The sequence below is a fragment of the Cyclopterus lumpus genome, chromosome 7 (assembly GCF_009769545.1).
Source record: "Cyclopterus lumpus isolate fCycLum1 chromosome 7, fCycLum1.pri, whole genome shotgun sequence".
Lineage (NCBI taxonomy): Eukaryota > Metazoa > Chordata > Actinopteri > Perciformes > Cyclopteridae > Cyclopterus > Cyclopterus lumpus.
The window spans coordinates 15,864,989-16,074,084 of NC_046972.1; the positions used below are offsets into that span (position 1 = coordinate 15,864,989).

A 209,096-nucleotide genomic window follows, 5' to 3' on the forward strand; every position below is an offset into this window, starting at 1 on the left:
CACCGCACATTTATTGTCTGGGGGGAGATTTATCGCGCAGGAGCAGCACAGGGGACATTGGGCAGGATGCCGGTTCATAACATTCATAGTAAACATTAACGAGTCCCCTCAGCGACTGTGCCAAGTCAAAAACTGCCTTATTAACCTCTTTAATATGAGTTTTACAACAGTCTTGTCGTGTGCAGCAGAGTGCTGCAGCTGCAGAGACAGCGCAATGGAACTGGGAGAGATTTTAATGACAGCATCGCAAACTAAAAAAAAAACCCGCAGGGTCATAAATGTTTGCAAAACGCTGAATATCCTGAAAACATCGCGCGGTGTCATGGAGTTAAAAGCGCTGTTAGTAACGATGCCTCGCAATTAATTGGCTGATGATGAGGCTAGTTATGATGTAATCTCTCTCACTCTCGCTCTCTATCCTGCACACAGCCAGCCCCCCCCTCTCTCTCTCTCTCTCTCTCTCTCTCTCTCTCTCTCTCTCTCTCTCTCTCTCTCTCTCTCTCTCTCTCTCTCTCTCTCTCTCTCTCTCTCTCTCTCTCTCTCTCTCTCTCTCTCTCTCTCTCTCTCTCTCTCTCTCTCTCTCTCACGTATCCCCACCTCTTTCTCTGTCTTTCTCTCCTATCCTAACCAACATGGCCGCTAAGTCGGATGGAGCAGCGGTGTCTGTGGAAGATGACAACACGCCCAGGAGCCTCTCGGAGCCGGGCATTCCCGTCACCCGGCCCCGCTGCAGCGCCACCGGTGGGAAACCCTACACCCTGCTGGACTGCTGCTGGGTGCTCTGCGCCCTGCTCGTCTTTTTCTCCGACGGCGCGACCGACCTGTGGCTGGCCGCCGACTACCACCTGAGAGGTCACTACTGGTGGTTCGGCTTGACGCTCGTCTTCGTCGTGGTGCCCTCCGCTGTCGTCCAGGTATTGAGTTTCAGGTGGTTCGTCTATGACTACTCGGATCTGAGCTGCGGGGACGGAGCAGCGAGCGGCACCGGCGCGGCGGCAGCAGGCGCGGCATGTGGAGCTGCCGCGGCGGGCGACCACACTTTAAGCACCAAGGACAGCAACCAACGCGGTGAGAGCGCGGCGGCGGGCGACGCCGCGAATGCCACCCCGGTTTGCACGTCTTCTGCCCTTTCTGCGACGGCAGGGACAGTCGGAGCCCCCCGGAGGTGCTGCACCGTCTGCATGTGGGTCTTTCAAACCGTGCTTCACGTCCTGCAGCTGGGGCAAGTGTGGAGGTAGGACCGCTGGGAATTTTTTTTTTTTGGGGGGGGGGGGGGGGGGGGGGCGCAGGAAGAGTGTGTGTGTGCATATGTGCTTGTGTGTGTTTAATTAATATGTGCGCGGTGCACATGTGAGCATTGTATTCCCAACAGGATAGTGTTGGAGCTCTGTGTGTGCGTGTGCATGCCCGTTCACGTGCATGTTGTGTATGCTTAGCCTCCTAAATATTGCCTGTCCTTCTCATCCACTGGTGACAGAAATTTGTAGCATTCAATCTCACAACAGTGATAGTAAATCTGTGAATTACTGTCTGTTTTCCCCTCTTCTTTTCCTGTCCTGATTGTTAAGAGAATCTGGAGGATTTCTTACAGGCACTTGAGCTCTAACATATACAGTTTCTTTCTCTGGTCCCTCTGTCTCTCATGGTCCGGACAAGCTGACATGAATATCATCAACGCTCTGTGCTCTGCTCGTCTCCTCTGGTTGCTTGTCGTGTTAGTGATCTTGAAACTGAATCTTTTCTTCCTCCACACTCAGTGAGATTGATCAAATGTAAAATGAGAGGAGGCATGGGCAAAATCTTTGAGGCAGCATTTCACCCACAACCATCCACACTTATGGTCCTATCCTGTACTTTGAACTGTGCGTATATATTCCCCAATGGAGATGTGGTTTCAAGTCCTCCTGAGCCCGAGTGTTGACTATTTCAAACATAATTAACATCACAATACCTTAGGTTCACACACACATTGTGAATGTGTCACTACATCACACATGTGGTACATTACATTACTGAATTTTTTTTACATATACATACAAATAATATTTGATTTTAGTGGAAATACAATAAACATACTATATTACAAGCTACTAGTGTTGGTCAAGTACTGTATTTAAGGTGCTCGTATTTGACTTGAGTATTTCCATGTTCTGCTACTTTCTACTTCCACTCGATCTCAAAGAGAGATATTGTACCTTTTACTCCACTACATTTATTTAACGGCTGTAGTTACTTATTTTGTTAGCAGTTAACATAAAAAGCACATGAAATGTATTGGTAAAGATTTAACCAGTGGTTCCCAACATTTTGGGCTTGGGTCAAAGAGAACATGTCATTTGTCAGTCACAAGTTCATTTTCTGTGGAACAAACACATTTACCTTGATACATTTATTTGATAATTATTCTGCATTTACATTCCTACTTCACTAAAAGTACAGGAGTATATTACTCCTTCCTCCATTGCAATAAAAGTGTATATTTCTGTACATTTGTGCATAAAACTACACATCTACAAAAAAGATACATGTTAATGATGCACCATTGAATAGGCTATAAGCATATCCTGCACTTTTAATATTTAAGAATTTTGGGGGAACTGACAGCAACGCAGCTTGTCTAGAACAGCCATTGATTGCTCGCAAGCCAAAACTGCTAAACAAAGAAAAAAGATAGAAATAAATCCAAATGGACTTTGTAAAGACCAAAGACATAACACGTCTGAGATAGGAAAACACAGACCAAACTTGAGCGATGCAGTACTAATATACAAGTGTTACAAACAACAATGTAACCTACTCCAGGAGCTTTTGAATAAACACAGTCACTACTTTAAAATCCATGTCCAACCCAGCTGTATTATAATTTTTGTTATTGAATTTTAGATTTTCCAGTACCAGTTCAACAGGAATCTTTTTTTTCAGTTTATTTGTGTTCTGTCGATGTTTTAAAGCTGGTGGAGTTGTGTGTTACAAGTTATGTCAACCTTTTGGAAAACCGAATATGATGTAAAATGCTTCCATGACAAGCTGTTGGCACCTTTTGAACTTGACTGTTTGCTGTTTCAACCTCCTTTAACAGGAAGGTTAAAGGTCAAACTCAGACAGCGGAGCTAAAATTGTTAAGTGCCTTGCTCAAAGAGTAGTAGGATAAAGAATAAAACCAATGTGGTTAAGACTTTAATGATTTTTAGCCCTCAGAGAATGGAAATCCTTTCTTAGGGTCAGTAAATGAGCAGACCATCCTGCTGAAATGTCCTTGAGCTTATTGCTCCAGGGCTGCAGCTGACCTCTGACCTCTCTGTGATGGTGGAAGAAGAGAGGAAAACACATTATTTTATGGGATGTTACCTTAACTAATTCAGAAATGGAGCGTGTGGGAATTCACACAAGCATAATTACATGCAGATTTGGTAATGAGCTGCGTTAATGAACAACAATAAGATGCTGAGAGGTAGAGAGTAAGCATGAGTTGGTTTTAATGTGATACTTGCAGCCAGGAGAGTTGCACAGGGCTCAGAGTGACTGGGATTTGCGTGTGACTCCAGTTAGATATTTAATAAGCTGAGATTTATTCAGCACCTGTGAAAATGGCTCGCGAGTTTCACCTGCAGCCAAACATTCCAATTTCATTCCCTGTGATTTAAATCTGATCTACTAATCAATGTGAACTGCAAATTATCCTGTTTTCTCAATTCCCATCTGGACCACATGATTTGCGCAATACAATCCTATCTTGCAGTGTAAAACCTAGGAAATACATTTTACACTCAATGTGGAATTTGTTGGCTTATGTCAATCACGTGAGAAAAGAAGAATGGTTGAAAGAAAGATAACTTGACTGGCATTTGGCCTAAATTCAATCAACTCAGTCGGCAGACAAAATGTTGGTATTATACGATCCTGCAAATAAAAAAAGATACGTTGAATGTCAACGTTTAGGTAAAACAATGTTGGGTAACACAACGTTAGGTAACACAATGTTAGGTAAAACAACGTAAATTAAAAAGATACAAGAACAATGTAAGTGAGGTAAAACAGCATAAGGTAAAACAACGTACCTGAGGTAAAACAGCGTTAGGTAAAACAATGTTAGGTAAAACAACGTTAGGTCAAACATAAGGTCAAACAATGTAATGTTAGGTAAAACAACATAGGTGAGGAAAAACAATGTTAGGTAAAACAAGGTTAGGTAAAACAACGTAATGTTAGGTAAAAAAAAAAAAAAAAAGAAGTAAAACAATGTTATGCATTCAACAAATCAGTTGTCTGTATAAACTTTCAATGCCAACATTGTTTGTTCCCTGCTGTCTGGACTATTGACACATTGTTGCATTGTATTAGAGTTTGATTTTGACAGTAAAATCTCATTTATTTCATCAAAACTCAAGAGTGGTATTTTGGATGCATTTGCTGTGATTTTCTATCCTTTTTCTCCATCCATGGCTGCTTCCAATCCCATTGTATTTTGCAGTCTTTTTTCACCATAAACAACACAGCTTTAGTCAGCTTGTGTGTCTGCCTTCCTGACGAGCACTTTTGCTGCCAACGTTTTTTTTCCCTTGTGTCTGCAGTACAAATTAGATTTAGTTAAAAGCATCAGATGCATCTTTAATCTATATTTAACCTGTATTCATTCAGAGGAGTTTAGTGAGCATATCCTGCTCGCTAAATTTTTTTTAATATTCAGCCTGTTTAAAGTGAACACTGATTTCATGGGTTTAAAAACCTCTGTAAAAAATCTTGTAGGATTTTGGCACATATGTTGACTTAAATTCTGATGGAAAAGGTAAAACTACACAAAATTAAAGTAGTTTAATCAAGAGGTTCCAACAAGCATCCACTGAGCTCATGTTTTTTTTTTGGTATTCAAACCACTAAATTTAGGAAAAAATCCTATTTTGTTGACTTTTATTCATTTATGTCTGTTTTGCATCTCGCTGTCATTCATTAAAGGACAATTCATGTAAATACTGATAAAGAAACAGAGCAGCTGGAGATCACCCTCAGTTTCTATCTTTTCCCCCTGAATATTATAATAATTAAAATCCCTGTCCAGATGTTTCCTGCAGCAGTGTAAGGTCAGGTTTTTTTTTCAGTGGGATCTAACATTGACAACAAAACTAAATGTTTTAAATCAATCAATCTTGGGGGGGAAAAGGTCCTTCTCAAAGAGATACACAGACCAGTGTCCGTAGCCACGGCAGCAGGGCAGAGCCCATAATGCATTGTAGTGTGAAGACAGCTTGAGGTTTAAATCAAGGTCGACTCACCTTTTCTCAACAGGAGACTCTCGTTCTGCTGTTGATATCGTTTCCTCAATCTACATTTGAAATCCACACCTGAAAAGCACCAAGGTCACATCTCTTTATCTGGTAGGTTGTTGAAAGGCATTCTGGGAATTGTCGCAAATCTCTAACTGAAGCTGATGAAGCACTTTGGGAGAATGTGGATCACTCAAACAGTGATTTTTGCACGTAATCAGAAGTTATTGTGTGTCCTTTACTGTAAAATTATTAATATGTTATATTTTAAAGACTTTAAACTGAAAGCAAATACACTGTTGTTGTATTAGGTCAAAGCATTCTCATTCCAAACTAGTTAAATACCACAGCTTGGTCAGTGGCCCTAAGCTTCCAACTGTGACACTCTAGGTACTTCTCTAGCGTGATTCTTTGGATGTGGCAGGGACAGCGTGTCAACATGCATAGTTCAATTCAGTTTATTTTGTATAGCCCAATATTACAAATTTGCCTCAGAGGGCTTTACAATCTGTACACATAGTATCTTTTTAAAATACAATTGCAAAGGTTTAGGCAACAACACCACTTAGTTAGGTTGTGGTTGCTCTGACAGTCTGTTTACATTGAATTTGGCTGAAAGCCAAGTGTGTCGCACACAGAAGCTAAATAGTTTGTCGATACCTGACTGAGGGTTACTGAACAAAGCTGCAGTATTTAAGTATGCATTAAGCTACGCCTTGTTAAAACTAATGCAGTCTGATACATACGTTCTGCAATAAATCCTTCTTGCATGAAGGTTATGATAAGACTTTCCTGAAACTGTTCCAAAGAGAACTGTATGATCATTTTAGGGGAAGCAGATCGCGTTGATTTCACTTTGCAACTTTGTTGGATTATACAGAGAGGTGACATTCTCATCATCCTCATCTGTTAAAAAGAAAAAATACGTAATCGTCCTCTTTTCCTGTTTATCAATGTGTATGAAGAAAAAACAGGCAGACACACAGAAAGACTGGTTGTGAGACAGATGAGCATGGACAGATGACACAGGTGGACAGACCGGCAAAGAGCATCAGCTACTCCTCCTGGAGTTCAATGGTCGGACAACGTTGCAGTTTTTAAGACAATCCAATTGGTCCCTGCTTGTGCCTGACCAGATCAATCAATCCCAGAAATAATTTAATCAGTTCCAAATGGTCACTCAGCTTAGGTGGTCTGCCCGTTAGCTGTGTCTGTCCAGCCGCGGCTAATTATCAGTCTGAGTGGATAACGGGCAGCCTCAATGTAGCTGAATCATTCAAATCTTGGTGTGTGTGTGTGAGAGAGAGTTCAAGGAGGGTTCGCTTCACTGTTCATTCACAAATGAAGTGACTCTTAGTGGTTATTGCTCTTACTTCATTTTATTTCACTCAAACTCATTAAATGATGGTTACCTATAGGCAAACATGTTGTATAAATGACAGTAAAAGTTAAAATGTTAGCAAGTCTTCCTGTCAGATCTTTTACAACATGTATAGAATAACAAAAACAATCTCTAATTTGATCCGTGAGAAAAGATTCAGTTGTATAATGTTCTATTGATGCTCAAGTTTGTGTCACATATGTGAGGGTCTGACAAACTGGAACCCAAAAGCACGACTCCGAGACAGGGGTAGTAACAAAGATGAACGTCTTTACTCTGTACAGGCAGGGTCAAAACCGGGAGATCAGTCCGTAAGGCAAACAAGTCCGAAAAGGGTCAGGCAGGGGATCGAAGGTCGGGGCAGGCAGATCAGGAATTGAGACAAAAGTAATGCTGTAGCGCCTGGCACGAAAACACAAGACAATCTGGCAGAGGACAGGTGCAAGTGAGGGGACCTAAGGAGTGAGTGACTAACGAGGGAATGGGCTGCAGGTGAGATGGGCGTGAGAACCTGGTGAAGGGAATGAAGGATGATCAGGTGTGAATGACCGGGTCTGAAAGGACAAGAGAGTTAATTAAACCAGAAAACAGAATGAAAACACTAATAAGACGGGGAATTCGTGACACTATGTCTGCAGACATGTATGATTATAGTTATGGTCATTCTTGTACTGTGTCCCAATTGGTCTTTCTTAAGTCCATCCCACCAATAGTGGGTTGCTAGGTGGCTAGACCTGTTGCTAGGTCCGACAAACTTGGCAAAAAGAAACATGGGGACGCCGGCTGTGTGGTTCCATTTAGCCGGGTGCTGCATCGTCAGCCAATACAGCTTTTAAGAAGTGTTCCTGCTCGGAGGTTAGAAGTAAATAAATCTAAATAAGTAGAACCAAAGGTTATATCAGATAGCCATACAGAGATGTGGTTTTAAGGCATAATCACTTCACCTATCTCAAACACTTCCTGTGAAGCAGCAGAATGTGATTCAGACTCAGAAGATTCAGAGAATCGACGTACGATCTTTCTCAGGCTAACTGGCACTGTTAGCTGAAAGCTAATCGGCTGGTATTTCTTATGGTCTGTGATGCCTTTTAAACAGTTTTTTGTTGATGCTTGAGATGCTTGACTTTTCTCCCCGGTGCTAGTCAGCAGCAGGGGAAGGAACAGGCTGAATTTCAAAAAAGCATCTCTTTAAGAATTTAAAGTCCTGGGACTTTGAATGCACATAGGTTTATCTAAGATTCAATAGAGTTATTGATTATGAATAAAAATATGCCTAGAGGGAAGTTTTGATGATCCTCAGCTTTCTGGCTGCCTGTCTCACCATTTGTCTGTCTTTCTCTCAGCCTGTATCTCTGACTGATGTCTCTCTGTATGCTCTCCTGTCTGTCGGTCTGTCAGATTGTACTGAATAATTCACTACAGACCTTGAGGGAGCTGTCAATCATTTCCAATGTGCCTGTATGGGTGTGAAGGAATGTAGAGTTTCCTGCTAGCTTCCCCTGTCATCCAATCTGTCTCTGTCACTTGCTCTCTCTCTCTCTGACTCTGTTTACAGTCTGTCACTCTGCTTTTGCTGTTATATGTTAACCTAAAATCAACACAGGTTGGTTCGGGTGGCAACGTAGGGTGCAGGGATGTCGCGTTTAAAAGTTTGAAAAAGTCTGACATGTGCTTCTCATCCCCCTTCACCATCCTCATGTTTGTGCGTCTGTGTAGGACAGCTCCGATAGGTTTGCACATGCTCAGTAATGCGTGTTATTAGCATGTGCCCTGCGAGTGGCCACACACACTCTGAAGTATGTGAATTCACTGACACTAAATGAAAGTATGCACATATACCATTACACTTTAATGTGAATAAAAGCTTTTATGTAATGTTGGTCTTGCAGCCAGCGAACATCTCGTCAGTTCCTGATGTTCCAGCACCAGCTCTAAATTCTATAGAGATGTCAAACAACATCCTACACACAAAGTAATTAATTGAAGAATAATTGTCAATTTGTTCATTCTTGTTTCATAATACATCATCAGTTATTAGTTTTGTGATTGTTTAATGCAACTCCCTGTAACTGCAGTCATCAATGGTGAGACCAAACAGCCTATTACTGTGGAATTGAACACAAACTCATTAAGGCCAAGCAGGAGCAGGGTGAGAAGCTAAAACTAATCTCGGGAAACGATGTGTTTTTCGAACGTGTTCCAATGTTTCGACAAAACAACCCAGTCATCACAAAATGTTGGCATTGTACATTTCTGCAAACCATGGTATACGTTAAATGGCTGTATTTTTTTTCATAAATAAGTTTCATGGTTGGTTCAGGTTAGAAAGATTAATAACATAACAACAACTACCCTTTAGCCAATTTAATGAAAAATCGTATGAGACATGTGACAATGTTACGTAACAACAGTAACAACTTATCTAGCTTGGACACACAGGACATGAACAGCTGTCTCCTTGGTGAAAGCCCTTTGTTTGTTTTATGCGTTGCACCACCCCCGCCACCCGCCTTCAATGGACTTTTTCGCTTGTTACACTGATTATTATACCAATTAAATGTTGCTCTTTATATTACAATACTCTCTCTGACTGAATGCAATATTATAGACATTCCACATTTAAAACTTTCCAAGCAAATAGGCTGCACAAAACCTTTTTTAGATTGACTTGATGCGACACAAATGCTCCAATCTATATAATCTATAACTGGAACAACACAGTATAAACATCCTCGGCAGAGTTTGAGCCTCCTGAACAGTGAACCCCTCGCTGCTCGCTCCGAGCCTCAGCGCTGCAGTAATGACCCAGTTTCTCCTTAGGGATCAAGAAAGTTCATCTTGTTTTACAGCCCTTTGCTCCAAATTATCTGCTCAGTCAGAATATCTATTTCATCATTTGAATTATTTGATCATTATCAGCAGATGGATTGGGTAAAGCAGACTGTAATTTAAAAAATGAATGGTTTTATGATTTGAGTCAGTTAAACCAAGTCTTTGCTGATCATTGTTTCCTGGTCTTTGCAATATTGGATATTGGATATTAGACTGTGTCATTGGTATGTATTCAGATTAAGTAATATGCAGACGTTTGGTGCAAAATTGGCCTTTTCCCATGCAAATGATAAGCATTTCTTTTGTGAATCTGAAGGGGCAGATAACGGTTGCAGGTGATTTGCAATTCATATCAACCGTCGCGATCCCTTATTTTCCAGCCTGAGTGCAATAATAACTCTTATATGGATGAGAGTGCAGCCATATGCGGCATCCTCTGAATAAACCAATAAAGCCAGTTAATCAGTACTATCTTATTAGCCAATCCATACTACTAATTGTACCAGCTAAATGGCAGCAAATTACACATCATCAGTAAATTACTGATATGTAAAGATCAGTCGAGACCTGGTTTCAGTGTATAACAACAGAAAACCAATAGTGGGATGGATATAGATTCATAGATATCTATAGACGGTGTAATCTGGGACAGAACATGGACTTGGGCCTGCACAGGGTTTGTTAGTTTATCTCTGTGTGCGCTTCAGTGATGCATGCTATTAGCATGTACCCTGCAGGTGTTCACACGCACAGACACACAGATTTATCTTTCTCTTTTGGTCTCTCTCTTGCTTTCGTTCATACAAACGCATTCAGACACGTTCTTCTCGAGTGTGTGAACTGTATGTTCCAAGCACAGAGGAGCAGTTGTATCGCTGTGGGTTCTAGTTTTCTCTCTGAGCTCACAACTACTGTAAGAAACAACCATCCTCGTGAAATGGTATTTCCTCTGAAACATTATTAGTTATGTAATTAATGTAATCTGATAATCTGATTGTTTTTTTTACTTGAAGAAATGTACAGTTAAAGCTAGGTTTGGTAATGTTCTTCAAAGGCATTTTTTTCTTTTATTTGTTGAAATTTTGTTTACATGTTGGGATTTAAAATGCAGTGATTTAAAATTAAAATCAAATCAGTACTGCCGAGTTGGTGACTTTCTTGCTAGATTTAGTGACTGTGGGTCAGTGGTTAGCAGGTCTGTCTTTCCTTCAGAGGATCGGCGGTCTGATCCCCGCCCTAGTCGATGTGTCTTTGAGCAATACACTTAACCCTGAATTACTCCCCCTAGCTGTGTCTACTAAGTTTGATTGTAAGTCGTTTTGGATAAAAGCGTCAGCTATGAAATATAATGTAATGACTTTTGGAGCTTGTGCTGCAGGCCAATTTCATAGGAAAAGAGTTGGCAAGACTGGGCTGGGTTATTAAGTTGAATACTTGTTTTAATTTAGCAGACACTTGCTGGTTTTTCAACATTGCTACCCTAGCTTTAGTTTGCACATGGTGTCAAATGAAAATAGACAGAGCCCAACCTGCATATGTGCCTTTCTCCTTCAAAAAGACTGACCTGATATTGAAAGATAATTTAGTTCAGTGGTTCTTACCACCAGGTTGAGAACCACTGATTTAAATGAAGGCCCATGGCAGACATTGTATCTCTCTATTGTATTTCATCTAACTGCATAGGGTGCAATTGAAAATGGATGATAGAATATAGCACCTTTGAGATATGACAAACAGTATACCTCTGGAGTCTGCAGGGAACCCAGTTGGTCAGATGAGGGTTAATACAACAGGGTGATATTTGCCAGTATAACCTAGAAAATTAGAAAAATGATCCTGAAATGAAGTTGCTGGTACATCTCTGTGAATTCATCCCTTCAAGCAACACCTTTCACATCACAGTCATGTGATCCTTTGTGTGATCCAAACAATAATGATGAGTTGAATCTTAATGTCATATTTTCCAACTATTTTCAAAACTGCTGCCAGACAGGCATTATAAAAAAGAAAAAAATTATAGTAAACAATCTTTTAGACACAAATGTGAGCAATGTGTATCGATTCACGTACAACACAAACAGTTGCTGTTCATTTCAGTGCTGCTAATTCACTGTCCAACCTACACATATGCCATCTCCATGTCATGAGCTTCAAAGCAGCAACTCTAAATCACGGTCAAAACCATAATGTGGCATTTTCTGGCTGAGAAAAAACAGAGTACTTTAGCCTCACGGTGGAACTAGACAGCGTACACACGCATTCCCCAAATAAAACACAAGTGGAGTTACAGGCTGCAAGATTCAACAGTCTTTTTGCACTTGCAGCCTCTAATTAGATTATATTCCATTAAGTGAAAAAAAGGTCACCCCTTCAAGTCCAAAGCAGGGGAAAGATTAGATCATCATTGCAGAAGATAGTCCTTACATGACCTAGAAGCATGGCTCTGAACATGGCATTGTTTGTCAGTCCACCACTTTTGTAAAGGCTGAATTATCTCAACAGCAATTGGGTGGCTTGACATGAAATGATGCTGGATTTCAGACAACTCGGAGGCTGGAGTTTTCTCTGTTGAAATCTACAAGCATTCTAGGTGCATAGCCAAACGTAAACAAAAACTATGGCTGACCGGGACAAACTAATGTTTCTTGTACACACAGTTGAACTGCCTACACAATTTTGGAGCTTTAAAAAAAAAAAAAAGACAATAACCTTTGTGCCAAAAAAGTTGTTGACTTTGTTTACCGAAACTATATAACCTGACATCAACAACAAGTAGGAACTCCGTCTTTGAGTGACGTTTCATTGTACTTTTTCCTGGTAAGAGGTATTCACAGAGCATGTTCACAGATATTGACGGTGCCCAGAAGATGAAGCCTTGTTAGTTTGGTGGTCATGGTTATTAATTAACTAGTAAAATACTGTATCTCAACTTCTTCTCGGTGGATTTAATTATCTTTAGTCTGGATGCTGCAGTAATGGTTGCTCGGATCTTAGCTTTTTTCATTGAATGAAAAAATGCAGGAGTACCGGTAGTCATTTTCATAAGTCAGAACACAACAATCGGTCGAGCTGCAGTGATGTCAGCCACCCTTGTTGTCATTGGCTGGGTTGTTTTTACAACCAGGGCAATTTGATTTTTTTTTAAACGTGTTTGCATTATAGAGCCACACGCGAACCCCAAAAGTATAATTATGATAATACATTTCATTTGTATTTTTTCAAAACATGATTACAAAGTGCTTCACAAGAAAAAAATTAAAACTGAATCCAATAAAAAAACAGAATTGATTATTAGACATACACAGCAAGGCACAGCATTAATTAAATGTGTGTTTTTAAAAGACATTAATATGAGGACAAAGATGATCTCCGACAAATCCTTCCAGAGTCCCTTTCAGCAAAGGCTGTTTTTTTAACTAGATTTCGTTATCTCTAAAATGGACCTACCCAGGCTACACTTGTGCTCATATGGGATTTAACATTCATTGACACTCGGGAGCCAGTCCCATGCGGACCAAAAAAAGTATAATTAAAATCTTAAAATGCACAGGTATCCAGTGTGGGAAGATCAAATTGGGGTTATATGAATTACTTTGTTGGAATTAGTGAGCAGTCTGGCAGCATTTTGAATTTACCGGTTGTGTTTGCTGAAGCATGAACAGAGTGAGTAGTTCAGACGGGACGTGATGAAAGCCTACACTCGCCAGGTTTGTGGGAGACAGAGAAAAGACCGGGACTTAGGGCGCTTTCAGACCCACCTTGTTTAGTAGGAACACAGCAATCACACTCTGGTGCGGACAAAAAAACAACCAAACCAAGACCGTGTCGAAGAGGTTGTTTCAATACACTTACAAACAAACTCCCGTATGGTTAATTTGTTGTGTGAACATGATCAACTGGAGGAAGGACGCCTTTAATGGATTAAGTACCAGCTCCTGTAGCCAGCTGCTTTGTCTATTTTGTGTGTGTTTTTCAGCCGCACCTCTTTTTCAAACGGTATCCTTTGCCTGAAGTGATACATGTAAACTATGTATTAAATGATGTCCAGAGCCAAGATTTAGCCTTGAATTTGTCTCCTATTGTAAAATTGGAAAGTGGCACATTTTGACCAATTAGAGAGCGGCTGGTCCACTTTTTAATGCCGCCGCATAAACACAAATCAAACTCAAGGCAATATGCAACAATACAGCGAACTGGTCCCTGATTTAGACCAGTGCAAACAAACTATATGTGTGTATAGATTCTGTTAACCTCGTTAAACCAATCATTTAACCTGCATATTGACACCACACGTCTGCAGTTAATGTTAATACTGGTGGAGAATATGATGGGATGGGATTATGTTTGGAGTGACTTCATTCGTATTATTCTCGTCCAGGAGACCGCGGTTCTTGTTCCATGCTTAACAACAAGTAAACGTTGTGGCGTGACTCGTTTGTCGTTAATCAGACGACTTTTAAACATAAAACATGCTGCTGTACATCAATAACTGGATAAGCTGCTTCAGGCAGCATGTAGGTAAACCTAAGTACAGCTATTTCAGCCTGCAGTCATTTTGAACTGATCGTCATTGTGTTTGAGTCTGTGATTTACACTTAAATCTGATCAGGCTTCTCCTGTTTGTATTGAGAAATGAGGCTCTGGAGGAACAGGCCTTATAGATCAATCCCCAGCCTGCCCACCGCTCAAAGCCTTGGCAGAGTTCCACTCCTCTCTGGACTCGACTCGCTGGGCCTTGTTGTGCTCTCCATTCGCCGAGAGCACAACTATAAAGGAAAGTATAGTTCTAAGAGGCTTTTTCTTCAGGAGATGAAATGTGTAAATAAGCTCATGGAAAACTACCACAATTTATACATTACACCTTCATTGTGTTTGAATTAGTCCTGATTTTGCCCTTTTATACTTCTCACATTTTCTGTCAAATCAAATACTGAGAAGTATATTTAAAGAAAATGAATATAACTTTGAAACACCTTTTCTTTTTATTCTGTAAGAAAACATTTATCCACATATAGTTCATCATTCAGAGTCTCTGAAGTAAACGTGATCAGGTATGTAAAGTCTGTCAGCTCAGTCAAACAAGGTTTTCTTACTTCATTTTTAAAAGTATTGTCAATTGGTGTCACCTCTTCTAATTGTTGGAGCTTTTATTTTGGAACAAAGGTTTTGAAATCCTCTTCAGAGGAAATTCAAGCATCAGGTTTGTATTCTGAGCTCTTAGAAGTTTTGGGATATTTCTTTTTAAAGACTTTTTCGTCATAGTTGGTTTCCTATTTATGAATAATATAATTGAGCAGTTTAACTGTGCATCTACAATGTTGGCACCAAGAAGAGCTTTTTCCAGTTACCAATGATTACCAATTGATTGAGTACATACTGCGACCATCTCAATCTTCATTGCATGATCATGTTGAGTTCACGATGCTGCAAATAGATTAGTTTGTGCAGATAAAATTCACAACTATAAAGCTAAGTACCTCTCTAGCGTCAGTTTTGGACGTCTCAGGGTCCACATGGCAGTTTCCACTTGTTGCATGCCTTGTGTCTTTAAAAAAAAGAATGTCTATGTTCACAGGAAACATACAGGCTCTGCACGTTACATGCATACAGTGTCTTTTCATAATAAACTTCCAGCATAGGCTTACGTAGTTTAGTGACACAATAAATGTACTTGGTTAGGTTTCGTTTGTTTTCATTTTCACCAAATATTAGTGACTCTTTTGGATACAAACTTTGAGAAACCCTACAAAATATTATGGCATGTCCTGCTACAAAGCAGTGGCGGCTGGTGGAATTCTTTTTGGTAGGGCCTTCCAATCAATTTCAGCAAACATCCCAGTATGATTCAATGCAAAATCAAACACACATTTCTACTTACTCTTACTCTAATATTTATTTATTCCAACACTGACATAATAAGGACATCTTATTCATAAATGTTCTATATTTTAGAATATATTATATATATATATATGTTATATATATTAAGATGCCCCTATGAACCTTGTTAGGGTTAAAGTGTGCCTGTTTTTATCCAACTCCTCATTGTGTTTCTTCACCTTAATCCTGTGTCCGTCGTCCAGCTGGTTGTGACGTTCACTTTGCCCAATATGGCTGCTTGACGGAGTTATCCATGTGTGTCCTGGTGTTCTCATGTTTTTTTAATTCTTCCAACAAGTGCTTCATGTCCCTTACTCCCGTAACTGTCAATGCTGGATCTGTCCCCGTTGATTTTACCGGGTCGGATCTTCTTGGAAGAGAAGTGCGCCTGACTAGATCGCGCAGCTTTTGGGCCAGATGACTTTGGCCCAAAGCTGAACCTATTTCAGGACGTGGATTGGCTAAATTGTGTATCACTCATTTATATCTTTAATCAGTAATAGGCTAAACTGCTTCTTAGACCCGTCTCTTCTGGGCCAAAACGCAGCTGAGCTGATACATGCAGACAGGCGGAGAGGTGCAGGAAAAGCATATATTTTGCACAGATATCCTATTTTACAAATATTACTGGTTATTTCATATCTCCAAAACACAAATATTGACAATTTGTATAATTTATAAATATAATAATAATTATTATTATTATATTTTTTGTGGCCCCTCTATTAGCCAGCCGCCACTGCTACAGAGAGATGACACTATTTGGCCAGACGTATGTGGACACATACTTCTTTTCTACTTTTTATCATGGGGCAGTTATTCTTGGTTTGAGTGAGACCTCTCTGAAGGATATTCTTAATGATACAACATACAATGATCTTTTAATCTGGTGGAAAGCCTGAAACCAGAAGAGTGATGGCTAATAACTACTTACTATAAATACTTATAAATACTGCTTTGATATTCCAAGATGTGATTGAAGTGTTGCAGATCAACAACTTGTCCATCATTAACAAGTGTCGAGGATTGAGCAACCTCAGTGGAGGTTTCGTTCTCTATCTAGTTTCTATTGTTTTGGCTCTTAACAAACAAGTTCCACCTCCCCTTCCGTCAGTCAAACCTGCTAAAGATGGCAAATCCTGACATGCAGACAATCACGTCAAATCTGACATTTTCTTTCTGTCTTGTTTTCTTGCTCGCTCTACATGTCTAGCTGTCTCTCTCTCTCTCTCTCTCTCTCTCTCTCTCTCTCTCTCTCTCTCTCTCTCTCTCTCTCTCTCTCTTCCACCTGTCCCTCCCTCACTCCTCCCTCCCTCCCCCATCCCAACTCCTCTCTCTGTTGCCTTGTGTTTTGTACTTTGCAGGGTGAAAGAAAGTGAGGAGACTGGGGGTGTATGGAGGGGGTTGGGGGGTGGGGATTGAGAGTAAAGGCAAGGAGTAATGAGACAAGAGGAGAATATTCTTTAACTGAGCGCTTAACCTCTCTTTGACTTGTCCCGATGCATATTCATCTCTCTCTTTCTCTCTCTGGGATAGAGGGGAGGATGGATATGACGATAAAAAGAAGACATTAAGTAGGAGAGAATTTCAGGTAGGGAATAAAAAAGAGACATGCAGACAGATGGGTTGGTGGCTGTGTTGAAGTGAAGTCACTTTACTGAGAGTCCATGGTGTTAAGTCTCAAATCTCCATCAGTCAGTCCAGTTCTCCTCCGACTGCGTGTGATAGTGTACAGTGTATATGCACAACCTCTCTTCATACAGTGGTTTGCATCATATCTTACGAAAAGTTATTTTGTTATCATATTTACTCAAACTATGTAGCGCCAGTGAAAGGTTGTTAAACAGGTCATAATTCCCTCTCTAATACCTATTCTATATTTCTATATTTTCTGTGCAAACCGTCAATTGCGGTCCTTTACGATACTAACGTCATGCCACAATCTTCAAGTGCAATGGGTGCCGAAACACAACCATGAATATGTTGAATCTTGTTTAACTTGCTATGAATGGCTCCAATATCACAAGAGAGGATATTGAAATCAAATGAAATGTCAACAAATGATTTTCCAGATAAGTTAATTAACAAGATGTTCACAATTTATTGAAAATGTAATCAAGACAGAATTGTGTTTCCCCCAAAACACATTTGCCGTTGCAAATTCGTAGCACTAATGACAACTAGAAAAGAAAACATGGTATTCATGGCTTGCGACTTTATGGAGAGCCGCTGGCCCAAGAAACGTGTCAACACATGACACGGAGCACCCTTGGGTCCTGAGCAACACACCTTCCATGACATAATTGCACCCGCGAGCAATATTGTACTCGGCATTTGTGTGTGAATGCTCACACAAACATCGATGAAGAGTGAGCTGTACTGCAAACCTTCTGCCTTTGCATTGGCTTCAGCAGCTTCTGTCTCCTCAATGCGACCCAATAGAGCTAAGAGTCCACTTGCCTTATCTATCAGCATGCAGTTAAGACTGTACGGCCCTTCCGGGTCACACACCTTTTATGTCAGCCACAAAAAAAATCAAGATTGTGTAATAAAAATGGATGTAGGAAAAAGCCTCCCGTAGCAATGTTTCCACCCAAATTAGATAGAAACAGCCCAATAAAAGCCTCTTTTCCCTAATAAAACCTTACCTCCCTCTCTCTCTCTCTCTCTCTCTCTCTCTCTCTCTCTCTCTCTCACAGTTTTTTGACCACAGGTTTTTGAAAAACATATCGACTCCAGAATAATCTGAGCCATACCTTTGAACTTGAAGGAGCTAAATCTGCAACCAAACAATTTGCTATGTAAAGATCCAGTTGAGTAATGTCTACCTCGGCAGAGAATGACGTTGTCCTCGCTCTACGTTTTGTTTTCAGCACTTCTCTGTGCTTTGTTTATGTTGCCGGTCTGGCTGCGCGTGCATTTGAGTACATGTTAAAGCTTGTGAATTCCAGTGAGCGCTCACCATATTGAGAGCTCAATCACGCTGATATGCTCGGAATTTGGAACCTTTCATTTTAATATATCAGCTACATTGGCTTATTCAACTACTGATGTAGCCTGAATGATATTAGTAATGGTAATTAATACTTTTTAAATTGTCTCCAGTAACTCAATTATTTACAGACAGTTACAAACTAGACAAATTGTCAAGACATCATCACCTGTAATATGACACTGCAACAGCCCAGTTGATGAACTGGCAGGATCTGGTTTTTGTTTTGTTTTTGCTGCCATCATATGAGTTGACTTGTTGTTGGTTGTATAATGAGCTGGCACGATCAGGTCAGCAGTTAATTCTACTGCAGTTCTCACTGAATTAAAGCTGTATGCCAAACCCATGGATTTGATGCATGTTTCTGATTGGCTGCTATATGTGCACAGATGTGTGCTCAAGTAAAGTAGATAGTCAATAAAACCAAAACATATGATGGTTATTAATGTAATAATGATGAACACACACTAAATTAAAAGGGCAAGTCTCACACATATAATGCAAACCATTTGTTTGCATTATATTTGTTGTTGTCACTCTTTGTTACTCTCTTCTTGTATCCTTCTGATCAGTTATGTTTTGCCCTTTTCCCTTCATTTCTCTTTTTAAATTATTCTCCTTCCCCTTCCTTCTCTCTCTTCTGGGTAAAAAACAATGAAAAATATGTTTGAGCTTCCTTTCTCTTCTCACCTCTCCTTCTCCCTACTGTTACATCAATATTTCATATCTGCTCTTTTGTTGTTGTTGTTGTTGTTGTTGTTGGCTTGATTTGTTTTGGTCTTGTCATGTCTTCTCTTGTTTTTTTTAACTTCTGTCTGCAGAGATGTTTGCACAGAAATCAGGTGTTTACACTTTATATGGAGTGGTCAGTCCATTATTTACGCGTACACGCAGATAAAAAGCCAATTATTTAAAGTACACCTGAATGCATACATACCCACTAATCCATGCAGTAATATGGCATTCAGTATGACACCAACACACACATTCTCAGGATAATGTAAACCTGCTGACCTGTAATATTGAGAGTCTCATGAATACAGACTACAAACACACAATCCAATAATCCCCCAAATCCAATTAGAACACAAACAGAGACAGGTGCTTGATGAATTAAAAGCTCACTTCTTCATTCAAACGGCAAACAAACAAACAGAACAGTGTCCATCCTGACAACCTCTAAAAGACGTCAATGTGCAAAAGTAAGAAATAAATACAGTGAATACAAAGATAAACTATAACAAACTAATCACATTTTTAAGAAAATAGGAAAGAATGAAAACGGAGAACAGAATATAATATCAACGTCACATCATCCAAAATCTAAATTTTTAGACTAATCAATAAAAACTACAATACAATGTGAAGCAAGAGTTTATTGATATCAAAGCTTTATTCCCTCAGTTCTGAGTTAAGAGTGAAAATAAGATGTGTAGATAATCGACTTGAAGACACAAAACACTTACAGAGTCTGTTATGTTAAGTCAGGGCTGCCAACTGTCACGCACATCGTACACACAGAGTACCGGTCAAGGTAAAGTAGTCTGGCTCACCAACACACTATCGTTGATAATATAGCTGCTTTTCTGGTGTCAACATGCGTCCGTGAAATACGGTGACATTCCTTTGACCCGGCTTCATGATTCAATCTGTGATCTGTCTTGACAAAGAGTTCATACGTACATCGTACACCAATGTGTTTTATTTTTTGTGCTGGTTAAGTTAGATTTGTGTATAGATCAGTCCCCAATTTAGGAAAAACAATTGTCTTACTTTAGCTGCACCCTGACTTAACCTTGACACAGCAGATTTGCATTTTCTTTTAAAAAGAAATCTTGAAAACGTGTCTTCCTTTGTCATAAAATGTCATTACATTCTGCCTCATAATCAAAGTCCCCGGCCATGTAACACCTGCAGCTTTCATGAGTTGAAAGTGTTACATTCTTTGAACGTGAGCTTCCAAAATGGGAGGCATTAGGCAAAATGTCTTGTATTTCATTGCTGCAATAGCTGTTGGTATAATTGAAGCCTGCTGGGAAGGCACAATGAAAGGGAAACAAAGGTCTCTGCAAATTTCTATTTTCTCCCTCTGTTCTCTTTTTCTATTAGCTCCTTACAGTAAAACTGGTGCTGACAATACAGCCAGCAGGGAGTCCAGGCTGACTGTGTCCCCCTGTGGGCAGAGCAATTAAGATAGGAAGCGAGGGATGACGCTGAGGATGAGGAGTGAGGGACAGACAGATGAAGGGACGAGAAGGAGACAAAGAGAAGTGGACATAGAAAATAATTAAGACAGGGAGTTTAGGATGGATGTGAGACGAGGACAAGAAAAGGAAGGGAAGAGGAAGAAAAAAGGAAATATAACGAGAGTGAGGACAGGGGACAAGAGGCGGACAGATAAAGAGATGATTGGAGACAATAAAATGTCCCATAATCCCTTGCAGTTGTGAGTAAGTGCCCATAGAGCGATACGAGCCAGGAAGGCTTTGGTCTCTCCGCTGCGGGTCACAATGTTCCCATTTCTTCTTTTTCTCTGTTCACTCAGAGCAGAGATAACAGAGCAGCAGGCAGCCCGAGCCTGCAGCCTATACTGAGGGCGACAGCAGCACAAAGGTCAAGGTCAGAGGTTCAAATCCTCAGAGCGGCGCTGGGAAGAAGAATGAGTAACACTGGGCTGCTGCCCGGAAGAATAGATCATTAAAGTGATGTTGAACTTTGGGTTGTTGTGAACATGAGATCAGTCCAAATATTGTCAGTTGGGTTTATTAGTGAAACACACACTCTTTGTTCAGAGAATCAGTTCTTAAAGCCAGACTCTCTGTACATGAAGAGGAGAAACATGGCTCCTTCCAACAACAACACAAAAGTGAGTCCTATATTTTATTTCTGGTAAAGTGGTTAGACTATATGCAGATGCAGAAAAAAAAATAGGCACAAAGAACAGGATATTTTCTTTTACAAATTACATATATATATATATATATATATATATATATATATATATATATATATATATATATATATATATATATATCGTCTAAAAGTGTGAGCCTGTAGGAGCTGCACGGTGTCGTTTTTTCATGCTGGCAGCTCAATTGGTAGCAATCTGTAGCCTAAATGTTTACATTGTTAGGGATTTAATCCCTTTATAAAAGGACGCCAACCAAATCAGAAGCTGCGTGTTATGAAGACAAAACCTTACATTGCTGTTCTCCTTTGGAAGGCTGACGGCATTACTCCTGAAAAGTAAGTAAGGGAAGCAAGGACATGAACCTTAGCGAGCCCGGCTTCCTAAAAAGTACCTTCCCATACAACAAAATGTCATTGTCAATTACATTTTGAGGGTAAAAGATTGTCTTCCGTATCTTTGACGTATCACAGGACTTTCACCCAGGACACTGCTGTTCATGTCTCATGTGAAACCAAAAGTCCATAATCGTCATTTACATATATAACATAACAAACCATGATGTTTAACTAAACATAACAAAGTAGCTTTGTTGCGTTTTTCTTTTGTTTTAAGGTAGTACAATACCAGTAGATTTGAATGAGCGGTTGTCCAGATATGGAAAGGACAGGCAGACAGAGATTCATTACTTCATATTGAGATGTGGTGGGGAATTCCTGATTTTTAGTTCTTGCTACTCTTAAGTTCCTGGCACTGTTTGGTCTAAAATGTTCTTTGGCTGATTGCCTTGAGTTAAAGCCCTGAGAAGAGCCCAGGGAAACCCCTTTGATTCTGACCTGAGGCATTATTAAAGCCAGTATTGTCATGTTTGCTCTGAAGTCTATCTTCCCCTGCAGAAACACAGCCTGACATTTACATCTCGCTCATCAAGACCAGCCGCCTGCTCGCTGACGAGAGGAAGAGAGAAAGAGGGAGAGGATGAAGACGCTGAATACCAGTGAAAGAGAGAGAAAGCAACTTACAGAGACTAAGAGAATATAGAGAAAGAGAGACAGACAGTGGGGTGGAAAAAAGAGATTGAGAAAGAGATGCATCCAGAATACAAAGCAGGAGATCAAACAGAAAGATGAATAAAAAGACAGCAAAGGACGAGACGGGAAACAAGTGTACGTTATTCACACAATGGAAAAAAGGAGGAAATGACAGAAAAGACGACTGAAAAGAAAGGTGGAGAGATGAAGTGAGAGAGAATGAGCAGGAAGATGGACTATTTAAAGACGAAAGTCTATGGATGTCTGTGTTAGGGGTTTGGAATATAAAAGATAGAATACAATTTATGGTTGATAGAGTTATTGTGGGAGTGTGTCTCTATATACTGTATATGAGCATATGCCTATGTACTATAATGTTGACTCTTACCAAAGAATACACACACACATACTGACATTTTTAGTGAAGATGTGACTCCTGGCAGCAGATTCTGTACTGTCAGCAGTATCACACTCTGTGACACACACACACACACACATACAATTCTCCCTTAAGCAATAACACTGGTGGAACATCCACATCTGTTGTGTTGAATGTGAGTGAAGCCGATGCGGAAGCGTCTTAAAACCTGCATTATCTCTCCTGATCAGTAGGGGGCGACTCCTCTTTTTGCAAAAAGAATTGTATGGAAGTCTATGAGAAAATGACCCTACTTCTCACTTGATTTATTACCTCAGTAAACATGAGTTTTATGATTGCAATTGATATGTAGAAGTCTTCTTTAACACAGCATGATGGTTATTTAGTTAATTATGGTCCCATTTAGAGTCCAATAGACCATGAAGTGGAGTATGCTTTAGGGCGTTTCTACGTCATTCCTCCAGATTCCAAATGTAGTAAAAAGCCAAGATGGAGACGGCTGCATTCCAAGATGGCGAAATTGCCAGACTCAGGCTTCATAACGGCAGTCCACAAACCTATGGGTGACATCACAGTGACTAGATTGTGATTTGGGTTAAAATATCTCAGACGTGGCATTACTTAAGTACGTCAATTCTGTAACAAATTCATCAACACTGATCTCTGACTTCTCTCTGGACATGAACAGTTGTCTCTTGGGCAGAAATCTGTGTTTTAGACCGATCCATCCACCCTGACCTCCTCCCATATGCAAACTTTGTCACACGTTATAGTTTGGCACTTGTCCTGGCTCGCAATTATGGGTGGAATATATATTAATTATTGTCCTTTACTTTTCATAGCTATACCTACAAGCACTGTATGAGAACAGCCTGTAATGTTGCTTTGTGTCTGCAGGACATGTGTCAATGTGGTGTTGTTTTTTAGTTCAAACAAATGAAATAATTAAGCTTGTAAAATGTTTTAATGTCTCTTTTTGTAGGCCGCTAAGGGGCATATAATCACAAAAACAAGCTGTCAGATACACAGCTCCGACACACCGTATATAGTGGGTATGGTGAATATGTTAGGCAGTTTTTTCAGACTCTCTAACCATATCGCGCCATCTAACTTGTGTAAAATGGGTTTAATGGAGGGTTTTCACTGAAATCAGCTGCCTGTGGATTTAAAGATTGAGCTAAAAGAGGCAAATTAATTCCACAGAGATGCAGAGCGGGTGATAATTCTCTGGGGTTCTTTGCGACATGAGACCTTGACATTAATGTAGTCTTTTGATTCATTGCTGCAATCAAAAAAGTATTGATTTTTGAAGCTATTAACCACTCCACTACCACTCTGTAAGATCAACATTATTCCATGTTACCACATTATATAACCACATTAATTCAGATTCAACTGTAGCTTTAGTGCTTCACACACACACACGCACACACACCCACACACATGCACACACCAACCCGCCAATCAAACTGTCAGCCTTCACAAAGAAATTCCACCCACTTCGCTGTGTTAGAAATGTCTGCAGAGAACTCTGAACAAACAGGACGCCTCAGATATACAAATGTGCACACTCACAAACACATCAGGGAGTTGAGTCATAGGAGGGGAGGAGTAACTGTCAGAAAGATGGATGGATGAGACAATGAAAATCAATAAACTGTGTGTGTGTGTGTGTGTGTGTGTGTGTGTGTGTGTGTGTGTGTGTGTATGTGTGTGTGTGTGTGTGTGTGTGTGTGTGTGTGTGTGTGTGTGTGTGTGTGTGTGTGTGTGTGTGTGTGTGTGTGTGTGTGTGTGTGTGTGTGTGTGTGCGCGCGCACAAGAGAGAGACATGTTACATCCATACAAGTGTGTATGACAGATGAAGAATTGCAAAGTGAGGCAGCTGTGTGTGTGTGTGTGTGAGAGAGGGAGACCGAGACTGAAATGTTGTGGGTGTGTCTCGCGCTTAACGAGTTTTTCTTTTTAATTACCTTCGCTTGACCACAGTTTGTTTCCTGGGAACAGAGCCAGAAAATCTTACACACAGACTCACACTAGAGGAACCACATTGATGTTGGCGGAGTGTGAATTTCCTCTGATTGATGCTGATAAAAGCCATGTTCCCCTGAGTTATTTAACACAAAGTTCTTGATACTCTATCCATCGTCTTTAATATCGTCCACCAGTTCATCGTCTGTGAAACTTTGTGGTTTACTGTATCAGCTCATCTTCTTTCTCTCTGTTTGCATCATCCTGTTTGTAGCTCACAGTCTTGCTCCCCTGGGTTCTTGAGGATATTGTCAGCCAGGTGTTAGTCGAACCGCGCGGAAACTCCTGATAGCCAGGAAAAGACGAGCAATGTGACGATGAAGGCTCAGAAAGGTCGTCCAGAATCCCCCCCACCTCCTCTCTAACCCCTAGTAGCAGAGAGTGCAGGGGCAGAGGGGTTGTTTCCTTGAATGCTAGTCTAGTCTGGCTGCATCATTGATGATCTTTTGACAACTTTAGCAAAAGAAAAGGTTTTGGTGAATTACTTTAGATGAAATCAAACCCACTTGTTTTGTCATTGTTTTGTCTTTTCTTTTGATCATGCATCTTGCATTCAGAGCTTTAAATTGGTCTCTTACACGACGGGTCAATACATTGTTTGGAGTTTTGGAATCAGTAATTGCTTTTGGGCTTTTTTCTCGATGTAAAATGGGTTTCCTGTAAAGTCAATTTTAGCATCTCTTACTCTTTGTCCCCCTTTTGAGTCGTCCTCTCTCTCTCTTTCTGTGATGACTTGCGATTGTGTTTATTCAGAACAGAACAGTTATGCATTTACAAAAACAAATGTACCATTTGCGTGCATATATACTTACTATACAAACTCAAACAACACACACACACACACACACACACACACAGTATCTTCCTGGTCTATTCATGGTGTGTATTCCTCATTAGTGTCATTCAGGGTTATTATAGTGATATGAATGGACTAGCAGCTGCTGCTGCAATAAGGGCTCTTTTGAGCTCATTCACTCACCCGCGTGTGTGTTTGTGTGTATGTGCATTTTTGTGTTTGTGTGTGATCAAGGGAGTACGGAGGAGTTTTGGGGTATTTTTTGGCACAAGTGGGTGGTTGGAGAGAAAAAGAAGAGGGGAAAAAAGGTGAGGAAAATGTGTGTGAAGGTGGAAAGAAAAATTCAGGGTGTGTAAGACTTTTGTGTAAAAAGAGAGAGAGAACGATGCAGGCCTATGGGTCGTTTGCACGCATTCTCTCGTATTCCTCTTCCTCTGTCTGTTCCACAGAGATGTCCCCCCCCCCACCCTCTACTCCTCCACGCTCCATTCCTTCCCTCAGACATGTGCCCCATTTTCAATCTCCCCTCCCTTCCTCCCTCTTTTCCGTCTCGCCTCCGTCAATCCTTTTATCTCTTCTTTTAAAAATCTGATTCTGTATTTTTTGGGGGAGAGAGACGGCCTCGTAGTTTTGAAGAAGCTGCAGCTTGGAAACTTTAATCAGAAAGTGAAAGGCTGCATGCAAGAAGATGGAAGGAAAATGCTTATGGTTCATGCCAAATGATGTCCTTGTCCGAATTATTCCTCTTTGGCCGTCAAACTATTCATCATCGACTACGATAACATTGTCTTTATCAAAATAATTGGTGAGATCCGGGAACATTATAAACCACAACAAAGGTCAAGAAAACAGAAATGCAGATTGTAAACAAGCCAGTTTGTTTACAGCATATATAAACCACTTTATTTGCATGTATAACTCTCCCACCACCTCCTCTTCCTTTTCCTCTCTCAAAGCGCTGCTGCTTTTTTTAGACACATGCCCCATTTCCCATCTCCTCTGCCAAAACTCACTTTGTTTACCAAATCAGAATTATTAAGGAAACTTTACAACTTTCAACAAGGAAATAAAACTTTCTCTTGACTTCATATCCAATAAAATGCAATAGAATTGCTCAATTCCACACACTGAGGGGCTTGGCTGCTACAGACAGACTTGGTCTGGTATGCCCAGTAGCTTATGGTGGCTAATTATAGCAAAACCCGCTGTGTGACAGACATTACTGACTTGATGACTCTTCCCACTTTCATATTTAGCATTAATTGCATGATTGTTAACTGTTGCAGCAGAGGCCACTGTCGAACTAAAGTTACATTGCGTCTCTTAAAACAATATGAGTGCATTACATTTTTCAAACATGATGAGCTGCTTTCACTCGTAATCCTTCTAGTGAGGCGATTTATCAGAGCATGTTGAACAGAGTCTAATCCAGTCTGGTTCCTTCTGGTGTGGTTTTTAATTCTTCTAATATTGCTGCTGGTTGTTCTTTGATGACTATTTGTATGACTGGAGTGCAGCGTTGGTATCACACATGATCACGAAACCAGCACTAATTCCGTGAATCAATAAGGAAATGGTTCAAATAGTGACCAAACAGTGAGAAACAATTACTTTAGAATCTATCTAGTCCAGTGGTGGAGGAAGTATTCAGAACTTTGACTTACTTAAAGTTGTAATTTGACAGCCCAGAAGAAAAGTCATGAATTCAATTATCAAAAGTACTCATTATACAGAATGGTGCCTTTCAGAATAATGGATATAACATTATTAGAGTGTAATTGTTCATGCATTAACTGGTAACCATCACTTTAATATTGCAGCTGGTAAAGGTGGGGCTTATTTCGGTAATTACAAAAAATACTCCCGGCTAGTTTCATTTATAATAATACATGACTATAGTTATTGATTAGAATGTATATCAATGGTCTGAATCTGCAGAACAGCTAGTAACTAAAGCTGTCAGATACATTTAGTGGAGTAAAAAGTATGACTTTAAACTCTCAAATGGAGCATGAACAAGGAAATACTCATATAAAACACAAGTGGACAGACAAACAAACTAAACTGGTGCACGACTTGAGTAACTTAGTTTATTTCCACCACTAATCAAGTCCATCTCACTTTAAACATCTCCTCCATGTGCAATCCATTCACCCTGTCATCCAGATTTAGCTTTTTTTATTTTCATTTTATTCAGCATCTGTTTCTGTTGTGGAACAGGTACGTGTAGAAATATGTGTTATAAGAATTTATAAGGTTGCCTAGCAACACAATCTTAATCGTAGTGCACCTGTCGTTCAAATTTGATCTCATGGGAAGATGTATGAACAGCACGTCCCTTTTAAGACATATTTTAAGACATATGACTTTGCATTTAAAGCTCTTTACGTGTCATTTAACGTTCCGTCTCATTTCCAACACACCACTGTACGGCTGCAGTTTTAACCACGTGGTTCATGTTGATAACTCAAACAAAACTACTTGGTTATGTTCAGGCAATAAAACTCCTTGGTCATTTTTCAGAAACCATCATACTTTTGATTGATCAATATGTCAAAGTTTGATGATTGGTTTCACACAGGTCACGTGGCCTGACTCTCGGGACACTGAACATTAATATTGCAGCAGCCTGAAATGATGCGCTAAAAGCAAAACATGAATATTGATGACATGCTAAAGGACGTTACAAATTGTCACATTATTCATACGGCATTTGGTGATACCTGGCTAAAAAAAAAAAATCTGTGTATGCTAGTGGAATTTATATGTATTGGTGCAACTGAGCCTAAGAGTCTGGAACTTAGGTTTGCGTTTTCACCAAACATAAATAAATATGACGATAATGGATGAAAAGTGATTGCTATGCTTAAGACACATTTGAGACACACATTGTTTTAATAGAAGCCTTAAGAGGTGAGAGGCAGAAACCTGATAAATTGATTGAACTGTACCCGTCACTACTGAGGCAGATTATGCAGAACCTGAAGTCAGTTTGCTGGAAAACACACAAGTGACACATTATTTTCACGCGGCGACACAAACATGAACAACAGAGAGGAGATGAGCAGAGATAATCAGCAGGCTCGTAATGGTTTAATATGGCTTCTTACATCACTGGACTGTGTTTAGTACTGAGGCTGTCAGAGGTGATTTCTGTCTGTGTGTGTGTGTGTGTGTGTGTGTGTGTGTGTGTGTGTGTGTGTGTGTGTGTGTGTGTGTGTGTGTGTGTGTGTGTGTGTGTGTGTGTGTGTGTGTGTGTGTGTGTGTGTGTGTGTGTGTGTGTGTGTGTGTGTGTGTGTGTGTGTGTGTGTGTGTGTGTGTGTGTGAGAAAGTTGGATTAAAAGATGTTTCACAAATCTGCAGTTCCTGATCTCAGTGTGTCTCCACTTTGAATTATGAGAATCCCTTTGTCAGTTGGTGTAGCTGCAACCAAATCACTCTGAAGCCACCAGACGCCTCCACTAATCCTGGCCCGACATTTCGCGAGTTTGTTTCCAAAAAAAGATCAGCACCTGCTGAAAACAAAAAAACTAAAGAAACGGCTTCTTGTAACACCTCATTCAGTCACATGTAGGGTGTGAGAACGCCAGGTGGATTCTTTTGATATTTGCTTTATTTATGGAACTTCAAAACATACTGAATACAAACTTAACTCTTAATTTTGAAATGAGAGAACTTCTCACATGGTCCCAATCGTTGTTAAAAGACAGACACACAACTGATTGTGCATAACATTTCATTGTAAAATCTTAAAAAGCAGTATTACAACAGTACTTGTAATACTAAAATGCAAACAATGACCTGAAACCACCTAAATACTAATTGGTCTCTGGGGGTTCCCAAGAAAAAAATTCTATTTATAGCTAATTATAGACTTTGCATTTTGGTGACTTTTAAAGAATTAAAATAACTAAATAAAAACTACACTCTTTATTCGTCCACTAAGATTTCAATACTCAATTAGTAATCTTTTCATGCTGAATGACTTATTTCGAAGAAATGTGGCGTGATTCTTTGTGGAGAAACTCAGTTTTAAAGATATTTTGATTAAATCAAACGATTGATTGGTGTAAGATTTTTTTAATTTGAGCACAGCCCGACCTGCAACATCATTTGTATCTATCTTGTTACTTTATCACCAGACAAGAGTACAGCATAGTTGTCCCTCTGGTGTGAACCTTCTCTTAGTAATCTCCATTTCTCCCTCCGTCTCTAACGGCCCTTTCACTGTGACAATAGCACCACGGCCCTCTGGACCAACGTTTCCTCATACGATGGCTTGTATTATGTAATATATAAAGGAACTCCTCGGTTTCCGTGCGTTTTATGATGAAAGCCAACACTTGTCAATTTCATCTTGTTACATGCACACAATCTTTTCAAAATAAACTACCGTCTCCACAGGAAACTCAGTTAGGTTTAGGAAAAGATTGGGAAATACTTAGTCTGAGGCAACAAAACAACTTAGTTAGGTTTAGGAAAAAACACCCGTTGTTTGAGTTAAAATAACAATTGAAGTGCCGTAACTAATTATGAAAGTCAGGTGACATTGACTTCTCGTTTCACATTGGAAAAGGACAGCGGTCTCCTGGCTGAAAGATCGGTATTTGTTGGACCCATCCTCCTCCCCCCCTTGCCCGCCCTGTGTGGAAGGGGGAATGAAAATAATTTCCATTGTTGACCAATTGAGGACATTTTCTAGCTTTTTAATTTTTAGTCTACCAAAAAGAAAAAAGTTCAGGTTTGGGCGATGAGGATTTATTTGACGTGAATGTAAATGAGAAACAGATCTCCATGTTTGCTGAAATGTGGGTCAGTATCCATGGCGACTGTTTGATGGGGGAGGGGGATGACATTTTGTGATGCTTAAAGAACTATACACTGAACTGTGTGTGTGTGTGTGTGTGTGTGTGTGTGTGTGTGTGCGTGTGCGCGTGCGTATTTGCTGTATGCTGCTGTCGCGATTTTCAAGCATCTCCAATATTTCACCAGTGACGTATTTCCACAAAGGAGATAATCGAGTTCTATTGGTGAGCAAAATGAAAATATGCCAAGAAGACGGTTTGAGGCAGGAAATATGACTACTGCCTGAATACAGTCTTCCTGAGTGTATACTTAGATATTTAACACATCACCCATCTGCTTTCAAACAGCCTCCCTCCGGTGCTGCTGAGCTCTTGGCTTCAGAACGATGAATTCCTCATACCAGCGTTTCTAAGTTTAATCTCTTTTACTACATGTCATTTAAAAAGTCTGCTTCAGGCTGGTTGTGTGATTGCGACTGACACCTGCTGTTGTGGTGCAGTGCGTCCATGGGCTGTGGGGACAAAGAATATCCTTTGAGAATATTCGGAGGCTACCAAATATATATATTTATGTTGTTCCCGAAGTTTGACATAATCATCAAATAAATATCCTTCTAAATGTATTTGTTGCTGCTCATGAGAGGTGTGTAAATGTGAAGAAATCAACAACAAAAATCATATAGTATTATACTGAGCCTTTTTTTTAGATTATATATTGTATATATTTGCAACTTGTTTTTAAAGTTTATTGTCTTCAGGAGGAACTATATGCTCCAACAGTATGTGTGCTGAGACCCACGGGCAGGTTAGGAAGTCAGAGAGATGCAATAACAGGTTGGTTTGGGTCATTTTGTGAGGTTTGTTAACATTAAACAAAGTGTACTGGAGAGCACACATCAGTTTTTCACAGGCTTGGGGGAAAAAAAAGATAAGGGTGATGCAAATTCTCTAGACCAAAGAAAGAAAAATGTGAACATTCATTTTAGAGTGAACATTCATTTTAGTTTTTATTCCAGCATTTTTTAAGCTTGCACTGATTGGCCTTTGGGTGGCGACACAATTAACAGTTTAATTGCCATGACATCGAGCAGTTTATCTGAAACTTCAGAACCACCTTGTTCTCACTTCCTTCTGGCTTTTTTAAAGCGGCTCTGATTGGCCTGAGGGGGACACAGCGTTTATTTACTCATTACTGATTGGCCGAGGGGGTGCCTGCATCACTTGCAAGAGGGATGAAATGTATATTCTGACACGCATAAAAATATGCATCGCAACCACAAAACATACACACACTTCCTCTGACGCACACAGACGCTCTTTGTTCTTCTCCTTGGATTTCTTCCCCTCGTCATTCAAACACACAACTTAAAATAACTCTCTCTCTCTCTCTCTCTCTCTCTCTCTCTCTCTCTCACACACACACACAGCTCAGTTGAGTGGCTATGTGGAACAGCAGCTTGGGGATAGACAACTGAACACTTTGAGTGACACATGGATATTTATAGTGTGTGTGTGTGTCAGACAGCAGGTGATGGGCGTTGAATTAATAGCAACTCCAGATTTAGTGTACTGTATATGGGTGCGCCTGTCTTTACATTTGTGCACGTGTAACACTTAGAAAGATAGTGTGTGCATGGTGTTTAGGTTTCGCTGTCCAATATAGCTTTTCCCAACACACCGCTACCATGGTTACGCAGGGATATAAGGTGCCACAGAGACAAACAGAAAGACGTTTTGTACCATGCGCGCTGCCGATCACCTGGTTGTCGCTCTTTCTCCCACAACAGACACACAGACACACACACAAACACACACACACACACACACACATACTCACACACAGATGACGGATTGTGATCAGTGAACAACCCACCATTTTTATTTAGTCTTGTGTCTGAAACACAGAAGTAGTTCAAAGTGCTTCAACCTGCAGTCATATAATTTTAAACAAATCCACTCATTTATTTCAACTATAATCTTATTGACAAGATCAAACTATGCTTTTACCACCATGGATCTATATAGACATTATTATAGGCCTATTATTTGGCTAACATTTCATACCAGGAAGCAAAGAAGCACGTTGCATCAAAAAAACAGGTCCCTGAGCTTCAGTACCTGCAGCGTCATGAAGTTTATGGTGTTTTGCACTTTGCATCAGACAATTTAACTCAACCTGAAAAGCCTTTTAATCAACTCCCACAATGTCGATATACAATGTCTTGACAAGATGCATAAACTTGGCGTTTTCAGCTCTCTACTCTAAATCTGCCATGAGAACACCATCGTGTACTGTTGATGCAATGATTATTTTAGGTCACCAGCACTCAACGAGCAAGAGGCATCAGAGTTTTGGAGCTGAATTATAAAACATATATAACAATGATCCTGTTTTGAGGAAATTGGGCCACAGAAAAATTGGGATAGGGCAAAGAAAATGGAGTGTGTATATACGATTATATAATCACAACAGTTTCAGTATAAAGGTATGAAAACAAGCCTTTTTATGTGAGGTAATTGAATGTTTTTTTATGTTCTAATCTTTTTAATTATTTGGGTCCCTGTGAGATTATTTTATTTATTTTGTTCCATTCCTGTTCTTTTCATGTAAAGCAATTTGTACTAGCAGCTTTTAGATGAATACGATTAAAAAGCAAAAGGACTGTTTTTAATAAACCTTGTCTCACTGCAGAGGAAGGTAGGACAAGTGGGAAGGGAACAGCCATTGGTTCATCAGTTGTAAACTGGGAATGATGATAAAATGTTTTTGGGCTGACCCTTAGCTGCAGGAGGCCAAGCAGGAACTCAGCCTCATACAGTGATTAAATGTTGTAAAAGTAATGAGAGGAGATGAGAGGAGATGAGATGAGAGGAGAGGAGAGGAGAGGAGAGGAGATGAGAGGAGATGAGATGAGATGAGATGAGATGAGATGAGAGGAGATGAGAGGAGAGGAGAGGAGAGGAGAGGAGGAGTGGTGGTGCCCTTTTCCACCTGAAGCAAATTGGTGAAAGATGAAAGAAAGGAAGGAAATATGGAAAATGAACAAAGGAAGGTATAGGGGGGGGTGAGGAAGGAATGGCAGGGGGAAGGAAGAAAGGGAGGCAGAAAAACAGATGGGAGGTGGTAAGGAAGGTGAAGAGGATATTGGAGGAAGGAAGGATGGTGAAGAATGAAAGGTGGGGGAGAAGGAAGGAGAAGAAGTAAGAGACAAAAATGGATTAAAATAAGAAAGGGAAGATTGAAAGAATCAAAGAGGAGAAACCAGAGAATCAGACTGAATTGTCTTTCAGCCTCACATCATGTCCGTGTGAGCTGCTTTACGTCATGGTTACCAGAGAGGGGCCGAGCAGCAATAGGCCCCCACTTTACCGCACCGTCCCCCTTTCTTTTGAGACCGCAACTCACTTTATATGCTTCTGTATTGCAACATGGTAAAAATACTTTTTAATTATTACCGTCCACCCCGGGCATTTATAGACTGGGTATATTAGAGGCATTTTTTTTCTTGCACATCTAAAGACATACTCGCATTTTAATCTGTTGGCCGTGTCTTAGCTCTGTCTCACAGGCGTAATTCCTGCAGTGTTTATTAACGTCCATGTTTTTTATCCTCTATTTTTTTTCGCAATGTGTGCGTAAACAGGAGGTTGATGGCTAATAAAAACACAGAATAATATATGTAATCCACATTTTGCAGAATGTGCTCGAGTGATGCACAGGTCAGGATTTTATTAAGTCACCGTAACCAGAATCTGCAAACAGTAAACGTTATGCATTATAGCAGTTGTCAGGACTGAGCACTCCTGCGCTCTTCGGGGCCTCAGAGTCCTCTCTTTCTCTTTCTCCAACACCCAGTTGTGGGCTAAATAAACAGACAGATGTGTTCCAAGCGGTGGCCTATTGTTGAATCACAGTAGAAGAAGAAGCTATTCATTGAAGACATTAACTGTATCTCTCTCTCTCTCTCTCTCTCGTTGATGGATGCAGAGCACTGCTAAAGCACAGCATCATGTCGCGCTGGTCTGAGTATTGTGTTAAGTTTGCTTTTTGATGTTCGACAAAGCAAATGTGACTTTTTGTTGGTGTTAGTTTGCAATGTGCCTGTTTAGAACAGGGCTTTTGTAACATTTGTTTATTTGATTGGAATTATATTGATTTACGTGTTAATCGGAACACAATTTGTAGAGCTGTTTTTATCTCATTCACACTGGAAATCTGGAACAGAAAGAAAACGTCTAAATGCTATATTATCATCAGCCATCATTAAACACAACACCAGAACCTATAGCCAAAAAGAGAAAGAAACAGAAACAACGATAAATGAGAGGCGAGCAAAACAGAAAGAGGAAAAGGGAAAGAAAGATGCAGAGACAAACAATTAGCAAAGAGGGAAAGAACAAAATAAGGATAGGAATTTGAATCTAAGCATCCATCTCTCTTTCACTGGCCCATTATTGTTTATTTCTCTCTGTAATAAATATCTTACCCTCTCCATCCATCCTGGTCTCTGATCGTTCCATAAACAGTGATTGATCAGCGCAGGCAGCAGCTCACCGATCATCTCCTCCTTCATTCCTCTTTTCTCCTTCCCTCCATTACCTTTTCTTCTCTCCCTCCATTACCTTTTCTTCTCTCCCTTCATTACCTTTTCTTCACGCCATAAATCTCCTCACCTTTCCTCTCCTTCTCTCTCTTCTGTTCCTCTTCACCTTCTTCCTCCTCACTTTATCACTTCTTCACGTCTTTTTTCAACTGGCTTTTTTTTGTTGTCCTTTGCTTTTTTTTTTCTTTCCTCTTCACCCTTTTTTACCTTTCCCTTCTTTCTCCTCCCTCCTTTCCTCTCTTCAGGCTCTTCTTCAACTTGTCATCTCGGTTTTTGTCTGTGAGTTTCTGGTTTTCTTCTTCCTTTTGATGCCCTTTCAATTTCTTGAATTTTTTTCTTTCCTCCTCTTTTAAACCTTCTAGGTTTTCCTTTTGGTCCTCTTTCTTTTCCTATTTTGATTTCAATTTGTTTTCTTTGCTTCACTTTTCTTTCTTTTTTCTCCTTTCTTAACCTCTTTTTTCCTTTATCTTTCCTTTGGCTTAATTCCTCCTCCAATCCATTTCTATTTCATTAAATTGTATTTTTTCTTAACTATTTTCCTTCCTTGATCTATCCTCTTCTTTTCCTCCCTCTTTCCCCCCTCTGCTTTTTCCGCCTTCTATCCCCTTTTCTTTATTTCCTTGCATTTGTCCTGTTTAATTCCCATCTTTATTTCCTTCCCTTTCCTCACTCTTTTTCTCTGTCCCGTCCTTTCACCCATTGTTTTCCTCTCTCCTTCCTTACCCCTTCTCTCTTGTTCCTCCTCTTTCTTTTCTTTTTACTTTCTTCTCATCCTCATTTCCAATTTTAAATGTTTCCCTCATTTAAACCCTCTAAGACCCACATTATGACCATACCTGAATGTGTTTTGCAGTCTTATCAACTTTTCCCCAGCGTCTGTTTTGTGTATCAGTTTCTGCTCGCGACATATATACTGTCTTTTCAGAATTTTCTTCTGTGATCACATGAAACGTACAGTTTGCGCTCATACACGTAATTTTTTTCAGAAAAGAAACATTGGCAACTAAATTGTTTGGTAAGGCTTATGAAAAGATTGTGGTTTGGTTTAAAATAACTTAGCAAAATCCAACGCTATCAAACTGGCCGTGACGCAACCAAAACCGGTAAAATGAGGCGTTGACTCAGTTTCACACAGGACATGAACAGCGATCTCCTGGGTGATAATCAATTCAATTAAAATCACGACAGAAGTTATTTAATTTTTCCCTAGCCAACATAATCCATCACAATTTGGATTACTTACTTCCCAAATCTCACTGCAAGAAATCCTCCTCTCATCAGCCCGACTCGGGCGCAGTTTGTCATAATTTTTTCTCTACATCATTACCTTGAAAAATCTTCTCGAAAACGGCATATATGGCCTTTTTTTTATAACTTCTTGCAGTGGTTTTATTGACTGAAGTAAAGGGCTTGCATGGGCAAAAAGGGAATTGGCTGTAAGCGCCGTTTCTCTATTTCAACTGGAAAACATTTCATGTCTCAAGCTCCAACCATTAAGGAGTAATGACGCTGTAAAGACACTGAAACACAAACATTGGGATCCAGATGACAATAATAGATTAATAGATCGTATTAGAATCGAGATTACGTTTCCTTTTAACCTTTAGATCTCCCTCTGCTCCACTCTGCTCCTGTTTCTTCCTCCTCCTTTTACCCCTCCTCCTCCCCCTCCCCTTCATTTTATCCTTGAAGTCGTCACACAGCAGAACAACGGCTCTGAATTTTGTACAACTCCTGAATCACGGATGGGAGAGAGGGAGAGCTGCAGAGAGATAAAAGATCAAACTTGAGCCCTTGAGTCAAGTGATAACATCTCCCGCTCTCTCTCACGCGCACATGCACGCACGCACGCACACACGCACACGCACACACACGCGCACGCACACTTTCCAATTAAACACTTCGGCACTCGACGTGGTCTTATCTGATCGGCAGCTTTGGCAGCAGCGATCAATGCTCGTTTGCCTCCGTTTTACACAATCACACACACACACACACACACACACACACACACACACACACACACACATCATGTCCTCCCTTCCTTTCTCTCCTAGCTCTCTACATCATTCGTTCACTTTTTCCTCCTTCTCATCTTCTCTGTCTCCTTTAGCATTTCTCCATATGTTAACCCTTCCATTCCTTTTCTTCTTCTGTCCTCCCATCATACTCGCACATAATCTATCTCATAACCTCGTTTTTTCTTCTTTTCTTCTCCACTCTTCTTTTCTTCTTGTTGTCTTTCTCTCTTTCCTCCCCTCACACCCTCCCATACTCTCACATTCTCCTCTCTCTGTGCTGGGTTTCTCAGTGTGGCAGTCTAAGTAGGTCGGTGTTGACAGCTGAGCTCCACACAGACAGAGAGGCGACATTATTTCTGCTCTGTGTGGGCTTCCATACAAACACTCACTCACTGTTAGTGGCTAAACCTCTTCGCTCTCGGTATACAGATCTATGGGCAGATCTAAATCACCCAAACCCAGAGGAGCCTATGAGGTGGATATGGTCCAGGCTTTGTAGTTCTCCTTGGCTCCACATCAGTCTGAACTCTACAGGTCCTGACATCTATGCAACGTTTAGCTGGGACCCAACAGGACCTGTCAAGGCCTCTGAGAAGTTGACTTAATGAGAGGTTGGGAAACTGTGGCTGACACTCTGCAGATGAAAAGCACCAGTAACGATGGAGCTTATCAATACTTAATACTGAGTTTTGGAACTGATCCCTACCGTCAGGTAACGTAAAAAGTGTAAAAGGCTCTCGCTAGGAAGAGGTCGCTCCCTTTGTAGATATAAAAGGCTCTTTCTAAGCTAACAAAAAACAATGATTCTTAGTTTCAGGTGATTATCCACTAATGAAAACATAGTTATGAATATTGTGTGAATATGTATCTGACAATAAATCTCTTTAAATGTAACACTGTTCCTATAAACACCAAAAGCACTCTGGTGGAACCAGATATACATTCTTTAATATGGGATGTAAAAGGCACAATTTGTTTTGCCGGAGAGCTGCTTTTATTGTGTGTGTGTGTGATTATATTTCCCCCATGGGTAAATGTGCATGTATTGAATTATAGTTAGGCTGTGTGTATCTGCCTGCATGTATACGATGTGTGTTTTTTCCGCATGTGTGTGTGTGTGCGTGAGATGTAGGGTGGAACAGAGCCCAGGGCAGTCCTATGTGTATTCAGTGTGTTTAATTTTGAGATTTTTGACAGCTGCATTATTCACAGACTAGCAGGAGGTTGACTGTTCTAACCTCCATCCACCCACTGCAGGGGGCTTGTCATCCCGTCTGGGGGGGGGGACTGCTTGTGCTCTGCCATGATGCTGACACAGTAACGGATGCCTGTGTGGCTCCATACCACCAGTACATTTTTAAATATTCGGCATCTTTAAGCTGCTTTGTGTACCAGTTTACAGGTAAAACAAATACGAACCCATTCAAAGTGAGGCTGCAGTTTATTGTCATTATTTGAAAGTCTGGCCCTCACATCAACTGCGTAGAGAAGTCCTGGCCCTTGGACAAACGTAGTTGATGACCCCTTCTTTATTGTGTAACGTCAGCTCAGCAGCAGCATCGGTGCAGCAGACTGAACATGGCGCCATATAACCCAGAGCGAGCTCTGAAGGAAGGAAGGAATTCAAACAAAAAATGCCACATCCTCCAGTTGCCAAATGCACCGTAACATTCATTTATTGATATATATATATATATATATATATATATATATATATCAATAAATTAATGTTATATATATATATATATATTATTTAGTTATTGCACAACATCTTCCAATGTGACTCAGCCAATCAGAAGTGTGAACCAGCACAGTCTGTTTCATAAGAGACATTTGATCATGGAGTGTGTATATGTACACACACAGAGAGACATGCACACATGGAGAGGCAATAAATGCCACTGATTGCTGGCGTGATAATGGGCAGGTTGAGAGTCTCTTCAGACAAGTGATGAAGGTTAAAGAACTCTCTCTCTCTCTCTTTCTCTCTCTGTCTTTCAGTATCTCTTTTTTTCTTTCTCTCTCTCGCTCTCTCTCTTTCTCTCTCTCTCTCTTTCACTCTCTCTCTCTCCCTCTCTCTCTCTGTTTCTTTCTCTCTCTCTCCTGCTAATTGCTGATATATTCACCTGATCTGTAGAAATTTGCTGCGGATGTGCCCGAGTCAACTAATAGATCAGCGGGTCTCTAAAGTCCTGATGCTGCTACCAATTTATCACCGTGGAGACTGACGAGGGGGAGGGTCAGAACTCCAGTCGAGTCTTTGATAAAATGCAGGGACGGGTTATTAATAAACACCTCTCTCTCTCTCTCTCTCTCTCTCTCTCTCTCTCTCTCTCTCTCTCTCTCTCTCTCTCTCTCTCTGTGTTTCCATTTCCTCCCCCTGCTCTCCTTTCTCTCGTCAATGGAGGATTTACAGTAATGGCCTGGCTGTCAGTAATGTCACTGTGGTTAAGATGTAGTTAGAACATCAGAAACCATACAGAGATGTCATTAGTCTGGTGAGCAGTAGATATAAAAATAATCATTATGAAGTAATTGAGTGATTTAACATCATAACAGCCTCCTGGTGCCAACTATCCACTTCAGTTATCATCATTGTGTGTATAATATTCTCATTTGTTTTCCAAGAGGTAAACAAGTCATTAATTATTCCTGACTCTAAAATCTGTTTCCTGACCTTTGTTTACTTCATCTCTCTGTGTCTTGCGCCTGCTGATCAATTTCAAGTCAATGAGCCGTAATGATGAGAAATCTGCGGACAGTGAATTGATGCCTCAACTTTGCCAATAATTATTATAATCATGATCGTAATTATAAAAGCGGAAAAGCTCATCATTCAAATGCTCATAACATCTGCTCACAACAACAACAACAACATAACCTTTACAGTCATGATGACATTTCTTATATTTGTTTGACATCACAAAGTATTCTATTCAGAAATAGTTGAAGCTGAAGCTCACAGTGGGACAAACCAGTTATTGGACTTTTATGGTATTTTTGGTCCAGTTCGTGTACAACTTTCCTGGGACTTTCTGGCCCTATGTGGTTGTTGAACATCTCATTCCCAAACCCGAGTATACGAAGTACAAGGCGACCATATATACACTACCATTCAAAGGTTTGGAATCAGTTTTTGTCAAAAACAAACGGTATAATTTAGACACCAAATGTATTATTTACATTAGAAATAGTTTTTAGAATGAGAATACTGTTGGAACATCAAATTGGTTTTCCAGTCAAGAAAAGTAAGTTAAAGTTACAAAGAAAATACAAGTAAAGTACAAGTACCTCAAATGTGTACTTCAGTACAGTACTTACATTCCATCACTGCTTTTCTGGAACTACATTGAAAATAGTTTCATTTTGAGGACACAATAATCCCACAGCTTCCTGTTTGGACCGGGCTGATGTTCAAAGAGCTGCTGGTGATTTTAGTTAAATTGCCAATATTTGCCTCTATCCTTTTTGCTGCTGATCGCTGTATTTCTGTTGACCTTTAAAATGAATTTAAAGGAGATACAAATGAAGTGTGTGAGTCTCTCGCTCCTCGAGTTCATTCTTGGCTCAACATCACACTTGGCAGAAATTCTCCAAAGACTCTACTCTCGCTCTTTTCACAAATGTTCAGGCTCTCAGAGGTCCAACTGTGGCCTTGTAGATAGTCGCCTTGAGTTTTAGACCAGAGGAAAGGAAGGAGGAGGATGACAAGGAATAGAGAAGGAGAAAGAGGAGTGACGGAGGTGAGAGTAGAGGGGGGGGGGGAGACGATTCATATAGATTGTATAGATTGGAAGCTGGAGGAAGAGAGAACGCCCGGGGGAAGAACAAAATAAATTGGTTGGCGAGCGAGAGAGAGAGAGACAATAGCTGCATGAGAGAGAAACACAATAAGAGATAACAAGCAAAGAAAAATAAAAGGATTATGATTAATACCGCTAAGGTAGTCAAAAAGCTCCTTGGTGGCAAGGCGCCAGGGGTGGATGAGATCCGCCCTGAGATGCTGAAAGCGCTGGACATTGTTGGGCTGTCTTGGTTGACACGCCTTTTCAGTGTCGCATGGGGGTCGGGAACAGTGCCCATGGACTGGCAGACCGGGGTGGTGGTTCCCATCTTCAAGAAGGGGGACCGGAGAGTGTGCTCGAACTATCGTGGTATCACACTGCTCAGCCTCCCGGGAAAAGCTTATGCCAGGGTGCTGGAGAGGAGGCTCCGACCGCTTGTCGAACCTCAGATTCAGGACGAACAGTGCGGATTCCGTCCCGGTCGTGGAACAGTGGACCAGCTCTTTACCCTCGCAAGATTACTGGAGGGGTCCTGGGAGTTTGCCCAACCAGTTTACATGTGCTTTGTAGACCTGGAGAAGGCTTTCGACCGGGTCCCTCGGGGGTTTTTGTGGGGGGTGCTGCGGGAGTATGGGGTGCCGGACCCGTTGGCACGGGCCATCCGGTCTCTGTACGCCTGCAGTAGGAGCTGTGTTCGTCTCCTCGGTAGTAAGTCAGACACGTTCCCGGTGGGTGTTGGCCTCCGCCAGGGCTGCCCTTTATCACCGGTCCTGTTCGTGACCTTCATGGACAGGATATCTAGGCGCAGCCAGGGGGCGGAGAGGATCCGGTTCGGGAGTCTCGGGATCGCCTCTCTGCTGTTTGCGGATGATGTGGTCCTGTTTGCCTCCTCGGACCGTGACCTCCAGCATTCACTGGGGCGTTTTGCAGCCGAGTGCGAAGCGGCAGGGATGAGAGTTAGCACCTCCAAATCTGAGGCCATGGTGCTCTGCCGGAAACCGGCGGATTGCTCCCTCCAGGTGGGGGCAAACTGCCTGCCCCAAGCGAAGGAGTTCAAGTATCTCGGGGTCTTGTTCACGAGTGAGGGTAAGGTGGAGCGGGAGATCGATAAGCGGATCGGTGCGGCTGCAGCAGTAAAACAGGCGCTGTACCGGTCCGTCTTAGTGAAGAGGGAGCTGAGCCTGAAGGCAAAGCTCTCCATTTACTGGTCGGTCTACGTTCCAACCCTCACCTATGGTCACGAACTCTGGGTCGTGACCGAAAGAACGAGATCTCGGATACAAGCGGCCGAAATGAGCTTCCTCCGTAGGGTGACCGGGCTCAGCCTTAGAGATAGGGTAAGGAGCTCGGACATCAGGGGGGAGCTTGGAGTCGAGTCGCTGCTCCTTCGTGTCGAAAGGAGTCAGCTGAGGTGGTTCGGGCATCTAGTCAGGATGCCTCCTGGACGCCTCCCATTAGAGGTTTTCCGGGCACGTCCAACTGGTAGGAGGCCCCGGGGAAGACCGAGGACACGCTGGAGGGATTATATATCCCGGCTGGCCTTGGAACGCCTCGGGATCCCCCAGAATGAGCTGGAAAGTGCTGCGGGTGAGAGGGAAGCCTGGGTCGGCCTGCTGAACCTGCTGCCACCGCGACCCGACCCCGGATAAGCGGGTGATAATGGATGGATGGATGGATGATTAATACCCAGAGAAAACATACCGAAAAAAGGTAGAGGATGAAAGAGAAAGGCCCAATCAACAAGTAAGAAATACGGCAAGGGATTGTTAGAAAAAGTCTAAACGGATAAATAGTTAGAACAGAGATAAGAGTGTCAAAACAGGTACCGAACAAAAGAGTAGAGGAATAAAACACATGACAGACAACAAACGAGAAACAATAAAGAGATGATGAGGGAATTAAGAGGTAACCAGACTTACACTGTGTCTCAATTAAAATACTTTTGTTAGTTAGCCTATACACCTCCATGTAGTACAATGTAGACTGTGTGCTTACTTTCAACGGGGTTGTGATGTCTCATATCAAACAGGCCGGTTGTGCACTTACTGGAAATGATGGTCACAATGTTTGAACGCTGCTTCTTTGTCTTCTTCATCTTCTTTTTCCTTTTAAATGGCAAATTGCAACCGGACAGAGTTTTACCGCAAACATTTGACAATTTACGCCCCTCCAAAATATGTGCCTGCTTGCATTCGAAGAGTGCAGTCCATGTTCACTGGAGCAAAACACAACCGACAGCTTCCTCGCCATTTTCACAAGATGGCGGTCCCTACACATCCACTACGAAGCCAACATGGAGAGGTTGATTGCCCAGTGTTCCCCACTCTTTTTTACTGTTATGAGTAAGGGACAGAGATAAAAGAGTGAAAGTCAAAAATAACAGATACAGTGGTGGAGATTAAGATAGAGACACAGACATATAGGGATTGAATGGAGGACTGTCAGTAGTGCATGGACAGCAAATTATTTGCAGAGATACAGATTTCCAGGCTGCCTCGTTGGCCTTCCTGTGTGTGTGTGTGTGTGTGTGTGTGTGTGTGTGTGTGTGTGTGTGTGTGTGTGTGTGTGTGTGTGTGTGTGTGTGTGTGTGTGTGTGTGTGTGTGTGTGTGTGTGTGTGTGTGTGTGTGTGTGTGTGTGTGTGTGTGTGTGTATACAATTCTAGGTTATTTTTATCCCTCTATTTAAAATCTGCTTGAAATGCAGAAGCGCAGGAAGTGAGTGTCGTCTCACTTTTCCTCCTGCGAGCTTCCTCTCTCCTCATCCGTCCTGCTGCACTACGTCTACTGTCTGCCATCCTTTCACTCCCATGATGCCTCACTCTTTCCTCCAATACACACCAACACCAGACACATTTCTGCCACATTTTGTTTACTCTGCCATCTGAGATGTGAGTCATTGAAATTAAGCAATGTCTACTTGACGAACCCTGCATCACAGATTCTTACCTCAGAGTGGTTTTAAGTTTTTTTTTAAAATGTCAAACACCTCCAATGTTACGAAGACTATTTCTTTCTTTTTTTAACTGTAATGAATCAAGTTCCGCACAAATATGAAGCAGGTTGTCTGCAGCAATTTTGTGACCCCCTCAGATTTGTCTTGAGCACCTCTTGGACCAGTCATGTAACCATCCACAGCGCAGTTTGTGTTTACTTGTTGTTCACCATCAGCGTAAAACCACCTTTATAAACGTTATCTTGTGTTTTTCTGTAACACTCCTGTTACTGACCGCTCTTTATGACAGACCTTGTGCTGCACCGGCAGGTTAAAATATAACCTCCGACAAACAGACCCATCTCAGATCTTTGAAAGGCGCTGCCTCGTCAAATGTATCTCCCAAAAACGAGGGATTTTCTGCAGCGTGCGCTAGTTGACCAGCTGTAACCTGGCGACCAATGTTGTCGCTGACGCAAAGGAAACAGCAAAACAAAAGCACAACAGAGTTAGACTGGGACAGGTGAGAGCAAAGGTCTCTCCCAGGAGATTCACACATCATTCTCAGGTGTTTTTATCTCCCAGGAGAACAGTGTGATGAGGGCTCATATTTCTCCTGGAATATGTCATTTTGATTTTTATACACATTTATTGTACACATTTGTGTTTGAATTTAGACTGCTGCAAGAAAAAGAGTTTCTTTTGCATTAGTGATGCACTGCCTCTCCCTTACTGTGCATTAGTGTGAACTAAAAGCCTTGTTGACTGCTATCCTGTTGTTTTTCACATTTTTATAAGTCATAACTCCCTGTATACATACAGTATAGAGCTCATCAGTGAGTTCCTGGAAGTTCTCTATAATATGTTTTGAGGCAAGAAATAATCCAGGCAGTTACTGAATATTTCTTCAATTTAGACAAAGATTATGGGAGAAGAGTCGCCATTCACAATGATTTATGGAATATACCTTGTATCTTTGCCTATAACATTAGTATACATGTACGTATATGGTATTGATGCTTTTGTATAATACTAAAATACCAATCTCAATCCTACATTATTTGATACCCTCTCGTTGCAGTCATCGATCGCCTTGCTGTGACGAGATGTTTTTCATATCAAACAATGTATTTCTTTATTTCAGGTGACAAGCCATTAACATCCCCATTGGCTTTAGCAGGACCTTAATTAATTATGCTGCTGATGCTGTTAGAAATTGTACTTTCCTTTATGAATCTCCAAAAGCAAGACTTCAGTATAAAGACATATGGAGCTGGACCTTTATGGTATTATTATAGGATGGATCATTTACAATTCTCATTTAGCTGTGTTTATCATTTACAAAGAGGCCCTCCAAAACAAAGTCAGGGAAAGAATACGAAATATGTCTTGCATTCGGTCAAATGTACAGATTCTACTTTGTTCTATTAGAAGTCTGTGTAATGTCATGTAACTGTATGTTCTGAAAGAAGTGGAGATGCAGGGCTGATAAAGAAGCATCAAGTATCACTATTCTAAACCTCTCTCGCCATCAGGTACATCCACGCTCTCTACCTTGGTGCCCAGAGCCGTTGGCACAGCAACGGGCCACGTCGCCACTTCCACTGGCGGCTGATGTTTGAGAGTGCTGACATCACCATGCTGCGCCTCCTGGAGGCCTTCCTGAAGTCGGCTCCGCAGCTCGTCCTCCAGCTGAGCATCATGATCCACGGAAACATCGTCCTCCCTCTGCAAGGTGAGTGGCATGCGCCTCCTGCTTCCTTGTGAAAAGTGTCAACCATCAAAAGCAGGTTTCACTGAGGAAATTGCACTCAAACTGAAATGTTATAACACAGCTATATCGCAGAGTCAGAAAATACGATAGAGAACTATGTACATATTATTTTATTGGATCAATTGTAATTTATGTTTTTTTCAAAGGCTTCCCCAGAGAGAGAGAGAGAGCACGATTATATAAAGTGTGTGTGTCTGTGTGTGTGTGGGTGTGTGTGTGCAAGAGTAAATGCTTTATTCCTGCACCTTTTACAAGAAGCCTTTGATGAATTAAACAAAACTCTCTCTCTCTCTCTCTCTCTCTCTCTCTCTCTCTCTCTCTCTCTCTCTCTTATACATGGCGGCACCGAAGTGAATTGTACAAAAAACACATATGAACACTTAAACACACACACAAGACCAACAGAAAAGCTTACAAACTGTGATATGCATAACTTGTTAAGTCCACTCTCATATTCTATGAGGGGACACGGGGACAGTGACTAACTCAAACATCTCAGTCTAGCCACGGTACAAAATATAAAGGGGAGCCAGGGAGCGCTTGGCTCCTCTTATTAAGACATGAGGTCCTTTTGAAAACATGATAAGTGAAAACTTGACGGTCTCTAAACTACTGACAATAAGCTATTTTTGCCATGCATTTCAATGTTTCTGTATCTTCATCACCATGGAGCATGCATAAAATTAGGCTATTATTGATTGTATGATTCGTTAAGGGGGGTAATGCATCAACATTTCACGTTGATATGCTATCCTTGCCATCACAAGCAAGGCACGGGGACGCAATATCAAAACTGTTATATGTTTTGTAGACAGCAGCATTGCGATATGTCAAAAAGAAGAGACATGGGCAATACAAAATAAAAAGAGCTTCTCCAAAACCCATGGTATTCAGTAGTATAGCTTAACGGCATGCATGGCATGAGCAGCTACTCATTTCAGTGCAACTTTTGTCATCCGAACATGCCAGGATGCATCAATTATCAAGTCTGTGCACGCCGGATCAACCAGACCAAATGTAGAGGTGGCTCGGCTCGTATTAAGTTCAAATCTCAGTGAGGTGTGGACAGCATGTCAACCGGACAATTTATCAAACGTAGGTCTCTCATCATCTTCTCCGCCCACACAGGGGTTAACCCAGCTGCCATGATGCTGTTCAGCGTGGTAATGTTAACACTACTGTTTGTCAGGTCTGAATATCTTTTTGCGTTTACTGCCACAGAAGAGAAATAATGCTCTCGTTCAATCGGTCTGCATGAGCAACAGCAGCCGGCTGAATTACTTTAACTCCTGCAGAAAATCTCATCGCTCACCATATGACATTTTAAAATGAGTTTGGATCATGATAACCTTAGTCGAAATGTGATTCTCACCCTAAAACCTTGTCTTAAATATAAATATAAACATTAATATTTATGTTTCTAAATATGAGCATTTACATTATACAATACGGACTCTTCCACGTAGCGTATGTCCCCTTGGTGCTGATATAGGTAGCACTTATAGGTAGCACTTAAATGCCGTAGTAGCACTTAAATGTCCCTTACCGATAGCACTTTAGTAGCACTTAAATGGCACTTACGGATAGTACTTTGTAGTTTAACTTTATTGAAGAAATTGTACTTGCTTGATTCTTGTTGTTCTGAGTTTGGACTCATGGTTTAATGCACTTATTGTAAGTCGCTTTGGATAAAAGCGTCAGCTAAATGACATGTAATGTAATAATGTAATATGACTCATTGATCAGCCAACCAATCAAATTAACCAACAACCTCAGTTCTGCCAATTAATCCTTCAAGTCATCTGCTCATACAAATCCCAAACATGTGCTGGTAATAGTTGGGATTTGCTGGGTATTCCAAGCATAACAAAGTGCATCTGTCTCTTTCCACCAATAATCCCCTCTGCTTAATTTCTTCTGTAGCTGCTTTGGTTTATTTCCTTAATTGTGCTGCATTCAAGGAAACAAGTCATGTCATTGGGCTGACTTGTAAACCCAGGTGGGCTTTTTCCACTCGGCATGAGGTGGTTGTTCCCTGAGATCATTGGCTGTGGTCAGCTTGGGATGATGTCAAAATCCAATTGTGTTTTTTAGGAAAGGATGATGGTAAAAACATCCAGAGAAACTTCTCAAATCTCTCCTGCTGCAGAACACACTTAAGAGTGAACCACTAATAACATAAAAGCAAGAAACACTCTAAAAACATACATTAAGACAGGGTTGATAAACACAATGATTTAATAAATTGATCATGTCGCTTTACACCAAAAACACAAGGAGCAGCAGGCGAGCTGCCATGCAATATCTGTTGAAAGTTGCAGCGGCTGCTCCGAGCTCAGCGAGCTGCAGGCGTTTTTAATCTGCAGCAAAATGTGGCCCAACTACTGTAGTTGGGGATGGTTTCATTTGTTGCGGCAAAGTGCAGTGAGAGAGTTCCCGCAGCTAATCAATACACCAGTCCTGTGATTCCTGTAACATGGTGACTGTGTTACAAATACTTTATTCCTGGGCGAAGCACATGAATAAGCCCATGTATTGAATATGCCTTGCGTAATATGTTGTGAACTTCAGTAGGCTGATCTGAGACATGAAACTTTTGAAAGAGGGTCACTGCCTTTAACAGTGACCTGATGGACCTAAAAACGGCAACTATCAGTCATCTTCAAAGCAAAAACTTGTTTTCAACAGCATTAATCTTAGTTTTTTAAATATCTAACTAAAATATAAGTACGTTGCTACATGAGAGGAATATTCAAGTTCTCCCCAATCTCTTCGTAAAAAAACCTAGGATGATCAAAATTACATTAAAATGCAAAGTCGGTGCAGCTCGTTCTCTGCTAAAATTTTAATGCCTTCTCAGTGTGATTCATGGCTAATTTGAGACAAGACTGCATGATTAACACACATGAATGTTTAATGTGTTTAAACTGCACTCTGGGCGCCTCAGTTTTGTGTGCAGGCTAATGATCCTTTTACTTCAATTGAAACTGATCCAGGTCCACTTGAATGAGCAAGAATGCAAAACATTTAAAGGTGCTACTTAGACTTTTAGCATCTATTGAGACATTACGCCATCTGTTGGTCGCCCTGACAGATAAAACACATTATTTTCCAATGGGAGAATGGGCAGTTTGTTCTTGTCCAGGAAAATATATTTTAACACTTACCGGAACAAATATTCTACAGGCCACTAAATTTGAGTCACGATCCCCTGAAATTGATTCCTTTTGGACATAAAAAGCTGACAAGCAGTCAGTCAAACATAAACATAAACATTAAAACCATTCATGTCAATGTTTGGGGCTTAAATCCTCTCAGTCCCTTTGTTAAGTTGAGAGTATCGATTGCACTTGGGATAAAGGACTTGCCTGTATAGTTATACAATAGACTTATCAGTGCTCTTTGAAGGCCAAAATGTGTTACGTGGTCACTGTTTTTAAACTGCCTCGTACATTTTACGAATAAAAATCAACTCAATTCAAGGTCATGCTGTGATGGTTAAAAGTTTTGTTTTCCTTTAATGCTCTTCCTTTAAAATACTTTCTTAATTCTAAATAAATCGTTTTACAGATTATTTCATATACAGTACATTAATATGGATATATCTAGAATAAACTGGGAGGGGGGGGGGGGGTGATTATCATTTGCAAAAGAGTTTACAATTCCACATTGGAGATAATTCATTTGAAAATATTTGTATTTCATGTCAGTGTGTATTTGTTATAATTAGCTAGCTAGTACATTTATTTCTTTAATTTACCAAATGTTTTTCAATCTGTGCCCCTTTCTTCCCTTCCTCTTATGTTTCTTCTCTCTCTGTCTCTCTCTCTCTTCATCTGTCTTTCCAGGTCTCTCTGCCTCGGCCTCCCTGGTCTCCCTGGCCTGGATGATCGCCTCCTACCAGAAGGTTCTCCGAGACTCCCGCGACGACAAGCTGCCCATGTCCTACAAGGCTGTGATCACCCAGATGCTGTGGCACTTCTTCACCATTGGGGCGAGGACCGTGGCCTTTGCCCTCTTCGCCTCCGTCTTCCAGCTCTACTTCGGCATTTTCATCGTCAGCCACTGGTGTGTCATGTGACCTGATGCAAAAGAGTCTGGACCCACAATGAGAAACTTAGTATTTGACACAATTGAAAATAATGATGAGTTATAGTTAACAGGAGAAAACTCTTGTTCTCTTTCTCTCAATTATAGTAACCAGAAAATATGTATATTTTATGTATTATTCAAGTGTTTAGTACAAGTTTGCAGTTATTACCCAACCATTGACTGGCTGCATTGACACCAAAAGAATAGTGTAACAGTGATCTTGTATCTCAACATTAGATACATTAAAATGGATAAATTACTCTGTTTCCAAAATTAGATAGATAGTCATACAATGTATTTTTCTGAAATACATTGTTGTTTACAGTATTGTACAGGAAAACAGCTTGATTAAGTTAATTGTACTTAAACGTAACATGATTTTAATATAAGCCCATTCTCACTCATTAGCTTTATTGAATCAGTGTGGTTAAAACAACACACACACCCACACACACCACTGGAGTCTGAGCCAAAGTCTTTGACTGATATCTCTTTTCTTTGACAATAATTCTCATAGTGCTGTTATTAAGGAATTGTTTATTGTCTTTCAGGTGTGTCATGACCTTCTGGATCATCCAAGGTGAAACTGACTTCTGCATGTCCAAATGGGAGGAGATCATCTATAACATGGTGGTGGGCATCATCTACATCTTCTGCTGGTTCAATGTCAAGGAAGGCCCCAGCCGCTTACGTATGACCGTCTACTATTCTGTGACGCTGGCTGAGAATGTGGCCTTGACCGCCGCCTGGTACACCTACCGTGACACACAGACCTCCGACTCCTCCGCCCTGGTGGTGGTGTGCCTGGTGGCCTGCAGTTTCGCCCTGGGAACCTTCTTCATGTTGGTGTACTACTGCTGGCTGCACCCTGATGGGCCCGTTCTGGGCTCACAGTGGGGAGGTTGTGTGGACGAGGGTGTGGTGAGTGCAGGAGGGGTAGCGGGAGTGATTGATGCTTGCCTCACCCCATCCCAAGGGTCCCAAACCGACATGGTCATTACCAGCCCTCCAAGGACTCTCCCCAGGACTAAAGACACAGGGGAGCCGGTTCCCGGAGAGCGAGACAAGGACAGAGACAGGGACAGTTGCCTGCCTGTCTTCCAGGTACGTCCCTCCCCAGCATCTTCTCCTGCACTCCTTCACAGGACCTCCTCCTCATCTCGTGCACAGGACGGACCTGTGATCCGGATCGACCTCCCAAGGAAGCGATACCCAGCCTGGGATGCACACTTTATTGATCGGCGCCTTCGCAAAACCATTCTGCTTCTGGAGACCACATCAGCCGTCAGCCCGAGGATACAGTACAGGAGCAGCATGATGGGCAGCAAAGAGGTTTTAGAATATGAGACAACCGTCTAAGCCAACAGGGGTTCCTAAACTTCAAAGTGCAGTCTGAAACCAAGGCTCAGTCAGAGATCAGTGCTCATCCCAGGACTACCTATGCCAGGAGACGCATGGAAAGGAGACAGAGTTTCAGGCTCTTTTTATTCTTTTTTTTTTAAGGAGCATCAAACTTGATTGTAAAATGTGAAGCGCAATCTGGGACCAAAGCTCTCCCTTTAGGGCGCAGCCCGGGAGTACGTAGCATGAATGAGCCGTGGGAAGTAAAGGGAGTAATACTGAACTGAGATAATCTTCATCTTTTCTGAAGGTGAGAAATGTGATCTCTCATCCTGGGACCAAGGAGTGTTAGATTTAGTTTCATCCTGCATGGTTCGAGCAAGAAGTTAAAGGATTTGAGGTCAATGAAGTTGCGGAGTTTGAGATAATTGAGAAACAGTCCGCTGCATGAATGGGAGATTCAACAGAGATTTCCCTGGGAACTTTTAGAGACTGGAGTTTGCACGGGACATGAAATAATTTGGTTTGGTAGCAGATTAGACAAGAATGGGAACTCACTATGTAGGACAAAAAAAACCTAGACATCTTGGTTAAAATTTAGTTAAATTTGGTTGACAAGTAAAAGTGTTTTTTTTTTAATCTGGGTTCCATATAATATAATATTTAATATGATGTTTCAACGGCTCTTAAAATGTGCTTATGTAGTTATGTCCAGTGATGCAGGACATAACTACCAAATAAAAAACAAAAAATATGTAAATAAACAATGACTAATGAAATCTCGCTTTTCAACCATATTTAGCCTGGTTTTAATCAAGACGTCTAGATTTAAAGTACTCCTTCATATATGAAGAAATGCAATCACTTTGCAGAGTATACATACAGTGAATATGAGTCAATTTGTTTTAGCAAGTACACACACATTATAACATTTTACATTTGCTGTACCATCATGCTTCCAAAAGGTTACATGTCCCTCGCAAACTTTGATAACCGTCCTTTCAACACTCGGTTCGTTGTATCTAAAGAGAAATATAGTCTCAAACATTTGGTCTCAAGTCTAATGACAACACAAGGATCCATCATACGAATAACAGCCAGCCATCCATATGTGGTACAAAAAAAAGCCATCGCAAAAGTTCCACTGATTACATCCCAGCTGCTCTGTTATCCCCTACTTGAGGACTTAATAGGAAAAACATCAATCAGATCAGGATGTAAGGTGGATGACTTCTGCAATGGCTACCCCCATATGGCATGCTCTGTGATGTACAGTTGAATAAATACAGATGTCAAATATAAGCTATTATAATAAGCTCTAGTTGATGAATGACTTTTGCATGAAGAAGCTTCATTTACTCGTAAGAGTCTAAATGTTGTCCTCTTCTCTTAGAATGCATCAAATGTAGGGGTATAAAGGGTATCATTAACAACCTCATTATGCTATGAAAACATTGTCCAGTAGCTCAATAGACCTTAAGGACTCCTACAACAGTTTGTTGGAATGTGAAAACACTAGAATAAATCCAGTGAGTGGTTAATACAAGTAACAATATACACGGAAAAGAAATTGATAACAAAAATACGGGGATTGTTTTTGCAGGCTAGCGAGTTAGCAAAAACTGTTGTTTATTGTGACAGATAGGATGTTGACAAGGGTTTGGACTTTTTGAAAGAAGATGTTTACAAAATGAAACCATGTACAGGCCTTCAAAGTAGATAGAGTCAGGTTTGTACTGGTAAGTGACATCATCAGTCGACTGACAGGAAAAATGTAATCGTCAAATGAGAACTTCTCTTTGCTCCTTTAAACTGCTGTTGTGATGCCCGGAAGAAGAAGAAAAAAAGCTGCAACTCTAAGGGTCGAAGTTTAAAGGCAGAAGCTCCCAGGTGTGAATGTGTTACTATCAATTAGAAGCAGCTAGATGCTGAGAAAGTCCAGCATGGTCAGCAACAGTACTTAAAGGAAGAGCATTGAGAGAAGAAAAACACTAGCATCAAAGCTAACTTCTGTTCTCTTTCAAATGACACAATAGATCTCTCTTTGTCTCTTTGAAGTTCTTTGAAAATACTTTGTTTTTCTTTAAAAGCCTTAGGTTAGTATGTGCATATAAGGTGGCTTGTGATTTGTTATGAAGAGGGAGTTCTTCAAGTCCATCCAAGAAACATTTATACCAATGTTGTGATTGTTTTAGATAAAGCCAACACAAGATGTTCGCATTTTTAGCAAAGCACTCAAAAGCATTTCTCTTAATACCATTGCATTCCTTATGTGACTGATGCATTTAAAAAAGCCTGTTCATCAAAACACCGTTGATGATGCATTTGAGATACTGTGTAGTGATGAAGGCTTCCAGTTCATGATACAGTTCAACTTCATATATTTTTCCTTAGATGCAATACCAAGGTTTTTACATTAAAGTCCAACAAGCATTTAGAGAATGTGATAGTTCAATTTAAGGTTGACTGACACGAGCACAAAAAAAACGAAAAAATGATGGCACAGTAGAAACTCATATTTAACGACGACAAATTTGTGTCAAAGATGTTTAGATTCTAGTTTTTACAAAGCAGGACAAACCTCTGCTTTAGATTAATATATAAGACATCTCAACTTTCCCTTATAGTTTTCAAAGCTAGTGCAGGCCGTTGTATTAACATGAAAATGTTTACATGTTTATAGTGTAAAAACTTAAAACATCTACTTAACAAATGTTTCATTCAGAGAAAGCTGTTCAAAATGTATGAACAACTTTAGCATATCCACCCTGACAGACAGTAATAAAAATAACATTGAGTGTTGATTGGAGTAATGTCCTCTTTACTTTTTGGGATAGTGAAGCAATTCAAACAGTTCCCTCTTGTTGTTGCAGTAGCCAGTGTGGGTTTGATTATCACCTTTATGCTGATGATGCATGTGTATAGTCTGACCTCTGAGAAGTATATCTAACCTTGTGTACTTTAAGTCGATGGCTAGAGCAGGTCACTAAGAGTGGTTTATATACTTGCTTTTTAACAATGCGTTCACGTAGGTAAGCGGTTGTGATGCAGTATTTTAGTCTATATGTATCCTGTAGGGGGGCAGAACGGGCCGGGTCTTTCAACTAACTCCAACGTAAAACTATTCACGTCATTATACAATGGTCACAGCAACGGATGGAGGATGTTTATTTTGAAAAGAGATTGTATGCATGTAACGAGAAGAAACTGACGTGGGAGCGGTACCTTGAACGTCATCGTTTGAAGCACAAGGCCACTGACCTAGCGTCAGTATTCAACGAGTTGGTAGTGAGAATGTCTTAGTTACTTAGTTTGTCTTCCATCATTGTTGTTGTTGTTTAGTTGTCAGAGTCAGCCAGAGAGGCCATGTTTCTCATGGCATCCTGCAGATGAGTTGCATTATGTTATGATGGTGTGAACAATAAACATTGGGTACACATTGGGTACATGCGTGGACATCATGTAAACACACAAGTATTGTTAAAAGCAAGTATCTAAGCGCTCAGATCCTCACAAGGTTTTTGATTGTATTTCCAATTAAACAGCCAAGGCAAACATGTCCATATCACCTCTCTTAACTGCTCTGCGGGAAAACAATGTCTGTGGTGGGTCGAAATGGATAAATACAAAATCAGGAATACAAATTAAAAAACAATATAGGTAATAACGTGTTATCCTGACAGTGTTGTGTCCTACCTGAACTAGTGGATGTTGGTACAGTGGTGGCAGTCAAGTCACTGTGATGGTAACGGTGCTGAAAACAACAATTCCATGTCATGTCATGCATGACAATGTACAGATAATGCATATGGAAACCACACAATCGTGGGCCGAGGCTTCGCTTTCTCTGATTGGATAATGAAGCCATTTGTTGTTGAAGTAAAATAAAAGTAAACAATGGTGCACTGGTTATATGCCGACTTGAACAAAAACATGTTTAAAAAAAGTAAGCGAGTTCAAAAACTCAGATCATCTTTTATTAATTGATGCAAGTATTTATGTTTATTTATTTTTGTATTTGTTTTATATATATATATTGATCTATTGTTTACTCACTCAGTGGCCATGTCTTTGGTATGACTCTTATATTAAGATGTAAAAACTGAAAATAGTTTGTTTTTTTTTACTCATTCTATATATCTGTATATATCAGAGTGGCGCTATACTAGGACGTGTATGAGTGTGTGTGCTTTGGTTTGTATGTATGTATTGTATGTACAGTATGTTTGTAAGGATGTGTTCTTTTGATAATGCTGCTTAAACATCCTCTGAGTGAATGAGCAGAAAAATAAACCAGTGGTGAAAATATCTATGACGCTGTTAAAAAAGAGCTCAACAAGATGTGCTGATAACTGTAGATGGGAATAATACTGTAGTAAACATGGCTGAACCGCCAGCGAAATAAACTGCTGTCTTTGTTTTCTGTTACAGCGTTAGATATGGAAAGTAAATATGATGTCATATATTGTTCTTCAGTGTAATGTTAACAGTATGAGTATGAGTTAACACCTCACATACATATTTGCACTGATTTTTACTGAGGTTTACATCCTGCATGTAGTTGATTGGGTTGATTGAGGCAACAAAAGGATTAAGATTAGAAAAAGATTGCGTTATTGGTTTAATGTCAATGAAGTTGAAAAGAAAGTATTTCACATGTTCAGTATTTAATCAAGACCACGATCTTAACCACATGCTAGTTGTGAGGGAAGAAAGTGCCTAAACATAACAATAAAATAGTTAAATAATGTTTTTGTTTCTATGACCGAATATTATATTGCAAGGAAAACAAACAAAATATAAGAAAGTATTTGCAGTATGAACATTTTGTGACTTGCCGAAATAACATTTTCTCAAATGCGTCTTTATTTCGTTATATATTATTTGCACACAAATGAGACTTCATGAAAACTCGTTAATGAAAAAATAAGAAATGTGACAGGAGAGGTCACACAACAGACCTCCCCTCAACATAAGGAGGAAAACAAAAAATATCAGAAAAGGAATAAAAAAGAACTACGCCAACATAATTTAGACAAATAAATTACAATAAAAAGCACACAAAATAAATACTAACCAATCAGGAGGTAGTAGCTACTGTATGTTGCCTTCAAAAGAGACTTTCTGGAACAAATGGTGCTGCGTTCTTAGAAATAAACATTTTGTAAACATCAACATTTTTTATAATTTTCCCATCAATAATTATATTACATTGAAATGGCACTAACAGTTAATTAAGTTTATTACATATAATTGTATCATTTTCTGAAGAGTGTTTGTCACTTGAGTTTTTGGAAACAGTTCATACAAGAACTCCAGGTTTTAATCAAATGGATCTAAAGACTATTGTACCAATGAGCCTCAAAAGCTCTGTTTTTCATAAAGCATTGCACCAATGTTGCAACATTTTGTTTGTTTTTTTGACTTACTGAATACATCCAAATAGTTCTACAAAACCTGTCACTTAAGTCTGCCATTAGCTCCACTGGGACAGAATAACTTCTTCTGATTGGCTGTTTCTTACTGACCCTGTTCTTTCTGTGTGTTTGGACGGTACTGAGGAGTTCTCAGGTGTGATACCGGAGTGAGGCGGAGCTGAAACCGAAGCTGGAGCTCCACCAACGCTTTCTGCTGAATCTTCCCGCCTTGTTTCTCATAGTTTCCTCTAGAATCTCCTCTGTCTTTCCTCTCGAGGCGACAACACAAAATCTCTCCCTCGAACCAACATTCTTTGATCTCTGTCTCACATCACCATCTCTCTTTCCTGATGAGTTGTTGTTTATTTGCCTGCGCCTCTCGAGATCCAGCAACCAAACAACAATCCCTTCTCCCTTTTTTTTCTCTCCAACTCTTTTTCCTTTTGCTTTTCTTTTCATTTTTCTGTTTTCAGTCGGTTTCTTCTTCACTGTTTTCATTTACCTCGCAGCAGGAGGAACTCTGGGCCGACTATTCCTCCCCTTATTTGTCCTTTTGGTCTTCATTTTCACTCCTTGCTCCCAAGCACTCCTTCCTTTTTTTCCTCTGTATTTCTCTTCTTTTTCTCAAGTTCAATCAACCCGTTCTCACTCACTTGGTCAGTGCCCTCGGTGTCTGATACTGACGCAACAAGGAACCCTTTGAGTCCTTTGATACACACCGGGCTTTCAGCTGACTAATGGAAACCCATACGCTTCATTGATTCACGATCAGCGTAACTGAAGTAGTATAAAGAGTGAGAAAGTCCACTTGAGCAGGAAATCAGGGTGGGTGACGTTCAGCACAGACTTTCACCCAGCAGATGTTTGTGTGCCTGTAAATCCAAGTCAACATTGACTTACTTTACCTTACTGTTGTTATGTAATGTTCTCTACACTGATTGTTAGTACGTCATAAACATACTTATTTTAATTGAAACGGCGATCAAGGTTTGTAAATTAAATCTAAAAGGTAAGTAAACCTATATTGGAAGCAACTGTATGTGTCACAAGCTAACTAGCTAGCTATCATGACAGCATGCATGTAACAAGCAGAAACTGTATGTTTCCTGTGAACACGGAAGTTTGATCTTAAAAGACACTTTGTGTGTAATGAGACAACCAAAACTGATGCTAGAAGGATACCTTGTCACAGTTTAAAACATAGGGCCTCGGATCAAGCAGCGGTATTTGATGAGTTGGGAGTGAGAATGTGTTGGTTCAATTCCTAATTTCCTACCTTGTGCCCTTCTTTCCCCCCTTCCCTTCTTTCCAATCTTAATCCCTCTTTTACCTGACTTCCTCTTCATCCTCTCCTTCCTTCCTCACCAATCTGCCTCTTTGCTCCCCTTCTTTGTTCTTTATCTGCCATTCCAACAACCCTCCTCTACTTTCAACGTTTCTTCCTGGTCTTCAAGCTGCATCTTCCTCGTTTTCGACCGTTTCTCTCGCTATCTTTTTCCCTCCACTTCCACCTTTGTCTTCTCTTTCATGCTTATTTTTCTTCTTGTTTTTTGCGTCAGACCTCATGTGTGTTTTAAGGATTCTGCTTCTTGCACACACGCACACACAGATGTACATGCATACATTCACACATGATACACCCAATACACACTCTCACACACATTTTCAGAGATATAGAGTTGATCCAGAACCAAAAGACATCAAGGTCTGATGTTCTTTGAAGTTTATACACGCATGCGTGTGTGTGTGTGTGTGTGTGTGTGTGTGTGTGTGTGTGTGTGTGTGTGTGTGTGTGTGTGTGTGTGTGTGTGTGTCTGTGTCTGTGTGTCTGTGTCTGTATGCGAGAGAGAACATCAAGAGCAGGTAAGTTCATGTATATGTGCATTTCTTTTGCATGAGTGGGGGACACTATATGTGTGTGCGTGTATGTAGCCACATGCTTTATACTGATATACGGTAGTAAGAGATAGCAATGAGAAGCCTGTAATAAACTTAAAAAGCCAGAATTAACCCTTTGGATTTAGGCAGCACTCTGCGATGCTCAGCAGGTGTTGAAATACCACCTGCTGAACTAAAAGCAACGTCCAATTGAAATCAGTGTTAATGTTAGCAAGCTAACTAGCTTCCGCCCAAGTGAATTGCGAATGTCAGTGATGTCAGTAATATATCGTGGAAATTGATAGTGTGTTTCTTAGCAACTGTTGCCATGGTAGCATGCCCCTTTGAGGTTCTAGGCTTCTAGAAATATATCCAAAAATGGTTTGATCCCAATTAAAAACATTTTAAATGATTTTGCAGGAAAAGGAGTTCCTTGTAAAAGCCAGAGTTGTGGTTTTACTCTCATGCCATACAGTTCCACAAGGTGAAGCCTCTTTTTGTTGTGATGTATTGAGAGTTCAGCTCTCTGGTGCCGCTGCTATACTCCGACTGACCCGCCCCCATCACCCTGGGGTGACGCCCCCGTCGACGCTGTGGAGTCCTTCCGTTTCCTGGGCTCCACCATAACCCAGGACCTCAAGTGGAAGCTGAACATCAGCTGCATCACTAAGAAGGCGCAGCAGAGGATGTACTTCCTGAGGCAGCTGAAGAAATTCAACCTGCCAAAGACAATGATGGTGCACTTCTACACCTTGATCATTGAGTCCATCCTCTGCTCCTCCATCACTGTCTGGTACGCTGCAGCCACTGTCAAGGACAAGGGCAGACTGCAGCGCATCATTCGCTCAGCTGAGAGGGTGATTGGCTGCAATCTGACGTCCCCTCAGGACTTGTTCGGTTCAAGGACCCTGAAGCGAGCAAGAAAGATTGTGGCCGACTGCTCTCACCCTGGACAAAAACAGTTTGAGTCCCTTCCATCTGACAGAAGGATGCGGTCCATCAGGACCAAGACCTCACGCCACACAAACAGTTTCTTCCCGTCGGCGGTCGGTCTCATTACCAGAGCCCGGGTCCCCCACTGACTGACTCTGTCATCCCCAGAACAACCTCCTACCCAGTCACTCCCCTGCACATCCCTTCATACTTAAATACACTTGACACTTTCACATACACTCACAGTACACTTGTGTAGAGTATTGTTGTTTACCTGTGCACTTTATTTTAATTTGAATGTTATATTCTTCCATATTCTATTGTAAATGTAATTGTTAATTGAACATTCATATTTATTACACTGTTTATTTGTCTTATTGTCCAATGTTATGCACCACCAGCCAAGACAAATTCCTTGTGTCCAACATACTTGGCAATAAATGGTTCTGATTCTGACATACACAAGAGATGAGTTCAATTCAATTCAATTCAGTTTATGTTGTATAGCCCAATCTGTACACATCCGACATCCCTGTCCCAGGACCTCACATCGGATCAGGAAAAACTCGCCGAAAAACAGAAAAAAACCTTTCACGGGGTCAAAAAGGAAGAAACCTTCAGGAGAGCAACAGAGGAGGATCCCGCTCCCCGAATGGACAGAAGCAATAGATGTCATGTGTACAGATGAACAGCGTTTACAGAGTTACAACACATTTAATGAATATGACAGAATGTATGAATAATTAGTAGTAGGCATGGAACAAGATCCAGACCCTCACAATCCATGAAACAGAAGGAGGAATATAGGAGGGAGGGGGCATCAGCAGGGCCAAGGCCGGCCCACCAGGCAGGATGCATTGCGAAAGAGGCCCCAGGAGCCTGGACCGGCTCCAGACACAGCCAGGTCCAATGGACCATGTGAGGCGAGAAGGCACAAAGACTCCGGGGAAGAAGTAGAGTTAGTAATGTGCAACGAAGAGACGTACATTTGTACATAAGGAGAGAGAGAAGAGAGGAGAGAAGAGCTCAGTGTATCCTAAAACATCCCACAGCAGCCTATAAGCCTATAGCAGCATATCAAGGGGCTGGACCAGGGCAAACCTGATTCAGCCCTAACGATAAGCGTTATTAAAGAGGAAAGTCTTTAGTTTACTCTTAAATGAGGTGACTGTGTCTGCCTCCCGGACTGAAAGTGGAAGCTGGTTCCATAAAAGAGGAGCTTGATAACTGAAGGCTCTTGCTCCCATCCTACTTTTTAGGACTCTAGGAACCACAAGTAGCCCCGCATTTAGTGACCGCAGCTCTCTAGTGGGGCAATATGGTACTACAAACTCCTTAAGATATGATGGTGCATCACCAATCAAGACTTTGTAGGTGAGGAGAAGAATGAAATTAAATGTGATTCTTGATTTTACAGGGAGTCAGAGCAGAGCAGATAATACAGGAGTAATGTGATCTATTTTCTTAGTTTGTGTGAGTACACAAGCTGCAGCATTCTGGATCAACTGATCCTCTCGTTTCCCCAATCTGAAACACGGGTAGCAGCACGAATCTCTGCCTGTCTGACCGACATCTCTCAGTGGATGTCCGCACACCACCTGAAAATTAACCCGGACAAGACTGAACTTCTCCTCCTTCCAGGATAAGGCTCTCCCACCCACAACCTAACTATTAACTTCAACAACTCAGTGCTGGTTCCGACTCCGACTGCCAGGAACCTCGGAGTGACGCTCGACAGTGAACTCTCCCTGACTGCCAACATTGCCGCAATAACACGCTCCTGTAGGTACATGCTGTACAACATCAGGAGAATACAACCTCTTCTCACTCAGAAGGCGGCACAGGTTCTGGTCCAGGCTCTGGTCATCTCACGGCTGGACTATTGCAACTCCCTCTTGGCAGGTCTACCTGCCAATGCCATTCGACCTCTACAGCTCATCCAGAATGCAGCTGCTCGACTGGTCTTCAACCGACCGAAATTTACCCACACTACTCCGCTCCTCCGCGACCTTCACTGGTTACCGGTGGCCGCCCGCATCCGCTTCAAAACATTGGTACTTGCGTACCGTGCTGCGAACAGATCGGGTCCGGTCTACATCCAGGACATGGTCAAACCGTACACCCCAGCCCGTTCACTTCGCTCGGCTTCTGCCAATCTGCTTGTAGCTCCTTCACTTCGAGCTAAATCACGACTGTTTGCTGTGCTGGCTCCTCATTGGTGGAACGAGCTTCCCATTGACATCAGGACAGCAGAAAGTCTCTACATCTTCCGGCGCAAACTAAAAACACATCTCTTTCAACTATACCTTGAATAGGTAGCACTTAAATGCCGTAGTAGCACTTAAATGTCCCTTTCCGATAGCACTTTAGTAGCACTTAAATGGCACTTACGGATAGTACTTTGTAGTTTAACTTTATTGAAGAAATTGTACTTGCTTGATTCTTGTTGTTCTGAGTTTGGACTCACGGTTTAATGCACTTATTGTAAGTCGCTTTGGATAAAAGCGTCAGCTAAATGACATGTAATGTAATGTAATGTAACTGGAGGGATTTAAGAGACTTATTAGAGCAGCCTGATAATAAGGAGTTGCAGTAATCTAGTCTAGAAGTAACAAACGCGTGAACCCGTTTTTCTGCATCGCTTTGAGACAAGATGTGCCTGATTATTTTAATGTTACGTCCTTGAGATTTGCTTCACGTGGGAGTTAAAGGACAAGAAGCGATAAAAGATAACACCGAGATTCTTTACAGTGGTGTTGGATGCCAGGGCAATGCCATCTACAGAAACCACATCACCAGATAATTGATCTCTGTGTGTTCTGGGAAAAAAACTTCAGTTTTGTTGGAGTTTAACATCAGGAAAAGTGCAGGTCATCCATGTTTTTATGTCTTTAAGACATGCTTGAAGTTTGGCCAGCTGGTTGGTCTCCTCTGGTTTGATCGATAGATATAATTGAGTATCATGTGCATAAAAATGAAAGTTTATGGAGTGTTTCCTGATAATATTGCCTATAAAGGAAGCATGGTAAATAAAATTGGTCCAAGCACAGAACCTTGTGGAACTCCGAGGCTTCATCGTTTACAAATACAAATTGAGATCGATCTGATGAATAGGATTTAAACCAACTTAGTGCAGTACCTTTAATGCCAATCGGTTTCAAATTAAACAGTGTGGAAATCTTTGTTCCATTGTCTCTCGACTCGCTGAGCTAATCGCCGATCCCGTAGTTCCTGCCACGCTGCTCGCTCTCTCCACTGACACAAACCACATTACAAACTGCATTTCACCTTGTACTGATTGATTTTTATTCTTGGTTTGCAGTTACAAAAATATTTTTCTCCAGAATAACATTTTGAAACAACACGTTTGAATTTTGTTTGATCTGCCACTTAGAGTTGGTGGAAGAGAGAGAGAGAGAGAGAGAGAGAGATGGACAAGAAAAAGATAAATGCCCCATCTTTGCCTCCCGTTGCCACGGTAACTGGGCGATCGTTAAGCCGTTAGCCCTCCGGTCACCATGGAGTGGTTACCCTGACAATAGGTGTGTGTGTGTGTGTGTGTGTGTGTGTGTGTGTGTGTGTGTGTGTGTGTGTGTGTGTGTGTGTGTGTGCGTGTGTGTGTGTGTGTGCGTGTGCGGGTTTGAGTCCATGTAAGTTTGAGTAGTATTTGATATCTGTTTGGTACCGTTTTGTCCACAACTGTATCGTTGTCTTGTCATCCGTTGCATAATGACAATAAATTATTCTTGTTTCCTTGAATGTGAGCATGGTTACGTGCACGTGTGTGTGCGTGTCTGTGTGTGTGTGTGTGTGCGTGTGTGTGTGTGCGTGTGTGCGAGCGTGCGTGTGAGAAAGGTCACAGGTTTGATGTCATCTTTTCTGCCTCCATCAGTGTCCTGCTGAGAAGAAATATGCTTTTTCCCTCTTTCCTCTCCTCCCCCTCCTCCTTTCTTCAGATAGTCTTTGTCACAGCTCTGCCCCTCTGTGGCCAAACCTGCTCATTGCACCTGAAGACTCTAACAGGTTCTAAAGGTTATCGTAAATGTTTTGTTCCAAATCCACTTTGAAATCACATTGGATGTACGGTAACATTAGCAAACAACCTCACAACTGTCTTTTTTCTTTTGATTTGCATCCATATTTTGACTAAACTATGATTGGTGCAGTGACATGAACGTGTGTTCATGTAGGATCCGATTACTGATAGTAGGAATAGTATAGAGTCAATAGGTTTGCTGTCCCTTTAAATTTTATTTTGTCTAAACTGGAAATCATCACTTCAAATGTGATCAACACTAAAGACAGATGTATTTAATGTATATTTAGCATTGACACAAAGTTGCAGCCAAACTTAAAAGTGCTTGTCTCTAACATAAAGTTCTTTAGTAAATATCTCACTCGTGAATTTTGTTCAGTTTTGAAGATTATCTTGTTAAACAAAATGCCTAAGTATCTATTTAAGCTTATTTTCTGTAATATTCCAAAATTAAATTGAAAAGTCCCATCTGATTGGTTTTTCGTGGCAAACCGGCTGATATGTGACATAAAATGTCTTTTTGGTTAAAAAAGACATTTTATGTCACATATCAGCCTTGTATCATCTGAAAAAAGTAACAGTATATATAGTCTGTGTAAGTATAGTGTGTGTGTGTGTGTGTGTGTGTGTGTGTGTGAGAGATCATTGCCAAGAGAATAGGCCTTATCAGTCTCTGGTGGAGTTTCCTCTCGGACAGGAAGTGGGCTTCCTCTGTACTTCCTGTGTTTGTGTCTGTGTGTGATTGTGTGTGTGTCTGTGTGTCTGTGTGTGTGTGTCTGTGTGTGTGTGTGTGTGCACGTGTGTTTTTGTATGTGTGTGTGTGTGTGTGTTTGAAAGAACAATCAGTGTAGAGACAAGAAAGAACAAGAATGAAGCAGCCGAGACAGAAGCAAAAATAACATCACCAGCGAGAGACGTTGACACAGTAGGAACGATGGAAAGAATAACTGAGAGACAGATACAAAGACAACAAAAGACAAACTGAAACAAAAATAATACATTCAGGAAGAGTGTGAGCAGAACTTGGAATTATCTGACCCAGGACTGGTCCAGTACTGGGGGGGTTGAATCGCAATGGACTATGAACCCAAGAAATCCAAGAAGGTAGGCCGACGGTCCCTTTTGCTCTGTCTCTGAGTGCCAAACAGCGAATCCTTTTCAGTGTCACTGTTGTAGTGTAAGGCCTGGTCACACCCGCATTTAAAACCTCATATATTGTGAGGCAAAATGTATTAATTTCAATGGAGTGCAGCGACCAGTCAGGGAATGCACTTGTGGCTGACGTAAATCAGTGTGAATCTTCGGAGTTCGGTGAAAGACTAATTTAAACTGTTTCACAGTGTTAACCTTTAAAGGACGGCTGGCACCTATTGTAACAAATAAGCTGTGTTACTGCTGCTGCACAAAAGAGGAAAGGTTTGAGGCCAGAGTCGATGGTGCAAAATACTTATATAAACAGTTTGAATGTATAGTCCTATTAGCGGTCGAGCTAAGGCGTTAACTAACTGGCAAGGTGCTTTTGAATGCTTCATCAATACTTTATTGAATAAAATTATTCCTGAGAATAAAATACCAGGGGATAGTAAACACAGAAAAACAAAACTCATTACAACACACCGGTGTCTTACAATGAAATCCAGACGAGACAGGTTTTCAATTCTAAAAAGCTAATTTACTCTCTCAGTGTGTGTGTGTTACGTCCATTCGCCTCGCGCCTTCCAGCCACAGTATATCAGTGTGTGTGTGTGTGTGTGTGTCAGTGGATTTTCTAACAGTGTGAGCTGTATTGACAGTGAGTCTCAGCAGGGAGCTGTCAAAGATCACTGCTTACCTGTCAATCACAGCTGGAACAGCCAAGGGGATGTACTGCATTAACACACACACGTACACAAAAATACACCGAGGCCTGTATGTTCACACAAATTAACTGTCTTCTATGATATTCTGGTTCAAAACCAAAACACCCACCTAGTGATGAGACTGCTGTGATAAGTACAGCCATAATATTGTGTTCAACACGAGATTTAGTCATTAGACTCACCAGTTGTGGAGCTTAAAGATTTCCCTGTGGACAGAACTAGAGGGAAGGTTATGGTCATTAAAATCAATAAGTTTCATCCTCCTCTCCCAACTCGTGAAATGCCGCCACTTGGTCAGTGCCACTCGCCGTCTGATACTGACGCACCGTGGCACCCTGCAGCGTCAGCTTAAGACACACTGTGCTTTCAACGGACTCCAATGTAAACCCATCCTCATCGATATTAGACGGTCTGAGTAATTGACTTATTAATATAAAGTAAGCGGGTTGAGGGGTCTTGTGTCCCGTGTGAAACCAAGTCAACATTTACCCTATTTTAGCTCAATCTTTTGACATAATCCGTAAAAACAGCCTTATTTTATGCCAAACACTTATCTTTTCCTCAGCCAAACCAAGTGCTTGTGTTGCTAAAACCTAACCTAAAGTAAAACAACAACAAAAAAGTAAAACTAAAAACTAAATAAAATGTCGATGGAGGTTTATTTTGAAAAGACACTATGCATATAATGAATGGATCTGACACATTCCTGATACGTCCAAAACTGACGCCAGAGGGGTACCTTCAGGCAACTATGATGCTCTAGGACCGAGCATCATAGTTGCCTGAGGGCGTCAGCTCAGTATGATGAGACCTGGAGAGAATTGCTTCATTGAAAAAACAACACAGATTGGCACTGATGATTGACAGATGATTCAAGTATTATTATTTTTTTAAGTTTTCAATGACGGCTTTTCTGAAAGCTGGTTAACTGATCAAGTGGCATTTTTTTGACAAGTTGGTAGTGAGAATGTGTTGCCCCTGGGGACCAGGAATGTACTCAGAAAAATGGGATGTGTCTTGATTATCACAGAGGCATGAACATGCACAGAAGGTTTTGCTGAAATTATGACACTTTAAAATGCTTAATGTCTTCTTATCTTATCTTCTTGTCTGTCCAAATGCATCTTTCTCTCTCTTCAGAGTTTTGTCTCACCTATTAAGCGCCTCGTCTGGTCAAAATCAGGTCGCAGGCCGGTGGATAGAGGCAGCGTTTACCGACGCCCACTGCATACTGTCCCTCTCTATCCCCCGGACTACCTCATCCACCCTGAGAGACTCATCTTTGACTATGTAGAGAAGGAGGTCAAGGTAGAACCTAAAATACATTGCGATACAACTAAATGCATATATATATATATATATATATATATATATATATATATATATATATATATATATATATATATATATATATATTGTATATGACAACAGTTGATTGACCTTTCACCTCTCCTCTTAGTTCCTTGGTCACCTGACCTGGGTGTCGGTTTCACTGAACCCCTCGAGCCGAGACGAACTGCTTCAACTACTCGACACAGCCAGGGTTAGTAATCAATAACCTTTCTAAGTAATCACTGCACAGTTATCAATAAAATAGCTATAATGAAGCATTTCAAGCCAGGGTTATAATAATAATAATAATAATAATAATAATAATAATAATAATGATGCAAAATAGATCAATATATTGCAATGAAGTCAAATGTACAAAGAGACAAAAGCTTTAAGAATGTTTTAAGAAGAGATTTAAAAGTGATAGATTTCACAGTCCTAGTCTCAGCTGGAAAATATTCCAGAGTGTGAATAACCCTTCATCACCAGTGTGGCTCTGGGAACCCTCAGAAGGCAATGTCAGCTGAAGAGGGAGCATGGGCTCCGTATGTCTTATAATTAGGGTCTCTGGTTATATAAAGCCTTAAAGGTCAAATATATATTTTTTAATCAACACGAAAGGGAACTGGGAGTTAGGTGACCTTTCTTTCCTCATCGTTCCTATTTGGTATTTAATAACTATTTTTTTTATTAATAAATAATCTACTTTACTCATAATCACTGAGGTCACTTATCACAAGTCAATCTATAATTAATTACTATGTTTTAGTTGTTGTTCCATCTATAACCTACATAGTATCTAACAGTAATCAATAACCAGTTTATAACTAATCATTATTATTATTATTATTATGCTAATAAATCATCTTTACTTAACTCACCGCAGCCAAGGTCAGGAATCATTACTACATCATTAACTAAGTCAGGTTTAATAATCAATAAGCAGTGATTGACTGCGGCCACGGTCAGCAAACCACTGCAATGTGACAATGTTCACGGCACTTCATCAATCAGGGGTGCAACAAAGTCTGACTCATTGATCCATAATCTATAATCACATGTGCATGTGTGCTGGTCAGTAGCAGCTGAAGGTGCTGCCGTTGAAGACCAGCGTGGATCAGGACTGCATCCTGAGTCTGTCCGCTCGCTGTCTGCTGCTGACATGGAGAGACAACGAGAAGCTGCTGGTGCGGATTCCCACACACGAGATCGCTGCTGCCTCCTACCTGAGAGACGACGCACTGCACCTGCTGGTCCTCAAGACAGGTGAGGAGGACACACCTGACGACAAGACGGTGTCATTTCCTAGAGGACAACAGTTTTGAATGATGCCTCCACCTCTCAGTTGACCATTTTCTTTACAATCGGACTTAATTTTAGAATCAGAGGAGTTGCCCCTTGGCCAATAGAAATAATGCGACTGTATTAGAGTTAAAACGTATAAAATTAAGCTAAATTAGATTTCAGAGCAGTAGATACGGAAATGCGTGTAGTAATGTGTTGGCACACCAATTAACTACTGCAATGTTGAACATTAAACTGTTAAGCAGTATTGCATAGATATTGATATAACATTTATGTATATGGCACATGGGGTTTTCTTTTTTTCTTTGCAGTGTAACTGGTTCAAAAAACACAGTTTAATCCATTCCTTCATATTTTCTCTTGGACTTCTGTTCAAATAATTGAACAGATGATCGATGTGTTTTACTCATTTCCTTTTTGTTTATTTGTTTTTAGTTTAGTTTAGTTGCTTGAGTGGAATGTGGGAGTATGGATCATCTCTTCTTGTATGAGAAAGAGAGGGTGCACATGTTTAAACCTCATCCCACAGGTCTGAACGTGGATACAGTGGTTGCTGGGGAGGACAGCTTGGACAGGAAGAAGCCAACAACAGGCGTGGATGGCCGACGTCAAACCATGAGCTGCAACGCCGACCCTCGGCCTGCAGGGGGCACGATGGAGCGACGGCACACCATCTGTGGGGTCGACTGGAGGCAGTCGCTGTCCAGGAGTAACCACGACAAAAAACCAAAATGTGGAGCGAGGTGGGGGAGAGAGAGGAGGAGGGGGAGGGGGAGGAGGAGGAGGAGGAGGTGGGGGGGAGAAAGGAGGAGGAAGTTTAGAGAGGAAAAGAGTCGGGGGGAGCTGGGAGAGAAGGCAGCAAACACGCAAAACTGGAGGAAGCTGGGAGAACCGCAGAGCGAGACCGACGAGCGGGAGCTGGGGGGTGGGGGTAGGCAGCGGGGGTGGGGGGAGCTGGGAGAGGAGGGGTGGAGGAAGTGGTGGGGGGGGGAGCTGGGAGCGGAGGGGTGGAGGAAGTGGGGGTGGGGGGAGCTGGGAGCGGCGTCAAGCCTGCACTGGAAGCTGGGAACGGGGGAAGAGCTACGGCAGCTGGGAGAGGAGGAACCACAATCCACTGGAGCCGACGCCCTGCCCCGACGCCTACTGCAACCTGGTCCTCCTGGCTGTGGAGAACCGAGTGGGTCACCTGGTCACACTCCATCGCCTTAATTCATTCAGGATGTTTACTACAGGCAAACTTGTGTGGTCCATGACCTCAAAGCACAGCATATTTTAATTTGCAGGAGGATGGAGAAGGGACAAGGATCTACAATGTTTCCTAATCAGTAATTTAAGGAATAGCACAAGATATTTGCAAATATGCTCATTCACACGAGAACATCTATACCACGCTCTTATTTGTTTGTGTTACTGCATTTAGCGCATTTGAGCATAAATACTGAAATCAGGGGGGAAAAAGCCAGCCTGACTGTCGAAAAACTGTATTTTTTATTTCCTGCTTGTACACAGATTAAAGAAACAATTAATTAGTGAACTTTAGTGGTGCCTTAGGGTATATATACACTTCCTCCACCCCATTATTTTGTTGTGCAGTGCACTCAATCAGAATTAGAAAGACAAAGACATTTCAGAGAAGGTCACAGATATTGATTTGATAACCAATTCTGTGTGATGATAGCCTCTTCGTTTGTTTATGTGTGTCATGTGCAGGATGCTGCAGAGGAATACTGCTCTCTGATCTGTCAGATGTTCCAGATCATTTACGGCCATCAGACCATCGAGTGTGTCGACAGATCAGGCTTTCACCACTCCGTGCCCGACCGCTACTGGCTGGAGAGGAGTGAGTGACACGTGGGCTTCCTGTTTCAAAAGTAGAGCAGAGTCGGACACACATACTCATACTACCTATTTATGGTTAGTATCCTCCTGACCTGCAACTACACAGGTCAGAAGGTCAGGAGACACCAGGAGACACCACTGTCGTGTTTCTCATCATCGCCACTTGTCAATGCTCCAGAAAAAAACACAATCACAACTTTGAAATGAAGTAGTCCACAAAGGAAAAAGTAAACACGTTGAGCTCCATTAGCCAAAGGCTAAGGAAAAGCTGCAGTACATCATCAGTATGTCGTATATTTAGTTTTAATGAATACTGCAGCCTCTACGTGGATGTGTCCGTGTTCGAAATTGTACTAATGTATCGTACATACTCAATTAGTATGTGCTGCATACTTCCTTTTTTTGGGATAAACTGACCACATATTAGGAATCTACACAGTTACTTTCTCATCTGAAAACTTTAAAAAACTTAATAAAGTGACATATTAACAGCTTTAAGCCTGGCTCAAAATCTCACATGGCTGACAGTCTCCAGGAACCCAGATGCAGTGCATTGTGGGGCAGTCAGTAAGTTCACGTCTCATACTCTTGCTAATGAAGCATACATTCGGCATTTTCTGCATACACATATTACAAATACTGCAGTCTGAATGCATTACTTTCTCATTTTGATGTCACATTTAGTATGAATAGTATGGTATGCAATTTCGAAACACAGTCAGCTGTAGGTCTCATATTTCAAGATGTGTAAATAGTAACATTTACACCGTCTCTTTGCAGGTGACAGCTGTCTCACTGACATGTCCTACGGTTATGACCCAGAGTTTAGCTGCTGCAGCTCATAGTGAGTAAGATTCTGTCCTAATTAATTCTGTAACTTTTAAGGTCTCCAAATAAAATCATTGTGTTATCAATCCACAAAATATCCTCAATAGTTAGACTGTCTGAAAATATAGCCTTGACAATCTTTACCACACATATTACCACCCGCTCTACTGTAGTTATGGGTTTGGTTGTAATTACCAGACACAGAATGCATTTTAAATAAAGCAGATGGTCTATTTGCAATTAGTTTTATTATGAATGTATGTGTAACTTAACAATAAAAGCGGTATGATTGATCATTTAGAGACAGTGACTTCTATAAAAAGCAAATATGGAGAAAAGTTAAATAGTTTCCTGAAAGAATGTTTTTAGACCACTTTAGTGAGCACAGTAAATTTCAAAATATTTGACATTTGATCATAATGATGTCCTGACTATGGTCTGATAATATAGTTTGTCACTCGCTCTCTCAGTGATGGTTCCCAGGATGCGTTTGAGCTCTACTACAGTGAAACGTACAGTGAGAGTTCATCTCTCTCGCTGCAGGATTCCCATCGCAGTCTTGCTTCAGCCAGTGAGGGAGGAGACAGTAACCCAGCCCTGCTGCTGATGCAGGAGTACATGATTACTGTGAGTATGTGTGTGTGTTGGTTTCCTAGCTCAGTGAGGAGCAGGATCGGCGGTTCAATCCCCGGCTCCGCTAGCCCATGTTGATGTGTCCTTGGGCAAGGCACTTAACCCCAAATTACTAATGTGGGTATATGGTAGTTACTCCTGATGGGCAACAAGTGGCTTTCTTTGTGTGCACGTGTAGCTGCGTAACAAGCTGAGTCCGGTGGAGTTGCAGCACTTTGCGGTGTTGCTGAGGGAATACAGACTGGCATCAAACATCGACCACTTCTGCTCTGCGCTGCTGCAACTGTATGGAGACAACCGCAAGTTCCTGCTGATGGGTGAGAGAGAGCGAGAGAGAGAGAGAGAGAGAGAGAGAGAGAGAGAGATGCGGGTCTGAAGTGTAAAGCCCATGCCTTAAAGTTGCATTTTGTTCTAATGGCCAGTAGGGGGCGACTCCTCTGGTTGAAAAAAGAAGTCCAATTGTATGGAAGTCAATGAGAAAAGGACCATACTTCTCACTTTAATTCAGTACACATTGTGAACATAAGTTCATGGTCTCAATCACAAGTTAGTTTTTTTTTTAAATTTAAGTTTAAAAATCAGCATAAACTTCATTTTGTAAATTATGGTCCCATATAAAGCAAAATAGACCATAAAGAAGTGTATGCTTTAGAGTGTGGCTAACTTGTGATCTGGTCTGGGCATGTTTGTCTTTGCACTTTGACCCTTTTACAGTGTGTTTTAAGTTCAAGATCTGCATTTCATGTACTATTGACAGGATAGTGACAACAACATTGACAAAACTCTCATTGAAACTTCATAAAACTCTCAAGCAAAGGGGATTGTTTTATAGTTTTATCTGATTATGATTGATTGTACTAACTACAGATAACCCAAGTTTGAACCTTTTTTTAAATTCTTACCAAACACATAAGTGTACTACTAAAATATCAATTAAGTAGAAATCTGACTAGAAGACTGTCTTAACTTTGAACTCTCAGGTAAAATAATGTCATAATAAAAGTAATGTTGTAATGCTTTCAGGTTCCATCCATATTTTGATAAAAGTAAGGCCTTACCCATTTGTTGCTTTCTCAAAGTGATAGAGAGGACATAACCCAAACACTAGTCATTCTTATCCATAAAAAGCAGTCTCGTTATCTTTGTTTCCCAGGCATGCGTCCTTTCATCCCAGACAAGGACGTTGGGGTGTTTGAGAGTTTTCTGGAGAGTATCGGGATCCGTGAGGGTGGTATTTTAACTGACAGCTTCGGACGCATCAAACGCAGCATGAGCAACACATCAGCTACGGCCATGAGAGGGTATGTAGGTCAGGAGGTGTGGCTGTGATGTGTGATGGTCTCAAGGCTCTCAAGGTGGTTTCTAAATGCCATACTGCTGTCTCACATTCCATCATCTTATTGACATGGTGCATTTTGTTGAGCACCAATATATGAATATTAATCCCTATAAGAGATGATGATTCACATTTTGGGGGAAAGTATGTTAAATAAGGTTATTGTTAAGTTAGGGTATCTTTGGTCAGGTTGTATCTTACTTTGATGCAAGACCACTCCAGTTTGAGTCTACATGGTCGACTTTTAGTAAACACAAAACATACATTTTATTTATTTTTGCAAAAGCAAGTTCATTCTAAACTGAAGACTTGAGTAAGCAGGAAGTCCAAGAGATGCGTTAACATTTACATAATCTGTTCCCCCTCCCCCAGCAGGTATGATAACTGCTCTCTGGCCTCAGGATCTCAGGAATTCAACCGACGCATTACTGACATCACCCACGACATCCAGGCGCTTGGCTTCCAGGACACACATGGAGACATTGAGGAGGAAGACTACTACCTCTGATGCAGGGATGAAGGAAAATAGAGAGCGATTGATTCCTTGTAGAATTCAGTTTCAACTTTGAGTCTGCCAAGGTGCCTCTGAGCAAGAGCAGCGTGTCCACAGTTAGTTTTCTCTCCATTACTGGGCATTTTCATAAAGCACAGTATAGTTTTGTCGTTGAAGCTTCACAATGCAACGGTCATGATAAGAGTCGACTGGCATCAGCCAAAATGTATAACTATAAAAGATATGAATAGAAAAAAAAACTATTTACACTGTTTAATTGGTAGTGAAGGTTCAACAGTAAGGCCTTTAATTTCTGACCTTTAACAAATGTGTAAACAGAATTTAAAAAAAATTAAATCTAAATTTATTTAAAACATGTATACATCATGTAGAAGAGCTCCTAAATCCATTTTTAATCGAGTCTGTCACAAATCTAAATAATTTATGACGCTCCTTTCCAGTATTATGGTATTTTCTGTAGGGGCTGTAATACCTAACAGTGACCACATGGGGGCAACTGAGGTTGAAAGAGCTGATTTCAAATCCCGCTGCTGAGCTAAAGGCTCAGTTATTAGTCAGAAATTATAGTTCAGTAAAAAATAATACAGAGAGATAGACAGACAGTTAGATATCTCAGTGATGGTGCAGGGTCGTCTTTCAATCAGGATCGGCGGTTTGATCCCCGGCTCTGCTAGTCCATGTGTCCTTGGGACAACGAATTGGGCACGTAGCTGTGCCCAATTCGTTAGTCCTGATGGGCACCTTTCATGCTCCCCCTGCCATTAGTGTATGAATGGGTGGGAATTGGGGAATGATGACATGTAATGTTAAAGTGCTATGAGTGGTTGGAAGACCAGAGAGAGACAGACCGAGTTACCACATTGTTGGTAAATGCTACAGCTTTGATATAAAAATCTAAAAGAGAGTAGAAGCTGAGATTACTTTTATGAATGTGTTTTGTTTATGGTAATATGTTGTGATGAGAACCCCCTCCCACCTCCCTCTCTCTCCCAAGCATACAGTCTATGCTCCCAACGCTGCATTGACCTGTTATCCAGGCAGCAGCATCATGACCTTCCCATAGTGCACTGCTTCTCTGTGCCCCCCGGTCCTCTCCTCTGCCAGCCCCACTGAACATCAGAGCGGGAGAGTGAGTACACCCATGGGCTTCACCCGGGTCTTGTTCTCCTCCCTCTCATGATGTAATAAACCCACGCTGTGTGCATTTACTTTTTAATTCATTTATAATGAACAAAATAACTTTATTTAACAGCAGCAGTGATACACATTACTGTTAATGTAACAGGATTGATGCAACACGGGCAGGCGTTCCAAAGAAATTAAGTGAGGCAGACAAAAACACAGTTATTTAAATAGGATTCATGCATGGAGAGAACTGGGTGTGATAAGAAAAGCGATAGAGGGAGGTAGAGAGAGAGGACCATAAAGAATCATATAACACTGTTCTTCTCTGTTGGAGAAAATTGAGCTTACTGAAGCCAATATTGTAGCTACATATTGTATAGATCTTAAGGTCAAAGGTCATCAGAGTTCATCTCAGTCAAAATGATACCTTTGTGTGCGTGGTCGCGCGTGTTTGCAAGCACATTGTATTTTATCCTCATCATCGGATTACAGCTCATCATGTGTTTACTATCATATCATCATCTCCCCCATACACAGAATCCCTTCCTTATTGCATCATCAACGGATATACTGTTTACTATCAGTCCTGGTGAAATACTCTTTTTTTTTTGCTCTGCTACAACATAATATTCTATGAAACCCATACATATTTTTATGGTTTGCATATGTGAATTTAGTTGGGAGAGCCGAAGAGGATGCTGTTGCAGTAGTCAAATCTGGAGGTTATGAGGGCGTGGATGAGAATTTCAGTGGTGGCAGAGGACAGGGAGGGCCGGAGGCGGGCAATGTTCCTGAGATGAAAGAAGGCAATTTTGGTGATGTGAGAGGGTGGGGTCAAGGATGATACCAAGGTTGCAGATCTGGGTGGAGGGGGTGACGATAGATCCATCAATATCGAGAGAGATGGTCTGGGCTGAGCGGGTAAGGGAGTTGGGGACGATGATGAGTATTTCAGATTTATTGCAGTTGAGTTTCAGAAAGTTCTGTTGCATCCATAATTTTATATCAGTGAGACAGGTAGTGAGAGTGTAGTGGGTGACTGAGGTGATGGTCTTGGAGGAGAAGTAAAGTTTAAAATGACCTTACAAACCGTTCACATACATGTACATGAATATAAAACTATGATTGAGCATAAAGCCGTCATGCCTTAAATTACTAGTAGCCATTAAGTAGGCATTACCATGACTCCCCTGACTAGTTAGCATCTAAGCTAATTTTAACATAGCTGTTAATGGAGAAATGCTAATTAGCGTCTATTGCTCCAACACAAAGGTTATATTAAAACAGTAAACAAACTTATTACAAAATATATTGTAGTAGATATTTACATGCTGTACATACAGCAATACTTACAGACTTAGACCTTCAGTAAAAGTGAAGAGAGAGAGATACCGGGTATTAAGCTTGAGGACTCGGACCACGGCAGTATGAAAACGTCCGCCTCTCGTGGCTCAGTGTGAGAGGAATAGTTCAACATCTTGGCAAATAGAGATGAGAGTGAAGAGTTGCCGTTTTAGTTCTGAGCAGTAGTGAGATCAGCTTAATGTTAGAATTACTTTATATACTGGTTGGTGGCTTAATCTCGAATAATACATCATGATGTATTGTTGATTATTATTTTGTAAAATGAATGAATTAAAATGTGTTTCTCCGACCGCTCCTTACAAACTGATTACTCTCATTCGGACTAATGTCCATTTCCCTCTGATACATAAATTAGCCTGCAGTAATGTTATCACCCTTTAAACTCTTTTGATTTTTGATTACCATATGATGACAGAAAACTTCTAATCCCGTTAGTATTGTTTTACTGCCAGCATAATTACAGAAAACAACTTTGACATATGTTATTATATCACTAAATGAAAATATAGCTATAGACAGATACGATTACGCTGATTCTTATTATGTGCTTTTTATACGGATGTCCAACATTTTACGGTGGAAATTTGGAGAATAATCCAGCTGGAGAAAACCCCGACTTTATCAAGTTTGAGACGGAGAGAAAGAGGCGTACTGTGGTGGCGCGACTCACAAACATTCTGGAAGAGGGAGCATGTGTTGATCACGAGGCAATAAATAATCACAATGAAAAACTAAAGAGACAGTTGGTTTATTTTGATCTGTGCTTCCCATTTTTACCGGTCGGAGTTATGAGTTATTGTATAAGACTGAAACATGGAGAGCACAGCTACATTTCGGAGATGTCACATGTTTAGAGTATTCAAATGATTGTTCAGCGTTGTTGGCTAGCTGTTTTTAGACGTATACGTCTTTATCTGTGCATGTACATTTAGATAAGCCACATTCATTGTACTTAACGCTGATTCTGATTATATAAATAACAATATATTAATAGAGGTAGTTTGCTGTTTCTGTAAAACTGAGCAACAGGGCTATTGGGTCTCCGAGGTTACATGTCGGTCACTAACAATCAGTATCATGACCTTCCTTATAGATCATCATTTAACAAATGCACCGTAGCCCTTTCCATGCATACAGTACAGCAATAGTTTTCTTTATTACAATCTCCATGTGGAGTAGCTGAGCACCAAGCCAGCTATGCACAAACACATTTCTTATGATAAAACATATAGTCAAGAAAATGAAAAACACTTTCCAGTGAAATCAAACTGAAATAAATTATGTCACCTTTCAAAGGCGACATAATTTATTGATCAACAGCAGGATGGTTTATTGAACAACAGCAGGACAACAGCAGAACAACCTGCTGTTGTTCCAGCTGAAAGGCCAGTTATGTGGTTCATTTGTTGCTCTGCAGATAGGGGATCAGGGTGTGAGTGTAAGATAACAAACTGCGAGCCTGCAGGGATTACAATGTGGGTGGTCATCCTGCCGAGCTGACCAGGTGCCGCTCAGCCCTTGTGTTGGTGTCACTGCAGGATCAGTGCAGAGAAAATCCACCGAGGTTTCATAACAAATTGCCAACAGCCAATCAAAGCTGCTGTCAGGTAGCGCTGCAGTGAATGAATGGCTCAGCAGCCCTGGTACTTTAGAGATGAACATGTCAGAGGAAACAGAAAACAGGAAGTTAAAACCACTTGAATGAACTCGTATTCAATTAAATCCTAATATCCAGTTTGGAACCATATTGTTGCATAACAAAAGGACCGGAGATATTAATAATATTTTTGTTTATCTGATTTGTTATATAACAGGAACATAACCCAAGACATTAACTACGATAAAAGCTACAAATCTAACCCGTAATTAAAATCAACATTTCATCAGAATGAGATTTTACAAACAGAAACTCATCATCATTTGAACACGCTTAGATATATAGTTGGCTGAGGGAGACATAAATGTTTTAAAAAAGCACTACACTTTACTAATAATGTTTTTTTTACTTCAAATATTGTGTATTTGTTACATTGTTTTCATCTTTAAACGAAGTGTATTGTTGCTTATTGCTTTGAAAAGGAGATGCGCATAAAAAAAAAGAAGGCCGTGAAATGTCTTGATCTCATTTTGAATCAATGTTTTATAAAAAAATAAAAAAATAAAATACAATCATTTGTTACAGTGCATTCTTTCCCACTTATGTTCAGTATATGTCATGCGTGTATAAAGAGTTCAGAGCGTGCCGAAACGCACGCTATGACGTGTCCCTGTCCAGGCCAATGAGAGTGGCGCAGGGCGTAAAGCCGTCTCGCGCCGGGTAAAGGGATTTGACAGAAGCAGGTCTCGAGCTCATCCTCCAGTTGACTTCCTCGGTGTGTCGGCGGCATGGCGGCGGCTGCTGCATACCAGCACAGCGCTGGGATAACCGCCGCCGGTAGCGGCAAAAAGACGCATAGTAACCGGGAATACAGTCGGAGGAACCGGGAGAACTCACGCCGGAGACAAGCCGCTCTTTTATTTCTTAGTAACATCTCTTTGGACGGACGGCCAGTCGAGAGTAATCCGGCAGATCAAGTAGGAAGCCGCCACCACAAAGACGCCGACTTGGAGGAAGCAGCGGCCGAGCTGTGTCCGGAGCTCGGTAACCCTGGACGCTACGGGACATTCTCCGGTTTGGCAGCGGCCGTGAGCTGCGGGAACGTTAATCCCTCCCCGGGACCGAGGATGGGTCTCCTCAACATACCGCCTATCCTCGTCCTGCCGTCAGACACGGGCTTCAACGACGTGGGAAGCGCAGAGGCGCTGCTGGACTGCCGCATAGACTCGTTCCCGTCGCCGGGGAACAGTAACCTGCTCTCGCCGTCCCCGTCCAACGCCAGCATGCTGCCGTCGCCACTGGGACCGCGGAAGTCTTCCACGCTGCTGTCGGTTCAGAGCTGCAACTCGGTGTCCTCGGAGCCGCGCCAAAGGTGAGAGACGCGCGCACACACACACACACACACACACACACACACACACACACACACACACACACATGGCTGTCTGGTCAAGTTCAACTTTGGTTCAGAGTATTCACGCTCCCGTTCCCACCTCGAGGGGCGGTTGGCTCTCTGCTTGAAGCTGTAAATCCACGGTGCCCTTTAGCGGTTGTGGTGCGTGTCACTGGACTTTTCTCTGTGTATTCCCTCTGACCTCGCTGTGGAGGAAAAAGGCAGAAAGGACGTGTAACGTGTAGTGAGTCATGTCAGCCGACGGCTCCTTCAGAGCAGATAACGACTAATGCCAGTTGACTGAAGGAGGTAGCCTGGTGTTGGTGTGGATTATTAAAGCTTCTGCTCGACCGCGTTGAAATGAACCATAAAGGCCAAAGAACAGCAGCACGGAATCAACTTTTTATGTCGATCATCAAAACAGTTGAAGATTCATTTTCTGTTGACTGACCATTTGATTGGTCGACTTTTGTTTCCGCACTACTGTCAAGTATTTAAAGTCGGCAACGAATGCTCAGTCAGATTCTTTTAGTCTTCTTTATTTTTTTTATTTCTTTTGCAAAGTCCTTATGTTTTTAATAAGGCATGATTAAACAGTACACACTAATTTGCTTGAGAACATGGGCATCATTTTTAGGTTTTGTGTAATTGTGTGTTTATACTCCTAAAAATAAGGTATTCAAAGTGTTTTGTATACCCACCAATTCATATAAAACATTAAAAGATGCACATGCGTCTGCACCACGCTTCTTTTTTTGCAGGCAACTGATTATATGTGATTTTGTTTTTCATTGTAAACAGATAATAATGTTTTGCTTATGTGAATGGTTGACTGTAAACATGCCCGACCAGGGTGAACTCTGCCTTCGCCCAATGCCAGCTGGCACAGCAGTCACCTGTACAGGATAAGCGGTTAAAGATAATGGAGTAACTTGTGGCTTCGTAGGAGACGTGAACCTGGTGACTGTTAAAAAACCACCAACAGACAACCGCCAAGCTGTTTTCTGTGACAGAGAAACCAGAATAATTTTCATTTGGGTGTTTACTACAGAAACTCAGGATTAGTTTGGATTTTCTCTGCCGAAAGGGAGAAATTCAGACAGAGAAAAATATGGACTGGCTGAGATCAGAATGATGAAGTTGAGAGAGAGAGAGTACGCGATTCATTTATATGACTTGTGTGAGTCTGGTTTTACTGAGGATGTGAGTGACCTAGTGTGTTCATATGAAGCATCTGGCAGTGGTTCAGACTTGCAGCTCTTGTGAGTGCTGATGGATGGATTAGCTTTGTCACCATGTCGGCAGTGTATCAAACCCTGAGAATCAGCCCCGCTGCAATAATGACCGCTTAACCTATTTACACCTAACGACAGACTGGGAAATTAGCAACAGATAACTGCTCATCAGACCGCTGCACCAGCCACCAACCGTCACCTACAGCTGTTGTGTGACCTGATTTTGTTTATGTACTGGAATGCTGCATAATACAGAAGTTCATTGTATTTCATGACAAGATGGTTGTTGTCAGTGTTACTAATGAGTGTAATTCACAGTCATTAGTTGGTTTGTGACGAGACTACTTTGCATAACATAGATAAGAAACTATAGTTGCAGCCCCAATTTAGTTTAATATCATCAAAGACGAGCAGCAAATTCAACTTTCAGAAGCTCAAACCAGTATGCATCTCCTTTTTAAAAAATAAAATAAGCCAATAATATTGGCGATACGGATTTATTGGTTGGATACTGTATTAACTTCTTCGTGGATGTTGATGTAAACTGTATTTGGATTACAAATTCATACATATGTTAACTGATCTTTAGTTATCATCAAAATCTAACAACTAAATGAGCTGCTGTGGTGTTTAATTTCCTTTGCTGATATGATTTGGTGAATTAACAAGCACCCTTCTCCTCACTTCCTGGTGTGATGAATTTGGCCATCGTCCAATACGATCGTCAGTCACGCTCTGTTTAGCCTCGCTGTCAGTAACAGAGCTCAGTGTGTGTGTGAAGTCCTGCCAGCCAGCTAACTGCTTCATTAGCCTGCACATCAACACACACTGACAGACCAGGTTAGATGTTTATACAGTAAGTGAGGACACTTGGCTGGTAAAGTACGCACTTTGACTAAAATTGCTGTTTGCATTAGTCACTGTTAATTTTCAGGCCAAACTTGGTATTTTTTTTTAAACTGTGATATTGACATGTCAAGCATAGATTGTAGCATTAATTACAGGAGTGTCCTCATCTGAAACAAAAGAAGCACCGTATGAACATTATAACAAGTGTTACACTTTTATAAAATAAGACTTTCACCTGCTAATTTGAACTGATTAGGGCAGTGTTCATCAACCTTTTTTCAGCCGTGGCACATTTTGTACAATAAAAACGTCCCATGGCACACCAACACCAACAAAGTTACAACATGTCACATTGTAGCATAATACAGCACTTTAGCTGCGTCAGGGCCGAGCATCTCGTTCACAATGGCTTTGCAGGCACGTAGTAATAATGCCACAGTGTGAGGGCTTTTTTGTTTGGCCACCAGTTCAGCTACTAAGTAGCTTTGAGAGCTTTCTCAGACACATTTCTGAATTTCCTCATAAAAGTGACCTGTTTCTCAGTTTGTGTGCGTAGGTGAACAAAGTAGTCCCTGTTCTTTAATGACTAGACCAGCCACTGTATTGCAGGCTGACACGCTCAACAATGGCAAATTGTTTGCGGCAACTAAATAATATTCTTTGGGTACCGATTAAGTGAAATTGGACATGTTCCCATGGCACACCTGACTATCTCTCATGGCACACTGGTGTGCTGCGGCACAGTGGTTGAAAATCACTGGATTAGGGGATGAGGTGCATTAATATCTGTTGTTTTACTGGGGAAAAGGTACAAGTATGCATTGTGCTGCTTTATTATTTGTCTGTCGAAACATTAGGAATCAGATGGGGGCTAGTTTATTGAGTCATAATGGACCCGTGAGCAATATTCTGTACTGTATGAGGTACATGTGAATGACTGATCAGTGTCAGGTCAACCTGACGCAGCAGGTCCGTTTCTGTGCCACGAGAACACAGTAAAACCCGGCTGACCTACAGCCAAACAGGCTATTCAGTCAGGCCTGTTTGGCCCCCATCTGATTCCTAATGTCCCTGGAGAGGTCACGTTTTCCCCAAATGACATCATGGATTTAGTGACATTTAGAGGCAAAGCCTCGACACTGAGGCAATGAGGGTTGTTCCTGGTTTGAATTAGGTTTTGGCATTTCCCCCTGATGACATCAGGACAAGGAGAGCAAATATTCCTATTGGAAACATTTACTTATACATTTCAGGTTCTCTGCAGCAAGGTCCATCTAAGACTCAAGGTTCCTTTATTGGCAGTATTTAATGAAATGTAAGAGCAGCTAATGTCTGGAAAAAATGAAGAGGAAGAAACAGCGTGGGTCTGCATGACTGAGCGTCATGTCAGTTTTGCATGTGAAAGCAGAGCGAGCGTTCATTCTTTTCGCAGATGAAAGTAAGGCTTCTGTCTTTTGTGTAATCAGATTGTAGACTCATGATGTCGTTACGTAACGGGACGAAACTATCAGAGAGCCTTCGCACTCAATCTCTTCTTAAAGAAAAAAAAATGCATAGTTCAAATAACTTTGGGAAAATTTCATTTTGTTTACTTTTTGTATGTATGACACAATTTAAATATTTGTTATCAATTATAGTTTATTGATTTACATGACTCTTAAACTTGGGTTGTACATATTATAGTGATATGAAGCATTTGAAGATACTCCAATAAACAACATCAACATTATCAAAAAATACCAATGTAGGCATGGGCAGACTATCTCCAATTGAGTTCAAAGGGACACGGACACAGTTTACAGGTGGTGTGATCATGTTGTAAAGTAGTTAATTTTTAACACCAGTTAAGACTGACTTTTTATGTTATATGGCCATTCTAATATATAGTTTTTAACTGTATTGTTCCAATAGGGTTTTTGGTCACAAATACTTTTGTTTTCCTTCATATCGCCCAGCTCTAATTTACAGGTTTATCTTTTAAAGTCGGTAGCCCGGTCTGTCTCTTCTCTTTGTGCCTATGTTTTCTCATGTTGTCTCCTCCCTTCATTTGCTCCCAGCAGAATAGGGTTTAGGGTTTGGTTGTTCAAACTTTTTTTCTCTCTCTCTCTCTCTCTCTCTCTGTTGGTCTCTCTCAGGTTTCTTTCACGCCCTGTTCTTGTTTCTGTCTTTGGAGTCTTTCGCACTTTATTTTTCTATTCCTTATTTATCACTTTTCTTTATCTTTACTTCACACATGCATTGAACAGATATTGGGGCTGGGCAATATGGAGAAAATCAAATATCACTATTTGACCAACACCTCAATATTGATATTATGACGATGTTGTACGGTTGACAATTGGTGCTTTCACAAAACATTTACACAATGAGATCTTTGAAGAATAATCATCAATAATGTGAATATCATGACTAAGAAGGAAAAGGCAAATGATAAGAACAGCTAACGATCTCTAAAATAACCTTGAAATGTTTGCAATCAATTCCAGTACCTGTTCAGCAATGTTTTGTTGACAAAACTGGCAATTTGGTAGATCAGTCTAATACTCGTGGACAAGCAGATGCATTTTGTTTTGACTTTATCCTTACTGTTTTTGTCAAACTCCTTCTCCTGTCTCACTCACACACATCACACTTAACTGCATCTAAGTTTTAAGCTGCTCTGTTCCCCAAACTTTGTGCTGAACTTTGTTGCCTTAAGCAGAACACGTATCCGATTCAGCACAAAGCACTGATTAGACACACCCTCTGGACGAACACGCACAACCCAAAGAAGGGATAGAATCTGACTGACATCATCGTGTGTGTGTGTTAAACATGCACGACTCTCCAGTGAAAACAGAGCTAAACCCCACTCCCCTCCACACCCCTAACACACACACACACACACACACGCACACGATTTATCTTAAACATCAACTTTCCTTCTAACCATGTCGTCATGAATGTGGAAAAATGTTCATTATCGATGAATCTGCTGATTACAAGTAAAGTTATCTAAGCACCAACCTACAGCCCTTGCAAAAGTATTCAAGCCACTTAAAATTGATTTTTGATTTTTATAATGGATCTACACACAAAATAGTCAATATTGGTTAAGTAAAATTAAAATAGAAAATTAAAAATGTACATTACATTCCATGTATATGACGACCGCATTCTTTTATCATATTACAGGAAATTAAACATATAATGCTAAACACATTTTTGAGGGCAGGTACTTACAAACTTATCATTATGAACACTAAAAAAACACTAAAAAATATGTGGTTAGGTGTGAACACCGTACATGTCTCAGTCCACACTCCAACATGAGCATGGTATTCATAGAGTGAAACATTTAGCAGGTTAATATGTTTTAAATCGATCGCCATCTGTGTGAACAGGCCACAGTTTTCCTATGACTGTGTGTGTGTGTGTGTGTGTGTGTGCATGTGCATGTGATAACAGATGCTGCTACTAACTCACTCTCTCTCTCTCGCTCTCGCATCCAGTTTGCAGTATTATACTCGGTGAACATTTTAATGTCACATTTTAAGACACTGTTCTTCAAATGCATGCAGTGTGTTTTTATATACACTCTTATTATTCCATTATAACCACATTAAATTGATCCTGTCTGTCACATGAACACAGTACCCAGATTATGTCACATTTGGATTACAATCATAGTGAGAAGAACAACCCCATTAGCATAGCTGGATTATAGAATATAATCTACTAAATATACTGCACATGTACACAGCTTAGTTTAGTCAGTAACTTAGAAGTCAGAGTGCAAATGCAGTATGTTTGACAGCAGAGCTGGGTTGTTAGAAGCAGTGAAATAATACACCTGAGAAAAGAAGGTTATGGTTTTTGGTAAATCATGCGGAAACTGTGTGTGTGTGTGTGCGCCTCTCAGGAAGTGGACAGACACACTGCTGCCTTGAGCGTGCGTCAACAGGACGTTTAATCTGTGGTTTGTGGTTGGTCAATCACAAAGTGTGCGCCTGCATGTGTGTTAAAGATTTTGTATGAGTGGTGTTTAAAAAACAAAACAAAAACAGCTGTGTGCAGGAACGCCTCTGTGATCTCACACACAGGGAGAGGTAAAGAGTGTGTGTGTGTGTGTGTGTGTGTGTGTGTGTGTGTGTTACATTTGCAAAAGACCCTCTCTGTGTGGAACTGTTTTTAGCTGAGCAGTCACTGCAGGTTTTAATCATCAGTTTGCTTAACTTGCACTCCCAAGTTGTAATCATCCTTGCTGTACACTCTGAACACTCGCACTGAACAGATTAACTGAGTTTATAAACTAACTCCACAGCATTTGTAAATATTACCTGTAAAATGGCATTCTGAATCCCACTGCATATCTACTTTACCAGTACCTCGGCCAGCATGGAGCTTGACCAATCCTAGTCCTTGAATTCCACGTAAGGCCGGTATTGCCAAGAAAAGCAGTAGGACTCTTAATGACACACTGGAACGGCACGATCATGACTAAGATTTTGGGCATCAAAGAATAAGGCAGATTTTGAGAGCCTGATTGATGATCTATCAGGTAATTAATCAGGCGTTGTGACTCCCCTCTAACTTGATGTTAAACCGCAGCCAATGTGGCCAGGTCCTAAAATCTATTTGGAAAAAAATACAGACAAACTGAGAGAAATACGCACATTGTCCATCTGTGGATTGTTCACACTTCTTTTCCTTGCTATGCAAGACGATGTATTGTCAACTCCAACTGTAGTGGATGGCTATAAAACTCTGGACCATGGCAAGGGACTAGCCTGACCATGTGTCAAACTGATGACACATTTTAAAACATGGAGTAGGACACAGTGGCCGGAAGTGGGCATTGTTACTATGTTCAAAGTGTGTAAAATAACACTGAAAGTTTACCACAGAAACAAAGCATTCACTTCTGTAGATGACTTTAAGAGTTAATATTGATCCCTGTCTCTAGTGTGTGTGTGTGTGTGTGTTTGTTGAGCTTAACCACTGCCTCTGATCAGTGGAAGCTGTATGTGAGGAGGAAAAAGCTGTCGGCTCGCTCATCAAGATGCAACAAAAGCAAATGTCATTGAACCTTCGAGGACTAATCCAGACAGCGACGTCTGGTAAAGCATTAAGAATGACACCTACCTGCATTTAGTTTAGTGTCTGTGTTTATTTGTATCTTGGAATAAATGTAATTAAAATTTCAGTTCAATGCCATGCTTTAAAAAGTGTGTGGTATTGCGATATTTTTGCAGCAACAAAAGGAGGGATGGATGGATGAAGACTCAAGGAAAGGATGAGATGGGGGGGGGGGGGGGGGGGAATGGATATTATTTTAAGATAAAACAACACAAGCTATTATTACTGGTGTTGTTCATGTTCATTTAAACTGAATAAAATGACTCCGCGTCCTCAAAAAAATCCATCACCACAGTCTCCAAAAATGGGCCTGCAGCTGGTATAGTCACAGTTTCCTATTTTGATTCAAAGGAGCTCTTTTTAGTGTTTGAAGGTCATTCATTTCACCTAAATTTCACATCATACAGTCATTCTCAAACCTACAGTTGGTACTATTCAGTGGTGGTCGTATTATTCAGATCTTTTACTTAAAACTGTGAGGAACCCTATTTGCCTCCAAAAGGTAGTGGAGTAGATGCATATAGAATACAATTGAATTACTTCAGTAAAATGTTGAGGTACTTGCATTGTAGTTAAAGATGGTGGTTATATTACTTGAATATTAGGGACGCTCATTTTGATTACTGGCCCTCGTTAACCAATCGTTAACCCACAGGATTAGTGCCTTGCATGCTGAGGTGCTGTGGTCGAAGTGCCTAACAAGCCGCCCAGCTGCACTGATAACCAACGCACAAACAATTTATATCTATAACTTATTGCCAGCTGCAGTGTATGCACACAGCAGGCAGCTGAGTCTCCACTTCACCTGGGGAATTTGTGTGATGAAAAAGCAGAAACCACTCCACTAAACAAAAAAAGCTGCTAATTTATGTCTAGTTTAGCCATATGTATGACAACATCCTCTCGGCTGTTTTTTTATAACAAAAAAGAGGTATTTAAATAGTTTTGCTATGCTAATGTTAAACTGAATAATAACTAGATTTGTCCACCAAATAAAATGTTTAACATGTGACCTGATGTTTCCTTTCATGTATTCATATATGCATGCATTAATTCACTTTCTTATTTGTTAGCAACATAAATATTTTCTAAAACTCTGTCCATGTGACTGCAATAAAGAATAGTGTTTTTGTTTCGGCCTGTTGGTCTTAGCTTCATGGCACAAGGATACAAATATTTAAAGAAAACCTTCTAAAAGAAGGTTATCTGTACACCGATCTTCATCATCCTCTGCAGTGAGGGAAACGGCAGACTGGATTTTTCCATTCCCACAGAAGGGAAAGTTTCCACAACATCCATGAGAGAAATAGCAGGCTGGTTTTCATGGAAATGAGCCACTGGTCTACAGATCCAAAGCTTAGATACTGGGTCAGACTTAGAAAGACTGAGAGCAATGGTGTCAGCTATCCCACTCTTATCTCGATATTGTTGTTTATGATTACAGTGTTTTCGTTATGGAAGCCTCCAAGCTGAGAACATTATTTAAAGATAACATGGATTTGTGTTTAGCATTTGCTCTCATAAACCTTATTAGTCGTCAGTCAATGTTGAAGAACATCATGATCGTAATTGTGTGAGGGTTTGTGGCCAATCCAAACATGTTAACTGAAGTCTTAATTGTTATTTGTAGCAATCAATCATGAGACAAGGAAGCTACAGTTAGTTACAGTTGCACAATGACACGGCTCATTAATCATTCATCACAAAGAGGGTCAGGTTGCTGTGTGTCAACCCGTATGGCCTTATTTGTCTTTATCTTAAACACCAGTCGCTATCATCCTGATGATCACCATCGTCATCATCTGCCAGGGATATTGGCCGTTGGGCTCTTTTCTTTATTCCCACACAATGGAAACATTCCACAACATTCCAGAATGCTGCGGAATGATGGTTCCCATGGAAGTGAAGGCTGAGAAGATACCATCATGTGACCGTGGTTACAGTAGATACAGTATACTCGATATAGAATCATTATAGATAGACTGTTGGGTTTAATAATACTGGAAGAAGTGACTGTTCATACTTTTGATCTTCATTTCCATCTTGATCTTTATCTACATCATGTGGTGTTCAGTTCCAGATATGTGATGTAGCACTTAAATTGAAGCTTTGCTCAGTTACCATCAGCATATTTACTTCTAATTCAATTTACGTATAATTCACACAATGTTGGGCAGTTTTTCCTGTTCCAATGTGAGGGTCCTGGAACTGAGGATGTAGATTGTAAAGCCCTCTGAGGCAAATTTGTGATTTTGGGCTATACAAAATAGATTGAATTGAAATTGAATTGACCCAAGATTGTTGTTGTTGTTCTGTGCGTTTAGGAAAGAAAAGCATGATGGTGATAAAAATATCAATGCCAATTTGGTGACTTGCTATATTCAATTCAGTTTATTTTGTACAGCCCAATATCACAAATTACAAATTTGCCTCAGAGGGCCTTACAATCTGTACACATACGACATCCCTGTCCCAGGACCTCACATCGAATCAGGAGAGCAACAGAGGAGGATCCCTCTCCCCGGATGGACAGATGCAATAGATGTCATGTGTACAGAATGAACACCATTACAGAGTTACATAAACACATTACATGAATATGACCATGTATGAAGGGACCTCCAATCCATGAAACAGAAGGAAGTAGAGATCAGGGGGCGGGGCGGTCAGTAGGGCCAACACGGGAGGCCGGCTCACCAGGCATCAGAATATTGAAATTAAAAGAAAGCTCTTGAAACAGTGCTGTGTTTCACACAATATCCAAGCACAATGGTGACTCTAGAAAGAAGCCCTGACTCTCGGATTATGACCAACATCAAATGTTTACGTGATGCTGTTTCAGACTACAAACCACTCGGTCCTCTCACAGTTGTACAGTGGTTTTACAGATCCAATACCCAGATGAGACACACACACACACACACACACAAACACACAGGTCCCTCAAACATCTGCTTCACAAGTGAAGCAGTTTAACTCCACACACCTGCTTCACAAATGTGTGGAGTTAAACTCCATGTGGTGTTTGCTCACCAGGTCAGCCATCCACAAACTGAAACAGATGCTGCCTCTCTCCCTCTCCATCTCTGTGAACGTGTGTGAGCACAAGTGTGTTCATGTTGCAACAGTAGGTTGTGTGTGTTCACAGCTCTCATATTAAATCATATATCAGCCTAAGTTCATCGACGTGCATCTAAGTTGCATTACCTGTTTTGCGTTCATATCTAAATGTAGTATTTAGTTTCTGAAAAAAACTGTGTGTGTGTGTGTGTGTGTGTGTGTGTGTGTGTGTGTGTGTGTGTGTGTGTGTGTGTGTGTGTGTGTGTGTGTGTGTGTGTGTGTGTGTGTGTGTGTGTGTGTGTGTGTGTGTGTGTGTGTGTGTGTGTGTGTGTGTGTGTGTGTGTGTGTGTGTGTGTGTGTGTGTGTGTGTGTGTGTGTGTGTGTGTGTGTGTGTGTGTGTGTGTGTGTGTGTGTGTGTGTGTGTGTGTGTGTGTGTGTGTGTGTGTGTGTGTGTGTGTGTGTGTGTGTGTGTGTGTGTGTGTGTGTGTGTGTGTGTGTGTGTGTGTGTGTGTGTGTGTGTGTGTGTGTGTGTGTGTGTGTGTGTGTGTGTGTGTGTGTGTGTGTGTGTGTGTGTGTGTGTGTGTGTGTGTGTGTGTGTGTGTGTGTGTGGTGTCAGGGAGCTGAACTTCTTGGCCTGCGTTCACATTAAGATCTGTTTTAATCCACAAGGTCGACACAACCTGGCTCATCCTCTGAGCTTCAGCAGAGACACTCACATCCTGAGGCTGACTGTGGTGACACAGCAGGTTCTTGGTATTGGTTAAGCTTGGAAACAAACAAATGCAAAACAGAACATTTATTTTTAATAACGATTAAAATGTACTAGAAATATGGCTCTACAGGTGTGTGTGTTGACTTTAAAGGAGAAATATACGGGATATAGAGTATTAATGTAGCAGCCAACAGATATCTGCTTTGTTAAGATATAGTAGAGTACTGTCTACCTGAGCAGAACATGCAGTCGCTCTCCACCTGTGTATGTGTGCTCTCCAAGTTTCGGCCGTGCATGCTTTTAGTTCATGCGAGTGTGTCCCACTGCGCTCATACAGTGGTTACAGCTGATGACACCGTCCCGCCCATCAGCGTAGCACCCACCCTCTGGTTCCCCCTCAGGTAAACGCTGTTAGCTCTTTCAGCACTTTTGTCATAGTTTGCACTGTTAGCTGAGTGCCACCTGTTCAGCCATCAAACGCTCCCAATCTTCTATATATCACCTTCGAAAAAGCTTTTGGGAATATCTGTAATGTGAAAGTACCGAGGTTTCTGAAAGAGAAATGGTGTTATGCTATGCCTGCATGATAATGAGGAAAATCTGAAATAAATCCTATTCCTAACATCAAAATACGGAGTAAAATGTTTTAAGAATGACGAACACGGACATCAGTCAGCATCAGTCCATCCAGCGTTCCTCTGTCCTCCCTCTGCTGATGTGAATCACTGCCTGTCGGGAGGAGTGGCCGCTTTGTCTCCGCTAACACTCAAGTTCCCGAACATGTTCCAAGATACTGTGGCAAACTGAGCTCAACAGTTGGACTACATACAGACGGCTTGTGTTATCTTGTGCCTTTATAAAATAATAACATTGAGGCTCTGTAATCTGCACCAAGAGGTTTTATTACTCCAACCTCATTTCCAATAGTTTGCATTGCGCCACATCGCAAAAAACATCCTATGTAAAAGGCTGTTCATTCCTTCCTATCCACCCTTCACAATGAAGGGTGGGGGCGACTGTGGGTCAGTGGTTAGCAGGTCTGTCTTTCAATCAGGGGGTTGACTGTTCAATCCCCGCCCTAGTCGATGTGTCCTTGAGCAAGACACTTAACCCTGAGTTGTTCCCTGTAGTATATATATATTTACATATATACACATTACACTTACAGTAACGAGTGCAGTTGTCGTCATCTGGTTTTCTTCTTTGTCTCCGCCGCAGCTTCTATGATCTGGTGTGTGTGTTTATTTGAAGGAGCTTAGCCCCAACACAGATTAAGGGAGTGGCTTTAGCGTGACAATAAGCACTCCAGTCTTTAGCCCCTGGGGCCCGTTTAGTACCCGGTTTCAGTAACCACCCATAAACAAAATAATTGTTCTTATTCGTTGTACGCTATGTTCAATTTGATTTCTGGTCTAATTTTGTAAATTAGACCAGAAATAGAGAATGTGTCCTCTGGCATCCTTATTCATGAATTGCTGCAATGTGCGCAAAACCCTTCATTTATCTCCATTTCTGTCTGTCTCTCCTGTAGGACTCGTAACCTCTCTGGTGGCTCTCCGAAACCTCGACACGCCAAGAAGACCCACTTCATCAAAAACATGAAACAATACGACACAAGAGGCAGCAGGTTAGACAGACACATTATTATTCTGTAGTTGATGTTACTAAGAAAAAGTCAAATCCTGTGACCTGTCCAGTAATTGTGGTGTGTTGTATCACTTTTTAAAGGTAAAGATTGAAAGTGGCACACATCACATTGTTCCAGTGCTGCAGACAAGTCTTTGTCCAGGTTTAGACGGGGTTGAGCCGCATGTTGATCCCTGCTGTTCACAGCATGTGGTGTTACAGAGCAAAGCCTAAGAACAACAAGGTCGTGGCAGTGGGCTTAGGGTCTTGTAAACTGTTTAAGTTCAAAGAAAGAAACAGCTATTCAGTTATGAACACATCTGACTGGAAAAAATACCCTAAAATGTCATAACCTAAAATAGTATCTCTATATATTTAAGCAATAAGGGTACATTATTGATGTTACAGTACTGCCTCGAGTACCTTATTGCTTTTATAATACGGTTGCCTGCGGTATTTTAAATAGTAATTAAATGGTAAGCTGCCTTTCAGCACAAAATAGTTGTAGCCACCATACGTTGTGTATCGTATTTCAGTAGCCTAGAGAAAATAGTCCCTGTATGTGATGTGTTGCTATGCAACAGACACACAGCATTGGGAACATCACGTTTGTTAGCCTAGCTAGATCTCGCACCATCTCATTCATTCACATTGCTGATTTTATAAAAGTTGCCATTAAAATAAAAAAAATGACAATGGGACACTTTCAATAACATAATATTTAATTTAAACATTAGGCCTAAACATTCTAAATCAATCATAAATGCTTCATAGGCACTGGGTATAACAACGTTGGGTTAATAAACGTAACCTATATAACCTATGCTGTTTAAACTTAATAAACTAACGTTATGAGTGTCTTGGAACTCGATAGACTAACATTAGGCTGTTAACATTTGTTTACGTTGATTCTGATATCTCCATTAATTGTTCATCCGTGGAAAACGTGTCTCATGTCCCCTTCGTCTCGGATGACTTCCGACCACTCTTGCTCTCTTTGTCGGTAGCTCGGTGTTGGAAGTGCCTTCTCCTGAAGGATATTACTCCAACGCTGTCTTTCATTGAGATTTGGTGCCCAGTACCTTTGAAGGGAGCTTTCGGATTATTGTCCACTCACTGACATGAGTTCTCTTTCTGCCAACCAGCATTAGAGAGAGTTTGCACCAAGGTGCTGCGCAGGCAGTGGTTGCTTGAAATGACAACTAACGGTCGCGCAAAATCTACCCGTTATTTTGAGTGTGCACTGATATGGAACGCTCAGATAAATATAAACAGGTGTACAGTACATTCTGGCTCAATACAGTACACCCCGTAACTCACTCTCAACCAATCAGAATGCTTGATTTCATCTACCCGTATTATAAATACAATATATTCTACTGTTATTTCAAGTAATGCTTTGTAGGATTTTTCTTAAGGTCATAGGGGTCATAACTTTGACTATTCCATTATGACTTAGTCTCTTTAACCTTGAACCTTTACAATCTCGGCTGACATGCAGTTATGTGCAGCCTTTACAGGGGGAGAGAAACTGAGCTGTAGCCTGAACAATGTCTTTCTGTCCATTTCTTCCTCTATTGTATTCTATTCTTGTCCTTCCTTGCTGGTGTATAAATCAGACGTCCCTGTCAAAGGAATACAGGCGTACTCATCAGATAATAATAGACTGAGGGCTGATTGTTTTAGAATAGATCCAGCTAAGAGCAGCATAGCTGCTGTTTGTTGTTCAGCCAAGTCACCATGTCATTACGGAGAAGAGACAGCAGCTTAATGACAAAAGTAAAGAGTCTGAAGCAGGGGGGCTCCAAGTCTTAACCTTCCTTTTGGCTCATGGGAGATTTGAAATGGGTGACCATGTATGAATCTGTATAAGCTTCCACCAGTGCTACAATGTTTTTAGTGTCAAACTAGTACAGTAGGACAATTGTTCAAATTGAATGTGAAATGAGTTGATTATTTTCTGTATGTCCATAATTATAGCCATTATAGCCATCATGGTAAATGACGAGAAAACAAGCTTCTTATGGATTTAAGATATCGGTACATAACTTGATGGGATCATATTGTCTCACTCTCTTCTACATTCAACTTTGTGCACAACTTTGTCCATTTAAACTTTCCCAGAAGATATGAAGTACCACTCGTGTCAATTGAAGGTATTTCTTATTAAAAATGTACTAACTAATAACAATGATTTACAAATGTTGTGACTGAATGTCATAAACGGTAAAAAAACAAAACAACTAAAGAGAAACGCTGCTACAACATACATCGCCTGTGACGATGAACTTTACAAAGATAAATTTAAAGTTAATAACATGAGGTCATTGGTCACACTCTTGTTAGGCATGGCTAAATTATCTCACCCTTTTTAGTGTGTTCTGCATCAAGAACTCTCCAAATTTTCCTCGAATTTCTTAAGATGGTTGACTTTGCTTTCCTTAGTTAGTGTGTGGCCAATTCTTTGTGGAGCTCAGAAGTTACAAACCCGGGGCCGTGGGTCCAGTTCCCACTGGGATCAGTCTGGTGTTTTTCTTTCAAGTGATCATGGAATAATATGCCTCCCCCGTGTTATGAAATGTGTGGTAATAAATGGATGTGTTGAGGGGACAAATTTCCCAGCAGAGTCTCATTTCCAGAAGGCCTGTTTTGATGCTTCTGCTGAGCTCCCCGGCGACTTCCTGCTCTTCACGTTTCCCAAGCATCATGGGGAACAAGCTGCGTCTCAGTGGCACGCTCAACCAACAACAGCATTAAATCCAAACTCATCTGTCTCATGGGATGGCTGGAGGGGGAGGAGCAGGGACAGAAGAGGGCGGGCAATTTGTTCACCGGGTATAAAGATGTGTCCAAGTTAAAATAGTAATAATTTAATCACAGTAAAATACAACATTGATACCAGAAGACAACTACATATTTAGCTTTTGTAAGAGATACACTTTGAAGTGTTTCATGTCCTTCCTTGGTTGTCTACTTTGAATGATAATAATCACTTCATAAAACAGTTCTACCTCCTCCTCGGATGATGAATGACAGCCACAACATGAGATTGTCTCTATTTATTCGAGGATTAAAGTATATTCAATTCTCTTCTCAGCTGGAGATTTATCAAAAATGAGGAGGATTATGTCATGTCTGTAAAAATATCCACAGATTTTGGATTCACTACACAGTTTGACTTTCTAATCAAACTAAAGTATAAAATTCTCCACTACATAAAAATGGTAGCTGCATGATTCAAAGATCAGATACTATCATTTAGTATATCATTTAAACTGAGATAAAATCAGATCTCTTCACTTCAGAAATCAAGTGAATAAGAAGGCTCATAATATAATTTAATTTCCAACTTTATCATTTTCAAGATACATTTTTATATGTTTGACTGCAGATTTGCTACAAAGTACGTAGACAACCCAATCTGCCAACACGTAAAGTTTAGATGCAATGAAAAATGCCTTTTTAACCTCTTTAGATCAGATGCCCGGTCAAATCTGTGACGTTTATTCGTCACGCCCCTGGTGTGCAAAGGCCTTCAGAGGGCAGGCTCCGTGGAAGGTTATAAGATTTGGATTTGCTCCTTGTTGAAGCTTGTATTTAATTCGCTCATATTGTTTAATCCAGGTTATGTAACTGCTTTGGTAGATATACTTCTGTCTCTGCCAGTATTCTGCTTAAAAACAGAGCCGCTTGGTGTCTTAGTTTGATTTGGCGGTATTTGCTTCTGGGGCTGTTCCCTCTGAAAGTCTCAGGATTGACTTGATGCTGTTTCTGTGGTTAACTTCAGTTCTTTGTGGAGCTAAAAAACTCTGGCCTGTTTTTAATGTTTCAGGCTGTCAGCAAAAGCCAAGGTTAATGATGTGAGGTCTACAAGTGGCTGTATAAAGGACTAGTACTTTGTGTATGTATAGAAGAGAAAATGATTAATCACAAGCACGATACACTCAAAGATAAGTGTGTTTTTTTTTGTTTTCACACTGTGAATCATCTTCCAGTCTCTTTGGTGCCCGAGCCAAACATAATGAGTGTAAACATGTTCCTCTGATAAACAAACCAGGCGAGAGATGTGCAGTTTCTGCTCCACTGGGGTTTATACTCCAGAGGATCTGTAATAAAAAGTGCACACTCACTCCGTTCCATTGAAACACCATTATAACAGGTTGTTAATAAGCTCTGGTGAGATAAAGGTGGAACGATTGGGTCAGTTAGGAAAGTGTCATTTGAGGGTTCGGCAAAACATTAAAGTGCCAATTTGAATAAGTGTGAACCTGAGAACCCCAAGTGATTTCTACAATGCAAAAAGATATCCTGCCTTTTTAGTCATCAAACGCATCTGTTTTCACCTGTTTACAGGTTGACTCGTGTCTAAATATCGGAATTAAAATTAAATCAATTTAGTTTAGTTCAAATATTTATTGTTCCGCAACAATAAAAGTTTGAATGCTATTCATGCAGTACGAAATATAATAAAGAGCCAATATGATAATTACTGCAAAAAAGTAGAACAAAGATGAGATAAAATACCAATATTTACATTAAAAATAAACATAATGTCTAGTTAATATACACAGTAGTTAAGAGCACTTTTAGATACTTTATTTGTTGCAACTATTTAAATAATTAATATTATAGTTTTTAACAGATTTATGGCTTCTGTTACGTAATCATTCAATCAGCAGAGTGTTTCAGGGTTTAAGGACATTTTGCCAACATTCGCATTATATTGTCAATCAGTTACTGCCTTAACTTGACTGTAGAGTCAGGTTTTTGGTTGTTGTACTTATTAGGTGGACAGCAGCCTGTTACAATGAAGGAATTGATCAAATTAATCAATATCACTCAAATTAGGGAGGTTAGAGTTTTAATGTCTTAATGTTTTTCCTTATTTGTGCAGCCCTGCTTTTGGATTTAGTTTTCTGTTAGTCAGCTACAAATGTGTGATGAGGAAGGTTGCTGTTCACCTTGACGACACTGATTCCTGTTTCCTTTATGAGCATCAAACCCAACAGATGTTCTAACAACATAACCACGAATGTGTGCGTTTTGTTGTCTTTCAGGATCGTGCTGATCTGTGCGAAGAGATCTCTGTGCGCTGCCTTCTCTGTTCTGCCCTACGGAGAAAGCTTTTACCTCAGGTAATGAACACACCTGCACATGCACACACATTTAGGTCAGTGTGTGGCTACATGAGTGTGAGGGGAGCTTCGGAGAAGAGCTCGAGCTGGACACAGAAAGAAGTTACCTCAGAGAGACTACAAATTCTCCCATGTGCCTAAGCTTCCTGATTTGACCTGAGGAATCTTTAGCCACACACACACACACACACACACACACACACACACACACACACAGGGCCAGATATATTCAGTTTTATAGGCCTGTCTCCTTGGCATTTGCCTTCTCTTTGTAACAGATGCCTGCTCATAGATTTTATTATCTTTGGTCTTCTCACAAGGTTATTTCAGCCCTTTGAAAGTAACTTTGGCACCAAAGTTTAAAAAAGGAACCGTATAAGACAACCACTCAAAGAATACAAAACACTTTGTAGCTAGTTACCGTGTCTCTTTAATATCTGACTAGTCATAAAGGCAACAAGGAGATGTATGTGTGATTCTCCTTTTTCTTTTTCCATGTCCTCTCTGAGAGTTCTCAGACATTGCAACCAACCAAGCCAGTGGTTGGACGTCCTCCACCTGGTCATGACCTGGAAGTGCTTATTTGTTTCCCCATAAGTAGGACTTTGCTTCCTCAGGCCACATTCTCATCCCGCCTGGTGGGTTTGCATTCACAGAGGGAGTCCAGGAGGACATACTATTTAATTAGGCTTGGTAACGCACCAGTGCATTGTGGTTAACACACCAGACCCCTCTTCCTCCACATTGATTCATTTGGCCTCATGTTCCTCCACCGACATAATCACACATAAACTTCCCAACATACACATACTCGGATACTGTATAAACATAGCTAAAAATACAGATGTTATTACAGTTATGTAAACTTCTCCTAATCCCTTTCTCTCAAGTTCGCACGCATGTGCACACACACACACACACACACACACACACACACACACACACACACACACACACACACACACACATACGCTTACATCACGTCATACTCGCACCACACATGCACATTGTGGGAAGTATTAGTACACAGAGAAATGACATCACTTTGCTGAGCACTAATTGGTTACAGAAACATAGTGGTGGCCCTGAAACCGTTGCAACACCTCTTCCACAAGATCAGTTTTGCATGATGCTAACAGACAACAGCCATCGACTTGTGAGGAATTTAAACTGATGCAGTTTATTTAATCACATGTATCATGTTGTGAATCCTTTATCTGAGCTGTAAACCTGCTGCCAGGAACGACTCTGTTCTCACGTCACCTTAACCACCACGTCTCTGTCTCTCTCCAGTGACCCCACGTTAAACCACCCCAGAAGGAGGCACTCGTCTGGGAACATCTCTACCACCCTGGAGATGCTACCAGGGCTGGAGGGTTTTCAACTGGACATCTACGGCAGGGTAGATGAACATGCATTCAGACACACACATTCAGACACACACAGGTAGTCTTTTTAATTCAGATTCTATAAATGTATTATTTTTCTGTCTCAGTCTGTGTCGTACGCCCAGTTCCTGTACCCTACTAACGCCCTGGTGAGGCAGAAGCTGTCGTCAACCTGCGACCTGACGCTACAGATTCCAGTTTCAAGGAGCACACACAGCATGCCGGGCAGGAGCTGCCCACCCAGCAGACTAAACAGCACCGTGGGACTGGACCTGGGTAATACACACACATACACACACACACACACACACACACGGTTATGTTTTTGGTTCTGATTTTCATGAGCCTTGATGGAAGGATGAAGCAAAGGCAAACAAAGAGCCTATTACATTTGGGATCAGATCCAAATAATGGGGCGGTTACACACATTATATTTCACTTATGTTAACGTTTCTTGGCTGAGGTCTAAACTCTCCGAGTGCGCTCCTAATTTCAATAGTATTGATGTGCCTTGTCATACCCCAAAATATTGGATAATACATGTGTCCCTGCATTTAGAGTAAGCGTGAGAACATTGTGACAGGAAGTAGAAGCAGAAGGTTGTGATTGTGGCTGCAGAGAGAAAGGAACTACAAATACAGAAGGATGGAGGGATGAGATGAGAGTGAGGTTGGATGGCGAAATGATAGAGAGCGTTTTTGCAGTTGTACTGAAGTTCCTGTTATCTTTCAAACACACGTGTGTGTGTGTGTGTGTGTGTGTGTGTATATACGTACACCCTGTGTCTCATGCTTCTGCTCTCTATAAACACACACCCACAATGACAGAGCCCTGTATTAGCCTCTAAACATCTCTTTCTAATCTGGAACCTTCCATTAACACAACACAGCTGTGTGTGTGGTTAGTGTGCATATTGATAGCAGGTTTATATTTTTAGTCTTCTTGTGACGTGTCTCTTCAGTCTCTCGGCTCCCAAAAGTTGCCATATATTATGTTAGTTGGTTAACTAGTCACAAAAGCATGCAGCAATTATATTATATAATTATGAAAACTGTGTGTTAGTTATGAAACTGACGTCGTCAACTTCACCACAAGGTCAGTACTTCATCTTAAACGGTTAAATACATACAATAATACCATTAATACAACAGGAAATGGATGGAGTTGTTTGAAGTGGAGCCAGGCTAGCAGCTCCCGCCTGCTTTCAGTCTTCATGATAAACTCACAAAGATGATTCTGTATCTGTCTTTATATATACTGTAGCTCTCAGGAAGGAAGTTATCATTCTAAATAACATCTGTCATAGGATAATATGATGTTCATGAAAATCAAACCAATCAATAGTTTCAATTAAACCACCATGTGATTGAGTAATAACATTTAGTTTTTTTTCTGTACTAATATAGTTATACTAGAGCATTATAACAAGACATGTAACGAGACAAGACAACATAACATATTAATAAAATAAAGTATAGAACAGTATAGTATACTGTGGGTTATGAGATATAGTACAAGGTCAACTTTAGTAATATAGTATAACATAAGATATAGCATAGTAAAGCAATATAGCATAGAATATGAAATATAATCTAAGTATAGTATAATGTAAATTAATAGTTAACATTTTTTGGGGGATTTAGTAGAACCAGAAGTATTGACAAACAGGGTCATTTCTGTTTTGTGTTTGTTTTAAGGTCTTGAAGATGTGACGGACTACGACCCTAACCTCCTCAGTGACCCCCAGTGGCCTTGTGGGAAACACAAACGGGTGCTGATCTTCGCCTCCTACATGGTAAAAAGACACTGGACACTTTTTTAATTTTATTTCAAGAATGTGCTGCATTACATACCATTCAAAAAATTGGATGAGATTGCACTAACATGCATAAAAAGTCACTATATTGAAAGAATGAAAAACTGAAGGGGAGACGGGCAGAGAGGGAATTAAGACACTGACAGAGCAGAAAGAAGGGTTGAGGATTATAGAGAAGAGAATAATCACTGCTGAGAAATGACATGCACGCGCACGCACGCACACACACACACACACACACTACTCTTTTACATCAACATAATTATCCTATAGGCAGCAGCTTAGTTTTATCCCTCCACTGAGTTGAATGAAATTGTACAGACACACACACGCTTTGTCATTACTATTTAATCTGTGTGTGTGATCATTACACAGTGAGAACCTACTATAGCACCAACTCCACATGACACACACACATTTACTGACCATCACCAATAAATCACCTTAAAGCTGGTTCACAGAACTGGAATTTTAAAATAATCTATAATTTCTCTTTTTTAATTTTTTTTATTAAAATGTATTTTTAGATCTGTAAAAAGTGTTTATTTATCCTTAGATATCTTAAATGAGCAATTTGTTTAATATTTGGAGATCATTCAGTTAATCCCTTATTCTTATTCACAATGTGTTTTTGTCAATTGCTTTACAAGGTACTCAAGGCACTTTACATGGTAAACAAAAACAATAAAAGCAATAACAATATAAACGAGAGATGAAATAACAATAAGAAACTAAACTAAATCCTAGTTAACTAGCATCACAGGTTAAAAGCAGATTTAAATACATTAGTTTTAAGTGTAGTTTTAAATGTAGTTTTGAAAGTGGCGAGTGACGGAGAAAGTCGATGAGGAGAGGGGTGATGAAGGCGACGATGAGTGTTTCAGCGTCAGGAGAAGAAGGGGCGTAGAAGGGCGATGTTTTTAAGATGAAAGAAGGTGGTTTTGTGATGTGCTTGCAGTGGCGTTAGATCAAAGATGACACCAAGGTTACAGATGTGTGTGGAAGCAGGAACAGAGGGGCCATCGATGAAGAGGGAGAAAGTGTGCCGGGATTTGTTGAGTGATTTGGGGCAGATGAGGATTTCGGATTTGTCGCTGTTGAGTTTGAGGAAGTTGGCTTGCATCCAGGTCTTTTAGTTAGTACTTTAGTTAGTATTTGTCCAGAAGTCCTGACTTGACCTTGAGAAACACAATTCTGATGATCCATTTTATAAATTTGATATAAAATGGTTTCTTACCTGTATTATGACAAAAACATCTTTCCAAGTTCTTTTGATTATTATTTTTTTCATCTTTAAAACAGTTTTCATTTTTGGCAGGATAATTTCTTGTGTTTGTTGTTGTAATATTCATTTATGGCCACAAGAGGCTGAAGTGCACCACTACCACATGTTCTAAATAAGACTTAAAGCATTCATGTTTTCTTCCTGGTGAGATACATTTTTTCCATGTACTCTAAACCCGAGGTACATGTATTGTATGTTAGCAACTTATGTAATGTCACAGCTTTCTTGGCTTGAAATACATTTCAATAGGTGCCAATCTGCCATTTGGGGAATCATGAATGCTTTTAGTCTTGTTTAGGACATTGGGTGGTGCCCTTCAGCCTCTTGTGGCAGATATGAGTATTACAACAACAACATGCACATACACACAACATAGAAAGTTTATCCTGGCAAAACCTTTTTTTACCTGTTCACAATTTAGTTTGGATTAAATTTAGAAAATGGTTTCCCAGAATTCTTTTTTTCTCTTGCCTCTCAGGACTAAGTTAAGATGGCTCTTCAGTAAACCCTTTTCCTGACCATATGAATTGGCTACTCCCTCCATTGTTCTCACACTCTTAATTGTAAAGCTGGATTCTTGAATAACATTAATAGACATGTATTTATTTTTGTCAAGCAGGATTTAATCTACATTATTATAGCTTGTGAACTGCACATGCACAACAATTATTGTATTAAGTGGCAAGGCACGTTTATTTGTATAGCACATTTCAACGACAAGGCAATTCAAAGTGCTTCACATAAAGAGGGTGTCTAATGTTGAATAAAATACCAATAAAAGCACAAGGATACTGAACAAGCATCGGTATGACTTCTGTTGGCAGTTTGTGCTCAGAGTGAAGCAGCCAGTGTTTACTTCATCATGGGGTCCATTTACATTCAGGGACCATTGTTTGACTTTTAAATGTCTGTGCTTACACTTTCACATGACGACACATCTCTCCCTTCCTGTTCATGCATTCTTCTCCGCCTCCACTCCTTTTCCTTTCTTCTGTTTCCTCTATTTTACTGTACATCTTCTCCTCTCATCTTTTATCCTCCAGACGACAGTAATAGAATACGTCAAACCGTCTGATCTGAAGAAAGACATGAACGAGACGTTTAAGGAGAAGTATCCTCACATTAAACTCACTCTCAGCAAGATACGCAGGTATTTGAAATGAATTGACAAAATACATTTCAAATTATCAGACTGTAAAATTATGATAACAGAATGCTCAATTTGTTGTTGTATACAGTCGGGCTGTCTACACGTATCTGAAACTACTGTGAGAATTTCAACACTGTCTTTGACTTGTGTCTTCGTCTCGCAGTCTGAAGAGAGAGATGAGAGTAGTCGGGGAAGATTGCGGCATGCAGCCCGTCACCATCGCCATGGCGTTCGTCTACTTTGAGAAGTTGGTGCTGCAGGGTCGACTCAATAAACAGAACAGGTACTTAAACATCTGATCCTCATACAACTTAATTTTGTTATTTAACAGAACGGATATGCAACATGTTCAATATGGACATAAATTGACAGTTTCTGTGATGACAACAAACTGAAAACTGAAGTCATTCATACCACAACTAGTCTGCAATCTGAAGCTTAGTTTATACTCGTTGTCGTGAAGCCGGCATTTAATCACGGCCGGCTTGTAGGTCTTTAAGATCTTCATTTGAGTTTATATTTCGTCAGCCAAATCAAATTAACAGGATATTCAACCTTTTTGTTTCTTTAAAATTCATGTAATACTTGACTTGTTTCTTAACAGGGCTTGTACAAAGGCAATAAAGTAGCTCATGAATATGAGATATGAGTTTACAGATAATTACAATCCCTCCTCAGCATTGTGGAGGTTGGTTTGTGGCTTTTTGCTGGTTACGCCTACAGTCTATGGGCGTATCTAAGAGTTACACTAGTTGTCTTTTTGATTCTTTACAGTTCATTTTGTTTGTACGCCCTCTGGAGTTTCAGAGAACAATGCAACAAACGGCGCAGAGGGAAAACGCCTCTTGTACATTGTTGAGGCACAAACGCATGAATCTGACCTGTTCCAGGTCCATTAGTAATTATCTTCTCTCATGGTAAACATGATATCTCATGCTCCTATGTACTGCTGTGGTTTTACAGGAAGTTGGTGTCAGCTGCCTGCATCCTACTGGCTGCTAAGATCAGCAGTGACCTCAAGAAACAGGAAGTCAAACACCTCATCGATGTAGGTCTCACACGCACACACACACACACACACATACACACACCCTCTGCCTGTCAGTGTGCTCATGTTGCTCATGTCAGCTGCTTGTGAAGCTGATCTACCTGAGCAGATGGAAACTGACCTGTAGGTTGTTTCTGTCCTCCACAGTTAACTCCCGACTCTCCTCACACATAGTAGAGAACAATTGAGCTTAGTAGTGATGTCATTATCTCCCAACCGGTAATGTGGAAATGTTAGCTTATCAACGACAAATCTGCATGTATGTCAGCTGAAAAGAAAAAAGGAAACGTCAGCACGGAAATGTCAATTATTTTTTGTGGTAGAGACAGCGTCTCCATTACTCCAGAAAGTATTTAGTTTTTCAACAATAAAATGTTTTGGTCAGTTCATAGCTTGCTTACAGTTATTTAATAACCATATAGCCATATCAAAACAAATATTTGATTTTAATTAGTCAATTAACTGAACATTGGTTGTCAACAATGTGTACAATCATTATGAAGCAAAACTGTAAAATTGCTTTTTTATTTCATTGTAAACTTTATTTGTATTACTGTTGGTAAATAAAGTTAGTACTTAAAGTGTTAAGTATCTAAAGACATCATCATGCTGTTGACATTAATCAGTCATGTAAATAGTTGTCCATTAAATACTGTAAAGTATAATAATGACTCCCATCTCAGATTACCAGATTGTATACTAATGTCTACGAATTGAAATAATAAAATTATTTATTTAATTTAGAACTTAAATAACTTAACGCATTTCTGATATGACTGGTTCAAAAGCATTAATTAATGGTATGATTTCAGCAATATTTAAGTAAGTAGGGTGGCCCTGTTGTAAAAAAAATTAGAACATTTGAAAAACGCATCAAATCAAAATTTTCCAAAAATAAGGATGTCCTGAACAGGTTTTACTGTTTGTGATCCTTATTTGAGTCTTTAATATTGAGTATCTGCTGATACAGAGTCCAATCCATTACTTATATTTAACTAAATGTTAATAAGACATTTAACATATTGAAATAACAAATGTTGCTGCTCAATCTAGCCTTATAACATGAGTTCCCACCAGTATTGTATCTGAATACTGAATTGTTGCTTCAAAAGGTACACAATTCATCATCCAATAGGCCAATAAAAAAAGAAAAGAGAAGACTTGTTGAAAGAAAGCATTGTGTCACTCATGCTTTTGTTTGTGTTGTATCTCTGTAGAAGCTGGAGGAGCGTTTCAGGATCAGCAGGAGGGAGCTGATATCGTTTGAGTTCACCATCCTGGTGGCCCTGGAGATGGCGCTCTACCTACCTGAAAGCAAAGTCATGCCACATTACAGAAAGCTGGTGCAGCTGCAGCAGTCAAAGCAGTGACGCACTGATCCCTAACTCTAGGGACTCTCAGCAATTTCCACCTCCACACTATGATGAACGGGTACGTGTGATGCCTGGCTCAGAGGTACTAAGTGCCACCACCTCTCACAGTTCATCCGCACCGTGACGGTGGTGCGACAGCTCAAATGACCTTCTCTCCTTCCTCAAACACCAAAGTGACGACACACTGTGATCGATGATTCAGCAGCTGGACTGATGCTCGGCTCGGCAGCACCGCGAGAATCACTGATGGTCAGATTCATCATAAAGCTCAAAATCATGCGTTTCTTAAAGGAAGTTTAGTTTTTTTGGTGTACGGTTTTCCTCACCATCTTCTTTGAAGAGATTTTAGTAACTCTGCTGAACGCAGCTCTCTAAGGATTGCTGGTTGAAACCAGTACGGCAGATTTCTTTATCATTTTGGTTGAATCTGAATTTATGTGGAACGTTTGTGAGGCTGTGTTAAACAGTTTTGAGTAATCCATTCTGAAATCTCTGCATATGAGAATGTGAGTAACTATTGATCAACAAAATCCAAAAGTTTCCTTCCCTTCAGGATAGCTTCACAATTTTTCAAATCGTTTTATTTAGTTACAAGCTAAATCTAATCATAAGTGGCATTTACAAATACATTTTCACATCCGATCAAAATATTGCCATAGCGTTTCCAAAATGACAATTTCCTAATTCTTTGACAACTTTAGAGTTGACTGTTTGAAACACAGTGGGCCAAAGACACTGAGACTGTGATCATGAAGAAATTGGCGATAGAGGCTAAAAATACCCCTTCTTAATTTGTTTAAAAACAAAAAGTATTGTACATTTGCCAATCATTGCATTTCAAAGCATCTTAAATCAATAGTCCTGAGAGTTTCCCAACATTTACTTACTGCATAATGTTTTGTTGTGAAATTAAATTGAAGGCGTTAAATTCATGTCACGGGAGGAAATTGATTAAGCACTTTGGTGACTGTCGTTCCCACGAGTACTTCCTTCTATCTTGTCCTCTCGTTACACTGGGTTCTCTGGCATTAACGGCATTGCGTCAGCACTTTTCTGTGTGCAGTCCCGATGTTGCATCTTTCGTTCTCTCTGAACGTCCAGCCGGATTTCTTCTGAATTATCAGCATGATTCTGCTTGTTTTTTTAAGATGTTTACACAACCGCTCCACCCTTCCTCACTGCTCTGATCATACTTTCATTTATCGAGGGGTATGTTCACATGAGCCCGCTTTACTGTAACACATATTTAGATGTTTAAGTGCCTTGCCTAAGGGCACCTGAATTTCAGTTGTTCCTATTTTATCTGTCCCCGGATCCAGGGATTCAAACGGGCAACTTCTTCACCTCTTCTGTATTTTGACCTCTGTCTTGCTCTGACGTTGTCATCCCTCCACCAGCAGACCGCTGCTCACTCTGGTGGTCACAGAGAAGCAGTGCGTCTTCAGAAAAGTGCTGTGGCGATGAGAAAAAGCATTCAAATCCCACTGAAACCGATGAAGCCGTCACTGTCGTTGTCTCTGCTGCAGCGAAACATGACTGATTACACAAATGAGTTTCCTCCTGTCCTGTTTGATTCTGTGAGGTCATGTGACCACAGTGTCCCTTTGCAAGTGTCTGTGATGGGTTCCATTTCCAGGCTTCTTCAGATGCAACCTGAAAGATGCCTTTTGGTTTTGGGGAGGCAAAGTGATGGAAATCATATTTGATACTATGTTGAATCTTGAACATAACTTGGTTTTCAAGAAAGAAAAAAAACATGAATCGTGCTTTATTTTTACCCAAATTCACAGATTCCAGCACCTCAAATATGAACGTTTGCTGGTTTTCTGTTTCTTGTTCTGACAAAACTGTTTGATTGGGCTCTGAGAAATGGTGGTTTTTCACTTTTCTTTTCTGACTGTTTAATCAATTATTTGAGAGAATAAATTACGGATAGAGGCTATGAAACATGTGTGAAAAGCCCTGAAACAAACACACCAGCTCACTCAAAGTACTACAGGCCTGTAATGACTTATATTATTATTATTATCATTATTATTATTATTGTTGTTATGTTTTTGGCACAGTTTTTTGGAGGGAACTTGCTGTAGCTACAGACTTCCTGAATCAGACTACCTTAGAAAAGTCATTATTTATTCTGTTATTTATTATTTTACTGTATCATAAAGGGACACATATTTAACTAGAGGCCTCCAACAGGTTGTTTGGGCCTGTTTTGCCTCCATGTCGCAAAACCAAAGTGAGTATTTTCTTTTAGTAGTAGTCACCATCTTTTACAGACGACAGCACAAACGCTTCCTGTCGGGCCTCTGTTGTCTTTGCACTTTGCCATTTTGCTTCACAATCCTGACTCTTGATTTCATAAGGATAATCATATTTTTCTACATTAAATGTGTAAAGTATTTTTATTGTATATTGAAAGCTGAACGATTCACTGAGATGTATTTATTGCTAATAATCCCCGAGAGGAAGAATCATGTTTACAATAAAACAGCCGATAATTCAACCGGAAACAATGTTCTGGTTTTGAAATATTATTCTTCATCTTGAGGTTTCACTTCAATGGTCTTCCACTGATGTTGTTTTCTCTTGTGTGTCAAAATCACTTTGTTGTTTTTTGGAGTGTTGGATCAGCTGTCGACCAAAAGCAGAGTCGATGGGTGCTGGCATGGTGTCCTGTTTGAAGTTGTCTTCTTGCATAACGCTGGGATTCAAGTAGTTTTGGTTATTTCAAACAAATCATGTTCTTATCCTCTGATTGGGCCAATCTGCAGTGGGAAGAGGGAATGAGTTTCATGAGCTTGAATTAGCCAATATAGGCTGTACCGAATAGTTCGAAGCATCATTCGTTACGTTGACGTTCACATTTTAAATCAATATTTGAATGCTGGACAGCTTCTTTTTTTGTGTGTATTTATTATGTTGAAACGTGTATTTCTGCACAGTTGCAGTTAAATATGAGGCTACTCGGTGTTTCCACTGATTCTGCAGCAAAGTATGAGCGCCGCTGCTCATCGTATCCTCTGCTATCGCAGGCAAGAAAGTTGATGTAATGAAAGAAAAATACTACCATTTAATCTGATGGATACCCTTTATTCAAATTGAGGAATTTGTATTTTATTTTGGGGTGATGACATGAAAATATGAGACATACAGACATACAACTCATTCTAAAATCTAAAATTTCAATAGAAGCTTAAAATGTGACCATGTGGTCATGGGTTCAGGTTTCAAATTTGGTAAACCGGTGGTGATATTGATATTGTTTTTTTACTGTCAAAATATTCCATGAAAAAGTCAAAATCAACTGTGTTGTTTTGTTGTCTGTTTCTCAAAACTTGACTTACCTCCTTAATCTATAGCGCATCTATAACCAAAAGCACATTGGTTCCGACTGAAGATATATATATTTTTTTACAATACATGCATTTCCTTTAAAAAAAAAAAATCCCTAATTTCTGGACAAAATGCTACTCAAACTGCAGTAAATGGGGCATTTGTTGGACTATTTTCATTGGTGGATGTATTCGCATTTGTTTTTTAATAGTTTTTGTTCCGTCATGGAGCGCTGTGCCACAGTGGGTTATAGACGTATACGGCTTTGATACTCCGACACTTGCTAGTGGATACATTGAATTGTTGGTCTTTCATGAGATGTGTTGAAAGCTAAGAAAATATATTAAATACCACCAGACTATCCTTTTTAAAGGACCATGTTCAACCCATTTAGTATAAATCACGAGTACTTAACATCACTGCTGATTATTTACAAAACCATGTAGTTTTTATAATATATTTGTCTATCCTATGCAGCCACTGTTTACCATTAATTCTGGTAAATCATGCAGCACACTCTTGTAACTCGTTGTGTTCATCAGTCAAATCTCTTTTTCCAGTGAAATGATCATGCGATGCAAAGTTTTTGCATCAATCTGCACACAAATTGCATTATTATTGTAAAGATTATGCAATAAAAAATAAAATGAAACTTATAGTTGTAACAATGAGTAGATTAATGGATAAGTCCACTGACAGAAAATCAATGTGGAACTATTTAAATCATCAATTATCTTTTTTGTCCAAGCTAAAATATTTTAATATTTGCTAAGTTTAAGAGTCTGCAATGTGATGTTTGTACTCTACTGGTAAATTAAACCAGTGGATAAGAAAACATTTTAATTACAAATGTTTTGTTTGTCACACATTTGGAAATCGTCAGCAGAAATATAAATTGTACATAATTTGTAGTTAAGGAGCTAAAACTTACAAGAACATGAAGCCATGTTGCATTCAAAGACGGAGGTTTGGGTTGCGGTTTTCTATCCTGCTGTTTTAAGCAGTGAAGAACCAACTTCATAGCGTCATGTATTTAAACTTAACTGTCAAATCCATTAAAGAAAAAAAGCACATTTTGGCACTAAACAGCTGGGATTCCTGTTAAAGTTGATGAGATGTTAAAAGAAGCACTATTACTAAATAACTGTCAAATATAAGAAAGCTTGAGGGACAGCACACAATCTTCCAAAGTTGTCTTCTCTACCTTTTAGAGATTTGTGATACTGATTCTATGCAGCCATTATTCTGTCAGCTGACCTTCATCCTCCTTTTCCTCCTCCGTGTTTACCTTTTTAATGTGCCACGGCATTTATTTTCATCTTTTATTTCAACTTCACGTGTTTAGTTTTTTATTTGTATTGTTCTTTGAGCACTAAGGATGTGAAGGGAAATATAAGTGTTTGTCTTGTATTTTTTTTAAATACAATAATAAATAAAAACATTGGCTTCGTGGTATCACATGAAGTTATTCTGTGGAAATATTATTTATGATGTTTTTGGTTCAGCTGTTGCCACATGTATTGATACAGATGAGGTTATGGACATTAACTTCTAAGAGCAATTAATATATTTTGTAACATGATTGCATTGACTTGTACTGACTACACTGTCAACAGCTGTGCAGTAAAGTATAAAACGGAAGGATGAAAATATTTGGTAAAAAAAAATAAAGACCATATACTGTTTAAACTGCCAATGTCAAGTTTATTTTCATTAAAAAAATGTCAATTGCTCCTTGTGTTCTAAGTCATTATTTTACCAAAGTTATTTTCTGTCACTTCAAACGGCAGCTGAGTCTTTACAGTTCGTCATCCGCTGGTAGTCGTACTTGATGAAACTTTTGACACAGTCTGGATTATAATCAAAATACCTTTTTGGTTCTTTATAACTTACTGTACAAATGTACGGCGTTGAAGCGACGATGTAAAAGAACAGTTCAGATGAGTTGAAGCACCTTCAGCAAAGCACACTTATACCTGAAGAACTGAGTAGACAATGTTATCGACATACTATATTATAAATTGTTTTACGTATATTAACATACTTAACTAAGACCTCTTTCGACATATTTAACATTGTTATGGCATGCTTAATAAAGATTTCAACATGCTATACTTTGACATTTGATACACTAAACAATCCCATACTGACATTTTCTTCAATACACTAAACTGTGACTTAACAATACTATGACGTACTTTTTTTGACATACTATAATATTACTTTTTAATTACTTTTTTTGACATACTATACAACTTTTTTTTCTTTACTTTGACTTTATTTTCACATGCTACAAAATGACATTTTTGGCATCCTGTACTATTCCATCACAAGGGAATCGAATTTAACAATTTCAAAGTTGTAACTGCTCATCCCCAAAATATTTACACTACCGCTGTCCTGACAAGATTACAAGCGCCAATGCATCCGCTCCCATTCTGTTCACCCTCAAAGGGAAAAGGTTGAGACAATAACACGACAAACAAAAATGACAATTATAGAAATTTATTTAAAACTCAAGTACCTGCAAACAAAGGTTCTCAAACAATGTTGGAGAAAATGAAACAACATTGGTTGTGCCAAACAAGTAGAAATCAATATAACAAAACTAGGTCAGGATAACTCTCCTGAAATCAGAATAGCTTCACCAAAACAAATACAGGGCCGGCACCGGCCAATGATCCTAAGGTATCTAGACAAACGTTAACGAGGTGTGTGAAATGTAAACGGTACCTCAACCTCCCACCACAAACCGTAACAAGTTATCAACAACACTTTCACAGCTCAAGCAGGCAGAGAACAAAACGAAAAGCGTGAGTTCCTCCTGAGTCCTCCTTTCATTGTGAGCCCCGCCCTGCTGGTTGACCAGCTTGAAGTTTGTGGAAACCAGTGAGAAGCATGACCTTCATGCACAGGTGGAAACCAATCAGCTGGAGAAGCAGAGAGAAAGACGGGCAGGAGGGGAGAAAGCTCAAATGGGTTGTGCCCCTGCATGACGTGTAATGCAGGAAGTAGTAAACATTCCTTCCATATATTTTTTGCATCTAGCACACCGAAGAATATTTTAAACAGCACTCACTAATCGTCTCTTTTATCCTTTTTTATTAGAATTAGTTGTTTATTCTCTTAGTTGAAGCTCTATTCCCAAAGTCAAAGTGTTCTGTTATCCAGTTTTTTAATTGCAAATTGTGGAAAGAATACGCTACTTTTACTATGAGATAGTTTATCCATGTCTCCCATTTTGATTGTTATCGAGGGGTCATTCCCAAAAGTTATACATTTGGGGATTACCAATGTTTGACCTAGATATATTTAACTTCTTTAAAAAAGGATTTGGCAGAGTAGTAGGTATCGTTTAAAATATGTATAGAAATGTTGGCAGCCAAATCCTCTAGAAAAGATTTATTCTACCTATAAAGTTATTTTTTAAAACTAGACCACCATTCAATATCTTGCTTTAATTACACATTCTTATACATCTGTAACTTATCTGCACTGAAAAAACAACCAAGGTATTAAATATTACTTGTTTGCAATTTAAAATGTAGCAGATGTACCATTGGAAAAATCCACCCCAGAGGTCGAAGTTAAGAGTCTTAATAACAATTCAAAAGGTGTATGGTATTTTATAAGCATTAGTAATAAAGAAACCTTTGAGCTCTTGGATTTTGTGCAATACAGGAACGGGCAAAGATATTTGTAGTATCATAGAAACAAATGTCTTTTGTCCACCAGAGAGCACTGACAAGTTTATTACATTGTATAACTGTAAAATGTCCCTCTCGGTAAGATATTGGTCCCAATTATTTTGAAATACATGTATGTGTAAAAAGAATATCAGCAGATATACGGTAATCTGAATTTTTACTGAGTCAAAAAAAACATTGACTCTGTGTGGAGGTGACTTTAGTTAACAACCCAATTCCAGGTTTTAGGGCTCATTCCTGCAGCACTCTTTAAGTTTACTCGCCTGTTTGTCACATGAGCATAAGTTCAGCATGTATGCTGCTTCATATAAACTGTTAACTTAGTATTAAACTGCGTAACTGTACTTCTCTCTTGTGGCTTTATATATATAGTTCCTGCTTCTTAAGAAGTCACCACATTATTCTTTTAAAATCAGGGGAAGTTAGTTTCAGACCATATCTGTGAGGACGTCTCAACATTTTTTCCGTATTCTGCCACCGCAAAGATATTTCCTCTGCTGTACAATTAAGTTGTTGCACGTTATTTTAGCAGATGAAGTTTAAAGATCACGGTGCTAAATTCCTAAGACATTTTATTCTTGCTTTCTTCTGACACTGTTCAGTGGAAAGTGTAAACTGTGGACATTTCTAAAGGAGGAGATCTGCTCTGTCCGTCCTCTCTGATCTTCTCAGACATCCGGTTGGCCTGCAGGAGAACAGGTTTGTATTAATATCTGGTGGTTTCAATATTAATAATGCTCAATGTCCCAAATATACTCAAACTCACCTCTGTGACATTAGCGTACTCGGTTTCTACAGGAGGTTCTGAAAAAGATGCAGTTCAGAAGATTAGCTCCACTGCTTAAACATCTGGCATGACAGTGTGTTTTGTTTGGGTTTTTTTATTCGCTGTGAAAAGTTTGAGATGTTTGGTTCCCTTTGGTATGTGTGTGTTGAGATGTTTGGTTCCCTTTGGTATGTGTGTGTTGAGATGATCGGTTCTCTTTGGTATGTGTGTGTTGAGAAGATCGGTTCTCTTTGGTATGTGTGTGTTGAGATGATCGGTTCTCTTTGGTATGTGTGTTTCCTGGAGCCTCACCTTTGGGTTTCCTGGTCCTCTTCCTGGAGATTATCAACACAGTCGCTGATAGTACGATGAGCATGATGACCAGAGTCAGGCGCACATACAGCAGAGTTCCTGTACTGGTTTGAAGAACAACTACAGGAACAAATAGCAGGTGTTTGTCTAACAGCAAATATTTCTGGGAGTCCCGGGTACATGTGGGACCCATTCATGCTGTTTTGTCCAACTAAATGTAACATCAACTATGTATTTAAATCTGTTTTAAAAACCCAAGCATACATATTCATGTACTTGCATGAATACAGTACATGCATGTACACATTTGACATCAAAACACACATATAAACACATAAATGATATCCACACAGAGATGGAATAAAAGTGCTCTCCCTCGAACAGGATGTTTAGATGCATGGAGGCGGGGAAACTAAATGGCAACTAAGTCTGATTATTAGGCTACCACTCAACTGGTAAACTTCAGGGCTCATGATTGGTTACCAGTGGTGGTAATCTCTCAAATTCTGGAATAATTGTGATGCATGCTTTTGAACGTAAAGTTGGAGGTAGTCAGCGTGTGTTTTATGAGTGAAAAGAAAAGTCACATTTATTATAGCTGATGTAAGATATCGAGTGCCGATGTGTGTTTCTTCGAAGTTGTAAATGTACTTTAACCTGAAGCTGATGAAGGTGTAGAGCCTCCTGATCTGCAGTTTAAACTCTGTGTCGTCCGTGTGGAGGCGGATGGGACTGAAAAAGGTTGAAGAGTCGAGGTTGGTATGGAGATTGGAGCTGAGAAATAAATATAATCATTAGACTAAACACATTGAGCTTTCACTGTCAAACCAGGAAGTGCTCACTTCTCTAAGTGATGAAGCCCCGCCTCCACATCAGTCTCTACTTTACGCCCTTCCTTGTTCTTTTTTTCCACTGTATTATAGTTTGTACATTAATTAATATTGTTGTGTCTCCATATTCACATAATCTACAGAACCTCAAAGTTCTGAAATATGCTATTTTGCCATCATGTGCATTATAGTTATTAATAAATAAAAACCAACAACCTATGGAGTTTATTGGTAACACTTTATAATAACTCATAATAATTCATAATTTATAAAGTATTGTTCCACACTTTATAAATGATGGATTCACCATTTGTAAATGAAGTATTATATAATGCTTCATAGCGTGCACATCACAGTTCCAATGCCCAGTTCATGGCATTTTACATTAAAGTTACACTTGGTTGCAACTTAAAATGACATTGTCATTTATTTGGAATATAGTGTCTGCACTGCTCAAACTGCTCGTATTAACTATTTTTGTCCATTACTGAGTCCTATATGTCTTTTCCAGTTTAACCAGCTGCAATACTATGCAATACTAATCAATTTGTTTTTTAAAAAAAACAAAGACTGTGTGTGCTCCAGTACGATCAAAACTAATGACAATTGATTCTAGAAAATTCTGTCAACACAACACATTTGTTTTAATTTTGTCAAGACACATTTTTTTTGTGATACAAAGAATGACAAGAGGGTGACAGAAGTCATGCTGTAAGAAATGGTACAGTAAAATCCCTGAAGAAATTTCTTCCCATATCTATAACATTAAGGTCTTATGCTGTGTTCACACCAAACGCGCGACCAGATCCATTGCATTGACTTTGGGATCTGGTCGCGCGTTTGGTGTGAACGCAGCATTAGCAAGCAATCTGCCCCAAAACAGATTTGCATTAAAGGAAATGTATTTTATTATTTCTGAGTAATATATATTTTATTATTTCTGAGTAATATATATTTCTTTACCACGAGGGGGCACTGATGGGCACTGTTGAGTGTTCACTCAAGTCATCCTCAGCCGGTATCTTTTTTAGTATTATCTTAATATTACCTTAATTTCTTACTATAATTTAAATATAAAAATTAATATTTTCACAGGCCATTGTTCTCATGTCAAATAGATCCCCTAAACAAAGCCACTTCTAGTAATAAAAAAAATACTGTATATATATATATATATATATATATATATAACATGCTCCGCCACGCCCCTAACGTCTCTAAATAAATTATTGACATCATATTTCATGACTTATTAATTTATTTATTGGGGACAACTGGGTAAACATAAAATCCACATGATGATATGTTTTCAATGTCCTGTGCACATCTTGTATGCATCGGTGTTCTTTGGGGTCAATTTGATTAACAAAAATAAATATATAAGTTGAAAATATCCTACTGTGTTTTTTATTTATTTATTATTATTATTTCATAAATAATTTTGGCAATGGGTGTCCTTTTTTTTGTTTGAGCACCTGACCCCCAAAATGTCTGTGCATGTGCCTGTATATATATATATATATATATATATATATATATATATATATATATATATATATATATATATATATATATGTATATATAAATATGTATATATATATATGTATATATAAATATGTATATATATATATATATATATATATATATATATATATATATATATATATATATATATATATATATATATATATATAAACATGCCAGCTTAGAGAAACATCTCATCTTCTCAAATTTTTTTTCCAAACAGTGATGGCTGTTTAGTGTCACATTTTCAATCACACTGTAAAACTCGTCTCTCTGATATGATGAAAACAGGTCGTGGCGTGAATGTTACTCATTCACACAAAGGGGTCGTGTGGACCCTGACGAAGTGTGTGACGGAGTGTGTGACGTAGACAGCGTCTCAGCTACGGCTGGTGGAAAGTAACACTGGAGGACACGGGAAGTGACGTGTCTTCTGCTTGGTGGCGGTACGAGCGCTGTTCTACCTGCGGCACTGAGTAGACAACGTTAACTGCATCACCACAGGGGGCGCTGTTGAGCGAGGCAACGGGCCCGTCTGCAAAATCTACGTCAGAGTAGATTAGTTTATTCGAAGCATCTTCAACCTGCAAGAAAACAAAGAGAGGTCAAAGTTCATCACTGAGGCTGTTTTGTCACACGTGCATCATTTCCAGCGCGTGTGCTGCCTCATATCATGTAAACCAGGGGTCACTAATAGGGGTCACTAATAGGGGGTAGACCGTGGGGATTATTAAACGCGGTGATGTGAAGCGCCACTACGACACAAAGCACACATCTTTTGAGGAAAGATCACTTCTGAAAAAAAAAAGCAAAGAAAAATAAACCCACAAATCCAAATATGATCAGAATCCTAACACATTAATTCACTGCCCAGCAATGATGTTAACAGAGAAGAATAAAGCTGAAACAAGTAGGTTTAATAACCACAGATAAAGTCCCTGCACACAAATTCATCTTTTTAGAAGATGAGAATAACATAATATCGTGGCTTTTTTGGGTGACATCACTTCACAGCGTTCCGGTATGTATTTAATTAATTTTTTAATCCAATCCATATTTTACTTTACAATTTGAAATGTGGTAATAAATATTGTTGAGATCTTGTTCAGCCAGTTGTTAACTACATACAGACGTTAATACAACTCCGAGGCTACTTCAATATATATGGGACTAAATCATAGCGCAAGTTAGACATTAATGTGATGTGAGGAAATTCTCTCTAACTGGGGCATGTTGAATTATAATTGAAGCCTTCTGAGTTAAACTGTTTACAGGGTTTTATCTCCAAATGTATTGAACTGTTTTTTAGTGAAGCGTTCACTTCTTCCTTGAACCAACGGAAGCTTGTGGCTCTATCATCACAAACTGGCCTGGTTCCTGTTTCTTACGTTGCTTTTCTCTTCTCTCTTGATGAAATAACATATAATTTATCTAAAAACCTGGATCAAAACAAAATAAAAAATATTTTGGGGGGGGTTTGGCACAGAGAAATCGCTTTTGTGAAATATGTGAAAATCGTAGCATCTCCTTGTCAAGTTATTTTCGTGGATCTGGCCACAGTTGCAACTTACTGTCTTCTGAGAAGCGGCTGCAGTGGCCAAGCTGTACTCGTCTGTGTTGTCGTCTCTGTTTGGTTTGGTGTATTTGACGGAAGCGTAAACCGTAAACACTTTTGCAGGACGGGATGGGCTCCGTCTGTCCTCCTCTCTGATCTCCTCATACACCCGGTTGGCCTGAAGGAGGAGGAGAGGGGTTTGTATTAATATTAGCAGGTTTCACGAACATGAATGATGCTGTGAACTCAAACTCACCTCTGTGTCGTTAGCACACTCAGTTTCCACAGGAGGTTCTGAAAGGCATGCAGTTCAGTACATCAGGTTAAAGGGACAACGTTTAAAAAAGCTTTTACTTTTAAATAAAAAGAACTTTGAAAGGTTTTGGGCAGACCTCAACTCTTCTTCAAGAGAGTCGCCTTTGTGCTCTATTTTTTTGTATAATTCTCTTTATTTAATTGTATGCTCTAATGAGATTTAAGATTTCAATCTCTTTCAAACATCCATCCATCCATCCATCCACAATACCGCTTATCCTCATTAGGGTCGCGGGGGCGCTGGAGCCTATCCCAGCTGACATAGGGCGAAGGCAGGGGACACCCTGGACAGGCCGCCAGTCCATCGAGGGCAAACAAACGTATATAATACCTTGATGTATAAGATAGTACACAGTATACTCTCCTATTATGGCTAACTTACAAATAAATACATTAATATAAGACAAAGCACAAGAAAGAAAAGAAGCAGTGTTTTAGTGGCCTCACTTCGTGGTGAGTGTGTGTCAGAGAACTAAAGTGGTCTTCAGGTAACAAAACAATGCCAAAGGGTTTCAATAGGACCAGTGTTTGTCCTTTCTGGGCTACTGTAGAAACATGGTGGCGCAACATGGTGGTGAAAAGGACCCACTCCCTATGAAGATAGAAACGGCTCATGCTTAGTTTCAGGTCATTAAACACTAATGAAATGAAGGTATGAATATAATATTCTGCCAATAAATCCCCCTAAATTCATGACAAATGTACATGTATATCACATTCATTCATCTTACATATAGCACATACAGTATACCTCTCATTCCAAATCCCCTACACTCACACCCACTCCCTGTACACACACACACACACACACACACACACACACACACACCTAGTATGTGTTCTATGTCCTGTATATTGTATAGATATCCACTTACATTTCATTACTTTTTTCACTTTTGTGCAAATTCAGAAGGAATGCATTAATGCAGTTTGAATAGCTTACAATAAAGTTCATCTATTAAGTTCAGCTTGACACCATAGATAAAGTCTTATTCAGAATATAAGTCGTTATTTCATCATATCACTGATATAGTGCGTTTCATAGGAACATCTAGCAGGATTTATCTTTTCAAAACGTCAAATGTCAAAATGTCTGAAACACTTCTGAAAGTCCCCTATGAACTTTTCTTTAGAAGCTAAATGCTCCGTTTTAGATGTCCGGGTGTCTTTATGTTGCGTGTGTGTGTGTGTGCGTGTGTGTGTGTGTGGGTGTGGGTGTGGGTGTAGGTGTGTGGGTGTGTGGGTGTGTTTCCTGTTGCCTCACCTTTGGGTATACTGGCTCTCTTCCTGCAGAATATCAGCACAGCTGCTATTAACACGACGATCATGACGGACAGACACAGACCCACATACATCAGTGGAGCTGTGGTTGTTTAAGCAGAAGAACAAGTTTGTTTTACACTTTATGATGCAATATGTCTGGGAGCCTGCATAACTGTCAAGCTAATAATAACAGTAACTGAATAATTAAATCATTAAATTAATACTTTATAGCAAAAAAAGTTCCAACCTCCAACTAGTGCTGTATGTTGCTTTTGAGACTGCTTGGTACCTTCGGGGGAGGCGGATGAAGGTATAGAGCTTCCTGGACTGGAGCTCGAAGACGGTGTTGTCGTCTGTGTGGAGGCTGATGGGACTGATGCTGAAAAAGGTTGGAGAGTCGAGGTTGGTTTTGAGGAGATTGGAGCTGAGAAACACACACACAAAAAACTATGAACACACAACTACACGATCACATACTGATTGTACGGATACAACTAAAACTATCTGTGGTAACATTTCACTTAAATAACACAAATTTGAGTTGTTTGAAACATCAGCAGCTGTCATTGTAAAGTTGATTCTCTCAGGAGAAACTCACCGTCTTCGACTCTGATCTCAATCTCCTGGTTTGATGGATTAGGTGTAAAAGTTCTGTGCAAAGCACAAACATACTTTCCTGCATCAGATTCAATCAGCTTTGTGATGCTCACATTCAGAACTGTAGAAGATACTGGAAACATTCCTTCTTTATATGTAATGCTGTATCTGCCACTCTGAGCTGTGACTTCATCTGTTTCAATGAGAACTTCTCCTTCTTTACATGTTTCCTTGCAGAAGATCTTCCATTTTCCAGAGAAAGAAAAGAGGCATTCAACTGTGATGTTTCCTCCTTCCTTTCCTTTAGCGACGAGGATCTCTGCATTGATGAGACCAGTGTTTCTGGCCCACAGTGCTGGTGAAAGGATGATCAATCAATAGTTATTATTACCTGGACTTGCTTCACTGGGATGAGATACCCAGTCCAACTGGTCCGTGACTGAGGTGTAACAATTTTATACAACAAACTTTGTATATGGATTCAACCAAGATTTTAAGCATCAGAATTGTCTACTCTAACATTCTTACGACGGCTTATTAAGGTCACTGAAGGAAAGAAAAACAATATTATTATTACAGATTATCGGGCAATATTCAGAGAACAAACCTCAAAGAACAAAGTCACACACTTAGGGAGGTTAGAGTGGCAGATAAAAAAACTGAAAAAAGAATAACCTTTTAGATTGGAAGAATGAAAGAATATATTCTGAAAGATAGTATAGTTTATGTCTAAATGTGACACAATGAAAGATATAATTTCATTACCAAAGTTAGAATTTAAAGAAAATAATATGAGTCACCAGTCACAAAAGTTTATATAACAAATATTGAGTTAATTGTTTGAGTTATGGAGAGCTAAGACCATAAAAGTGTACATTTATTAATTAATTATTGATTTCAATGTATTTTCTTAAAGACACCAGTACTTTTAATGATGTCATGTGAAGGGAGGTGGCTGGTGACTAATGTTAAGTAACTAAGTACATTTACCCAAGTACTGTGAGTGCAGTTTTGAGATACATTTCTATTCTCTGCTAATTGATGCTTCTATGCCACTACAATTATTTCATATCTTTGGTTACGCTGCAGACATAAATAAAAAATATAATCAATGACAATTGATTATATTTTTTAAGATATTTTTAATTATATTATATAATTATTTTATTATAGATTATAATGCAACTGTATTGATCTCCAGGAGGAAATATAAAATAGTCGAAATGAGCTCCACCTCTACCAGCTACAACATTAAAGTGATGAAGACATGAATGCATCAATAATTACATTCTGCATAATGAGTACTTTTACCTCTGATACTTTAAGTAGATTGTGATGTTAATACAATTTGACTGCATGGCTTTTATTTGTAACAGAATATTTCTACACAGTGACTCATAACTCTTGAAGCGATACGAGATGTGATGAAACTGTTTCTCATCTACTTCAAAGTTTAACTGACCGACTGAAAAAATAACATAGTAAAAAAAGAGTGACAGAAATAGAAAGTCAGCGTACTCACTAAAATAAAAGAAGATCAAAGTGTGACGAATGTTCATGTTTGAGGCTCTGGTGGTTTAACGCACCTCTCTTCAGCTTTCACTGTCAAACCGGGAAGTGCTCACTTCTCTAAGTGATGAAGCCCCGCCTCCACATCAGTCTCTACTTTACGCCCTTCCTCATTCTTTTTCCCCTCTGCAGTCAATTAACTGTAAATTTATGTATGATTGTACATTATAACTGTGTTTGTTTGTAACTTGATGCAGCAATTGTTTTCTAAAAATCTCCGTCTTTTTAAAAGACACAATATGCAGCAATTTTCAAAAGAAAAACAATGAATAGACCTATACAAAAAGAATCCCTCTCAATCATCACTTATGAACCACTACAATTGTGTGACGAGAGACTCCGCCCTCTGCCTGTATTTTCTCTTTTCTTCTTTCTTTGCCATGTTCGGGACTCTTCTCATCTGCAAAGAGCATTAAGACCCCACCAGACAATAACCAGGGTGTGCATCCCGTACTCATTCCCAGTCAAACACAGACACGTAAATGGAGTGTGTGCCATGTGTAAATTGCACGTAAAAGTAGCATAAAATAAAAAAAACTAAAGTAAAGCACAAGTACCTCAAATGTATACTTAAGCCTGTTATAGGCTACAGTATTTGAGTAAATGTACCTTTAAACCACTGTTTGATTAGTGGTGCATTAGTATGCACATCACTTCAACAAAGTCACTAAAGCTATACAATACATTTGAGTGGAGTAGAAGTATAAAGTACCACAACGTGGAAGGTTAAGTCCCTCGAAATTGAAATTTGAACAAATTATACAAGTTACATTCCATCCCTGGTGACATGATGCTGACGTTCTGCTCTACAGCAACTGCATGACCCATTGCATGATGGGAAACGCCTGGCTGTCGCCACATCAGAGAGCTGATTGGCTCTTAGATTTGACAACAAACACCACGTTTTAAAATCCATATTTTTCTGTGTAGTTGTAATATTGTCGGCGGTTAGGCTCAGGTTTAATCTAAAGACATATCTTGTGTGATTGATAATAATAAAGCTTATTTATATAACACACATACAAACGAGTACCAATGTGTTTCACAGGCAGACATAAAAAAGAACAAAGGACAGCACACAATGCAGATACACACACATTTCTACATAAATATATATTTATGAACACATCCTTCAGATTAGATCTAACAGGATGTAACTGTTTCTTTTGACCTCCTGTGGATTCTTTAAAGGCAGCTGCAAACAAAATGGTAAATGGGACAGCTTGCAGCAACATATCACGTTACCTTGATGATTTATTAGTAGTATTAGTTGCATTGCTATTAGCATTGACAATACCATTACTGCTTGTATTATTATTCCATTACATCCATTGTTGCTTTTGGTAGTCGTAACTTTCCTCATGCCTACTATGGCATTGAAATTGAAGTGTGTAATATAGTAATTCCTCTGACTTCATGTTTTTATAGACCCTCTTAAGTCCTTAATGTTAATGTTAAATATTACATTATGTGCCTTCCTATTTTTGTTTGGTAACCCTGTGATTTGTGGGTAATACCTTGAGGCAAAGTCTGTAAAAATGCTGACCTACAGAGTGTCCATAAAGGGTTCAAAACTCAAAGTCCGTGAGTGTGGATCTCCTTGTTTGACTTGATTTTTTTATTTATTATTATTTAAATGTATGCATTTCTTTTCTGTAAACTTTATGTGTTTGTGTTCCATAAGCACCACTATGTACATTATTCTGCTCTCTTAATGCTTTTTGCACTGAACTGCATTGCGTTGTCTCAGAACTTGTACTCAACAACAATAAAGTTGAATGAAATCCAAACAATTTTAAATACACACGGCGCAGGTATTAAAGATGTGTCTTTGGCACCAACATTCCAGTTGCTGCCACTGAATCTTTAATTTAATGTGATTCAGGGGAATTGCTGCATTACCAAGATTTCTCGTATTTTGATTTTTTTGTTCGGTACAAACACAATTTGTTATTTAAATAGTTATCTGAAGTTACCAAAAAAAAGAAAAAGAAAAAGAAAAGAATCGGATGAGGTGATTTTTAAAAATCTAACTTGTCCTATCAGGAAGATCTGAAAGATGCTGTCGGGGAATACAATTCTAGACAAAGAAAACCTTAGAAGATAATCAAACCCATCTGGAGGTTTATTATAATCTGAATTAGTTTACAAAACGACAAAAGTGGAGTGCACAAATGACTGCAATGCTCTGAATGATGTACAGATATTTGACACACTTTCTCTCACACTGTATGCAGCTTTCTCCAACGTAATTGCAACAGGCAGCCCCACACACGAACACTCAGACATAAAAATGTTCTCTTAAATCGATGACGGTGATGATCAACACCTTTAGTTAACGTGGACACACGGACACACACCATCTGTCTCAGGGCTGCATACGAATGGCTCCGTCCAGTCTGATGACCTCGCCGTTAATCATGGGGTTCTCAGCCAGCGATGTCACCAGGTGGGCAAACTCCGCGGGGTGTCCCAGGCGAGAGGGAAAGGGCACCTGGCGGGCGAGAAAGGAGCGCACCTTCTCTGGGAGACCAGCCAGGAGGGGAGTGGAGAACAGACCTACAGGAATAAAGAGAGACAACATTGAGATTTAAACACCAAGGAAACCCCCCCCAATTGGTGTTCAGATCTTAAGTTAACTCGGATCATTCACTGAACTAAAAGTACCATTACAACAATGTAAAATACTCCATTACAACGCAACGGAGAGGTGTGTTAGACAAGGACGGTGTGTCTGCGTTGCTCCGCCGCTGTGGGGGAGGAGATCTCGATAAGGCATCTGAAGCGTTGTGGTTTCTGTTTCAAGTCAGACTGGTATTTGTATTGTTGACCAGTCACACTCCAGCAGGCTTTGGTTGACTGCAGCTAAACAGTCCCCGTGGAGCGTGAAGAGGCGGAACACATCGGACAAAATGTAATATTGGAACCCGCCAGCAATAGTGTGACAATGATGATGATTTAGCTTTTTATTGGTTTAAAATCAGCATGTAAGCTGCCTACTTGTGAAACAAACAAGTAGATACACGTTGTCTCAACTCCAGTCTCGCATCTCAGTGTAATACAGAAATGTTTGTAATGTTCCCTCCTCAGTTCAACTTATATCCTTCATATACCCCCTAAAACGGGGGTATATGAACCGAACCCAGACTTTCTGTGAACCGTTTCACTTCTCACACTGACCTGGTGCTATGGTGATGACTCTGATGCCCATGGGGGCCAGATCTCGTGCAATGGGGAGGGTCATTCCAACGATACCACCTTTAGAGGCCGAATATGCCGCCTGGCCGACCTGGAGAGGAAACGGAGAGCACAAAAGAAAGTTGAGAAATGGCTCGTCCACTCAGTCGTTTTTTTAATGCTTTTTATTTTGTTTCAAATGACCTGTCCATCAAAGGCTGCCACGCTGGCTGTGTTAATGATGCAGCCTCTGTGTCCATCTGCATCAGGCTCGTTCTTCCCCATCTCACCCACAGCAAGACGAATCACATTAAAGGTTCCTGCGATGTTCACCTGCAGAAAACACACCAAAGGTGAAAGGGTTCATTTAGAGCCCTGAAGTAAAAGCACTGTGAAAATATGTAGTAACCACCCTGCATTCAAAACCTTAATTACAAAACTTGTGCAGTCCATCTTTTTTTTTTACCATCATATATGATGATTCTGTATTAATGTGCATGTTGCATTTAACGTATGTAGATGTTTGCAGTTCTGATCACTTTAACTCCTTTATATGCTGTTGGGTAGTTACATCTGCAGTAATGCATCATATTCAATAAGATCATCATGTTTGTGGAGTCGCTGTCCTGCCAGAACCACGAATGTTGTGTAAAAATCAAATAACCAAGTAAAGTACAAGTACTTTCAATGTGTCCATAAGTCCAGAGCTTGAGCTTAGTTACATTCCTCCACTGGAACTGTCATATAGCTGCAACTGGGATTTATTTTTCTACTGATGTTGTATGCTCATTGCGCGTGCATCCTTACATTGATCACACGCTGGAAGTCCTCCAGGCTGTGAGGAAGGTCCTTCTTAAAGTTATACGTTTTAACGGCGACAGCAATGCCGGCACAATTAACGGCCAAGTCCAGCTTCCCAAACTTCTCTCTGGCCAGGAACACAGCTGCCTGCACCTCTGCTTCAGACGTCACCTGAGAAATGAGAAGGCTGTAAGTAAATATAAATACCACCAAGCATACATGTGTAAATACATTGATACCAGTTATTTGGTTCAATTTGCATCCAGCAACTAGAGAGAAATCTGGTATAAATGATTTGGATGGTCACATGTACCACATGCATTATGTTGTATGATGTGTTAGTGTCATCTGCTGAGCTGAAAGCATACATTTAGAGCTCCAATTACAGCTGCAGCCTTGATCTGTATTTAGTTTCTCTTATCGTTACAAGTTCATTTAGTACACATTTCCACATGTTTCCAGATGTGATATCTTCCCATAAAAACGTTATTATCCTTATAGTTTTCATGAAATCAAATGCAGTTTTTCCTGAATATGTTATGGCTTTTCATCAAAAGCGTCTAAGTGTGTTTACATACTGTAATTACCAGTATATAAAGTAGTTTTTATTGCCAGTGGCAGAGTCCACCTTAACCACACTGGATTCAAGTTATTTCCCTATAGAAGAGATTACAAGGAAACAATTCAATGGTGTTAGAATTATTCTGTTTTATCTATCAAAATAATAAGGCAAGATGCAAACAATCAGTACAGCCGAGTCATTACTTCCATCCACAATACCGCTTATCCTCATTAGGGTCGCGGGGGCGCTGGAGCCTATCCCAGCTGACATAGGGCGAAGGCAGGGGACACCCTGGACAGGCCGCCAGTCCATCGAGGGCAAACAAACGTATATAATACCTTGATGTATAAGATAGTACACAGTATACTCTCCTATTATGGCTAACTTACAAATAAATACATTAATATAAGACAAAGCACAAGAAAGAAAAGAAGCAGTGTTTTAGTGGCCTCACTTCGTGGTGAGTGTGTGTCAGAGAACTAAAGTGGTCTTCAGGTAACAAAACAATGCCAAAGGGTTTCAATAGGACCAGTGTTTGTCCTTTCTGGGCTACTGTAGAAACATGGTGGCGCAACATGGTGGTGAAAAGGACCCACTCCCTATGAAGATAGAAACGGCTCATGCTTAGTTTCAGGTCATTAAACACTAATGAAATGAAGGTATGAATATAATATTCTGCCAATAAATCCCCCTAAATTCATGACAAATGTACATGTATATCACATTCATTCATCTTACATATAGCACATACAGTATACCTCTCATTCCAAATCCCCTACACTCACACCCACTCCCTGTACACACACACACACACACACACACACACACACACACCTAGTATGTGTTCTATGTCCTGTATATTGTATAGATATCCACTTACATTTCATTACTTTTTTCACTTTTGTGCAAATTCAGAAGGAATGCATTAATGCAGTTTGAATAGCTTACAATAAAGTTCATCTATTAAGTTCAGCTTGACACCATAGATAAAGTCTTATTCAGAATATAAGTCGTTATTTCATCATATCACTGATATAGTGCGTTTCATAGGAACATCTAGCAGGATTTATCTTTTCAAAACGTCAAATGTCAAAATGTCTGAAACACTTCTGAAAGTCCCCTATGAACTTTTCTTTAGAAGCTAAATGCTCCGTTTTAGATGTCCGGGTGTCTTTATGTTGCGTGTGTGTGTGTGTGCGTGTGTGTGTGTGTGGGTGTGGGTGTGGGTGTAGGTGTGTGGGTGTGTGGGTGTGTTTCCTGTTGCCTCACCTTTGGGTATACTGGCTCTCTTCCTGCAGAATATCAGCACAGCTGCTATTAACACGACGATCATGACGGACAGACACAGACCCACATACATCAGTGGAGCTGTGGTTGTTTAAGCAGAAGAACAAGTTTGTTTTACACTTTATGATGCAATATGTCTGGGAGCCTGCATAACTGTCAAGCTAATAATAACAGTAACTGAATAATTAAATCATTAAATTAATACTTTATAGCAAAAAAAGTTCCAACCTCCAACTAGTGCTGTATGTTGCTTTTGAGACTGCTTGGTACCTTCGGGGGAGGCGGATGAAGGTATAGAGCTTCCTGGACTGGAGCTCGAAGACGGTGTTGTCGTCTGTGTGGAGGCTGATGGGACTGATGCTGAAAAAGGTTGGAGAGTCGAGGTTGGTTTTGAGGAGATTGGAGCTGAGAAACACACACACAAAAAACTATGAACACACAACTACACGATCACATACTGATTGTACGGATACAACTAAAACTATCTGTGGTAACATTTCACTTAAATAACACAAATTTGAGTTGTTTGAAACATCAGCAGCTGTCATTGTAAAGTTGATTCTCTCAGGAGAAACTCACCGTCTTCGACTCTGATCTCAATCTCCTGGTTTGATGGATTAGGTGTAAAAGTTCTGTGCAAAGCACAAACATACTTTCCTGCATCAGATTCAATCAGCTTTGTGATGCTCACATTCAGAACTGTAGAAGATACTGGAAACATTCCTTCTTTATATGTAATGCTGTATCTGCCACTCTGAGCTGTGACTTCATCTGTTTCAATGAGAACTTCTCCTTCTTTACATGTTTCCTTGCAGAAGATCTTCCATTTTCCAGAGAAAGAAAAGAGGCATTCAACTGTGATGTTTCCTCCTTCCTTTCCTTTAGCGACGAGGATCTCTGCATTGATGAGACCAGTGTTTCTGGCCCACAGTGCTGGTGAAAGGATGATCAATCAATAGTTATTATTACCTGGACTTGCTTCACTGGGATGAGATACCCAGTCCAACTGGTCCGTGACTGAGGTGTAACAATTTTATACAACAAACTTTGTATATGGATTCAACCAAGATTTTAAGCATCAGAATTGTCTACTCTAACATTCTTACGACGGCTTATTAAGGTCACTGAAGGAAAGAAAAACAATATTATTATTACAGATTATCGGGCAATATTCAGAGAACAAACCTCAAAGAACAAAGTCACACACTTAGGGAGGTTAGAGTGGCAGATAAAAAAACTGAAAAAAGAATAACCTTTTAGATTGGAAGAATGAAAGAATATATTCTGAAAGATAGTATAGTTTATGTCTAAATGTGACACAATGAAAGATATAATTTCATTACCAAAGTTAGAATTTAAAGAAAATAATATGAGTCACCAGTCACAAAAGTTTATATAACAAATATTGAGTTAATTGTTTGAGTTATGGAGAGCTAAGACCATAAAAGTGTACATTTATTAATTAATTATTGATTTCAATGTATTTTCTTAAAGACACCAGTACTTTTAATGATGTCATGTGAAGGGAGGTGGCTGGTGACTAATGTTAAGTAACTAAGTACATTTACCCAAGTACTGTGAGTGCAGTTTTGAGATACATTTCTATTCTCTGCTAATTGATGCTTCTATGCCACTACAATTATTTCATATCTTTGGTTACGCTGCAGACATAAATAAAAAATATAATCAATGACAATTGATTATATTTTTTAAGATATTTTTAATTATATTATATAATTATTTTATTATAGATTATAATGCAACTGTATTGATCTCCAGGAGGAAATATAAAATAGTCGAAATGAGCTCCACCTCTACCAGCTACAACATTAAAGTGATGAAGACATGAATGCATCAATAATTACATTCTGCATAATGAGTACTTTTACCTCTGATACTTTAAGTAGATTGTGATGTTAATACAATTTGACTGCATGGCTTTTATTTGTAACAGAATATTTCTACACAGTGACTCATAACTCTTGAAGCGATACGAGATGTGATGAAACTGTTTCTCATCTACTTCAAAGTTTAACTGACCGACTGAAAAAATAACATAGTAAAAAAAGAGTGACAGAAATAGAAAGTCAGCGTACTCACTAAAATAAAAGAAGATCAAAGTGTGACGAATGTTCATGTTTGAGGCTCTGGTGGTTTAACGCACCTCTCTTCAGCTTTCACTGTCAAACCGGGAAGTGCTCACTTCTCTAAGTGATGAAGCCCCGCCTCCACATCAGTCTCTACTTTACGCCCTTCCTCATTCTTTTTCCCCTCTGCAGTCAATTAACTGTAAATTTATGTATGATTGTACATTATAACTGTGTTTGTTTGTAACTTGATGCAGCAATTGTTTTCTAAAAATCTCCGTCTTTTTAAAAGACACAATATGCAGCAATTTTCAAAAGAAAAACAATGAATAGACCTATACAAAAAGAATCCCTCTCAATCATCACTTATGAACCACTACAATTGTGTGACGAGAGACTCCGCCCTCTGCCTGTATTTTCTCTTTTCTTCTTTCTTTGCCATGTTCGGGACTCTTCTCATCTGCAAAGAGCATTAAGACCCCACCAGACAATAACCAGGGTGTGCATCCCGTACTCATTCCCAGTCAAACACAGACACGTAAATGGAGTGTGTGCCATGTGTAAATTGCACGTAAAAGTAGCATAAAATAAAAAAAACTAAAGTAAAGCACAAGTACCTCAAATGTATACTTAAGCCTGTTATAGGCTACAGTATTTGAGTAAATGTACCTTTAAACCACTGTTTGATTAGTGGTGCATTAGTATGCACATCACTTCAACAAAGTCACTAAAGCTATACAATACATTTGAGTGGAGTAGAAGTATAAAGTACCACAACGTGGAAGGTTAAGTCCCTCGAAATTGAAATTTGAACAAATTATACAAGTTACATTCCATCCCTGGTGACATGATGCTGACGTTCTGCTCTACAGCAACTGCATGACCCATTGCATGATGGGAAACGCCTGGCTGTCGCCACATCAGAGAGCTGATTGGCTCTTAGATTTGACAACAAACACCACGTTTTAAAATCCATATTTTTCTGTGTAGTTGTAATATTGTCGGCGGTTAGGCTCAGGTTTAATCTAAAGACATATCTTGTGTGATTGATAATAATAAAGCTTATTTATATAACACACATACAAACGAGTACCAATGTGTTTCACAGGCAGACATAAAAAAGAACAAAGGACAGCACACAATGCAGATACACACACATTTCTACATAAATATATATTTATGAACACATCCTTCAGATTAGATCTAACAGGATGTAACTGTTTCTTTTGACCTCCTGTGGATTCTTTAAAGGCAGCTGCAAACAAAATGGTAAATGGGACAGCTTGCAGCAACATATCACGTTACCTTGATGATTTATTAGTAGTATTAGTTGCATTGCTATTAGCATTGACAATACCATTACTGCTTGTATTATTATTCCATTACATCCATTGTTGCTTTTGGTAGTCGTAACTTTCCTCATGCCTACTATGGCATTGAAATTGAAGTGTGTAATATAGTAATTCCTCTGACTTCATGTTTTTATAGACCCTCTTAAGTCCTTAATGTTAATGTTAAATATTACATTATGTGCCTTCCTATTTTTGTTTGGTAACCCTGTGATTTGTGGGTAATACCTTGAGGCAAAGTCTGTAAAAATGCTGACCTACAGAGTGTCCATAAAGGGTTCAAAACTCAAAGTCCGTGAGTGTGGATCTCCTTGTTTGACTTGATTTTTTTATTTATTATTATTTAAATGTATGCATTTCTTTTCTGTAAACTTTATGTGTTTGTGTTCCATAAGCACCACTATGTACATTATTCTGCTCTCTTAATGCTTTTTGCACTGAACTGCATTGCGTTGTCTCAGAACTTGTACTCAACAACAATAAAGTTGAATGAAATCCAAACAATTTTAAATACACACGGCGCAGGTATTAAAGATGTGTCTTTGGCACCAACATTCCAGTTGCTGCCACTGAATCTTTAATTTAATGTGATTCAGGGGAATTGCTGCATTACCAAGATTTCTCGTATTTTGATTTTTTTGTTCGGTACAAACACAATTTGTTATTTAAATAGTTATCTGAAGTTACCAAAAAAAAGAAAAAGAAAAAGAAAAGAATCGGATGAGGTGATTTTTAAAAATCTAACTTGTCCTATCAGGAAGATCTGAAAGATGCTGTCGGGGAATACAATTCTAGACAAAGAAAACCTTAGAAGATAATCAAACCCATCTGGAGGTTTATTATAATCTGAATTAGTTTACAAAACGACAAAAGTGGAGTGCACAAATGACTGCAATGCTCTGAATGATGTACAGATATTTGACACACTTTCTCTCACACTGTATGCAGCTTTCTCCAACGTAATTGCAACAGGCAGCCCCACACACGAACACTCAGACATAAAAATGTTCTCTTAAATCGATGACGGTGATGATCAACACCTTTAGTTAACGTGGACACACGGACACACACCATCTGTCTCAGGGCTGCATACGAATGGCTCCGTCCAGTCTGATGACCTCGCCGTTAATCATGGGGTTCTCAGCCAGCGATGTCACCAGGTGGGCAAACTCCGCGGGGTGTCCCAGGCGAGAGGGAAAGGGCACCTGGCGGGCGAGAAAGGAGCGCACCTTCTCTGGGAGACCAGCCAGGAGGGGAGTGGAGAACAGACCTACAGGAATAAAGAGAGACAACATTGAGATTTAAACACCAAGGAAACCCCCCCCAATTGGTGTTCAGATCTTAAGTTAACTCGGATCATTCACTGAACTAAAAGTACCATTACAACAATGTAAAATACTCCATTACAACGCAACGGAGAGGTGTGTTAGACAAGGACGGTGTGTCTGCGTTGCTCCGCCGCTGTGGGGGAGGAGATCTCGATAAGGCATCTGAAGCGTTGTGGTTTCTGTTTCAAGTCAGACTGGTATTTGTATTGTTGACCAGTCACACTCCAGCAGGCTTTGGTTGACTGCAGCTAAACAGTCCCCGTGGAGCGTGAAGAGGCGGAACACATCGGACAAAATGTAATATTGGAACCCGCCAGCAATAGTGTGACAATGATGATGATTTAGCTTTTTATTGGTTTAAAATCAGCATGTAAGCTGCCTACTTGTGAAACAAACAAGTAGATACACGTTGTCTCAACTCCAGTCTCGCATCTCAGTGTAATACAGAAATGTTTGTAATGTTCCCTCCTCAGTTCAACTTATATCCTTCATATACCCCCTAAAACGGGGGTATATGAACCGAACCCAGACTTTCTGTGAACCGTTTCACTTCTCACACTGACCTGGTGCTATGGTGATGACTCTGATGCCCATGGGGGCCAGATCTCGTGCAATGGGGAGGGTCATTCCAACGATACCACCTTTAGAGGCCGAATATGCCGCCTGGCCGACCTGGAGAGGAAACGGAGAGCACAAAAGAAAGTTGAGAAATGGCTCGTCCACTCAGTCGTTTTTTTAATGCTTTTTATTTTGTTTCAAATGACCTGTCCATCAAAGGCTGCCACGCTGGCTGTGTTAATGATGCAGCCTCTGTGTCCATCTGCATCAGGCTCGTTCTTCCCCATCTCACCCACAGCAAGACGAATCACATTAAAGGTTCCTGCGATGTTCACCTGCAGAAAACACACCAAAGGTGAAAGGGTTCATTTAGAGCCCTGAAGTAAAAGCACTGTGAAAATATGTAGTAACCACCCTGCATTCAAAACCTTAATTACAAAACTTGTGCAGTCCATCTTTTTTTTTTACCATCATATATGATGATTCTGTATTAATGTGCATGTTGCATTTAACGTATGTAGATGTTTGCAGTTCTGATCACTTTAACTCCTTTATATGCTGTTGGGTAGTTACATCTGCAGTAATGCATCATATTCAATAAGATCATCATGTTTGTGGAGTCGCTGTCCTGCCAGAACCACGAATGTTGTGTAAAAATCAAATAACCAAGTAAAGTACAAGTACTTTCAATGTGTCCATAAGTCCAGAGCTTGAGCTTAGTTACATTCCTCCACTGGAACTGTCATATAGCTGCAACTGGGATTTATTTTTCTACTGATGTTGTATGCTCATTGCGCGTGCATCCTTACATTGATCACACGCTGGAAGTCCTCCAGGCTGTGAGGAAGGTCCTTCTTAAAGTTATACGTTTTAACGGCGACAGCAATGCCGGCACAATTAACGGCCAAGTCCAGCTTCCCAAACTTCTCTCTGGCCAGGAACACAGCTGCCTGCACCTCTGCTTCAGACGTCACCTGAGAAATGAGAAGGCTGTAAGTAAATATAAATACCACCAAGCATACATGTGTAAATACATTGATACCAGTTATTTGGTTCAATTTGCATCCAGCAACTAGAGAGAAATCTGGTATAAATGATTTGGATGGTCACATGTACCACATGCATTATGTTGTATGATGTGTTAGTGTCATCTGCTGAGCTGAAAGCATACATTTAGAGCTCCAATTACAGCTGCAGCCTTGATCTGTATTTAGTTTCTCTTATCGTTACAAGTTCATTTAGTACACATTTCCACATGTTTCCAGATGTGATATCTTCCCATAAAAACGTTATTATCCTTATAGTTTTCATGAAATCAAATGCAGTTTTTCCTGAATATGTTATGGCTTTTCATCAAAAGCGTCTAAGTGTGTTTACATACTGTAATTACCAGTATATAAAGTAGTTTTTATTGCCAGTGGCAGAGTCCACCTTAACCACACTGGATTCAAGTTATTTCCCTATAGAAGAGATTACAAGGAAACAATTCAATGGTGTTAGAATTATTCTGTTTTATCTATCAAAATAATAAGGCAAGATGCAAACAATCAGTACAGCCGAGTCATTACTTTTTAACTGTAATGTATATGCCTATTAAGTGATAGAGCGTTGTGAGTTCATGGACTCACGTCTGCCGGAGCGAAGGCACAGCGGTCCCCCAGACTGGCTGCCAGAGCTGGTCCATCAGAGGAGGGCAGGTCCAGGATCACAGCAGACGCTCCGTTCTGGATCAGACGCTCCACAGTGGCCCGGCCCAAACCAGACGCACCCCCCGTCACCAAGCCAACCATACCCTACGCAATACGCACACACATGGACAGGGGCGGACCCGAGGGTGCCGGGTAGAACAGGAAATAAGGAAAAAAACAGGGAAGAAACATGGGTCACTGACAGAAATGGATGAAAGAAATATCAAAACTGCTGATTAATTAAAAAAAGCAGAGGCATCATTTAGGAAATAAAGATTATTATTACTCAAGTGGTTTGAAAAAAAAAAATCACGTGACTACATTTTCACTAAAACCCAGCTCCTAAATTATAATATGCTGCTTTTTTGTTTGGCTCACCTTGGGCTTTTGGAAATAATGGACATTTCTACTAGTTTCTGACATTTTCTCTTAGCCTTTAAAGAAAATAATTACGTTGGCTAAAACAGCCCTAATTGATAGTAAAAGAAGTTCAACAATAATTATCTCCACCAGAAGGATTATGCGCTTGTGAGTGAGTGTGCACCTCAGTGTCAACGGCAAATCTCACATTGTGCATACTATTTTAGGTGTCCGATTATGGATTCAAGGTCTATGCGGTGAAAACTTATTTTAGTGCCTGCTGACTCACTCACTCCTCACCAGACCTCCACCGGTAGTGATAACACAGCTCAGTGAGCTCACTTTAAATGCCTCTAAGATCTAGTGGGGTATGAGTATAAAGAAGTACTCAAGTTAAGTCAAAGTACCTCGAATTTGTACATACATAGAGCCCTTGAGAAGATGTAGTTGGTTACTTTACTAAACTATCTGCAAGGCCAGAAAGCACCAATGACAGGGACCAACGACATTGTGTGGGTGCTTTGGGTGGAATAGCCCTTTACACTCGGTCTCAAAGGTCAGTGTAACCGAGAAGACAAAGGTGAACAAACACGCTGCAGGACTCATTGATTCCCATATGTTGGCTAGACAATGAAACTTCGTACTTACGAGAAAAACTAATTAACAGGAAGAACAATGAACACACAACTAACAGGAGTGTAACGCATCCTATTCTCTCGGAGTAAGTCATGTCGTTAAGTGTTGCAGTGTGAAGATGTATCCTTTTCTTTCCTCACCTTGACACACCGAATATTCGCCATGTTGGTTTATGGATGGACGGTCTTCTTCTTCTTCTTCTTCTTTTTTAGTGTTTACTCAGGGTTGTTAAACCAGTTTAGGAGATGCATTACCGCCACCAGCTGGACTGGAGGGTGCAACAAGAGATTTTGCAGGAAAAAATACAACAACTATACTTAAATCCTCTTTTTTTAAAAACGTAATGTCACCGTACAGGGCTATATGGTAAGGGGTCCATAATAAAGCCAATAGCCCTGTTGGGGAGACGGTCTAGTATTCTTAAGCCCCATGGCGCCCAATTGGGCGCCTATTTACACATCATAGTTAGACGGTGTAAAATCTTACAATAAACATGAGCAAATATATTGATGTTATACATCAAATTAAACAAGAGAACTTGGGCTACAAGACTCAGTACGCCATTTCCACACAACTCAAACACCAACTGAAAGAATTATGAAAATATCATAATCATCATTTTGTCAGGAGTCAACCCACTCAGCACTAGAAACCCGTATCTCGGTGCTATTAGAAAAGGCCAGATAGCAAAAAGCAAGAGGACTCCACACAGATTCTAAATGTCTTTTCAAAATCCTTCTGCACCAAAGCATCTCTGAAATATGAGCCAAAGAACACAGCAATATGAATCGATTTAGCGCTTAGTCACAAATGTTGCTTATTTTTGGCTTTTAAAAAAAAGAAAAAATCATTTTTCGTCTTCTAATCAACAAAGACTGCTATATTTGGATGTATTCAACACCATAACTAATATAAAAAGTGAAATATATGGTTTGGTAAATGAGGAAATTCAAATTGCCCAAATGCCCATTTTGCCTAATTTATCTGTACTAAAACCTCTAACTTTGTTCTGCTTTACTTTCTCAAAGTAAAACTTTGCAGAGAGATAGATGTTACGCCCCACCCACTTCGGTCTGATTTGACCAATTTGTGAGCGTTTAGGAAAACGCCTCCTCTGGAACGTGCAGAGCCGTATATAGATTAAAAGGCTCTGGGATATAAAGGATGCTGTCCAATCACAGCCACTCTGCTGCTCAACAAGGTCATTCAGGAGACTGGATGCCTCAGGAAGCTTGTGTCCAGTTTACAAGGTTTTGACTCGGTTACCGATTTATCTGCGGGGGAAGAAGTTCTTCGATCTTCTAATACAACGGTGAAGAAACACTCTACAATACAAGAAGTCATGTATTCACATTTTATTAAAAGTACAAAATTATTAGCATAAAAATATAAAGTATAAGTACTCATAATAAAATATATATTACTGAATTATAATTGTTACATTCTCACCTTAATGTTAATGCTGGTAAATGTGGAGCTAATCTTAATAGCTTAATATAGTTATCCTGCTGGGTAGCTCGTAAACTTCCCCAAAGTGATCAATAAAGTTTATTCATGATTTATCTGTTATTATAATTTGTTATTAATCTGAATCTGCATTGTCAATTAAGTTAACAAATGCATATTGCAGCAAAAAAGGAACAATACTTCCCTCTGAAATGTAGGAATTAAAATAATACTTCAGAATTGCACAGTATATACACACACTATTATATTATTCTACATACCTTCCCAGTGAATACAGGTGTAAAATAGTAATTTGATAAAACCTGGTACATTACATCTCCATATCTTATATAAATATATGTATACATTGTCCAACCTGTTTAATTATCCTATAATTGACTAAGCTAAAAATAAATGCCCCAGTTTGACATTTAGCAAAGGTGTTTCCTTTATTTTAAAGTTGATGCAAAAATACAGTATATAAAATGCCCCAAATCTCTTCTAAAATTAAATTAAGAATATATGATGAAATAGATCAGAATTTCAGGCAAAACATCACTTTTACCAGGTGAATGAAAAAAGAAAATAAGCGATTGTGTCATTTATATTCCTGATGAAACGATTACTCCTTTGGTCCAAACAACCGCCAAAACCCACAGATATTTAGTTAAAGCTGTAAAGATTAATCAAATGAGAGAAATGTGTCACTTTTTATTGATGATTTCAGTGATTTTTTTAAACAAAGACACTAAATGTCAGGATTTGTGCCGATAAATCCAATTAAACAAAATTGGTTAGTTGCTGTCCTAATTTAGATCAATCTCACATAGTACAAAGCAGCAAATACTACTAAACCAGTACATTTGAGTTAAATCCATAGTTAATCAATTAACAAAATCCTTGCAAAAAAATTGCCAATTTCAGCTCTAATGACAAAAAACAAACTAGTCATGTATTACACACGTTCTAAAGATAATCTAACTATTTAAACACATGTAAAGTGGGCTGTAGAAAGTTTGAAGGATGTTCTTGTCTGCACACATGCTGGAACACAGTGCATTATGCTGCCACGCTGTGAAAGGCAGTAAGTTGTATAGTTGTATCTCCAAATTAGGGGTTGCAATATCCCACACCCCACAACAACACAATTTACTACCTCACCACAGCACAGCTACCCATCCACCCTGGGACATCGTAATACCGCCCCAAAGTGGCAGACTTTGTTTTGTTCCTCAATATGTAATATCAAAACAGCTCATGATTCTCCTTCTTTGGCTGAGAAACCTAAGTAACAGAAATATGGAATTCATGAGACAGTTGTCGTCTTCGGGGGCAAAAGGACAGCAATATGCAGAATATAACAAGCTAATTAATTGAATGTTCATGATGTAATTTGGGAGCACTGTTGGTCACCAATGGCAACAGAGGCTTAAGTCACCGTGGCAACTGAAGGAGAGATGTGGATATGCTGGTGGTCTCCATCGTGCAGGTGAGGGTTTAGGTTGCCGTGAGAAAGACAGTAGGTTGTATAGTTATCTCCCAGATCTGGTGTGATCCTAAAACTATACAAACTACTACCTCATCCCACAGTTCCCCATTTCATCTCAAGAGTCCAAATCAATCATTAAATATACAATATTGTTGCACAACAGCAAATAGTCCCCCTGTTATCTTGCTTAAAGCTGTTTAAACATGTCTGACAAGGACACGAGGGAAAGAAGATGCGAGAAGACAGAAGAGGTGACCAAGCCTCAGAAAATAATGTAGCCTACTTCTCAAAAGGAGTCCTGTCCTTGAGGAGGGTCTCCAGGGCCAGACGAGTATACCTAGAGAACAAGAAAAAAGCATGTTATAAAAGAGGGGGCAGGAAATGACCAGCAACGAATGTCAAACAGCAAACAGCGACCGCGAACATGTTCTCCTGGTAGCTTGTATTTTACATCAGGTGAGGCTAACAGGCTAACCCGGACACCATCTCAACCTTTTAATCTAGTTACCACCAACTGCTCAGCAAACAAGCGGCTGTTGACGTTACGGTGATCTATATTAATTAGTAAGAACGGAAACGTGCTGCTAGCCATTTCATTTAGCTTTTAAACTGCAGCACCAGCCCTGGAAGTCAGCTAGCCAGCTAGCTAGCCCATCAATGTCCACTAGCTAGCTGACAGCTAGCTGGAATTGGCGGTTCTCGCCCTCTCAGTCCGCCCGCTGTCACAACCGTCCGCCGCGCGCGTCCTCAAGGGCCCAAGTGGCTCATCTGCGTCAGTAACGGTCGGTGATGTTGAGCTCGAAGCGTAGGTTACTCGGACACATTATCGACCTTTGCAAGCGGAAAGTATCGCGGAGAGATGTTTCGATGCCTCGCTTCACCACGCCAAAAAAAATCACGTGACTACCCCCCAAACGAGGCCTCGATACGTCACGCTCATGTCGCGAACCGAGACTCTACGGGGACCGGGTCTAACTGACTAACGAGCTGTATCGCGCTGTCATATATAACTAGAAGGGGGTTCACATACATACATATATCTATATATATATAGATATATATATATATACACACACACACATATATATACATATGTATACATATATATATATACACACACACACACATATATATATATATATATATATATATATATATATATATATATATATATATATATATATATATATATATATATATATATATATATATATATGGGATTCGCAAGGCGTTTGGTGTGAGGCAGTTATCCAGACATGGTCGGTAAAATTCACCGAGCTGTGTGAGTCTATGGGTGATGCTACGAACCCAAACACGTAAAGCAGAAATAGTGGTTATTTCTTCCATGGTGGATGGCGGAAATGATAACTGTTTCCACGTAGTAAAGCCACGGAGATAAGCCACGCAATGCTTTTGGTATGAGCGGGCAGCATTAACGTTTTTATCGTGGACGCTGATTAAATTGAACCATATACATATAACGTCATTTCCAACGGTTCGGCCAGCAGATGTCACCATTTTGGGTAAAAGTCTTCTGAAACTTCAGTGATTCCGGTGGGCGTTTTCCCTTCTTCATCGTCACAGAGTAACTCGTGCTCGTCGGAGCAGATCACCCATGGGTTTACCTAAAGCCTCCATGTGAGCCCAGGTGATTCCTCCGTGTACCACCCACCAGCCATCTTCCCCAATGGAGCGTGATCTCTCAGTGGTTCCCGCCGGCATGCATAACTATCGCGAGATTGACGGTCTATAAAGGAGCAGGGCGCGCACAGAACGAGACTTCAAGTGCAAACTGGACCCAAAGACAAGTCACAGACCAAATCTCAGAGAATTGGTGATATTTTGAATGCAGCAGAGGACGTAGAGGTCATAGATGAAACATGCAAAGTTTAGTTTTTATTTCATTTTCAGGATAGCGACGCTATAAACATGATTGTCACAGAATATGTATTGCTGTAAAATAAAATACCCCATAGCATGCACAATGAGTTAAAATGAACACAACCATAAACATCTACAACACTAAAATGCAACAAATATGCAAAAGTATATTAATCCAGAAACATATGATAGAACACCGACAGGGAACATTTTAGCAAACCAATACTCATGATAATGATGCTGATAATATACTTGTACTTTTTTGAATGCAGGACTTTTACTTGTATTTTCAGTGTGGTATTAATAATTTTACTTAAGGATCTGAATATATCTTCCTCTACTCATTAAAAATCACAAATTTGTATTCAGCTCTCGTGAATTTCAAATAATGGGGGCATGTCTTTACTTTTATAATCTTAGTGATCATACTGGTGTATATTTCTATAGAAAGCCAAAGTAAAATAAATCAAGACATCAGACACAATTAATACTTTTTTTACTAAAAGAATAAATTTTATTTCAGCACTGTAAGTCATTTCCCAACCAGTACAAACATGACTGCCATCTTTGTCTCTTTCTGAACCATTCCTCCCCTCCCTCTGTGAAATCAGACCACCAACAGCCAGACAAATTGAAAAAAAAAAAAAAAGCTTTCTTTTTTCTTCTTCTTCTTGTCTTTCCACAAACAGTCCGGTGCTTCCATAATGCTAACAATGATGACAAATTATACCAACCATAATTATAAAAGCAATAATGATGATGATAATATTTCTATAACAATAGTATTATGGATCAATTTGAACCCTTTTTCCTGCACAGGTAGTTTTCGGGTGGCCCTGGGTACTGAAGTACATGCATCGGTACACTTGTGGCTGAGGGCACGGTTGACCAACATGACAAGAAATGGCCCATAGTGATCAACTTGAGGCTCTTACTGGGACTCAGCCACTGGCGGGTTGGAGGGGGGTGGGATTATACTGGAGGTTGGGGGCTGTTGAGGGGGTGGGTGGCAGTGTAGAGAGAGACAGACAGAACAGGGACTTTAATTCAGATTGGACATAATGCTGTGAAAACCCTGCAAATATATCAGAACAGGTACAACACAAGTGATGACTCCTTTCCACATTCTGTATGACAGACAATAATACTGTTTGACGTCCACAATACAACATAGTATATATATTCTATTCTGGGACTTTTGGTTCTCTTTAACATGGTCGAGCTCTTCAGAGGCGCTCCCATTTGCGTATAGGAAGTGAGGCAGGATGCTTTAATCATAACTCCTGTAATTTCATCATCAGTCACAGAGACGGTGAATCTTCCTCAAGACACTTCAGCCGAGATTTAGACAAGACAAGAAACTAGAAATGAACTGGAAATACATTTTTATGGAGAGAAATCAATGGATTGTAATCTGTTGAATTAACCAGTGTTTTAAGGCTGCAATGATTATTTTACCAATTAACACACTATAAAAGCCATGTTTTTTATTTTGTTATTGGTTTATTTTCTGTCAAGCGACGAATCGATTCATTGACGAATCATTTCAGATCTTAACGAAAAGATGGAACAAGACTTTGTTTGGCATTTACTGTAGTGGCAGGGACTTTCTAATCTATTTAGGCTTGTTGTTTCATCCTCATACAGGTGAATTTCTTGCTTGCACAATAACATCCATCGAGACGCCAAGTAATCTCAGATTTGTGTTTTGAGGAGAATTCATCCACTTTCAGCAGCCTCCAAGCCCACACATGAAGAAGCTTAGTACAGCAATAAGTTGCTCCATCAATCTGAGTCTGGGACTTTAAAGGCAAGTTTGAGAGATCACAACATGTAAGAAAAACGCAAAAGAGGGCGCCAAAACCCCAGCGTGACTGAAAGTATATTTGTCGGGTGTCGTTACTTCCTGTGTATTAGTGTTGATCTGAGCGTGCGCAGTAGTTCACACAGTCTGAATTCAGTCAATGAAAGATACAACTGAGCGTAAGCAGTAGCTGGCTAATTTACCATCAATGCTTTAACCCTTGGTCACATGTCCAAATCTGCCTACACGCTCACTCAGTCAACACACATACTCCCTTCCTTCTTTCCCTGTCTGTCTGTCTCCCCACTAAAAAAGACAGCTACCTCACTTTGACTTTGTTAGATAAATCACACGTGCTGCAATGTCATTTTATATATATAATCATACTCATCAGAAAACTTGTTACTCTGGGGGCAAAACGTCGGAGTGGGGGAGGGGACTCTGGGGTACTTTATCAGGGTAGAAGGGGGATGCTAGGTGTACTTTGGTTCTCAGGTGTTTACAAGAAATGTTTTGCTGCTTTGTGCAAGGGCGCTGAGTTCAGCTTAGATTTATAATGAGTCGACCATGAAATTGTTATCAGGGATATTATGAAAATCATAACAGTGCAGACGACAATTTTCATTTCGAAAAACGGGCAATATTTACTTACGCACATAATAAACGGTGGTCTAAAGATGCCATATAAAATACAGGTAAGGAAAATCGCAATCATTACAGTTCAAATCTCTAGGTTGGCTAAGCGTATTTCAGTACTAACTGAAGCAATGGTAGAAGGATTAGATTAGAAGATGTAATAACATTAAAAATAGTAAGAAAAACACATTTGCACAATTGAATAAAACCGTTTTGATTTTTTTTTCCAGACTCTGGCTAGATACATACAGAAACTGATTATCAACGTTAATATAACCTTTACTGTTAGTTGGGTTGATTAAGGGGCGGGGCAGCCCAAAGAGAAAAAGAGAAAAACGTCCAATAGGAACGGTCCTAAAAGGGCTAAAAGGAGAGGCAGAGAGGGAGGTGATAAGAGTGAAAGAGAATAACTGAAATACAGGAAGTGACGGGAGGGTTAACCTGTGTGTAAAATATATGTGTATGTGACTGCTATTAATGGGAAGGCGTGAGTGTGTGTGTGTGTAAGTGGATGCATGTACTCTATGGAGGAAGATTAGGGGGCTGAGAGAAGAAGTGAATGAACATTTGGGGGGGTGGGGGGGAAGGGAGGGCGGAGAAAAAGTGACATAGCAGGGGGGTAGGATAACAAGCATAAAAATCACTGATCAAATATCTATCGAACTAAAACAGACAAGGACGAGAGAGGGACACTACATTATGTATTGTGTTGACTTTTTTTTCTCCATACTAGCTACTGTGTAACTCAGGGTTTAACATCTATGTATCTGTGTGTGCCATGTGTCAATGTCTTGTGCATGTGCTGTGTGTAGATGATTGTTTCTGTGCCTACCCGGCACCTCTAACATGTATTTTAAATCCATGCAAACTTGAAAATGTAGGATTTTTTTGTGGATCAGTAGAATATGTTACCAAAAATGATCTCTGATGAACTGACGACCACTCCACTGGGAACTGAAACTGCACAAAATCACATCAGCACAAAAGCAGAGAGAATGCTGGTGGTAACAAATGCAACTGAATACCTGTTTGTTGTGTGTGTGTGTGTGTGTGTGTGTGTGTGTGTCTGTTTGTAAATGTTATATGGCGAGCGAATCGAGAGAGGGCATTGTATACCAGATCACACTCTGGCTCGCCACAGAAAAGACATCTTCTAACAATGTACTGTTGCGATACACATATTTGTACTAATGTCGAAAGTTGAAAGCAGTTAAGTATATGACTCCTAGTAATTCTAGACTTAGTATTTCGGCCAGTGGAGCTATATTCTCTAGCCTAGTCTTTGTGTCTGTGTTAATGTCCTGTTTTAAGCCCAACGCTGTTACCTACTCTTAACCTATAAACACCTACAGCACTTGTATGCTTAATCCCTACCAATAACGGCTAACAAGTCATTCCAGACCTCTGATTTCATTTGGTGTTGGTGTAAGAGACGGCGGCGCAGCACAGCCCTGTGATGATGAGCGTAGGCCTACACTCAAGGCTGGGTCAACTGTCATGGTTGTGTTCATAATTGAAGGGATGTCTGATGCGACTACACCAAGACTTACATTTATAGTCAGGTTTGTTTCCCCCCTTCAAAACGGCATTTCATAAGAGCTTGTTTCCATGTCAATTTTGTGGCACATGATAGAGCACAAGTCATCAACATAGTATGAAAATAAGGTGCTTCTTTGTTGACTTGCCTTTTTAAACATGGTGAGCTCATTTCAACCTCTCCTAGTGAGTTTGTAGAGATTACAATGTTCATGGCCAGGATCTCTCAGGCAGTATCTGTCGGTCTACTGCTTTTACATCTGCAGTTGTGCTACCGGCTATTGGTAAGTTGTATTTCCGTAGTCAGATGAAACCTACTATTGGGGACACATCTCATTCTCTACAAACGTAAGTGCTCTAATAAAACAATTCCTTATCTTAGAAGTCTCAGATTGTGAGCGGCACACTTAATTAAGTCCGCCGTGAGGCCTCCCTCTCTCTCGTGTGACATGTGATCCGACCTGTAAAGCCTCCGCCTTGTTCGGCTGAAGAACTTCAGGGCAGGGAAGTGCTTCCTGCTGGTCTAAAGTGACACACCAGAGCTCTGCGGGGCAACAGCTCATGGTGTTGGGCTATCATCATGACAACCGTTGCTCAATCACCACCATAAGGTGGTGTGGAGGGGATCTTTGAGGCTTTCGTCGCCACACCCCTTTTATATCTCTGGCTGCCTCAATCGGCTAGCCTTCTTAAAATAGACTTTGGAAATAACTTTAGAAATCTGAAAAGATTCCCAGGAATTCTTGATGTGGAGAATCAGAAGTCCTTTCAGCTTCATTGCAACGGTCATGATTGAACGAGTGAGGCCAGTCTGAGGGCAGCAGTTACCCAAATCCTCACCATTCATTTCCATCTTTTGCTGGGCAGTATTATGTTATTATTTTTTTGGCCTTTACTCCAGAAGGTGCTTCAAGATTATTTTTTTTTTAATCACTTGGTAGAAGACTGTCCAGTGCGGTTTAAATTTCTTTTAAACAAAGTGCTTCTTTGTCTGAAACCACTCTGTTCACATTCTGACGTCTCTCAAATAGATCTTTACTTTTAAATGTAGTTCTACATGTCAATGATTTACTTACACGCGGGGACACCCCCTCTCAGACTGCCAATTCATCTATATATAGGGGCTTGTTTAAATTCATTATATTTAAATACAACATTAAGTGCTTCTGTTGGGGTAATACAATCAAAGCTTTGGGAGAAAAGAACAAGGGGCGGGGTGGGGTGGGGGAGTGGGGGGATAATATAACAATGCACTTTTTTGGAGGAGCAGGGTAATATCTTGCATACTTTAGGGCTTAAGGTGCATACATGTATGGGGTCTCTTAGCACAGCTAAGCACTAGGCTATGCTACATGGGTCCAAATAAGATAGCACACTAATACCATGTTGGTGCAGAAGTGCTCCTGTGATAAATAACCAATTCATTTATAAAGGGGTATGTTGCTTGTGAATATACTAATGTTGTGTGTTTAGCAGTGCTGCTAGAGTATAGGGAGATTAGGGTCACTGCACAGAAGAATGGTACACTTTGTTAAAATCCTACTCGAATTATCCAGAGTCAAACTCTAAACATCTCTCTGACACGAGACGGCTATGGCAACAAACCGCATCAACACACAACTACCAACCATGGCAACCAGGCCGACCATGGAAACCACATCCCATCTGTCTCCGTAGCCGCAAACTTAACATCTGTGTGCAAAGATTCAAACAATGGGACCATTAAAAACACAAAATAAAACATTTTACCTTGACAGGTAGCCATACGTAAGATGGGAAACCGGGGGGAAAGCGAGCTGGGTCGTAATTGGTGGGTCGTAATGGGGGTGGGGCTTCCAAGCTTATTTTACTCTGAGTGCGGGAGGGAGGCATTTAGGATTTTTGAGGGGCGGGGCGCTTAAAGACTCATGGAGAAAACCTCTCTTCATAAAACAATGTAAAACCACATGAGAAAAAAAAAAAGGAAGTAACAGCTAACTGCTTGATCACATAGAGCAGCAGGGAACACGAGGAGGAGCCTCGCTTCACCTCCTGCTCGAGGTGATAACGTGCACAGATCACAGGCGTGGCTACAAAAACAGGGAAAGGCAGTCATACACAGAGGACTCTCTCAGAGCAGTGCATCCCGGGAAGGATCCCATCACTCCTCCTTCTGTAGCGCTCCCTCTGACGGGCAGTCGTCAAGGCAACAGGGGGCCTCCACCTCCACCCCGTCTGATTGGTTGTCTCTGCTGGCTAAGGCACACGGGATTGGCTGGGCCAAGGCGGCCAGATCCAAGGGCTGGCCGATGGCGATGGCTGCTGAGCTGCCGTTCAGCTGCTGCGTCGCAACCTCTGGCGTGGAGGCCGCCTCCTCTGAGGGCTTTGGGGGGCTGCTGGATGGGGGGGGTGGCGACGTCTGGAGGATGACAGTTGGACAGAATTTTAACAGAAGAGCAGGAGGCAAGGATTTATAACAATTCCAATTTATTCTAGGTTCCTACTTCCTCAACAACCTTTCTTTATTTCTATCTGTGTAACGTGAAAAGTGTTGAATTTTGGGCAATACATGTCAAAATAGATGTGTCAGGGTCTGCTACTTGCAGTACAATAAACCCCTCCATCCGAAAGCAAGATGGCAAGTGGAAAGTTGATAGACAAAGAGGGAATTTATAGCTGTAGTCACTATTCCATGTAGAAAAATATACAAGATTTAAGAGCTCTGTATAACAGTTGCTACCTGTGTTCTGTTGGTAGGTGCCTTTTTCACTGGCCTTACTTTAGCTGGAATCTCTTTACCCCTCCTGTGATGATGAAACAGAAAGATGTTATGATCAGATGTGGAAAACAACGATTATCAGTGGTCTGCTTCAGGGCTTGATCCCACCGGCGTTTCAGACAGACTTCACAGAGAATGAATAGGGAAGTAAATCCATGCGGTCAGCTCACTTCTATTTAACAGGTTCACGCTCTGAACCGACAGCAGCCGCTCTTTACGTTATAAACAGCTATTCAAAAAGGGAAAATGTAGGACTATTATTTAAGCCAACATCTTTTCTCTGCTAAAATAAAATTTGTAGGAGTGAGTGAAAAACATTTATTAGCTTAAAATCCAGATTTCACCCTTTCATCCTCCTTACTACTAATGATAAAAGAAACTGCTTTTAGTAATTGCAAACGCAGTAATAAACTCTAATTTAGGCAGCAAAACAAACTACTTAGTTATCAGCTTCACAGTGTAGTAAAGGTGAGTAAACGTGCACAGCGTCTCCGGACTGCAGCTCTGCTCTTCTTAAATTTTAGAGAATGTAATTAAAATCGCATTTATTTATTTTATATTGATGTATTATTTAATTAATCTGCAGCTCATCCGCTGTTAATCACAATGTAATTTGTATGACCCGACCTGCAGCTATAACCGCAAGCCGCACATCTCATGCGGACTCGCTATCTTAGGGCTCGTCTTCAAAAAAAGACAGGCGTTGGGGCACATTTTGGAGTTATTAACTTTATTATTAGCTTTGCAAAAAGAAGGTGAAAGATTTTGGCTGACCAACACAAACAACCAACTCCGAACGGTCAAAGGAAATAACTTGGTCCAGAGACCAAGACCAGTATGAAGTTGTGGATAACAATGGCTTTCCCCGGTATCAACTTTGTAACACGCTCAAACATTTATGCTCAAGCATCCATACACATTTGCATTTGTGTGCATTTGTTTTTATGCTTGCAAAAAAGAGAAATGTCAGCAAAGCGGAATAAGGACACAAGTCAATGATTTGGCAAATAGTTCAGCGGAGCAAGAGATGGAAATAGCTCTGGAATAATTCTCAGACATTAGCTGTTTGGCGTAAAGGATCATCATCATCTCACTCACCCTCTCCCTGCTCCCACTGACACAACCTGCATGTTGAACCCTCCTCGTCCACGGATTGGTTTGTTCCCAGCCCACTGGCCAACAACCATGCCAGCTATCTCCAGTTTCCCTCCCTGAGGGGGGATGGACTGAAGCCCTGAACAATACAAAACAAAAACAAGTGAGAGTGAGACTTGAATAAGAAACTATAGCTGTGTCCCAATTCCATACAATACCAACTGTTTCACTATGTACTACATCATATATTTCCAGCAGTGAATAGCACCTCCATTTCTTTTATGCACAATGTTGTACATCAACAGTATACTTCTTTGAGAGTTCAAACTGATTCATTTGAGTAAACTTTGTTTTCTAACTTTTTAATGTGAACGAAAATACATACTCAAAAGCTGTTGGATCTGGAGTGTAGTATGAAATTAGGACAAAGCAAGAGTGTCTACATCGATCAAAAGGTTAAAGTATGCCCAAACAAGTCTGCATAGAGTAACCAACAGGTAAAGAAAAACATCTCTGTACCTGGGAAGGCTCTGGGTCTGTGTTGGGCAGGGTGATGTGGATGATGCGGGTGATGATGATGAGGCATGCCCATGGGGCGAGGTGGGTAGAGGGGAGGCATGGGGTAGAAAGGGGACACCATAGCTGGGGGAAGGAAGGCAGGAGGTGGAAGAGGAGGGGGGGGAAGAGGAGGGCGGGACAGGTTGATGCCCTCGAGGATTGCCTGACGCATCTTCTCCACCTTGGACACCAGCTCTTCCTGCAGAGCAGAAAGACAACTGTGACTGAGTCTTTGAGCGACAGAGTTATTGATCCATTGAATCCATCTCGCGGCCTGGGAACATCTGAGCGGGGACACTGAATAGCAGAATTGTGCTGAGCCGTCTCATGGCCCATCAAATGCGAATGCTTTCTTTACTGCCAACTCAGCATATTCGCAGACTCGTTTTTCTAATTTGCTTTTGTCAGGTTAAAGTGCTCTCGGCCATTGCTGTCTGTACTGTTACTTCTGTACCAAAGATAATTTATGGAATAAAAGCAGCGTGATGCGTCTCTAGTGGGTCCTCCTACCCTTGTACTTTTTAGAAAACAGGTTTTGTATTGTGATATTTACTGGAAATTACATACAATATAGTCAATAGTAAGTAGGTTGTTATTAGTGATGGTAATTTACCTTGATAAGGCGACTAACTAGCTGCCACCTTATTTACTTTTGTGTAGTTAAATGAAGGTTGGGACCCTTCAAATGGGTCACGAGATATATCTGAGGGGCTTGCGAGAGATGATTAAAAGGATAGGTAAGAAAGAAAAAGTATCTTTCAAAGTTTTGCTTCGATGTAAGTTTTGGGATTATTTTTACATCATTGAGTATCAAACATTTATTAAAATCATGAAGGGGACGCAAATTAATTTTATGGGGTCATCTGCCAAAAATGTTGAGAACCGCTGATATTTTCAACTTCACAAATCAGCCGTTCCTCATCTACCACGGCACTAGAAATAAATAGAAACTAACAAAAGTTCAGCTCAAAAGGGGCGTTCTGCATCGTTTGCAGCCAGTTAAGACATTCCAATACCAAATAGTATCATCAATAGGATTTGGCGCTCACATTGCATTCAGTTAAGATACATAGTCATTCAACATTTTGGTGAATATAAGTTTTGCATCAATTTGGAAACTGGCAGATACCCAATATAAAAGGACCTGGATCAGGGCCAAACTTGATTGGACATTTCTACTGAATACATCACATTCTTACTGCCCTCAAACAGGGAAGGCACTGAAATATTTGATATTTGACTAACTTTCATTAACTTACACACATCCATCCCATCTTCACCACAGGATAACATACATACCTGACCCTCGCACATGTCCATCAGGGCAGACCGGTCTCGAGCGGCCCGGGCCAGTTTGCTCTGAAACAGTTTGCCGTCAAAGAAGCCCCAGGGGCAGCAGTGTTCCCATGGCAACGGCTGACCACACACATCATTGACGAACAGCGCTGTGTCCACGCCGGCCATGAATAGAGAAGCCAGCTGCACTCCGCGGGAATCCACCTTCTCCACCTAACAGAAAATAAAAAATGACAACATATGTTACACCGTTTACAGATACGAGTAGTAGGAAAGATGGAAGACAAGGGTTTATGTGAATGTGAAGGTATTGAACACATTAGGTAGTATGTAGCCTGTAACACCAACATCACTTAAATTAGTCAAGTGCATGACACAAAAGGGGCCTGATCAAGAGCCCCGAAAAATAAGAAAACTAGTGATAAAACAATAAGTGTGTGCAGAAACATCTGTATTCTGATACTAACCCAACAATGAGGAAGTGAGGAGTGGGGTCTCACCTTGAGCTCCTGTAGCTGGTCGGGTTCATAGAGTTGGCTGGAAACAGCCTGAGCCAGAAAGGCATCGAGCTCATGTCTCTGGAGAATTCTTCCTCCAGGCCACTGCATCATATACCTGAGAGAGAATTAAAACAACCAACTTGAGGGCAGGAGCACAGAGCTACAGTGTACCCATCTACAATTATATTGACAGGATTAGCACTCTGTATGCAGCAATAACCTTACAAGACTTTCAATTAGATTTGTGCCCAATGACACAATACAACATATAGCGCAATAGTAAATATGGCCGCATCACTCACGAAGAGCAAGCAGAACATATTTGCATCGGTATCACATGGTTAACCGAAATATTTTTCGGCAATGACGGACTGGAGACCTTGGAGCGTCTTTGACTACAGGTCACAGCGCCGATGGTGCAGAACAAGCGCATGCTGCAGGATTTCTTCCCGGTGAAGCGAGTGCTTGCAGGATCAGGAAATCTCCCGGTCACACACAGTCTGGTTAGCCTGGTCTCCCTAGTGGCACTAAATACAAACGACCATGAGAAGTCGTCTGCCCGAGGAAAGTATAAAAGAAATTGTGTACCAATAAAAAAATAAAATAAAAAAAAGATGTGACCGTAAGTTTCAAACTTCTGTTTGACTTTTCTCTCCATTCTCTTAATCTAGAAGCTTGTTCTGTACCTTAATGTTTTAAAAAACCAAACATACACAGGTACACTATAGAGAGTGCTACCGCCGTCTGTGTGTCAGTCAAAAACTCCAATTATATTACAGGACAGGTATAATAATTAAAAAGTAAAACTGTTTTTTAACACCGGCTCTATTAGAATTACTCACACTGAACAGAAGCTAGCGGCCCGTGAGGAAATGTTCACTGATGACAAAAAAGTGTCTTGGATTAGAATCACAGTCTCCTTTAAATAATTTGTTAGCCTCTGTCTTTTTTAAATACAAATATTAAAGTGATTGTTAATAATAGATTGATGTAATCTCTACAACCCTGTCCGTCAAAATGAAGGACAGGGAGAATGTTTAACGCAACCACTGATATCGCACTCATATTGTGATTTACTGTAAATCCACTCAAAGGAATCGTTCAAATGTTGCATGTAGATTAGAACATCCCAATATATACTATACCTTTAATTAAAAGTGTGCAGTCATCCGCCTAATAACTTCAGCTGTAGTGCACACTGAAAAGAACTGAGCACAAATGTTCAAATAGAAATATACAAAGTGTTGGACTCTCACTAAGGTGTTCCTGCAAAGCTCACACTGCAATAAGGACAACACACACATAGTTTGGGCAACTAAAATAAGCAGTGGTTTAGACCACCATCATACCTGAGCACACAGCACATGAGCAGCAGATGCTGTGGGACCTGTGCTGGGTTGAGGAGGGCTGGGCAGTCAGAGCGTAGGCAGGCCAGGAAAGCCCTGGTTCTCCTGGAGCGGTCCTCACTGGCACGACCCAACCACAGCCGCCGCAGGTTGGGGCAGGTCCACTCCCGGAAACACAGGGCCGGGACCAGCTCCGGAGTCAGGGCCGACTTGGCTTTACCGCTGCTCCACTCTTTGACAATCACTGGAGGAACTGAAACGCAGAGGCAAGAGAAGTGTGTTAATAATATACATGATTTACATGATTTTGTTTAAAAGAACTGAGGCAAGCAATTTAACGATGCAATCAATTAGATACAATGATGCTGGTGTTTTAGTGCCAGGCTTCGGAGCAGACTATATTGACATTGTGATATTATTCTATTCATGTTGCTTACAAAGTCCTCCAAAACTGCTAATGGTGAGAGAGCAGGTACGGGTTCAATGCGTCACTCTAATATTGTCTGTCGTGTCTATTAATGTTCTGAAATATAAGTAGTGGTTTAATTCCTTTCTTTCAGCAGATATTTTCAGTGTAATATATTTTTGACTGCTTTGTTTAGTGTAGCTTTGCACCCTAACTTAAGAGAACTTACGAAAAGCTGTTGCAACAAGCTGCAGGCTGCTTAACTCTAAGCACAATTCCATTGTTTTCCCTCAAATAGCAAATCTAAATCAAACCGTGCTTGGGTCAATGTACTTGAATACTTTCCACCACTGAATACAGAGTTCATATACTAAAATAAATCCCAATAACAATGTGTCCTCCTCATTGCTCTCATCTATCTCCTCTTAAGGGCCTACCTTCCAGGGGAGCCCTCTTGCGGAGAGCGAGCCTCTCCAGGCGGCGGTGTGTTTCAGCCAGACTGAAGAGGACGCCGTAGGCATACTGTCTGGCAGCACGGAACAGCAGAGAGGCAGGAGGCAGCTCAGAGTTGCACTCATCCTCTATACACACTGGCATCTTCATCTCTCCCTGCAGGGTGCCGTGGGTGAAGGGAGGAGTAAGGACAGAGAGATTATAGGGTGGCTCTGACGACATTGATACATTAACTCCATCTCCATTTTTCTAACACTTGTTTGAAGAGACGAGATGACTTGGGGCCTTGCAGATGCAAATGCAAACACAAATAAAGTGAGGTAAACAGTTTACCTTGGTCAAAATGTGGTAAATCTGGGGGTACATTAGTCCTCTTCGGTGTCTATGCTCAGCTACACGAAGAACCTCAGCACTGACCTGATATCGGGGGGGGAAGAGAGAAACAGAAACCATGGTGACTTTTCAACATAACCTATAATTGTATCATTTGGTTTTTAAAATCTATTTTTTTTAATCTCTCATCGACACACACCTGAGGCAGAGGGGGTGTGGTTATGTCCATGTGACTGCGCGTCGCCATAGACAGCAGTGACGGAATGTGTGATCCGCTCCCGTTGCCTTGGGAACCGTCTCCAGAGGCCAAGCCCACCCTTCCGGCAGGATCCTCCCACCGAGAGGACTTGTCCGTCAAATGGCTGACAGAAAGGGTTTATGAGAGTTTTATCAAACTGGCCTGGCATTCATTGTGTATACAACATCAGCCTTTCTGCTGAGGAAGCACTTCCGTAAAAACATTTTGAGCTGATGAAACAAGTTTGTGTTCAGTGCTCACTTTGTTTCATTATTTACTATTGCAGCAAAAGGAAATTAGCAGTAGCATAAGGCTCTCAGAAACTTAACACACTAGTCCACGGTGTCCATTTCAGACATTTAAATCTTGGGACGCCCTGCTCCTCTATCCTCTCCCTCACTAGCTGTAATCCCTGAATCTTTAAGGGTGCTTTCACAGCTGGAGTTCTGGAAAAGATTATTGACTTATTTAGTGTTTCCAGGTTTATTTTATTTTATTTTTTTAATGTCTGTCCTGAAGTCAAGGGTGACTTGTTTGCTCCAAACCCCCAGAATATTCAGTTCACAAATGCAGCCACCACTGGAATCTTATTCTATAGATAGTATAATACATGTATGTATGCAGCTGGGCAAAAATATTCAAACCGAATGAATAAAGCCACATTATGAGCCTGTCAATGAGCTGTCTCTACTTTTTTTCTTATGGGCTTTACCGTTGTGAAAGGTAAGCGGCTCTCGTTGTGATTAGTCAAAACATGCATTATGTAAAATGCTTTGCTCCAACTAATATGCCACAATCCTATTTTCACTTGAACATAATTAGGGAGATAAAGCCCTAACAGTGTAAACATGATGTTGCTGTCTCTGTATCTTACTTTGCGTTGCTGTCGTTGGTTTCATCTCCATCTGATGACGATGAAGGAGACGGAGAGGGACCAGTCTGAGTGGTGGTGTGATGATTGGGTAATCGATTTCCCCCCTGAGTGGAATCATATGGAGCCGACCAATCAGAGAAGCCCATCTTGCCTGTCATTGAATCGTTGCAGTCGTGGGATGGTTGCGGCGGGTTCTGGAACAGAGGGGTGGAGCCATGTCCATATGGAGCATTTTGATAGGGTGGCTTTAACCCTGGAACCTGGGCAGGAGGGAACTGTGATTGGATGGAGAGGAACAGAAGAAAGGAAAATTATTTGTAAAAGAGAAAAGAAAGAGCAAAGGGGAGGGAGGGGGAGATGTTGTTTCAGAGGCGTGAGAGGCCCCGCTCCCCCCCTAAATGAGCACATGTCAAAAAGGGATTTCAAAGAGGAACGAAACTTAATCCATTCTGCTACATGTAGAGACCAGACAACAAATGACACACACATCAAAGAGGAACAAAGCATTATCAAGCTAAGGAATCTACCTGATTCTTTCCAGGCTGCATAGGTCCCATGTGGCCGGGTGGTCCCCCAAATCCAAACCCAGGTACTAAGTAGAACAAAAGAGGATGCAAATGTACATTTTCTTTTCATAAATACATATTTAGTGAGCCAAAAATTATGACATAATGATTATTGGTTCTGTTCTCTAGACTTCTTTACTACTCACAGATGAAAGAGGAGGGCCCCATGTTGGGCGAACGAGGTTTGGAGGCAGCAGAGAAATACTCCACAGCTTTCTTGAATCGCTCCACTTTGTCCTCCATACGAGACTAGAAAAGGAAGGAAAGAAAGCATCATGTTAAAACTTTGTAAAGGCTAGTTGAGGGATACACACATATGTTGTGTGTATCCCTATTGTGTGTTAAAGGATAAGAATTGCCATAGTTATTTTTCTTAAAGTCAACAGATCCTCGCCATTGGGGACTATTTTCAGCAACGGATGAATACACATTTGGTGGTCTGGGGAGATATATCCGGCTTTGGATACTCGGGTAACCCTCGTTAGTAGCGTAACCAGACATATCCATTTTTGGTCCAAGTCCAACAAATCTGTCAACAACTGGCTTCTGAAACTGATAATGTAATATAAGGACATACTGCTATAACTCAGAGAACCCACTGAACCCACTCTGAACCCACATCATGGCAGTGCGCTTCAAATGTGCAGGCACTTCAAATCTAAACTATAATTTCGACCTAGTGGTTGTATGCTGTGGCCAGAACAGTGCCATAAAAAAGAACAAAGCAAAGGCAACATTTTCCAGACGAAAATGCTCTTTGAATCTTTGCTTAACCATTTATCAAGTAATTTCATTCATTTCTGGTGTTTCGACATCATGCTGCTGGGACTAGGGCTAAAGTACATCCTGGAGTCGAAAATAATAGCATTGGGAAGGATGAAAATGTATTTTGGGACGACATTTAAGAGAAAAATACAAATTTAAATAATTTTCAAACCAGCAGTCCAAAACCCAAAGCATTTTCAGTGTCTTGTCATTCATTCATATATATATATATATATAAATAAATAATTTAAAAAAAATAGATCAATCAACTAATTGTTTCATCAAGTAACATTTGAGCCAGATTTAGATTCAACGGCGAGAAGGTTTTAATAAAATGCTACTGAACTCCAACCCTACTTGCTCAATCATACACATACTGGAGAACAACACTGCAGCTCTGATGAACTGAAACTAGATAGATAAAACACAGATATATATGAAGTGTAGTGCAATGCTATGGTTTAACACTGATGTGTGAGGAAGTGCAGATGCTGACTCAGGGTCTTATGTCAACAGTGATGACCTATTTAACCATCAGCGACAGTCCTGAATGTACGGCCAGAAATTAAACATGTAAATCTTTTTCAATCAATTTAAATTAAACCCAATAAAGAGGTTAACATAAACTAATTATCAATTAGCATTGACAACGGGACACATAGCCCACCTGTGACTGTTTGAAGACATCTCTGGCGATGACATCAAGGTTCCCCAGGTCTTTGATGGAGGAGACGTACTCTGAGACGGCCTTGATCACCACCTCACAGGGCGGCAGCACCAACTGGTGAGCTCGCACCTAAGACAGGAACAGTACAAAAGTTTGAATTCACATTTCCCTGATTGGGTGGGGAGGAACACTGGGAGAGAGCCTCATGAGGACATTTAACTGTATTACTTATTATATTCAACAGAAGCAAACAAAGAACGTAATACTACTTATTGTACTGCTGTGTTAGTAGATGGATGATCAATTAGACCACAGTTAAAAAAGGCAGGACTCGGGAGTTATCAGGTTTTGAAAAAGCATTAAGGCCGAATTATTGAACTGGTTGGCTCCAATGCTTATGGTCACTTAAATCACCTAAAGGTTGATGGTCTGTTATAGACTTTGACATTGTTCCATCAACAAAGATGATAACAGTACAGATGGCACGTGTGCTAAATTATATATTATACATTTGCAATTGAAATTAGACCTTTAAACCATACAAAATCATTAAAATGTTTAGGATATTTTTCAGTTCTCAACAGTGATTTAGCATTGGTTATCAAAATGTTCTCTAGCAACCATATTTTAAAAATTGAAGAGATAACATTCAGAAAATGCTTCACTTCAGGCTGTCTCGCTAAATAAACTGCATCCAATTCTGCTCTTGTCTGGCTCATAGCGGAGTTAAACATGTAAATCATCTGTTAGGTTGACAGAAAAGACAAATGTCAATTTTAGTACACAGCGACCATAAACAGTTTCCTTACAGAACATGGAGAATTAGAAATGTAAACAAGCTCCAAGTTAAGTTCTGGTTCATATGTTGAGGTAAATGTCACTATTTGAGTAGTTATAGAGTATTATGTGATTCTTAGAGCAAATATTCTCGCGGAGTAAGCTGAGGTTTGCAGAGGATTTACGGTACCTTGAGAGAAGCTAGTGGGTGTTCTGGTCCCAGCAGACTCCAGTGGAAGGCAGCCAGGTCTTCATCAGGCAGAATATGATTTCCTGAGAGACAGAAACTCTTTAAAATGTTTGCTCCGTCAATGAACATGGACAACAGACCAAGACGGGGGCCAAAAATACAGCTTACAAGTAGGTGTGTGTGTATTTCAGTAACAGAAATGTGAGATACAAGTTTGATTCTGTGTCCTTGTGTGTGTACGCTCCTTACCCAGCAGAGCAGCGAAGCAGGGCAGGTGCTGTGTCTTCAGCCCGAGCTGCCTGGCGGCCTCAGACAGCAAGTACTGGTGTGTGGTCAGGTTCTTGCCGTTCCAGCTCAGTTTGAGCGCGTGCGATGAGAAATAGGCGGGTACGTTGCAGAGGGCAAATTCAGAATCCTGAGCAATCAGGCCAGCAAATCCAAAGTCCCTGTAGAGAGACAGCACTTCCTGGTGGTGGTCCTCCAAAGTCTGTACAACCTGTGGATGCAGAGTGGACAAACTCAGTCTGCTGTGTCATAGAAAAACAAACTCTAAATAGAGATTGACAAAGTGTATATCGTTCCAGGAGTAACCTGGTTTGTCATGTGTCAGTTTTTGATATTGTTTCAAGTAATGCAGCACAATAGTTTAGATTTTAGATTGATTTGCTCATCACTTTAACAGAAAATGTATTTGCAACTTTAAGCCATTTTTGTTTAAGCAAAAAGGCCACATTTTACAGTTTCAGTTTACAGAGCTCTCTCAACTTTACTGAATTTTGATGCTTTTTGGACTGTTGGTCAGACAAAACAAGTAACACGAAGACGTCCCTTCTGTATAACTTAATAAAATTAAAATAGCATCCCTAACAGAGTAAGGATTTACCAAAGATGGACTGGCATCTGTAAAACTGATCAGGGATGTCAAGTTGTATGTGTACAGATTGTAAAGCCCTCTGAGGCAAATTTGTAATTTGTGATTTTGGAATAAAAAAAATAATAATTGAATTGAATCAGCTACCATGCTAGCAGTCACTGCAAAATACTCAATTTATGATGAGGACTAGGGTTCCAAAGGGGCGGAAAGTTTCCGCCCCTCTGGAAAAAAATGTGCCTACGTTTTTTTGTAAGAGCATATAACAGGGAACTTAAATGTAGTTGAAAACTATGCATGCCTAGCTCAGCTGGACCCTGAATGCAGCTGGTTGGGAACATTGTCTGCCAGAAACATAAACGTAAACATAAAACGTGCTGTTGTTTTTGAACGTCTTTGTCATCAGTGTTGTCTGAACGTTTCAGCCCTATGCCTGGCAAGTGTGAGAGCGCCGAGTTGCGTAGAGGCCAAGAGCGGTATTGCAGACAGATAGAGATTTCAATTATAGCTCATAACATATTGAAAAAAATTACTGAACTAGTTCATTTTTTGGAGCTGTGAACTTAGTTCAAAATGTTGAATTATGAACTGAACTAGTTCATTTTAAAATTTGTAAACTATGAACTGAACTAGTTCATGTAGAAAGTGAACTTTCCCAACACTGTCATTACTTAGCATATTGATTACTTGGTAAACTGAAGCCATGTTCATTTTAATACCAAGTTTATTTGTATACAGTAGACTAACTTTTTACAGCAGTGAGGAGGACGTTGATGAGGTCCAGGAAGAAAGCATTTAGACCTGAAAGGATTCAGGGAAAAACACCCACAAAAGAATGTGGGTCGGGGGGTGGTGATCATAGGGAATACACATTTTTTATTCAACGTTCATGTTTTTGTTGTTCGATGAAAGAATAAAGTTCTACTCACAAAATGTCAAAAATGTAATTTTTAAAAGTTGTATTATAAATGTTTGCATGCATGTCTGCTTATGACAAGGTAAATACAGTTAAATTACCCCAAAATTCCCTGTTAATTCCCGTGGAAAGTTTCCAACTTTGAATATTCCCGGAATTTTGCAACCCTTATGAGGACAGAGGTCACAGACGGATAATTGAGCTGACACTTTGAATCCCAACACAATACTTAAGCTCCACAGCCAATTGCAAAAACACATCTGTGGAAGATTTTTGGCCCCCGTCTTGGTCTGTTGTCCATGTTCATTGACGGAGCAATCAGCTCCAAATCACTAGTGATAATGCAGATAACTGGAACTCAGGCAACATCATTGTTTAAGAGCACACTAATGCAGAACCCAATATTTGGGTGAGGTACATGGTTATGCCAGACAGAGCACGCAAGAGAGCTTCATGCCAGAATGTGTATGTTAATCTTGTGAAACAAAATCAGTGTTAATAAGTGTGAAAAAATAAAAAATGACACTCTGTTACTTCGTTAAAAAATATATTTAATAAGCTGATAATTAAATCTCTGTCTTCAAATGAATTCAATATGGGGCAGTGATAGCAAGGTTGATGAGGAAACTCTTTCACGACTTGTTCAAATGTCCTAATATGTTGTGTGTCACTCATCAATAATAAAACTAAAACTAATCACCAGTGTTAACCAGAATAATATATGTGCAATAATTAAAACAATAGAGAGACTAGAAATGTATGCAGTACATGTAAAGCTGCGAACAAGAAAGCTGCATAGAGAGGAACAGCAATGAATAAAGTAAACATTTAATTCAGGCAGGTGAGATACTTGAAGCTGTAGAAATATGACAGTTTCTCAGCAGGAAAAACAATAAAGCACACATAAGAACTGTGAGTAATGATGCTGTGCACACAAAGATCATCAGAATGTATCCTACTGTAATGTGTGCGGGATTTTCGATTCTCTATCCTCTCTTGATACACTACGACAGTGTTTTTTAATGCTACCATGTAAGCAGATGGGAAAGTAGATCAAAAGCAAAGAGACAGCTCGGTATAGTTAAAAGTAGGGAACCATGAAAGGCAATCAGCAGTTTTGCTGCATTTATGGCAGGTCTAAGATTTACTTAAATAAATAATGCTAAGCTATTCTTTGCCCTATATGAGGTGAGTAAAGAGAATATAGCACACAGCTATTGTAATTTATATAGAAGCAAATACTAGTGTGCCAATAGGTTTGATGCGCAAATAATATTCTCAATCACCAACTACCTGATATGCACAAAATAAAAACATTACAAATGTACCGCTGACAGGCAATGGGGACATACAGTCAGGTTCAATGAGTTCATGTTATGTAATATATAGGCTAGCTAGACTAGGTCATGTTACGCCAATGCAGAGATTGGTTTAGCCAGTAGCTGCTACTTCATGTATGCACTGGATACTTTCCTCCATCCAGTAGACCAACACATACACACCTCCATGAGAGCAAAGCAGGACAACTACATCACAGATAGACATCTATGCTCTGCCGGCTAAAATGGCAAATGCAAAACAGTCCGTTTGATTTGTATGAATGTATATTAAACAACATAATTACAGATCGACTCAGTTCAGTGGTTAGTGTAGTTGCACTTGCTCCCCAACTGGAAGGAGTTAAAAAAGGCGCTCGATGACGTAAGCTGCTCAATGGGCATGCAACAAGAAAGGGCAAGTGTTAAATTAACAGCACGCCATATGACCACAATAAAACAATTCAACACTGCCATGATCACACATTGCTCACCCGCACTCGGAAGCGGAACATGGCCAGGCGGACGCAGTGGCTGAGGCAGGCCGGGGGCAGGAACCATGCACGAGGAGGCGGGGTGGCCTTGCTGCCGACGTGGTTGACTATCAGCTGCGCCGTCTGTCGCTGGCCCTGAGCTCGCCGCGCCCACTCGGGCCAGCGCTCCTTTCCCAATGTGCCGTTGAAAACCACGACCAGCTCCAGGCCACCCTGATACAGGCAGGCCTGTGACAGGGCAGCCAGGTAGCCCAGCATTGCGTTCCACTCGCCCCCGCACACCCAGTCCGTCTGGTAGCCGCCGTAGAGGCGTTGCAGGCCGGAGTCAGCGTCGATTAGGATCCTGGCAGGCGGGGGCGGGGGAGGCATGGGCCCGGGGTGGTGTGGGTGGTGGTGTGGATGATGGTGGTGAGGGGGCTGGCGGGCCGCGGTACGGGCAAGCTTCAGGAGGTCCACCGGGACCGCGGCCCCAGGACACCGCTTCTCTAAATACTCTTGAAAACCCTGCACTCCCATGACGGTGTTGTTGAGCCTGTGCGTCTGGCCGGGAGCGGGCTCTGAATACGTTCTGTACGCCGTGTTTGTAATGTGATGTGGGGCGAGACCGGAGCTAGCTATGCACTTCAGGCAAGCTAACTGGTCTTCGATGTAGTGACTAACTGTACTTCAGTTAACCCTGCAAAACAATCTGTCACCCAGACTAGTGAAATGAGTCACCGTGCACTTGTGTACACGTGTGTCAGCAATCGTAATTCTACCTAATCCGTGAAATCGAAATGACAATTTCTCAGTTTTGTGAGTGGGTGCTCAATTTAGTGTCCATCCCTGTGGATTTTTGGTGAGATGCCAGCAAGGCCAGTGTAGCCACCTACGACCAGAAAAAGTTCAACACATTTCCTGCTCCCATAATTTGGCCTTAACATAACCAGCTTCAAACAGGTAGTTGGCAGCAAATAAAGGAAATGCAGCAAGGTGGTTGGATTTTAATGAAAAATGCCAATAAAATAAGTATCTTGCTGATTTGTGCACATGAAAAAGATGCAACACTGCGCATTAGTTAACGTTAGCAACCCACAGGCTGGATGGCCAGTTCGCGGACATGATGTTGAACCGAACAGCTTGCAAATCGTTATTTTTCAGTGTGACAGCTAAAATATTTGACATTTATTCTGCACTCTCTCAGGCAAATTTCAAATTAACATTTACACTGGTAGCTCGTTGGCTCGCGGGTTTTCTGAATATCAATTAAAAGAAACTAACAAGCTATGTCCCTGGCTGGCTAGCTGTACCAACATTTGCTAGCTGTGTGGTTAGCTGTTAGCTGCTGGCAGGGTCCCCGGCGTGATTTGACGCGTCAACTCCCGAAGACAAGTCCGGGGCGGACACGACGCGGAATGAGATGGATGTTTGACGAAATAAAATAAAAGTAAATAAAATAAAATAAAAATAAAAGCCCGATGGTGCCTCCCTCGCTTTCTTCCACACTCACGGCTTCATGTTGCAGAGGGGAACATTACTTCCAAGCGACATCAGCCATCTTGCGACTTCCTCGCGGCCCAGTGGAGTGGGAGGGAAGGCGGAGAGTGTGCAGGGAGGAGGCGCGACCGCATGGTATGCTGGGAAATGTAGTCTAATAAGTGTATCACGTCCAACTAGGACAGATGTGGTGGGAAACAGAAAAACACTACAACTACCAGAATGAGGATACCGGCGGTTGGACGAAGATAAAAAAGCCGGAGAGTAGGATTTCTCCAAGTGGCCCACAACTGATTCAAGAACTAACGCTGTTATTTGTGTTACCCGTCTGATTTAGCTCATATCGCTTCTTGCACATCAACATGTAGGATTATATAATCATAATATAACGCGATCGAATTGCTGTCGTGGACGGCGAACACTGATGCTATACTGAATACTGAATCCAGCAGTGGACATATAAGCAATGGAGACCAGTCAATTAAAACATATAACTTTAAATAGCCACTAGGAGAGAAATGACTGAGTGGTGTAACAGGTAGAATGGCGATGTCCCGACAGTTCGTGTTAGATCTTGTGTGTTTTTGTCGCCTCCCGGTGGTTCAGCACAGTGCTCTCGGATGGAGAAAAAAAGTGCCACGAAAAAAATGGGGTCACAAACTAACTAGCTAGCTAACTAACTAGGCCACCCGGCACTCGTGCGTGTGTGCGTGTGTGAGAGAGATTAACAGTGAGCGCGCAGCACGCCCCCGTGTCCTCCATCCGTCCCCGTTGAGAGTGAACATGATGGCCCGGTCAGTGTGCTCCCTCTCCGGAACACTGAAGCTCGCGCTCAGCAACCAGTTAACCAGGGTAGGAGCGGTCTCTGAGGTCACCAGTAGATAGTTAACCGAACTGTTAAACATACTCTGCGTTTAGTTTAGTATATTTTAAAACATTTGTAGTCGTTTACCGCTGCTAGTTAGTTTGGTGAGCGAAGCTAAGCTGATTAACGGTTGGTTGGCTCACTGAGCGAGCTTGGTTAATGTCGCTGTCCTTTCAGCACCACTCTGTCAACTTAATGTGAACTGGAAGTCCCTCCAGACTTGGGGAAAATGTACTGATACTTGTGTAGTATGTTCCTTTTCTGCCAAGCGAGGTAAACCTGTAGATGGATTACGTATTCATGGCTTTTAATTAAGTACAATTAGTAATAAAGTGTAAAAAAGACAAGTAAAAACTGCATTCATAATATTGTGTAGTAAAAGTATTAGTATCAGAATAGATGTTAAGTACAAAAAGTAGCCTACTCAATATGCAGAATGGCCTATTTCAGGATCTTATATACTATATCACTGGATTATAATGACGGATGCATTACTGTGTTCATCACTAAATTTGCAAATAGTACAGAAGGCGAAAATGTCAAATACTTGTATACTGCTGGGTGGCCTAATTTACAATAATACATTATACTTGATTAGTTGATGATACCTTGTATTAATAATCTGAACATGCAAAGTAACACATTTTGGCAAATACATGTAGTGGAGTTAAAAGTACAATAGTGGCTTCCAAAAGCCAGCGGAGTAGAAGTATAAAGTAACATAAAACGGAAATACTGTAAAGTACATGTCTCAAAATTGTACTTCACATCCCTTCACTGGCTAATAGTTACTTCTCCTACCCATTTTACATATATACCAACAACAACCTAAGTAAATTAGTGCTTGCTACATGTCACCAATACATTCCTATAATTAGATTTAACGTTATTCGATTAGATTCAACTTTAGTATCATTGCACAGAGTACAAGTATGAGAGAACTACAAAAAAGCAGTAAAGCGCAGAGTACTGTAAATATGGATAAAATAAAAAAATATATAGAATAAACAGTAAAGGATAGATAAGATCACAGATAAGATCTGTAAATAACCACTTTTTTTCTGTATTCTCAGGTTTATGGTGCAGCTCCTCAGAGATACAAGTCCACTTACATTGTGAGTTGTTCAGGATACAAAAATGCATTCAAAAAGGAGCTCAAGCAACACACCCTGTTCACCTTATGACCTTCCAAGCCTGATAACCCCACCGCCTTGAGGGATTTAACATGTACTGCACATCCACAGGAATACCAACATTGTTTTGTCCCATCAATGTGCTTGTAATGCCACCAGGAAACTGCTGGTCATCTTGTGTCTCCCCCCTCCTCTTTGTCCTACTAACCTCCCTGTTTTCTTTCCTCCGTTCTGAATCCCTCCTTCCTCAATCCCCCCACACAAGACCATAGTGAGTATGGCTGCTTACGACAGACACACATGGACGTGTAGCATATATGTCTTATTAGAACTTATCAGAATTTCTAAAGGATTACAAGCCTGTGTCTTTGTTATAGCTTACAGTCTTCTCAGTAGTTTTGTAGGGGATGCATCTCCTGGGTTGTGTAGGGAGGAGTTAGAATTTCTGTACGTGTGTATGTGCGTGCGTTACAGCCTCCACCAGCGCGGTATGGAGGCAGGCACACTGTGACTCTGATTCCCGGTGATGGCATCGGACCAGAGCTGGCCAACCATGTGTGTGAACTATTTCGGTGAGAATTCACACACATACATTCATAGTGTTTGAATTAAGTCAGTAACAAGACTCATACTTTTCAGTCACCACATGACTCCGCTCCGTTATATTAAAGTGTTTCCATCTGTTCTCTATCAGGTTCTGCTGTGTGCCAGTGGACTTTGAGGTTGTCAACGTTGACTCATCCATGGCCTCAGAAGATGACATCGATAATGCCATAATGGCTATCAGACGCAATGGAGTTGCACTAAAAGGTTAGTGTTTTATATTGCAGATGGCAAGACAGAAAACACATTTTGGACACAAGTATTTATTTACAACCAGTCAAGTATAGAAAATACTAAAACAATTCGGCTACATTTTCAGCATTTGTAAAGCGTAGAGTGTACTTCCAAAGAAGGTCCAGACATTCTGCTATACAGAGTTTGTTTATGTCTCTATTTTAGTTGGCATTCTTTAGATGTAACTTTGTTTGTTCATCCAGGTAATATTGAGACCAACCACAACTTGCCCCCATCCTACAAGTCTAGGAACAACTTGCTCCGGTAAGTTTTTCATTTTCCTTCATTTCTGTCTCTCAATCCATCTAATCCATCCTTCTCTTTTGTTCTCTTCACCTCATCCTCTCTCTGCAGCACCACTCTGGATCTGTATGCCAATGTGATGCACTGTCAGTCTCTACCAGGAGTGAGGACACGCCACAGAAACGTTGACATTGTGATCATCAGGGAGAACACAGAGGGAGAGTACAGCAGCCTGGAGCACGAAGTGTGTGTTCATAATCGCTTTGTTGGTGAAATACACAAATCATAACAAATCCAGCCTCCATGCATCTCTTTCTCTCTGACTCTCTACAGAATGTAACAGGCGTTGTTGAATGTCTGAAGATCATCACCAAGGCCAAATCTTTGCGCATCGCTGATTACGCATTCAGAACTGCTCGGGCCAAAGGACGCCGACTAGTCACTGCTGTACACAAAGCTAATATCATGTCAGTTTGTCATTGCTCAAAGGCCCCAACTCTAAATGTTTTTATTCATCTTTCTCGATAAAACACGCAATACATCTTAATGTGTGTGTGTGTGTTTGTTGGAGCAGGAAGTTAGGCGATGGCCTCTTCCTAGAGTGCTGTAAAGAGGTTGCAAGCGGTTACCCTGAAATCACCTTTGACAGCATGATTGTGGACAACACTACCATGCAGGTAGCTATGGCATTTCTACCCACTGTTATACAGCTCATCACATTATGCAGTGTTTATATCATCACCATCATCATGTTTACTCCCTCACATTTATGTCGCTGTTAAATCTGAAGGCTAACATTGAGTCATGTTTAAAAATACAAAAACCTCAGAGCCCAGTCTCCTGCTGGCCCCCTTATTCATAAACAAACTTCTTGAAGTAAAACTGTAACAATATTCTGAGATTATGTTTGATTTGTGTGTGTTAGCTGGTTTGCAGGCCCGAGCAGTTCGATGTGATGGTCATGCCCAACCTGTATGGCAACGTCGTGAGCAATGTGTGTGCTGGGCTCGTTGGTGGACCAGGCCTGGTGCCTGGAGCAAACTATGGAGAGGACTACGCCGTGTTCGAGACGGTGAGAGGATTCCCATCAAAAAGGGAAAGGGACCATTCACTTGCTTGGCTACAAGGGCAGCATATCGACCAGGAAACACAACACAAACATACCACTGTATGAAGTTGATATGGCAATGTGTTAGAAAATGGTTAAACACCTAGCAGAAGCAGAGCATCTCACTAGCATTCATTTGGAATTGTGTTTATTACATTACATGTCATTTAGCTGACGCTTTTACCCAAAGCGACTTACAATCATGTTACAGTCATACACTGTAGACACAGCTACAGGGAACAATTCAGGGTTAAGTGTCTTGCTCAAGGACACATCGACTAGGGCGGGGATTGAACCACCAACCCCCTGATTGAAAGACGGACCTGCTAACCACTGACCCAGCAGGTGGTCGTTTATGGCCACCTGCTGAATATAAGTCCAATATTCACTCTCCTTTAAGTTCTGTTTTGGTCTCCACCAACTCCTGAGAGGAATATCTGGCTTTTAAGCTGCTAAATGCTCCACCATTTCCACCAGCTACTCTCTTACTAGGTCTGTCTATAATTTGATTTGGTGCTGGGCAGGTAGTGTACAATCGGGTTATCAGTTTTGCAGCAGATGGAAACGGCTCAATGAGTGGTGAAAGAGAACCAAGACAGGCATGTTAAAAAATAAAAAGGATGTTAGCGCTGCAGTGACATTGTAAATAATCAGATGTTAAAGCTGCTACATCCTTGCATGTCCTTCCATCTAAATATCCAACACATTCTTGTATGTGCAGGGCACCAGGAACACCGGGAAGAGCATTGCGAACAGCAACACAGCCAACCCCACGGCCATGCTGCTGGCCTCTTGCCTGCTGCTGGATCACCTGAAGCTCCATGCCTACGCCAGCATGATCCGCAGAGCCGTCCTCTCCATCCTCACTGAGACTCAGGTACAATCACATCACACACGTCAACATCTGACTGATGGCAAGTTACCAAAAAAAGAAACTAGAATAGAGAATATTCTGCACACATTGTTTTGTCTTCTGCTTCAACCTCCAGCTGCACACTGCTGACCTGGGAGGCAAAGGCTCCACCTCAGAAGTGGTCCAGTCCGTCATGAATGCTGTTCAGAGCACCGGGCCCCAGACACTGAGCATCTAAAACAAACACACAATAATGTGTGAATTCTCTCACGCTTCAAAGTGTGTATAATAGTGTGCCTATAGTCCTTCTATGCAATTTCATATTAACAATAATACGTTTTTGAATCGTAATATTGACATGAAAGGTAATGGTCTTTATCTCAGTAGTTTCCTCACCTCCCGGCTATTTTTTTAAGTAGTTTGAGCACTTTGTTTGCATCTATACTTTACCAGAACCAACCATCATACTGTTTACTGTACACAATACTACACCTGTTTTCTGTACCACACAAACCTTTTAATGTTTGTACGTTTTCATGTATTAATTATTATTATTTAACTTATTTTCAACCAAACACTGTCTGAAACACCAGTGTCTTACTATTGAATGTAGTGGGCATTCATAAAGTTAGCAAAGCTAATAAAAGGCAGGATAAAAGTTTCTTTTTAGAATTGTCTGTGCTAATACAAACACATATTAATGCATGCAGCCTTGGCTTGTCTACATTGCTACATTGTCTTGCGTAATTCCTACATTTAGTTTGTTGTGACATTGTTGTGAAATGTTTTAGGGTTAGTAGTTGGACTAGTTCAAGAATGTGATGGCTGAAACTGATGAAATGTTTATCCGCCTTTCAAAATCAGTTATAGTGTATTAGCTGAAACAACACTTCAGCGTTACCTGTTACGATTTGGTTGTTTCAAGTATGATAGTAAACTGAACAGACTTTTAAGAAACAAAAATCTCCACATGGACAACAATTTGGCTGCAGCCAAACTATCGATTTATTTTTCTCTAATAAGTGCTTCCCATTATTACACATTTTGATTGCAGAAACTGTTGTTGGGCTGAACAAAGAGGATTAAGCTAACACTTTAAGCTAACTTCACAATACACAACCTTCAAAGTCGTCAGATTGCTGTACTATTTTTATCTGACCTCAAAAGACCATTGAGGAGGTATCCTCATTCACATTGACGTTGAGATATAAAACAATGCAAACAATAAAAACAACAATGTATGATAGCTAAAAGTCAAAATACAGGATAATAAACATGCTATGGAGTAGATAATAAAGTAAGAGATAATACAATGTAATACAAGTGTAAATATAGAATACAAAGGCTGTACCCTTCTTGGAGATTTAAAATATGCCCTTTGAGGCATTAGAGAGTGAAAGTTTAAGGCCAGAATATAGCATAAATAAGATGAACTGTAAGATAATTAAATTATTTCTAGTTTAGTGCTGATTTATTGAATGTGGTGCAAAGACCTATTCTGCGAGGGAGAAATGTACTTATTCAAGTTAAAAAATATATTAATTCAGATTATTCGATTACAATTCAGTTTTTTTTAATGCAATTATTCAAGTTGAGCAATAAATACTCAAAATCAATTACAACAAATAACTGAAATGCAGTTTATAGTGACATATTTCTGCCCATACTTCTAGGTTATTGTTAAAGGTTCTAAATGTACTGCCAATCTCACATTGCAAGCAAGTGTTTTTCTAATGCACTGGAAGAGTCCTCCTCCCTCCCCTCACACCCATTGGATAACTGTGGCCCTATCCTTTATGAAATTAGAAAATATTACTGTAAAATGTTCTATAATAATCCAAGGTAAAATGTGGCTTCAATCGTAAGACACCTCTAGGGCATTGGTTGATAGTTAATCTTCATTGACATGTATGGGAACATTCAAACACTTGTTATGGCTTTTCGCTGGTGACAGCTGTGGCCAGAGGGATTATATTTTGTACATATGTGCGTACGTACGTCCGTCAAACATATTCGATTTTGGTCAAGATCACTGTAACCTCCCATCCATCCCATTCTTGTAATATCTCAGAGTGCCTTGAGCAAATTTGGAACTTGCACTCAAGGTTGAATCAAAGAGAATTTGTTGGTCAAAGGTCGTAATTTGATTTTGCACCTAATAATGACCGAATTGTTTCATGATTCTTGTCATGAGATATTCAAAATGAATGAATAATTGCAAATTCTAAATATATAAACAGCCTGTGACGAAACATTAAAATCAAATCAAATACTTGTAATGACACCACATTGAGGTCACAGCCTAACTACAGAGTTACTACCACTAATATGTTATGTTACTACCACTAATATGTTATGTATGTTAAAAATACTGAGAGTTACTGTAAATCTGCATGATACCAATAATGCTATGCAAATTACAGTAACTAAATGTACAAATATTTTATGGGAGGTTTATTTGGCCATGTTGTGGGATCTAATTGTGAAAAACAAAAACAATCAAACCCACTCTCAAATTTTTCACTCCACTAAAACCTTGCTATTATTTAAAATAGATGAGAATCCAAATGGATTAACACTTGCTTGGCTCAAACATTAGCTTCTATGTCATGCCACTCTTCCCTGCAATGTGCCTGTCTTCTCTCTCAAGGTGTCAGCAATGATCTCCCTCTCTTCTGCTGCCACTCCCTCACAGATCTGCTGTGCTGTAAAGGAGCAGTCTGCTGTTTTACTTACCGTTTGGTTCACTCCTTCTACAAGCTGAGGAACACTGCTAAATTCAGGCCCAAGCTTTTCACCACGTTTTATTTCCACTGACTTCCCATTACATTTAGAATTCAGTTCTTGATACCTGTGCTCACGTTTAGAGCCTTGCATGGTCAGACACCTGCCGGCATTAAAGAGCTACTGCAGCTCTGCATCAGCAGCAGGTCTCTGGGGTCCTCTGGTCTGGGTTTGTTGGAAACAAAAGGAGACTGTTCTGTGGAGGCGGTGTCCATGCTATTAGTTTGATATCTGCATATCAGTGAAGCACTTTGTGACATCTGCTCTTCAAAGGTGCAATATATATGAAGCTATTATTATACTATTATTATTAGTAGTAGTAGTCGTAGTAGGAGTAATATCAAGCAAAAGTTATGGATACTTATTCTAGCACTGAATAGAACTAACAGGAAGAATACAATGAATTGAAACAATACACATGTAAGAGTTGACCAAGTTGGATTTCCCCACACAGAAAGCAGATCAAAAATATAAATCTTTAATGTTTTTTTTTAACACCATGGGAGTTGATTGTAATACGATCCAAATGAAAGTATTCTGCAATATCTGTTAATTCGCTGCTGAAAAGCAAACAACACATTCATTATTTACTAGATTGTTTAAGGCACCAATGTGCCATAGACTCAGAAAGTATTCTGAGACGGACTGTCATTGGTTGTTTTTTTCATTTTTCATGAGCTTTGTTAGACAAAATCAACATTTAAAACGTAATTTTAATGATACTGTTATGTGTTTATATCTTTACCAATGCTAGAGAAATACATCTCTACTTGAGTTAAAGCCCACCAATGGAGCTTTCTACAGACATCAGAATTTAGTTTCATAATATCAAAATCTGAAAAGAAACAGCTTGAGCAGCCTCATGTGTGAGTGTGTGTTCATGTTTCTGTGTGTATGTTTAAGGTCGCTCAGCGGGCCCCTCAATAATTAGAGGCTTCTCCCAATGAGGGAGCAATTGGGGTAGGCCAACAGATTACTGCAGAAAGAGAGGTGGAATGCAGGAGACAGGGGGGTGAGGGAAAACCAAGGAGCAGGGGTGCGAAAAGGGCAACTCTCTTGTTGCTGCCTTCTCATTTCTCTCCATGAACCTAACATCCCATCTGTCACAACATCTGACGCTGTCTCTCCTCCCTCTCTATCGGTTGCTGAAAAAATCACACGTATCAGTTTAATGTTTTTATGAAAGGTCTTTGATCATTCTGGGAGGCTACACGGTACACGGACCTTGTGTGCACTTCTGTCCTGGACTGAATTTGGATCAAAGTAGGGCCAACAGCAACGTGGTTTATATCTAAACAATCAGCGGGGAATTACATTAATTAACTGCTGCAGCCTGGGCATCATGTCCTTTGATCAACCCATCGCTTTCCACTCGAGAACCCCGTCCTTATTTCACTCCTGCTTTACAACCAACAGAGGCAAGGATGTGTTAAAAGAGGAGGGAGGGAGAAGGAAGGAGATTGGGAGACAGGAGTCAGCAGCGTGAGTTGCCAGAGGTCACCCTCGGAGTAATAAGCAAGAGGGAAACACAGCATGGATGCGGTTATTGTGTGCAACAGCAGATCAGGTTGTCCGGGATCCTACAGATGCTTCACGGGACGCTGAGGACGAGGACGAGGTGAGTGAGTCGTCTATGTCTGCTCGTGCTTCTCTCTCTGTTTTCTGCCGAAATGGGAAATTAAAATGTTTAATGAGGCTGCAGAGGTCACAGGTGGATGTGTAACTTTGTGTTTAGAGTGAGAATTAATCTTTTAAAGTTGACAGAAGATCTTTTCTGACAGGAATAATCTAGATAAGAGCGGTAAAAGAAAATGCTCAGAGAGGACTGATTTGAGCTTTTTGTTTTGTGAAAAGAAAAATAAGTATTAAACAGCAGGTAATCCAGTGCTCTAATTGGATTAACACTAGCCAAAAGATGTCAACAAACCCGGCACACCAGAGTCTCAGGGGAAATGACCATCAGCTTTATGGGCTGAAGTAGATTCTGTATTAAGAACCTGCGTATTGTTTTTAAGTGTTATCCCCCGGCTGCATGGACAACTATGAAAGTAATAAGTTTCACACATTCAAACGGAAATATCTACACTCTAAAAGGTGCCACTAAAATATTTTATTCCAACTATTTTCAAAGGAACAATATGATAACACATTTACAGGTTTGCCATTTGTAAACAACAGGGTGTGACTGTTTCCAGTCCTGTTTAGTGGCAGAATTCAAACTAAATGGGTAAATGAGAATGATATGGTCAGCAGCTTTCTTTAGCATTGAGATCGAAGTACCAATACAACAATGTAAAAAATATATATAAAAAGAAAAGTCCTCTGTTCGAAAAGTGCATAGTAATTATCAGCAAAATGAACATAAAGTATCAAAAGTATCATAAGTAGTCACATTGTAGAAAAAAAAAAAAGTATTCAAATATGTATTCATATTTTGGACTTTTCTTCAATCTTTGCCTTTTTGGGGGGAAATATGTAATGATTTAACCTTCATGTCTCAAACATATTGTTTAAAATGGATCCATGTGAAAAGTTAAGAGGGAAACGTCTCTTTGGTTGAACTCAACTAAAAACTCAAAGTCCTCTGAAACCACAAAGGACTCCACAATTCTGTATTTTTATGAAAGGGTCACAGAAGTAAAAAATGGTCAGGAATTACTGTTTTAATCTGCGACCACGTGTTCAATGTGATAATTTGATCCCCTTGTCTCTCACAAAATTACATTTCCATACAACTAAACTGCACTCTCCATTACGTTACAAGGGAAGCATATTTTCTCCTGGATTACAGCAGTTTGAGACAATTTAAAACACAAGATTAATGTTGTAATGTGAAACAAAGGTAGTACAAAACTACTTTATTAGGATTAGTAAAAAAAAAAAAACATAATTGTTAGGCTTAAAATGTCTACTTTAGTGAAACAAAGCAAAAACGCAACACAAATACTTGATTCCCATGGGACACAACCAGAGTTGTCCTGCGGGAAAGCCGTGTGTTCTCATTCATCATTCAACCTCTGCCCTCTTCATCGTACAGTAACTGCCAGTTAGTGTGTGATGTTGATCACTGGAGATTAATCAAACAACTGCGATCTTATTAAATAAAGCCTGCACATTTAAACACAGTAAATAGTCCTAGATAAGGGGCCCTCTCTGCATTCCTCTGGGATTGTGTGAGTGTGTGTGTGTGTGTGTGTGTGTGTGTGTGTGTGTGTGTGTGTGTCTGTGTGTGTGTTGAACTGTAACTGTGCATGAAGGCGCTGCTGTAAACATGTTTGACCTCTCATTGTTTTAAAATGAATGTGCTCATGCATGCCTGACCCATATTAATCTGTGTGTATGTGTTTATGGGATGTTTACAGCTAGGGGTAGTGTTATCTTTGACCACAAACAAGCAGGTACAGAGTGAACCGGTTACTATAAACAAACTGTGAACTGAACAACGCTCATGTGTGTTTCATAATACATCCTGTGAGGATTTCTGACAGTATGTTCGAGGACTGCAGAGAAAAGACGGGACTTTCTAATTGGCATTTAGTAATTGGGTGAACAATCACACAAGAAATAAAGGGGCAGTGGTGGAAAGTCACAAAGTACATTTACTCTTACTGCACTTCAGTGCGATTTAGAAGTAATTAAGTATTTACATTTATTGTAGATTTATACTTGTACTCCACTGCAATTCAGAGGTACATGTTGATCTTTTTACTCGACTACATTCATCTGACAGATAATAATTACTGGTTACTTTGAAGGTAAAGATTATATTGAAAAAACAACAACATATGATGTGCTTATAAAATTCAATACTAAACTAATGTTTCCCAAACCTTTTGACTTGTGACCCAGTTGGGGCTCCTGATCGTGTTTTAGACATCTGTGAGTTGTTTCACCAAATTAAGAGAAAAACCTAGAAAATAAATTACAGTTTTGTGTTGCAGAAATCCCATCCATCCATCCATTTTCAATACCGCTTATCCTCATTAGGGTCGCAGGGGCGCTGGAGCCTATCCCAGCTGACATAGGGCGAAGGCAGGGGACACCCTGGACAGGCCGCCAGTCCATCGAGGGCACATGTAGGGACATACAACCATTCACTCTCACATTCACACCTATGGGCAATTTAGAGATCAATTAACCTGCAGCATGTCTTTGGACTGTGGGAGGAAGCCGGAGAGCCCGGAGAGAACCCACACTGCCACGGGGAGAACATGCAAACTCCACACAGAAGGACCGCTCCGACCGGGAATCGAACCCGCGGCCCTCTTGCTGTGAGGCGACAGTGCTAGCCACTACACCACCGTGTTGCAGAAATGTGTTGTTTATTTCTTGTAATAGAGAATTTTGATACCTGTGCAGTTCAGGATCGGCTTCTCACCAGCGGGAGAAAGACAAACCCAGATTTTACTTTGCTATATGTGTGTGTTTCTTTAGTGTCAACAGTCCGATCACTCTCCTTTTTGACGTTCATCTCACCTTTCCTCTCCAGCCAACATGTCAGTCTCCACGGTAACAGACTCATACCTGTCCATCGGCTTGTCAGCAGTCTCTGTGACCTCGGCGGTTACGAATGTCACAGACTGGGAGCGCAATGCCCTTCTGGCTGTGGCCGAGGTCGTGGTGCTGGCGGTCATTTTGGTGATGGCTCTGCTCGGCAACGGGCTGGTGCTAGTAGTGTTGCTAAGGCGGAGACGACACCACAACCCGCTGCACCAGTTCATGCTCAACCTCTGTCTGGCTGACCTCGTGGTGGCACTGTTCCAGGTAGGGGAGACGCAATATTCGTATTGATGATAATCGTGATGTTTACAAATGAAATATACTGATTTCATGATTGAATACACATTAATACACATATGAATAGGTGAATAAATATCCAGCACCTCTTAAATTATTTTGATATACAGTTATGGTTAAAGACACTTAATTTGCCAAAAAGACAAAACACACAATAATGAAAGTTAAGGATGAATTTGACCATTTGACAAATTATTATTTTAAAATGTTCGATAGATATTGCGATAATACCGTGATTGTTAATTATTTTGGCCACAATGATCGTGAGGTCTGATAAAAAAACTAACTGATAACAACTGATAACATGACAGCCCTAGTTCCAGGTAACAGCACTCACTGGGTTCACCCCCTCCCTGCAGCTCACTCCTCCCTTCCTCCTTTCCCTCTCTGAGGTGTTGCCCCAGCTGGTGTGGGATGCTACAGGCCGCTTTCCTGGCCCGGACTTCCTGTGTCGCCTGGTGAAATACCTCCAGGTATTCGGGATGTTCGGCTCCTCCTACATGATTGTAGCCATGACGGTGGACCGACATTACGCCATATGCTGCCCCCTGCTGGCGCACCGCAGCGGGGCCACCCAACGCTGGAACAGCGCCATACTGCTGGCCTGGGGGCTGTCGCTGCTGTTCAGCCTGCCACAGGTAAAGAGAGACAAGAAGGGAGACGCAGGTAGAGAGACACAAGAAGGGAGACAGACAGGGAAACACAGGTATGGAGACACAGACAGGGAGACGCAGGTAGAGAGACACAAGAAGGGAGACAGACAGGGAAACACAGGTATGGAGACACAGACAGGGAGACGCAGGTAGAGAGACACAGACAGGGAAACACAGGTAGGGAGACACATACAGGGAGACAGAGGTAAAGAGACACAAGAAGGGAGACACAGGCAGGGAGAAACAGGTAAGTAGTACGTTTTGTCATTGGTGTGAAATGTCCTTCTGTGTATAATTTAATATATAGTTTAATAAAATGTCAAAACACAGAATTAATGAGAAATTAGATTTAGTTGATCTCAAAGTAACATGGCGATCCACACACCTCTTCACCCCTCCAGGTGTTCATCTTCTCCCGTTCAGAAGTGGCTGCAGGGGTCTACGAGTGTTGGGGCAACTTTGCTGAGTCCTGGGGCCTCAAAGCATACGTGACCTGGGTGACCCTGGCTGTCTTCATCCTCCCTGTCCTCATCATCACTGTCTGCCAGGTAGAGAGCAACGGACCGCACTAGGATATAATTATTTATAGAAACAAAATAATGATTCTGAAAACAGCTGTACATATCATTCAATTCAATTCAGTTTATTTTGTATAGCCCAATATCACAAATTACAAATTTGCCTCAGAGGGCTTTACAATCTGTACACATACGACATCCCTGTCCCAGGACCTCACATCGGATCAGGAAAAACTCCCCAAAAATAACCTTTGACAGGGAAAAAAGGGAAGAAACCTTCAGGAGAGCAACAGAGGAGGATCCCTCTCCCCGGATGGACAGATGCAATAGATGTCATGTGTACAGAATGAACAGCATTACAGAGTTACATAAACACATTCAATGAATATGACAATCCATGAAACAGAAGGAGGTAGAGAGGAGAGGGGGGCGCATCAGCAGGGCCAAGGCAGGAGGCCGGCTCACCAGGCAGGAGGCCGTGATGTCACAAAGACTCCAGGATGATTTTAATAAATCTCAACATCACTCATCGTGTCATTTTCCCTCAGGTGCGAATCTTCAAGGAGATCCACAACAATCTGTACCTGAAGTCAGAGCGCCGCCTGTCCCCTGCCTCGCTCCCTCCATCCAGACGGGACAGCCAGAGAGGAAGAGGAGGAGAAGGGGGCAGCAGAGGGAGGTCCAGTCTCTCCCTGTATGTTTCACCACTCATGTTCAACAACCCTGGGAGTGACACCATTTTTGACCCTGGATCCATCTTTCAGCACCTGCCCATGGGTCCACTCAGGTCCAATAGCATCTACGCTGCTGTCCACCCAGGTGAGATCCACACTGGTTGCTGACACTTAAGTTATTATATTCTATTGTGGCGGAAGGATTTAACCATTTCTGTTCATGCATCTGCACCATGTGCGTTTCCTGTTGCCTGTCAGCTGAGCTGCAGCCTGATGTTCTGCCGGGCCCCGAAGACCCCTCTGCTGTCTGCTGCCCCCCGCCCAAAGTCCCCCAGCCCAAAGTCCCCCCGGCCCGTGGTGGAGAGATATCAGCAGCCATGTCAAAGACAGTGAGGATGACGCTGGTCATAGTGCTCGTCTACTCGCTCTGCTGGGCCCCTTTCTTCAGCGTCCAGCTGTGGGCCGCCTGGGACCCCGACCCACCTCAGAATGGTAGCACCTGTACTCCCAAATATGTTACAGTATTTACGATTGCGTTGGCCATGGTTTCATAATAGTTTGGTAGTTTTCCTTTTAACACCAAATTCTGCTCGGACATACAAAGTGTTTATGCAGGTGTAACTGAAACATGAAGTGTGTGTGTGTGTGTGTGTGTGTGTGTGTCTGTGTGTGTGCGTGTGTGTGTGTGTGTGTGTGTATCTGTAGGTTCAGTGTTCACCTTGCTGATGCTGCTGGCCAGTCTGAACTCCTGCACCAACCCCTGGATCTACTCCGCCTTCTCTAGCAGCGTCTCTTCGGAGCTCCGCCTGTTGCTGCTCTGTCGCAATCACTCGCAGCGCCGCGGCTCGTTACCCAACGACTCCACCACCACGCACATCTCCAACTCCTGAACAATACACACACAATCAACACAGTCAGCCCCGGAAGGGACTATAGTTAATAAACAGCAGTCCCACATAGCTCCCTCGTCCAGGTGAGATAGGGTGGTGCGGAGGATAACATCCACCTCCCAGCACCTCTAAAGTTCACTAATTCACAAGTTATATCTCATATATCACGTTATATGAATCTGTAATAAAAACAAAAGACATTTCTCCATTTGGATGGTTATGTACCTACCTGACAGGCAACCAGCAGTATTATGGTTTCTGCTTTTATCAAAAAGATAGTCACGCACAAACCAACATAAAACCACAACTTGTCATTTTTAAACTTACATTTTTTATACAAATTTAATGAATCAAGTTAGAATGTGTCATATAGTGCGTTCGAGGTGCTACACACCAGCTTCATTGGGATAGGGCAAGCTGTTTCCAGATGTTTCCATTATACTAAACTAAGCCAACCAGTTACTCAATAGGCAAGGAAGCAATTAATGTCAAATACGGCTAATCATATTTTATTTTGTGTCAAACTATTCCTGTACAACAGGTAGTTTAGATACAAACTGGGGCAATGCATTTCATAGAGTGTAATTATTGTAAAAGCAAGTGTTTTGGTGATTTTTGTAAACAAAATTAAATACATTTTCTTCAAATCTTTCTAACAGAAAATAAAATAATAAAAATGTTTAAAAAAATGTTTATTCATTCATTAAACAGTCACAAAAACAATTCATTCATACACATAAAAACAACTGCCAAGAGAAAAAAAGAGAAGAAAAAAAAAACATTTACAAAACCTTGTCATGATTATTTTTCACAAACATGTGGTTCTACAATACCGTTGAAAAAAACCTGTGGAAAACACTATAGCTTTCACATATTTTAATGAAATGATTTAGTTGCAGTCTTTCACCCTTTTTAACATATTTGTATTCCCACTTCAATGTAAAAGGTAATAAAAAAAATAAAGTAGTGTTCCATTACAGATACATAACAGTTGTATCTTTCATTTGAACAATTACAATTCTCTTCAGATTAGGAAGGATAAAGTTGGTCATAATCTATATTTAATGTTATTGTCAACAAATTCAAGGTAGAGACCAAACCCAAAAATGTGTCCATCTTTCAATACTTTATAGTTTCCTTTCCCTGTGTGTGGTTCTGTAAATCCTTTAAAACCAGTAAAAAATACACGCCTTCATTTGTTTAAAAAAGGGCTCAGTTATTTCCCCAAACGGCAGTTTTAAGTAATATGGTGCATTTGTTTGAGACTATTTTCTTCTGCAAATGAATACACATTAGTGAGTACATTAGCAGACATTGAAATGATATCATCTAAATCTTTAAATTAAAAGTTATAAAACAGTTGTAAACATCCTTAAAAAATATTATTATTAAGTTGTAAACAAAATGCTAAGTGTGTGTAAGTGGGGTTGTGTGAGCCATAGTCAGTGTATTACTACAGTGGTCACCAACAAAACTTATTTTAGACTAAATCAATATCAGTTTAAGTGTATGCTATATCTATATATTGTCTATACCTTCACATCAGACAGCCCTTTCTGGTGGGGAACTGAAGGCGTTACACAAGATAAAGATATATATTAGTTTGTTTGTGTTATTGTGTGGCATTTGTGAACCCAAACCTTCAACACCAAAGTCACACAATAACATAAACGAACTTCCAGATCAAGGCAGCGGGAGACCAGTAGTCTGTTGGCTTTGAAGAGCGAATAGACTCAACAGCTTCAGTTTCCCGTCGGGAAGCGTGGTTAAGTGGTGAAAATATTCTAAATATAGCATACACTTAAGCATATTACTTGCTGATACTCCAGTCTTGCTGGCATGCCGATCGCAATCCACTGTGGGTGTAACACACTGACTGAGTACCTCATCCAGCCTCACTTCAGAACATCCAAACTATCCAATTAGACATTTTCCACCAAAACCTTTGTACCAAATAGTGAATTATTCAAAACGTGCATTTGTTCTACCAAAAATGAAAATACGTTTATTCAGACTGAAGAGGTCTCACGTCTTCTGTTCCCTTTAGTCTGAACTCAAACTCAAACAAAAAATCTGATATGACACATTCTGTACAGTTCAGAGACAAACTGTGAGACCTGTCCATTCAAAGACATCAAAATCCAACACTTGTTGTCAGATTGTCATTAAACAGTAAGCTAAAATAGATTTTTTAAAGTTTTTTTTAATATAATTGTAAACTACAATGTGTTATTCGCTATAAAGTTTTTTTAAAAACGCTATCAGATACGCAACTCCTATGACCCAAAATTATGAAAACCTAGGATTGCGTGCAATTTAGCAGTTCAGAGAATTTGGCAGTTCAAAGCACCACATACACACCGAGTCAACCCATCTATCTGGTTCAATAACAGCCTTTTACCCGTCCCCTCCAAAAAAAGAAGAACAGCGTGGGGTGTAATGTAATATTGTGACTGCTGGTTACACAGCAGGTAAATCTGTGGGGCGTGACCGTGTGAGCATTTTTCTTCCAATGTGTCTTTATCAGCACAACTATGCATGAGCTGCTCTGGTTGGAGGGTGTAAAACACAAAATTACACACACAAGGTGCACAAATATTTATGTACAAGCAAACGGTTCACAGTGCGTCTTACGCTGCGAGCAATGTGACCCTCGAGACTTACCACAGATTCCTACATTAGTTTTTAACTTCCTTACTTTCCTATTTTTTTGCATTTTCAAGCAATTTTTGTGCCTAATGTCCACAACTAGGGGTTACATGTTACAACTCCCTCTGTTGATGAACTTCCTCATAAATTGTTCTTCAATTTTTAGCATAAATCAAAATAAAAACTGGGAATTTCGCACTTTGATCTAAGGTGTGAACAGATAGATTTACTGTATCTACATAAATATGAATGGGTCCTTTTAATTCCTGTCCAGCCCTTGAGAAGTGAAGCAATGTAAGTATGTTGGATGTGAGGGTAAATGTCCAGTATTTTTTTAAGTACTGTAACAAATGTACTGTTTGAGCCTCGGCTGGAGTCGAGGTCGTGCGTTTCTGTGTGAGGTTCTGAACCTTTACGGCCCTGAGAGTAAAGTCCTCGTTAGTTTACTGGATTTTCATCTTACAGTCATTCTGTCTGTTGTGTGTCTATCTGGTGTTTATATAATATACAAATGGTGTTCTCCTGGAGGACTTGTGTTCACGAAAGGCACGCCAAAAACCAAAAACCAGAGGTATCAACGCGGCGAAAAGCAAGTCTCAGTTTTTATTGAAGATAAAAGTAAGTTTCTATGGCTTCAGGGTTGTGTACACGGATCTCATCTCGCTATTAAGATGACGTGTGGTTGTTGCATCTCTCGTGTGTGTTTTTGTGAAGTGTGTGCGTCCTTCTTGAGTCTGTTTTTGTTCTGTTTTCTACACCGTGTCCTCGTCCATCTTGGCAACTTCATCCAGCATGAGAGCAGTTGGTGTGGTGTTCACCTCCGCCTCTTCGTCAGATTTTGAAGGAGAGGGAGGAGCCAACATGGCGGTTCGCTCCTCCTTGGGTTCCTCCCTCTCTTTTCTCTCCTCATTTTTCTTCTCTTGCGCCACCAGGTGGTAGTTGATGCCCATTCCCACGAAGAGGACAATACTTGCGATTATGAGGATGATGCCAGAGGAAATGTAGGTGTAGTCATAGTGCTGGTAGTAGTTATAGAAACTACCTGAAGGTGGACAAAAGAGAAAGAGAAGTCAAATTTAACATTCATTTTTACCACTGACTTTGCCATTATATCCCAGCTGCATATGCTGTGTCTGCAATGTAATGTAAACTATTTTTGGTAAGCCAACTTCAAATGGCATAGTTAGCAATATTAGTAACTTAACACATCAACATCAGCTCAATGTAGCAAATGGATGGATATCCAAAGGCCCTCAGACCTTCACAGTCATTCTGGCTGATTAGACTTCTGAAAGAGATCTAAATCAGTCAAAATGGGGTATTATCTGTGTGTGAGTGGGAACACGGTGGATCGTCATAATAAGATAATAAGGTCAGTATTGAGCTGATCCTGACCCAATGACTGAGCATCCCCAAGTTAAATGATCACACTCACAACTCTCAGTGTTGGTGTTACAAAAGAGGAGTTGATGCCATCTAAATAAATACAACCTTCCACCCCTCCCTTTTCCTGTTATACATCGTGGATGTTTTACCTGTTAGCGGTGGGCCCAACAGCACCGGCCCACACTCCACGATGGTGACCAGACCCACAGCTGAGGAGAACCTCTGAGCTCCCACCAGGTCCATCAGTGTCTCAAACAACACCGAACTCAGCCAGCCAAAAGCAAAACCAAAGAAGATAGCGTAGATGACAAATCCCGTGTAGTCCACTGACAGCGGCGCCAGCACGTGACACACTCCGTTGTAGAGGACGGCAGCAGCAAAGAAGTACTGCACCCTGGGCCGGACCCACTTGGTGTTAGCCAGCATGCCCATGGAGGGCCGGGCGAACATATCAACAAATGCCAACACCGACAGCAGGAAGGCCGCTTTTTCTTTGCTGATGTCCTTACTCTTGGCATAGTTAGAGAGGAAGACGAGTGGAGCAAAGAGGCCAAAGAACATGATGACGTTGCCAAACAGGTAGAGCAGGAAGCCGCGGTGTTTGAACAGCGTCAGGTCGATGAAGGAGTTGATGGTCTGCAGGACCGTCTTCTTTGGCTGCGGCTGTACTGCTTCCACCGCCTTCACCTCGTCTGCCTCTGTGTCGGGTTTGGACAGTTGCGCATTGGGTTTAAGGGGGCGCATCAGGGCGCCGGCCACGCAGCAGTTGAGCAGAAGTCCTCCCAGGATGAGGAAGCTGCCTCTCCACCCAAACTCATCGTACAGCCAGGAGTTGAGAGGAGCCAGGGTAGACAGAAACACGGGGCTGCCCGCCATAGCGATGCCGTTGGCGATGGGACGCCGCTTGTAGAAATATTTACCAATCATGGTGAGGGCTGGATTCAAGTTGAATGCCAGTCCCAAACCTGGAGAGAGAAGGGTGGGAGGGGAACAGAGGTTACATGAGCAGAAGATGACAAAAGTATGGCAAACAAAACAGCCATCCACATACAAGTAAACTAATGATTTATTTTGACCAAAAAGGGTACCATTTATTTTCAACATGTGGAATAGGATATAAAAACAGCTATCCAGTTGCATCATATTTCATGCCTAAAATATATAAAAATCGAGAAGTCACAATACTGATCAATGGACTATAAAGCTGGAAGACATCACCACGAGGAAGGAACATAACTGAATACATTTGGTGAATAGATAATTGTTTGCGGGAGAAAATCTTTCAGTTTAAATGGACATACTAAACACAAACGCCAGAGCTTCCAGTGAGTATAAAGTCATTTCAGCAACTACATGACCAGTTAAACTCTACTCTGGCTCAACTTCAAAGGGTACATTTATGTTGGGAGTGAGTCAAATGCTGACCTCCCACTACTCCTATGAAGAAGTAGAGCTGCTCCACAGTGTGGCAGAAGGAAGCCCCGACGAGTCCCGACCCAGCCAGACAACCTCCGACTAAGATGATTGGTCGACTGCCATATTTGTTCACAAGGATGCTGCTGATTGGACCTGGAGAGACGAGGGAGAAGGAGAGGTGATATAAAGCATAGATACATTACAGTGAATGGGACAAAAGCAGTAATTGATTAGATTATCTCAAATTAATCTGCAACTATTTGGACATTTTGCAAAATCTTTTGCTGGTACGCAGCTACTCAAATGCAAGGATCAAATGCATGTTTTTGTCATACATCATTGAATATCTAACTTTTTTTATTTTTTACAGCTTTACATTGGGAACATGTTCTGCATAATGGTCCTGAATAAATTTACTAGCTTTTGAACTTGACAAAACATTTGAAGACAGTCAATTCATCTGCAGATTAATCAATAAATAAAATAAGCATTTTTTGCAGCCCTATGCACATGTGCAGGTAGTGACAAAGACATATTGGCGCAGTTACAATGTAATTTCATCAGCTCACCACTTCAACCTTTCACCAACAGGTGGTGCTATGATGGTAAAAATAAAATAGGGACTATGACTTGATTGTGTAACAGCAGCAGTTGCATGGGTGTTACATGGAGGAAGAAGGGAGGGAAGTAAGGAGGAAAGGGTGAAAGGGTGAGTAGGAGGGAGCCAGGCAGTGGAAGGTATTGCATAGCACATGTCAGAGTGGGAGGTAATGTAGGATAGGAGATAAAAAAAAGTAAGGAGAGAGGGAAGAAAGGAGGAGAAGAGTGAACAGAAGGGGAAAGGAGAGAAGAAAAATTAGAAGAAGATGACAAAATAGAAGCAGAAGAAGAGAAGAGGAAGAGAGAAGAAAAATCAAAGTCCCTTTTGAACATATTAAATGCACTTCAAAGTGCTTTATAAGCGATTGACAAAACTATAAAGTTGTGTCAATACAATCAACAAAGAATAAAAGCATATTGGTCACAAATACAATGTTATCAACAAAAAAAAGTAAGAAATATTAGAATAAGCACACATTATAAAACCACAAATATTATAAATCACTACATAAAAATGAAACTAAATAGATTTTTTAGTTTCTAGTTCATGTTTAAAAATATTAATATATGCAGCTCCTCTGGAAGGCTGTTCATGGGAATGAAAGAAGCATCACAAAATACTTTTGTTCTGCAACATCTAAAACAGAAGAACTGGAGGATCTGAGGGGCTTTCCTGGCTCATAAACCAAAAGCATCTCAGAGAAATAGTCCCGTGGCCATGCAGTGCCTTAAAGACTAATAAAACTAAGAGGGAACCAGAGCACAGGCTTTAAAAATAAGAGTAGAAGAGAAGAGAAAATAAGAGAAGAGGACAAGAAGAGAAAAGAACAAAAGAAAAGAGGAGACGAGAAGGAGAACAAAAGGAGAGAAGAAGGAAAAAGAGGAAGAGGCAAGAAAATGAAGAAGAAAAGAGGAGATGAGAAAAGAAGAGGATAGAAGGAGAGAAGAAGGAAAGAAGAGAAGAGGACAAGAGGAAAAAATAACAGAAGAAAAGAGGAGACGAGAAAAGAAGAGGATAGAAGAAGAGAAAAAATGAGAAAAGGAAGGAAATAAGAGACGAGGAAGAGGAGAGAGGGGAAGAGAAGAGAGTGGAGGCGTTCCACTTGCTCAGCTTGCGTGCCAACTTCACTATGAATGAGCCTCACATGGACTCAGACGGCTGAATGTGAATACAAAGTAAAGTCTGATGAATCTATACAGCAGCTCTGTGTGCAACTGTACTGCATCACAGGGCACCACGTCAAATAAGAAGATCATTCCTATGGCATAAATACTGAATATCATGTTCAGAGCTGAGACAACTATTAATCCAACTCTTTTTTGATAATCAATTGTTTTATTTAAAAAAATGCCAAACATTTTCTTATTCCAGCCACTCAAATGAGAGGAGTTGCTGCTTTGCAGGTTATTATTAACAAAGACATTTTTTCCACCACTTTTCTTTTCAAACAATAATCAGCAGAACAATGATCACGCGCTCCCAGTCCCAGCTGTGGAGACATTGGTACAGCTGTCTATTTATAAGGCATTCGTAGTTCTATGTATTTTACTTGTGATTTTGTATGTATTTTATTCTATTTAATGTTTTGTACTATCAGGACCTTGTGTCTGAAAAAAAAGTTTGATTGTTCAACCCCAGAAAATGATCTGTTGATTATCTAATGATGAAAACAATCGTTAGTTGCAGTCCTAATTATGTGTGAAAGAAGATGGGAAAACTAAGATTGCGGACACCGAGATGAACACCCCCAAAACATTTTAATGATGTCTGAAGATGCACTCATTCAAATATCAATACCATTCTGCCCTCAGCTGGCATCACAACCAGTGGTGGTGGGGGGTGGGGGGGGGGGGGTGGTCCTTCACACAGACCACGATGGCTTCGCCCTTGAAACTTGGCAGCTGACCACGGTGGCCGGGGGCAGCTCTGGATGCACGAGCGTTCACTCACGCAATCCCTAAATACCTCTCTGTCAACGAGGGTCTGACTAGCTGGCACAAAGCCCATCTTGGTGGGTTGCCTTGTTCGGGGGTGGTGGGTTTCCATGTTGCAGTCAAGCAATAGATCAAAGAGGCAAGCGCAGAGGCTCCACCAGAACACACATCGCACACACCGACATGAATCGGAGTTGTTTTGGAGCTTTGTGGTGAACACAAGTGAACCTGTACAAGGACAGGAATGAATCTGGATCCACTCAACGCTCACGCACACGTAAACAAATCAGTAGTGACAATCTTTGTTGCTGCACGGCGTAACACAAAGAGGGCAGTGAGGAGTGTTCTCAGAGGAATTATATAAACGGTCCGTTGTCCCCCTCCGTCCATCTCTCTGTGAAAGAAAGGAATGACACCGGGTGGAGGAAAGAAAAGGCCTGTTCTCAGCTTCACTCTGACACAGCATCCACAACTGTGACGAGCTATTCCCCAGTCTATTTTTAGCTTTTGCTTATCCTGACTGTGCAAAGTGTGTAGATTTGCATTTAAGACTTGAGGAGTTTTATTTTTTTAAATGACTGACTGCCTTTTTAAGATGGATTGAGCAAAATAACCAAGTTTCAGAAAACTTAACTCAAGTGAGTTGTATGATGCTGTTCAGGCAACTGTTCTGGCGCTTTACTATTTATTATAACACCTTTATGAGGTCATAAAATAGACTTTATGGCAGCACAGTTGCACTGGGTTGCATTAGAAGATTGTGCCACTGTACCTTGAAGTGTCTACTGAGTGGTTTATATGTGTCTACTGTTCTCCGGGAAGCAGACAATAATTCAACTTCATAGTGTTTTATTCATTCTTTTGCTAAATCGGCTTAAATCTCAACTTTCCTTCTCATGCTAAATCATATCACTATCCTGTAATCCTAAGCCTTTATTGCATTAAAACGAGCTGATGTGCACTCATGCACAAATGTACACACTCTTTCTTCAAGAGAAGTCAGATATCAGCACTGTGTCCAGTTTTTGTTTGTATTTCCACCACTCCCTTAAAGCCATGACGATTAGACAAATTAGTAGTGAGTGACGGGCCATTAAAAAAAGAAGTGACGATATTCCCACATGAGAATGATAAAACTCCTTTATTTTGCAGCATGTCTCATGCCTTGAAACAAATAAACAAATAAGGGAGGTGAAAGAATCCCACTCTTCCTTCATGCAGAGCATAACGTACATTTTTAACTGGTCCACACTATTAGTCATCCAGCCACAATAAACTAATATCTGTGTGTTTATTTGTGGAAGTCAGTGTGTGTACGTGCACTGCCTCATGTGTAACTAGTGAGTAATGTGGTTATGGCCATACACGCCCTAATACTTAAAAACTTCCTACTTACTTCATGACGTCAGTAACTGGTGATCTAGCTGGTTTTTGAAATGGTAGAAGAAAAAAAGGGACAAAGAGAAACTACTTCAACATCTGGCTCCTGTTACGCAATTTCACTCCTCCCCTCAGTTTCCCCCTCAGCAGTTTCCTCTCCTAAATACCTAAACCTACGGCTCTGAAGAGGATGAATGAGTGGAATGGAAGGAACAGATACCATTTTTAGATATAAACCGAGACTGAGAGAGCAAACGAGCTGATGGTGTCTTACTTTTAGGGTGTGCTGGTTATCAAATACCCTGGGAGAGAGGGAGAAAGAGTGCCTTTGAATTAGGAGGGAAGTCGCCCTGTGTCAAGAGAGAAAGAGAGAAACCTGATCTGAAACTAGTCTTTTTGCTTTTCCTAAATCCTCCCTTAACATGTAAATGTAATGGCTGTTGTTCCAGAAGTGCAAATAAAAGAGTCAGTAAAGAGCTACTACACACATAAACATGTGTGGACTTTAGCATATTCTGTCTGTTCTCTCCGGCCCAGATGACAAGCAAACATCAGATTATTTTGCAGAACTCCAAGTCAGTCCTCTCCCACTCATGGTTACCTCTTGTTTACCTGTTTCTGTTTCTGTTATGACCACACCATACATGCAAAACTAATTATATTCCTTTCAGCCTCAGCTGTACATTTTCTTTAGAGTGAAGCACATATTAGCGTGCTGACACACTAATTTAAGATGGCGAAGGATGATTTCTTTTTACACGTCAAACCAGTTAAGTAATATTCACCAATGGAGAAACTCCATATAAGGGATTTAAGGGTCTTAACATCACTAATTCCCAGCATATAGAGCATTTTTGTACGGCACTCCTCTGATTGCGATCCCTATTTCTGTTCATTTATACAAGTTACTGTTGTTTGCATGTCTTCTCTTACAGCATACTGTAAACCCTGTGATATAAATTATTAATTAGGTCTTGTTTTTCTTGTTTATCTCCAGCAGCTTTAACCGGACCGCACCTTGTTTTCATTCATATCTTGTTTGCAATCATTCCAGAATATCCATTTCTCACATTGTCCCCTTCTCTCCCTTCAGCAGTACAGGTTATTCAAGCTGTGACTGTGTGACTGAATGAGAAACAGCACAAGCAGAGGAAAAAAAAGAGGGTTGTGCAGAGATCGCAACAACCAAATATCTGTGAGGAAATATTCGCTGAATTTTAGAAAAATAATTATTGGATTAAATTACACGCTCCATCTTTTACATGTGCTTATTTCTTATTATCATAAAAACATGAAGATAAAAACGAGGGCCCTAGCCATTAAGAAAGTGTAATGCAACCAGTAGGCTTGTTTGTTTATATTTTGCTTCAGTGAAGGGTGCACGATAAAACGTCACGCTCTAATCCTGAGAAAAGCAACAGGCTTAAGAAACACAACCATTCACCGACAAACACAAGACTTAAACACTTGGTTAAACACTTATTATTGTAAACTATGGCATCAACTATTAATGCTGCAAGCTGCACTTCTGCTGAGTTTTGTTGTTGTAAAGCCAGCATGAACACTATCTCGTGAGTTCAGAAATATCAGGATGCTCGGCCTGTCACAATAACTATATTGTCCCATTAATAATTGAATTAAATCGTCATCTAAGACTATTCTATACAACTGATGTAATGTAATATAATATTGTAATAATGCAAGTACACCCTTTCAATGATGAATGTTTGATAGTTAGAGTGCATTTAGTTTTTCACATAAACATTTGTATTTATTTATGAATTATTCATTCCTTAAAAGGCAGCATACTGCCAATCCACTATCTCAATGGTCCGGACCGCCGATAACAAAAAGTGCAAAGTAACATCACTTAAGCTAGAAGTTAGATTGTCACTTTTCATTGCCACTGTTTTCAAACAAAATCGACATACCATCTTGTTCATGTAAATGAACTCTCCCCTCTCAGTTCCTACTCTGGAGCCGTGGAGCGCAGCTTTGAAACCAAGTCCATGTGGACTTATTCCTCCAAACTTCCTTTCTTGTCAGTAATCATTGGGTAAAACATCTATTAGCCTCAACGTCATCTTCACCCTGCATTAATTGTTTATGTTTCATTTTTATGTCAACAAACACGCACATAAACACAACGGGCAACGTCAAGGTCACAAAATTATCACGTTTGTGTTTGAAAGATAAGAAGTCGATAACATCATTATTGTACCAGGCCTAGATTATACTCTGTCCATCTACTGGACGCTCTTTTGTTTACACATTTGAAAGAAGACATTTTTGACTGTTGATCAGGGTTAAGTATGCACGCACGCATGGTCTGTGCTAGTTAGTATTTGCCACATTGAAATGGAGCGGAAAATCTAGAAAAATTCAGACTTGAAAACGAATCCTTACATTAAATACAATTTAAATGTATTAGGGTTCAGAATACGTATTTCATCCTTCTAAACAGAAATGTCTGAGTCTCAAATGTTTTGTCAACTGCATAAACAATAAAACATGTCACCTAGAAAAATAGAATTAGAGGAATATCACTCACCTCCAGCATACATGACAGCCAGCATGATGGAGGAGATCCAGGACACTTGACTAGGCGTGGCATCGAAGATGACCTCTATCTCTTTGAAAAACACAGTGATGGACTTGGGGAAGGCGTAGGAGAAGCCGATGGAGATAAAGGCCCCCAGTACCACCGCCCAGCCCCAGCCACCTTCAGGAGGGGTGTACACCACAGGCCCACCCGGCGCTGGAGGCATGTCTGCTCACGGCGAAGAAGAACAGGGGAAGAACAAGCCAGCCCAGGTGCACAGAGACCAGGACTCAAAACCTGTTGGAGAAACAGAGCTGGTCAAAATCAACATAGATAGTGTAAGAAGGTGAAAGAGACAAGCACATGTTTCATCCTTTCCTGCTTCTTAGCATTTTTAATTTGCTGCGAGATGAAATATGTAGGGATGAGGAAGGAGAGAGGGAGGACAGGAGTGAAGAGCGTGGAAAGCTGCACATGGAAAAATAAAAAGGGAGGGAAACTAAATATTTATGTTTGTAATACTTTTTCAAGTGCTGTCATGGTGAGAAATAGCATCTCTGCTGGGCCACATGCCGAAATAGCAGCAGACGATAAGCAGCTGACACATTATTGAACAGTATAGAAAGATTACAACTTTGGTGTAAAATGTAGATTTTGAGCTGGTGAAGCATACTAAACATCCTTTGATCACACTGTCTTTTGCCACTTTAACCAGTGTAAGCACACCAAACCAGAGGAGGGAAGGGGCAATTTGTCAACAAATTTTGTTGTCGTTCATTTACATAGTGTGTGTTGCAAGAATGGCCACACCTGGTCAAAGCATGCATTCCCCTGGGGGACAAGCTGCAGCTAAAAAACCTCGCCCACAAGCCTGAAGTGTGGAAGAGGCCCAACAATACGGTGCTCTGTAAGCTCTGTAAGTGGAAATGACCACAACAGTACAACTGTTCTGCGCAAACCGAAAGCAAAACAATCCCAGAGCGTTTTGTCCAGACAACACCCTGACCCGTTTACTTTTTGTCAAGACAAAAGCATGATATATGCATTTGGACTCTGTTAGTAGTAGTAACTTAAAAATCGATTTTCAAAATGTGTCTCCATTGCCGCCATGTTAAAAGTAACGTATGCACCACTGCTGTTTCGGTAACGTTAAAGATGTTTCCATTCCATCAGTCAGCCACGACAGTGAGCCAGCATGCGTAATACAATCCACCTGACCCCCAAAAGTGGAATAAAGCCATCACAATATCCTAAAGCCCAAAGTGACATCTTTAAATGTCTTGTTTTGTCCAAAACCCAAAGATATTCGGTTTACTACCACGTAACACAAAGAAAAGCAGAAAATGCACCAGATTTAGAAGCTTGAACCAAAGAATGTTGGGTAATTTGCCTGAAAATTACAATAATTCCAATTAAAAAACAGTTGCAGATTACATTTCTGTAGATGGACTAAATATTTAAGCTTTACCTTTAAGCTCAGAAGACTCACTATTTCTCTTCTCAAATAAAAAAGGAGAGATCTCCAGGTAATGAATACCGGCTAGTGTGTTGACTGACATTCAAAGGAACCTGATTTACTTTCATTATAATGATAAAAGAACTTAGCAAACCTGATCGTACCACTCTCGGGGAAATTGTCTCTCATTAGCAATTTGGGGAATTTGTGGCAGAACTCCCGAAAAATAAATGGCAGCATGTAAATTGCATGTAAAAATAACAAACAGCCCTGAAGACTACCAACTTATCTAGTGACTGACAGCTCAACCTCGTCTCACAGTCTAGTCTTCCAAGCAGCCAAACAAAACTGTTGTATGTCTAATGCTGAACTAAATGAAACATTTAAGTAAACATTTCAGAAACATATACAGTACAATACATCCTAAGTTGCCAGAACAGCCAAAAATCCTCGGGCTTCCTCAATGAACGCATCCATCTAGATGTCCTCGTTCCCGAGCTATTTAAGGATCGGCTCTCATATCTGCTACCGTTTGGGCCATTTACCTTAAATGGTCTGTGGATCACAAATCTGCAATCCACAGGGACTTGACACTAAATTTGGTTGGTTTGATTGGTGATACTATATTTAAAGAACATCTGAGTAATGCTGTCATAAGGAGATATAGAGAAAAGAAGAAAAAAAAAGGGACTGGCATTGGTCACATAACAATAGGTCCTAAAATACTGCGACAGGACTGACTAATATAGTTATAACTAATGAACAGACCGACGTCTTGTTCTCCTACATGGCATTTAGCCTGGGTCATGCTGTAAATAACCATGCTATTACACTGTCAGCCCGTAACAGTACATTAACTGGTTAATTCAGATCTGTGGTTCACAGAGCATGCAGACACATGATGCTCATCACATGAACTTAAACCTTGGGGCTTTCACTTCCTTCTTTCTGTCTCCTCACCACAAAGAATAAAGTTTGGTGCCAATTACAAGAATTGGCACATATGCTAACACTACATAACTAAATACCCACGTGAAGAAACACATATAACAACTTAACCTTGTTGTGCTTTTATCCCCCTCTAACAGTTCGATATATTTGTCTCCAGTTAAGAGAAAAGCTGGTCAAACAAGGTGAGACAAATGTGTTAAAAACAAAAAGCCACACGTTTTAGATTACATTCTCTATTGATGCTGAGCTTTCAGTTATTTCCTGCATTCCAGGCAGTTTCAGTCGATGCCAGTACACCAAGCTGTCTTTGTTATTGTAAGATTCGTGTTCAAAGCTCCGGGTCCCGTGGCCGCAGGAAATTCAGGATTCGAGTTAAAGTTTAACAATATTTAATGGCAAAGATAATACTCATGTAGCGTTCACGATCATGGGGCCAGAAAGGAGGAACTCTCCACAGACGGAGTGCAGCTCCCAGGGAGCCACAGACCGGGGCTGTCTCGAGTCTCCAGACCAGTAGAACCATGTCTCCCCAGAACAAATGCTCGGTCGTTAGTATGGTCATGCAAATAAATTCACACCTAAAGGTTAGTTCCATTGGTCAGTTCAAAGGATGCCGCCATTCTGTTCGCTACGCCAATTAGTAAACAGGCGAGGTCAAAGCTCACTCTTCCGGTCAAGGACAGGAAGTTCCCCTTCACAATAAAAGCCTATTATCCTGCCTTCCGAATAAAAGCAACACATTAGGTTTCAATCGGCATCCATTTTAACTATTGTCTAAACAATAAAACATTCATTCATTCTCATGCATCATACAGTTAATCATTACATTTGTCATTAAAACAGAATAATAAAACAGTGATCCTCTCTTATGTTTCATAATACATTCCTCCAGAATATTCCTCATAATATCTCAAATTAATTATCATATCTTTCTTTATGTATTAATTTAAAACATAAACTTCTCTTATCTACATGTGCAAATATATATAAAATCCACTACAACCTAACATTATCAAGATTGAATCACTAGTCTGTTTAACATCAAAGGGTTTTCAGTAGTGACCCACTGAGAATGATAACCCACCTCTCAACCCTCAATGCAGGTTTAAGTTCATTCTTTTGTTTTCTTTCCGTCTGCACAAAGACTGTACGTTTGAGAAATTTGGTGGAAAATGGTGTCTCAGAACTGTGCCGCTCAAGATAATTGAAAGCAAAAATATAATCCAAACATGTGTTTGAGGCAGGCAATCCATCTGTGAACAGTAAGTCTACTTTATTTTAGACACAGTTATGATTATGTCAAGCAGCAATGCAGCAGCAGGCCAGGGCTGTAAAGGAAACGCGTCATGATGAAGGTTGGGAATTGAGAACTGGAGTAAACATATATACTGGGGAATTCATTGACTGACACGCTTTTTTATTCCACTCACTCAAAAACGACCTTTGAGTTGATTTGGGTATGTGTGTGGTGTCATTTGTGTGTGAGAGTTACCACACACATGCTTCTTATTGGGCAGAGAAGCAGCAACGTTGATCTGCACTGTGCAGAGTTCCATCATGTGGACCACAGCTCTCATGAGTTTAGCAGATGGGGTACATTACTGGTTTACTGCACACTCTGTGCCACAATGCCTGAAAAGGAAGCCTCTGGTTTTGGGCCAACAACCGTCCATTATTTACGTGCATTAAAAAATAATTAGACTTTACATTATTCTTTAATTTCTTACAGCATATAGCTAGTAGTGTTGCAGGGTATACCGATACTAGAAAAGTATCGCAATACCCTGGCTTTCAAACGGTACAATACTCCATTTCATTAGTACCAAAACTTTAAGAACAGTGATTTATTTATTTAGAGATGTGAACTTGTAGTTGATCTAAATTGAGAGTTTCTCCTGGCCTGGTAGGATATTACAATGTACTACGATGATATAATTCACTTCTGCTGTTTTATGGCTTTTTAACAAAAATCCTTCCCCTTTAATTGACATTGTCAAATGGTGTTCTACAAATTTCCATGTGGTCATTTATTCTTCCATTACTTTTACTGATGTTTTAGGTCTTTGTCATGGACAGCCAAACGACACTCGTTACTATACATGCAATAACATATTTTCGAGTAGAAAGCCAATACTTTGTCGTTACATCTGTGAAACAAGAACAAACCATGCAGGCTGAGACAAAGCAGCCAGGAGGCCAGAAGGAGAAGGAATCACTGATGCTGACTGATGTCTGTGTTCTTCATAAACTTTAAATGTTTTTTGTTGTTGTTTTTTTACATTTGTTTCCAGTGACATATTATTGACTAAATACTTACACTATACTAAATAATTTGTTATTGTAAAAGTAACTGTTGCTGCTCTATAAACATTATTTAGTTATATTTTAAGTATAAATTCTAATCCTCTTTGGAATTGATTTCTTTGCAATCTGCAACACACCACTGGATGCCACTGAATCTTACACACTGGGGCTTTAAGTACAGAGCTGGAGTATCAAAAGGTCCAAACTAATAAAACAGATATCCGCACACCGGCTCTAGATCCGCTTGGAAAGGTCCAGGGTGAATGTCTGGGGCCTCTTTACAGGGCCCCGGACGTAATGAGCCCTGCAAAGAGGGACAGGGCTCCTGGCACACTGTGGCGGACTGGGTCTGCAGCAATGTCAGCAACGCAACCAACCCATCTTGAAACAAAAGAGCCCAACTCGTTTACCATGCCTTGTGGGTGTGACTTTTTTGCTGTGTCATCACTAGTTATATCCAAACAACCAATGTGTTTATGTAATTGTTTACTAAAGCACAACATGTATAACTAACATGCAATGATGTAGGCAAACAGTTCCACTTCCTCGTTACTTGCCTCTTCTATTAGTGAGAGTTGACACACCGCACATACCCCAACAGTAACAGTCATGAAATGACTCATTTTGCCCATCTGGTTGTATCCTGTGCAGTACATGAGAATCAAACTACAGCACCACCATGGAAATCTAAACAGACCATCTGTGTGAGTGTGAGCATGATTTTGTGTTTTCATTCAGCAGTAAATGTTACTGTTAATATTAGTGATACAACAAAGACATATAGTTCAAATTAAAAATCATATACAACAAAAGCAACTGATCAGCCACAAAATCTTGGAGGGCCGCGATTGCATCCAACTAAATGTCATACTCAAACACTAAGACCTTTAATTTCTTACATCCTCAGAAAGTAAATGACGTGTAATGAAAAGTCATCCAGGGCCTATGACTCGCAAAGACATACCAGCCCTTGGTTTATTAAATGGAGAAACAAACACAGGATACTAAAAATTGCAGCAATATTCTAGTTCCTCTTTTCACTGCAGCTCAAAAGCATTGTGCTCACATTGTGCCTGAAAAAGCAACGTCACTGCTGGTCTCAGAGGCCTGATCACGCACAGTCACGTGTCCTCCTATCAGGTCACACAAGGATATAGGCCAAACACAAACACAAACACACACACACACACACACACAACCATACCGGCATTTATTTCCCTTTTCATATATGCATGCCCTTTTTGCATTTATATGTGCCAGAATGTGACACATCAGGGAGACAACAACTGACATTCTGTCATAACTCCAGCCATGATGCAAAAAAAGAGCTATTGAATTGTGTCTCAATGAAAGACTTGAGACCAAATGGTAATGAATTTGTCCCTGTATTATTCATGGGAAACAGAAATCTAAGGTTTTGTAAAAGCTTACATAAAGGCGTTCATGTTTCCTGTCAATCGAGAACGCCTGACAGGAAGTGCATGTGGACTGTGGTGATAGCGACACTAACTAGCGGGCATCATGGCTTCTCCTTGATGTAATCGAATTGATGGCAATCAGAATTTATGTCAAAAATATGTGTCATGAAACCATTTCCACTGTCAACACTTCCGTGCAACCAAATAACCCATTATAAAGGACACATCTACAATTATTCCAACTTAAAAAGCAACTTAATACTCATACATGTCATCACTATTGGCACCCCCACCACTCCTCCATCTCCTGGTTGTCTGCCAGTCTCTTTGTAATAAATTCAGAGTTTTATATACGTCAGACACAGACAGCAACCAAATCAAGTGTAAGAAAGACAGAGAGGGATTGTGATATTCAGTTCATGGCCTGGACTTAAGCAGGAAGCAGGCTTCACCAATGGTACTCTCCATCTCCTCTGAGGTCCCAGTGCTCTATGCTGGAGCTTAGTTAGGTGTCTGTTTGTGTATGTGTGTGTGTGTGTGTGTGTGTGTGTGTGTGTGTATGTGTGTGTGTACGTGTGTGTGTGTGTGTGTGTGTGTGTGTGTGTGCAGGACAACTCCTGAATGACTTATCAAAGAGGCCATTCATTCTTCAATAACAAATGCTCCCTTCACCAAACTGTGTCGAGGGGCTGGCGTTACCTGAAATGCCCTAAACAACAAATTATATGTTCAGTATTGTGGAAATGTTAGAACTAATATGTGCAAAATCCTAATTATGCTGTTTTTTTTGGCCTAATAACTACACGGTTCAACTCCAGGACAAATACTGTCACAAAAAAAAAAAAAAAATATTAAGATGTTGTCTGGCCTGCTGGATTTCCCAAATTATCTACGTAGTACTCACAAAAGACAGGATAGTGTCAGAAAACCTGTGATGGCTGGGAAGCGAAGGAAGGTAGGGGGTTAGTAACATTCCTTTCCTGAATGAGTGAGTGAAACTTAACACTAATCATGACTGTGATTTCTTTAATAAAGTCAGCATGACATATCTATAAACTCTAATCGCACAAATAATTAAATAATCAACTAATATATAATCGACTGATCATGAGATCATAACAAAGCCTGTTTAGATCACTAAATAAGATCACTGATACAATGTTAGTCCTATTATCAAGCATTATACGTTTGTTCTCTTCAGCTTAATGGTTGAGAAATACTTGTCAGCTTAGTACACATGACCATCTTAACCTCCCAGGCATGAACTATCTTCAATGTCGGCCCATCCTTCTCTCAAACACTTCCGTAATCCTGAGGGCACTCCAAATGCGTGCACTTGCTTGCTCAAATGTGCGATTTGCATGGCCTCAACCAGTTGTGCCTGGCCTGAACATGCACGCACACATGCAGAAATTCGCTCAAGGACACTGTGTTGCACATATTTAGTGTTTCCTTGTGGTCATGTGCAGAGCTTGTGGAACCAACAGCTTGTCCAATGAATGAATGAAGGAGGCCCGGCAGAAACTAACAACTTCGGGCCGAAGCTCGCCACACATCTGGTTCTACTGGGGACTTTTCCTATTAATCTTTCCCACACTTCCTTGCTCATCTATTAGCTTGATTTTATGCAGGAACTTTTAAATTGAATCAGAAATCCACAAACCAACTCACTATTCTGTAACTGATGCCCCTCCAACGTTAAAGCACTATCCATGTAATCCACTACTTTCTGCAGTAGATACCTGCCAACAATCACCCACAACAGTCATCTATGAGAGTTAAGCTTGGGTGCCAGGACATGCCCTGGGTGGGAAAGTGCAATACAAAAACACAACTGGATAGGTTTGTTTTGGAGCAGCAGTAAAAACCTGATGAGACAATTCCTGAGAACAGAAACTTTCAAAATCCCTAGTCCATTGCACAATTCACTTAGATCTGACTAATATAAAAGAAGTTTGCAAACCCAAAGTGAGGAAAATTCAACGTTAAGTGCTCCAGAGAAGTGAGATTCAGGGGCCATTCATGCACTCACCAAAGGGAACTTTGAAAAGCAGGTTGGATGTTAGCATGAATCCAGCTCCTGTGCTCGTTCTTCAGGCCACCACACTCATGGCAAAGGACATGACAATCGCTCACTTTGTTGTAAATATCCCCTGGCCACAAAATTAGACAACAAGCCACTCCAGCTGACAATGAGGACTGCACGAGAAGCAGCGCGTGTGGCTCTCGTGTGATCTTTTCCATTGAGCTCGGACCTTCAAAAGAGCCAGCTTGTTGAACTCATTCAGCTCTGTGCAGCATGAACAGCACGTCAGTTAAGTAACCCACAGCCCGGGATGAGCTCTCCTGGTGCTTCTGGCTCCGTGCCGACCCCACGCAGCGACCCGGAGCCCACGGGCTGTCAAACAGCGCGGCAGCATGCGGTTAGATGCGGACGGTCCAGCCTCACTTTCTCCCCTTGTGAATGTAGACATAGCGGCACGCCACGGCCGTTTGAAAGGTGCCCTAATGGAGCTGGTTGTGAAGCATGTAATGTAACGCCCTGTCGTGGTTAAAGGAAATAATAAACGACAACGGAAGCAGGTGATACACGGGATGGTAATAATGGCTAATTAACAACTTGAGTTAGTCACACCGCGCAAGTTAAGCACACAGAGATGTGAGCGGAAACAACAAAAGAGCCGTTTGATTCAGCAGCAGCCTCTTTGTCTCAACGGTTCGTCCACCACGCACGCGTCCACTCACCGAGGCGCGGTGTTGAGAGGTTCGGCTTTCTCCGGTGGCGGCTCGGTTCAGCGGAGAGTTGGTGTCTCCCGGCCGGCGTGTCCTTTCTCCTGACAAATGGCCACACGTTGATCCTCCAGCAGCTCGGGGTACCACCACACAGACTGGACAGCTTCTGGGATGGTGATGATGACACTACGACCAGCGCGCATGCGTACGAGAGCGTGAGCGGCAGCAGAGGAATCTGTTAAAAACGCACGTGCGATTGCGTGTCGCACTGTAGAGGCAGGTTCCATGTTAAAACGTGGGGAAAGATGGACTCATTTTGTAGCAACTCTCGGTTGAGAAGAAACATCCTGTATTCAAACTCTTATTTAAGTAAAAGTGGAAAATGATCACCATCAAAATATAAAGTACACAATGAGTAATACAATAATTAATAATTAATAATAAAAGTACTCATTGTGCAGAACAGAACAAATATTACATTGCTGGATTATAATTATGAATCCATTTAAATACTTGATTCCCTGATGGGAAGCTGTAATGTCCCATTATAATTCAATAATACAAATACACCTGTGCTTTTTCTATGATGCCATATTAAAATGTCTCACGAGAAAAAGCTCTATTACTAGAGAGTACATTTCTTATTTATTAGTTACTATCTTATAATTAAGTCACGAGATACTTAATATCAGAAATAAGAACAAAAATGTAATAATTAATTGAAACATGAAACATTGTGTTTTTTCTAGTGCTGTCCCCTTTTAGTCAATTAGTTGACTAATCAATCTTTTTGGTCATAGTCAACATTGGTTTTATATATGAATTACTTATTTCCAAGACACTTGTGAACACATCAACGGTAATTACAAGATTCAAAGTGGTTCTTTTGTGGGATTCTTTGCGGAGAAATGTGAGAAACATGTTTGTTGATGAAAATCAACTAATCTTCGACTGAATTGTATCAGTGTTAGTCGACTAAAGATTTCTTTGGTCCAGGACAGCCCTAGTTTCTTCTTTGTCATGGGCTTTATTTTATGGGTTTATAACTGCAGCTTAGAGAGAAGAATGGACAGGATGTCATTACATTACATTACATTTAATTTCACTAACGCTTCTATCCAAAGCGACTTACAATCATACACTGTCTACGGTGAGCAATTCAGGGTTAAATGTCTTGCTCAAGGACACATCGACTACTCGGCTATGATGGGATTGAACTGCCGATCCTCTGTCTGAAAGACGGACCTGCTAACCACTGACCCACAGTTATTCGTACAGTATAATGCAGCCCCAATACAACAGCCCTGTAATACCTTTGTGAAGCTGTTAAACTCTGCTGACAATGTGAGCGCTGCTGCTGTTGTAATGTTTGTTTTTGCATTAAAATGCACATTGTTTTCTTCTTCTTCTTCTTCTTCTTCTTCTTCTTCTTCACCACACTATTCCTGATAACCTTTCTTATCACCTCCCCAGCCCCTTCTTTGGTTTTCTTCTGAGGGACCAATGTGTTAAAATAAACAAATGAAGAAACAATGCATGCTGCCCTGATATCAAGTCATTCCAAAGTCTTTGAACCCTAAGAGGTGCTATCACCATTGTATTTAAAATCTAGAACTGGAACGGTAAGAAGAGAAGGTCTCAGAAAGTGAGGAGGAACATAACAATTACTTGTCTTTGAAAAAAGTGACTATTAAACATGCAGTTGAATCAACTCCTCTCTTTCTCAGACAACGTGTTGGGAAAAAGTATAAGCTTCAGAATACAGTATTTCTATGCAGGGCTTTTATATAACTGCATTATATGCAGATGTATCATTTATTGTGTCCACACCCTCATTCTAGGTCAACATTGTCAACAATATTGTCTTGAAATCCCCCCTCCTCATCTGTGAGAGCAGGATGAGAAGATGAGAAGTTACTTGAGGCTGAGAAACATATTTTAATACATTAATTGCAACTTCATTGCGATTGTAAGATAAGTAAGTGACGTCCCCTCGACATCCCGCTCTCTGGCCCTTTCAACCGCTAATATCTGTTACTTTAATTACCAGGAGCACTGGTATATTTCACAACATACAGCCCAAGTAGTAGTGTTTCTTCATATTCACAAGAATATACATGGAAAAGATATTTCTTGTGAATATTGGTCTTAGATTTTTTTTTTTCTTTGCTCCCACAGAAAACAACTAGCCACTTTCAAGCTCAAGCACAGTTCGTTGAATTAACGTTCCTCATCCTCCTAAAAAAATAAACCACATGCCCTTGAAGCCGTAACTGTGAATCTAATCTGATCTGCCCCTGTAAGACCTTGGATACTCTCAGAAAAAGATGAACTCTTTGCTCTGCATTTGGGAAGTCTGGAATAGTTCCACCTCTTTAATGTGCTTTTGTTTGACTACTGCAACCATCACCAATTTTCTGTCAAATGTTTCCAGTTGGCAGCATGTGAGGATGCTTTTGGCAAAGCTAGCTGACAGTCCCTAATTGGAATATTCATTCTGGTTCTGCTAATGAGGAGGAGAAAGATGAAAGAGTCTCACACAGGCCGAGTTTGGACGGGACAAGTGACAAAGAGAAGACACTTGTGTCTGTCTGTGAGGAGTTTAAGTTGTCCTTACATCCCATATCAGGACCAAACTACTGAGATATCCATGATTTAGCTCTAGTGGTGGAGGAAGCGTTCTGCTAAATAAAAGTACTAACCCCACACTGTAAAAACACTCCATTACAAGTCAAATGCATGCATTTAAAATGTTACTTCAGTAAAAGTATACAAGTATAATCAGGAAAAGGTATTTCAAATATTAAAAGTACTTAATGAAGACAAATTCCATTGTCATTAGATTATTATTATGTATCATGCTTTTGAGTAAAAACAGTATCTTTATGTTGTAGTTGGTTGAGGTGGAGCTTAGTTTGTTCTATTAACTGAGGATTTTTTTCATTCGGGAATAATCAGTGTATTATTTCCTTCATTAATCAATTGATTGTTTGGTCTCAAAACATTTTGAAAATAGTGAGAAATGTCATCACAATTACACAGAGCCGTAAGTGACACTGTAACAATGTTTGTTTAGACCAACCAAACCTCAACATCAATAAATAATTAGAAGGAGCAGCAGGTCTTCACATTTAAAAAAGTTGGAACCATAAAATGTTTTTTACGAATAGTAAATGGTTTTCTGTCAATCATCTAATTGTTTCAGCTGTACTTGTAGATTGCAGTTTAATTTAAAACAAAGCATTATATTCTATAAGCTCTTCTTATGTTTTGTGTGAAAGCCCTAACCCTGCAAAGTAACCGGTAACTAAAGCTGTCAGATAAATGCAGTGCAGCAAAATGTTCCTCAGAAATTGTTCTCCTTATTGATTTCAGACTAAAGAAAGCTACGTGGTTAAATCCCTCCAGCGTTTAACGCTGAAGCGCTCCTGTTCGACTCTCTCCCACCGGGTGTCCAATTTATCCCCAATATTTATCTGGCCTCTTATCCTGCAACAAGCAGGACGTCCAATGCTGTTTACCTAATGGTTGTCGCTGTCTTTTCACAGGGCTCACTACGACAATAAACAGTTCAAGGGGGATGAAGACACACACTGCTGACCTGTTGTTTCATCCCAGAGGGCGAAGAGAAAAACAGACATGAGTGGGAGGCCTGAAAGAGTGAAAAAAAGTTTAGGGGGATGGGAGCAGTTACAGGAAAAACTGATAATGAATAACAGATTGTGTTTTGGGGAAAATTCAACTGTAGATTTTGGGGGTGTTAGGGATGTGTTGTGTGAGCGAAAACAGCATTTCTGTTCCTGTTTGTCTTTAGTCATTTTAGCACCCCAAAAACAACTACTCCGTAGTTCACGTTAGTCAGACAAACTTTGAGACCATGAAACGTGATGTGCAGAGTTCACTGTGTCACGGCACACATGGTCCTATCAAAGTAACAGGCATACTGTAATGGAAAAAATTCTGCTCTTATAATTGTTGCAGGTTTGAATATCATATCATACTATATTCAATATAATCATGTTGTGTTTGGGCTGGCAAGAACCTTTTGGGGCCCCTATTTCGTGATACTCCTCAGCACACTCATTAAACTTCCTGAGAAATCGCATGAGTCATGGGTATCCCCCTATTAACCCATTCTCATCTCAAATCCCCCCTTTCTGCTTCCTTGCCGATAAGTTACACCTCTCTCTTATCTGTCTGCTATAACGTACAACTCGTGAATCGGCCTTCGAAGACCCGGAAACTCGTACCCTTCCTGAGACAGCACTCTATCTCCCTAATTGTCATAATACAATGAAGTCACCTCTCCCGCCGCCCTTACAAACTCACTAAGTGTGCATGTTTGTGTACTACCTGACCCATTGGAAGTAAGAGTATATAAGTGAGCCCATTACCAATGTGCACTGGTGCTCCTCTGCTAAACGTTCATCATCCTGCAGATTTGTTCCTTCCTGCGGAGGATTAAATACTCAGAAGCTTAAAGGTTGATTGTTGGATCTCATTATTTTAAACATCTCATCCGAAGCTTGTGAATAGGAGTTACAAATGATTCCACCACAATACACAAATAAGATCCCTCTTCGACTGAACATGCATGTCGTTTTGTTGATATTTGTTGTCTTTTCTGGATCCTGTGTGTGTGTGTCTGTGTGTCTGTGTGTGTGTACCTGGTCCTCACCCATAACAGGTGCAGTTTATTTGGTAATTTACTTAGGTCGATCTGAGACTGAATTCATTTTCTTCTGACACATATTCACAAACATACACTCATACTGAGAAATGTGTATATTCAAACTTCTCATAACAATACAAAAAGTAGATTCCCTTTGTAATAAACCGCTATATAGCATCATGTTCATCTGTTGCACTGTGTCCGCCTGGAGATTGCGTGGACAAAAGAAGTGTCTACACACACATGCACAGCAGTGGTTAAAGCTCAATAATAATAATTAATAATAATTGTATTTATATAGCATTTTTTAAGCTTGTGGTACAAAGTGATTTCAGCACAAGAGAATCTCAAGAACAGCAAAAAAATCAAACACACAGAAGATGTGAAACTATTCAAATGAACTTAGAATAAGGTGTTTGCACAACAGAGCAGTATTATGTAAACAAATAAGAGTAGCTGTCAGGCAAAACAGAAAGTCTGCAAAAACAAACGAGATTCAAAAACCAAAACAGTGTCAGCAGATTCATAGAAACCGGACGACTGTTTGAAATCTGAGGAGCAAGTACAGCAAAAGTTCATTCAGCCTTTGACTTTAACCTGGACTCTGGACTCTGGAGCAGGCCGAACCCAGTAAGGACTTGAAGGTTCACGGACGTTCTTGGCGCCTGGCCATGTTGGTAAATGTTAGCTTACTATTTCATTTAATAGAATTGGACAAATTTGACAGAAGTAACTAAACTATATATATATATATATATATATATATATATATATATATATATTAATAGTTTGTTCTGCACTTCAGTACCATTTTGCTAAACCTTTAATTTATTTAGTATTTACAACTAACGTTCCTTTGTACCTCTATTCTGCATTTCAGACGTAAATATTGTACATGGATCTGATAGCTCGAGGTAATTTACAGATTAAGATTTCTTTTTTGAAGGTGTGATCAATTGATGAAATAGGATAAGGTGCTATAGATTAAACTAATGGGATATAAAGTAGTTAGATTTGCTCCACCAGCTGTAATATTGAAATACTACTTATGTATTAAAGCATCAGTAATAATACCCAAATAATAATATGATATACAACTCTCTGAATGGGATTATTCTGCTTAACAAGTATGCTTACTTAAATACTAATAGGCAGTTTTCTGTTAACGATAAATCTTGACTGTAATACGTCTTTTACTTATACAGATTGTATGGATAGATATACAATTTTTAACTATTCTTTTAAAGTTGGACACCATGAAGTCAGATATGGGTTCAGACTGTTTAAGTTCACCAAACTATGTGCACTGTTCGTTTGTGTCTGTACAAATGGAGTCTGTGGACTATTTGGCTTCCCTCACCTGTGTCCTAGATAGTCTCTGTCCTTTTCCACAGAATGAGGAAATACATGACTTGACTTTCCAAGTAGCACAAAATGAAAATGCTCAGTTAAGTTAGTGCTGTACTTAACGTTGCCTAATGTTTTACTTAGGGAGAAATGTAAAAACTCCTCTCATCACTGCACCAAACAAAGCAGTGAACTAAACAAAACCACACTACCACCTACTGTGTTCCTGTTTTTGTTTTTTTGGGGTTCATATGCTTTGTATCTGCCCGCTCATGAGAAAGAGTCCAAAAAATGAAATGCAGCTTGCGTATCACACAGTCGAAGAATCTGGCTTTTATTTAACCACCAAAGACATGAAGCAGAATCTGTAAGAGACATACACGTCTGTAGAAGAAAAAGGAAGAGTGAGTAAGAATGCTGAATGTAAAAAAAAAAAAAGGGTAGAGACGGGGGAGATAGATAGAGTCTGCTGGGCCTCAACTCTGACAGACTATGGCAATAAAGTGTTGAGAAAATACTCCTGCTTCTTCAAAAACTCTTCTCAAAAAGCCTTTTGGATTAACTAGAAGATACATGGTCAAAAAGCTGAAAACAGAGCAATGGTTTTTAAGTAAGGTTTTAAATCCAGTATTTTTTTGTTGTAACAGTATTTTTACAGTCTGGAATTGCTACTTTTACTTAAGTAAAAGGATCCGAATACTCCCTTCACCACTGTATCTGATGATGATGATGATGATGATGATGATGATGACGAGGATGAGCTGTCAAGATGATGGAAAAGTAGTGCAAACATTTATCGCGCACAATGTGGATGTACACCATCACGCACGGGATGTGGTCTCCTTCGCGAGCACAAACACAATAATTAGATGAAAAACAAATAAAAACTTAATCCAATTTCGACGAGAACCAGTTTAGCCAAAGACACTGCGTGCACATCAGATTACAGGATCAGATTGCTCTGCATTAAACCATGGGACACCTTGTCTGACCTTTTTTTTTGGTCTCTCAACTTAACTGACATTTGCTGAGAGGTTTCCTTCACCATGGAAAGAGAAAGATTCCCAAACTCTAAATTCAAGCCATGTGCAAATTCCACCAATGTTTGTTCTTCCAATCATAGCAGAGGTGGAGCTGTAACGTCCTTCCCCTCCAAACTAGGTCGTCAGTGTGAAAAACAACCCTGCTTTTTCTTTTTACACATGGGAGAATGTGTGCTTGTGAGTTGGCTGGCTGTCCTCCGTGTCTTTATGTGGACACAATCATTTGCTTTTTGATGTTGAGGTCCTTAACTGTACATCCACTGTAGAATGTGCACAAACATGCTCATGCATATATGGGAATAGCCTACTTTCCACATTTAAACACAGATGTGCTGATGCACTGTCATGCACATTCATACGGCACTCTGTCATATTTATCAGTGTACAGAGTTGGGTCAGTTACGTAAAACCTCACTTAAGCCAACAATATTTAATTAATTACAGAAACACTGAAAAACACAATAGGTTTTGCAGGTCATAGTACTTTTACAGAATACATTTGTTTTGTTTGGGAATGTAATCTAATACAACTTTGAACAAAGCCTGTTTGATCATATATAACATAAACAAATCTGATAATATATGTCAATATTTGCTTTTTTAACATACTGTAAACCCATAAACTAATCAACTACTCTTGATTATAAGTGAGTGCCTCGTTTTACAGCTGTAATATAAACGTATCACTGCTCTCTGGTGGACGAAACATGTAATAAAGACTGTTTCGAAATTATTACAAACATATTTTTACTGAAACTTTTCGTTAGTTATGGACGTATACAGATGTCTGTGATAAACTAATATTTGGCTGCCAATATCGGCTGATTTGTCTGTCAGAGTCTAACTGTTCCTTTATGATTTACCTAGAGTCTATAACAGCACTGGTCTTATTTAAGGACTGCAGTGTTTTCACCTCCACACGTGTGTGAAATTCCTTTGCTGCAGAAAGACATCTGAGGATTGTTTAACAGATGTCCTACAAAAATGTCTGACTTTCCTTTATGGTGTTTTTAACTACAACTGCCCCCCGACTCTTCTTTCCACTCTGCTCGCGAATTTTCTTCTCTGCAGTAAGACGTAATGAAGACTTCAGAATCTCGATGTTCATAGCAAGAGATAATACAATATTTCAGAGTATTTCAGTAAGTACGTTACACATAGAATGTGGTTGGGTGATTTGCTGCATAACAGTAAAACACCCTATGATATGATATAGTATAATTTAAAAATGGAAAATATGGAAATGTACAATAAAATATGGTACACAAACAAACAAACAAATAAGAGTATATTAATAAAGTGTGAAGTGTATATTAATAGAGATGTGCAAGGGTGTGTCACAATAAGAAATTGTCCTGGGGATGTAAGTGTCTGAGTTAGTGGGGGTTACTTTATAATATAATATTAATATATAATGTGTATTGCGATTATTATTAAAGTCACATGCACATACCTGTACTATATACACTATGTATATAGTACAGGTTGTACTGTATATATCTACATATATCTATATGTTATACCTCCCGCTGTTTATTGTGGATATAATATTTTACAATGCCATGACCTGGGCTGAGAAATATATCGATATTATATCGATATTGTTAAATGAGACTAGATTTTGTCTTAGAGTTTGGATATCGTGTACGACAAGGTGCTGTCTGTTCCTGGTTTTAAACGTTACAATGAAATGATGTAATCTTCTGGACTTATGTTCTATTATTGCCTTTACCCACTTAGTCATTATATCTACACTCCTCATCATTATTTATTAAAAGTCTCATTGTGTAAATATTCTTTCAAAGTACCAACAAACCTACAATAATTGTTGCAATATCAATATCAAAGTATTTGGTAAGAATTATTGTGATATTTGTATTTCTCATGACTTGTACTGCCCAATATATTTTGCCTTCTGCAACTGCATATGTTTATGCTGTTGCTATATCATAGCGTACAATTTCTATTTCTTAATGTTTACCGGTACTCTAAAAGTATTCCAAATATAACGGTTTATTATGTATGTTCCTCTTTACATTTCACTTCACTGTTTTTACACTTCAGGTTAGATGCTAAGTTTGTTGTCTCACCGCTTGTTCCAATGAAAAGGAAGTTGAACTCAATCTAACCTTATCTAACGTAGTATTGATTTGGGACACACCTAGTGACACTGAGCAAACATGCACAATACCGGCAATATTGAAACCAAACTAAATGTAATTTGGCCATTATATATTTTATTATTTAGATGCATGCATTTTGAGACAGTGACATCTCTCTTTTCACCTAAAAGCATGTTTTTAATTTTAGTTTTCTTCCTATATAGTCGACCGATGGTCAAAATCAAAGCAATCTATTTCTAGTCCATATAAAGTGCTAAAGTAAATACACTCCAGAAATACACAAGGTTTGAATTTAGACCTTATTTTTTGTCTGAATTGAATAGATAGAAAGACAGGTAGATATAAATACAGACAAACAGATAGAAAGACAGACAGACAGACAGACATATAGTTGTTGTTCTTGTCTGCCACCTAGTGGCTTAACAGGAACATTAAATAATGCCTAAACATTATTTGTATTGCTACACTGCCACCTGCTTGACAAAATAATTGACCAAAGAATTACTGTCAACTGATAACTGAATAAACAAATGTAGTAATATGTGATGATGTATAGTACTAAACTATGAACTGGGCATTATACATTTCTGTAAGTTATTGGGGGAGACACCTTTATTTTTTTGAAGTACTACACAAACTACAATTTGGGCATTGACCAATACATTTAATCCAAGTAAAGTACAAGTAGAAAAGAGCTGAGATTATCCACAAAGATTACATTTCTTTGATATAATATCATTATTTAAAAAATATATACCAGTTAAAAAATAGCTCTACCTCGATCAACTTCAATAGTAAAATGCTGCGAATGAATCAATAATACATAATGATAAGACTCATGGGGGGCAGTTTTCTGCAACAACGAGTAGGCTACTTTTGATGCTTTAGTTCATTTTGCTTCATTTCATAATACTAAAACAGCTTGTATCCCTGAGAAACTACCTGTCACCGCTCAGGTGAGTATTTCGACAGAAATTCAGCAGAAATGAAGTAATTGTAAAGTGGAAAAAAACATGTGTTAACAAGATTTATCATAGTCCAGAGCTCTCGTGTCGAGACAAGATGGTGAGTCAGTGTTCACCTGAGTTGTATGTCTCACAGTCTGCAGGACAACCTGTCTGCTGTTTGCTCTTTCCTGTAATGATCAAGTAGAGCCTAGAAGCACATTTACTTAAGTACTCAAGTACAATTGTAGGTACTTTATTTTAGAATGCATGTTATTTGGGATTAAATGGACCTGGAAGTAAAGTGCAACAGGAGTACCTGGTTAGGTTTCGTCAAGTACTTTGTTCACACGGGACACAAGCACCCTTTGTTTCTTGATCCTTTCACAACCCCGACCTCCTCCTTCAGTGGACTTCCACAGACTCATTTGAAACATGTTTGTGAAACGTCAAAAGCAAGTTAAATTGTATGGTAACGTAATTTTTAGAATAAAGGGTTGCCACATTTCTCAGCTGCAACATTAAAGTGATTTACAGACATTGAAAGTTGAGAATATTTTTAATTTATATGGGCGTCTAAAAAACTAATGCCACACAGGCCGTGGGAAAACAATGGTTTTACCAGTTTGTAGCGATGGTGTGATCGGGGCCTATGAATTTTAATGTAATACTTTCATGTGTAACAAGAGAATATTTCCACCCTCAGCTCTGTTAAGTGCTTCATTGCATTTGTTTGTCTTACATCCCTCCAGCTTATTTTCCCAACTCTATGATATCATAAAATTCATAGCAGACTGTTTTTAAAGGGGTTCTCTAGTAATTTATTCTTATATAATTGTGAAAATATTGACTTTTAGTCTCTAATATCAGTCCCTCCCTGGCTCATGGAGATGACTACTAAGAGTGGAACTCATCCTCTCTCTTTCTTTATGACATTACGACTCACGACAGATGCTGATCTGCAGATGATTTCATATCTGATGAGCGAGTCCTTGCATGCACTGTGGCTTGTGTGTGTTCATCTATTTTGCTCATTGTCTAGTCTACAATAAAGATGGTCGTAGGATAATGGAGGTAATGCCCGGGCTGTGAGAGCAAATATCCCTTTGGGACAAAACAATCTAAATTCGTTATCAGTGGTTTTTCAGGATTTTTTTTGCTGTTGCACAATTTCTATTTAAAATACCATTACATATTCAATATTGTACCTTTTAACAGTCAATTTACACCGCTTATAATTTAACACCTTCTGCAAGTTCCTGGTAGCTAGCTGTTACCATGCAGTATGTGGTTTTTATTTATTTATTTCCATTCATCAGAATACTGTGGTATGTCTATTTGTATTTAAAATATCTGAGTGCTTCTTCCACCATGGTCTGTATTAAAAACAGTATGGCTGCAATTGAAGATTAATTCCATTGTAAATTAGTCTGCAGATTACTTCATGTGAGATAGTAAAACATGTCTGCCACAGTTTCCCAAAGTCACAGATGAGGCATTTCCTTCTTTTGTCCTACAAACAGTCCAAAATTCAACAATATCCAGTTCACTTACATTGATGAGAAGGAAAAGCATAACATTCTCATAAGAAGCTGGAATCAGAAACTGATTGGAGTTAAATAGTTCTCAAACAAACAATGCATGTATTATTATTGACAATCCATAAATACTGAACTGAACATTCAACTATACTGATAATGAAACCAACTTTTGCTTTTGAAAGTCTCAGGAATCCTGAGTGCAATAGATGTGATGTTCTAAAGTGAGACGAGGCCGGCTCCTCTCTGCAGCCATCATGTGTTTGGGATTAGACTGAAAGTCTTTAGTACCACCACACAAGTCTTAATTATCCCAGAGGACCTCAATGTAAACGCCTCAAACATTGTGGTAAAAGGGAGACTAGAAGAAGATTAATTTTAAGATTGTGTATAGAAGTATTAGTTGATTATTAGTTGACAGAAAATAATCTACAAATATTTTGACTACTTATGTGTGAGACTTTGCTACATCCTTTCCTTTAAATTATAGTAAATTGAATATTTTGAGGTCATGGACTGTTGGTCAAACAAAAGAAGACATAAGAAGAGGTCATTTTTGGACTCTAGGAAGTTGTGAATTTTTCATTGTTTTCTGATGCTTTACTGACCAAAATCAATTTATTAAAAAAATTAATTGAGTAAATAATCAACAGATTAATCAATAATGAAAACAAGGTGTACAAGTTGGCTTAATACAGTTATTTATGATTACAGTCACTTCATCAGTTGTGTGTTTATGCCTCAATAACACAAAGGATACTGAGTTTAGATATTGAAATGAATCAGGCAAATTGTACCGAAGAAACATGCTGGCTTCATGGTTGAATTAGAAATTAATTCCTGGATACTTTCAGCACTGACTTTTCGGTATCATATTCACAGTATGAAACAACAGTATCTTTATACTAAAGTCACAGGAAGCAACAACCAATGAAAAGAGGAAACCTCAGCAACCTGTGACTTTTAACACATCGGGTATTGAT

At 40.2% G+C, this 209,096-nt stretch overlaps 10 protein-coding genes across 15 annotated transcripts; 5 read left to right on the forward strand and 5 right to left on the reverse strand.

Moving 5' to 3' along the window:
* Nucleotides 1–632: 632 nt before the first annotated feature.
* On the forward strand, nt 633–50,860 carry LOC117733750 (XK-related protein 7-like). Its single transcript, XM_034537611.1, has 4 exons — nt 633–1,234; nt 45,171–45,370; nt 49,258–49,477; nt 50,053–50,860. Exons 1-4 carry the CDS (start codon nt 633–635, stop codon nt 50,858–50,860), a joined length of 1,830 nt encoding a protein of 609 aa, XP_034393502.1.
* A 13,130-nt stretch (nt 50,861–63,990) lies between these two features.
* ccm2l (CCM2 like scaffold protein) lies at nt 63,991–72,830 on the forward strand. The gene is made up of 12 exons (XM_034537528.1): nt 63,991–64,210; nt 66,106–66,273; nt 66,425–66,508; nt 67,380–67,563; nt 68,132–68,335; nt 68,367–68,779; nt 69,313–69,442; nt 70,222–70,285; nt 70,740–70,896; nt 71,081–71,219; nt 72,056–72,203; nt 72,614–72,830. The coding sequence occupies exons 1-12, from the start codon at nt 64,181–64,183 to the stop codon at nt 72,744–72,746; spliced, it is 1,854 nt and encodes a 617-aa protein (XP_034393419.1). The 5' UTR covers nt 63,991–64,180; the 3' UTR covers nt 72,747–72,830.
* A 4,743-nt stretch (nt 72,831–77,573) lies between these two features.
* On the forward strand, nt 77,574–109,096 carry cables2b (Cdk5 and Abl enzyme substrate 2b). Its single transcript, XM_034537025.1, has 10 exons — nt 77,574–78,211; nt 90,738–90,833; nt 95,890–95,967; nt 97,261–97,369; nt 97,463–97,631; nt 99,053–99,150; nt 101,500–101,606; nt 101,770–101,889; nt 102,570–102,654; nt 103,872–109,096. The coding sequence occupies exons 1-10, from the start codon at nt 77,628–77,630 to the stop codon at nt 104,022–104,024; spliced, it is 1,599 nt and encodes a 532-aa protein (XP_034392916.1). The 5' UTR covers nt 77,574–77,627; the 3' UTR covers nt 104,025–109,096.
* A 5,560-nt stretch (nt 109,097–114,656) lies between these two features.
* LOC117733172 (flocculation protein FLO11-like) lies at nt 114,657–119,876 on the reverse strand. 6 transcript variants are annotated; one of them, XM_034536593.1, is made up of 7 exons: nt 119,755–119,876; nt 118,234–118,587; nt 117,925–118,014; nt 117,637–117,735; nt 116,314–116,351; nt 116,074–116,235; nt 114,657–115,086 (listed from the first exon to the last, which is right to left on the reverse strand). In XM_034536593.1, the coding sequence occupies exons 1-7, from the start codon at nt 119,789–119,791 to the stop codon at nt 114,886–114,888; spliced, it is 981 nt and encodes a 326-aa protein (XP_034392484.1). In that variant the 5' UTR covers nt 119,792–119,876; the 3' UTR covers nt 114,657–114,885. The 6 variants fall into 6 exon arrangements, with proteins under 6 accessions (XP_034392484.1, XP_034392482.1, XP_034392485.1 ...); XM_034536591.1 differs by having other exon boundaries at nt 117,883–118,014; XM_034536594.1 differs by having other exon boundaries at nt 117,637–117,681; nt 117,925–118,059.
* Nucleotides 119,877–120,787: 911 nt separating this feature from the next.
* On the reverse strand, nt 120,788–126,349 carry LOC117733856 (3-hydroxyacyl-CoA dehydrogenase type-2-like). Its single transcript, XM_034537760.1, has 7 exons — nt 126,282–126,349; nt 125,899–126,033; nt 125,611–125,641; nt 123,786–123,950; nt 123,183–123,311; nt 122,982–123,090; nt 120,788–122,360 (listed from the first exon to the last, which is right to left on the reverse strand). Exons 1-7 carry the CDS (start codon nt 126,347–126,349, stop codon nt 122,170–122,172), a joined length of 828 nt encoding a protein of 275 aa, XP_034393651.1. The 3' UTR covers nt 120,788–122,169.
* Nucleotides 126,350–128,761: 2,412 nt separating this feature from the next.
* Nucleotides 128,762–133,859, reverse strand: hsd17b10 (hydroxysteroid (17-beta) dehydrogenase 10). The gene is made up of 6 exons (XM_034536595.1): nt 133,775–133,859; nt 132,579–132,743; nt 131,760–131,924; nt 131,157–131,285; nt 130,956–131,064; nt 128,762–130,334 (listed from the first exon to the last, which is right to left on the reverse strand). Exons 1-6 carry the CDS (start codon nt 133,796–133,798, stop codon nt 130,144–130,146), a joined length of 783 nt encoding a protein of 260 aa, XP_034392486.1. The 5' UTR covers nt 133,799–133,859; the 3' UTR covers nt 128,762–130,143.
* A 5,411-nt stretch (nt 133,860–139,270) lies between these two features.
* On the reverse strand, nt 139,271–160,418 carry fam120c (family with sequence similarity 120C). Its single transcript, XM_034536247.1, has 17 exons — nt 158,846–160,418; nt 155,498–155,744; nt 155,249–155,331; nt 154,282–154,410; nt 152,996–153,098; nt 152,811–152,875; nt 152,284–152,558; nt 151,371–151,533; nt 151,172–151,255; nt 150,823–150,994; nt 149,983–150,232; nt 148,634–148,748; nt 148,137–148,346; nt 146,799–147,036; nt 146,283–146,418; nt 145,146–145,209; nt 139,271–144,824 (listed from the first exon to the last, which is right to left on the reverse strand). Exons 1-17 carry the CDS (start codon nt 159,359–159,361, stop codon nt 144,567–144,569), a joined length of 3,108 nt encoding a protein of 1,035 aa, XP_034392138.1. The 5' UTR covers nt 159,362–160,418; the 3' UTR covers nt 139,271–144,566.
* A 686-nt stretch (nt 160,419–161,104) lies between these two features.
* On the forward strand, nt 161,105–165,598 carry LOC117733215 (isocitrate dehydrogenase [NAD] subunit gamma, mitochondrial-like). Its single transcript, XM_034536669.1, has 12 exons — nt 161,105–161,173; nt 162,260–162,301; nt 162,585–162,590; nt 162,794–162,891; nt 163,014–163,129; nt 163,360–163,420; nt 163,511–163,643; nt 163,733–163,866; nt 163,974–164,076; nt 164,325–164,471; nt 165,229–165,384; nt 165,497–165,598. Exons 1-12 carry the CDS (start codon nt 161,105–161,107, stop codon nt 165,596–165,598), a joined length of 1,167 nt encoding a protein of 388 aa, XP_034392560.1.
* Nucleotides 165,599–172,638: 7,040 nt separating this feature from the next.
* On the forward strand, nt 172,639–175,676 carry LOC117733214 (vasopressin V2 receptor-like). Its single transcript, XM_034536668.1, has 6 exons — nt 172,639–172,908; nt 173,334–173,579; nt 173,996–174,142; nt 174,661–174,931; nt 175,045–175,278; nt 175,492–175,676. The coding sequence occupies exons 1-6, from the start codon at nt 172,639–172,641 to the stop codon at nt 175,674–175,676; spliced, it is 1,353 nt and encodes a 450-aa protein (XP_034392559.1).
* Nucleotides 175,677–176,169: 493 nt separating this feature from the next.
* On the reverse strand, nt 176,170–196,644 carry LOC117733216 (monocarboxylate transporter 1-like). The gene is made up of 5 exons (XM_034536670.1): nt 196,459–196,644; nt 187,594–187,881; nt 181,137–181,280; nt 179,861–180,676; nt 176,170–179,367 (listed from the first exon to the last, which is right to left on the reverse strand). Exons 2-5 carry the CDS (start codon nt 187,808–187,810, stop codon nt 179,078–179,080), a joined length of 1,467 nt encoding a protein of 488 aa, XP_034392561.1. The 5' UTR covers nt 187,811–187,881; nt 196,459–196,644; the 3' UTR covers nt 176,170–179,077.
* Nucleotides 196,645–209,096: the final 12,452 nt, after the last annotated feature.

Excerpts from the sequence above, each read along its gene's own strand:
- hsd17b10 (XM_034536595.1), bottom strand. The coding sequence starts at position 133,798 with ATGGCGAATATTCGGTGTGTCAAG. Across the intron at positions 131,925-132,578 it reads GTGCCTTCGCTCCGGCAGAC|GTGACGTCTGAAGCAGAGGT; the intron begins GTGAGTCCATGA and ends CTCATTTCTCAG. Across the intron at positions 131,065-131,156 it reads TGGCAGCCTTTGATGGACAG|GTCGGCCAGGCGGCATATTC; the intron begins GTCATTTGAAAC and ends TTTCCTCTCCAG.
- LOC117733216 (XM_034536670.1), bottom strand. The coding sequence starts at position 187,810 with ATGCCTCCAGCGCCGGGTGGGCCTGTGGTGTACACCCCTCCTGAAGGT. Across the intron at positions 181,281-187,593 it reads GGCTGTCATGTATGCTGGAG|GTCCAATCAGCAGCATCCTT; the intron begins GTGAGTGATATT and ends TCGTCTCTCCAG. Across the intron at positions 179,368-179,860 it reads GTTGGGCCCACCGCTAACAG|GTAGTTTCTATAACTACTAC; the intron begins GTAAAACATCCA and ends GTCCACCTTCAG.
- LOC117733750 (XM_034537611.1), top strand. The coding sequence starts at position 633 with ATGGCCGCTAAGTCGGATGGAGCAGCGGTGTCTGTGGAAGATGACAAC. Across the intron at positions 1,235-45,170 it reads CAGCTGGGGCAAGTGTGGAG|GTACATCCACGCTCTCTACC; the intron begins GTAGGACCGCTG and ends TCTCGCCATCAG. Across the intron at positions 45,371-49,257 it reads CATCGTCCTCCCTCTGCAAG|GTCTCTCTGCCTCGGCCTCC; the intron begins GTGAGTGGCATG and ends CTGTCTTTCCAG.
- LOC117733172 (XM_034536589.1), bottom strand. The coding sequence starts at position 119,791 with ATGAACATTCGTCACACTTTGATCTTCTTTTATTTTA. Across the intron at positions 118,060-118,233 it reads TGAGATCAGAGTCGAAGACG|CTCCAATCTCCTCAAAACCA; the intron begins GTGAGTTTCTCC and ends TGTGTTTCTCAG. Across the intron at positions 116,352-117,636 it reads GAGAGCCAGTATACCCAAAG|AACCTCCTGTGGAAACTGAG; the intron begins GTGAGGCAACAG and ends CATGCCTTTCAG.
- fam120c (XM_034536247.1), bottom strand. The coding sequence starts at position 159,361 with ATGGGAGTGCAGGGTTTTCAAGAGTATTTAGAGAAGCGGTGTCCTGGG. Across the intron at positions 150,233-150,822 it reads CAAGAGGGCTCCCCTGGAAG|TTCCTCCAGTGATTGTCAAA; the intron begins GTAGGCCCTTAA and ends TCTGCGTTTCAG. Across the intron at positions 148,749-149,982 it reads CTCATGTGCTGTGTGCTCAG|GTATATGATGCAGTGGCCTG; the intron begins GTATGATGGTGG and ends ATTCTCTCTCAG.
- LOC117733856 (XM_034537760.1), bottom strand. The coding sequence starts at position 126,349 with ATGTTTCCAGTATCTTCTACAGTTCTGAATGTGAGCATCACAAAGCTG. Across the intron at positions 125,642-125,898 it reads TTCATCCGCCTCCCCCGAAG|TTCTGCAGGAAGAGAGCCAG; the intron begins GTACCAAGCAGT and ends GCTGTGCTGATA. Across the intron at positions 122,361-122,981 it reads AGTCATCACCATAGCACCAG|GTCTGTTCTCCACTCCCCTC; the intron begins GTCAGTGTGAGA and ends TTATTCCTGTAG.
- LOC117733215 (XM_034536669.1), top strand. The coding sequence starts at position 161,105 with ATGATGGCCCGGTCAGTGTGCTCCCTCTCCGGAACACTGAAGCTCGCG. Across the intron at positions 163,421-163,510 it reads TCTAGGAACAACTTGCTCCG|CACCACTCTGGATCTGTATG; the intron begins GTAAGTTTTTCA and ends CTCTCTCTGCAG. Across the intron at positions 164,472-165,228 it reads ACTACGCCGTGTTCGAGACG|GGCACCAGGAACACCGGGAA; the intron begins GTGAGAGGATTC and ends TTGTATGTGCAG.
- cables2b (XM_034537025.1), top strand. The coding sequence starts at position 77,628 with ATGGCGGCGGCTGCTGCATACCAGCACAGCGCTGGGATAACCGCCGCC. Across the intron at positions 97,370-97,462 it reads AACTGGACATCTACGGCAGG|TCTGTGTCGTACGCCCAGTT; the intron begins GTAGATGAACAT and ends TTTCTGTCTCAG. Across the intron at positions 99,151-101,499 it reads TGATCTTCGCCTCCTACATG|ACGACAGTAATAGAATACGT; the intron begins GTAAAAAGACAC and ends TTTATCCTCCAG.
- LOC117733214 (XM_034536668.1), top strand. The coding sequence starts at position 172,639 with ATGTCAGTCTCCACGGTAACAGACTCATACCTGTCCATCGGCTTGTCA. Across the intron at positions 174,932-175,044 it reads CTACGCTGCTGTCCACCCAG|CTGAGCTGCAGCCTGATGTT; the intron begins GTGAGATCCACA and ends GTTGCCTGTCAG. Across the intron at positions 175,279-175,491 it reads CCCCGACCCACCTCAGAATG|GTTCAGTGTTCACCTTGCTG; the intron begins GTAGCACCTGTA and ends GTGTATCTGTAG.
- ccm2l (XM_034537528.1), top strand. The coding sequence starts at position 64,181 with ATGGACTATGAACCCAAGAAATCCAAGAAG. Across the intron at positions 66,509-67,379 it reads AACTACTCGACACAGCCAGG|CAGCTGAAGGTGCTGCCGTT; the intron begins GTTAGTAATCAA and ends GCTGGTCAGTAG. Across the intron at positions 68,780-69,312 it reads TCCTGGCTGTGGAGAACCGA|GATGCTGCAGAGGAATACTG; the intron begins GTGGGTCACCTG and ends TGTCATGTGCAG.